Genomic DNA, 284,130 nt, shown 5'->3' on the forward strand with positions numbered 1-284,130 from the left:
TGTTTGTAAATGTAATGACAGTTTGAGATCTTCTCAGGTAGCTTACTTTCGTTTCACGACAGCACAAGAAGAATGAATACATAAACTTCATCACTTTATACACTGCCGATCCAACACAATTATAGACAAAAACGAAGCAAAGTAATCGTTCTAGTTATTTAGATGCATATTATTCAAAAAGGGACAAATGGCCATATAAAGATATAGCTTTGTTCACCTGTCATATATGGAAGTACACCTGTGGTACACCTACAGTATACGGAGGTACACCTGAGGTACACCTACAGTACACGGAGGTACACCTGTGGTACACCTACAGTATACGGAGGTACACCTGAGGTACAGCTGCAGTATACAGAAGTACACCTGAGGTACACCTACAGTATACGGAGGTACACCTGAGGTACAGCTGCAGTATACAGAAGTACACCTGAGGTACACCTACAGTATACGGAGGTACACCTGAGGTACACCTGCAGTATACAGAAGTACACCTGAGGTACACCTGCAGTACACGGAGGTACACCTGTGGTACACCTACAGTATACGGAGGTACACCTGTGGTACAGCTGCAGTATACGGAGGTACACCTGAGGTACAGCTGCAGTATACAGAAGTACACCTGTGGTACACCTACAGTATACGGAGGTACACCTGTGGTACAGCTGCAGTATACGGAGGTACACCTGAGGTACACCTACAGTATACGGAGGTACACCTGAGGTACACCTACAGTACACGGAGGTACACCTGAGGTACACCTACAGTATACGGAGGTACACCTGAGGTACAGCTGCAGTATATGGAGGTACACCTGAGGTACACCTGCAGTATATGAAACTGAAGTATAGCAACCTGTTTTCTAATTCACTTTAACTGTCTGAAACTCTTACTGTCAGGAAAGCAGACAAAAGCACCAAACACGCTGTTATAGACAACTGCCAAAATTTATGATCATATTCATAGTTTTTTAATGAGAGCTGAATACAACCATCATTCCAGTCCATCCCTGACAGAAGCACGTTCCAGCAGAGACATGGAGCCCATCTTAAGGACCTAGGGCTGGTCATGATGACTGTGGTACTATGTGCAGCACCAGTCCTGATCCATGAGACTTTCAGGTACTTAAAGCGCTGCCACTGTAGAGTGACACTTAATCACCCTCTCCGGGCTGTGCTCTGTCACGGTATCACATTCACACGCAATTTCAGGCTTTCTTTCTGCAGAGAGTGCGTGCAGGACAAAGACTGCCTGTAGTGGAAAAGCCGCCATCTGTGTGAGGGTGTGAGCCTGTTTTCAAATGACGTTATAATACATTGTTTCTTTCTTGTCCCACCCGTTACTCAGTCTGCTTGTAATGCTCGTAATGTACAATCTGCCTCGCTTGTATGTGGCATTGAATTAAAGCGTCCGCCAAATAAAATAAATGTAATGTGATACTTTCGCAGTATGTCGGGAGTATTTTGGCTGCCATATTCCTACTATACGCTAGAGGGCAGTGCAGGTGCGCTTAGAAACCCGGTCCTTGCTAACGACGCCCCGAAGCGATGATCGTTCTTTTGGCAATTAAATTTTTTAAGGATTATAAATGACATTATAAGCTTTTTTTCACTTAACACGTGTTTTCATTTAAGTGAGAATATAATTCTGTTTAACGACCATGGGCTGTTCTTTTGTTTAACTGTGATATAAGAGGGATATTTTATCTCTAATGTGGTATTCAGCACAGCTAAAAGGTGCATCCCGCATGGGTTAACCTATTAGTAGCACAAGATTTCGGTCCTATGATGAAACACATAATGTGGCCGCCCACCTTGTAACTGCTCATCCTGGTCAGGGACCCGGGGGGGGGGGGGCTGGAGCCTATCCCAAGGAGCCCAAGGCTGGGGTACAACCTGAACGGGATGCCATAGTCATCATGGGTACATTCTCATACCTTAGCGGCTCCAAAGCCACATTGTTTTTAACTTATTACTCATTGAGAGTAACAAAACCGGAGGCTGGATTTTTATGAGCAGTCAAACTAGAATGATTAAAGGAATCAAAGAAATTGCTTGCATATTTAAAAATCACGCCTGGTATGTGTACAGGGTGTTTATGAATCTTATAGTTTGATAAAACACCAAATAAGTTTCTCTCTTTTTCTTTAAGTGTAGTGCTTATTAAATCTGCATCTGCAAACAAGCTTTTGGAGGGACTGAGGAGTTCAGGCCTGTTTGGTCCCCCGAGGTTTTCCATGAGGGTAATCAGTGTTAGATATCACCCCTGCAGTCATCGGCATTTGATATCAGTGAGATTTACTGATGAATTACCCAGCTGCACACCAGACTGCAAGACCTTTATTTTGTCTCTGAACACACTGGGCTGGAGAGCTGCCACACGGCACGTAGCGCGTCGGCTGGTGTATAACACCCCCAGGCTCAGCTAGTGGGTACTTCCTACAAAACCAGGGTGGCACCAGGTCCCTCCAGCATAACTGGCCTTGCGGGGGATGTATCAGCACAAGGGATGTACCAACATGAGGGATGTACCAACACAAGGGATGTACCAGCATGAGGGATGTACCAACACAAGGGATGTACCAATACATGGGAGGTACCAACATGTGGGATGTACCAACACAAGGGATGTACCAATACATGGGAGGTACCAACATGTGGGATGTACCAACACAAGGGATGTACCAACATGAGGGATGTACCAACACAAGGGATGTACCAACACAAGGGATGTACCAGCATGAGGGATGTACCAACACAAGGGATGTACCAGCATGAGGGATGTACCAACACAAGGGATGTACCAACATGAGGGATGTACCAACACAAGGGATGTACCAGCATGAGGGATGTACCAACACAAGGGATGTACCAACATGAGGGATGTACCAATACATGGGAGGTACCAACATGTGGGATGTACCAACACAAGGGATGTACCAACATGAGGGATGTACCAACACAAGGGATGTACCAACATGATGGATGTACCAACCTGGCCATGTACCAACACATGGGATGTACCAACAGGTGGGATGTACCAACATGATGGATGTACCAATCTGGCCATGTACCAACACATGGGATGTACCAACACATGGGTGTAGCTAGAAATTTGGCACTCCCTGAGAAAATGTCATCTTGCCTCTCCCCCGCCCAATTTTACATATAATATAAATTCAAGGGCCCTTCTACAGATCTGGAAACCCTGTATCTGACAGGGTATCCATGCCCTCGCTGCTCTCCTGAATTGGAGCTGTTGGGTGTAACCAATACAAGGCTTGATGCAGGACCTACGGACTCATGGTTGGATAGCAGGGCGAAGAAGGTCTAGCTGACAGAAATGTCAGAGGGAAAAATACAACCTTTTGTTTGAATTTTATGGGAGCTTTACGACCCATAAAAACTATTTAATGAGGATTTGCTTCAGTATCCCTTTGATATAAAGTGGCAGGCTGTCAGGCAGGTTACGTCACAGAGCCGCAGGTGGGAGTGGTACCAAGCGGTCAAACTGATGCTCTCAGTTGGCGGAGCCATTACAGGTTGATTACAGGTTATAAGACATGAGTCAGCAAATTAGCATGTTGTCATAATGAATATTTGCCACATAAGGGAAAGTGCCTTTCTGGTTTGGCCCCTGGAAGGTGAGTCGGAGGAGCTGTTCAGGCCTCGCCGCATTCGTCCCGGCCGGCTGCTGTTCAGGCCTCGCCGCATTCGTCCCGGCCGGCTGCTGTTCAGGCCTCGCCGCATTCGTCCCGGCCGGCCTTTTGTTTATCCCCCTCCGCCATACTCACTATGCTATTTTCCTGCCCTGTCAAGACACCCCCACCGATTTGGCCCCTTTCACAGCCTGACACTCTGCCTAACAATGACCAATTTGTCTTGCGGCCACGAAGAGTGAAGACGGTGACCCCGGAGGTGACTCAAGGATCGCGGCCAGGCCTGCCTTCATCATGAGAAAAGCGCCAGGACCCCTGGGTTGGGGAGGGGGCAGACAAAAGAGGCGCTCTGCGCCAGTTGCACAGGAAATGGTTTGTTTTGATGGAGTGCGGCGCCCCCACTAAGCCTCTGGTGTCAACAGAGTCCGGTACATTTCCCAACATCCTCGGCAGCGCCCCCACTAAGCCTCTGCTGTCAACAGAGTCCGGTACATTTCCCATCATCCTCGGCAGCGCCCCCACTAAGCCTCTGCTGTCAACAGAATCCGGTACATTTCCCATCATCCTTGGCGGTGGCCCCTATAGGCCATTGCTGTCAACAGAGTCCGGTACATTTCCCAGCATCCTTGGTACCAGCCATTTTTCCAGGGCGATGGGTTTGTGGGCTGGCGAAAGCCCAGCTGTTGCTCTTGTGTTGTACATTTCTTTGTAACTTTGGCTCTCTGATGTCTGTCACAGATGCTGCTCTGAAGCCACCCCTCTTTGTTGTGGCACCATGTACCTGTCCACGCTGGGGAGATGTCTCCTCGACGGGGTCGATCTTGTTTTCTCTTTATGGGGTTAAGGGGACGGTACAGCCTGCGTGCTGGGGGGAGTGGGGAGGGGGGGTGGGAGGGCTACCTCCTCTGCTCTCATCCTCTGCTATCTGTGAGACACTTAGAGAGGCAGCATATCAGAGCGTGTAACACAGAACTCTCCAGAACGCCGTCGCTGATAAGATCCTTACCCACACAGAGCTGCTTTGGATTCTCAAACAAGCCCCCATCAATCTGAGGCAGCACTCCAGAGGGTCACTGTCTCTCCCTTTCATTCTCTCTCTCTCTCTCTCTGTCTAACCCTATTTCTCTCTCTCTCTCGTCAAGTATGTGCCCTTGCTTGACCTCTCTCCCTTCAGGTCGTAGTGTCCTGATCCTTTAACCAGCCCGTGTAGTACCCCGTTACCCACAAAGCCTCTCTATTAACCCCTGTGTTGCCACTGCACAAAGCCAGTCTTAAAATGCTTAGTTGGGCTGCTATACGTTTTAATAAAGGTGGACAATTTAAGAGGCTACAAACAAGCTGTAATATATAATCTGCACATGTTAGTAGCATTTTTAATGTATTTGTTGCTTTGTTTAAGAGTATTATAAGGATGTGCAGAGATAATGTGATCAGTTAGGTGTAGATAATGGCATTATGGTCAATTTACAATAAAATAATGAGTAGATTTAAGGGATGTCTGTGGGGTTAGGGTTAGGGGAGACCCAGCCAGCTCGGTGTGCATTAGTGATTCATGCAAATTACTTTGTCTCTCAGGATGGGCTAGAAACTGAGAAGATCATCCCCTTCACTGCGTCTGCACAGCAATTAAACGCGTCTCTCTGCCCATGACGGCATGCAGGTCACCAGTAGCATACATTCATCTTTATGGTTAATTACAGGCAGTTTCAAGGCGATTATGGGCATTTTAGCTAATTCTGCGCTAAGGCTTAAATGACAGGGCTGAGAAGGTTGTGGGTTTTAAACCGACTGGTCCTGAAGTCCAAATCCTGCATCTTAAAAAAAGTGATGAAAATACGGAAAGTGTGGAAATTGGCGCGAGTTACAGGCGTCGACGGATCATCATTTGGATTTCTGTGATATAAATTAGTAATTCCTTATGCTTTGGGTGAGCCGTGCTGATCAGGTGTGCCTTTTATACACTAAACGCAGTAATCCATGTCTAATTCCACCGTGACTCAGTACTTAAACACTTTGACGAGTTATGGAAAATCCCCAGTGAAACAAGTCGAGGCAGCAAGCCGTTTCATCTATTTGACCAACAAGAACAGAATGGCCCCCCAAATCACTAATCAACACACATTTTTCTTTTATAAACACTGACTTTCCCGTGATTCAGAAGTCACGGTAACATGAGCGCACGTTGAAACATAATAGTTTAGTCTTTTAAAAACCGCATCACAGACTGTAGCAGGGCCCAGTGATGAAAATTACAGGCAGATCAGCCTCCGATCTGCGAAAGCGCCGCTGCGTCAGTCAGACAGGCTGTTTTTGTTGCACCCCTGTGTGCTGGGATGCAGATTCTGTTTCTGAAATCCTCGTGAAGTTGCATGCTGCGTGTGAAAACGTCGTCCCCACACGTGCCTGTGAGCCCCTGTCTGGAGGGCTGGAAACCTCTAAGGAGCCGCGAAGGGTTAATTCCTGTGGTCCTCCTTTCACTGGTGTAGACCCTGCGGGGTCGCGACCCCTTCACCTTATGGCACACAGAAGGTCAAAAGCGCTGGTGCATGGAGGCCGTGCTCTGGGCCCCGCTCTCCCCCTGCCGCCGCTGGCTTTGCTCTGCCTCGCCTCTGTGACTGAGGCCTTTCATGCCTCCGGTCATAAATAAAACATTACCTGGGCTCCCCTGCTTCTATAAATGAGCTGCGCAGGCGGCTATTTCTGCCACGCAATGGAGGTGCACAACCGGGGGGCCTTAATGAGCCGAGTGTGGCGGCCCAGTCTGTTGGCCCCCGTTTCGTTGGCCCCTGTTCTGTTGGCCCCCAGTCTGTTGGCCCCATTATGCTGGCCCTTGCATTGCCTCAATCGCCACTTTATCCTTCTCGCTGAGAATGACCCACCCTGGGACTTGATCAGATGGGCTTCATGCTGTATTGGTCAGTGCTAACTGATACTGAGTCAACCTGAAAGTCAAGCATGCAAATCAAAGGGCTCATTATGGAGCATGTGCATGTGTGTGTGTGTGTGTGCGCGTGCTATGTATGTATAACACTGAGAAGACCAAATGCACCCACAATATAATAAAAACTTATTTTGACGATGGGTGGGACCATTTTCTCGGTCAGGCCGTGTTGTTAACCCTCTACCCCAAATCCTGCCAATTACATGCCCTACGGTTCTTCTTCCTGCTCTGATTGGCCCTGAGATGGTATCAGGTCTTCACACAGATCATCAGTTATAATCAGCATGACAACAGATGCAGAGAAAAGTGGCAAAGAAACATGCTGCTATGCAGATGAGTGACACCACACCAGCAGGAAGGACCTTGGCGATCAGCAGCGGGTGGAGTGACTGGGGAGTTCATACAGAGGTCCAATGCATGGAGTGAGAGCCTGTCAGAGAAGCAGTAAAGCCATCACACTGCCTCACTCGGTTCTGTCTGATGATTGGTCAGCCTGTGGTGCTGTCACAGGAGCCCACAGGAGTTGCTGGTTCCTGACCATCATGCTCTGCTGCTCTGGCCTGTTGAACCTCGGACACACATGTACGGCCTAAGGGAGATACTTATGGGACGGGGCAGAGGGGCAGCAGTGGGCTCACACTCAGCTGGAGGTAAGGATGAGCAACCTGGATCTCACTGGGATGTAGTGCCAGGTCCAGGGGTCCAGCCAGATAGGATCCCAAATGCCCCCACCAAAGGGCCCAGCAAGAACGTATGGAACATGGCTGCCATATGCACATGCCTAATTCCCTGGGACCTGAACTCATCAGCTACAGATCAGCAGCTCTGATGATCAGCGGCTTTAATGATCAGTGGCTCTAAGGATCAGCAGCTCCAATGACCACTGGCTCTAATGATCGGCGGATCTGATGGCCAGTGGCTCTGATGATCAGCTGCTCTAATGATCAGTGGTTCTAACGATGAGCTACTCTAATGATCAGTGGCCTCAGCAACTCTAATGATCAGCAGCTCTAATGATCGTGATTCTCTGAGTATCAGCCTGCATTTGTGTGAGGGAAAGCTGCTTCTGGCCAATTACCTTTAAGCTTCTATGGCACGTGTAGTTTGCAGACATTACATATCATAATAAAACATAAAGGAAAAACCTAAAGAGTAAACAGAAAAGCCTGAATCACGTGGGAGCAAATGCATATTCTGAACATACGGTTGGGGCACAGAGATCGTGGCCCTTATGCATTGCAACAGTTGCTAATAATTGTATTATTAAAACACAGCAGGACATATTTAATAGTACGGCACAGGCTGGCTATCTGGTCACTTTGGGAAGCATGTGAGGACCCTGGTATGGCTGGCCTCCTACTGCCTGTCGCGAGAGGTTTTGCTCGGATCCATTAATTGCACATGGTCTCAGAGTCTGACCTCTCGCCCACGGAAGCCATCTCCATGGCAACCCCCACCACGGTCTGACCAGCAGCTGATTGTAAATTCCTGCAGAAAAGGAAAAATCCCAGCAAGTACTGGGGGGGCAATGGAGAGAGAAGAGAGAGAGAGAGAGAGAGAGAGAGGGAGGGAGGGAGAGGGAGTGAGGAGCTGGAGCAAGGCACGGATCTTCATCACTCCTCCCCCTTCCACCTCTCCTCCCCCCCCCCCCCCCCCACCCGTCTCTCTTATATTGAAAGTGTTGAGGGTCTAACATGATCGCAGAGCTCGCTGTCTCCAGTGCTGCACGGAGTCGGGCGCCGCTCAGCGCCGGAGCATTTCATACGGAATAGGCAGCGGCACGGCTGAGGCGTGCTCAGGGGTCCCCCGAGGCAGGAGCTGCAGAATCACTGTCCCCGGAGCGGAGCGCTTTACTAAACGGTTATAATGTGCGGGAGCGCCGGTGCGGGATCGCTGCTCCTCTGCCTGATCGCCTTTGTCCAGCAGCCGGCTCACGCTTCGGGGAGCAAAGCCGCTCAAGGTGAGCCCTGCGGGGGGAAGCGGCTCGGCCAGGTGCGCAGCTGGCAGTGTGCTATTCTGGGAGGGATGGGTGGGAAATTAACTTTCAAAGTGATCCGGGAAATGCGCCCGGCAATTTAATACCAGTTTAATGAAGTGCAGGATCTTGGGCGCTCTTTGACTCTCTCTCTCTCTCCCCCCCCCCCTCTCTCTCTCTCAAAGATAAAGGCTTTAAACGCTTTTAAAATGTTTAAGTAAACTAAAGCTGCCGGGTTTGATCTCAGTGATGATCCTTTCGCCTGAAAATTCCTTCTAACACCTTACACCTTAAAAAGCCTTTAATCGCATCACTTTATGGTGCAGATGAGAAACGAAAGTCTGAAAGGTAAATATCCGGGATGGACCGCCGTTTATGTCTCACCTGTCCCACAAAAATCAAAAAGCTAAATCAAACTTGCATTAGTTTCGTTAAACCCTCACTTCTTTCACGTCATGTTACCGTATTAGGCATATTTTTTTTTACTCTGGAACTTTACAGTGTATGTATCACTGTTAGACAGTATTTGACACCTACTTGTAGAGGTGCTCTCAGGTGGGCAGTAGAGTCAGTAATATGGCTGTAATGAAAACCCTACATCGCAAGCCTTGCATTACAATAAAGTTTTGGCTGAATTTTACATTAAGTCGATAGAGTGAAAACATACACAGAGCCAAATAATGTGCTATCTTGGTATTTATGTATCATGGTGTGCACAACAGCAATAATAATAATAATAATAATAATAATAATAATTATTATTATTATTATTATTATTATTATAGCAAGAGTAACAATAATAACAGACAACAACAACGATGGTGATGATGATAATAATAGTAGTAATAATTGGTGTTGCTTTTGTTATGATAGTATTGTTTGTTAGTCTGAATTGCACAGTGAAAGTCAGCAAAGGGTCTCTCTCTTCCTCTGTCTTTCTTTCTCTCTGTTACTCTCTTTCTCTCTCTCCCTGGTTGATTGTGGAAAGGCATGTTCAGTGGTGTCACGCTGAGACACACAAAAAGACACAGAGAAGCAGAGGAGGGGGTAAAAATGACTATTTTGCACCCTGGGTGGTCCTGCTCCTACTTGTGGGAAAAACTAATATTTACCTTTTGCAAGGAGACGTCTTTTAATTTGCGAAACATTGATTGCACGCCTTTTGATGTCTGGAGTCTGGAAGGTGACCATGACATCAATCGATGTGTGGGGACGATGGCACAGTGACTGGCTGGTTGGCACCCGGACCAAGATTGGCAGAGAAACACACCTTTGCTGCCAGGCCTGGCCTGGCCGTCCCCTCTGGTGGCACAGGTCCTGTCCAGATGATTATCTAGGAGTCCATCAGACACTGTGGCATGTCCAGCCAGATACAAAGACTCTGATGGGCATTTGGCATCGGTCAGAAGAATGACCGGGGGTGGATTGTGGAAACATAGTGAGTGCGAGTATGTCACGGCTTCAGGGGACAGGGTGGGGGTGGGGAGTGCCCGGGACAGCGAGGGAGATTAACGGGAAGTCAGCTCATGATGGCGGCGTTTATTTAACACAGATGTAGCTGAGAATCGTCATCATCCATCAGCAGCGAAGCCTTAATTACAGATCAGTGTTGGAAGCATTGAAACATGAAGGGGAGTAAGAGATGGGGGGTGTGTTTCGGAGGTGGGGGGCTCGGACTCCCTGGTTGTGTTCCGGAGCTGCCCTGCCACCGGTGGGCCAACAAGGTGACAGGCAGACATGATGTCATTCAGTCCCTGTTCCCTCGGTGGCCGGGGGAGAGCGCCCCCTGGGGGTGGATGCCAGAGGTGTCCAGGCAGCGGGGTGGGAGTCTGAATTTCCCTATTTGCAGTTCTGGGAAAGCCTGCAGGCAGGGCTGCACCCTCAGGTGGTGCCTGGGGGGGGGCTCACATTTTGAGGGGAGGAGGGATCTGGAGCCAGCAGGATTTGGTTTTCCAGGCCTGGTACCCCCTCACACTTGGGGAGGGACACAACCAGTCCTCTTACAGCGTGACACCGATGTGCTTTAGACTAACAAAGCTCTCACAGTCCCTCATTTGCTAGCTGAACACTAGCTGGCTTTGGCTGTTTGAGCCTCTGGGGAAGGTTGCTGCTCCTCCACAGAGGCGATCCTGTCGAGTACCATGACCCTCCTCTCAGCACCTACGTCTGTCCTTCTCACCAGTCACTGCGGGGAACAGATGAGCTCCTGCACATGGCGTGTTACGATCTGCCCGTCCTGTTTGTGTGTAACCTGTGTGCGTGTGTCCTGTTTGTGTGTAACCTGTGTGCGTGTGTCCTGTTTGTGTGTAACCTGTTTGTGTGTAACCTGTGTGCATGTGTCCTGTTTGTGTGTAACCTGTGTGCGTGCGTCCTGTTTGTGTGTAACCTGTGTGCGTGTGTCCTGTTTGTGTGTAACCTGTGTGCGTGCGTCCTGTTTGTGTGTAACCTGTGTGCGTGTGTCCTGTTTGTGTGTAACCTGTGTGCGTGCGTCCTGTTTGTGTGTAACCTGTGTGCGTGTGTCCTGTTTGTGTGTAACCTGTGTGCGTGTGTCCTGTTTGTGTGTAACCTGTGTGCGTGCGTCCTGTTTGTGTGTAATCTGTGTCCGTGCGTCCTGTTTGTGTGTAACCTGTGTGCGTGAGTCCTGTTTGTGTGTAACCTGTGTGCGTGTGTCCTGTTTGTGTGTAACCTGTGTGCGTGAGTCCTGTTTGTGTGTAACCTGTGTGCGTGTGTCCTGTTTGTGTGTAACCTGTGTGCGTGTGTCCTGTTTGTGTGTAACCTGTGTGCGTGTGTCCTGTTTGTGTGTAACCTGTGTGCACATGTACCATGAGTGTGTGTCCCATGTCCTCTATGCTTGTGTCACATGTGCATGTGTCCTATGTGCTCACGTCGCATGTGTATCTCATGTGTCTGTGTCTTGTGTGCCCATGTCCCATGTATGTGTCTCATGTGTGTATGTCCTGTGTCTGCACTGGGCTGTCGCATGTGACCGCTGTTCCTCTCTCTTCATCCCTCAATCTCACATTCAGTGACCACCACCACCCCCCCCACACACACACAAACACCCAGCTTGTGCCTCGAAACGGCACATGTCAGGATTCACATGCCGCTGTCGGCACAGGACTGGCACATGCTTTCGCACGCAGTGCACAGCACTGCAGATACGCTGTGCGGCTGTCAGGTGACCTTCCTGTTACACCGAGACGTGGGAATGGTGCTGCGTGCTGCTGGCCTGTGCTGTCACTCACCCACCCTCTCCCATGTGACCCCCGTTTACTGTTACTGTACCTCCTAATCACTGCTGCTGGCACCCTTTTTGGGCCCCCCCCCTGCTGGCACTGTGTCCTCCTCTTATCTGAGGTCAGCCGGGCCTGTGGTTCCTCCAGAGCTTTTTCGGGTAATTCGGGACAGTCTGGAAAAGCCATTAAGCACCAACATGGCAACCGGGGGCGCCAGAGACACCACTGGCCGCTCACACATAGCAGACAGTTCATGTGACCTCTGTTGGCCCCGCCTTCTGGTCAGGCACTTCCTGTCAGGTGACCCATTTCCTTGCTTGACGATTTGCTTGTTTGAGGTCATGGGGCAACACGGCTCAGTTCTTTAATGGACCGTCCATGAGTACGCCCCCCCCTCGCCCCCCCTGTCCCTCACTGACAGTTCCGTTAATCCGCTGCTCATGTTATTCTCACTCAGCTTTAAAATTGTGAAAACGAGAGCAGCTTTTTTCATGTGTGTCGTGGCTGAATGCGAGGTGCTGATGGACGCCCCAAGCTGGGGGCTCTATTTGTTCTGTGGGGTTTTGTTATATTTGCGCCCTGGGTAATGACAGCAGTCCCCCCCCCCCCACCTCGGGCTGGATCACACACGCTGTCTGGGCCCCGGGTGATGAAACACGTATTTAAGGTGTGATTTTGTGAAGCTGCTTGGTGCTCGTGCAGATCCAGGCCATGCTCAGGAATGTCTGGCTCCCACACACTGATGGGGGGGGCTGGGTGCTGCTTAAGGCCCCACCCACCTGCCTGGGGTCTCATGCCCATCTCGCCGTCAGTTTCTCTGCATGACGCAGATAATGCACACAAACATGCACATGGATACACACACACATGGGCACATGGATATACACACAGACACACACAGGTTTGTAATTATATCTTTGTGGGGACTCTCCATTCATTTCTATGGGAAAAACCCTAATCCTGACAATTAAAACCTTAACCCCTAGCCAGCCCTAACCTTAACCATAAGTAAACAAGCAAAATACAAAACTTCTGTTAACAAATATGTTTTTTTTATTACATTCACACATTTTTATAAAATTCAGGTTAGTGTTAGGGGGCACCAAAAAAAGTTTTTATTATCTTGTGGAGGAAATCTGGTCCCCACAATGTAATAATTACAAACACACACACACACACACATCCCTGACCCCTTGACCCCCGAAGCTCTTAGAGCCCATTTGTTATTTGCAGTGTAATATAAACAGAGTGTTTGAAATGAGCCCTGTAATCACACCCCCCCCCCCCTTTGCTCTCTGTGTGGGGGTGGTCCTTGTGTCTTTTGTTTCTGCCGGATGGGGCGGAGCCGGACGGGGTGGGCTGCTGGTACGCCGTGCCTCAGCGCCTGGTTCTGGGAATCGGGTCCCAGGGGAGCAGACAGCTGGGCGTGGGCTTGGATCAGGCGAGTCGCCGTTATCCAGTGTGCCGGTGGGTCCAGCCCGCTGTGAGGTCTCTTGTCCCACACCTTTAGGTCACCGAGTCAGGAAGGGCCGGCCGGGGGGGTGGCTGTTTACAGACCCCTCTGTTTACATTCCTGCAGGCCAGCGCTGGCTTCGGGGATCAGCTCCGGATGGATGCACGGAAACGCTCTCGTTTTGCTCCGTAATGGAAAAATGCTGGAAGTGGCTGCTGAGGAGGGGGCTGGGGGGCCTTAGCAGCCGTAGCGGGTCGCTGCAAGGCCGGATCTGCTCCCCCCCCCTCTCAAAAGGTGCTGCCTGATGAATTTGCTCAGTCCGGTGTGTTCCCACGGCCCTTGCAAGCCCCCCCAGAAGGTCCGGCATTGATAGACCCCCCGGCCAATGTAGCCAGGCTGCGACCTGCCATGTTGAGACGTTGGGCACTTCTGGGGGGCTGACCGTAGCAACTCCACTGTTTTTGTCATGTTGGGGGCTCCCCTGTTGTCTTACGGTGAGTAAGCAGGGGGTGTCCCAAGGAAATGTGCACAGTGGACACCTGTAGACAGGAGCTCAGTTGATGGTGCGGCGTCCTTGTGGAGCAGCTAATGACCGTGCTGCTGTCACCACTCTGCATGTGATGCCCTGTCTTGCCCAATAGGGGGCGCCCCATGGAAATGTGTACGGCCCGGGCGGGGGGGGGGGGGGGGGGGGGTCACCTGTGGACAGGGGCTCAGCTAATGGTGCGTTGTCCCCACGGAGCAGCTAATGACTGTGCCGCTGTCTGTGCTCGGCATGTGGCAGTGTGTCATGGAGCTGTGTGAAGGAGAGCTTTGTACCTGCATGTATGTGCATTCAAACACATCGAACGTAAGTAACATCTGTGATACAAAGAAGGGTTCATCATGTCAGCTCCGTGACTCCCTGTGTGATGGTGACAGTGACAATGACAGCAAAGGTGACAGTGACAGGATGGGGCAGCACAGGGGACAGTCACGTCGTTCTAAGCGTGTGAGTTTGTTGCTGTGCCAGTACGGCCCGGTCAGCAGTCGATGGAGAGTGACGTGTGAGAAGGTGTTATGGATCGGGGTGTCCCCTTAACACAGATACAGGATGGTAGGGATTGGGGGTGTCCCCTTAACACAGATACAGGGCATTGGGGATCGGGGTGTCCCCTTAACACAAGATGCAAGGCGTTGGGGATTGGGGGTGTCCCCTTAACACAGATACAGGATGGTAGGGATCAGGGTGTCCCCTTAACACAGATACAGGGCATCCCCTTAACACAGATACAGGGTGTCATGGATCGGGGTGTTTCCTTAACACAGATGAGGGCGGTGTCATGGATGGGAGTGTCTTCTTAACACAGATACAGGGTGTTGGGGATCAGGGTGTCTTCTTAACACAGATACAGGATGGTAGGGATCGGGGGTGTCCCCTTAACACAGATACAGGGTGTTGGGGATCAGGGTGTCCCCTTAACACAAGATGCAAGGCGTTGGGGATTGGGGGTGTCCCCTTAACACAGATACAGGGCGTTGGGGATTGGGGGTGTCCCCTTAACACAGATACAGGGTGTTGGGGATCAGGGTGTCCCCTTAACACTGATAAAGGATGGTAGGGATCGGGGGTGTCCCCTTAACACAGATACAGGGTGTTGGGGATCAGGGTGTCCCCTTAAAACAGATACAGGGCGTTGGGGATTGGGGGTGTCCCCTTAACACAGATACAGGGTGTTGGGGATCAGGGTGTCCCCTTAACACTGATAAAGGATGGTAGGGATCGGGGGTGTCCCCTTAACACAGATACAGGGTGTTGGGGATCAGGGTGTCCCCTTAACACTGATAAAGGATGGTAGGGATCGGGGGTGTCCCCTTAACACAGATACAGGGTGTTGGGGATCAGGGTGTCCCCTTAAAACAGATACAGGGCGTTGGGGATTGGGGGTGTCCCCTTAACACAGATACAGGATGGTAGAGATCGGGGGTGTCCCCTTAACACAGATACAGGGCGTTGGGGATTGGGGGTGTCCCCTTAACACAGATACAGGATGGTAGGGATCGGGGGTGTCCCCTTAACACAGATACAAGGTGTTAGGAATCAGGGTGTTCCCTTAACACAGATACACCGTGTCATGGATGGGAGTGTCTTCTTAACACAGATACAGGGTGTTACGGATCAGGGTGTCCCCTTAACACAGATACAGGGTGTCATGATTCGGGGTGTCTCCTTAACACAGATGAGGGCTCATCATTGATAGGGTTGTCCTCATAACACAGCTGCGGGGTGTGTCAGGGATTGGGAGTATCCCCTTTAACACAGAGGAGGGGGTGTTGAGGTTCAAGGATGCCCTCGTAACATGATAAGGGAGGTATCGGGGATTGGGGGTGTCACTGTAACAGAGATGAGGGAGGTGTCAGGGATGGGGGGTGTCCCCTTAACACAGACACATGGTGTTTGGGTTCGGGGTGTCCCCTTAACGCAGATGAGGAGGGTGTATGATACTCTCCGCTTAAATACCTGTGCTTCTTTTGTCTTTTTTGTTCATTGTTACATTATGCGGTGATAACATGGCAAGATTACATCCTGATACCACTGCAAAATTACACACTGATAACATGGCAAGATTACATCCTGATACCACTGCAAAATTACACACTGATAACATGGCAAGATTATTCATGGATAACATGACAAGGTCACATATAATAGGACAAGAATACGTGCTGATAACATGGCAAAATTACACTGTGATTCATGGCAAAATTATGCACTGACATCGTGACAAGGTTATGCACTGATAACAAGGCACGATTACATGCTAATAACATGGCAAGATTACATGCTGATAACAAGGCAAGATTATTCACTGATAATATAACAAGATTACGCACTGATAAAATAGAAAGGTTACACCATGGTAAAATAGCAAGATTATGCATTGATAACAAGATAAGATTACATGCTGATAACATGGCAAGATTATACTATGATGACATGGCAAGATAACATGCTGGTGACTTGACAAAATTACACACTGACATTGATGACATAGCAAGATTACAGACAGTTATCTTGATGCTGTTTCACACAGTTATCATGAAGCAACTCCAGGAACATTTTTGTTTCTCTGTTCTGTCCGTCTTTTGTGAATGTGTGTCTGCTGTGTACAGCCCATAATATTCCAGAACTGTATGCCAGATAAGCTGTATAATTAGTGATACTTTTACATTTAGCTACTGTTTGTCCATTTTCTTACGTTAAGAACATCATTGGAGGAGTTAATCATTATTCATCCTGGTCTTGTTTGCACACCTACTTACAGTTGACGGTCTGGGCCTGGTTTGGAGACTTAGGCTTTGTGTGCTGATCTGCCGGCAATAGGGCTTTGAAGGTAGAGGGAAGGGGGGCGGCGGATGATTCTGGTATTTTCGTTTGCGGGTTTACATGCTCACAGCAGCCCGGACAGAGCGTGCCTTCATTCAGCCACAGCCACTGCTAAATTTACTCACTTCTGCCCTCACGTTGACGTCTGTATTTCATCACCTTTCAAGAAGTGGTCTCCTCCACCTGACAACCCGTGAGCCTCGTGGACTGTTGCCGTGACCATCCTGTCACCATCGACCAGGTCCTGGACACGCTCACTCATTCAAGTTGCCAGCACAGTACGACGAGTGGGCGCAGGTCCGAGCCAACTATTCAAAAAAGTCTACTCCTCTGCTCTCCCCATTGATGCTGCGAGCTCTTGTTAATGTATTTTGTGGCCTCCGGGCAAGTTTCACACATATTGTAAGTACACAAGGGACCAGGGTTTCCATGGAGGTATCCTTGTGGTGTTATTACAAGCATCTAGCCGTTACTAATTACCAGGCCGGGAATAGACAACTCATTACTCCCAGTCCAGTAACCATCGACAGACCCCAAGATACCTACAAGGTACATGACTAATTATTGGATTCATAGATGCTTATTTTTGGAGAAGATCTCACCATCTTCAGTGGCTCTCAAAAAGATACCTGGCAGCACCACCATGAGTCATAGTCTCGGCTCTGCTGTAAAGGTTTTAAGCAAACACAGGAAGCCTCCTCACATCGAAAATGCTCAAGGTTTGCTCACTGGTAGGATTCCAGCAGTCCTGTACTGCCCTCTGCCATCCATCCTCCCATCCCCCACTGTTCCAGGGGAGGAGGTCCCTTCTGGAACCTGGTCTCTTCACCCTCCCTGGGCAAACCCCAACAAACACGGAGGGTCTCAGCGGGCAAAGTGAACACACCTCCGCACACCTAGTTACCATTCCTCCAGGGCCCCTCTTTCACCTTCTGCCGTCAAGAGCAGAAGCTTTCCTTTGTCTGTAGGAGGGCGGGTAGATGTGGTTGCAGCAGGTCCTTTAGCTGAAGGAGGGGAGGTGTAGGTGGTTCCAACAGGTCTTTTGGGTGGAAGATGGAAGGTGGAGGTGGTTCCAGCATGTTCTTTGGCTGGAGGAGAGGAGGTGGAAGGGGTTACAGCAGGTATTTTGGCTGTAGGTGGGCAGGTACAGGTGGTTCCAGCAGGTTCTTTGACTGGAGGAGGGGAGGTGGTTACAGCAGGTATTTTGGCTGTAGGTGGGCAGGTACAGGTGGTTCCAGCATGTTCTTTGGCTGGAGGAGAGGAGGTGGAAGGGGTTACAGCAGGTATTTTGGCTGTAGGTGGGCAGGTACAGGTGGTTCCAGCAGGTTCTTTGACTGGAGGAGGGGAGGTGGTTACAGCAGGTATTTTGGCTGTAGGTGGGCAGGTACAGGTGGTTCCAGCAGGTTCTTTGACTGGAGGAGGGGAGGTGGTTACAGCAGGTATTTTGGCTGTAGGTGGGCAGGTACAGGTGGCTCCAGCAGGTTCTTTGGCTGGAGGAGAGGAGGTGGAGCAGGTTATAGCAGGTATTTTGGCTGTAGGTGAGCAGGTACAGGTGTCTCCAGCATGTTCTTTGGCTGGAGGAGAGGAGGTGGAGCAGGTTATAGCAGGTATTTTGGCTGTAGGCGGGCAGGTACAGGTGGCTCCAGCATGTTCTTTGGCTGGAGGAGAGGAGGTGGAGCAGGTTACAGCAGGTATTTTGGCTGTAGGTGGGCAGGTACAGGTGGCTCCAGCAGGTTCTTTGGTGCAGAATGTGCCCTGTTTCTCAGGGCAGTTACTAGGGTGGTGTTAGCGAGCATTTTGTTTCCCGAGCATGAATGGGAAGGTCCCCAGACCTGGACCACGGACCATGTTGATTAAGATGTGCTTCTCTTTGGATTCAGAGGGGCTCCAGTGAGGATTCTTGTGGCCCCGTTTTTGGCCAGAGGCAACACGGACATGAAACAGGCACGGCTGCCTCTGTTTCATTTTTTTTAAATGCCAGATCACTCCTGCGGAATAAATAAGCATTCATTACTGAGCCCTCCTGGCCTGAAGCTCAATAATGAGTTTTTATTCCTCTCAGTCTGCATTTTCCAGCTACTTCATCTTGACTCTGCCTTTTTTTCCAAACAAATGGCCTTGTCTCTAAGCTGTTCCTCCTGTGGTTTTCTGGCCACCTCATTGTTATCGTGTCGAATTCGGTGCAGCCGCTTGCCAGCTGATGAGTTACAAATTGCTGTCGACTTTGCCATGTGACAGTCATGTGACTCGGCAAACTGACCAGAGCCTCCTGGGCCGGGATGCCCCACTGCAGTGGAACGGGAGGCTGACCTCTGAGGAGACCTGCAGCTGTACCACTGAGGCTGCACAGTAAGAGTGTGTAGGTTGGGAATGTCAGTTGTGAGGTATGTTGGGTGTTTGACGCGCTGCGACACGGCAGCCTTGGCAGAGCAGCATGGCCTCCCCCGCCAGGCACAACACCTCTCTCTGGGCAAAGATAAGGCCTAATACTATAGCACCCTTTTTCCAAAGAGGGAGGAGGGGGCTTTCCACTGCCAGTCCCGTCCTAAAATGTGAGGAATGTGGCTTACCTCGTGCCCCACGGCTTTGGAGACTGCTTCAGATCTTTGGCCCAGGAATCCAAATGACGGCATGGCTCTCCTCAGACTTAAGTGGCTTGGTGAATCACAGAATAGGCATTCGGAGTCCATAAAAAGGTATTATGCCGAAGGGCATCTGGACCGTGCCACTGCATGAGCTTCACAGGGGGGTCTGACGTAACAAGGTGCGGGTTGGCAGGGGCCCTCGGATGATCACGCAGTGTGTGAATGTGTCTCCTTCCCTCTTGGCTCCAGATTAATGTATGATTCCAGTCGTACTCAGTTCTGCAGAAACTCATGGAACCGGATTATGAGCCCCGGCGTTGCTGAAACGAAGGCTTAGGTTAGTCGGGACGCTGCCTGACGTTTGTTTTCCCTCATGCACCGCCAAAGCACAAGGCTGGAGAGGCCATCAGGATGTGCAGTGGCACCGATGTGATGTGAGGTACTCGACTGTGACCAGAGCGCGGTGGACCTCTGGGTTCCCTTGTAAGGGGCCAGACTCTGAAGGTGACATCTGGGTCAAGGTCTGCTTCTTAGCCCAATTTGAGGAGATTTGAAAATTGGTCTCATTTAAAAATTATATAATTTCAGTATTTAATAAAATATCATGTGTTTGAATTTCTTTAAAACAAAATGAGGGGGGAGATAGTGGTAGAGGAACGGGAGTAGAGAGAGAGAGAGAGTGAGAGAGGGGTACGGGGGGGAGAGAAGAATGGAGAGGGGGACAGAGGGAGAACTAATGGACAGTCATCTGGTATCAGTTTTCCTGCAGGCGGGTTTGGGGTTTCGCCCCCCCTGTCTGAAAGGGCTCTAATGGGGGCATCCGAACCCAGACGGGTCTCAGCAGATCTGCTAGTTACTGAGGGTAATCCCCACCACCAGGGGCATTTAACAGGGATCAGGTCCCGCTTTATGTCCCACAGGCAGGATGCGGATCCAGGCCGTTACACTGTGATGCTCATTTATTTATCTCTGCTTAACTAGCCAGCTGCTTATTTACGGAGATGAAAGATGTGGTTTCCTGAAACGCCAGAGCTCACGTCAGTTTGTTTGTTTGAGTCTCCCCTGGACCGTCCCACCAGCTAACACGCCATGGAGGACGGCGAGGGTGGTCGGACCCGGGATGCGAGTCGTTCTGACTCACCTGCTGACTCTGACTCACCCCTTGACTCTGACTCACACCATCTCTTCCCAGATGTGGATGAGTGCACGGAAGCACTGGACAACTGCAACATCGATGCTATCTGCCAGAACACGCCAAAGTCCTACAAGTGCATCTGCAAGTCGGGCTACACAGGGGACGGCAAGCACTGTGAAGGTAAAGGGTGCGAGTCGGGGTCCAGCGGCTCCTGGGGGGGGTCAAGAAAAGCGACATCAGATGCCTTAAAATGATATCAGGCCCATGGTCCTTCACTCCCTGCTGTGATAAAAATGTTGACTGTCACTCTGCCCAGTGATCCCAATCCCGCCTGGACTCACATCCAGAAATTCTCCCACCTGATTGGACCAGCCTGTAAGGCAGAGATCCTACAGGCTGGTGCTGGGTGTGACCAGCAGGGGGTGTCGTTCGAGGACATGGTGGGATGGGGGGAGGGCTGGTAACGGTTCAGTGTATTGGGCTGGATGGCAAGCACCAAAAACATGTTACACAATTTATCAAATGGAGTTAAAAGAAGGAATGGAGCATATGAAATGGCCAGCTGGAGGGTAGCGGAGGCAGGGCCTGGCTTCAGAGCGGCCCCCCCTGCACGCCATTATCCCGCCGCTTTTACTGCTGTTATTAGTATTACTGCTAAACCATATTTCATGGTGTCATTTTTTATGTTATTGTTTTTTAATGTATCTGACAATGCTGTGGTGGCTGCCTGCCCAGGCTTATGAAGTTTGCTTTATGAATCTAAGTGGCCTCGTAAAAGCTGCTCCAAAGGGGGCAGGGCCCCCAACCCCCCCCCCCCAGCAGCGGCGACTGTGATCCCTCATGAAGAGCAGGCGTGGCAGAATCCCAACCCCCGTGGGGCAGAAGCCCACATTCTCTACCCTGCTGCCCAAGTGTGGTGAGAGGTGTTCTGAAGCGTCAGAGGCGATGCTCAGCAACAGCCAGCTTGATGAGGATTGAGGTAGGACAGGACAGGAAGATTAAGATGGGTACAGGTCAGAGGAGGAGTGAGATGGGACAGATCAGAAAAGGAGTGAGATGGAACAAGTCAGAGGAGGAGTGAGGTGGGATAGGTCAGAGAAAAATTAAGATGGGACAGGTTAGAGGAGGAGTGAGATGAGACAGATCAGAGGAGGAGTGAGACATGATCGGTAAGAGGAGGAATGAGAGGGACAGGTCAGAAGTGGAGTGAGATGGGACAGGTCAGAGGAGGAGTGAGATGAGACAGATCAGAGGAGGAGTGAGACATGATCGGTAAGAGGAGAAGTGAGATGGGACAGATCAGAAAAGGAGTGAGATGGAACAAGTCAGAGGAGGAGTGAGGTGGGACAGGTCAGAGGAGGAGTGAGACATGATCGGTAAGAGGAGAAGTGAGATGGGACAGATCAGAAAAGGAGTGAGATGGAACAAGTCAGAGGAGGAGTGAGGCATGATTGGTAAGAAGAGGAATGAGAGGGACAGGTCAGAAGTGGAGTGAGATGAGACAGGTCAGAGGAGGAGTGAAAGGTGAAGATATGGGGGAGATAACTTGGTGACGCAGGTAGAGGCGTGGATGGAGACTTGGGTAGGGATATGGGTGGAGACACAGATGCAGACAGACCTGATTGTTCACTTTTCTTGCAGGATTTATGTTCTGACCTCCCTCCTTTATCCAATGGGAGATCCCAAGTGCATGTGGAGGTGTCTAACTACTGAGCTGGGTGGTGTCCCGTGTCTGTGTTTCTCAGGTCCGGTTCTGGCCGGATATCGGGGACCCAGAGGTGTCCGACGTTGCTGCCCTGGGGCTCTTCCGACTACCTGACCCCCCCCCCCAGTCTGTTGGCTTAAATTAAGCAGCCCACTGCACTTTGCCTCTCAGCAGCACGACTACAAACACCAGGCAGTCATGGGGCTCATTGGGCCCAAATTGAGCGCAGAGCGAGCAGGACGGCGTGCCGGGCCTCTGCCGGCCCTGTGTTGTTTCAGCTGGATGTCTGCTTCTGCTCAGCCTCGCGTCTCCCGTTCTCCCGGAGGCCGTGCACCCTCGCTCTGTGTTTTTCTTTAAACATATATATCATCATGCTGCACTCGCTTTAGTGCGCCTCTCCTCAGCGCCTGCATGACTGCCGCCTCGTTCCTCTGCTCTTTCATCTCTGTCTAAATAATTCAGCTGTTTGTTCCCTTTTCCTGGCTCTCCTTTGCTCACATCTACACATATTTGGATTTGCAGTTCACATCGGCGACACTGGAGGATTTTGAATTTTCTCTACCTTCCCTTAAATCTGACAAGTTTCTCTGCTTACTCTACATTCTATCAAATGATAGCGGAAGGTTACTGACCATGTCTCTCTGGTCTCTCCCTGACCTTGTCTCCCTGGTCCCTCTCTGACTCTGTCTCTCTGGTCTCTGCCTAACCCCGTCTCTTTTTTCCCTCCTTGACTGTGTCCCTCTGATCTCTCCCTGATCATGTCCCTTAGTTTCTCCTTGCCTGCATCGCTCTGGTCTCTCCCTGACCCTGTCCATTGGTCTCTCTTTGACCCTGTCCCTCTGTCTTTCCTTGACTGCATCACGCCGGTCTCACCCTAACCCTGTCCATTGGTCTCTCTTTGACTCTGTCCCTCTGTCTCTCCTTGACTGCATCCCGCCGGTCTCTTCCTGACCCTGTCCATTGGTCTCTCCTTGACCCTGTCCCTCGGTCTCTCCTTGACTGCATCTCACTGGTCTGTCCCTGAACCTGTCCCTCAATCTCTCCTTGACCACGTCCTTCTGGTCTCTCTGTGACTCTGTCCCTCTGGTTCCTCTCACAGATATCGACGAGTGTGAGAGTGAGTACAACGGTGGATGCGTTCATGACTGCATCAACATTCCTGGGAATTACAGGTGCACGTGTTACGATGGCTTCCGGCTGGCGCACGATGGACACAACTGCCTGGGTGAGAGACGGGCATGCTGGGGTGGGCATACTGGGGGGGAAGGGGGAATATTGCTTCAGCAGGTTGCCAGTGTTTCTGCACCATTTATCAAATCCAGATCAGGGTGGTTACTGGTCCTGACCCTGTCCACAGGCCCTGGGGTGACTGACCAGCCAGCTCCACTCTGGGTCTGGGTCGGCTGGCCCAGCCCGGTTTCATGTTTGGGTTTTTGTTACTCGGGGGGGTGTCTCACTCAAGCAAGCTTCATAGAAATGACTTGAAGGGTGTCACGCTCGTTTTAATGGGAATCTGACCTTGGGCCACCTTTTGGTGGAGGGGGGGGTAACTGACTGCTGACCAGCTTTTCCCAAGGTTTAAAGTTACATGCCGCTGGTGGGGGGGCAGGGGGGGTGCGTTCTGCACGAGCCCTTTTCCCACAGCCTATGGTGCCTGTCACTCCTGCTCTGCCCCTTAAAGCCGCCCTGAACACCGCAAAGCAGCCAGGACACACCGGAGGGAGCCCTTCCCGGGGGGTCGGGGTGGGCTTGGGGTTAAAGTGAAGAGTCCGTGTCCCTCCAGCCTAGTGGCAAACAGAACCGCATAACCCAGGGCTGGCTATGACTAGGTTCAGTGGGAGTTACAGACCAAGGCAGGGATGGGATTGGTGAAATACAAAAGGGAAATTGGATGGGTGTGGCAGCTGGGAGCAGAAGGTGTGAAAGTGTGCAGCATAGGGGGCATCCCTGCCCAAGTCCCAGGTTGGGGGGGCATCCCTGCCCAGACCCCAGGTTGGGGGGGGGCATCCCTGCCCAGGCCCCAGGGGCTGGGGGGCGTATCTCTTCCCAGGCCCCGGGGTGGGGGGGCCTATTTGCACAGGCCCCAGGGTGGGGTGGGGGGGTTTCTCTGTACAGGCCTCAGGGTGGGGGGGGGGGGCATCTCTGCACAGACCCCGAGGTGGGGGGAGGGGGGGTGGCTGCGTGCAGAGCGGCAGGCTGTCTGTCAGCCCCCAGGGGCAGAGTGCTGACGGGGGCTGCGTGACAGCAGGCTGCTGCAAGCCCCCCCACAGAACAATCCTCCCCCCATGTCTGTCTCCTTCAGGTTCAAGTTCAGACCTTTTCACTTCTGGTGAGAGAGACAGCCGGTAATCAGGCAGCGTTAAAACAGAGGGATGAAATGGGGGAATGAAAGATGGAGAATAGCAATGTAATAGTCATTTACACCGCAGTCTGACTGCAGTCACACACTCTCAGATATATACACACACACACACACACACACACACACACACACAGACATTCACATATACTAACATACACACACATACTCACACACTCACATACACACACACACACACACACACACACACACACACACACACAGACATTCACATATACTAACATACACACACATACTCACATACACACAGACACACACACACACAGACATTCACACACACAGAAATTCACACACACATACACACACACACACTGACATACACACACACACACACACACAGACATTCACACATACTAACATTCACACACACACGCACACACACACACACACACACACACGCATTCACACATACTAACATTCACACACACACACACACACACACACACACAGACATTCACACATACTAACATACACAGATATACAGACATTTACACATACTCACATACACACTCACATACACACACACACACACACACACAGACACACACAGACATTCACACACACACACACACACACTGACATATACACACATACTCATTTTCTGAGCCGTTGAGCAGGGCCTGTTTCTGCGACCGGGTCATTTCCTCCATCTGTGACCGCATGCACCAGTGGGGAGGGGGGGCCCCGGGAGGGAGCCATCCCTCCCTCTTAAACACCTCCCAGACGCTCGCTCTCAGAGGCGCCATGCCCATTCTTGCCTGCACTCCTCTGTGTGCTGTGTGATTTGTGATGTGTGCTGTGTAATGTGTGATGTGTGCTGTGTGATTTGTGATGTGTGCTGTGTAATGTGTGATGTGTGCAGTGTGTTCATATGCATCACCCACCTAACGCCTCACTCTTCAGGGAGCTCAAATGTGCTGCCCCCCCCCCCCTTAACAATCAGCCTCTTTAAATACCTTCATGCCAGAGTCGGATTCCCTTCCTAAGAGCCCCATTTTACCTCCTGCCCCCCCTCCCCCAAATTCCCACACAGGGCCAGTGTCCAGCCCCCCAGGCACAGAGAGACTCCCGCCCTGACCCGGGCTGGCCTGGTGTCTGACACTGGGGGCTGGGGGCTGTGTAAACACGCCCGGGTATTCCGAGGTGACATTTTCTCCATGAGAAATGTCCATTTATTCTGCATGCTTATTTCTGAATGGGATGAGCTCTTCCACCCTCTCCAGCAGAGCACAACGCTACACACTCAGCCTGAAAGCCTGAAACGTCACAGATGACTGTCTTTGAGAGAAAAAAGGTAAAGGAGAGTGAAGTGGTGGAATAAAGGAGGGTGATGAGGGGGGAGGTGATTCTTTCTGCCAGCTGTGGGGCACAGCCGCCTGGGGGTCAGTGCCCATGTCCGGAAGCTTGTGGGTTTAAATCGTGCCGCCAGCAGTGACCACACCCCCATTGTTAACCCTGTCTGCCCCAGGGTCACGGGGTGCTGACTGACCCCAAGTTCTCATTGGATACGAGCATCTGCTAAATATGTAAATGTGACTCCTGGAGAGTCAGAGTCATCACAGTCACTGTGAGCAGCTGAGCACTGCAACCCTCCCCTGCAGGGTGGAGCAACGAATGTGGGGCAGCGGGTCCCTTGTCTGAACCCCTCCCACCCACTGCTTCCTGTCACACACTTCCTGTCTCCGCTCTGCAGTACGCCTGTCGCTGCGGCCCACTCTCCTGGCGGGGGCCTTTGTGGGGGGGTGACATGGCTTGATAATTAGACAGGAGCTGAGGTGGCTTCGCTAGCAAGCTGCCTGCGGAGTGACGCCCCCCCCCTTGGCAGTGCGATGCCCAGCTGACTAATTGCCTTCAGCTCAGAGATAATCAGACCCCCAGGTCAACGTAGGCGACCAGCAGCCAGCACACGGGGACCTGGTAGGCAGAGGCTACAGGGACACATGACGACACAGATGGCCGTCAGGTCCAGCTCAATGTCCGCAAAGAAAGATGGTGGAGCCGGTTGGCTGCGTTATTGATGTTCAGCTTCCGGAGGCCATGAGCAGATGGGGGGAGGGCCGCTCCATCACTGTCCGGGGCCCTCCATGTTTTTATAACCTCAGGAAAGCCGCAGTCACTGGATCCCCTTTCTCGTTTCGGCGCCTGTTCAGGACAGATCTCATAAACATCTGTACAAATATAATGGATTCATGGGAGCAGAACCACTAATCACACGTTCGGTGACCTGCCCCCCCCCACCCAAACCCAACCCACATGCTGAGGCACACTATACACACACGTGGACAGCAGCCTGTGTTGGACTGTGTGGACAGCAGCCTGTACTGGGCTGTGTGGACAGGAGCCTGTGCTGAGCTGTGTGATTTTTATAACTGGAGTCACTCATCTGCCTGCCTGCCTACCTGCCTGCCTTGCCATCTGCTCATCAAACTCACCTGGATATGCTTTATAAAATTATGATTTACATTCACCATACAATAGATTAAAGCTCATCAAAGTCAAGTCAGCATAGTAGTAGTTAGTTATTTTTTTTTGTTGGGATTTCATTTGGAAAACTAGCATTACAGGGAGTCTGTGGTCGACTGTGTGAACGGAGCCTGTGTTGGACTGTGCCCGACACTCTGTGGATGGAGCCTGTGCTGGACTGTGTGGCCAGAGCTTGTGTTGGACTGTGCTGGACACTGTGTGGATGGAGTCTGTGTTGGACTGTGCTGCACACTATGTGTATGGAGCCTGTGCTGGACTGTGTGGACGAAGCCGGTGCTGGATATTGTGTGGACAGGAGCCTATACTGGATATTTTGTGGACAGGAGCCTGTGCCGGACTGTGCTGGGCACTGTGTGGTGGGAGCCTGTGCTGGACATTGTGTGGACAGCAGCCTGTGCTGAACTGTGCTGGACATTGTGTGGATTGGAGCCTTTGCTGGACATTGTGTGGACTGGAGCCTGTGCTGAACTGTGCTGGACATTGTGTGGACTGGAGCCTGTGCTGAACTGTGCTGGACATTGTGTGGATAGAGCTTGTGCTGCACTGTGCTGGACATTGTGTGGAGGGAGCCTATTCTGGACTGTATGAACAGGAACCTGTGCTGGACACTGAGTGGATGGAGCCTGTGCTGACTGTGTGGAAATGAGCCTATGCTGTACATTATGTGGACAGCAGCCTGTGCTAAACTGTGTGGGCATTGTGTGGATTGGAGCCTGTGCTGGACATTGTGTGAATTGGAGTCTGTTTTGCACTGTGCTGGACATTGTGTGGAGGTAGCCTATGCTAGACATTGTGTGGACAAGAGCTTGTACTGGATATTTTGTGGACTGGAGCCTGCGCTGGACTGTGCTGGACACTGTGTGGTGGGAGCCTGTACTGGACATTGTGCAGACAGAAGACTGTGCTGAACTGTGCTGGACATTGTGTGGACTGGAGCCTGTGCTGCACTGTGTTTGACATTGTGTGGAGGGAGCCTATGCTGGACTGTGTTGACAGGAACCCGTGCTGGACATTGTGTGGACAGAAGCCTGTGCTGGACTGTGCTGTACATTGTGTGGACAGGAGCCTATACTGCATATTGTGTGGACAGAAGACTGTGTTGGACATTGTGTGGATTGGAGTCTGTTTTGCACTGTGCTGGACATTGTGTGGAGGTAGACTATGCTGGACTGTGTGGACAAGAACCTGTGCTAGACATTGTGTGGACAGGGGCTTATACTGGATATTGTGTGGACTGGAGCCTGCGCTGGATTGTGCTGGACACTGTGTGGTGGGAGCCTGTGCTGGACATTGTGCAGACAGAAGACTGTGCTGAACTGTGCTGGACATTGTGTGGACTGGAGCATGTGCTGCACTGTGTTTGAAATTGTGTGGAGGGAGCCTATGCTGGACTGTGTTGACAGGAACCCGTGCTGGACATTGTGTGGACAGAAGCCTGTGCTGGACTGTGCTGTACACTGTATGGAGGGAGCCTGTGTTAGATTGTGTGGACAGGAGACTGTACTGAATTTTGCTGGACAGGAGCATGTGTTGGATCGTGTTGGATACAGTGTTGAGGGAGCCTGCGGAATTCCTGGGGAAAGTGCAGTTCCTGACAGGCTGATGGAGACTCCCCCCTGGTCTCAGTCTGACTCACTGTAATTGTGTGAGGTCACTGTGGGATGGGAATCAGCTTGATCAGGCAGTCTGCTTACCAACACACAAACTGGGAGGGGGGGTCTGTTACCAAGCCTCTTTTCTTAAAAGCAATGGAAAAAATGGAAATCCTGTAATCCTGTTTAGGCATATAAAATATCCTATTTGAATCTGCCCCCCTCCCTATAGCCCAAAGGCCTAGTGGTGTGGGGGGGGGGCAGCTTCTAGCCCTCATGATCACACGGAGCATCAGCAGGGACTGTGGCTTCCCATTAGCAGGAGGGCTGGGTCAGGCAGGAGGAGATGAGAGCTGAGGAGAGGACAGCAGACGAGAGGAGAGGGGGGGGGAGGAGAGAGAGGAGAAAAGGAGAGGAGAGGGGGCAGAAAGGAGAAGAGAGGATGGCAGAGGAGAGGAGAGGGAAGGGGAGGAGAGGAGAGAAGATAGGGGAGCAAAGGAGAGGAGAGTACAGCGGAGCACAGGAGAGGAAAGAAAAAGAGAGGGGAGGAAAGGAGAGGAGAGCAGAAGAGAGGAGAGCAGAGGAAAGGAAGGGAGAGGAGGGGAGAGAGGAGGTGAGGAGAGCAGCAGAGAGCAGAGTGGAGCTGGCTTGTTTACACATCTGTAGACCTCACCGAGGGGCCAAATGTCCGACATGCGCTCCTGCTAAACACTCAGAGCCCGAGCTGGGAAGGAGCACAGCTCATTTTTTCAGGCCTTAGCTTGATTAAGATGTTTTTTTTCTATCCCCCTTGGGAAAATGAAAAAAAATCTCCTTAAAGTACTAATAACGCGCTGGCTTCTTTGGGCTGGGCCTGAAACCCTTTCCCTTTGGAAATATTTGCTTTGGACGGTGGCCTGGCGTGGTCCATAACGCAGGCGATTATTAGAGGCGCTTGGAGAGGGCGCCGGGCGGCCCGCGGCAGACAGGGCAGCGACGCGTTCCGGGGTGGCTGGGGCAGCCGTGCCGGTGTGTCGCCTGGTGGGAGCCAAGTCCCAGAGCTACCGCCCGCCCCGGCGCTCACATCCTTGGGGTCGGCCCGGTGACAAACATCTGTGGTGCCCAGAATTAGCGTCACGCAGGGGGCCATCACATGGAGACACTGCGCTGCCCCCCCACCACCCCGAACCTCCCCCCAGCTTGTCAGACTCTTCCTGTCAGACATGCCAGTGTTTCTGTGGGGGGTGAAAGAGCCCCGGTGTCTTTCCAGGGGACGAGACAGGAATGATGAAAGTATGATGGGGCCAGACAGAGCATGAGGGTGACATGGGGGCAGGCAGGGGTGTGTGTGTGTGTGTCTGTGTGTCTGTGAGTGTGTGTGTGTGTGTGTCTGCCTGTGTGTGTGTGTATGTGAGTGTGTGTGTGTGTGAGTGTGCATGTGTGTGTGTGTGTGTGTGTGTGTCTGTGCGTCTGTCTGTCTGTATCTGTGTGTGTGTCTGTGTGTGTGTGTGTGTGTGCATGGGTCATGTACATATTACATTGTGGGGACCAAATGTAACCTGTTACTTTTTAGCATGTGGCGACATTTTGCTACCTCGATTTAAAAAAATAAGTCTGTGACTGCAATCAAAAACTAAAAATGCCAAAGACATTTGGTTTTGTTTGGTTACTTATGGTTAAGATTTAGGGCTGGGTAGGGGTTAGGGTCGTCAGGCTGGGATTATAGTTTTCCCCAGAGAAATGAACGGAGAGTCCCCACAAAGATATAATTACAAACCTCTGTGTGTGTGTGTCTGTGTGTGTGAAGCTTAATCCTCCCTCTGCTCCAGTTTGGACAAACAGGCAGAAAGTGAGCTGGCGTGGAAGCTTGCTAGAGTAAACAGCCGCTCTCTGGTGCCCAGGGCTCAGGAACTGATTGGAGTTTCCCATAGGAGCCTATGGCACCTTTACTCACTGAACCACCCAACCCCCAGGCAGGGGGAGGGTGGCTGGGGACAGGAGGCAGGGGGAGGGTGGCTGGGGACAGGAGGCAGGGGGAGGGTGGCTGGGGACAGGAGGCAGGGGGAGGGTGGCTGGGGACAGGAGGCAGGGGGACAGCACAGCCCAGCGCTCCATGACAAACACCGTCACCGTCTCTCCCTGTGTTTCCCCAGACGTGGATGAGTGTTCGGACGGGAATGGCGGCTGTCAGCAGATCTGCGTCAACATGATGGGCAGCTATGAGTGCCGTTGCCGGGATGGCTTCTTTCTGAGTGACAACCAGCACACCTGCATCCAGAGGCCCAAAGGTGAGCTCCCCGCCCCCCTCTAGCCACAGACCCTCACTATGACTCACTATGACTCTCACACTTACCAGTGCAATATTAGCAGATATCATTGCTATTCTTCTATCCATTTCCTGGTCATGGTGTTGACCTGCAGCCTATCCCATAATCCTCAGGGTCATCCTCATTCACGCAGCCTCAAACAGACTTCTGATTGGTGGTAATTAGAAGCTCCTAGCCAGCCAGCAGCCCCTCATTAAAGGCCCGGTTAATTCTCAGGTGTCCGTTGCACTGCACCCCACCCAGTGTATTATCCTCTCATAAGTCTGCCCTCCCTGGGGGCTTTTCCGCCATGCGCTCATATGACACTTACTGCTCCAATTTGCCGGGTTTGCTTGGTTGTCTTGGCCAAAGGGCTTAATGAGTTGGGAAGTCCTTCTGATTCACAATCAAAGCATCCCATTTCAGCCTCTCCCCCAGCCCCAAATTTACACACTGGATTTAATTCAGTTGCAAGAGAAGAATGACTTAATTTTTTTAATTGGCTAATCGTCAGTGGATTAGGTAGAGTTAACAACTTCCCATTTAATGATTCTGGCAGCCTCCTTGTTGGGTGAGAGCAGACTGTATTTCCACTGGGGGGCGCTGGTAGGAGGTTTGTGTGTCCTGCTGTGAACTCCCTCTGTGGTGTGACAGCATCTCAGCTCACCGAAGGGCTCTGGGCCGGCGCCCGTGCTTCTCCCACTGGATCGCCTCATGGTTCGGAAGACCCCTGCTCTCTCTGTGCTGCAGACGGGCGTCCAGCTCACTGCCTGCCAGGCAGCCAGACGGAGTATCGTTTGATAAATGTGAATCCTGCATATTTTGTGACAAAATGGGCTCACTGCTCACAGGTTAAATTGCTTTGGCACCTCACCCTGCAGTGCTCCCCCCCCCCACCCCCACCCCCCACCATCGCTGCCTCCAGCTGCTGGCTCTTGTTAGGCCTAGAACGTTCTGCAGAAGCCCACCGCGGGCAAGGCCTTCCACGCTCTCCCAGCACAATGTAACACTTCATTCATTTGCTGCTAATGTTTTTTTCCCCTGCTCTCTCCCAGTGGAAAAACTGGGGGTGGCCGGACCCCTGGTTGCCCCTCTGGTCCCCTTCTCTCGGCGTGACCCTCACCCGGATGGGCCATCTCGGGGGGCAACGCGGGTGCCTGTGCGTGCGGGGGGAGGGTGTGCTTGTGGGGGGTGCCAGGTGGCCTGTTTTTACTGGCCGGCGTTTTACACACTCAGCGAGGAATGAGCCAATTTCATCATCAGCTGTGGCAGTGATGCTCTGGGCAGGGTCCCCGGGGGGCGGGGGGGCTGCACTTTGAGAGATGAGGGCTCCCCCAGCGTAACTGTATCCTGAGGCCCAAAGGTGAGCCACTTGCCCTCTGCTAGTCTGTCAGCCACTCGCTGGACTGTGGAGGCCATCTTCCACACTGTGTCCATCTCCACGGTGTGTGTCCATCTCCACGGTGTGCCCACTTGGCACGCTCGGTGGCCATCTTTAGCGGGTGTGCTCAGAGGATGTGCTCAGTAGCTGTGCTTAGTACTGTAGGTGTGTTCCATGGGTGTGTTCAGTGGGCATGCCCGGTGGCCATGTTTAGAGGGACGTGCTCAGTAGGTGTGCTTAGAAGGTGTGCTCCATGGGCGTGTTCAGTGGGCATGCCCGGTGGCCATGTTTAGAGGGACGTGCTCAGTAGGTGTGCTTAGAAGGTGTGTTCCATGGGCGTGTTCAGTGGGCATGCCCGGTGGCCATGTTTAGAGGGACGTGCTCAGTAGGTGTGCTTAGAAGGTGTGTTCCATGGGCGTGTTCAGTGGGCATGCCTGGTGGCCATGTTTAGTGGCCTTACTCAGTGGGTGTGTTCAGTGGGCATGCACAATGGGCGTACTTAGTGGGCGTGCTCAGTAGGCATGCTTGGTGGCTGTGCTCAGTGGGCGTGCTCAGGCTCCTGCTTCTCCGGCATGTTCTGTCTCGTCCCCGCGTGCTGCCTGCGTGTGCGGCCAGACTGGAGGAGGAATGCCAGGCGTGTCAGAGTCCGCCGTGCGCACGTGTTCTCTGCCGTGTTTACCGGTGCTCAGCTTGAATGTAGGTGCAAATTCGTCTGGGATCATCAGCACAGTCATTCCCAGAATTCCCTTCTGTCTCTTTTTCCTAATAAAAAAAGAGGAATTCCAGTCTGGAAGCAGAGCTGGGTGTGATGGACGCCGTCCAAACGGTAGCGCAGAACGGCCCCAACTCCCCAGCCCGGGGCAGGGGCTTCTGGGATGCCGCCGCCACCCACCACCCCTACCGCTCCCTGGCCCCCAGAGTTCACTCTCCCTCTCTGTCGTTTCCATGCGCTGACATTTTTATCCTCCTGTTAAAAAGTTTTAGTGGCCCATTATCCATGGGGGAAGGAATGCTGCCCTAATTACCCAGAAGCCTTGTGTTTGGGGCATGTCACCATAGCAACCAGCATAGAACGCACAGGGAACTGTGGCAGGGCAGGGACGAGGGGCTCCGAGGGGGCGGGACGGCAGTTATCGCTTGCTCCAGCCCCATTGCCGGCCCCCCCAAGGCCTCGCAGGACGTAGAGCTAATTGGAGGGGGGGTTGTGGTTCGGCGGATCATGCTCATCTGCTACCTGAGCTGAACTCGGTCACGTAGCCGCCGTGATGGATGTGGTGTCGCTGTGGAAGACCTGTTTAACATACAACTCGCTTTCGCAGCCACTGATTAAGGACGCGTGTTTGCTGCCGGGAGCAACCCGTGAGCGGCTCATTACCTCAGAGCATCATTAAAGCACGCCGCTGTCTGCGTGCCGGGGCCTGTCGCTTTAAGCGTTGCCTAGGAGACGCATCGGTTCGCACACGCTCAGTAACAGTGTCTTTGATGTTGGCCTGTATTTTTAGGAACAAGGTGAGCTTTCAGGGTCGGTGCTTTTGCTCCGCGCCACAGTCGCCCTCCACTCACCCCGCGCCCTGTGGTCTCCTCTGAACTCCTCATCTGAGTGTGTGGGGAACCGGCCTGGCAGCCCGCTTGGCCGGTTCCGCTGAGTTCCCCGCTCACGTTTAACTCCCAGCTGCCCTGGGTGCTGGATGGTACCCGGTCAGGAACCACACTGTAGACCTGTGGTTCTGTATGCAGGCTGTAATGTATTCCACTGCATATTTTATTGTTATATTCAGAATAATAAAATGGACCGCAAAGTGCAGAGCCTGAGCCTGGGCCCAGGTTCTGCCCTGATGGGGGGGCAAACGGCGCCCTCTGCAGGGACGAGCCGTGAGGGTTTCCATCTCGCAGGAAATGTAGCGGGAGAAACCACAGTATGTGGAAACATCTCTCCAAACCCCCCAGATCCAGAGCCGCCCCTCCGGTGGTTTTATGCTAATAGGGTGTAGGCTCGGCCCCGCCCGGTGGCCAGAACCATGTCTGTCTGTGACAGTGTGCTTGCTAGCTGGAGCGCGTTGTTGACCCGGGCTGATGGGGGCACTGGTGAGTTCCACGTGGGTCATCCCGATGTGTCCCGGGTCGGCTCCCGGGTCGGCTCCCGGGTCGGCTCCCGGTTCGGCTCCCGGGTCGGCTCCCGGGTCGGCTCCCGGGTCGGCTCCCGGATCGGCTCCCGGGTCGGCTCCCGGTTCGGCTCCCGGGTCGGCTCCCGGATCGGCTCCCGGTTCGGCTCCCGGATCGGCTGGCCTTGTCCGCCTCGCTCAGACATGCTCCTGTAGTGCTGCAGAGTTCCCTGGGCATGATGAGACATGCTCAGTGCGGCTCGCCATCCGACTGCCGGCGGGGTGACTGTGCGTCTGTCGACAGGGATGGAGCGTGTCTGTGCTGGGGGGCCGTCGGCGAGGGCGGTGTCTTAGCAGGAATTCAGTGTTTGTCAAGAGGCGGGGCAACCAGAGCTGGTGACCGGGCTGAGGCTGGAGACTGCTGGAGTGTGTGTGTGTGTGTGTATGTGTGTGTGTGTGGTCTAGATAATGTCCCCACAATGTGATAAATGCCCATATTTAATTTTTTTTTAAAACCTTTTTAGACCATAAGGGAAAACTGAATTTTCTAAAAATGTGACTGCAATCAAAACACAAAAAATGCATAAACTCTTGTATTGTGTTTGGTCACTTATGGTTATGGTTAGGGCTGGGTAGGGGTTAAGGTTGTCATTGTTAGCATTAGCATTTTTCCCATAGAAATGAATGAGCATCCCCTATGAATATTTATCATGTGATAAATTATTTTGGCATTGTGAGGACCTATTTTACCCCCACCCCACAAGGGTAAACTCGATTTCATAAAAATCTGTGACTGCAATCAAAAAACTGAAAATGGCATAAGTCTCGTATTTTGTTTGGTTACTAGTGGTTAAGGTTATTGCTGGGATGGGATTAAGGTTATTGCTGGGATTAGGGTTTTGGCCATAGAAATGAATGGAGAGTCCCCACCAAGATATTCATACTTAATCTGTGTGTGTGCCCATGTCCCTAACTGTCTGTCCCCATGTCCCCCTCACCCCTGTCGCCCTCAGAAGGACTCAAGTGCATGGACCGGAACCATGGCTGTGCCCACATCTGCCGGGAGACGCCCAAGGGCAGCGTGGCCTGCGAGTGCCGGCCGGGCTTCCAGCTCACCAAGAACCAGAAAGACTGCAAGCGTGAGTGAGCCTGAGCGCAGTGAGCCTGAGCGCAGTGAGACTGAGCGCAGTGAGTTGGGTCGCTCCAAACGGGGCCCGTATACAGTGCCAGCCAGACTGCGATCCTACTGCAGCTTCGTCACATAAACCAATAGATTCTGCATTAATGCTTTAATTGATAATGTCTGAAGGACGGAACTATCCCAGCAAACAGAACCCGTTTCCTACCAATACATAAAAAGGTTTACTTTTCTACAGCTTTACTAATTGGTTGTTTAAACCAATGGTGAATTAACCAGTCCTTAGTTATGGCCGTCCATTGAGTAATGGAGTCAGTCTTTATTGTCGTTTCAAAATATGCAGATATACAGTGAAATGAAATAGCATTTGTCCGAGACTAAAAACGCCTTTACGCATAACTCAACACCGCTCTATGGCTGAGAGGTGGGATTCGAACCCCCAACCCTGCAAGCCTTAGGCAACGCTCCTGCTTAATGGACCACTTCTTTAAAAAGACAGAAAAATATCACGTTGGGTCTGGTCGGTTTGCAAAGCTGTAAATGAGAATTTAAATTTAAAGGACATAATTTTTATTGTGAACAATGAGGTAATATTTTTGGTGGGGAAAATTGTGTGGTGAAAAAAGCCACGAGGGTTTACTTCATTTTATAAGGTCAGCGAGCATAAGCATTGGGTGAGAATCAGACCTGTTTGAAGGGCAGCACAGAGATCTCAATTCTGGGGTACTGTGGAGTTTTTCTGAAGTAACATTCTCCTCCCTGCTGCACAGTCTCCCAGCTGCTCCTTATACTGCCTGATCTGTACATCATACATCCCAGAATATTCACCCTCATCCTCATGAGTACAGTAGTTAGTACTATACCTATGCAAGTTCTGATTAATTTTTGTTGTATAAAAAATTATTACAAAAGCACAAATACATAGACCCCTAATCTTTCAGGTCTAACTTTGTGCTGAAAAAAGCCACCTTTGATCCAGTTGGGTTTGTTTTGGTGACGGCAGCGTAGTTAGGGAGGTCTACTCCCGCATCATCTGTCACCATGGCAACATTTACACATCCATAGCAAATCGTGGCTTTCGATTCTTATAGATGGAGCAAAATACGGACAAGCAAACCCGTCTGGTTTCAGCGTCTCAGGATTTCTCAGATATGGGTGTAGAGGTGGATGGAGAGGGTTGAAGTCTACTGTACAAACAAGGATAAACATTTTGGTGCAGGTGTTCCTATCCCATAATGCTTCTGCTTCATAAGCACCATGTGAGAAGTTAAGTTATCCCAGCGTTAAAGGTAATTGTTCAGTGTATTATATATTTTTAAGCTATAAGTATAATTTTGTCTAAATAGACTAAATAAATAGCTAGTGAGTAGAGTCAGAAGATGGTACCTACCTAGTTTGTTAGCAGAAAATATCGCTTCAGCATGTCCTAAATCAGGAACATGTTTATTTAATATTTGGTGAAGTGACTGTTTGTGGTCAACAGGGGGCCACAACCTGAAACCTAGGGGCCCCACACAAATGGGGTTGGTAAACACTGCGGCTGTGTCTGTGTTGGCAGAACCCCTATCAAGGTTTTGAATTAAAAGTATCTTTCGCCTCAAAGATGAACTGAATTATCCTCCCAATGAAGAGCATGCAGCTTCGGTCTCACACTCTTCCTTCCTTTCCCGTCAGTGACATGTAACTACGGCAACGGCGGCTGCCAGCACACGTGCGAGGACACGGACCAGGGACCCCGGTGTGGATGCCACATGAAGTTCGTCCTGCATTCTGACGGCAAGACCTGCGTAGGTGAGTGAGGAGATGTGGGGGGCTGGTGTGCTGTTTTTGGAGGGGGGGGGGGGGGGCTGATATACACAGAACCCTCAGTAACCCCCCCACCCCTATAGCTGTATTTCAATCTGTCATGTTTTCATTCCACTTTAATCATGTTCATGGGGTGAAACCCTGGTTCACACCAGCATAAATATTTTAGGATACCAGAATTAAGAGTCTGGTGTCTGAACTGAGAACTCGGAGGGTTTTCTGAGGCAAGCAGGGCAAAGCAAGACCATGCAGGACCCTGCAGGGTCAAATAGATTGAATCAGGACTATGCAGAATCATACATAAAGGGCCATGCAGGGCCAAACAGAAGCATTAAGGGTCAGGCTGCGACATCTTCTGAGATGTATGTGAAAATGGTCCCTGGCTCCACCCAGCTCTGGTCCAGGTCCTCTGGCTTCTGCTGCTCTTCTCTGCTGTTTTTGCTTGGCTGCCCTGGCTGCTGTTGTGCTTTGCTGTGGCCCCTCATGCCGCCCCCCCCCCCCTCTGTATTCAGTTACTCTCCCTTTACAGCCACAAGCATACAGGCCCCTGGCATCTCAAGTAATCAGGGAGGAATTTCTGCGCTGTGGGTGTAATCAATCAAGCAACCAATCAAACAATCAGTCAGGCAGTCAGTCAGCCAATCAGTGGGTTAATCAGTCAATCGGCCGTTCAGTCAGTCAAGTCAGTCAGTCGGTCAGCCTATGTACAGATTTTTAAGAGGTATTAGAACAGACAGCAACCAAATTCGCCAGCACGGTAAGAGGATTGTGGGTAAAAGTTGTGATTGGCCCACTTTCGGCCCTGTTCTGATGAGATCCAGCTGCGATCTCTGGCTCGGATGCTACCCCGTCGTTACTCAGGCATGCACACACACTGCGGGGCAGCGGTGAATCCGAGTGCCTGCCATGCAGACCGCAGAGCCCGTCGCCTGTCGCTCTGTTACCAGGCCTTCCGCCCCCCCCCCCCCCCCTCCCCGCGGCTGGGGTCTAACCACACCGGCTGAAGTAGCATGAATGGTGAATAAAACCACAATAAAACAAACAGGCCCCAAAAACAGCCTGATGGGAGAAAGATTGACATGGAAGGGGGGAGGGTGCACTGATCTGAGATCAGTCTGTCCAGCGTACATACATAGCTCTCAATATGACGTCCACCTGAGAACAACCTTATAACAACCTCAACCCCTACCCAGCCCTAACCTTAACCATAAGTTACCAAACAAAATACAAGACTTTTGATTGCAGTCACAGATTTTTATAAACAGGGATGGACATAACTGGTATGCAAGTAGGCATTCACCTTTAAGAACGATACGTGCGACAATCGATTGTGTGTAAAAGCACAAATGCGTACTTATTTTATGTGCATTTGCGCCGCTATGACATGAAAATACCTTGCATTTTAACCTGTATACCGCAAATGAAGTCGAGTTAGCATATAAAGATTAAAATGCATTATATTTTGTTTTCAAATCAGCACAAATGCACATAGAATAGGTACAGTATGCATTTACACTGTTACCACGATCGATTGTCACATATACCATTTTTATAGGTGATTGCGTACCAGTTATGTCTATCCCTGTTCATAAAACTGGGTTTCCCCTTGTGGGGACTGAAAAAGTGTCCCCACACAGTCAAAATAACAGGTTTTATCACATTATGGGGTCATTTGGGGGAGTGGGTGGGGGGGGGGTCTGCATGTGGCCGGGGGAGCCTGTGTCACAGTACGGGAGAGGTAGCCCTCGTTTTAATTTGGTTTTAGGTGGTGGTTCCCGGTTTAGTTCGATTTTAGGTGGTGGTTCCCGGTTTAGTTCGATTTTAGGTGGTGGTTCCCGGTTTAGTTCGATTTTAGGTGGTGGTTCCCGGTTTAGTTCGATTTTAGGTGGTGGTTCCCGGTTTAGTTCGATTTTAGGTGGTGGTTCCCGGTTTAGTTCGATTTTAGGTGGTGGTTCCCGGTTTAGTTCGATTTTAGGTGGTACTCCCTGTTACATGTCTTTAGTTACATGTGCCGTTTCAAACCTTTGCAGATGTTTCAGCCTTAATGTTTTTCAGACATGTAACGCCAGACTGGGGTGACTGAGGCTGAGTTTACACAGGTATAAGTCAAATGTAAAACACACGCAATTTGCACCGGCATCACACCTGGTCTCCATCTGAACACGGCGTTTACACGTGATGCTACACGCACACTCATGCAGGCACATGCTGTAGGGTAACTACACCATCACCGCTCCCTATCAGACTCCCCCTCCTCACGCTCAGGGCACTGACCTGCTTGTTTGTACATTCCCTCATAATGAATCAAAACAATGTGGAAGCATTCAGAGCAGCATACAGAGAGGAAGACTGCTCTGAACGTGCAATCATCAAGACACACACACACACACTCACACACACATGCAAATCAGGCACACACTCACAGACATCACAGACCATGCTCACGCACAGTCCACGTATTCATATCTTAAATTTATAGGGACTCTCCATTCATTTCTTTGGACATACAGTGGTACCTCAGAACTCGAACTTAATCTATTCAGACCTCGGGTTCGAATCCTAAAAAGTTTGAGTTCTGATTGAATTTTCCCCATAAGAAATAATGGAAAACCAATTAATTGGTTCCCGGCCCCCAAAAATTACATCTAAATATGTTTTTTTAGCATTTAAACACAAAATGAATAGGATAAAACAAGAAGAGCATTTTTTTTCTTAATGGCTTCCAAAACGATAAAGAATGTACCCCAACACTAACCCTGTCCTGCCCTGATCTTCTGCTCCTTCCGTGTGCCACGCCCCCTCGTTAACCTCGCGTGGAACCCCCATGTGATCAGCTGTTTCTAGTTGTCATTAGTCCTCTGTATTTAGTCCGCGTTTCAGTTTTTTCCTTAATCCGGTCATTGTAACTTCATTGTGTTGTTCTGCCTGTTGTCAGTTAAACCCCGTGTTTCCCGATGGCTTGAGTCCTGTCCCTGCTTCCCCGTTCCCGGCTCGACAGATCGTGATAACCCCAAGCCACGCCCCAACACTGCGCCAACACTAGACTATGCCATGGAGTCCATTGTTTATTTTTATTATTACTCTGTATTTGTTAATTTGTTCATAAATCGCAAACTTTTAGGTTGTAACATTTGTACAACTATTACATAACTTTTTGGTGAGCAATGGCTACCGAAATGATATAAAGTACAGTGTATTACCTGATACAGTATTTTCAATAAAAAAGCACCATCACCAACAAACGATGCTATTACAGCGAATGCGAGGCGGAGACTGAAGCGTTACCCTTTGTTTCCGCTGAGAGACGTGCCGCGTGACTCATTTCCCCGCTCATACAAGTTATCTTAGGTCAGCGTTCACGGTTCGACTTCTGAGATTCAGATCGAGTTCTAGGTCATTTTTTTTTCGAACTGGTTGGTTCAACTTTTAAGAAATTCGAGTTCAAATGAGTTCGAGAACTGAGGTACCTCTATATTCCTATTTCCAACTATGACACCCTTAACCCCTACCCAGCCCTAACCTTAACCATAAGTAGCCAAACAAAACACAAAACTTTTGGCATTTTTAGTTCTTTGATCGCATTACATAGCCAGGTTGAGTGCCTCTGAGGCTAGGGAATGTGTGCTGACAATCTGAAGGTTGTTGGTTCAAATCCTGTGAATGCCAGGAGTGATTGTACTCTTTTGGGCCCTTGAGCAAGGCCCTTAACCTGCAATTGCTTTGTTAATCTACATCCAGCCCTGCAAGGAGGTTCTCCAACTTCCAGGAAAATTTGGGGGTTGGTGGCAGGACTGGCACTGCAGCTACTGGAAAAAACTCACACTGGTCCATTCCATTCGGACTAGTGTGGTGCTGAGGTATCGCCCGTCCCACAGCTGCACTCAGGTTCTCATCCCTGAGGTGGCTTGTTGTGTGGTGGGTGCAGCAGCGTGCTGTATTAGTGCATGCTCCTTACCTCTCGTGATTACTTTTATAAAATTGAGGTCATCTTTATGGGAACTGCAAAAATGTCCCCACAAGGTAAAAAGTTACAGGTTTTTATCATATTGTGGGGAAATCTGGTCCCCATAAGGTAATAATTACAAAAACTCACAGACATCCTCACATGCACAGAGATTCACACACAGACTGTCAGGAGGCCAGCTATTCTGCTGAGATAATGGCTTTGCTGTGTGTGTGTGTGTGTGTGTGTGTGTGTGTGCGTGTGTCTCATGCAGGGTAGGGCCAATGTGCCGCTCCTCAGGTTCTAGCTGTGTGCTCCTGAGTTTATTTCCACAGTGACTGGGCAAAGGGTTAGAAAGGGAACATTAGCTTATCTGTGTGAAGGTGAAACCTGCTGTGAGATAGCAGAGAGTTTCATCCACCTGCAAACACGGTCATGTGATTCCCTGCAGCCTATGATCCCCCCACCCACCTCACCACCTGCTGCTCAGATAGACTGGGGGAAAATCCAGAACTTTCTGAGGAAAAGTCTGTCCTGAGCAGACGAAGGCCGAGGCCCTGCCCCCCCCATGTCAAACCAGTGGCACGCGAATGCTGCCCTGTCAGATAGGATTGTCACCGCCACCCCCCCACGGGCTCCTCTCCCTACCCACCCCTAAGCTCTGCTGCTTTGTGGCTGTGTGATGCACCGTATCTATAATTTGCCTTTGTCTGCTTCCCCACCTGCCCTGACCCCCTGCTTTCTGGGACCAAGAGACATTGCCTGTGTTTTTGCACCTATGTGCATGTGGCTGTGAGCATGTGCCTGTGTGTACTCGCGTGTGTCTGTGAGCATGTGCCTGTATGTGTGTGCCAGTGTGCATGACTTGTGTACTGACATGTATTCACGTGTGCCTGTGTGCTCACATGTACTCTTATGTGCCTGTGTTCATGTGCCTGTGTGCTTGTGTGTGTGTGTGTGTGCGTGCATGCCAGTGTGCCCCACATGTATCATGTGCACATGCTTCCATGTGTCCGGTTGTGTGTGTGCTCACATTTCTGCCCAATCCTACACACATACAACACAGCTTGCATCTGCGGGATGCAGGGAATGTCAAACAACTGGAAAATAGGGCATTAAGTGCCCTTAGGTGTGGCAGCTTGGTCCCTCTTGCCCTGCTCTGTGGGGGGGGGGGGGGGGGTCTTCAGGCGTCCTGTAGTTGTAGATGCTGCCTCCACCTGTGTCTTGGGGTCACTGTGAATTGTACGCACTAAAGTGTGTTTTTACACTGTGTGTGCGCAGGGGAAAGGACTGTGCAGCTGCTGGCCATGCCTCATCTCGTACCCAATGGTAAATATTTCTGCTCCTCTGGCTTGGGTGTATTCTTTAGCAGGGGTTGCCACGGTAACCCCTGGGATGCAGTGGCCTTTTCTTTCCAGCAGGGGTCCTCTCTCTGACATCACCTCTCTGCTCTTATAGTAAAAGCAAGGTGTGTGTGTGTGTGTGTGTGTGTGTGTGCGTGGGGGGGGGGGGGTTCACTTGGGGTTTTTCGATGGAGTGGGACTGTGTGACTGGGGGAATGCATCAGTATTGGGTGTGTCAGATGGGGGTGTGTCTTTGGGGGCGTTTCATGATGGGTGTGTCAGTAGGGGGTGTGTTTGTGGGGGCATGTCAGTGGGGCGTGTCATTAAGAGTGCGTTTTGGGGGTGTATCAGTGGGGGTGTGTTTGTGGGGGGTGTCATTAGGACTGGGTTTTGGGGGTGTGTCAGTGGGTGTGTGTGTCAGTGAGGGTATCAGTCGGGGGTATCAATGGTGGTACATTATCCTCTTAATGTCTGACACCAGAGCCTTCAGTCTGTCCCCACGCTTATGAAACACGGAGTGTGTGTGTGTGTTTTTTTTTTCCAGATTCACGAGCAAGAGGCTTGAAAACACAGGAGCAAGAGCACTTTGGGGGCAGGTTTCCTTTTAGGGCGGGATGTGCTGTCGCCGTTGTCCTAACCCGGGTTACGTGTGTGTGGCCGCTGCGGGTCGTGAGCTAATACCCCCACTCTGCTGGGCGTGAGGCGCGTCCCAAGCACGGGAGCGAACCCCACAGGCCATCACCCCTGGCTCCGCCTCCACGTGACCTTTCTTAGCACAAGGTCGTGATTATTAAGACGTGCGCTGAACGTGCAGGGATGACGTCAGAGCCGGGGCGGAGGGATCCGGTGTGACGCGCACTGGCATGCTAAACCTGCTTTTTACAGCCCTCTGTACAATGTTTACGTGCTTCATCCTTACACTCTGCCTACTGACTCCGAAACCCAAAGGCCGCCGATATGTATGGAAGCTGAGATCTGGTGGCTCGTCCAGCATAGATCTCAGCCTTATAGTCCAAAGGCTATACTTCCTGCCAGTGGATATCGGCAAAACTCCTCCCATCAGCTTCTCGAACAGGGTTCCCCAATTCCGGTCCTTGTGGGCCAGAATCCAACGCAGATTTTCCTGTTTAAACACACCTACTAAACCTGGTAATTAGCTGATTATGGTGTGGTTGAGCAGGGAAATGTGTAAACCGTGTTGGATTCTGTCCCGCAAGGACCGGAATTGGGGAACCTTGTTCTAGAAAGTGCAGTGCTGCTTTCTGGCTGGGGTGGACGTGCTGGTGGTCCCACCTAACCCGCTGTTTTGGGGCTGCTGCCCCCTTCAGGCTGGCTGTGTTTATTTGAAGCTGTAAATGACATAAAGAGGCCTGATGCCCGTCTTGCTCTCAGTGCGGCGTCATCGTTGCAGACGTGCTGTGACTGCGCTGCATCCCGCTGGGTGTCATTTGGATAAACCGCGTGCGCTGCTCAGTCACCTGTGTCGGGGGGGGGGGGGGGGGGGTTGTCACAGTTACAGCACAGGGGTGTCTGGATCCTGCCAATGACAGACTTGCGCCTTGACCAGGTCGGGGGTTTCAGATCCTATTCAACCAAACAAATCCTCAGGGTCCCAAAGGAAGTCGGATTCGTGGTCGATAGGGAAATCGGAGGGACCGGACATTTTGGGAGGCTCCACTCTGTAATATCGGGGGGGTGTGCGTTGGAGGCCCACACGGCTCCCCCTGCCCACCTGTCAGCCCAAACCCGCTCTGTCCTTGGCTCTGACCCGTGTCAGAGTCCCGGGGCGCGCTCCGGCAGCGTGTCCTCCACACTGTAGGGCTTCTGCAGGGTCCTCTGACGTTCCCGGTGGCCAAGTTGGTTTTCCGGGTGGTTCCGCTGAAATATGGGGCAGTTTTACTCTTACAGAAAGTGGAACCAGCTACCGGTCACTCAGCAGAAGGGGGGCAAATGGAGGGTATCATGCGTCGGACGGAGTGAGAACGTGTGACATTTTTTATTTTCACGTTACCATGGCAGCACTGTGTCCATGCTGTCAGTGGTGGGGGGGCTGTCTGCACCACCTTCAAACCAAATGTACAGGGGTGCTCCTCTCTCTTCAGCTCTGTTTTTAATTGGTTTAAACAGCTTAACTAATACTACTTACCAGACAATAACAAAGCTTTGTGTGTGTGTACCATCTCATTGACTGTGCTGTGTGTGTACCATCTCCCTGACCATGCTGTGTGTGTACTGTCTCCTTGACTGTGCTGTGTGTGTACCATCTTCCTGACTGTGCTGTGTGTGTACCATCTTCCTGACTGTGCTGTGTGTGTACCATCTCCCTGGCTGTGCTGTGTGTGTATCGTCTCCCTGACTACTCTGCGTGTGTACCGTCTGTCTAACTGTGTTGTGTGTGTACTGTTTCCCTGAGTGTGCTGTGTGTATGTACCATCTCCCTGACTGTGCTGTGTTGTGTGTGTACTGTACTGTCTCCTTGACTTTGCTGTGTGTGTGTACCATATCTCTGACTGTGCTGTGTGTGTCTACCATCTCCTTGGCTGTACTGTGTGTGTGTGTGTGTGTACCATCTCCCTGACCGTGCTGTGTTGTGTGTGCACTGTACTGTCTCCTTGACTTTGCTGTGTGTGTGTACCATATCTCTGACTGTGCTGTGTGTGTCTACCATCTCCTTGGCTGTGCTGTGTGTGTGTGTGTGTGTGTACCATCTCCCTGACTGTGCTGTGTTGTGTGTGCACTGTACTGTCTCCTTGACTTTGCTGTGTGTGTGTACCATCTTCCTGACTGTGCTGTTGGTGTTCCATCTCCCTGACTGTGCTGTTTGTGTACCGTCTCCCTGACTGTGCTTTATGTGTACCATCTCCCTGGCTGTGCTGGCTGTATATTGTCTCCCTGACTGTGCTGTGTGTGGTATGTGTACATTCTGTCTGACTGTGCTGTGTGCATGTACCATCTCCCTGACTGTGCTGTGTGTACCCTCTGTCTGACTGTGTTACGTGCGTGTACCATCTACCATCTCTGACTGTGCTGTGTGTGTACTGTTTCCTTGACTGTGCTGTGTGTGTAACATCTCCCTGACTGTACTATGTGTACCATCTCCTTGACTGTGCTGCATGTGTACCCTCTGTCTGACTCTGCTGTATATGCTGTCTCCCTCAGTCTGCCCTTTCTTTCCACAGAAACCTGCGCGGTAAACAATGGCGGATGTGACAGTACATGTCATGATGCCACGACAGGGGTTCGCTGCAGCTGTCCTGTTGGCTTCATCCTGCAGCCCGACCGAAAGACCTGCAAAGGTGCCGTGCCTCCACCCTAAGAGCACCCATCCATTCATCTTCATCCCAGCCCTAAGGCCTTCTCCAATCATTTACTTTCTTACATAATAATATGAGTTATCCATCAATCGATCCATCCATCCATCCTTCGATCTATCCATCCATCCATCCATCCATCCATCTTCACAGGGGGCCTGGAGCATCTCTCAGGCAGCACAAGGCTGGGGTACACATGAGACAGGATGCCAGTCCATCACAGGGTATATGCAAATTTAGTCTTGCACTGGCAACTTGGACTGATCAAGGTGTATCTCCCTGCATGTCTTTGGACCCCGTGAGGAAGCCCGTGCGACACGGTGCACATGCACATGCACAATGACGGAGGAAGCGTGAGCCTGGAACCCTGGAGATGTGGGGTTCGAGTGCTACTCACCCCCAAGCCCTTCTAGCAATCCCACCATTCCTAAATCACACTGCTTTGCAAACACCCCCCTTTTAAAATAACACAGATGTTTGTAGCCAAGTTGTTTTGGCTAACAGAAGGATGTCTTCATTCATTACCGCCATGGAGTCCGATCCGTAAACAGCACAAAGACAGAGAGCACAAACAGGAACATGGGCCGAGTCTGCTTGGCTTGGGGGAGGGGCACGCCTGAGCTGGGGGGCCAGCTGCGGACGGGGATTAGCGCCCAGCATTTGGATAAACTGCCCTTTATTAGGAAACAGTTTTAGACAGGGCTGGCACGAGAAAACAGGCTCTGGCAAGGGCTGTCCAGCTCAGGGGGGGCTCTATTATTTTATTCCGCTTTTTATGTATTTATTTTAAACAGATGAGCTCTTCTGAGAGCCTGGGCTCGTTTACAACGGCGTTTCCAGCTTAATGAAAGCCAGGAACACGTTAGCCGTCAGCGCCGCCAAATCAAAGCCGCGGCCCGGTGACGGATCGGCCGGCTGACGGGGGCGGCGGAGCAGAAACTCCCGGGGTGGTGAGGAAGCAGCCTCATGCCATCGGGCCGGGCTTGCATGCGCGGGACAGATGCACAAACACTGTCTGCGGGCGGCTTGTCCTCGTAGGTGGATGAAGGCTGCTCCGGATGTCTTTTTTCGGAGGGGTACAGATATTTATTATTTCCTGTCAGCCCAAACACTCCATGTATTGCTGATCCTGGCTTGAACTGCAGCTTCAAAAGACCCACATCTTCACCTCCTACCCATGGCTGTGTGTCTGGGCCTCTCTGCACAAGAGTTTGCCAGTGTCCCATAATGCAGTGCGACTCAGCCGCCTCTCTCCTGTTGTCCAAAATGCAGATATCGACGAGTGCCGGCTGAACAATGGAGGGTGTGACCACGTATGCCGGAACACGGTGGGCAGCTTCGAGTGCAGCTGCAAGAAGGGCTACAAGCTGCTGACCAATGAGAGGAGCTGCCAGGGTAAGCCCGCCCCTTCCCTATCGCGGTTTGGCATGTCTGCATCTCCACCCCCTTTCACGCGAGCTGCAGGGTGATCCATTTGACCTTTGACCTTGCTAAGGGGAGCCCAGCAGGGGTCTGGAGGGCTGGTCACCTTCCGCTGGGAGTAAGAGGGGGAGGGCCCTGGCTCCAGCAGAGTGCGGAGTGAATGTCTAATTTGTTCAGCTTTGCATAAGACAGCTTGTTCAGCTACCCCCATGATTGGTGGCCACAAGCAGCACAGTGATTGGTGGCCACAAGCAGCACAGTGATTGGTGGCCACGAGCCATGAGCCACTTATCTGTCAGTCCTGGGTAAGATCCAAAGTTGCTATTTCAGGAGCTTTGGGCTCCACGTCTGTTAATAAGAAGTGTTTTAATAAAATCCCCCATTCCAGCACCCAAATCCCTGTGCTGACTGTTGTTGGCTGGTGTCTCACAGGAAAAAGAAACCTTGTCATGTATGGAGGCAATTAATTAACCTCACAGTTGGAAACCAGAGGCATGGACCGGCCTGTCACCCCGGGTCCCTCTGGCATTCAGTCATGCAAGCTAGGGCACTGAAGAGCGGGGGAGGCATTGGTGCACCTTCCTGTGCGTCTGTGTCTCCATGGTTACAGGGAGTCCAGCGATCAGGGCTGCTCGGTCAAATGAGGAGTGGTCCAGCCCATGGAAGTGCGCGTGGGCGTCCCTGTGCTGCCCCACCCTGCCCCGCCCCTCCCCCGCTCCCCATATTTATCAGATCGAGCCTCTTCCTCTGAAATGGAGGGGGGGGGGCACCTAGATAAAGCTGCAGATTTGTTTATTCGCGCTGTGTAAACAGCGGCCCCAGTCGCCAGGGCCTGACCGTGACCCGGCTGAGGCCCCTGAGGAGGGTTACAAAAAGGAATGGGTTCGAGTGACGGTCTGGGTCGGCAGAAGGTGGTGACGTCTTATCGGCACCGTGCAGAGGAGCCTGATGAGTTGTACTGATGGGCCACTGGGTGCTTCGGGGGGATGTTCTTGCTGCTGCCAGAGCCCCCGTGGCATCTCGCACGTACGGGGGCCCCTGCCGGGCACACCTGCAGCACCCCGAGGGCATAACGCCCACCTTGTTGTCTGTCGCTGGTCCCCCTCTTCTGCGTTCCGCTGTCAGAATTCGACCAAAAGCTAGACTGCACTGATGCAGTGTATGTGACCCCAGTGCCGTATGAGCCCATCAAGCTGCGGAGGGGGCTTACAGATGCAGAGATCTGGTGCAGTGAATAAGCAAACCAGTGACACTGACTACTATACAGTGGATTCGGGCATTGTGTGGGTCCTGCCCCCTGGTGGCCATATCAGGTCACATCCAGGAACTTGCTTGTATATTTAACAGACATTTTTTCATTCAAAGTGACATACATTTAAACCCAGTGGTCCAATTCAATTCAGTTTATTTACATAGTGCATTTTCCCAACATTGCATTGTCTCAAAGTGCTTTACATTTACTCGGGCCGAAGCCCCCAGAGCGCCAGCCAGAGGCGATAGCAGTGAGGAAACACTCCCTAGTAGGAAAAAAACCATGCAAATGCAGGCGTGAGGAATCCCTGAGCACCAGCATTCCAACAACACAGGGGACACTGGAAGCCAGAGTCACAGCACTGGGGGGGGGGGGGGGCAGGGATGAGGAATCCCTCAGCACCAGGCTGAGCACCGGCACTCCAACAGCACAGGGGGCCAGTTCATCCCCAACAAACTCTATACTCTATATAACCCTAAATGAGGGTGAGAACTTGCTATCCAGCTCTCAGCATTGTCACCATATGCTAAATATGTGAATTTTTAGCTTTGACTTACAACCCTGTTTCCAAAAAAGTGGTGACTCTAAGTAAAACGTAAATAAAAATATAAAGCAATGATTTGCAAAACATAAAAACCCAAATTTAATTGACAACAGAACAAAGACAACATATGTTGAAACTGAGAAATGTTATTGTTTTTTGACAAATACATGCACTTTTGAATTTGATGCCAGCAACACGTCTCAGAAAAGTTGGCAGAGGGGCAACAAAACACTGAAAAAGTTGTGTTGTGCTAAAACAAAGTACCTGGTTGAATATCTCGCAACTATTTAGGTTAATTTGCAACAGCTCAGTAAGATGATTGTGTATAAGAAGAGCCGCCCAGAGAGGCGGAGTCTCTGTGCAGTGAAGATGGGTTCACCAATCAGTGATAGACTGCGTGGGCAAATATTACAGCAATTTAAGAATAATATTCCTCAACATAATGTTGCAAATTTCCTAATTTAATCTACGGTACATAGTATCATGAAAAGATTCAGAGAGTCCGAGCTCATTTAAGATGGACTGAGGCAAAATGGAAAATTGCCCTGTGGTCTGATGAATCAAAATCTCAAATTCTTTTTGGAAATAATGGATGCTGAGTCCTCCGGGCTATCATGACACAAAAAATTTGGCGCATCATGAAACGAAAATTTTGGAGCATTGTGAAATGAAAAATACGACAAAGGAGACCCTGAACTGTTGAGCAGTTGAAATCCTATATCGGGCAAGAATGGGGCAACATTTCACTTTCAAAACTGCAGCAACTGGTCTCCTCATTTTGCAGAGAGCTGATGCAACGCAGAGGTAAACATGCCCCTGTCCCAACTTATTTGAAATGTGCTGCTGGCATCAAATTAAATCGGGCATATATTTGTTGTAAAACAATAAAATTTCTCATTTTCAACACTTGATATGTTGTCTTTGTAGTATTTTCAGTTAGATATGGGTTTATATGATTTGCAAATCATTGCATTCTGTTTTTATTTACATTTTACATCCCAACTTTTTTGGAAGCGGGGTTGTAAATGTCGGGAGTGAGTCTGAATCTAGCTCCTTTGCTGGTAGACTATTCCATAACGTTAGGGCTCTGTAACAGGATGCTCTGCAGCCAAATGACAATCATTCCACCCTGGACACTGCCAGGTATCCCGCCCCTTGAGAGTGAAGCGGACGAGGGTGGGTATATGGAACCGGTAAACTGCTAATTTGCTCAGGTGCTAGACGATTCAGTGCGTTATACAGCGCTCACAGTCTTGGGATGTTTGCTTACTTCAGTAAAAATATTGCAAATGTATTGGTTTTATAACAATAATCACTGCTTTCTTCATTTCTTTAGAAAAATATATGTCACAGTAGAAACGACCAGTAGTATTAAGCAAAACATTCATTTCAAGTAGTAATACATTTAAACCCAAATTGTAGTTCTAAAAGGGCTGTTCTGAGTTAAAAAGTTCATTGACGAGCGGTCTCATTGGGTGCTTTTTAATTAGTAACACATTTGCAACAACATAAAACACCAAACATTTGTATTTAGTTTCCCTTTGGGAGCTAATGACTACAATAGCAATCAATAGCAAAATGGGAAGAACAGAACTTAATGAGTCAGTCAAAAAGATGAAGACAATAAAAAGAAAATAAATGTGCAGAAGATATGTGCAAATATGGTAAACATTGATTGTCTATGTATTATTGTTATGAAACTAATAAATTGGCAACATTTTTACAGAATTAAGCAAGTGTCCCAAGACTTTCTGTGAGCGCTGTAGGTAAGCAGTAGCGCCTTGTGGTCGATACGAGACCTAACCGGAAGCCAGTGGAGTGAGACCAGTGCAGGATGGATATGCACGTGTTTCCTCGTTAGGACTCATGCTGCAGCATTCTGCCCGAACTGGAGCTTGTTTATGTAGCGGCACACCCAACCAACAGGGTGTTGCAATAGTCCAGTGCAAAAGTTACAAAGGCGTGTATTAACTTCTCTGCATCCTGAAGAGAGAGCATTGTTCGAAATTTTGCAATATTACTCAGATGGAAGGAAGCTGTTCTGACTGTGTTATTTGTGTGAGCATCCAGAGACACGGCTGAGTCAATAGTGACACCAAAGCTTTTAACCCCTGTGCTTACATTGACGAGGCCATCGAGCTTTATACAATCAGCATCACCCGGGGCTGTCCTTGGGCCCAGTAGTAACACCAATGATCTGTCAGGATTTAACATAAGGAAGCTACTGGCCACCCAGCTCCTAACTTCAGCCAATCATCACTCAGTCTTTGACAGCTGAGGCAACTCATCTCTTTCAATGGATATGTACAGCTTAGTGTGGTCTGTATAACAATGAAAACTCACACTATGTTTCCTAATAATATCACTAAGGGGCAGCATGTACAAGTTGAATAGTATTGGGCCCAGGACAGAACCTTGTGGGACACCATACCTCACTCTCGTGGAATCAGAGGATTTATTGTTCATTGTTACCCTCAGTTATTTATGAGCGGAACCAGGACAGCGCCTGCCCTTTAACACCAAGCAAAAACTCTAGCCTTACCAATTAAATTTCATGGTCAACAGTATCAAATGCTGCACTTAGATCCGGTGGAACCAGCAGGGAAATGCACCCATCATCAGCAGCCATAAGCAAGTCTTTCATGACTCTAATTAGTACAGTTTCACTGCTGTGATTTAGTCTAAACACTTCATTAATGTTCTTTTGCAAGAACAGAGAGCTGCTTTTTCTAAGATTTTGAAAATAAATACAAGGTTAGAAATAGGTTCAGAATCACTTGGCTGACCTTGGGATTTGAACCAGTGACCTTCTGTACATGAGCACAGCATTCTAATCCACCCCTGGTTCAGCCCCCATTCCCTTTGAGGACTGTCTGACCACTGGCCATAAGGCACCTCATGTTGATGTCTGAGCAGAAATATCTAGAAATAAGGAACGCTTGTTTTTGTTCCATCCAGGAAAACCTCAGACATGAAGTGAAATAGCCCCCATGCTAAGCGCCGTGTGTCAAACGCGACCCCCTCGGGCTTCCACTCGCCAAGCACTAATTCATGTCTCACAAGCCCTGGAAAGCTCAACGAGGAGAAATAAAGATATTTCTGTCTCACTAAATTGTGGAGTTCAGCTCTTGTTTAAGAAATTATACATAGGAGGAAAAGGGAGCCACACGTTTAGGGTGTGATCTCTAATTACGGTGCGAATGTGGGCTTAGAAGCGACGTGGAGGCTGTTATTATTCACTTACTTAGATCCTGGACGACTTACTATGCTTGCAGTTTTACTGTATAGGAAACTATTTGAAAAAATCTGGAAGTTTTGTAGAAAAACCATGAGCTAATGGATTTTTTTCATATACAAAATCAAACACGCTGGCACAGCAGGGAGAACTGGAGTGTGGTGTCCACTGAGTAATTGGTGTGAACTGGGGCAGGTAGACAATAAAGTCCACCGAGGATGAGGAGGACTGTTTGAAGAATGCAGATGGTGGCCTGGCAGTTAATAAAGAGCTCAGGATGTCGGAAGGACCACAGGAAGAAATGAGATGTTAAGTGTAAAAAGGAGCTGAGCATCTTCTTAGGTGGGAAAATATGGGTGTATTTAGCGAACCCATAAAAGGAACTGATACATCCATTCACCCTCCATCCATTCATCCATTTCCATACCGCTTTCCCAGTACAAGGGCACACTTAGAAAATATTCCTCACCAACATTACAGTATATTGCATTGCTGAAGGAAAGGATTAAAAAAGACTAAAAAATGTGGTGTGCATTCTGCTCATAAAGGGAACAGAGAATATGCATGAATATTGGGTGACAGAAGGATAGAAAATGAAAGAAATGTATATTTATTGATGTAGAGCAACCTTTTGACTGCAAGTATTGGTGGGCTGACATTGGAGGTGAGAGATAGCAATCATCAGAGGGGAACAGGAGAGCTGAAGAAAATGGTGTATTATAATCTGAAAGTGGAGCTCAAGATGGTTGGGATACATTCAGCAGAAGGTGTCTGAGGGATACTATCTCTGTAATTAATGCTGAAGTGCTGAGAGAACCTAGGCTGAGACTGGAGCAAATATGGATGGTGCTGGAAACAGAGCCTTAGGGAACCCCGAGCGGAAAGAACGAGCAGTATGAGTGTGTTCAAGAATCCTCCCCAGGGCCGAGTGCTTTAGTGTGCATCATCCCTCTGTAGTAAGCAGCCTGAGGGCCTTTAAACATTGTTTTTTGACTGCACCTCAAGAACATCCTGTCTGCTGCCTCCAACTAGCGCGGGGGTGTGGACTCACTGCAGTTGGGCAAGTCGGAAATGGGTCATCTGATAAAAGGACACTATCTGGGATTTGTGTGTGTATGTGCAGCCAGGGCTTGGATCCACAGCCATCATAGGATAAGGTTAGGGTTAGTCATCACAGGATAAGGTTAGGGTTAGTCATCATAGAATAAGGTTAAGGTTAGTTATCATAGGATAAGGTTAGGGTTAGTCATCACAGGATAAGGTTAGGGTTAGTCATCATAGAATAAGGTTAAGGTTAGTTATCATAAGATAAGGTTAGTGTTAGTCATCACAGGATAAGGTTAGGGTTAGTTATCATAGGATAAGGTTAGGGTTAGTCATCATAGAATAAGGTTAAGGTGAATTATCACAGGATAAGGTTAGGGTTAGTCATCATAGGATAAGGTTAGGGTTAGTCATTATAGGATAAGGTTAGGGTTAGTCATCATAAGATAAGGTTAGTGTTAGTCATCATAGGATAAGGTTAGGGTTAGTCATTATAGGATAAGGTTAGGGTTAGTCATCATAAGATAAGGTTAGTGTTAGTCATCATAGGATAAGGTTAGGGTTAGTCATCATAGGATAAGGTTAGGGTTAGTCATTATAGGATAAGGTTAGGGTTAGTCATCATAAGATAAGGTTAGGGTTAGTCATCATAAGATAAGGTTAGTGTTAGTCATCATAGGATAAGGTTAGGGTTAGTCATCATAAGATAAGGTTAGGGGTAGTCATCATAGGATAAGGTTAGGGGTAGTCATCATAGGATAAGGTTAGGGTTAGTCATTATAGGATAAGGTTAGGGTTAGTCATCATAGGATAAGGTTAGGGTTAGTCATCATAAGATAAGGTTAGGGTTAGTCATTATAGGATAAGGTTAGGGTTAGTCATCATAAGATAAGGTTAGGGTTAGTCATTATAGGATAAGGTTAGGGTTAGTCATCATAAGATAAGGTTAGTGTTAGTCATCACAGGATAAGGTTAGGGTTAGTTATCATAGGATAAGGTTAGGGTTAGTCATCATAGAATAAGGTTAAGGTGAATTATCACAGGATAAGGTTAGGGTTAGTCATCATAGGATAAGGTTAGGGTTAGTCATTATAGGATAAGGTTAGGGTTAGTCATCATAAGATAAGGTTAGGGTTAGTCATCATAGGATAAGGTTAGGGTTAGTCATCATAAGATAAGGTTAGTGTTAGTCATCATAGGATAAGGTTAGGGTTAGTCATCATAGGATAAGGTTAGGGTTAGTCATTATAGGATAAGGTTAGGGTTAGTCATCATAAGATAAGGTTAGGGTTAGTCATCATAAGATAAGGTTAGGGTTAGTCATCATAAGATAAGGTTAGTGTTAGTCATCATAGGATAAGGTTAGGGTTAGTCATCATAAGATAAGGTTAGGGGTAGTCATCATAGGATAAGGTTAGGGGTAGTCATCATAGGATAAGGTTAGGGTTAGTCATTATAGGATAAGGTTAGGGTTAGTCATCATAGGATAAGGTTAGGGTTAGTCATCATAAGATAAGGTTAGGGTTAGTCATTATAGGATAAGGTTAGGGTTAGTCATCATAAGATAAGGTTAGGGGTAGTCATCAAAAGACAGTACTACAGCCAAAAAAGGCAAAGGCAGTCCTACGTGAATTACTCAATGAATACAACACAAATCAATCTGCTGATGGATTGAATATGCCCCCAGAACTTGATGAATATAAATAAATACAGAGGGTAATCATCCATAAGGAGATGATCCTCATAGTGATATTTAATACGATCATCTTCATGAAGCAGCACTTCTTAGCCCTGGTCCACATCACCAGCTCCTTCCGTGAATCCTTTTGTCCGCCCACCCATAGACCATACATGGATTTACCTCAAAGTGTATATTTATATTGTATTCATTTAAGGAGATTCATAAGAACAGGATTAAGATTCTGAAGGTCATTTGCCTTTCTGGGGTTTGTCTTGCTTTTTTCCACAGATATCGATGAGTGTTCCTTTGACCGAGCCTGCGATCATTCCTGTGTCAACTCACCCGGGAGCTTCCAGTGCTTCTGCCACCGGGGCTACGTCCTGTACGGCCTGGCGCACTGCGGAGGTGAGCTGGCCTCCTACTACTCTGATTCAGCCTCAGCTATTCTCACACTGGGCTGGCTGAGGTGACGGTGGTACAGCTGAATGTGAGGGATAGGGACAGTGTCTCTCTGCCCAGCCACGTGAATTAGGGCAGTGTAACTTGTTGATGAGAGAGCTTCAGTGACTGAATGGCTTTGATGACGCTGTTCCTATGCCTGGGAATCCATGCGCTCTCTCCAGCGGACCCCAAGGCTGCATACTCCTTCCTTCTGTTATCCCGACGGTCCATAATTCCATGGCACCAGCTGTCATAAGTCACTGCCTTTTAATTGTCTCTTTAAATCAAGTAATTTCGTAGCCCAGTGCTTGGGGACGCCAGGGATGTGAGATCCTGTCCCCCAGCATCACTGGCCTGATGGTCTGGTTGGAGTGGTATATTGAGCAGCGAGCTCTCCTCTAGTCCTTCCTGCCCAAGTCATCCCTGTCCTCGCCCCTCTTGCCCTCGCCCCCCCCCACCCCCCGTCGCTGCCACCCTCTGGCAGAGATTAATGAGCCTGCCCACAGAAGGACGGGGCATGTCAGCAAGACTTCAGACACACCACCCCGGGGCTCCTCGATGGAACCTCAGCTGAAAGACGGGGGGGGGGGGGGACTGTCTTCTGCGTGCCCCTGAGGGCAGCTTCTCATCTCTCAGCCTGTAAAAACACGCTTTCGTAAGTGCAGAACTCTGGAAGGTGCAGAACATCAGTCAGATTACTATGGCTTAAATGAGGAAAAGGCAGCCCGCTGCCCCCCATCTGAGGCGTGTCAAGGGGCTTTGAGGAGGAATCTGGAGGGAGGCAGCGGACTGGCACCAGGTCCGGTGACTCAGGGCACCCTCAGCCCTGCTCTCATTAAGTTATTTTCTCTCTGGCTCCTGCTCTGTCCCATCTGGTTTAAGTGTGGTTATGCGGTTTGGTGCCGTGTTGAAAACCCATGTAATTTAGCCCGTTTCCCGAGTCCCGCCCTCTGGCCTGCGAGCGGCGTGGCCCGGCAGAGAGGAAGTGCGGTGTGGCTGTATCATGTGTCCCTGAGACCTCAAGCCCTCCGTCGGCCCCAAATGCAAAAACACACATCTGTCTCGCCCGTGACGCTTCAGCCGACGGGGGTTACTTGACCTCCCTGGGAAACTCTTCAGCCCCCCCATTTTGAGCTTTTAAATATTTACTTAAAGCCATGGCGTCCATCATATGCAGTATTATCTGCTGACCGGCTCATTCTGGACGTGTCCAGGTTGTGAGTGATCGGCGCACCATTCGGCGAGCCTCGGAATGAATCTGGGGTCCCGCTGGATGGAACAGATGGTTCCTGCTCTGCATTATCGGGCTGGCCTTGTGCTCCAGCCCCATGTGGCTGTCTGTCTGCTCAGGTGCATGCTGGGAGGTGTGGCGGGGGAGGGCCGTTCAGCTGCCGCTGGCGCCGCATGTTCTCTCTTCACGCAGGTTTGGCTGGCATCTGATTTAATTAATTACGCCTGATGACAAGTAAATATGGCAGGAAATGTGGGACATTTCAGGTCATCGGGCTGTGCAGCGCATGAAGGGGGTGCGACAGACCGTGTGTGTGTGTGTCTTTGCAGATATCGACGAGTGCAGCATCAACCGCGGCGGCTGTAAGTTCGGCTGCATCAACACGCTGGGCAGCTATGAGTGTACCTGCCCCCCCGGGTACAAGCTGCACTGGAACAGGAAGGACTGCATTGGTATGTGAGCAACCCCTTCGTGGCCGGAGTGGGTGTCCGCAGCCCACAGACCCTGACGCTTCTGGCCTTTCGAATGATTAACTGATGAGCGAATTGACTGTAGCAGACTACACCTTGTAATGACTTTTGTGTGTTTGCGTGTGTTTGCGTGTGTTTGCGTGTGCGTGCGCGATCCAGAGCAGGTGAAGTGCGTCTCCAGCTTGGTGTCCTCCAAGGCGACTCTGACGTGCAGCAAAGCTGGGAAGAAGGAGAGCTGCTTCCTGACCTGCGCCTCCAAAGCTCACTACCTGGCAGGTGGGATGGACTGCCCCCCCTATCCGGTGCCGCCCCGTTCCGCTCATAGGCGCCCCCTGCTGGCGCTGAGCTCCTGTTTGCATTACAGAGTCCGACAGCAGCTACAGTGTGAGCTGTGGGATCCCCGCGGTCCGCGGCAAAGCCCCCGGCAAGATTGACAGCGGCGCCAGCCCCACCTGCACCGGTACCGCTCCCGCCACGGCCACATGTTCACCGCGACGATGTCGGCCCATTCTTGGTGCCCGCTGGGTCACCACATTTGTGTCAGTCACAGATTTCACTCCTCGAGGTTCATACTTATCATGTAATGAAGGTGTATTTCATGACTGGCTCTTGGGGGTGAGCGGGGAGGTCTGCACCCCAGAGGGCGATGTGACAGCGCATCAGCTGCCAGCTGGGTAGACTCACCAGAATGGTCTTCAAATAACTGAACCTGTAGGAAATATTATTACTGGTCTTTATCAGAGGTGGAGAGTTTTTCCTCCTCTGGTCTTTATGGTGTCTGAGTTTTCTGTAAGTATGCAGCTAGGACAGGACGTCTATGCGAAACAGCCAATGCAGTGTCACCCAATAAGCACACATGGTCTGAGCTGTCCAATCAGATTTTATTTGGCCAGACATCAAAGTACACAGGAGTGCTTTAATTTTGCATATGCTGTCTTGCTTTCCTATGAGGCAAACTTACAGAGGTGAGAGTGAAGCTTGGGGTCTGAGGCAGCCACTTATCCAGGGTCCCTCGGGCAGCTTTCAAGGCCGAGGTTCTTACTTAAGAGTCCAAAATGATATGATCAACCCATTTGAAGCAGTGACTTTCCAATCAGTCTCAACCCTCATTGTCACACCCCACCCCAACACACACATCACACGTCTGTCTGTAATGACTCTGACCTATCGAGTCAGAGTCCGTATCAATGCCTGCATCGCTGGGCCTGTCTACAGAGACTCTGCCACCCCCGGTGAAGCAGACTGCCTCCTTCAGGATCAAAGATGCAAAGTGCCACCTGCACCCCAAACTGAGAGGTCGAGCGGATGAGGGGGGGCGCACGCTGGGTCCAGGTGAGCTTCTCCTGAGGTGTCGCCAGTACCCCCACCAAATCACTGCATGTTAATGGGTATGATCTGCCCCCTCATCGATGCCGCACTGTGCCTCCGCAGGGAGCGGGCAGCCCTGCAATAACTGCCTGGTCACCTTTGTCAACCTCAAGTGTGACTCCTCCAAGAAAGCCAAGGGCCGGCGCGCCCGTAACCCCAGTGGCAAGGAGGTGACCCGCATCACGCTGGAGCTGGAGGCTGAGGTCAAGCCAGGAGACAGCACAGGTAAGCCGGGTTATATGACTGCCCCGCATGGGAGCCCTGCCATCTCCATCTATAGGGGCGGCAGGGGGAGCAACTTGAGGCCTCACAAACAGGTCTGTGACATCATGGAGGCATGACATCATAGATCAGACAAGTGACATCACAGCTGGTCATGCCACATTTTCTGATATTCACACGCCTGCAGGCATCCTGCAGACTAACATCCACACACACAAACACTCAGTTCATATTAAAATATTTCCTAAAATAGCAATATAGGTAAAGTAGGACCCACTTTGAGTCATGATTCAGGGATGTGCAACCCATCCCCCCCCCCCCTCCCGCTCCAGGTAGCTGCAACTTGAGCTGCCTGAGGCAGCGCATGGAGAAGCAGGTTAAGACCTACATCAAGGCCCTCAAGAAGTCCATCAACCAGGAACGCTTCCTGCTACGCATGGCGGGCCTGGAGTACGAGGTGGCCCAGAAGCTGCCGCAGCCGCCTGAGCGCCAAGAGAACTGTGGCCCGGGTCGTGAGAAGGACAACGGGCGCTGTGGTAAGGAGATGATTGGACTGGACAGGGGCAGGGCCACCTGCTGGGTGGGAGGGGCATGTGGCCTGCTGGCCGGCGTTCACTGGTATCCCTGCCTCTTGCCCTCAGTTAGATGCCCCGCCGGGTCGTACTACCACGGCGAGCAGGAGCGCTGTGTCCTCTGTCCACCAGGCACCTTCCAGGAGAGGGAAGGCCAGCTGGCCTGTGACCTGTGCCCAGGCAGCGACGGACACGGCCTGGCCGGGGCCCGCAACATCACCTCCTGTGCAGGTGAGTCCACTGCTGGCCGTACAAAGAGTAGCAGACTTGGTTTTATCTCATTGCCCACTTGAGCAACCTGGTGCACTGGTCCACTGATCCCAGGTCAGTGCCCGATGGGGTCCTACTCCAGCAACGGCTTCAAACCCTGTCAGCCATGTCCGCAGGGTACCTATCAACCGGACCCGGGCCGGACCCTCTGCTTCCCGTGCGGGGGCGGCCTGAGCACCAAACGGGAGGGTGCCAGCTCATTCCACGACTGTGAGGCCAGGGGTAAGTGCGTCCCTGTCAGGGCAAGCGCATCAGCTCACGCCAGAGCACTCTATCGGCACTCAGATGCAGCTCGTATTCACTTACCATGCTTCTGTGTGTGTGCGTGTGCGTGTGTTTGCAGTTCAGTGCTCCCCCGGTCACTATTACAATACGACGGTCCACCGCTGCATCCGCTGCCCTCTGGGCACCTACCAGACTGAATTTCGCCAGAACTACTGCATCTCCTGCCCTGGGAACACCACCACGGACTTTGATGGCGCCACCTCAGTCTCCCAGTGCAAGAGTGAGTCCTCAGAGCCCGCCAGCCTCCTGCCAATTAGACACGCGCACCCGCTCGGGGCCTAATCAACGCCATGCTGTGCTGCAGACCGCGAGTGTGGGGGCGAGATGGGCGAGTACACTGGCTACATTGAGTCGCCTAACTACCCGGGCAACTACCCTGCCAATGTGGAGTGCACCTGGAACATCAACCCCCCGCCGAAACGCAAGATCCTCATCGTGGTGCCCGAGATCTTCCTGCCGTCCGAGGATGAGTGCGGAGATGTGCTGGTGATGAGGAAGAACTGTGAGTCCGTGTGGCTTTTAAGTCCAAAAAGTTGGCTTCACACTGCATCAAGCCGCGCACAGAAGTACACGATTGTTTGGGTTGTTCCCAGAAACTGCACCCAAGTGCATTTAGCTCAATCCCTTAATCCTGCTCTTCTGTTCCTCTCACATCATCCAAAGTCAGGCTTCAATGCCATGATTCTCAGCCACTGAGGACCTGCCAATACTTGCTGCAGTTGCTTCTTAATTAAGGAAGTTTAATTGCATGACTCTGAACACTGTAAGGCTCTCAGGGGGCAGGGTCTTTTCAGGAGAATATCTTAGCTGTGGCAGGTTCACTGCTTCATCTGTGCACCTCGAGACCCCATTAATCTGCCCCCCATTAATCTGCCTTTACGTAATTAGAATTATTTCCATTAGGGGTCATTGGATGATCGAGGAATCTGATGATAATTGGAATGGGGTTTAATTGACTTTGATATTGTGTCATTATATCAGGAATTAGCTTTCCATCCATCATCCCTCCATCAGTCTATCCTCAAATCACTTATACAGTACAAGGTTGGGCTGAACTGGATCACATTTTGATTTTCAAGATCACTTCATTCAGTATAAATCAAGTTGTGGTCGTACTTCAATGGAAAGCTTAACTGTCAGGACCTGCTTGGAGAGGCACTGGTTTAACTTGAAGGTTAGGATCATACGCAAACCTTTACAAGGTGGCTGAGCTCCTCCGGCTGGTCTCAGCAGCTTCCCTGTCCTCCAAAGGGTCAGCCACCTCCATCACAACCTACGAGACGTGCCAGACGTATGAGAGGCCCATCGCCTTCACTGCTCGCTCACGCCGCCTCTGGATAAACTTCAAGTCAAATGAGGCCAACAGTGCCCGTGGCTTCCAGATCCCGTACGTCACCTATGACGGTACGTCTACCCGTCCTCCATGTGTCCGACTGACGCCAAGACTTGCCCTAGATGCAATGATGGTCAAATTATTAGAGCGGTCCTCTACATGCTTCCTGCTTCCCTAGAAGTACTTGTCCTCTCTGTGGTACTTGGGGAGAGGGGGACAGGGCCCCATGTGGGCTTCAACTGGCACTGCCCAGATGAGTCTGTTGACATTTGGATTTGGCTTTGCAGAGGACTATGAGCAGCTGGTGGAGGACATTGTGCGGGATGGACGACTTTATGCCTCAGAAAACCACCAGGAGATCCTCAAGGTAAGGGATTCTCTGGGTAAGAACGTGCGTGCATAACCCATGTGACCTGCCTCAGTGATGAGTGGCTGATAGGCTGTCACTAATGATATGCATCTACGACTCCTCCCCCATCAGGACAAGAAGCTGATAAAGACACTGTTCGACGTGCTGGCTCACCCCCACAACTACTTCAAGTACACTACCCGGGAGTCCAACGAGATGCTGCCCCGCTCCTTCATCCGGCTCATTAGCAGCAAGGTCTCCGCCTTCCTGCGGCCATATAAGTAGTCAATAACTCCGCCCCTTCGGTTCCAGGCCCCGCCCACAACAACGAAGGCTCCTGACACCTAGAACACAAAGGAACCTTATTTCCCGAATGGCTTTGAATACACACTTCACTATGCAGACTTCCCACCATCGCCAGCCCAACAGTGTGGCCCTCGCATTGTGAAAAACCTCGCCCTGAACGCTTTGGACTGTATGCGACCCACCGGGAACCGGGGAATGAAAACAGAACACCCAGCACCACCAGAGGAGGTGATGATGATAACGAGTGTGGATCCAAGCAGAGCGAGTGCATTTAACAAGAGCTCTCTTGTTCTATGACAGATGGGCGCCATCTAGTGTCCAGGCCCAGTTCTCCCCATGGATCTAATCGCCGCCTGAAAACGGGGTCCTTTGTTCCATCTCGCATTTTTCACAGCATTCAAACCCTTACTATATCTAAGCTCTTGGAGCAGTTTACTATTAAGATCTTGCTGTTAAAACAGTTAAATTTCCTACCTGTTCTTTGTTCTGATTGTATTATTGTCCATTGCTTACTTTTAGATCAATAATTTTATATTCCAAGTTTAACTTATCAAAGTGCTAACCTCTTTGTGAATAAAAAGTCTGGGGAAAAGGAATTAGGGAGAGAGAGGGAAAGGAGGAGAGGTGGTGGGCCATAGCGGCAGCACACCACCAGGGGGAGCCTGACAAATGTCTCTTTGGGACACACGTTCGCTGCTGACTTAAAAAGGTCACTTTAAAATAAGTAATTAAATAAAAATAAAAAAAAACCGCCTCCCGGCCGCCAACCTCGTCTGTTACAGCACCCCCCCCCAATACGAAGCTACATCATTCGGTTAAGAGCAAAAGAGCTGCTGGAAAGACTGTGCTCCTGCGAGGGGGAGGGTCCACTGCAGTGACTCTCACACTCCCCCTGCAGGACACATCGGAGATGGAGATTGACACCTGGGTCTAAGGATTTCTGTCCCTAAAACATCCAAGGGTCGATCTGACCCTACCTCCGGCCCCCAACAATTAAACCATTAAAATGAGCTCTTCCAAAGACTTCCCCGGTGGTAGGACACATTCTTGTGGTATGCACTAGATTTAGACGTCCCATCTTCATCGTTTAAGTGCAATGAATTTAGGCTCTAGTTCTTGTCTGTGCAAACACGCCAAGAACGATATTTAAACTTGCCAAAACTGTACAATTTATTTAAAGTTCGAATAGGATATATTCTTAGGCTACTTTGAAATGTAGCGACTGGCTTATGGTTTGTGTTAAGGTGTTACACTATACTGAAAATTCAATATTAAACCTATTGTAAATGCAATTTCATACATAAGAACAAACTCCCAGCCTCATCATTAACAAACAAGTACGTGCTTTAATGAGAGCGCGCGTGCACGTACGCACGCATGCGCAGGTCAGCGCAGGTGCTGCTTGGGTGGAGATCCCTGCACTGAAAAGCTGTGGATGTTCATGATGCCCCCCGTCAGAGGCGCGCACTCAGAGGTCCTTTCCTCATGCGACATGACAGTGTTTTACCTGCTTTGTTTATCTGTGCCGTGCGTCACCCTTACAAACACCCCGCCCCCGATCGCCCTTCCTCACCATTTTTGTTTTAAAATAGCTTTTTTTATAATGAGACTTTGCCATGATGTGTCGTAGAGTCGATAATGATATTTGCACTTGAAAATTGTTATTGCTCATGTAAAGAAATGTCCGGATTTTGTATTGTCTTTTTTAAATGAATGTTATCGGTGTTCTTAACCTCCGGCTGGTATTGGTGTCTTCATTGGCGTTTGGTCCGCAGGCTCCAGCTAACCAACAGTAACCAACCACTAAGCATTTTACTCTACTATAAAAACCAAGCATTGCATGTCATTAGCGTAACTTATAGACATGAACATAATGCAATCTTTTAGGTTTTCGTTAGATTAAAGTATACTGTATTTTATAACAAACACTTACAGATGTTTGTGGGTTTAGTTCTTTCGGTCAAAGTCGGGTGGTAGGCCTAATAAAGTTTACAAGTCGTGTCAGACATATAATCTCTGAGGATCCGTAACGATATATTTTAATCGCTAGAGGGCGATGCTGCTCTTCATTCTGATAGAGGGAGGCAAGCAAAGCCCTTCTCATGACTTAATTTTTAGTCTGCTTGCATCAGGATTCACGTTTATATTTTCTTGTTAAAGGAAAAGATGTAATTAACACAAAATATACAAAAACAAAGCATTTTAAACGTGCAGTCACAGTTAAGCATCAACGCCATTTGTCAGGTTCACTGTGAAGTACCGCAGTATGACAGCAGAGGGCAGCCCGAGGGGGAAATGTAGGCAGATTTCTTCCATTAGCTCCACAAAATGCTTCCTTAAAATGAACTCAGGTTAAATTGAAAGACAAAGATGTTGCTGGAAAAGAGTCACTGTGTGCTGTTTAAGCAGAAAGTCTGAGGTCTTTCGATTTACCATCTTGTGCAGAGAGACTCAAAAAAATACAGTGTGTTTATGCAGGTCTTCTGATCACGCTGCTGTAATCTCCAGCGTTACTGTGTGTTGGCCAGTTTACCTGCATCACTGCGTCCCCACCCAACCAAAGCAGCACCTTTGGCTAGGAGGTGATGCTACGATAATGTAATTCCTTGGTAAGACCCCACCTAGAATATTGTGTTTAGGTTTGGTCACCATACCTTAAGAAGGACATTGCTGCCTTAGAAAAGGTGCAACGGAGGGCTACGAGAATGATTCCTGGTCTTAGAGGAATGTCTTATGAGGAGAGGTTAGCTGAGCTGAATCTGTTCAGCCTCTAGCAAAGGAGATTAAGGAGAGACATGATCCAGGTGTATAAGATTCTAACAGGTCTTGATGCTGTTCAACCAAATAGTTACTTCAATATTAGTTCAAATAAAAGACCCCGTGGCCATAGGTGGAAATTAGCTGGAGAACATTTTAAAATGGATTTGAGAAAACACTTCTTTACACAGCGTTTAGTTAGAGTATGGAATAGTCTTCCTGCTAGTGTAGCAGAAGCTAAAACTCTAGGTTCCTTTAAATCAGAGCTAGATAAGATTTTAACAACTCAGCAATTAGTTGAGTTCTTCCCAAAAGAACTTGATGAATGGCCTCCTCTCGTCTGTAAATTTCTTATGTTCTTATGCAGGTTTTTGCTGCAACTCCCTAATTAGATTACCAATTAGGGGACTGATTGGCTGAAGAGTCCACACACTTGGGTTTGAACAGGCTACTTAAAGGTTATCCCAAAAACCTGCATACACACTGTGATCGCTCACCCCTGGTGTAGCATGACATCCTGCAGAAGCGGTAACTCAATCACGGGGGGGGGGGGGGGGGGGGTTAAGCCTGGAAGCCCACGGAGCAATCTGTCACTGCCAGGGCATGGTTCATAGCATGCCCCCCTCCTCAACCATATGCCAAATGATGACCAGTCTACTGATGGATACAGTTCATCTACACCGCAGTGCACATGCAATAAAATGAGTCACCTTGTACTGGTAATTTGCCAAACAGTTAAACTATTTACTTCTCCATCACACATGAATCAAGGTTGAGCACCCAAGAGTCCACCAGAAAGCAGGCTCCTGATGGCCAACCCTGCCTCAACCCCATCAGAGAGCAGTATAGTGATGGCTGGCTGCTACTGTTCCGGGTGTTAAAGGAACAGTAGCCACCCTCAATACTGCACCTGAGATGCTTTCATTTTGACTGAACCGTTTTCAGCTCAGCCCATCTTTAACATATTTATATAGGTTGTAGATGGCATTTCATCAGAGCTTTCCTCATACTACTCACACAAACAAATGCTGGCCGGTGTGCGAAGGCAGACTGTTCTTCACCTCTCACACAGAATTGGGTGCCATTAGATCGTACAGCCCTGGGATTATGATACAAAACAACCCAATAATAGTGGACCTCAGCCATAACAGGGAACCAAATTACAAGCCATTAGCCGCTGGCTATAGTTAGAATCTGCTGGAAGTGCTCAAGACAGGAACTGATGAAGACCCAATCAAACATGTGCAACCAAGAGGAAACCTCTGTGTGCGATGAATTGAACAGTGGCCTGATTTTCTATGATTGTAAGAAAGAGCAGCAAAGGAAAGCCTCTCATCTTACGGTGTTTACAAGAATAATCATGCAGTGAATCTGTGCTAAACGGCGTGAAATGTTTTCCAAACTGAGCTGAGGACAGAGTTGTCACTGTAACACAAATCTGCACAGAACAGTAAATACTTCAGCCATAACCAAACTAGATAAGTTTACCTTCATCTTAACCATAGCTAGTTTAAGTTATAATTCTACCATGAAAAGCCAGTTATGTTCCTATTCTGTGCATAAATGATTGTCAGATGGGCACGCACACGCACACGCACTTTTCCTATTTAAATACAGAAATATGCTGACATGCCCAAAATACACATTAAAATGCAGAAATCCTATTCCATTAAAAAATTACACAAATACATCAAGAATTTGGTTACTTTTTCATTTATTAGTTGAACAATTATGAAAAATAATTAAAAAACAAAGACGGGAAGCCCAGGATTATTTACAGTCGAGTTTCTGTACCGAGCCGAATCCCGGCGAGATTTTAAAGGTCTTCCAGCGTAAGACAGCTAACCAGGTACCGTGATATGTGCAGCTTGAAGAACACTTCTCTCCCCCATCCAACATACGCGGCAAAAAAATAAACATCACATACATATACATATTTATATTTATAAAAGCAGAATCATTCAAGTATCAAAATACAGACGGCTAGGGATTATTTAACAGTCCACGAAGGCTGTCCTCGGGTCCTCGTGGAGATTATGGATTAGTCTCAAGGTGCTACGTCTCACGATCAGGATGTGCAAATGCTGGAACGGAACCAGGACGTCGCCCCAGGCCCCGATGGGGGGGGGGCACTAAAGCTGCACGGGGCAGCCAGGGACCGCAGAGTTCTGACGGTGTGAGTTTTGGCACCAAGTAGAGATAAAATGTAACCGGGGCATTGGTATGTTGGAGTGGTCTCACCACTGCTCTCCATGGGGGGAGGGGGGGGGGCACAGATTTTCACATCAGTTCACCTGAAGAGCAGCCTGGCCCAGTCCCAGCATGTTTACAGTTAAAACATCACTAAACTACTGCAATGGATTTAAGTTAAATTAAAAGAATTTTACCCTCATTTACAGAATGGAAACAAAAGCCTCACCCTCCGTAGTGTCATAAACAAAGGGGAAAAAAAAAGACTGAAATGTACCGCTTTCCATAGCAGACAACCTGGGGGGGGGGGGGGGGATCCTTGAAGTACAGTAAGGACACTTCCTGAGGTCCTACACCGCAGAACGCTGCCAAGTTCAAGAACCGCCAATATACAAACATTAACACCAGGTCCTGAAGCTCACAGACTGGTCTGGACTGGGGACCTTAGTTTGGGAAGGAGATGTGTATGTCACATGATTTCAGGTCAGAAAACAGAACAGAAAGAGCAGCGAGACCCTGGACACCCAACTTGCTGAGAGATGTTTCAAATGTCCAGAAACGGAGAAAGGTAAACATGATGGTTCGTGTTGACAGAATCAGCCCAAAGTGGTCATGCTCTGAGAAGATGGTATGTGACCCTTGAGCCCCCTCCCCCTCCCCCCACCCACCCAAACAAAAAAACTGACCTAATGACCATGCTGTTAGTAACCACCCTACGATGACGGTTAAGCTCAGCAGATAGAGGGGGCACCACAAAGACAGCTTCGACAAACAGTTAACATGCTAAAATCAGGTCTCCTGAGTCTACTAATGATTCCGGTCTAACAGTGGCCGTCACACAAAAATCTGGGGGGGTAACATGTAAGGGTGGGGTGAATGCAGGGCTGGCCAGAGGACCGGCACACTTGGGACAGCTCCTCCGTGGATGGTCTTCAAGGTGTGTGCAAGCGGGGGCCCAGGGTGGGGCTAGAGAGGGTGTGCAGAGTGAAACTGAGTCACCTCTCACCCTGACCTCTCACTCACAGCTTGGTATCCGCCTGAACACAGGAGTCAGCTACACAGAGGAAGACACATGCCAGGAAGTTAAACGCTACCTCCATTCACTCTGAGGAGGACTTAACAAACATACTAACATACTTCAATACTCTGAATGTACTTTGACCTCTAATCTCTAACACAACCTGTTGTAAAGGTACGTTCTACCCAATACTCTCCAGACAGCAAACATGCACTCTACAACACTGCAAATGCCAGGATTTCCCTGGAGTACTGGAAGAATGGGGAGAAGATTAAGTGAACAAGAAATAGGGTGTGGGGTGGGTGCAGCAGAGCGCAGCTGAAAGGAAGTGTACAGTGCAAACAGCTTTGGTCTGCAACAGCAAACATTTTAGCAGAAGATACTGCATAACAGACAGGCACCTTCAAAATGTATCAAAAGGTCAAAAAATTTAGCATAGGCAGCAGCTGAGTGGGGTAGGACAAGAAAGGGAACCGCAGACATGCAGAGCTTGACGTTCCCTCAGCAGCTGCTAATGAAGGATAAGTGTCGTTTCCAGGACCCTCAGACTCTGCTGGTGGAGAACGAACCCAGCAGAATGTGACCAATGACAACAAGCTTAAGGATGGATTACCGTCTTCAAGACGCACAAGTTACCTTCTACTGTTTTATTTTAATCAAATCACACAGATTTTACTGACACGTCTAATTCTAAATGCATTTCACCAAATACCACATGGTCTAACAGCAGAGTCAGGGGTAACGAACATTAAAGTCTACTCTGTGCCATCAGGAACCCCAATGAACTAATCAGCATTAGTCCACTGTGTACAGCTTCTAGATGACATAACAGGTTACATTAGTTACTTGGTTTAACTAATCTATCCCATAAGCTCCCCTTCCATACTTCCACATTGAGACCCAACTTATGACATCAAGCTTCTTTTGGCTGCTTTCCTAGGGCAGTTGGTCCATGGCTGCAGGCTCAGGGAGTCTTTTGATTGAATTTAACACGGGGGGGGGGGGGGGGGGGGGGTTGTTATTGCTTGTTTAAACAGTCATTGTTTGCCAGGTATATATTTGACATACAATACCATCCGAAAGTCTTGGCACACCTGCTTTTAATGCATGTCTCTTTTTTAGAAATGTTATTTAGCAGAGTAAAATGCCTGGAGGCAATTAAGTAATACACATCAAATATTACAAGGATCAAGAGAAATGTTTGACATCTCAAAATGTTCTCAAATTTTAGACTCTTCAAAATAACCCCCCTTGGCTTCAATGACAGCATTGCAGATTTTTGGCAGTTTTTCAACCAGCTTCCAGATGGAATGATTCTCCAATAGTCCTGATGGAGTTTTGACAAGTTTTGGCCACAAGCTGGCTCCCTTCATCTTATTCCTCAAACCAACTCACTCTAATCCAGCTCTGTAGGGTTTATGTCGGAGAATTGTGGGGGCCAGGTGATCTGTTGCAGCACTCTCTCATTCCTTGTTCACAAGATAATACTTACTACATAACCCTCAATACACCTCAAAGTTATCTTGTGAAAACCAAACGATTTTCAATTAGTGTGTCCAGACTTTTGACTGGTATTGTATGGTCAAATCCTATAGGGCCATCCTCCAAAATGACCAGAAGCTGACATTCGCTTCCTGAGAGCTTGTCAACGTCATGCCGAAAGGAGCTGAAAACATTAAGAATGTCAGTTAAATACACGTTTTTCACCATGGCTCAACAACTTTGTATCTTCATTACCAAATTGCTTTGGTTCCTCATTAGATCCTGTGACTCTGTTGACTTAATTGACTTGCCAATCGAGCCATGATGCGGTTCAGTTCGACCATTCACCAGTCGATCTGTGATCCTGCTAGGTTCCGCCATTCACCAGTCGATCTGTGACCTGCTAGGTTCCTCCATTCACCAGTCGATCTGAGACCCTGTTTGATTTGGCCATTCGGCAATCGATACTGTGGTCCTTTTCGCTTTGGCCATTTGCCAGTCAATATGCAGTCCTGTTCTGTTTAGCTATTTGCCAGAACATCCATAATCCCATTGGTATTGCCATTTTCCAGTATTACCATGACCCTGTTCAGTGCCATTCAATCCGTCTCTGCTGGGTTTTGTCATTTTCCAGTTGAGCTGTGGACCCTGTTGGGTTCCGCCATAATGCCTGTCTATCTGTGACCCAGTATGGTTCCACCATTTGCACTGGCCGTTCAAAAGTTTGGGGTCACTTAGACATTTCCTTGCAAAGTTTTTTTGTCCATTAAAATAACATCAGATTGATCAGAAATACTGTGTAGACATTTTTAATGTTATAAATGACTCATAGCTGGAAACGGCCGTTTTTAATGGAATATCTGCATAGGTGTACAGAGGCCCATTATCAGAAAGAGTTAGTCCTGTGTTCCACTGGAATGTTGAGTTTGCTAATGCAAGTTTATCATTTTAAAAGGTTAATCGATCATTAGAAAACCCTTTGGCAATTATGTTAGCACAGATGAAAATTGTTGTGCTGATTAAAGAAGCAATAAAATTTGCCTTCTTTGGACTTGTTGAGTATTTGAAGCATCGGCAATTGTGGGTTCAATTACAAGCTCAAAATGGACAGAAACAAAAAAAATCTTCTGAAGCTCGTCAGTCTATTCCTGTTCTGAGAAATGAAGACTATTCCATGCGAGAAATTGCCAGGAAACTGAAGATCTCGTACAATGCTGTGTATCACTCCCTTCAGAGAGCAGCGCATATTGGTTCTAACCACAACAGAAAGAGGAGAGGGAGGCTCTGGTGCACAACGGAGTGAGAGGATAAATATATTAGTGTGTAGTTTGAGGAACAGACGCCTCATGGGTCTTCAACTGGCAGCTTCATTAAATAGTAAAAGGCCAATCTCAATGTCAACAGTGAAGAGGCAAATCCGGGATGCTGGCCTTCTAGGTAGAATTGCAAAGAAAAAGCCATATTTCAGAATGGCAAATGAACACAGACAACGGACAGAGGAAGACTGGAAAAAAGTGCTATGTATAGACCAATCTAAGTTTGAGGTGTTCGGATCACAAAGAAGAGCATGTGTTAGATGCAGATCTAATGAAAAGACGCTGGAGGAGTACTTGACATCTATCCAGCATGGTGGAGGTAATGTGATGGTTTGGGGCTGCTTTGGTGATGGTAAAGTGGGAGATTTGTACAGGTTAAAAGGGATCTTGAAGAAAGAAGGCTATCACTCCATTTTCCAACGCCATGCCACACCTGTGATCGGTGTTTAACTGGAGCCAATTTCGTCCTACAACCTGACAATGACCCAAAGACAGCTCCAATCTATGCAAGAACTATTTAGGGAAGAAGCAGGCAGCTGGTGTTCTGTGTATAAAGGAGTGGCCAGCACAGTCACCGGATCTCAACTCTATTGAGCTGGGAGCAGCTTGACCAAATGGTACGTAAGAAGTGCCCATTAAGCCAATCCAACTTGTAGGAGATGCTTCAAGAAGCCCAAGGTGAAATCTCATCAGATTACCTCAACAATTTGACACCAAGAATTCCCAGGGTCTACAAGGCTGTAATGGCTGCAAATGGAGGACTCCTTGACGAAAGCTTGAAGAACCCATTTATTATTTTAAATTTAAAAAATTATTATTTCTAACTTTGTCAATGACTATTTTCTATATCTTTGGCAGTATTTCCTATTCAAACTCATTTAATGTATGTTTTCATAGAAAACAAGGGAATTTCTAAGAGACCCCAAACTTTTTAAAGGTAGTGCATCTGTGACCTTCTTAATTTTTCTCATTGTGACCATGCTGAGTTTGGCGAGTCGATCTATGGCCTGTTGGGTTCCGCCATTTGCCAGCAGATCTGTGATCCTGTTCAGTTTAGTCATTTGTCAGTCAAAATGTGACCCTGATGGGTTTTTCCATTAGTAAGTATTTCTGTGACCCTGTTTAGGGTCCTGAAATTTTCCAATTGATCCATGATCTTGTTCGGTTCCACTATTCACCATTCGATCTGTGACCTTTTTGGGTTCCACCATTCGATCTATGGCCCTGTTGAGTTCTGCCATTTGCCAATAGATCTGTGATCCTGTTTGGTTTAGTCATTAGGCAGTTGAAATGTGACCCTGATGGGTTTTGCCATTAGCAAGTATTTCTGTGACCCTGTTTAGGTTCTGAAATTGGCCAGCAGATCCACGATCCTGTCGGTTCCACCATTGACCAGTCGATCTGTAACCCTTTCGGGTTCCGGCATTTCATCTATGGCCCTTTTGGGTTCCACCATTTGCCAGTAGATCTGTGGCCCTCCTTGATATATCCATTTGGCAGTTGATCTGTGACCTCGTTGGGTTCTGCCATTTGTAAGTAGACCGATGATTCTGTTTGGTCCCGCCATTAGTCAGTCTGTGACCCAATTGGGTTCCACCATTTGCCAGTTTATCTGTGACCCTTTTGGGTTTGGCTATTCACCAGTCAAACCCGTAATCCTGTTGAATATGTCCATTCACCAGTCGGTCCTGTTGAATCTGACCATTCACCAGTTAATCGCGTGATTCTCTTCACTTTGAACGGTCACCCAACAACATACTCACAGTACTTCGGGTCTAACCATGCTACACCATTAATTCACGAGAAACAAATTCACAGTGGTAAATATCGCCTCCCTCAGGCGAATGAGCTACACAGCAGAAGGATGTTTTACCCCTGACTAAGAGCCTCAGATCAGGTGTATGTGTACAGTACAAATCACTTCCCTTTGTTCCTAGGAAAAACTGGGCAGCCCACTGCTTTAATATGCATAGAATGATGGAGGCGAAAGAGGGAAGAATCTGACAGCTTAAAAGCTGCTCCAAGGGGAGACTTAGTCTGAAAAATTATCTATATCTGAGATCTAAAAATTAATCTGAAAAATGGTTTTATTTTGCCGAGTCATGTTTTTTTGTGCCGTTTCTCCCACCTCTCAGCTCAGGTTTGAGTTAAGCGGAGCGCCTCACAGTGGTCAACACCTGGTGCAACAGGAAAAACACCAGAAGAAAAATTAGACAGGATCATTGAAAAGGAGACGAAGGAAAACCAAAGGGGGGCAGCGGGTGAACGAGGGTGCCTCCGCGGGACATGTTTGAAAGCTGCAAGAAATGATGCACACGTCATTTTAAAAATGTGGCAAGTGTGCCCATTGGGGATTTATGCATGAAGTCAGCATGGTGACCATTCACCTGCAGGGAGCAGAGAGCCCCATCATGTCAGTGATTGGCCTTGCAGGCTGGGGGGAGGGGCAGCAGGGGCGAATTAGTGGGGCGCCACCTTCTGTAGCATCAGCGGCAGCAAAGGCGGGGACTGATCAGAGCGAAGCTGAGATGATGGGGGAAAAAGTGGAGGAGCCTCGCTCTGAGAGGAAGGGGCGTGGCCAGAGGCAGGCACACAGATTGGGGGTGGGGCCAGCCCAGAGGGAGTCACAGTGAGAAGGCACGAAGCAGAGAAGAGGGTGGGGTCTAGGGCTGGGGGCAGGGAGCCAGCTCAGAATATGGTGGTCTCATACTTTGTACTGATGCTGTGTTTGGAGTCCTTTGGGTCCACCAGCCACGTGGCACTTCCCTGGGACTGTGTGTCCACCTCCAGCTCAGCAGAATCTGTCTGCAGAGGAGACAGCAGGACACAGATCAGCAGCTGTCACCTGGACATAAGGAGTCGATCCTCACAAAGGTTATCGGATGCAGTCGCACTGGCTTGTTTATTGGGGTGACGGACCCTGAGGGTCACTCATACCCTGGGTGTGCCTTAAAGGCGCAGAACAGCTGAACAACAGGCTTAACCCTCACAGACAGGCCAGATGAGGACAAGATAGGAGCCTTTGCTTAAGTTGAGTACAAGGACTGACCGATATATACCAGGAAGTATCCTTTGCACACATCGAATAACCTGGAAAACTCCAGTAATCGTAAAAGCAGCCTAACACAAATCATGCTAGAGGGACTGTGTCTCCCAGCAAGCTAGGGAACCTGGAGCCAGAGCCTGTGGTTTGGGAAACAGACAGATCTGTACTGACTGGCTGTAGACGATGCAAGCGTGAGCCTCAACAAGAGAAATGGTGGGAGATGACAAATATTAAATGTCTCAGTAGCGTGTACTTAAAGGCAATTTCATCTAAAAGGGAATTTGAAATGACATGTTTCAACAGGATGCCCTGAATTTCTGCAAGCGCATCATGTTAATCCACTGTGATTGATTTGCTGTACCTGTTCCCCCTAGAGAAGCACCGGTCGACCGGTCAGGGACCGGAATCGGACGATTTTCAGCGTGCACGGCTTGGACCAGAGGCCGGCAGGTCAGTGTCATGTATTTCCGATACTGAACTGGTCTGTTTTATGCATGCGCCATGCGTCACACACTAAGTGGCGCAGGCAATAGTCTCACAGCCGTGTGCACGCTCACAGCCGTGTGCACGCTCACAGCCGTGTGCACGCTCACAGCCGTGTGCACGCTCACAGCCACGGGCACGCTCACAGCCACGGGCACGCTCACAGCCACGGGCACGCTCACAGCCACGGGCACGCTCACAGCCACACACTAACATGTCGATAGCGTGGAAGTTCTTCACTGCGAATGAAGACACCACAAAGTTTGCAATTTATAATACAGGTAAAGTCAAAGTAAAGAGTGGGGGAACCACCACGAAAACATGATGAGACATAGGAGGTAAACTTTAAACTGGTTATTAAACATATACTAGAAAATCAATAAAATTGCAAAGCTAGTTAAGGTTATTTTCTGTGACAGAGTAAAACGTTTTAGTGAAACTTTAACCCCCTGCGCTATGATGTCTGTACAGTATGATGGTATGAAAAAGCCTGATCTTAATCTAGCTTAACAGCGATGCAAGAATTGTATGTGCATATCATGCGATGTTGGTATTAATAACCTATTACTATTTGGAAGAGTTAAGCAATGCTAAGCCTTGACTTAACACTGCTGTTTCAGAATCTCTGTATCTCCACATGCTCTCTTCCAGTGAGGCTGAATTTTACAGCAAGTTAAGCCCACCCTACCTCTCTTAGGGACCGTGGTGCTTAGTGGTAGGAGCAGGATTCAGATTTACTGTCACACTAGTGCAGCTTTAAGCAAACTGAAAGAGCCGATGGGTTTATAGGTGTGGGCATGCTTACTCCTCTGCTACGTGCAGGCCAGTGCTCGCTCACCCCAGACTTCCTCATGCTACCTCGAGGTTTGGGTACTGGGCGGCTGGACTTGGTCTCATTGATCTCTGACGCTTGCTGCTGCTTGTTCCTCTGGGCCTGGAGGGCGAGCTGATAGGCCACCTCGAATGCCTGTCCCAGCGTCAGAATGATCTCATAGGTCAGGTTCTTAAAGGAAGGAGGGGAGTAGAAGTAGAGTTAACGCCAGGAAAGAGGAAAGGTCTGAAAAACAGCTGTGAAATCTGTATATCGCAATGTATGCAAATTGCATAAAATCACAAATATGAATTCTATATTTAGAAAGCACACAATCCATCATATGAGATCCCAGAGAAGGTGTGCAGTCAGACAGACTGCCTGACTGCCTCGTCACAGACAGAGACCTGCTCAATGGTCATACTGGTTGAGCTTCACTCATCAAGGAGTGTGCGTGCAGCAACACCCGCAAAGACGTGCAAACCAGCTTCAGAGGTCCACCTCTTCACTACCGCATCTCACCAAGCTCACACGGGCTGGCGGCACTGCCCGCGCTGCGATCGAACCCGAGCGCGTGTCCCCTGAAACCTCACCACGTCCATGGTGCTGAAGACATGGCAGTAGTGGTGGCTGGTCTGCAGGTCCTTGGTGATGTAAGCGAAGGTGCAGAGGTCTTCGGGGTCCTGGGCTGCACAGGAGATGTTTCTGATTTCATGCTCAGCGATGACGTTCTGGGGTACAGAGGGCGGATCAGTCAGTGGCCCTGTTTACACTTGGTTTTGAAATTAGTCTTGGACAATCGGATCGCAAATGGACAATGCTAAATACCAGTGTAAATGACCTCCAAGATGCATTGCGATCCATTTACTCAAACCACTTGCTGAGGTAAAATGGGATGCATTTCACCACACAGGCCAATCTTTTTTTGGTAAACACTAATGTGTCCCTGACAAAGATGTTTCAGTAACTGTGCACGGCGCAGTAATGAAATCTGAACACGTGGTCAGTTGGGTGTGTTGACGAGGCAGGAGAGACGCAGGTGTGAACAGCAGTGTGTCTCAGCTGACTACCTGTGATTCAATCGGCCAAGAGGCACTTAAAACCCCCAGTGTAAACAGGGCTAGTGAGTCGAGTTACTAAGAACCCATCATACACAACCATGAGAAGATTCCATAAAATCCTACATTCGTGAAATCACAAGGCAGGCAGGCCTGCAGTAGGGGGGGACGACCTGGCAAAAATATCACGATTCCCCCCCCCCGACAGGATCATGGTCCATGATCTTATCACAATTGTTTTTCCTGTGGCTTTTTAAGTTCGTTTTGCTAGTTACTGAACAGAACAACCCAAGCATATTAACATCATTAACATTATTACATATTATTAACACTAATTATTATTATTTTAAAAATGGAGCCCTATAAGGTAACAAACCCCTCTGCCCCCCGTGCGTGACATACCTTGTTGGCTGCGTCAATGAACTTGACGCCTTTGTATGTGATGGACAGGATGATGGTGGGGACCTTCCTCATTTGCTCGGTGGACCTCTGAGGGGTAAGAGAAGCATAATCAATTTCACAACCAGACGAACAGTATGGAACAGCAGAGGCTGCTGAAACACCAGCGCAGCATGTTTACATACATTAACTAACAGTAATTAGTCAACTTACACAAATGCAGTAAAGGTCTGCTTCAGGCCTGGGATTCCATATTGGACCAGACCATGGAGCAGATTTCAGCCAGGGGAGTGATGGATATCATAGTTTTACCCAGAACAGGGACAAGGGCCGTTTTCCCCATTGAGCCTCCAGAGGACAGGTAGGGACCGGGCCCATAACATACCCTCATTTTCGCACAGGCGTCCTGGGTAGACTCGGTACCTCGCAGGTTCTTGATGAGCATGGATCCCAGGTACTGTAAGAGAGGCAGCCCATGCAGGTTCAAGGCACAGCTAACCATTCTCCAGCTAATGGCTACCCTCCTGTGGATATGGCTAACTGCTCCCTAGCTAATGATGGCCCTAACATGCAAATGGCTAACCGTGCCCCGGCTAACGGTGGCCCTTACGCTAGCTTCATAGCCACAAGACTCGAAGATGAGCTTCTCCGGTTGATGGTGCCAGTTTTGGACCGGTGTGTACGGTGCTGCGAGGCTGGGGGGTCTCAGGGTCAGGCGGGGCTCCTGCTGCCGGTCCCCAGCTCGGTCCTGCAGGACAAAGATGGTTCTGGGGGCTGTTGTCATTGAAATAGACAAGCCTCAGTCAACAAGACCAAGCAGGAGACTCACGTGGGGGCGGGGCCGCTCGCTGCAGGAATGTTGGGGAGCCTCATAGTCAGGGTCAGGCCCCCTCCTCCTCCCAAAATCCCCCTGGGATAGGAGAGGGTCCATGGAGTGTCCTGTGTAGGAGTCCAGGTGACTGAGCGTAGGGGGTGTCTGTGAGGCCAAGTCCTGACACTGAAGAGCAGAAACAGAACACAGCTTTGACACACCTCCAGAGCACCATGTAGCACATTCGAGAATGTAGTACCGCACAGAGAGGACCCTTGTAGCATATCCGAGAACCCTGGAGCACAACCAAGGACCCCATAGCACAACCTGAGGACCCCGTAGCACTCCTCAAGTCCTTGTAACACACCTGAGGACGTTGTAGCACACTCAACCACCACATGGCACACCGGAGGACCATGCAGCACACTTGAGAATCCTCCAACATAACCCAAAGACCTTGTACGACACTCCCGGACCCTGTGGCATACCCGAGAACCCAATAGCACACTCAAGCACCCCATAGCACACTTGAGGACCCCGTAGCACACTCAAGCACCCTATGGCATACATTAGGACCCTGTACCATACTTGAGCACTCTGTGGTAGGGATGTACACTCAACTTACAATTTGATACGATTCACGATTCTGGGATATGATTTTTTAGCAGAATGAGCTACAGACAAATTTATTGAAAAATATTCCTTTATTTATCGTGCTATTTGTGTACGTTATCAGTCTTTTACAATGTTTGCACGCAGTTTTTTGTCTTGTCTGTGCTCTTCTCGCCGTTTTCGTTTGTGATTACCGGAAAGTTAAAATGTTGCCACACCACCGATTTAAGATCGGGCGGTGCGTCCATTCATCCATTTTCAGAAACCGCTTAATCCCAACTGGGGTCGCGGGGGGGTCACGGCAACAATGGGTGCAGACGGGAACCAACCCCGGGCAGTCACCAACACACTGCAGGGCGCACACACTCACAAGCCAATTCAGACTCACCAATCAACCTATCCTGCACGCTTTTGGATGATGGGAGGAAACTGGAGGCCCCGGCGAAAACGGGGAGAACTCCACACAGAAAGGACCCGGGACTGAAAGCAGGACCTTCTCGCTGTGAGGCAGCAGCGCTAACCACTGCGTCACTGTGCCGCCCGGCTGTGCGTCCTCAGTTTCAAATTCGCTCGCCATCTTGCGTTCGGTCAAAACCAAAAACTGACGTACGACGTCGACGTGAATACGCAGTGACATTGGACGCCGAACTGACGTCATGAAATCAAATGCAATATTACACCAGTTTTTCTGTCAAGTAAAGTACTGTGAAGTACTCCTAAGGTAGCGATTCATTTTCCGCATCAGCCGGTTTAAATTGTCATACATTTGCATCGATTTTTAACCGATTCGCGATTCATCGTTACATGCCTACCCCTGTGGTATACCTGAGAACCCAGTAGCACACTAAAGGACACCCATAACATACCCTTTGTTCCACACTTGACAACCTCATGGTGCAATTTCGAGGGAATAATTTAAACCCCAGACATCCCATGGCTTCTTAACCACTCTGCTACTAGCATTTATGAGAGGCGGGTGTGCGATTATCTCGTGGTAGACAGGCAGTGAACACACACCCTTATCTGCGACAAACGGGGCGGCTTGACGGGGGGTTCTTCATAGCATCGCTCTGCCAGAGAGGCGATAATCCGTTTCCGGTGCCCGAGCAGTGTGATCTTCAGCACCTGGAGGTTGGGAAAGACGTGAGTGTTCACACACCACTAAGGTAGGGGTATGAAAATGGTTTATAAGGGTCAGCAGACCCCTGACGAGCTTTAAGTATGCCCAGGCCGGAGTCTCTTACGTTGACAATCTCCAGTTCCCAAAGATTCCTGACGCAGTCCAGGGAGCGATATCCACTGGTTAAGAAGTTGGGCAGATACTCCTGCAGGCCCAGAGCATCCAGCCAGGAGGAGAGTGAAGTGCTGCCATCAGAACCCAGAGCTTTCACCTGTAGGGGGCGACAGAGGGTCAGAGAGACCAGCAGCAGTCCACAGGAGGCAGAATCAGCAATTGTGAACTTATCAAACTACGATAACCATGGAAGCACGTCTTTGAGGGCACTGCCAGCAGCCCCAGGTTCTGTTTAGGCTTCCGCTACTGCTCCGGTACCTTGGGCAGTGATCGGGCTGCCTGCAGGATCTTCCGTCGATGCCCTGGGTCTGTGACGCCAATCTCTCGGAGATCCTGCTCCTCCATCACATTGCTACCCTGTGGGGCAAATGCACCAAGTGGGAAGATGGAGTTAGGGGTTTGTCTCACACCCATACCTATCTCCGGCCAGCAGAGAGGCAGCCCAAGGTGTGCCCCCCCCAAACACCACACGGGCGCTTCGACGACTCCACGCCACACGTGACACCTCCCCCAGCTCCCAATGAGCCATGTGGTCATTCTCCACCCCCTCAAGCTTTCCACAACAGACAACAGGCAATTTGAGTGATTTTCACCACAGAGAGCAGACCCCCCCCCCCCATACCTCTACCTCCTGGCCAACCCCTCTCTGGGAAAATGTTGCCATTCGCACAGAATATGGGACTGCAGAGGCAGGCAATTTTTGTGAAAAGCTGGGGGGGGGGGGTGTTGGTCTGGAGGGGAAGCAACAAACTGCTTCTGGAAAAAAACGGAGATGGCTGATTACAGGACCCCAGCTGGGAGGGGGGAAAGCGAGAGTAACAGGACAGGCTGTCAGCAATACCCAGAGGACCAAATGAAAGTGGTGGGGGCCAGGGGAAGCTGCCCCCCCCCCCTCTGACACACTGGGGGACCAGCATCCACGAGCAGCACAGACACACAGGGAAAGCAGACGCAGGGCTGACTGCAGTGACAGAAACATGGCGAGACAGGGACCCCAAACAGACCCCTAGGACACTGTGCTGGGAGCTTCTCAAACTTTGGTCAGGCACACTTCGATTTCCCAGTCTGCCTGCGCTGCATATGCGGATCCTGCCGCGCCAGTTCAGCAAGAAAAGGCACAAAGCAAGAAGATGTCCTGTCGATGAACGTGGCACTCGGACTGCCTCAGAAAGTCAGCAGAGAGCTCCAGGGGGAGGAGCCAAACCAAGGGGGTGCTCAGCAAAGAAAGGAATCCATTCGTTACGTGAAACAGCTGAGATCACAGGGCTGAGTCCCTCACTCCACACCAGGGTCATGTAACTCGTGACAGAGGACCCTGTCCACCCAGACCAAGCCACCCCTAAACCGTGTGATTTCCCTAAGCACCCCCCTCCCCAGTCTTGCTGTGCCAGTAGACCACTCCCTCAAAGTTAGTGGGATGGACTGTCATCCTGCCCAGGGCCTGCTTGCTGCACTTTCACATGCGATGGAGTCTCAGCGTGAAGCGGGGGGGGGGAGGGAGGGGGGGGCTTCTAGCAGCAGGACACCATGCACTGATCCTCTGCTGATCCCTTCTACCCTCCCAACACCCCCCCCCCCCCCCCCCGCCACACACATCATCCAGGCCCTCTCCAGAACCACCCTCACAAGTTTGGGGCATCCCTGCATTTCCTTAACTGTTGATCTCTGCACAATAAGTCATATGTGTATATATTTTTACATCTATACAGAACCGAGCACCAACCAACAGTAAAACCAACATCATGACAGACACTATAATCAACACTAGCTATAGTAGAACAGAAGCCATTGTGATGGTAAAACCTGCTTCCCAAAAGTCGGAACACGTTATCACAGAAGGAAAGAGGAGGGAGAGGAGAGAAGGAAGAGAGGGACAGAAGCGGAGGGGGAGAGGACAACAAGAAGACAAAGAACACATTAAGAAAGGAGGTAAGCAAGACAAGACTCACCAAGAAGCGCAGGTCATCAAAGCCATTGAGAAGCAGCTTGCTCTCATACTGCGGCAGGCCGACATGCTCCAGCCAATCTCCCACGGCCTGGTCCAAGGCGTGTGCTCCAACGCCCCCTGCTGGAAGAGGGGGGCGCTTCAGCAGGGAAAAGCCTTTGAACCGGTAGCAGCGGCAGCCTGAGGACGAGATGTGGCACCGCCACATGTCGCACGGTCGCCGACGCCGCACACACAGACACCAGGAGGGTAGAGGAGACAGGGTTCCAGGCCGGGGGGCTAAACGGGCAAGTCGGCAGGAAGGGAACGAGGAGGTTCCAAAGCAGAGGTGGAGGATTCAGAGGGGAAGTAGAGGGGTCCGGGAGCCGTTGTCCGAGCGAGCCGTGAGCGCAGATGAACGATCCAGCATCCCCCAAACGGTACAGGGCACCTCGCCTGGGCCAGCGGCACTGTCCAGCTATCACTGCAGGCTCGTGGTTTTAGCAGGAGTTAAACCCGCAGTCTAAACCCGACATTCGCCGCGTTAACAGCGTTGATTACAGGTCGGACTTCAAGGTCAGGTCGTTTCGAGGAATCTTACCTCCTAACAATAAAACAGACATCTTGATTAGCATCAAACTAATTCACTCACTGCTCAATCTCACAACAGTTCAGAGAGCTAAGATCCAAACGCCCAGGGGGCAGAAGTCAGTCTTTGTCCCACCAAGCAGAACCATCTGTCACCCTGCCCTACAAACTAACCACCGAGATACCCAATGCGTCCTCCTGCGGGGAGCCTCTCTGGGGTAACTGCTACAGGTAGGCCAGCCACGCTCCTTGGCACACTTCAGGATGGAGAGAAATCTGACTTTCAGGAAAGTAGGAGACGTAAATCCCAAATGCTGAGGAAATCCCTCCTCCCGTTCTTCCATGAGATGGATCGGATCTGCGCTGGCGTCACAGGGGCCCCCACGCGGCAGTGACCCGTGACCTCCACCGGCTCCAGGCATGCAGTGAGAAAGAGGACAGACCGGATAGCAACCACCCCCCCCCCCGGCGCACGTCTGAAGCAGCCCAGCTGCCGTACGGCACCCTCTGTCTGCACTGTCCACAGAGCCCACTCACATCCCCGTCACGCAGCTGCTGTCTGCTCTACTTTGTCTGATCATCACAGTGAACGGCAAAAAATCTGCTGAATGCGACCTCCTCCTCCGCTGCCGCCCTCTCTCTCGCAGCCCTCCCTCCTTGCCTTGCTCCCCAACCCCCCACAGGCTCTCTCTCGCTTATTGACTTCCTCTCAGAGGCTCCCGCTGCCTATTGTCTGGGGGAGAAAGACGTGATGGGCTCCCTAAGAAGCCCCCACCCCCAAGGAGAGCGACTGGGCAGCAAGTGGGAGAGGACCAGGGCAGGACCCCGTTGTCCCCTGATGCCGGATCAGCTTACAGTCAAGAAGATGAAAAGCAGGTTCAATCATAACTATGTATTTATAAGCAAACTGCTTGGTTATATAGGGTAGAAGGTAACCTTCACCCAGCAGACGTGATGGGAATCTGGGGAACTGTGAGGCGCAGAGGTGGTAGTGGTGAAGCTTACACTGATGGGTCAACCCAGCTGACATCAGGACACTGAACAGATTCCTCAGGGATTTTTACAGGTAATGGGCAGAAAACTGGGGGGGGGGGGGTTAATAGCTTGGGAACTAAGAGAGACAGGAGAGGCAGACCAATCGGAAGAGAAGAAAGGGGAGGGGAGGGGGAGGCAGACTGTGAGAGGAGACATAAGGAGAGGAGGGGGGAGGCAGACTGCAAGAGGAGACACAAGGAGAGGAGAGGGGGAGGCAGACTGTGAGAGGAGACAAGGAGAGGAGAGGGGGAGGCAGACTGAGAGGAGACAAGGAGAGGAGAGGGGGAGGCAGACTGCAAGAGGAGACACAAGGAGAGGAGAGGAGGACGCAGACTGAGTGGAGACAAGGAAAGAAGAGGGGGAGGCAGACTGCGGGAGGAGACACGAGGAGAGGAGGAGGCAAACTGTGAGAGGAAGCATACGGAGAGGAGGGGGGAGGAAGACAGAGGAGAAGGGAGGAGAAGAGATGGGGAGGCAGACAGAGGAGAAGGGAGGAGAAGAGATGGGGAGGCAGACTGAGAGGAGAAGGGAGGAGAAGAGATGGGGAGGCAGACTGAGAGGAGAAGGGAGGAGAAGAGATGGGGAGGCAGACAGAGGAGAAGGGAGGAGAAGAGATGGGGAGGCAGACAGAGGAGAAGGGAGGAGAAGAGATGGGGAGGCAGACTGAGGAGAAGGGAGGAGAAGAGATGGGGAGGCAGACTGAGAGGAGAAGGGAGGATAAGAGATGCGGAGGCAGACTGAGAGGAGAAGGGAGGAGAAGAGATGGGGAGGCAGACTGAGAGGAGAAGGGAGGAGAAGAGATGGGGAGGCAGACTGAGAGAGGAGATACAAGGGGAGGAGGGGGGAGGCAGACAATTGGATGCACATCTGTAACTGAGGGAGGTCCTTACCTGCAGCAGCCATGTGCTGGTCCTTTGAGAAGTCAAATCCTGCTCCAATCAGGTTCATGATTTTCTCAATCTGTCGGAGTACAGCACAGGGTTAGCTGCCAAGAACATAAACCACCTGCGAGTGAGCACCCTCTCACCCCCCCGGAGTGGTCAGGCGGAACATCCCACTGATAGCAAAGAAGCTCCCATTAACCAGGAAGGGCCACGCTGATGAAAGCTGCTGAAGATCCCGGAAGGGTCCCTATGGAACAGGCGTGAACGCAGACCTGGCAGGCAGCAGGCAGACCTGGCAAGCAGCAGCCACTCCCAGCACCACTCAAGCACCGCACCCCCTCTGTCAGAGCTGAGCTGGGCTGGGCCAAACCGGGCCGCCACGTGTGCGTGTAGCTGAATTCACAGGCATGAGCAGACGCACGCACACGCGCACACACACACAGAAGTAGCGCAGAAGCAGGAAGGACGAGGCCTCACATCCCAGGGGACACTGCCTCTGAAGGGGCATGTCCCCAGTCATGTGATACGGCTGCGAGGGGACCGAGACTGAACTCCTCCTGTGCAGCCCCGTCTTGTGCTGTGAATGCGACCACTGCAACACCTGTGCTGTACTTCACAACTCAGCAGCATCGCATGGGATACCGGCTGTAATACATGAGTGATGCTCCTGTGGGGCTTCAGACCTGGGGGAGGGGGTAAGTGCCCCGCTGCGAGGACCCAGGAAGCCCCAAGGGGGCGCTCTGCACTCCTCTCCCCCTTATAACCAGTCCAGCCCCATTTATTGAGGCAGCACTTCATAGTATTTTTTAAATCATGGCAGGAAAAAGGTGCACAGAACAGAAGAGTTAAACACGCATCTTAAGCGTTTAACGCCACAGCAGGAATAACCAGCGGACACACTGGGGCAGAAGGGACCTTCTGAGATATGATATTTCAGAGTGACCGCACAGGGGAGGCCCTCAGTCACCAAATTCATGGATGACCACTCTCCTCTGCCGGTGGCACATTCACACCATCTGTCAGAGGAGCAAGAGGAGGAGGAGGAGGAGGAGGAAGAGAGACTGTTGTCTAGCAGCATGAAACGGGAGGCCTTCCACAATCACCTGAGGGCTCGGCTCAAAGATAAAGGGCCTCTGTTGGGGCCTGATTAACTCACGCACAAGCAACGCACACCCACGTTCACCAAGACGCACACCTCTCTGCTTCCCAGGCAACTTGTACCCAACCTCAGCCCCTTATCCCAGACAGTAAAGCCAAACTGGATAAAAGGAGGCCGGAGTCTTACACTTTGGAATGACTTAGAGTTCCGAGGTTGTGCGGCCAGAGACTGCCGTGTCTGCTGGGAAAGAATGAGTCACGCTTTAAAGAGCTGTTATAAAATCCACATCGACCATCATTCATCTGTGAAGCCCTCCATTAACCAAGAGTTATCAGACAGGCCAGTTTCAGAATGACAGACCTTTACCGGAAGCCCTACTTTCTGATGTAGGCTCGCTGAGGATGAGATCTGACGCTTATCACACAAGAGCAGGCTTTAATCCAGTAATTGGGACCAGACATGCCGGAAGCCTGGTCTATATGAGACAACTTCTCTCACACACACTCTTTTCCACAGACATGTTAGACAGGTCATGTCAGTTCCACTTTCAAAGATAACTCCTCATTCCAAAGACCGCATTTTCTGGCACATGTGCTCTTGAAAGCATGTTCTGAGACCATGCGACACCCCATAACAGCAGTTTCAACGCAGAGCCCACATTTCCATGGAAACAAGACAGCGTTTACGTGACGGGAAGGGGCACAGGCGGACACGGACCAAGACATCAAAAAGAGGCTGATGACCCACGCTGATGACGAGCCCCGCTGTGATGACCCACCATGTCAAACACGAGTATTGCGTGTTTCTCGACAACAGCACGCACACACCGCGTCCTAACAGCCATTCATGTGCCAGTCGGGACACATATTAAATATGCATGCAGACTGGCTGCCCATGAGATCAGGGATCGTGAAAGAACTAAAACCAGAGGAGCACATCTAAACTCAATTGTCCGGCACTGAGCAGTGTCAGCAGGGTCGAGCTCTTCGCCAAACGGTGGAGGGATTCCCTCACAGAAAGGACTGAGCTCACCCAACAGCACGGCCTTCAAAGAAAAAGCTGAGAGTCAGGAAGACTGAAGTATCCCCTCTGACTCAAAGGGAGCCTCAGATTCCAGCAGATCTGGTGTTTAACATGCCAGCACAAACCGACCCATTTAGACTGCTAATCAACCCGTGACTCAGCCCATAAACACAGGCCTAGGGAGCAGCCATATGTACTAGACACTGTGAGCCTCTGATTACAAAATGACATGCGGCTGATGGCAGCCTGGAACCAATGGGAGTTCGGAGGCCGGCGGCCTGCCAGCCCTGCAGAAACAGACGCACTGCCAACGCACCCTAATCACTGATATGTGACCGTCGGGTCCTCCAGAAGGAGCACATGGGAGTCGAAGCGATCAGGAGAAAGCGGCCAGAGCACTATGCTGAGGACAGCAGGACGCGTCAGGGGCTGCAAGGGAGAGGATCCTGCAGTGTCGAGATAAAACGCTTCACACGCTCAGTGCCCCACAAATCCCAAACACATCCGTTAACAAGGCAAGCGTTTCTCAAAGCTCGAGGAGAATGTATATCGTATCGACCAGGCGGAGATCCATGTGACAGCAGAAACTGACCGATAGTCCAAAGATCAGCCGAGGGACACTGCTCAGGGTACGTGCTATATACATACAAGCAGCCATATTTAGCCCAGATGCATCAGTCTTTGGCATGTTCCTGCTACAGAAGACCAGTGATTAACAAAGGGGGGGGGGGGCAGTACCAAAAGGGGGAGGGACCAAAAAGGAGTCAGAGCGAGCAAGGATGCCCAACACAGTGTGGAAAAGATGCCGATACCAACTTCTCATCCCTTAAGGGCTTGCATTGCGCCCCTGCAGTCACTGAAACGCAAGTGAGAAACGCTTCACAAGCAGAACAGAAGGTGACACCTTCAGCTACGGACACACCGGCTCTGCCTCTCCGCAGGGCTGTAGAATCAGTGTGGTGCCATGGTCACCGGCAGAACTGGCCAGTGGAAAAGACCACAGCTCCAGCCAAAGTGGACCAGCTGGGGTGAGTGCCAAGCTGTCAGGCTCACATGGCCGCCCTGGCATTCTTTGGGAGGGGGGATGGACAAATGTACACCTCATACTGAGGACAAAAACGGCATCTGTCACAGCCAAGTCCTCGGCCAGTGGATACGCTCTCAGGGCGTGCTGGGATACGTGCAGGGAAAGAAGAAGCCCGACGAGACTCTGTACCAGTAACACGCAGACATAACTGCAACTTCCAGTCCGACATAACCGAATCGGAGCTCCACAACTATACCTTCCGCACATGGCCTGCCTGTGAATCAGCTTCCGCTGATCTGTTCGATACAGGCTAGCCAGAGACTGCTGGACCAAGATGTCCAAAACAGACCACCCAGACTCTCCCAAACAAAGCTGCTTGACATAGACCACCCAGAGACTCGTGGACTAAGCTGTTTGACATAGACCACCCAGAGACTCGTGGACTAAGCTGCTTGACATAGACCACCCAGAGACTCGTGGACTAAGCTGCTTGACATAGACCACACAGAGACTCCTGGACTAAGCTGCTTGACATAGACCACCCAGAGACTCCTGGACCGAACTGTTCCAGACATGCCACTCAGAGACTCCAGGACCAAGGTGTTCAATACGGACAAACCAGAGACTCCCAGACCAAACTGTTCATTATAGACCACCCAGAGATTCCCTCACCAAGCCATTCAATACTAACCACCATGAGACTCCCGGACCAAGTTGTTCTACACAGGCCACCGAGACACTCCTGGGCCCAGTTGTTTGATATGGGCCACCATTTCTGAGCGCCATTGGACCAAGGGAAAACAGATACTCACAAAAGGCGGTCTTGTGGTGGCCATGTCTGTGTGCCCCTGTCGACGTTCTGTCTACCTCTTTAGCCACACATACCCTCGGCCCCCTGCACAAAGCCCCCCCCCCCACCCCCAACCCCCCGTATCATCATGTCCAGCTGGAGCCTGAGCCCAAGACATTAGCAAGTCAAGAGTGGGTTTTGTGTATGCTCTAGACCTCATGCAATTCAAATCTGTGTATGGGGTATAAGACAAAGAGGCAGGGGGACCAGGGAGAAGAATAAAAGGGTGCTGAGAGCCCCATGTCCTGCGGCGGCAGGCAGGATGAGCAACAGATCGCCATGTAGTTTACAAAGAAGGATGGATAGCAGTCAGATGTTCCTGGGGGACAGAATGATACAACGCCTTGTTTCATAATGGAAAGGGTTCCTGAAAGAATTAAGAGTAACACTTTACTTGATAGGGCACAAATAATATAGTAATAACTTATTACTGAGGCAAAAATCATGAACAACTGTAGATGCTACTTGCGATAAAAGATGTCACGGTTAATTAATGATGAACTAACATGAAATCAGTATTTAACGTGTAATTCATGACTTGTTCCTTCAGTGGTTCACAAAGACTTACAGAATTAACAGATATACTAACAGATGCAGTAACTGCTTGAGATAAAATGTGTTACGATTCATTAATGATGAATTAACATGAGATCAGTATGTAACTAAGACTTACTTTGTGGTTAATTAATACATAAGTAATAGCATAATGCTATACTACATTTATGTGCAGTCAAGTAAAGTGTTACAGGATTAACAAACCTGCACGAAAGATGTTATGCAGCAAAACTTAAGGTAGATACTTGTGCCTTTGGTAACAGAGCTGCATGTGTGATGCTCAGTGAGGGATGAAGGAGGATATTCAAATGCTGGTCATACTGCATGAGCAAATGGGTCATTCCTTTATTTAGAAGCAACTTGGGTTAAGGACTGTTACTGGCATCTCAGATGCACTGCACCAGTGTATCTAAATTAGGGTACACCCTTTAGGCAGGGGCCAAAGTGTGCCTTGTTTCCACCAACATCCCGGTACTGGGATGATTCTCGCTCGGTGCCTTTTGAGAACCTGTCCACGTTTCCACTGGTTCCAAAAAAGAATGGAACAGAAACATTAGGTAGGCGGAATGAAAGTAAAAATAAAGGTTAATCTGTATTTAGTTTTTTTGGATTTATTTTGGTCCGTTTTGGAATTTAAGTTGTTATAAGCTACCGAACTGGAAAAAAAACTTTACAGAATATGACAGAGTTGTGCTTTGTCTCTATTGCCCGTTTGTACTATTGTCTCCTTAAATGCTCCCCCGTCTGTGTGTGACCATTTATTCTCGCTCCCTGTTTTACTGCTGTTCATTTAAGGAGCTCACAATATGACTGTGCTAAAAATCGTCCACGTCATGATCCCTCTGCCACCTGAGCACCGTGATATTTTATTTATTTGACCTGCGACAAATTTATACTCCTTATAAAATCCGGCCAGCAGATCGATCTTTTGCTTTTCACAGAGTAATAAAACCATGTGACATTATTTGGCTGATAAGCTGCTGGTACCGGTGATATTAGACAAAATTGTGTTGGATATGGATTGAATTTTCTGGATATTCATTAAGCTCTGGGTGGGCTGTGGCTGATACTCCAACAGTCTCCACCTATGGGCAGTGAGATACCAGGTACAGATACTATGGAGAACAGGAGAAGCTTCAAGTGCAGGCCTGACTCCATGTGGAAGGATGAGGACTCGGTTAGAAATCTGCTCTGCTGTAGTAGATACACAGGCAAGGAGTCTTCCGCCCAATATGCATACCTATATTTAAATTAGACTCATCTATCGTCATTATTTTTAATACACTGCTCGGTTTATACAGTGCTAAGCAACCTCAAAAATGTTACTCTTTTCCAGAAAGATGCAGACCTCATTTTGAATAAGCCACCATCATAATTCATGTTTGTTCTTAAGCAGTGATGGCGTCCCTTTACTAACAGCAGACCACCATGCATACACTTCATTAACCCCGGCCATCTGTGTTTTGAGACACCACAGGCATGCCACCAGAAACAGCGATACACAGCTAGCCAAGGTGCACTAACTCCCAAGAGCAGTCGGTGCTAACTCCAGCACCACAGTTAGCCATAGCATGCTTCACAGGAGCTATCAGTGCTAACTCCAGGACCACAGCTAGCCAAGGTGCGCTATCCCCCAAGATCTGTCAGTGCTAACTCCAGGACCACAGCTAACCAAAGTGCGCTAACCCATAAGACCACCAGTGCTAACACCCAACAGCCCCCCTCCCAATGTTGCCTGAGAAAAGGGGTCAGACCTAGCTGGTGCCTGTTCTTACTCCACGGAGCTCCTTAATAGCTTCATAATTATTTGGAAAGAGAAGCACTTCACCTGCTGTTTCATTTACTCGCACGCTAATTAGAAGGGATTCAGAAACCTGCAGGACTCTGGCTGCCTGCCACTAGCCTTCATGGAACGACTGTGCAGGTTTTGCGATCTGAGCCCTCCACACTCCCGCCAGTGAACCTTCGCTTCATGTGACCATCCTAGTCTGGGATGTTGAACCCAAATCAATTTAGTGTTCTCCTTTTAGAAGAACGGCCAGTAAGCACCCAGAAAACTGATGGCTATACTGGACAATGACTTCCACCCTCTGCGAGTCATCTTTGCTAAACAGAGGAGCACCTTAAGCAACAGAATGCGCTATATGAGGTCGTGCCCATCTTCGGCAAATATTCTCTACAATGAGTCATTCTATGGCAGTACTTTTTCAGCCAATCTTTGCACTTTTTTGTTTGTAATTTACTGGTATTTACATTTCTTTTACTGACTAAAGGTATATGTTGTGCTTCTGGAAATCTGCTCTTTCCTTTGAGATTAATAAAGAATCCACCATCGATGTTATTCTCATCGAATTCGACATGAAGACGTCTCTCATGCGGAGTACAGAGGGCTTTGGCTATAGGGCCATGTTGGAGATGGGCGGCAACAGCAAGCAAAGAAATCTGACCCTACGACCGCAGACCAGAACAGACAGACCCACAATTATGAGACATAGCCTTTGGTACCATTCAGCCCCTCTCAGCTCTCTCCATCTTACCAGTCACCTGCATGAAATCATGAGACCTGACATGGGTCGGTGAGACACGTACTGACTGTGCAGAAAGATAATCTGCCCGTGCCCCCCCAGAATCAGTGCCGACAGGCAGATGGCATGGGGGGGTTCAACGACGAGCTACCCTGGCAAACAGAGAGTGATGGGAACTCCTTATAAACAAGCTTGACATCCCCAAGGTAAGGCGGGGGGAGCTCTCCCCCCATCAGAGAGGATGCTGCAGCACAGGGGGTCAGAAAGGACAGGCTGAGGTGAACGAGACCCCCCCCCCCCCCCAGCAGTGAGGGTGAGCGGTGCGCTCCTGCTGAGCACGGTGCTGCCTCGAGCTAGCGAGTCTGTCTCCGCACAGTGCCGGCGTGTGGGCAGCCTGCCGGTAAGCCGTCCCTCTGTCACACTGCATCCCACTTCCTAACCCGGCGCGCCCCAGAGCCGCGCGACCCAAACGGCACCACATCCCGCCCCAGAGCCGCGCGACCCAAACGGCACCACATCCCGCCCCAGAGCCGCGCGACCCAAACGGCACCACATCCCGCCCCAGAGCCGCGCGAACCAAACGGCACCACATCCCGCCCCAGAGCCGCGCGACCCAAACGGCACCACATCCCGCCCCAGAGCCGCGCGACCCAAACGGCACCACATCCCGCCCCAGAGCCGCGCGACCCAAACGGCACCACATCCCGCCCCAGAGCCGCGCGAACCAAACGGCACCACATCCCGCCCCAGAGCCGCGTGACCCAAACGGCACCACATCCCGCCCCAGAGCCGCGTGACCCAAACGGCACCACATCCCGCCCCAGAGCCGCGTGACCCAAACGGCACCACATCCCGCCCCAGAGCCGCGCGAACCAAACGGCACCACATCCCGCCCCAGAGCCGCGCGAACCAAACGGCACCACATCCCGCCCCAGAGCCGCGTGACCCAAACGGCACCACATCCTGCCCCAGAGCCGCGCGACCCAAACGGCACCACATCCCGCCCCAGAGCCGCGCGAACCAAACGGCACCACATCCCGCCCAAGAGCCGCGTGACCCAAACGGCACCACATCCCGCCCCAGAGCCGCGTGACCCAAACGGCACCACATCCCGCCCCAGAGCCGCGTGACCCAAACGGCACCACATCCCAAGCCCCGTACCTCATCCCACTCGGAGGCGAACGATGGCGACTTCTCCAGCCGTTTCTTGCTGGCGCTGCAATTGGAGACGGACTCGCTGCGGCCACTCAGGCCGCCGTCCTCCTCGTTGGGTGGCGACACCAGCAGGTCCGAGTCAGACTTGGAGAGGCTCCGAGCCAACTTCAGGTCCCCTGGGGGGCGTGGCCGGCTGGCCGGCGGCGCCGCGGCAGGCGAGTCCCTGGCCTCGGGCCTGGTGTGCACCACGGTGGCGTAGATGGCCTTGGGGTCGGACGGGGAGGCTGCCATGGTGGACCGCACGGGCGCGGGAGCGACAGCTGCTGTCGGCTGCGGGTTCTGGCTCGCCGCTGGCACACCGGGCACCTTGTGAGACTCGAAGACGGGCGATGAGCCGTGCAGAAGCCCGGTGAACTGCTCTGGGACGTCGATGCCCTGGCCAGGCACGCTGGAATCTGGGTGAGACGGAGAGAGCTGAATACCGCTTTGCCGACAACGGAGAGCATGAGAGCCGGGGGAATGGCGCTGCAGCTCAGAGCGAGCGAGTAAGCGAGAAAGCCCCCCCCCCCACCCACCCCCGCGCTTCGCTCTCTCCATCCCTCCTATTGAATAACAGCCTCCTTTATAAGGTTAGGTTCCAAAGAAGTCACGCTGCAGTAAGGACTCCCTTTAGGGAAGACGGAGGGAGGCTGGCCTAAAAAGGACATAGAACTGGGGGGGGGCATGTACAGACAGAGGGGAGTGAGAGACACACCAACATGCCCAGCAGTAGAAGCACAACAAAGGCGGCTCTATCTGCGTCCCGCGAGGTCTCACCGTCCCCGAAACGCGCGACCCGCCGGAGGCTCTCCTGAGTCCTGCCGTGTCTGAGCGCCACCTCTGTTCTGCGGGACAGGCCCGGCTGCAGGGGCTCTAATCTGAGAGCATGCGTGCGCGAGCGCGCGCCTGTGTGTGCGTGCGTGGCCAGAATGCCGCGGTGTCTGGTGACAGGGAAACTGGGACAACGGGGTCACAGAATCACAGGGGTCACCAGCCTCTGTTTTCATTTGCCCTTGAGTCAGGGAGGGGTGTCAAAGCACAGGCAGGGCTGTCCGTCACGCTGGTGAACAGGGGACCTGCACGGAAAAACACACTCACACACACACACACACACACACACACACACACACACACACACACACACACACACACGTGCGCACACGGCACCAGCAGCGCAGAACGCGATCCTGTCAGCTGCCACCCTGCGAATCACTGCATTAAACCGCACAGCGGCACTTTCCTTTTAGGGGATGGGCAGGGACACTGGGGGTCCTTCCACCCACATGCAAGGATGAGGTGCCCTTTGTGGTGCCTGTGCCATTTAAGGCCAGCGGCTGTCACTGAGAGCAGAGGCCAGAGCAGTAGACCAACCCAGTGCCCGTTTACATTTTGCAATGCCATTCAGAGGTGCCGGCTATAATTTTTGAAGGGTGAGCTGTTGATACAAACTGATCGTTGTGACAGATATACACAGAGACAGGAGGTAGAAAGGCATCCCTGTGTAAACCTGTGAGGAGCAGGAATCACAGAACAGGGCAGCGATACAGGCAGCAGAGGAACAGCGTTAGTTTTAACTTGGACTCACCCGCCACGGGACGCGGTCCCAGTTGGCTGGGCACTGGCGCCAGGTCCGGGGGTGTCTTGGCGGACTGGCCCGGGGGCGGGGGCCGGGGCTCACTGGCCGGGGCTGGTTTTCGCTGCAGATATGGGGAAGCAGAGAGGTTCAGTGAGGAGGCGTCGGTCACGTGGCCCCGTCATCAGCACACCTCGGCTCAGCCAGGGTCACAGGCCATCCAAGAGGAGTGACAACTGGCCCTTTTGGCTGGGGCACAATGGCGCTCGGGTTCGAGCAACACAGCTTCAGAGAGTCCAATTAGAGTAGGAGGAACTTGACAGCAGGGAAGGGAAGCAGGAAACTTCTGACAGGGGAAAGCACCAGTGTAGGCAGCCGGCAACGTCAGTGAAGCGGGGAGCCTCGTTAAGGCTGAGAAGAGAGCGGATGCTTAATGGTCACGCCCTGACTGAGAGGCAGCCTCAATGATGCTTTAGCCTAAGCAGTTTTTGCGGGTTTTAACAGGATGACGACCTCATTAAGGAACCCCGAAGGGGAAGCACAGCTCAGGGAACGTGGAAACTCGCGGTCAGACACCACCGCAGCTGGCCAGCCGGCTCCGAGTGCAGAGGCGGAGGCACCGTACCTGAGGCAGGAGGCTGCTGGAGGACAGCGGGGGAGCCTCATCTGGAAAGAGAACAAAGAATGAGATACTGCAGCCCTGTACCCCCCCCCACCCCATGGGTGCAATACTATTATTCCTATTAATGTACTATGGAATTCCATGCAATACTTTCCTTGGCAGTCATTGCAGTTACTGTTTACTGTTGTTCATTATTTATTGTTACTGTCTATCAATGTCTTTTACTGTCTAAATGTGTGTGTTGTGCATAGTCAAGCTGCAGTTTACATTGGGACCATCCATCCATCCATCCATCCATCCATCCATCTGCACAGTACACACGCCGCTCACTGCAAAACCGTTTGCCTGGGGAGACGGACCAGGGAATATCGGCAGACATCTATATTAGTCCAGGCTCCCTGTGACACGCGGGATAATTAAATCCCTTTAATCCAATTAAGTTTCGCGCCACGCTGCAGCCCCACAAAGCGAGCCTCTGCACGGCACACGGCCCCCACAGGGCCAACGCCCCGCTAATCCCTCCCCGCCGTATTCACAGCTGGGCCGCCTTTTAAATACCGCTGTACAGCACGGGGGGCGGAGACGGCAACCTGGGGGGGGGGGGGCGGAGACGGCAACCGGAGGGGGCGGAGCCACCCCGAGGCACTTCTCGCTCGTTAAGGGTTGCTCTCATTAGCGGCCAGTTACTCTGCCAGAAGCACCAGTCAGTCCAGAGCCACAGCTATGGATCCCCAGCCCTTTCGCCAGCCTGACATTTTAGAGCGGCAGCTAGACTAAGGCCCCATACCTGTGCCTGACCGCGACGAGCCTTTGGTCTGGGCGGTCACTAGCAGGTCGTACGTGTGGTCCTCATCCTCCTCAGACCTCCCCATTCGCTCCACCCACTGCTCCATGCTGCTGTTCACGTACAGGGACTAAAGAGGAAGACAGAACCATGTCACGGTGCCCCCTGCTGGTATAACGGTTACTTCAGCACAAAACTTAATCACTTGTGATACAAATTTAACTCTGACAGCTGTAATTGCCGAGGAAGGCGTTCCAAACCTTATAATCAGTTTGAGCGGTTAATAAGACATCATTATATTGGCACTTAAACCAGCAATAAATGCTGCCATGTGACTATAATGACGTTAATGACAGATCATGGAGGTATACAGCTTATTAGTTAAACATTGGTATCGGGTTGGTATTTGTTATCGGATGATGCCCAAAGCCATCATTTTCGGTATCAGGACTGAAAGTGAGATCGGTGCATCCCTAGTAACTGGGCAGTTCTGCTTTAATCCCCAGCTGTTACCCCCCAGTTGGTCTCCTTCTCTTGTGATATTTAGAGTTTGTCCCCCCCCCCATACCTCCGAAGTGACGCCCTCCTCACGGCCAGCTGGTTGCTGCACGGTTTGGGGTGGCGGCTCCTTCTGCAAAGGCACAGCCGATGCTCAAAGATGACTCTCAAAACTGGAGCTCAAGAGCTCAACATCCAGCCAAATGAGCGACATTGAGAATAAGAAACCAGATAAACAGTGCCATCTAGAGTACAGGATGAGCCATGCACCAAACAATAGACTGCATAGGGAAATTAAGAGAACTTAATACTGACATGAGTACTTAATACCGACATATAACTAAACGATTAAAGCTTTAACAAATAAGGAAAACAGAGAGAAGTGATGTGGCCCCCTAGTGGACTAATAAGGGATTACAGACATTCCCTTAAATTAAGAGCCCGCTGTGATGTGATGGATGGAGCTGGCCAGATGGACAGTGTGTGTGTGTGTGTGTGTGTGTGTGTGTTTCTGCGTGTGCATGTAATTGGCAGGTGCTCACCCTGCCTCCCTCGCTGTCAGTCCGGCCCGTGTCCCTCTCAGAAGACTTGCCGCTGGCCAGGCTGTCCAGGGAATGGCAGGAAGTGGCTTCAAAGAGAGCCTCATAGGGGCTCTCCTCCTCAGGGCCCGGTGCTGGCATCAGCTCGACTGTGGAGTCTCCTGAAACGGCAGGGGGGGGTTCAGAGAGTGTGGGGAGCAGGAGGGAAGAGGTGGCCCACGGGCCTTTCTGGCACATTCAGGGCACAGCATGGCATGATGTGGTGCTGATGAGCCAATGAAACGGGAGAGGCGGAGCCTGGGCATTGCCACGGCAGTGTACTGGCGTTTATACGGGGGCATCTGGCTGGGCACTGCCAGGGAAAATACCTCACCTTTCTTCCGGGGGCTCAGATTGTCCTGACACGAAGGGGGAGGGGGCAGGGCTATTTCGGGTGGACTTCCTGTCATGTGACCTACGGTAAGAGAGCACAGGGATCACATCGACTCAGGGGTTGCAGAAGAGGTACACTCCTGCTGAGAACCACCCCCGCATCGATGTGGCAGGCTGCTGTCAGAGTGCCACCTAATGATACCACAAACGCAGTCCTCAGCTTCCTGTCCCACTGCCAATAGGGTAATGTTACAATTATATATTTAGTAGACGCACGTGTTCAAAGTGATGTACAAGTAGCAAAAGAGCAGAGTCAACCAGCATCCCAGGAGCAGTAGTGGTTAAGGGTTTTGCTGAAGGGCCCAGTGGTTATACATCAGTCTGCTTGTCATGGGATTTGAACCCACATGCTTCCGGACACAAGCACAGATCCCTAACTCAGTGCACACCAGCCCAAGACGAGATCCTCCCTGGCCTCCGGGGGGTATCCTGCCTCGCAGAGAGGGCTGTTCTTGGGCACATGCAGGATTTCTTGTGTTATGAAATGCGAGACAGAGCAGATGTACAGGCACAGCACGCAGCAGAAGGGGCAAGGAGGGAGACAGCAGCAGGAGGTACTGCCTCACGCCACACCAAGGGGGCAGGCCTGCTGGGGGGGGGGGCCCAGACACGGGCACTGAGGGCGGCCAGGTGGCTCTCACCCTGGATGAGCGCGGCGATCTCCCGGCTCTTCTGGGAAGGCATGTCCTTGACAATGTCCAGTGCCGTCAAGCCCTTCTTGTCCACCATGTTGACGTTGATCCCTGGGAGAGAGTCATCATCATTATAATCACCACCATTATCAGCATCAGCACATCACACACCTCATTGGTCACAACAGTGAACAACCCCATACACCACCAACATGTGACAGGTGACCAATGATGCTATGGGGGTTGGTGTCCAATGTGAAAGGAACACAGGAAGTGTATAGGAAACAAGCAGGAAGTAAATGGGAGAGTTGGGGGGAGTGGGCTAACCTGAGCTGAGCAGCTTCTGAACCACGTCCGTCTTGCCGAAGAGAGCCGCCTCGTGCAGGGCGCTGCCTTTCTCCGTCTGCAACATACAGCAGGAACCATGTTGGACGTGGCATGCTCTCTGACAGACCACCTAACACAGACCAACACCTCACCCCTGATGCTGGGGACACAGGGACCACGCCGGACGTGACATGCTCTCTGCCAGACTGCCTCACGCAGACCGAGACCTCACCACTGCCGGCAGGGACACAGGGTTCACACCGGATATGGCACGCTCTCTGCCAGACCACCTCACACAGACCGACACCTCGCCCCTGCCACTGGGAACATAGGGTTCATGCTGGATGTGGCACGCTCTCTGCCAGACCACCTCACACAGACCAACACCTCACCCCTGCCACTAGGAACACAGGGTTCATGCTGGATGTGGCACGCTCTCTGCCAGACCACCTCACACAGACTGACACCTCGCCCCTGCCACTGCGAACACAGGGTTCATGCTGGATGTGGCACGCTCTCTGCCAGACCACCTCACACAGACCGACACCTCGCCCCTGCCACTGCGAACACAGGGTTCATGCTGGATGTGGCACGCTCTCTGCCAGACCACCTCACACAGACCGACACCTCGCCCCTGCCACTGCGAACACAGGGTTCATGCTGGATGCGGCACGCTCTCTGCCAGACCACCTAACACAGACCGACACCTCGCCCCTTCCACTGGGAACACAGGGTTCATGCTGGATGTGGCACGCTCTCTGCCAGACCACCTCACACAGACACCTCGCCCCTGCCACTGGGAACACAGGGTTCATGCTGGATGTGGCACGCTCTCTGCCAGACCACCTCACACAGACCGACACCTCGCCCCTGCCACTGCGAACACAGGGTTCATGCTGGATGTGGCACGCTCTCTGCCAGACCACCTCACACAGACCGACACCTCGCCACTGCCACTGCGAACACAGGGTTCATGCTGGATGCGGCACGCTCTCTGCCAGACCACCTAACACAGACCGACACCTCGCCACTGCTGTCAGGGACACTGGGATCACACTGGACGTGACAGGCTACAAATCGGCAACTGGCACTGTGACGTCACTCAGGGCCCAAACCACAAAGGACTAGGGTGCGGTGGTGGGTGTCTAGGAGGGTCAGGGAGAGATTCCAGTTCATAGAAACAAGCAGATAATCTAGACTGATGAGCTCAAGACATCACATGAAGGGCCTGTAAATAATCTGCAGTCACTTATTCTGCCGACCATCATGACGTCAAGATCCGGGCCAACGGGTGGTACAGCAGAGGGGCAGGGCGGTTGGGATGGGGCGCTGTTCGGGTAATCTGGTGGACTGATACCGCAGCGGGACAGGGGGTTTTGGGCGGGACCTTACCTCGTAGTTGATGTCCATGCCGGCAGCCAGCAGCACCTCCACCACAGCCCGGTGCCCATTGCGGGCGGCCAGGTGCAGCGGCGTATGGCTGCGGGTGGAGCAGCTCAGCAGGTTGGGGTGGGCGGTCAGCAGCAGCTTCACCACCTCCAGCCGGCCGTATAGGGCTGCCAGGTCCAGTGGCGTCTCCATCTTGCTGTTGCGCATGGTGGGGTCCGTCAGCTCCTCCAGGAGGAGGCGCACCACCTCGGTGTGGCCGTACTGGGCCGCGCAGTGCAGCGGTGTCTCATTGTCATGGTTCTGTGGTAGAGGGAGGTGGCAGAAGTGAGAGGGCCAGTCGACAGCTCGACCCCTCAGCCAATCAAATTGCAGCACTCCCATGGTACAGGCTGCTGTGTACAGCAGACCGTCATAGTCACGGCAGGCGACGAAGACATACTGCGAGAGTGTGACCACTGTGAGAGTCAGGGCTGGGAGCACAGGTGCAAGGGGGAGAGGGGAGGAGGGGGGAAAGAGAGGAGAGGGGGGAGAGAGGGGAACAAAGGATGGGAAAGGAGAGAGCAGGAGAAACAGGCCAGGAGAGGAGAGGGGAAAGGAGAGAAGCGAGAGAGAGAGGAGAGAGAGAAGAGGAGAAAGGAGGGGAAGTGGAGAGGAGAGAAGCGAGAGAGGGAGGAGAGAGAGAAGAGGAGAAAGGAGGGGAAGTGGAGAGGAGAGAAGCGAGAGAGGGAGGAGAGATAGAAGAGGAGAAAGGAGGGGAAGTGGAGAGAGCCCAGCACAGACAACCTACAGATAAGCAGGAGAACAGACCCCTGAGGTACACCAGCATACAACAGACCCAGCGCTGCAGAAAGTGAAAGCCACCAATTTCACGGCAAGAACACGGCAGGTGAGCTCCAAGGAGCCCTGAATAAGTGACCCCCCACCCCCTTTGCTCAAGCACAATTGTGAGTCTTCTGCTATATCCATGACCTGCCACAAGGGGGCGCCGAGTAAAACTCCTGCTGTGTAATGCCAGCAGTTGCAGCTAAGGAAAGAAATACATAAAGGCAGCTAAAGCTTGATTTCTTCATAACTTTTCAGGGGAACCTCTAAGATACGTTAAGCAGTGAGGGACTACAGGGCCTCAGTGCTCCCTCAGCCAGGAGTGGCGAGCAGGGGGTAAGAAACCGGGCCACATCCACGGGCCTTTCAAGCGGCACCAGGGGCCAGAGACGTGGCTGGATGGAAGATGAGAGGGGGCAAGTCCCGGCACGACGCGGGGAACGGCAAACAGAGATGGGTGCCGGATGGCCTGCGGGAGAGACTATGTAAAAGCAGCAGAAGCACAAAGGGCCCGGCGGAGAATGGCTCTGCTGGCTTGGGGGACTGGGAAACGGAGAACCACAAAGACAAAGAAGCGGGGCCCACATGGGCATGGGCCAAACCGCCCTACTAGGCGCAATACCACACAGCAGCCCATACAACGGGGGGGGGGAGGTTCTCACTCTCGCTCTCTGCCAGACCAGACCATGAGGGGCATGGCGAAACAGGACCGGAACTGTCAAGACGACGGCATCGCAGCCCATCTGTGAGTATGTGTGAAAATAATCTGTGCGACAATTACAGCTGGGGGGCATGTAGCTCAAGGACAGGGGGGGGCGTGTTGGCAACCATCAAGCCAGTGACCCAATAAGCCGATAAAAATTAAAGACAACGTGGAACATTAATATCCACATGGTCTGATTGTCAGCAAGAGCACATCTTCGTGAGGCCCAATCACGTCATGAGATCTCGCCCACGGGCACGTGAGTGATTCACACCTCGGCCAATCAGGCCATGTCATGGTGCAGAGCTCGTAACAAATGCATCCATGCGGTGAGCCAGCTGAAAGCTGACAGTAATGATCTGTGTCAATGAAAGAGGGGACAGGGGGATGAGGAGTGGGTAAGGAGAGCAATGCAGGGTGAGGAGGGGGCAAGGGCCAGACTGCGGGGTGAGGAGGGGGCGAGGGGCCGACTGCGGGGTGAGGAGGGGGCGAGGGGCCGACTGCGGGGTGAGGAGGGGGCGAGGGGCCGACTGCGGGGTGAGGAGGGGGCGAGGGGCCGACTGCGGGGTGAGGAGGGGGGCGAGGGGCCGACTGCGGGGTGAGGAGGGGGGCGAGGGGCCGACTGCGGGGTGAGGAGGGGGGCGAGGGGCCGACTGCGGGATGAGGAGGGGGCGAGCGGCCGACTGCGGGGTGAGGAGGGGGCGAGGGGCCGACTGCGGGGTGAGGAGGGGGCGAGGGGCCGACTGCGGGGTGAGGAGGGGGCGAGGGGCCGACTGCGGGGTGAGGAGGGGGCGAGGGGCCGACTGCGGGGTGAGGAGGGGGCGAGGGGCCGACTGCGGGGTGAGGAGGGGGCGAGGGGCCGACTGCGGGGTGAGGAGGGGGTGAGGGCCAGACTGTGGGGTGAGGAGGGGGCTGCTAAAAGGCAAGAAGGAGGGAATGCAGATGTAGGACACCATAAGCATACACAGCAGGCAGATGCAGACAGACAGAAGCAGACACAGTGCAATGCAAGCAGATGTATGCAAGCAGACATGGACACCGGCAACACGGACAGACGAAAGACAGACACAGTCAGATGCAGCAGGCAGATACAGGCAGACACAGCAGGCAGATGCAGACACAGATGCAAACAGGCAGAAAGTCAAATATCCCACTGCAGCGCTCGGGGCTACAAGCCCCTGCCTGCCCAGGTGATGCAGGATGAGGAATGCGGCTCGCTGAAGCGCAACCAGCACCAAGTCGGCGTGCCTCTCATTCCTGCGCTGGCCAGGCCCCGCCCACCCTCTCTTGCCCAGTGTATCTTTAAGATGGGAGAGGGAGGCGAGAGGAAAGGGAGGAGAGGGCTGGGGAGGGAACCGGACCAGTGGAGGGGGGGTTTAGGCAGATTCACCCCCACACCAGACCACCAGCGGCACAAGCATGTCACACACAGGAACGTAAGAGAGGACCAGCGTGACACAGAGACCAGGAGCGCAAGACAGAGGGCGTCAGCAAGGCTGCTTGGCGGGGCCATGCGGTGGGGAGGCGGCCATGCAGCCTGGGTACGCACCTTGGCGTTAATATATGGGTCAAACGGGCCGCAGCGTTTGAACTCTCTGGGGTCTACAGAGTTCTAGGAGGAAGAGAACACGGGCAACACACAAGCATGAGTGCACACACAGAGAACACTGCCCTGAAGGGGGCGCCGCTCAAAGCAATGGAGCATACCACCTGCCGATGGTACGCTCCGCTGCCATACTGTTAGCAGCCTGCTGGGGGCAGTAGTGAGACAGGGGCTAGCTGCATTAGCACTGATCTCACACATCAGAGTCATGGTACCGCTTCTCCACATGCAAGAGGCAGGTGGGCCGGTGGGTGGGAGCGACTGACTTCTGAGCTGTTCAAATGGACCTCCCTGACCGCCCCCGGCATATGACCACCCCCATGAAGCCACGAGACGGACGGCAGACGGCCCCCTGACCCCCCGAGGGGCCCCGACAAGCAGACCTGCCCATTGAGCTTGGGGTGGGACGGCCCCTGGTGCACGAGCAGCCGCACGATGCGCTGGTCGCCCTTCCAGGCAGCCAGGTGCAGCGGGTAGCAGCCCTTGTTGTCGGCGATGTTGGTCAGGGCCTCGTTCCGAAGGAGCAGCTCCACGATATCACTGCAAAACACGAAGCCAACAGGCACACAGATGGCGGCTCGTTAAGCTGCTGAGTGGGAACCGCACCGTCAGGGTCTTTGGGGCCACCCCAGCCCACCCCCGGGCTCAGGAGTACCACTCACTTGTGGCCGTTGAGGGCGGCGTGGTGGAGGGGGGTGTATCCAGTGCTGTCCACGCAGTTCACATTGGGGCCCCTCCAGATGCTGTGGGGACAGAGAGGAAGCCGACATGAACACATGTGCAGGTGCATAAACAGGCACGCGGACACAGCAGACCGACAATCACATGCAGAGCTTCACGCACACACACGGTCCCTTGGACATGTGCAGCTTTGCACACATTCAGTGTCATGCACAGTCAAACGCAGTCACACACACACATGCACTCGCACATGCACAGTCACAAGTGCAGTCACAGCCACGGGTGCGGTCACAGTCACATGCACAGACTTATGCACACGGACAATTTCATGCAGCGTCTTACGCGCAGTCCAACACATACAGTCGCATGCACAGCCTCGCACACGCAGAGTCTCATGGGAATACGCAGTATCGCACCCATTCACAGTCACACACATGTGCAGTCACACGTAGAGTCACAAGCACAGTCACAGTCACATGCACATACACGTCTCACAGACACAGGCCAGTTGTAGAAAAACCCCTCCCGCATCCCCAAGGGGCAGTAGCAGGACCGGCTGCTAACTGGTCATCCAGGTGGCACACGGTCACATGCAAGTGGACCGGACCAGACTGGACCCAGACATGACAGCAACTCTGTGAAGCAGCCGAGTCTTTCCGCAACACGAATCCAAAGCGCGTCATTCCCCCGCCTCGTGCTGGTGACACGTGCTGCTTTGGGGATTTCGACACACAAAACAGGAAACTCGAAACACTATAAACAATGGAAGGTGTTCTTCTGTGCGCAGAACAAGAAAGTGCCTGCAGGGGGCGATGTGTGCAGAACACAGAGCAGGCCGGGGCCATGGAATGAGGAAACGGCAGGAGGATTTGCAGAGGGTGTCAGGGACAGGTTGAGACACACAGCAGGGCGCAGGGCGCGCCTCCACATTTACGCTGCTGAAATGGAGGCTGACCCCCATTCCAGAAACAGCAAGGTCACATTGGTCTGTTTTCTCCGAATGCAGTTTCAGAATTACGCAGTTCACACAAAGGAAGTGTGACAAGCCTGCAGATGAAGAACACTCACTCAGTCACAGGGAGTGGCTGGACTTTGGACGCTGGCTTCAGGAACACCCGCTCCACGCAGTGACTGTTTATGCACCATCTCATGGGATATGGATTAGTGGATGAGGGCAGTCAGACCAGGTGATCCCAAGCAGATCACAGAGGGCAATCTGGAAGGAGCTCCAGAGAAGGGCTGAGATTCAATACCTCCAGAAACAATCCTCCTGACTCTTTCTGGGCTGCTCTGGGGCCATGCTGGGATAGCCTTCTGCATAACAGGCAGGCCCTCGGGGGGGGGGGGGGGGGGGGGGGTCGGGGGTGTCAGAACCATGTCTGAGGTCCCTCCCCCAGTCCATCCTTCCCTTCCATGTCAATGTCTGTTATTGTATCCATGGGGACTGGGCCAGGTGACACATAGCTAGCTCAGTATGGACTGAAAAGCACCTGTCTGGCCGCCAGTTCTCACCCTGGCAAAAGGCGGAGAGGGTAAACTCGGCCCAGTTGAGCTGCCCTGCGGTTCCGGCGCTGTCAGGCGCTGCTTAACGAGGCATGAGGCTGTGGCGTTGGCGAAGAAGAGCAGCGCAGGCTGACTGACACACAGGCCCTGCCAGTCTGTCCCAGATGACAAACAGAATCTGTAAAACGGAGGCTCACAGCTCACCGTCCAAGACAGGTGGGCAGAGGGACTGTGAAAACATTATGGTGGCTGACAGGACCCAAAACTGCCGTGGGGAAAAAGCAAAGTGTAAAGCATGCCTCATTCTTCAAGTCATCCCTCCCGTGATTGGGCTCTCCTAGCCCTGATAATGGTGCTTTGTGTCTGAAAGTCGGCTTCATACAGACAGAGACTGTCAGACAAGCAGTACAGAGCAGCCCAAGGTTTGCACAGCAGATCCTGATCCCCAAAGATTGATTCCACACAGCCTGGGATCCTACCTAAATACAGGCACTCAGGAAACGCCTGTCTCTGAGCATCTGTGCCGCTACACGAGACAAACGCGGACCTTTTGTGCCACATTCACCCGTAACGGCAAGACAACAGGCAACGAGCCACTAGCTCTGCTAAGGCCAAGAGCAGGAGCGGTACATGGAGGCAGGCAGGGGTCCGGAAACATCCCCCTGTGTGTTTCAGGCTTGGGCTCCACGCGATCTCAGCCTTCCTGCGGTTAAACGCTGCTCACTAGCTCCTTGTTATCCATGGCTGCCTCCTCCTTACACCATCTGGCCGGTCACATGCCTGCCGACCGCAAACCATACCCTGAATGTCCATCAACAGCCGCTGCGTACAGCGTGAGAGCCTAGGTCTCGCAGCCCCCCCTGGAGGCAGGCAGACTGCAGAGCGCAAGTGAGCACAGCATGCAGGCGACCCAGTTCTCCGGACTGGAAATAGCTGGAGATTTCGGTCTGTTCCAGTTAGCTTGATGGGCTGAGGGCTTCTCACAGCTCACTGCAAGAGAGCATCAACCTCCGATAACCCAAAGCAGCCCCTGGCGTTCACAACACGGGGACTCGATGATCATCAGGCCACTTCTCCACACACCAGAAACCAGAACCCCCCTTCGTCCGGTTTTGGGTTCGAGGTCAGGGGCAGTTCACCCTGGCCGAGCCCCCGCAGTGCCTGCCGTTTCTGGCCTTCAGCACGTCTCCCTGATACTGAACCTCCACCCACACCTTGCGGCACCGGCCACAGGAGCCACATCAAAACATCCGCAGGTGCCGGAAGACCAGTGGTGGGGGGTGGAGCTTCAGAGAGAGCTTCAGAGAGAGAGAGCGGAAACGAGGGCAGCTGAACAGCACCTTAAGACAACGTGGAGAAAAGCCGAGGACAACACAGGAGACCTAAAGCATCAGCCTACTGCGGAACCTCCATCAGCTCCGAGGGGGGAGGCACACTGCAGCCGGGGGGAAAACTCTGCGGGGAATTCTTCTGCCTCCAAATAAAATATGTTTGAAGAGGTGTCTGCTCAGCCAAGTCTGGCCACAGAACAGGCAGGTGGGCAGGAGACTGCTGAGTGCAGCAAAGAGGAAAGACCAGAGGTGGGGAGGTAGGGAGGGAGGGAGGTAGGGAGGGAGGAAAGTAAGGACACAGTAACATGGTACAGCCTGGTAGGTCTCACACAGAAACTCGTGTCAGGGCAGGGACACAGATCCAAGACACAGGTGCAAGACAGATATGCTCCATCTCAGTCTCTTGAACACCTCCATCTTCCCGGCGGGTTGCCCCTTCTCCTTAGTCTCTTGAACACCTCCATCTTCCTATTCGGGTTGCCCCATCTCCTGAGTCTCTTGAACGCCGGCATCTTCCCGTCGGGTTACCCCATCTCCAGAGTCTCTTGAACACTTCCATCTTCCTGTCGGGTTGCCCCATCTCCTGAGTCTCTTGAACGCCGGCATCTTCCCGTCGGGTTACCCCATCTCCAGAGTCTCCCAAATGCCCCCATCTTCCCATCAAGTACCCCTGTCTCCAGAGTCTCCCAGACTCCACATCAGGTCGCTTCATCTCCATTTCTCCCTCTGAGCTCAAGCAAGGGCAACATTCATCATGTTAACATTCACTATCCCTCCGTACCGTGCTTGCACAACCGAGGTCTGGAGCAGCATTCCCACATGATGCTGCTGAGAAACACTGTGCCCATCCTACGCATAACAGCTCGGTCAGCAGGAGACCGGCATCCGATCCAGGCAACACGCCCATAGAGATGGCGTTGCCAGAAAACAGCAGTGTGGCAAAATGAGGTACATGTGGATCAGGGGCTCAGAGGACAACTCTTATATGGCTCAGTCATCTGACTGAAGACTGGGGGCGAAAAGTTAGCTTCAGCGGCGCGCACAGGCCCCTAACCCTAAGAACAAGACAGCTGTGGATCTGACACTAAAGGCAGAAGTTATTTGGCCTTAAGGTATCCAGGGGGTGGGGGGGGGGTTGTGGCTTCCAGCCTGCATGGGCTACCCCATCTTGGTGAGCTGCATACCTGCATGACGACATGATACCTGTACATTGCTGGTGTTGAGGTGTCAGGCGGAGCAATACTGTCAGCGCTCTCTACACAGATTCCAAAAACTGCTTTCGTCTCTGGTACCTCGAAAGGAGGTCAGAGGAAAGGAAGGTGCCCCATCTTAAGCCTTCTTCACAGAGACAGCGCACACAAGCTAACGCGTTTAGCGACCCACAGAGCAGACCATGAATGGGCAGGCAGAAAGGGGAAATCGCACAGCAAGAACATGAGACATCATCAATAGTGTCAAGATTCCAACCGCAGACATGCGAGGGGACTGCTTGTGCTCGCTGGTGCCGGGTGAGTCGTCAGAAGCAGGCCCTTCAGGTAGCACTAAGCTGCGCCAAACTGCGCTGGTAGGATTTTCTGAATGACTAATCACAGCACAAGACAATAATGTGAAAATGACAAGTGGGAATATGATGTCAGCACTTGGACACCATCAGAAACGCGAGACTCTCCGGTTTAAGGTAGGATGAGACCATGCCCCCCCCCCCCCACCACAATCCACTGCTGATATCATGAAATTCATTCATGTTTTAGGTTTTCCTTGTTCCCACTCACCCACGGACATGAAAGCACATTCGACACTAACACACAACCAAGAGGAAAATGGCCACCTCCCCAAACAGAAGCATGAACCTGATCCCCAGCTTCTCCCAGGCTCCCGATTAGTGAGCCTGCCAGTCTGCCATCTGCCTGCCTACTGGACTAGTCAGGGGAAAAATATCGATAAAATCAATGTGCCGTGGAGGGCTGCTCACCTGCGGTACATCTACACAAACCTCCAGAAGCCTCTTAGGTAGACAACAAGACCCTCCAATACACACACAGACGCAACCGGTCTGCCATACCGAAGCAGCTAGGGGGTCTGGATATCTACAAACACTGACCTCAATAATTAAACAGCAGATGATTTAATCCTACCCAGCTTACAGGACTCAAGGTCACATCTCAGAGGTGGTGGTGAGAGAGGAGATTGAGGTCAGGAGACTCGTGGCTGGCTGGAGTCTTTCCAACACCAACCTTCTGGACGCAATTCAGCCCCTCTGATCAACCGTGTAAGCATGGGTATAAGCAAATGGTCCTCCACAGGACTGTATCCCTTAGTCCGAGACAGACAGACCCAGGTCCCCCTGGGGCAGACCACACCAAACTTCCAATAAAAAGCATCTGCAAAGCACATTGAAATCTGCCACAGAGCACATTGAAATCGAGGTGATGTGCAGCTTTGCACCTGTGATCAGAAGGTTGTCGGTTCAAATCCCATGGTCAGCAAAGCATTTCCACCGTTGGGTCCTTGAACTAGGACCTTAACCCAAATTGCTTCAGGGACTGTCTGACCCTGCTTTCTTAAAAAAAGTATGTTGTTTTGGGCAAAAGAGACTGCTAGATAGGTTATTGGAAATTAGGACTGCACAATACGGGGGGGGGGGGGGGGGGGGGGGGGTTAAATTAATAAACCAAAAAAGGAAGTGAAAATAAACTACCCAAAATAAACTACTGTCAAATAGATTATATTTGCAAACAAAAGTGACTGTCAAATAAGTTGTGTTGCCTGCAAGTGACAAGCCACTTGCTTCTGTTCAATGTCATCTCGATATGAATCCATAATATTTCCATACAGCATACAGCCTTTTGATGACCAGTTCTTGTTTGCTTTTCTCCTCTTCACTCATTTTTGTTAAATTTTTCACAAATGCACCACACTGTCTATGAGTGAGTCCAGCAGCAAGCATGAAAATGGTTATAATTGTCTCAGAGAGCATCTGCAGAGTTCATGAACTGGGCCTAGATAATCTTGAAAAAGAACTATTATTAAAATTGCTGAGCTTGCTAAGCTTTATTTCCTATAACACAGTGAGAATGACTTCGAGTATCATCGACTTAACCCGGCTGACTATCACGGTACTTGAGATGTGACAAGTGCATGTGCATAACATGCGATGTCAATATTCACGTGGCATTATCGTGCAGGTTCTGCCCAACACTGCAAAAACCCATCATATGCAGATTAGAGAAGCAAAATAACGTAGGATGGGGGAGAGAAAGCGCTGGCTAACAGCTGCTAGACAGCATCCATCTATCAGAATAACTGCGGGGAGGCGGGACTCTGCGACAAGCCCCCGCCAGACGCCTCAAGCTCAAGCAGGAGAAGTGCTTGACCAGCACGGTCAAACCCAAAGGGGAAGCTGATCCACGCATACGAGCACCAAGTCGCTCTTCCTGTAACTGCACACCGTGGGTACAAGTCGTACCAAGTAAACTGGCAGATCATTCTTCCTGTAATGGCACACTCTGGTGTGATGCGCAAACCTTAAAACAGCAACACAACAAAGTTCACATTCCACTTTCAAGAGCGAATAAATGATATGAGGTGTCCCTAGCAGACTCAGATCTCCAGGCAGGATGAGACCTGGGGTGGGGGGGCATCTGACTTTCACTGAAACGCATCCCTAGCTGCAAAGAGACCGTCCAGTCTAGGCCCTGGGAAACATGAGCATGATTGTGATGCGGCAAAACTTTAGCCGCTTGTGCGGAGACGCTTGAATGAAAACACAGAGGGGGGGGGGGTACAACAACGCCTCATTTGCAGGAACGCCACGAGTCCGGGCACGCAGACTCGCGTCGCTGTTGGCAGGGCACGGAAATGGCACGCATTCGGTGCAGGATAAAAACAGCCCTGCTCTCTACACGGGCCATTCCTCTCTGGCAAACTGCCACTGTCAGTTTCGAATGGAACCAAAACGCGTATCACGGCCACCCAGCTGCTCACATGGCCCATATCAGAGGAAGCAATATGACCACAGCGTGTCCTCGTGCAGCCCACCGCCACGGCGTTCGTTTCCCATTTAGAAGCCACCGCTACACGCAGGCACAAAGCATGTCTACGCGTCCCGTTACACACATCAGCGCTAAGGCTCTCAGTGCAGGATATGAGGAGTCTGCTAAGATTGATGATCGAGAGAGCGATAAGTGGCTAACCATAAGCAAACTGAGCGATACTGAATGCAGGGTTTCTACGTAAATGTAGGAGAGGAAGAATTGTTGAGACGGAGCGGAGTCAAGAGGGGGGCGCACAAAGCAAAAAAGACGGGGAGGCTGGCACAAACCTCTAACGCCTGTGTTTATTCACTTGACATGTGCTAGCCTCATCATTATCGCTATGGAAACCTGCCAGCCATCGATTATACCTCACAGACCCAGGCAAGACGAACGTGGAGTGCCCCAAAGCGCTGCCGCGGCAACCGGCTGTGAGGGCGCAATGAAACGCTACGATGGCCCTCAACAGGAATAGGGATTTCTAATTATGTGGGATCAATGCAATTAGATTAAGCGGCTGGACATGAGATTCAATGATGTTCCACCTATGTGCACCTACGGGGCCTTTTAGCATGGTGCACTGTCACGAGGACAGCACCCAGTAAAAATTAAATGTTACTTTATTAGCCATTTGTGCAAGTACAGGTGCATAGCAATTTGCACATCTCATCTTTCTCTCCTATGACAGACAAACTTATAGAGGAGAGAAGTGAAGCTTGTGGTCTGATCACAGGGTCAGCCATGTATCCAGTGCCCCTGGAGCAGTTTTCAAGTTAAGGGCCCAACAATGATGTAACTACTCTGCCAAACACAGGATTTGAACCAATGACCTGCCGACTCAGGATTTGAACCAATGACTCATATGAAACACATGACCAACAGGGCAAACAGTCAGTCAGCATCACACAGAAGGTTTGAGGGCTTCAACAGAAATGGCTGACTAATGTTTTCAAAACTAAAAGCGTGCAGAAAAAGGAGAAGAAAGATTTGAATTTAAACATAAATCTCATAGCAGGGGGATCCCAAAACGTCTGAATTCCAAATGGAGCCAGACCATCGCTGAGAGAGGAAGTCAAAATATGGAATGGAGATTTCTGGGCCGCTGCCCTAAGCCTCTGGGTTCGTTTCAGCATTATTTATTTTTAATATGCTGACCTCACCTTCACAGATCAGATTTGCTGTGTAAGTGCCATTGTGAACCACATACAGGCTTACACTCTCAGCACTTTACAACACTTAGAGAAGCAGAGCGGAACGTTATTTACACAATTAGGGTTACTCAATCCAGAGAGGCCTGTGATGGGGGGGCAAGGAGGTTTCGTTAAGCCCCCCCAGGACACACCCCCACTACACATGGAGATGCATGCTCTTTGCTAAGGTAAAGAGTCCCAAACAGCGCGGCTGTGCACAGGACTGCGCCAACCACAAGCAAAAGGCAGACTGACAGATACGTACATTTCATCCCGGGGGGGGGGGGCGCAAACGCTGTATGTGCATGAAACGCAGAAAGGGGCTGACAGCCAGCGTGGTGCAGACATGGGGGCGGGGGGAACCAGCCTTTTGTTCTTTCGGGTCTGTCACCACTCTCATCCCGCATGATCCATTTCCAAAAACCCGAACACCCGGTTTCCCGAGCAGGGGGTCCGCCATCAGCCAAGCCGGGTGCTGCAAACCACCCGAGACCCGAAGCTGGTCTATCAAACCCTGCGCCGAGGCTCCCTGGATTTTTCCTCTGGAGAAGTGTAAAGCCAGCATCGTGGAAAGGCAGTCCGTAACAAAGAGCCCCGGCCGAGCTCCACCTCGCCGGCTGCCTGTCGATGTGCCATCAAACATGGCGAGGGAGGAGCGGGGGGCGGCTGGCTGTGCGAGGAGGGGGACCCGGGGAGGTGCGGCGACGGCGGGGCTCCGGTCCCGGCACTCGGACGCCTATTGTTTAACCAGCTTGTGCCTGGAACAAGCCGCCGAAGGGCTTCGTGCGTTTTGAGCGAGCTTAGCCCTGGTCCGACATTCCGGGTCGGAAACCTCGGGGGCCCGCCGGTCCCGCTCCGCCCCGGTTCGACTCTACCCGACCCGGTTCGCACCGCTCCGGTCTGCCGCGTTGTGACCCACCCCCTCCTCCTCACCTGAGAAGACTGGAGAGCGTGTGAGACGAGGAGCCGATACCGCTGCCGCCCGCTCCTCCGACTCCAGAGGAGCCGCCGCCGACTCCAGCAGACTGCCGCTTCGCGGAGAGGAGCTTCTCCACTGCGGCGCGGTTCCCGGTGCGGGCCGCCTCTAGGAGCTCCTGCTCCTTCCCCATCTCGGACGAAGAGAGGGGCAGACGAGGGGGGCGAGAGCGCAGAGCAGCGACGACGCAAGCAGCCTAGTTAGCAGCGACAGGTAGGGCGGCTGGCTCGCCACTCCCGGCGCGTCACACTCCCATTCCGCCGCTCCCCTCCGCGGCTCCGCCGAAACTTTCTTTCAGCACCACCGGGGGAAACTTCCTCCGCGCGCGACACGTCACGCACCGCCTCACTTCCGCGAGACGGCCTGCCCGCGTGACGTCCTCCACGGGCGGTGTTACGTCACTCCAGCAAGCTGTGCTCATCAGTCATGTATAAAGCTGTAATAAAGCAATAAATCAAACTCAAAAGGAACAAAAGGAACAAAAATGCATGTATCTACTTTGTGTAAATAATTTAATACGAAATATATCTGTCTAAATATGTCTCCATGGTGATATGTACCTAGGGTGTTCTGTGTCTCTAGCACTGTCATTTTGGAGGGGCATGGGCTGAAAAGTTTGGGAACCCATGTTCTAGGCTATGGCCTAAGGCACCGGCAAACACCAAGGGCCCAGGCCAGCCTTGGGAAAAAGAGAACAGTTAAACTAATTAAATCTGGTGGATGGAAACCCTACATTACATAGTTTTTAATGCTTTTTTTGGGGGGGGGGGGCAGAGAATAATCCACCCCTGAATTTGGGAAACATGCAAAAAGACAGACATTACAATCCATTGAAAATCAGGACTAAACTAAATAGACATACAGATAATCAAAATTAAGTGCTAAAATGTAAAATGGTCTTGATTATACTGAAACTACTTTACTGGCTCTAGGGTTCAGTTAATTTCTGAGGATTCTTATAATCTTTCTAAAGCTACAGGTAATCAAAAGAAAAATAAATCTGTTAAAACTCAATCATGATACTTTAAAATAGGTTTAAATGGTAGAAAGGTCATTATTCTGTCCTCAAATGGATGAGAACCTGGGTTAACAAAGGAAGTGTAAAATCATATGAGAAAGTCATCATCTAACAGGGCATCTTCAGCTCGGAGACAGCGATTAAAGCCACCTGTGTACAGATAGCCAGATGAATAGGCAGCCCTCGTCTTTGCTGTCATCATATGGTTCATCTTGTTTAATAGTCCACAAATGGGATCGATCGCCGGTTATTCAGGAATCTGGATGCGAGACGGATCCATAACCGCTGGCCGAACGGCTCATGTTTCCGTCTTGGATCACAAATAAACGCTCCCTGAAACTGAATGGGCATTTCACAAAAGTAAAACTGCTGCAATTATACATGTAAATAAGACCAGAAAAGGGCAGGGCGACATCAGTAGTAATAATTAACATATGCAGAGCCCCCTTCCCCCCCCTAGTGCCCATTGACATCACATCCAGCACCCAGCCTCCAAGGCTCTAAGTACCCTGCACTGCTTCCTATATTTCATCATCTTAATCTACTCTTACTCACCTAACAAAGTCATGCCATTAAACTAAGGAGAGTTAGTGCTGACAGCTGTTGTAGACTACAGACATACTTTATGTGTTTTGCAAAGAGAGAAAAATGCATTTGTAACATTTATATTAAAAATGACAATCAGCTCTGGCCTACTATATAGGTCTACGTAACATTTAGCCAAAGAATTTAGTATTTTGAAAGGGGAATGTGAGGACATTATGGGTGTAGGGACTGGGAGGTGGGGGGATGTGTCCCTGCAACGTCAAACTCTCCTCTACGCCCTTGTGCAGGGGGGGGGGGCGCATTGTCTTCCATTCCATGCCACTGAGACTTTGACAGAGGAAGCTGAGATGCAGTGTGTAGTGTTAGGGGATCGATGGATACGAGACACACATGAAGAGTATGCTCTGAGGTCTCAATGGGGGCCGCTGCGGTAATGATGCTCCACATCGATCGCTATCAATAGCCCAGTCTCCAGTGGGCACTCACCACTAGGGGGCGTACAGTGTTTCTCAAGCCCAGAGGTCCTCTAGGCCAGCCAAAGTGTTTTTTTGTCATTTCACTTTGTTTGAAATTACACATTTTAATAAAGTTGATCCTTATAGCTGAACAATTTGTACAGCATAAGAGCAAAAAAAAAAACAAACTTGTGGACAAAGTCTTGCTCTGATCTCTGCCCAGTGTCGACATGGAAGTTAAGAGACTAGATAATGCTAATATGAACTACAGCCCCCTGTTGGATTTCACTGTTTCAGTCCATCGCACCTTCATCAGTCTCTCAGTACGTGATTGTTATTCTGTACGTTTTCAGGGCATTAGTGGGGAAACACTGGGGCAAAGGGAGTGAGAGAGAAGGTGGGTGTGAATGAACTGGGACCTGTTTCACTAAATGGGATTTTTTTTGTTAGCCAGGTAACTTGTTGGATTTAAGGTAGTCTGGGCTAGATGTAAGTGAACAAAGATAAAGTCCATTTAAAGTGGGGTACCTTAAATCTGACAGTGATCTGGCTAAGAAAGAAATGCTGCTTCATGACACAGGCCCCAGATTTTTGATTATGAAGAGAGCTTAGGTTTTGTCATGATCTCAGTCACTGAAGGGCTTACAGGAATCAGGTGGATGGAAGCAAATCGGCAACCCTGCAAAGAAGCAGTCATTTCACTTACCGCTAATCAGCCAGGCCTATTGACATATTGACAGCAATGTTTGTCTTTTGACATTTGGCTGGTTTTGTTTATTTTAGCTGTACAAACCAAAACATCTCTATGCAATACAATGGTGTTTGGGTACAATTTTATTTTAAAACAGTCTGTTCTACACTCAACAGGGGACCTTAAAAAAAAGCAAAGATGACCTGCACTTATGTTACATGTCCTCTGTGTGGACACTGACCCTTGAGTATGGAAGCAAGCTGTCCAGATCATCGCCACAAACCCTCCACAAAGCTGAATGCTTCCACTTGGTGATATCAGTCAGTACATATGGTTCATTTGCTTATTGGTCTAATTTACTACCCATTAAAATACATCTTGACGTTTAGTGTTTTCACTTTCGGTAGCTGGCTAGAGATGCTGTCAGCTGGTACCGCAGCTCAGGTCCAGGGGATGCAGGCTTGCGGATGTGCTGATTGGACAGGAACAGGTCACGTGGCACTCCAGCTCAGCTGGCCCCACTAAGGAAAACCCAACACGAACCACCATGTCTTGATCCAGCAAAGTAAAAGTGCAAATGATTCTTCATTTTTATTAAAAAATTCATTCATGACACATTGCGGCAGCCCTCTTCATATGTACGTTTGTTTTAATCGCTGCCTTCGCCGCCTTTCTTACCGTAGGTCGATATTAAGCAATATCAGGTTTGTAAATGTTTATCTTAAAAGCACAGAACAGGCTGTAATGTTGGTGAAAACCAATTCCAACAAAATATTATGAAGATAAAAGCACAGGCTAAATGAAAGTGTCAGAGCAGGTCAGCCAGTCCCTGGAGCAAATGGGGTTAAGGGCCTTGCTCAGGAGCTCAACGATGAATCACTCTTTCAGCCTTGGGATTTGAACCTGTCACCTTCTCATTTCAGGCCTGGAGTCTTAACCTGCAGAGCCACGCCACCCCCAAAATAACCCGCTACATTTTAAAGCCTGCTGTGTGACATAAACAGACCGGAAATAAATAAAAGAGCTGACAGTTATATTTATAAATATTCAAAGATGGCTGTGAACCTGCTTAAATAAATAGTCGCATCCCACTCGTGTGAGCAGTGCTGAACAGGCTGTCATGGTGGCATGTTGTAGTGAGATATTCTCTGTGTTCTAAATGCTCTGACCCACAAGTACCTCTGGAAAATGCAGCTGCCAAATTAATGAACCTAAATACAAATCCTCCCCCTTTCAATTCTCTTACTCAAAGAAGCTAAAAGGACACTCACTGGGCTTAGAAATAACTTTCCTTTCCTTTTATGAATTAATATGCCAAATGAAAACAACAACCCTTTAAGTCAGGGGTGGCCAATCTTATCCGCAAAGGGCCAGTGTGTGTGCGGGTTTTCGCTGCAACTCCCTAATTAGATTACTAATTAGAGGTCTGATTGGCTGAAGAGTCCTCACACCTGGGTTTGAACAGCTGTCCTAAAGGTTATCCCAAAAACCTGCATACACACCAGCCCTTTGCGGATAAGATTGGCCGCCCCTGCTTTAAGTGTTTATCACGTGTGGTGCTGACCACATGCCATTTGGTTAAAAGAAGAACATGCACTTCAACTTCTTTGTGGTGTGGCTCAATGGACTAAGCCTCTATGCATGTGGTTGGAAAGTTGCTGGTTTGAACCTGGCCTTGGCAAAATAATCATGTCTGTGAGCGCCTGAGTAAGGCTCTTAAGCCCCAGCTCCTTCGGATCTGTAATGTAACTGCCCCTATGCTGAGACACCCAAGGTTGCTCTCACCTCTATAGAGAGGAAGACGAGGCAAAATGAGAATTTCCCAATAGGGATTAATAAAGTATCACTATTCTATTCTACCTTTCAGCACATGAATGCTGTCAAGTGAAGGATCGGCACAGGAAGACGGAGCGAGGCGTGTGACAGACCTTCGGTGCCAAGAGCAACGGGAGAGGCTACGACCTTATCTACATACTTATTAATCTGGTTCTGAAACAGCTCACATAGATCCGCTTCATCAGACCCAGTTCGCTGACATCAATAAGAAAACATGAAGACTAATTCCAATTGGCACTGGGTGCCAACTGGATCGACTTCATGCCTGTCTGGGCTTGGGGTCCAGCGTGAGACATCCATCCATCCGAGGACGAGGAGGACCCTCAGAGACATGAACGGCGAGCTGTTACCAAGAGCCACGGGCAGACACAGCCTAATACTGCCAGAGGGTCCACATGGCCCAGGGTTCGAAAGAGACCAGAGTCCCGATCTCAGGCATTCTGCCACTGCTCACAGCCAGTAAAACAGTAACACTGGGATTCTCAGGGTTGGAGCAGATACTTCACTTCATATCCAACTTGCCCAGTAAACAAAAGGTTTTAACCACCTGCAGTTTGACACTGAAATAATTGGCCAGTAGTGCTTCAAATGTTTCAGCATATTTCTGCAATCTCGTTCTTTCTTCTGCCTACTTCCACCAAAATGACCGCATTCAAACTCAGCTTCCCGATTGGAACTATTTTTTGTTCATTTGTTGGCAGACGTTTGTGCGTAATGGTTAATGACAAACCCTAATCACAATACTGACAGAATACTCGACGATCATTTGTCAAGTTTGCTCTAGGTCCATGGTTCTCAGCCGGATTATATTCAAGAGGCATGAAGTCACAAACAAAATGGTACTAGTAAATTTTTTCAAATGGGGCTGGGGCGTGCTGGCAGGAAAATAATGTAAGCATTCACTCCTGAGAAGCACGACTCTGGTGTACGCGAAACACTGTCATCAACTGTCATATATGGCGGCCTTAGCGTCGAAGCTGAAATGATCAACAAAATCACAAATGGCGAAATAACACTGTGGGGGAAAAAACCAGAGTATTTGTGTTTCATATGTAAACATAGGAACCAAAAAGCCAGAAGAGCTCAGATCTGTGACACTGTTGTATGTAAGTGAGCTCTCCTCGCTCTGAGGGTGCAGGCGGATTCCAGAAAGGCTTGTCGGGGGGCCGGATGAGACAAAAGATGAGTCTCACACGTGGGGTGACAAATTCGGCAGGTTTCAGAGGAAAGTCTGCTGCAGACCAAGGCGAAACTTCCCGAGAGAGAAACTCCACATGGCACTCGGTCCTCCGTGGCGAGACGGGGCTTGTTCACTTCCTGGTTGGCACGCTGCCTAGCCGGCCCTTGCCCGAGGGGAGCTGTCGCCCTCCCTGGAACACGTTTCGCAGGAAACACAGGAAACGGTGAAAGCAGAGCGGACTGGGGGCGGCATAGGCCCTGGGGGCTATGATCTGCTAAATACTGCCTGGGTGTGTCACCATGGTGACCCTGTAAGACCAGAAAAGGCAAGAGAGCACTCGACATGCACTGGGAGAGTGTCCTGGGAGCTGGGGGGGGGACACTCCCCCTCCATAGTGTTTAACAAGACATGAAAACAAGGTCTGCCTTACGTCACAGAAAACAAAAAGCATGTTTAGGGGGTGTCAGCTGATGTGATGAAATTTCTCAGTTTATAAAATATCCTTTAGGTTTTCTCCGTGCAGGAAGACTCCGTTGTGTAAAAGACCTCATTCCAGAATGTACCATTACATTAATAACTAGGAACTAACTTCCCACAAGGGTCCCCGCACATCTTAATAGTAATCACATCTGAGCCACTGCAGAATGACAGTCTGCCGCAGTGACCCCCTTTAGGCACCAGGGGGCCCGTTTCCTCTTACGACTAAGCCTTTCTCACCACTTCACTTTACATTTGGCAACTTTTGCAGGGTAAACAAACTGAGACATAGAACCATTTCCCTATTCAAAGAATAGTGTACCATAACCTCCATTTACTACAGTGCGCTCTACCAGTCAAAGGCCATGTGGCACCCTAGGTAAGCTTTACCGCCAGCGCCCCCTATCTGGGACAAAGTGAACATCGGCAGCCGCCTATGTCACCTAATGTCTTGACTGGAACTGCCAGTGTAACACACAACAGCAGTGAATGGCTGACCGCCACACATCCTGAACTGGTACCACATTTCCACTCCCAGACATCAGTACCATGATGAAGCAGCTCAAGTTGAAGATACACAAAAAAAACACACACAACTACAAACGCACTTGCATTGGTGCTGTCCGAGCCATTTCGACGGCCAGTGGGTAGCCAAGGCGTTAACAGGGACAACCCTCGAGTAGGACGCCGACTACCCAGTCACCAGGAAGAGCACGGGAGCTTCCATGGAAATCCAGAGACCCTCCCAGGTATGTAAACACTGTAAACATGACATCTCTCCGCCGACGCACTACAGCATCTTTCTGGGTTCTTTCTTGTGTACGTTCTTCCCCGTTGCAGACACGGACACATGCCTGTTACATCTGCAGCCCAGCCACGACGCGAAAGCACACATATACACTTGTGACGTGCATCTACCACACCTTGCAGATGTGTATACAAACTATGCCGGCCACTGTAAACTAGGTTGTTATCTACATTCTCGGTCTAGTAGGGGCCTTGAGACACGGCTGAGGAAGTGAGGAAAATACAAAACAAAAGGGAGGGCAACAGCACCTTGGCAGTGGAAGTGGACCAATGTCCAGTTTTGGAAAGTGTTTCGTACCATGTTTGCTGAGAAAAATCATTGGCCACTTCCCCATGACCTCAGGAGACTCTCACTGACCACCCCCCTGTGACCTCAGGAGACTCTCACTGACCACCCCCCTGTGACCTCAGGAGACTCTCACTGACCACCCCCCTGTGACCTCAGGAGACTCTCACTGACCACTCCCCTGTGACCTCAGGAGACTCTCACTGACCACTCCCCTGTGACCTCAGGAGACTCTCACTGACCACCCCCCTGTGACCTCAGGAGACTCTCACTGACCATTCCCGTGACCTCAGGAGACCCGACTGGCCACTCCCCTGTGACCTCAGGAGACTCTCACTGACCACTCCCCTGTGACCTCAGGAGACTCTCACTGACCACTCCCCTGTGACCTCAGGAGACTCTCACTGACCACTCCCCTGTGACCTCAGGAGACTCTCACTGACCACTCCCCTGTGACCTCAGGAGACTCTCACTGACCATTCCCGTGACCTCAGGAGACCCGACTGGCCACTCCCCTGTGACATCAGAAGACCCGACTGGCCACTCCCCTGTGACCTCAGGAGACTCTCACTGACCACTCCCCTGTGACCTCAGAAGACCTGACTGGCCACTCGTCTCTCAACTGACTACGGCCTTTTTATGTGTTTTATGTTCTTGAAGGAATGAGGAGTGTAGTGTCATGGGTGGTGTTTTCACGGTGATGGAAATACCAAACATTAAAAACAAAAAGGTCTCTCTCCATGGCATGCAAACGTGAACAAGCCAGATGTGGGAAGGGGACTCAATGAAACCAAGGTGTGACAGTAAACCATTCACGCCCCGTGGAAGCATCTTGCCGCGGAACTGGGTGCGTCATCCCGGGCCCTCACACCGCCGAAGCTGGCATGGATTCACCGTGCTCCTCTTCCTCTTGGAAACGGCAGGTAATTTTTCCTTCTGCCTCGCGCTGCCATGTCTGTGCGGTGCTGCTTTCAGACAAGCCTCCGCAGTGCACTGTTCCATCCCGGATGGTGAGGGACTGTGTCCTCTGCTGGTTGCAGGCGTGGAGCTTCAGAGGTTAAACAAGGGGTCGTACTTGCGAACTTCTTGAAGGAGGTGCTGTCGATCAGAGACAGCCTGGGCGAGAGCAGCCTGAGCTGCTTGGAGCTGGATCTCAAGGGGGGTGCACTGCACCTGACAGAAAAGGACATAAGGACCGTCATGTATGACAGAGCTGGCAACTCAGCTCATAGAGATACGATTCCACCTAGTGGCCAAGCAGGGAATTTCAACTGTGCGGCTGGAAATGTAACTGTATTACTTATAGCATGTGTTCCTATTTAACCGCATAATGAATCTATCTCTGTCGAGAGGACAGCGATGACACAAATGGCTCTAATAGCACCTCCTCATATGTGCCACCAGCTCGCCGCCTGCCAAGCGCTCGACGCCCCACCTCATGGTTCTCCTGCTGTCGGACAGACGGAGAGCAGTCTGACAGCTGCCAGCACGCCTCGGTCTGGCCTGTAGCAACACCCTCCGCGGGGGGTTTCTCCGTATCGCTCCCACCGGCTGCGAGAAAGAGTGGAAACAAACTGAAACACATCGGCGGCGTGGACAGCAATGGTGTCAGAGAGCCTGCGGGCATCTGCGCAAAGCTATAAATCAGGCTGCTCAGACCGGCTCTCGGGCCTACCTCTCAGACAGAACACCCCGTCGTCAAATCGTTCCAGGACCACCCCATTCAGCATGAAGACCACAGGCATCGGCTGGGGGGATGTGGGGTATATCTGCGGCCCGTCATCCTGGGGGAAGACGGGGAAGGGGACAGGGAGAGGGAGAGGGAGAGTCACCCTCAGAAGGTGTCCTGCCATAGACCGACGGAAAACGGACGGAATAAGAGGCGCCGCCTGCCTTGAGCGTGATGGTGGCGTTATCTAGGTACAGTCGCATGGGCTGGATGTCGGCGCTGAGCTCGTCCTCCAGGAACGGCCCGAGCGTGGACAGCGTGGTAGTCAGCAGCTCAGCCCGGCAGCCAGTCACACGCATCTCCAGAAAGCCGGCAGACTCAGCCAGGGGCGAGTGGCGGCCCGCGCTTGGACCCAGCTCCATTCGCGCACGGACCACAGGGCCAGCATTGGCGGCAGGGGAATTTGGCACTGGGGCTGAGGGTTGGTGACGGGTAAGAACTGCTGGGCAAAGAACAGAATTTACGAAGTTAAAATGGCATTTACACATAAGGACACTCAGTATCCCGATCTTACGTTATCGACACTCAGATCACACTGCATCAGCATCTCGATCTTACGTTATCGACACTCGGATAACATTGCACCAGTGTCCCGATCTTACGTTATCGACACTCGGATCACACTGCATCAGCGTCTCGATCTTACGTTATCGACACTCGGATCACACTGCATCAGCGTCCCGATCTTACGTTATCGACACTCGGATCACACTGCATCAGCGTCCCGATCTTACGTTAAAGACACTCGGATCACACTGCATCAGCGTCCCGATCTTACGTTATCGACACTCGGATCACACTGCATCAGCGTCCCGATCTTACGCTATCGACACTCAGATCACACTGCTTCAGCGTCTCGATCTTACGTTATCGACACTCGGATCACACTGCATCAGCGTCCCGATCTTACGCTATCGACACTCAGATCACACTGCTTCAGCGTCTCGATCTTACGTTATCGACACTCGGATCACACTGCATCAGCGTCCCGATCTTACGTTATCGACACTCGGATCACACTGCATCAGCGTCCCGATCTTACGTTATCGACACTCGGATCACACTGCATCAGCGTCCCGATCTTACGTTATCGACACTCGGATAACACTGCATCAGCGTCCCGATCTTACGTTATCGACACTCGGATCACACTGCATCAGCGTCCCAATCTTACGCTATCGACACTCAGATCACACTGCTTCAGCGTCTCGATCTTACGTTATCGACACTCGGATCACACTGCATCAGCGCCCCGATCTTACGCTATCGACACTCAGATCACACTGCTTCAGCGTCTCGATCTTACGTTATCGACACTCGGATCACACTGCATCAGCGTCCCGATCTTACGCTATCGACACTCAGATCACACTGCTTCAGCGTCTCGATCTTACGTTATCGACACTCGGATCACACTGCATCAGCGTCCCGATCTTACGTTATCGACACTCGGATCACACTGCATCAGCGTCCCGATCTTACGTTATCCACACTCGGATCACACTGCATCAGCGTCTCGATCTTACGTTATCGACACTCGGATAACATTGTACCAGTGTCCCGATCTTACGTTTTCGACACTCAGATCACACTGCATCAGTATCCCGATCTTACATTACTGATACTCAGATCGCACCGCACTAGTGTTCTGATCTTATGTTACTGATACTCGGATCGCACTGCACCAGAGTCAAGATTTTTACGTTACGGTTCTCTTATTGCACTGTAACAGCTTCCAGATGGTATGCTACTGGTGCTAGGATTACACTGTGATACTGTATTAATGCTGTATTACTGTGCAGCGAGAGAGAGTGGCATTTAGGATTGACAGGCGGAAAAACTTGAAAGCCATGTCGGACAGGGTTACACTGGGCCGTCAGTCGATGCGACCCGATGGGCCGCGGTCTGTTAGCAGCACTCTGTGATGATGGTGATGATGTGAGTCTTACCCAGCAACTCGGAGAGCTTCTGGTTGCCCAGCTGCTGGGTCGTGAGGGTCTGTGCATCCAGTGCCACCACCAGGTCATCACCCTTCATGTCCATGGAGCAGCCAAAGGAAGACAGCTGCAACAGCAGCACTGCGGCCTGCACAGGAGAGGCAGCCCCACCCCGAGTCACCATGCGACCCTCTCTGACCCAGACCGGTACCACTGTCACCTCACACACACACACACACACACACACACGTCTGTTTCCGCTCCTCATCTGCACCTTAAAATCACCTCTGTGTACAACACTTTATAAGTAATAAGCACTTTTTGACTTTTTACACTGAAGATATTTACTGGTGCTGGTGGCTGCTACATTTCTAGAAGAACATCTGGTTCTCCCTTGTGGCGTCAATGACTCCTCATTCACTGCTCGACGTGAAGAATGTATGGTACAGCCGATGTAGCACTGTACCGTATTCCTGTGCTGGCCTGACAGCTACAGAACGTGTGTGTCTCTCTGATGTGGAGAGCAGAAGCTGACCGTGTCTTGGGCAATGTCCTCGGTGCTCTGTGACAGCGAGCTGCTCAGGTCAGCGGAGGATCCCCCCTCATTCCCAGGCGTGGCATTCCCGCGGTAGGCCGGGTCTGTGGGAGCACCGGGGATACTTTCTGGGCGCATAGACTCCAAGCCGGACTCTGAAAGAGGGGAACGGATGGATTGGTATCACTCCTGTGCACGTCTCTCTGGGATTCAGCTCACCTTATGTTCCACCACTGATGGAAGACATCTTGTGTTCGTCACAGAAATACAATTATAGTCAGTCCACAATGTAAACTGCAGAAAGGCAATCAGATTATATATGTATGTGTGTGTGTGTGTGTGACAGCTCACTAATGAGACATCCAGACATCTGGAAATCCAGCTAAGCAGGCATTCAGGTAACTGGCTAACCAGACATTTTGACAGTCAACTAATCAGACTTCTGGACGTGAGGCTAATCAGACATCCGTCTAACCAGACATTCGGACAAACAGCCAACCAGATACTCAGCCAACCAAACATCTGGCTAAAAAGACACCATTGTGTCAACCACACACCTGGCCAACCAGATATCCAGACATTTTTTCAACCAACTAACCATATGGACTGACAATTGACGAATGAGATGTTCAGAAATGCAGAAATCCAGCTACCCAAGTGTCCGGACAACAGACACCCAGCCAACCAGACATCTGTCTAACCTGCGTTCTCTCTTGAGTGTGACTTCGCCAGATGTTGGCTGTGTAATCTTACATTACATTGGCACCAGTGGCTTCAGTTAGCTCAGCACATACTAGGACTGGTTTACCTTCGTCTCCCAGTGCTGACACCACTTCCAGGGAGGCCTCACACACACACACTTACGCCGTAGGGTTTGTGCTCGTACCGGAATCCACGTGGACGGTGAGGTTCTCGCTGGTGTCACTGTCCAGGGAGAACCGATCTTCGGGCAAGCTGCCATCCAGGATGGCGCTGTCCAAGGAATGCTGGGAGGGGGACTGCCGTATGGGTGTGAGACGTAGAGCCCCGGGGATGGAGAAGGGGGCCTCCTCGCTGCGTTGGTTCTGGTCCCTGCACAACCCAGAAGGAATGGTTAAATTTCGGATATACTATTCAGAAAGTACACAGATATGCAGGCTAGATGTTACATTGTGTTGTTACCATAGGTGGAAAGTTCAGATCCCAAAAGTAAAAATCCAGACCAAGGTTTTATTTCAACCAACCAGTTCAGTATCAAGAGTCACAGTTACAGAGTACTCAACTGGTTGGTTGAAATAAAATCTTGGCAGTCCCACCTCAAACCATGAACCATCCACCTCTGGTTGTCAAATACTCTTAGTTCACAGCAGTAAACAAACACAAAACAAATTCTGTTCCTTACAGGATTGCCACACAGAGCAGGACTGAGCCATAGGTGTGCCTAATCTGTCCAGCTTATCCTGTTGCTCAAGGCTGGTCTGTTTTGAAAACAGACCAGCCTTGAGCTAAACCCAAATTATCTGACCAACTCCCTTTCCTGCTCAGGCTTTAGCAGACTTGCATGCTAACATCTTCTGGGCCTTTCTAGGTCAGTGCCTTTCTCAACAGTACTGCTGCACTGGGAGTCTGAAGATCTGGAGAGGCTGTGTGAGCAAGTCGAAGCAGCCAGCCCCTGATCTGCATCTAAAAAGTTTTCTATCAAAAGGTCTGTGCGATTCGCTAGGCTCCCGACCCCCCCCCCCTCGCCTTGGCGCATCCTAAATGGTGACCAGCTCTGGGCCGAGGGCAGACTCACTTCATCTGCGGGGTGAAGAGCATCTTGCTGACGGCCGAGCCTCGGCTCAGTAGGCTGAAGGCATCCTTGGTGATGGAGAATGCCCCCTTGGTGAGGTCCAGCGAGGCGCTCAGTGCATCCCTAGTGGCATCCTTGGTGGCAGTCAGCGCACTGGAGAGCTCCCCTTCCAGGCTGAAGGAAGAACCTTTCCGGGAGAGCGACGGCTGGTGTCCAGGCGAGAACGAAGGAGAGGATGGGTCCCGCACCACCTGGCACTCCTCCTTCTCCTCCCCTACCTCCTCCAGAGCCTCACACGCCTCCTCTACTGGGCCATCCACATCCCTTCCAGGAGCCGCTGGGCCATTTCCAATGCCGCTGTCCTCCAGAATCTCCATATGCGGTGTCTGGGATGGAGAGCGCTCCGAGTCTGTGAGGCTGGGGCTGTCGGTCTCCTCGGGGGACCGTGGCTCCGCCTCAGACTCCCTGATGACAGGGGGGAGCAGCAGTCCCACCTCAACGACTTCCATCAGGAGCGCGACACACACCGTCAGAGACTCTGCCTTCTTACCTCCTACCCGCATGGCATCCCGAGACAGCTCTGCCCCCAGCCTGCCCAGGGTGTCCTTCATGCGCAACAGCGCAATGTACTGGTAGTGGTTGAGCCACAGCTTGATGGGAGATGTGGCCTGGGCCAGGATGTGGACCGAGGCCATAGGCAGCTCCGCCCTGGCCTCATCCCCCTGGAGCAGATCGCAGTCTGTCTGGGATTTTGGGGGGTGCCCCAGCACCTCTGAGGAGTGCTCGTAGCTGTCTGATGGTCTGAGATTGTAGTTGGCGAAGGGCAGAGATCGAGGTGGGTCGTTCTCAAAGGCAGAGGGACGGCACATCCAGATGGACATGGAGAAGGGCTCCAGGAAGGGCAGGGGCTTCCCCTTGAGGCCCCGGCGGGACCCCTCGAAGCTCAGAGCCAGCTGGGACAAGCTGATGGCCCAGATGTCCCGGGATCGCGCCGGCTTGGCCTCCACGAGGAGCGGCCCCGTCTCGGCGGAGTGGCGGAGGAAGGTGGGGGGCAGGGGGTGGAAGGTACTCCGGTCCCGTGGAAAGGGACAGGGCGGCGGGGGCTGAAAGAACGGGCAGGAGGAGAAAGAGCGGTAGGTGGCATGGAGGTCGGCTCGGGACCCGTGGGGGGAGTGCCGCGTGTTACTCATCACCAGGTGGGGGAAGCTTATGCTCAGGGACTGGGGGCGGTCGGGATGGTCCAGGATGGAAGTCTCCAGGGGAATGATCACCTGCAGCCACGGGCACAGACAAGGGGAGAGAGGGAGAGGCATTTCATACTTCACTGCATTTCACGGCATACTGCATTTCATTGCACCCGTTGTGTACGTGAAGGGGCACTGTATTCTTTTCTATTCTGAGCTGCAATCGCCGGAGCAGTCATCATCCACAATGACAGCTGTGTATAATAATCTTCATCGGGTGCAGTAATGTGCAAAAGTATTAGGCAGCCACACAAAATGATGTTGGTGTAAAACTGTGATCAAAGTGTGTCAGCTTCGCCATTTCAAACCCTCTGCTAAAGTCACCCCAGGGATTGCAGCCCCCATCCAACACACCCATGTAGTTTCTGACTAGTACACCTCGTATGGCTAATCAATATCTCATCGCATTATTTAACTAATGACATTAATTAATTAAGTGAACTAGTGGTGAAATGTAATAAATACATGGAATGACTGAGGTGCCCCTGAGGAGAGGTTTGGGAACTGAAGCCATCCAACTCGATATCAGTAACTTTTTGGAGAACAGAAGAAAGTTTTGCTAGTTGTATTGTGTTATTCTTAACTTGCATATGTTCTAATGTTAAATTGTGTTTTTTTGTTCTAAGCAAAGGTTCACTTACTACCCAGATAAATAGCTTTAAACATTTCTTTTGACTGGCTAAGTCTTTTGCACGGCACTGCATGTTAACGTTCACTGCGCATCTCGCCACGATGACCAAACCCAGCACATCCGGCAAACATTGCCAACGTTTTTAATGTTGGGAGCCCACCTTGAGCTGGGCGGCGTCCATCCTGGCTTCCACATGCTCCTCCCCCTTGCCGCTGTCCTGTAGGTGATAAAAGGCCTTTACCTGCTCCAGCGTGGACAGCAGGCCCTGGGAGAAAAGGTTCATCCACAGCACACTGGCCGGGTCCAAACAGAGCTGCACGCCGTTCAGCTGAGCGAACAGGCTAGAGCAGGGTACTGAGCCGGCAGAGAGAGATCGAGAGACAGTGAGAGAGAGAGAGAGAAAAAGAGAGAGGGAGAGAGAGAGAGCGAGAGAGAGAAGGAAAGGGAGGGAGAGAGAAAGAGCAAGAAAGAAAGAGACAGGGAGAGAGGAGAGAGAGAGAAAGATGGAGAGAGACAGTGAGAGAGAGAGAGGGAGACAGAGAGAGAAAGAACAAGAGAGAAAGAGAGAGACAAGGTCGTGCTGGGTCATCGATTGGGTTTAGTAAGTGGTACTTTCTAAACATTTATCTTAAGTCCTGCAGAGAGCACTGAAAATCATACAAGTGACCTTACAGAGTTTAAGATATAAACTAGCATGAGAATGGTGAACACAGCAAATCTACCCAACAACCCGGCCAGAGGAAGCTGGAGAGCATGTAAATATACCACAAGTACTGGTCACTGACCCACCCGAGTCTCTTCTAGAGGCAGATAATTAATTTTACTCTGATTATCAACTGCACTGATACATCTTTATCTCACAGATGAGACTATATTTGATTAGTTGCACCCCCACAGGCAAAGAGGAACAATGCAGGAAAGCGGCGGCCATCTTTAACTCACCGGGGAGCCCGGGGCTCTCGGGAAAGTAGTATTCAGTGAACTGTCCGTAAAAGGCAGGCACACTGTCGTCCAGATGCAGGGCCTTCCGGTTGCAGGACAAGAACGACTGAGTCTTCTTACTGTGGCGCCCTCCAGTGGACACCTGTATAGTAACAGATGGGGATCTGATGTGAAAAATGCAAAAACGCAAACATGTATAAAGATTACAGAGACGGTAGGTGGGGATCCTGCTCTGAACAGGGAGCCCACGAATCACTGATAGAGAAGGAGCCAGATCAACCCCCTCGCACCCTGGCAGGGTTGGGGCCATCAGAGGCATGGCACTCAGCTCTCTCACCCTTGCCTCATCACCCCCAGCGGATGGCGTCAGAGGTCACATGGGATGTACAGAGTGCAAAGTGCTCTCCATGCCACCCCAGAGACGGCCGGCTGGACATGTGTAGGGCTGTGATCTCACACCTGATGGACGTCCAGGTCATCAACACGCACGACCACGCAGCTGGAGCGCAGCCTCTTCCAAGGGCTCGATCCATGGCGGGCGCCATGTCCTCGCTCGGGGGGGCTGGATTTGGGGCTGGGTTCACCCTCTGCGTCAGATAGAAAGAGGAACCGTCAGCCCCCGAACCTCACAGCTGCGGCCTCACCTCTCGACAGAGCAGAACCACAGAAATGCTTTCAGGAAGAAACCGTATGACTGGACTTGCAAGACAAAAACAGTGAAATTTTGAGGAAGCTTTAAAACTGGCAGGTTGGTTTAGATAAGGGGTGGCCAATCTTATCCGCAAAGGGCCGGTGTGTATGCGGGTTTTCGCTGCAACTCCCTAATTAGATTACTAATTAGAGGACTGATTGGCTGAAGAGTCCTCACACCTGGGTTTGAACAACTGACCTACAGGTTATCCCAAAAACCTGCATACACACCGGCCCTTTGCGGATAAGATTGGACACCCCTGGTTTAGATCGTCATGACATGGGTCTCCTACCCTGGGTTCTCCTAATGGGGAGAGACTCCGAGTGCCCCCCGGGGATGCCCGAGGCCTCCAGCCGCCTCTGGAACTCCTGCAGCAGTCCGTCGGCCCACTGGGATTGGGTCTCCATGGCGCCGCAGTGACGCTCCCAGTGACGGCTGCCATCCACTGCGTGGAGAGAGGGACAGACATCAGTAGAGGAAGACATCATGGGGCAAGTTGGAAAAGGAGAAGTCAGATAAAAATTCACTGGTCAGCAGTGATTAAAACACACAGCCGGTCCAAGCTGCAGGAAGCACCTGTTGTCATCTGAATGGCCATTTGCGTCCCCAGCAAAATGACACGTCCGACACCTTTAGGTGACCGGCGAGCCGTCACGGTGACGGGAAACGCCAGCTCAGTCCTGACCACTCCACATCCTAAACATGTTCCCACAGCTATCGGCCCCCTCTGCTGCAGAGGCTACTGCTGGAGCGGTAGGCAGGAAGTGCCCAGGACAAGCAGGCTAAGGCCTTTGCTGCTCACCGGGCCGGTGGAAGGGGTAGTAATCAAAGCCCAGCTTGCGGAAGGTCAGCTGCATGGATCCTTGGGGTCCCGGCGGCTGCGACTCATCTGTACGAATGGAGAAGAACGTCAGGCTCCCTTCAGGCTCGCCTGATACGAACATCACATTACCGTAAGTGACAAAGGTCTAATTACAGCAGGCAGTATCATTACCGCTAGGTGTGTAGGGAACAATGATACTGGTAAGTCAGGGCACCCAGAAGCGGAGGCAGTCTAACCCGAGCTCTGCGTGGAGCTGTCATTGCAGATGTGTAGGTCCAGGCGGGAAATGTAGGTGTGGTAGGAAGACTCCTTCACGTCATGGAGCTCAAAATACTGGCTCAGGTTACTGGGGGCACCGCTGGGAGGGGGCGCGGGTTCAGCCCAGGACGAGTGGGCAACCGGTGACGGGGGCGCGGCCTGAGAAAGACAGGACGCCAGCGATCAATCAGTACATCGCTTTCGGGCAAACTGCTGCCTTCTGACCTGTAAACAGAGACAACAGGAAGCTTCTCTTCCACACACCAACCTCTCCTTCTACGTCACTTAAATTGATGATTTTCAATGAGCTCTTGGGAGTTTTACTTACGCAAAAAGGTTCTGGGGGCAGGAGAAATGATTCAGACTAACAACCAAATTGTCGAGGTGGTGAGTCCAAGTAACCGATCATGTGTCTTGGCCCCACCTCCTCTATAATCTGATTGGTTGATAGAGATAACCAATCATTTTTGTTCTGCCCTCAGAAAAATTTTACACAAGTAAAACTCCTATGAGCTTTGAATGAGGCCGGTATCAATATATTCCCCCACTCCCTTTTTCACGTCAAGTGACCCTCAACAAACCAAACAGAAGGGGGCGATAATTTTAGGACCCCCTCCAGATGGGAGGCCCAGAGAATCCAAGCAAGATTAAGCCACCACACAACATTATCAGAATGATTTCTTCGACCCTCCAGAGACCATAAGCTAGAGAATCAGAGAAGCAGGAGCATGTTCAGAGCGGCATGCGAGGCTGAGTTAGAATTCAGCAGCAACAGACCCTGCTCCTCTATGCCTGTAGGCCCCCAGGATCATATGACGTGTTAGGTGGTGCTGAGGCCCGAATGAAAGATTCACAGAGGGACACAACTTCAGCCCTGTCCATGGGATCTGACTGAGCCCTCCTGGCAAGCCCACCATCACAGCATTTCTCCACTATCAATTCCCAGCTGAAGTCCTGACCGACATCCGAGTCTTGAAGTTATACAGATCCGCAGGTAGGTGCAGAGCCGTGAATGAATTCTTCCTGCTACATTGAGACCCTGGGAGGGGGGTTTCCCTATCGGACGACTAGTTTTGCAGATAAACCCGGGGTCATAAGGATGGCTCCCACGCTCACCTGCAGTGACTCCCCAGCCATGCTCTTCCTCTGCTGGGCAGACTTGTCCATGGCCTCGCTCAGGGACTTGGCATAGTGGATCACAGCTTTGAGCTGAGAGTCTGTCAGCACCCACAGCAGGTCGTCCAGGATGAAGAGCAGCTTGGAAGCCAACACATTGCAGTCCTTCACCTTGGGGGGGGGGGGGGGGGGTGTTGGCAGAGAAAGTGGTGGTTACATTCTGCTAGTCTACAGCATCCCCTGGCGACTCCAACTTGCTATTACCTGCCTCAGAGACAAAATTATAATAGGACTGATTAACAACTGACTCTCCTTCCACTACTGACCAGGTACTGGCAACTCATCCTCCACTATCGACCAGGTACTTGTGACTCTCCTTCGGCTACCAATCAGGTACTTGTTTCTCCTCTTCCACTACCAACCAGGTACTCACGACACTCTATCCGCTACTGACCAGGTACTGGCAACTCTCTCCTTCTGCTACCAACCAAGTACACGCGACTCTTCTTCTAATACCGACCAATTATTTGCGACTCTCCTTCCACTACTCAAGTCAAGTAGGTCTTTAATGTCACTTTTAACCATACAAAGCTGAGTACAGCACAGAGTTAAATACAAAACAGTGTTTCTCTCAGTCAGCCCTGCCCAGATACTCACGGCACTCCTTCCACTACTGCCCAGATACTCACGGCACTCCTTCCACTACTGACTCTGCCCTTCACTGTCCCATCATGCACTGTGCCCAGATCTCCAGAAGCCCAAATTTAGACAGACATCCGTTCAAGGATAAAACTTTCTCTACGGGTCACACGTGCTGCAGTGCGAGTCGGTAGGTCTGGGCTTCAGAGGGCTGGTCACAGCTTTCGCCCAAGAAACCCAGATTCTCATCCATCTGGTCTTTCAAAATGGTGGTGGGGGGGGCAGCCGTACCCTCCGCTTAAGCGCGATGCGGATGCGGCCTTGGTTAGTGATGAGCCGCAGCGGGGTGCTGCCCAGGTCCTGCTCCTGGCTCTCCATGGCGTCCGCTTCGATGCGCAGGCTCTGCCAATTAATCTCCTTGAAGGTCAGCACCTGTGGGGTCCAACACACACACACACACACACACACACACACACACACACACACACGGGTCAGTGAGACGGATACAGGCTCTTGCGGAGATGTCCTTCATCTGTCCCAATCCTGAGGTTTGCGCCACGCGCATTAATGGGGGCCGTTTAGGGTAAGTAAGTAGGTAAGGATGCAGAGAGTGAGGCGAGGAGGTGGACTATCTGCTACTTAACACAGCCCTAGATTAAACCCAAGGGGCGCCCCCCCTCCGCGATGGGAGCCCAGTTCCCATTTACGACCCAATCTCTGTGAGATCTGAACACTGTAGTCTACCGGGAGACGCCGCTAAATAGCTCGGTGGTCCTGCCGCCAGGGCAGCAGTCAGTACCTCTCCCCTCCGGGGGTCGGTAATGCGGGTGTAGCGGAGGTCGCTGCGCTGCCACTTGGGGTTGAGGCTGGTGCCCTGCAGCTGCCAGAGCTCGAAGGAGGCGTGGAAGGCGCGGGCCTGCACCTTGATGGTGATGGAGTTGATCACCACGGACATGCCCTCTACCACCTTCTCGGCAAAGCCGTACTCGCTGCGGACACAGGCAGTCATCATGAGCCCCACGAGGCCTGTAACTGCGCCAAGTCCCGGCGAAGTCCGTTAAACACACACAGCTGCCCTGACCTTTGCCCGGCGGTGATGGCGATGGGGGAGGGGCCGTTGGGGGAGCGTGGCTCCTCACAGGTCCTCATCTCCACCTCCACCTTGTCCAGAAACTGCAGGAAGGAGCAGAGCTTAGCAGGGACCGGCATGGCAGGTGCGTCAAGGGCACGGAGAGAGTCACGCGCCTGTGAATAGTGCTCACAGACGGGAGATCTTACCAGGCATATGGGGTTGGTCTTCAGCTTCGTCCACTGGATCTGAGGGAGATAATAGAACAGGAAATCAGCAGCATATTGCTTGCCAGTATTGTGGCAGCACAGGAGGAATGTGGCCTTCAGAACACCATCACACAGCAGCTCGCTGCTGGCATTCGCTGGCAGGACGACCCCCCCCCCCCCTTACCCGGATGGCAGCCTTGTTGCAGTAGACGCGGGTTACGGCCAGCCAGGTGGGCAAGTCCAGCATGTTCTGCAGAACCTCCTCATCCAGCTCGAGGTTGGAGAGCTGGCCCTCCCCCTTCAGCGTGCTCAGGTTGATCTTATCGGGGGACAGGTTCTTCGTGAACCTGCACACGGGGATGGGGTGGGGGGTTGGGGAGGTTATAACTGACCTGGCCATGTAGCAGGAGCCAATGCACCCACTTTGGGGTGAAATGACCACATTTTAATAAGTGATTAAAACCTTGGGGGAGGGGGGGGGGGGTTACTGTGAGATCTCATACTCAGCAAGAAAGGGACTTTTCTCTGAACTCCTGTTCTCCCAGGAAACAGAGTGACAGGCTTTTGCACAAGAGCTACCCTTGCCCTCGAACCCTCACAGTCTGATTCACAGCAGCGTGACTAACTCGGGTGACAGGAGTGACCTCCAAGACTCAGCTCCAGGACACGGAGGCCCTGCCAAGCACTCAGATCGGTTCTGGGCCACCTTCTCCCCTTGCCGAGTCCCAAAACTTCACTGGTAAACAACTATTGGGACAGCATTTCAAATGGTTCCGCTCTGCCTCTGCTACGCCGGGGATCGGGGGGGCCCGCGATTCCCTCAGCGTACATCCTCCTCACAGGGGGAGGGTAATGACACATCATGCGGTGTGGTGTTGCCCAATAGGAGCTCTAAGCCCAATACAAGACAGTGAGGGACAGAGCAGGGAACCAATCACAGCCCGGCACGCATCCTTCCCACCTTAAGGCCACCTGGACCAAAGCCCAAAATATGGTAAGTCACAGGGGCAGGGCTAAAGGCTACCAATCCCCAGGTGGGTATGTGTGTCACCCAGCATGACACCCAAAATCTCCCAGGAAATAACATGGTTACAGCTGCAAGCTCTGTACACCACAAGCAGTTTCGGCTGGATGCGGGCTGCTAATTATGATGAGCGGAAAGTACCCGGGAGGCACCAAGTGCCCCCAAGCTGCGGGACAGCGAGCAGAGACTCCCAGGCCAGCCAGGAATGCCCTCTCACAGGGCTGGGAAACCCGGGCACCTGCAGAGCCCCAGCCCGTGATCACACCCTCATGGCAAACTGAACACCAGCGAGCAGTCAGACAGGAGCACTGGGGAACTGCCCAACACAAACACAATGAAAGAGCACAAGAGAACAGCCAGAGGTCACTGTGGGCCCGCACCCCTCCCTCGAGGTGAAGGGAGGAACTCCAGCAGGCACCCTGATTCTGCTGGGGAGTGATCCACATGGCACAGGATGGGGGGGGGGGGGCGGGGGTGGCTGTGTCAGGAGCTGTGGGTGATGACGCCGCTGCCTGTGACGTTCGTGGCATCTGGTCAAGCAAGCCAATTTCATTGTGGGGGGGGGGGGGAGGAGGGGGAGGGTGAGAGAGACAGTGAGAGAAAGAGACAGAGAGAGAGTCTAGTACCCTCACAGAACCCACCCCCAAGGCCGTCTCCACCCAGACCAACTGATCGAAGCAGAAAAGCGGGTGGGACAGACCCCCGCCCCCCACCCAGCAAGAGAGCTGTGGAGCAAAGAGAGTCCAACCTCTACAGACCTAAAGGGCAACCCAACGTGTAATACTCCCACCCCATGAGTAATACCCCCACCCTGTGTGTAATACACTGTGTTTAATACAGTGAGTCTGGCATGAACAGAGCTGTGCAGGGTCTGTTCATTCAACTATGCAAATTAGTGCTTCCAGCACTGGGTCCTATTCTGCTCAAGGTAAAGCCAAACGCATCTTGACCATGACCTCGACCGTAACTTCTATCTAGGATAGCACCCCCCCTCCACCACACACACACACACACACACACACAGACACACACAGACACTCCCAACTGGGAGCTCCTCTCAAAACAGGGAATCAGCAGAGCAACCATGCATCCAAGGCATGTGACAGGCTCATTCTCTCCAGGTGGGGGATGGGTTTGAGTCCCCTTAGGAGCACCAGGAAAGGTCAGGAGTCGATACACCTCAGCTGGGAGGCCATGCATTAGCAAAGAGTGCAGAATGAAAACAATACAGTGCCACTATATCACTGGCTCCCCCAGTGCCCTTTCCCCCACACAGCTGGTGGAGGGGGGTGAGGCAGGGAAACATGAGAGCCCCCCCCCCCCCCCCCGGTACACAGCCAGCTCAACCACAGCTCCAAAACACAAGTAAATAGTGCAAACGGAACCTTCAGAGCCCCAACCGTAGCGTGGATGCGCTACACCACTAGGAGCCCCATGCCAGCTAACCCCGCAGTGCCATCTCACGCCACACGATGGCGCCCTGAACCCGATGGGCTTTTCAGCCTCCAGGGCAGGTGGAGCTGCCCATCACGCTGCCGGCCAAACGCCACCTTCACAAGAATCTCTTGGCTACGCTTAAGCACGGCACAGCAAACGAGGTCTATTTACAGGAGAACGACATCAGCTGCCAGCATCTCTGTAGAGCGGGAAGAGCAGCCGTAACGTGCAGTAAACACTGGGCGCAAAGTTACTGTATGCAGGTAAACCCCGTGGCAGTGAGGCTCTACCTGGAAGGCCAGCAAAGGCTACCAGAGGCTTCTGTGAGGCCCTCTGCACACCCCAATAAGGTTCTTCTGTTTGACCACCAAGCCAGCATTTTACACCAAACTCACCTCTTCTCTCAGGCTGAGAGGGATGCACATCCAGATCCCCCCAAAAAGGAGCTGCAGACCAGGGACAGCCTGTCAGCAGCCCTGTCCCACAGCAGTACCAACAATTACCCACTGGACTACTTTTGACAATCTCTGATTTCATTTGGGCTGTGGAGATCTGTAGCTAACCCTCAGGAGTGTAGGACGGCAGGTTGGGTGCATCTTGGACCGGAAGCAAGTTATACTCATCATCGTGTGTGTGCATAAGAGAGTGATACACCGAACCGTCTATCTTAATCGTGGACGGAAACCGAAGTAACTGGAGATTAAACCACACTGTCATACTCAAATCCAAATAAAGTGTCTTTCAGTGCTCCTGCGAGAGAGACGTGCACGGCGCGGAGGGTGTAAAACGATCCCCACGTCATGTCAAAGCCAGGTGACACTTACGGGCTTAATTGTGCGCGACTCTCGGAGGAAGGGAAAGTGCAAGCGGCACTCCGGGGGAAACCCAGCGGCACGTCCCGTGTTCTGCAGTCCGTGACCCGACCATGGGAAGATGCCGGCCGACACAAGTACTTTTACATATGCTGCCATTGAAATGAACGGAGAGGTGTCAGGCTGTAACACCCTCCCCCTAAATAAATAAATAAATAAATAAAATAAAATAAAATAAAATAAATAACAGTGACACCTGCGTTTACTGTGAAAATCAGCATTCGAGATTAATGATCCCGTCCCGTCCTGTACCAGAACCCGAACAAGCGGCATTATGTGACATTAAACGAGTCGAACCCAGCGCATTGAATCGGTGAGTCCGACAAGGACCAGGCGGCCATCGACAGCCGCGGCTGGGGGTGACACTGAATGAAAAGGTCTCGAACCGCGACTCGGAGCCGCCAGCCCAGCCACTCAGCTTGCTGAATGAGATGTCATGGCGGGATGTATGGACGGTTCGGCTGCGTCTCGTTGTCAGTGGACAGGTCCGGCGGATCTACACGGGCTGCCATAGATTCGGTCAAACCGACAGAGCAAATGAACCGACGCCGAGGGAACCGGTCAGGTCCAGGGACACGGCGCGGCGACGCTTACCGAGACAAATGCTTGAGGATCTGCTTCTTGATGATTCCCGCCATGACTGCGCTGGATCCCGGAGCCGGAGGCTTTCTTTACATGTACCCTCCGCTGTTATTGCGACCAGCCCCGCCGCCCATCATCTTCAAAAACACGGCGTTCTGTGCACTAGCCGCACACTCCCCCACTTTCCCACAAGCCTCAGCGAGCGGCGCGGAAACTGCGCCCCCAGGCGGGGAGCCAAGATGGCCACGCCGCCGCCGCGGCCAACGTACACGGCGGTCGCACGGCGCCACCTGCAGGCCGTGCGCATTAACCGCATTACCGTTGCGTTTCGATTGCCGTAGTTTTAAATAATTTTGCTCAAATCATCCACATCTTTTATATTTGGTCTTTTATATTTGTTCGGAAATCTACACTTTATCTAGTTTCCCCGATTTTAAGGTTTAGGAGACTACAGTATGAAATCCTACATCCAATTTTACCAGCTATTCAAGGGCATTGCCTCCTTGAGAAAATCTAGCTATTCTTAAGCCAGCTGGGAGATGTAATCTCCCCTGCGTGCCCTGGGTCTGCCCCAGGGCCTCCAACTCATGGGAGAAACCACTGTTAAAAATGCATACGTTTATTTTGACAAGATAATTAAATGGCACACAACCAAATTCAGTGTTTTTTTTTAATCTCTCAAATAACTTAAAACTATAAAGCAGCTTTAAAAAGCTAAACCACAAAATCTTGTCCAAAAGGTTCACGTGCATCTCTGCATTTACGAAAAGAAAAAGCAGATTTTGTAACTACAAACAGGAATAAAGGGCATCGATTCAAAAATTAGGGAAGAAAGAGGAACACCTCTACCTAACCTATGCATCGTTGGATCCAGGCGGCATTACAAAATACTTTATTCAGATAGCTTGAAGACTTTGGCTACATTAGGTCCAGCATAGAAATCCCCCTGGTTCAAGTGAACAGGTGCTGGGATTTGACAGTCTGTGTGGTATTTGGGGGGACTGACAGTACGCTGAGCTTCATGTCTTCACTTGCATGGTGTCCCAATCATGGGGGGGAGAACGGGGACTGCCAGAGCTGGAACAGATCTACCGGTCAGGCCAGGCCATGCCAGGACCAAGGGGCCCCATCATGGGTCGAGCTGGGGTCCGCATCATGGGGGGGCCAGGCATCATCTGCATGGGGCTACCCATGGGGGGGCGCATGCTGGGAGCTGTGGAAAGAAAGACAAAGAGGGGGGTTTTACCATGATTAACCCAAAACCAGAACAGCATGTTTGAAACAAAGTGCTTAATGTGCCCCAATCCGATTCTCACACTGTTACAAAACACACCATTTCCCTTCGAACTCTGCCACTCGAGTGACCTATTAACGGATTAATCAGCTCTGAGGGACACTAAACCTGCACAGTGTCACCTACAGGTGTTAAGGTGGCTCAGTGGGTCACAGCTTCAAATCACACCAGTGTTCTGTGTTGTGCTGAATCGCTCTGTTAGCAACTTCCATAGCTGGAACCATGCAACTGAATGGGTTCAACCATGTAAGTTGTCAGCAGAAGCTTCTGTGAAACACCCCAGGACAATTATTTAAAACAAAGGTAGGCAATCCTGATCCTGGAGTGTGTATCCAGCAGGTTCTCCATCCTCCCTGGTCTCTGATGAACCACACCTGATCTCAGACGGATATGAACTCATCAGGTAAGAGAACCTGCTGGAGACCGGCACTCCGGGATCAGAGGTCCCTATCCCTGATTTAGAAGATGGATGATCCACCTGCAGAAACTCTACATTCCTCATAACTGAGACAAAACCAGCCCTTGCACTACACTGTTGTGTAAAAGTAGCAGAATACAAAATCAAACACAACAGGTCCCTGCAGACCAGGGGGCTACTCCATAAAGCAGGACTTCTTCATTAGCCAGATGATAATCTAAGGATTATCCAACGGGAATGCTTACCTCTCTTCCTGTTGGACAGTTATCACATTTGGCTCAACTGGGAAATGCTGCTTTGTGGGAAAAACCCCCAGGTCCATTATATGGACCAAAGTTGTTGAATAGATTGAATAGATAGATGTTACGATCAGGAGATGCACAACAGGGCAGGAGACATTAAAGTGTGGCCACAGATATTACAGGAGACCTAGGGAGCCTGGTATGTCCTCTGAAACAAGTCCAGCATGAACATAGAAAGATTAAACACATCAAAAGCGTAAAAAACACACCACCACTACCATCACCTCCCTTATTTTAAATATCAGACTATGATCCAACTAAAAAAACAAAACAAATGCTTGCCTTGAGTCAGAGACATAACCCTGAACTTTGTGTGTGCATGTAGTGAACATAAACTCACCTGCCCCACCAGGCATCATACCAAGGGGAGGGGGCCCCATCATGGGCATCATTGGAGGACCGCCCATAGGGGGCGCTGGAAACATTCCAGGATGTGGTGGCCCGCCTGTAATGATACGAGAAATGATCCAGTGTCTTCTGTTTACACTGCCTGGGTCTTTAAGGATCAGAATACTGTCCTGCCTTTATGATTTGAAGCCACTCAATCATCTAGACATTTCAGAAACAGTGACACGCCAAAGTAGGCAAAACAACTTGTGTTTACTCACTGATATTTGGAGGAGGGATGAGGGCCCCACCAGGGGGCGCCGCACCGGGGAACGGTGTGGCTGGGATCTTCCCTAGCTGGAAGGCAGTAGCTGGGAGAAAACAAGAGATTTAAGCATCAGATCCAAAGAAACAGCTACCAAAACACATTGCAGAAAACCATAATGATGGGGGTAGTGTGTGGCTCAGCCTCTGTGCCTGTAAACAGAAGGTTGCTGGTTCGAGCCTGGCCTTGGCAGAATAGTCATGCCCTTCAAGAAAGCATTTAAGGGTAATTTACACCTCGGAATAAAATCGATGGTGTAAGTACGGCGTGGCCGTGGATACTACCTCGTAGCCTGACATGCACCTCCCAAGAAATGTAACTAGACGTTGTGGCGATACAGAATGCAAGAACTGTGACTTGTCTGTTTGGTGGCATTTGCTTTTTTTTTATATATATAGGAACAAAAAAGCATATCAACCCACCCTAGGCATCGTAGCAACAGGTCTACAACAGGTTCACGACTTGAAAAACCCGAAGACTGGAAACAGGTGAATCAATAATTCCAATACGGAAACTATAGGAAGTTGCGCAAATGCACATCTGCGACTGAACGAATCACTCCCACGAGACGACTCGTTCTTCCCGAATCACATTAAAGATTCGTTCAAAATGAACGAATCGTTCAAGAACGACCCATCACTACCCTTAACCCCCAGCCACCACTGCAGGTGGCTGCCCTCCGCTGCCAAGTTTGTTCTCACCTACATATAGGCCTACTGTACAAATACTACTACACTATACTACTACATATACTGTATGTAGGCCTATGTGTCATGGAGAGCAAGACGGGGTAGGCAAAATGAGAATTTCCATATAGAGATCAATAATTATTATTATTATTGTGCAATGACAACTTCATTCAAAGCAGATTCATGTAACATTCGGCTTACTTGTTTTATCTATTAGGCTCTGTGCTTGCTCCTCCATCCATTTCTTGTAGTAATCTTTGACATTTTCTTTGTGCTTGCGACCACTACAATGCGTTTTCCGCACGGAAGGCTGTCAAAAGGACATTTTAAACGCCATTAAAATTAGAAGTGAAAAACGAGCTAGGCAGCACTGTGCCATCGAACCGACTGGTTAAACGACCTTCTTGTGGTTGATTTTTCTTCGAAATAAGTGGATTTTTATTATACGGCTGAGGATAGGGTGGTCTTACCGAATCATGTGTCAGGTATGTATCACAGTAATCGCAATAAAACCTGAAATAATTACGGCAGAAAACATGAGTCAATAACGCACGCAAAACGACTCCCCACATAAACACGTGAAAGCATGCTAACTATGTATTTATATACCATATAAATAATTCATGAATATTCTGGATTTCTTACATGCTAGAAGGTTTATGATTCATTTACAGGATGCATAACATTAACGGGGAACTCGAGTAATAAAACACCCCCCGACCCGCCACCAGCACTAAAACACAAAATAAGCATTCCCTCAATTTCTAAAATTAGACTAATAACACTGACAGCACACTGATCCAGCTTAGGAGAGAATGGCTATTAAGATAACCAGGGCACTCACTTCGGCATGTTTACGAAATATTTTTTTAATTCCTTGGGCTTGGGAGCTGCTGGGCGCTGCACCGCAGCCGGAAGTGATGACACCGCTTACTCGTTTAACTGCAGCGCCACCGTTAGGCTCCAATGCAGACTCCTCAATGGGGGGGGGGGACTATATGACACAATGTAAGTAACCCTTTCCGGCTTTAGCATTAACGAGTTGCCGATAACAAACTATGATAACCCCTCGAAAAGCGCTTCTTTGGTAGCGCGAACACTGATGTATGGCACGTGCACCCTTCGACGTCACGCTGCGCAGAGGGCCCTGCCCACCACCGCCCAGCCCCTCGCGCTCCCCGGCGCTTCCGGCACTCTCGTGTTTACGCACGTCACCGCCGCGCCCATGCGCACTGGGCTTGTTGTCGGCTCGCTTGTTATGCCTGGTTGAGGCCTCGGACTAAATTAGTAGAAAACCCCCCGTCTCCGCCCCGGGACACCCGCCATGGAGGGCATGGATATGGACTTGGACCCGGAGTTCATGCAGAAGTTCAGCTGTATGGGCACCACCGACAAAGACGTGCTTATATCCGAGTTCCAGAGGCTGCTCGGCTTCCAGCTGAACCCCGCGGGCTGCGCCTTCTTCCTGGACATGACCAACTGGTGAGCCCGGGGATATGAGGCCTAGCCGCTGCGCTAACCCCGGCTTAGCCCACCTCAGAGAGTAAAGCGTCGTTTGTGAGCCTTATAATTATAAATAAACGCCCCTTGGATTCCGCTTATTTCCCTGTGTATGGAGGCTCCGTGTATTGTGGTAAGGTTGTGCCGGTGCCTCGGTGGTCGGTGTCGGGCGCTTGGCCTGTGCCAAGTCTGGGACGCCTGCCGTGAAGCAGCAGTCTAGCGACAGTGAGTGCGGCATACGGAGGGACAGAAGGGTGGATGTAGAGGGACAGGCTGCGCGTCCTGCTCTGGGGGGTGCCCCATTTAATGGGAGGTCAAGGTAGAGTCGGACTCGCTGTTAACCCGCTCCGGACGGGGGTGTCGCGGTGTTACCTCCTCCACTCGGGCTGGCTTTCCTCCACCGAGTTGGGGGTCGCTGTCTTGACCGTGTAACTGTATAGGTCAGGGAGCCCTAGTCTGCATGAGCCGACCTCCGGTGATATAACTTGCATAGGGTGTTTTCCCCGCTGTGTGAACGCTTTCCAAGCTCCGGTCCGTGTGGCAGCGTCTCTCGCAGCCCCTGTGAGTTTCTCCAGGTGCTTCATGTGGGTCTTCTGCATAGACATGTACCTGTACAATGAACCTGACCTGCATAAATGACGCGTTTTCCCCATCGGGTCCGTTAATTCTATAAACTGGGTTATGTCTCTGCCAAAGGCTTGAACCTTAATCTCAGCATCATAGTATAAAATCACAGTGTGGGGTGCTTAGTTTACAGCAGCCTGGTTTTCTGTTCCAACGTCATGTTTCCAGGGCTGCGAGATGGCTGTAAGGGACACAGGGTTTAAGCTTGCGATTTTCGGTGCTTTGGGTAAGTTGCTGGGAAAGGATAAGCCCGTGTGCTCCCGTTGCGGAAAGATTAACGCGATCGGTACCTTTGGACAGTTTTGTTTGCAGAAAACGGACCGGTTTTAATTTGATATTAAAATGTGCTGACACACCGACTCTCATTGTCATTCTTATCACACACTAAATCACTTGTTTAAAGTTTTTGGTTTATTCTTGAGTCCCTTATTGCCTCCTAATCGCAGTGGTCACCCTGCTGTAGTCCTTCATTGCCTTATTTTGGGAATAGAGCACATGATGCCATGCAGGGAGCAGTAGGCGATGTTCTCCTTATGGTGCTGTCCCCGCTTGACCGTCTCCTCCCTCCTTGTACACACTGCAGAGGTACAGGTTTTACTGCCATGATTTATTGAGAGATACTGTCTGCAGTGTTCTGGGGCACTTTCCCCGGAACAGCGAGATACTCCGGGGAGTGCCCTTCACTCTCGGGAAATTATTACATACAAGGAGTGCTGCAGCGAAGGGTGTGGCTGCTTATATCAGCGTTGGCAAGTTTCCAGCGATATCTCCAGCATTAGAGCCCTTTGAAGGGCGTTTCCTGTATGACTCCTCTCCCGAAATAGAGAACGTGACCAAGCCTCCGTAAAGTAGTGTCCCCCCCCCCCCAGATTTAAGCCCTAGTAACAGAGGCTTCTAATTGACTTGAAGATATTTACCGGCAGCCGCCATGAACTGGGCACCTGTACCTGCTGAGGAAGCTTGGAGTCCCTTGATAATGTTCATTTTGAAAAGCCGTGCAAATGACCGTTTTCACTTCTGTGGCAGGAACCTGCAGGCTGCTATTGGGGCATACTACGACTTTGAGAGCCCCAACATAAACGCACCATCCATGTCGTTTGTGGAGGACGTGACGATCGGCGAGGGGGAGTCCGTCCCCCCCGACACACCATTTACAAAGACCTGGAGGATACAGAACACAGGTGTGTGCGGCCTCCCCGTCTGTGAGTGGCTGGCTGTTCCCACTAGCTGACCGGATCTGTAACTGCAAGAGGTGCTGTGTGCCCCCTGGTTAAGGGTCATCGGCACCCACGTGTCTCCTCACTGTTCAGAACGATGGTGTATGAAGAAAAGTTCGCTGTCCTCTGTGGCCCCCACACTGTATTTGTCATTCTTTTGTTTATTGGAGCATTATGTTCTCATTGCCACAAACAGGTCTGCAAAAACAGGTTACAGGGATTAAATGAACTTTTAGGCTGTGATTAGTTAGTGACATGTGACTGCAGTGGACCAGTCAGCTTTCAGTCCTTATAATGGGGCCTTTGAAGGATGTTGTAACAGTACCGCTCAGTTACACGTATATATGAGCCTATGTGGTCATCACTCGGTAAATTACAGATAATGACTGGGAGGGGAATCCTGCTGTGTGATTACCAGCTTCTGATGTTAGGATCCATGTAGCTGCCTGGATTCAGGAGGTCAGGCCCTGTGCACCCGTTATACCCCCTTGCCCGTTAAAGGTCCTCACTCTCTCTCTCTCTCTCTCTCTCTGCTTCACAGGGGCAGAGTCCTGGCCCCCAGGGGTGTGTCTGAAGTATGTGGGCGGGGACCAGTTTGGTCACGTCAACATGGTGCTGGTTCGCTCACTGGAGCCGCAGGAGGTGTCCGACGTCAGCGTGCAGATGCGCAGCCCGGCTGCCCCCGGCATGTACCAGGGCCAGTGGAGGATGTGCACAGCCACTGGACTCTTCTATGGGGGTACGCAGGCCGAGACAGGACACTGCAGCTCCCGCCTTCTCTGTCCACTTCCCTTGGGCTCATTTTTGCTAGGAAATAGCTTGCAAACTCGTATCTGTCCCCAAAAAGTTTCTCTGTTGTGGCAGCAGCCTTGAAATGTATCTGTTAAGATCAATTCATACTTCACTTTTCCACATGCAGTTTCGGTTATGGACAAGGGTAAATGACATATGCTTTGTTGTCAGGGCTTGTCTGCAGACAGCTGCGGTGGGTGTGTCTGTAGGCCAGGTTTATGTCTAGTGGAAACCTTGCGCATCAACCGCCCATGGTAACTGATTAGGCATTTCTAGTAGGTGGCAGTGTGGACTTTCACAGATCAGTGGTTAATGATGAAAGAAGAGAGGAAGAATAGCTGTTGTTCTTATAATAGTTATGGTGAGCAGCTGTATGAGGAAGGTCGGAGGCACCTGCATATCTAATTTTTCATAGTGTCCAGACATTATATCGAGGCATACAGTCTTTTAAAAAGCAACACTATTTTGGCATTTTGAAATATTGGCAATAAAATTCACCGAGTGTGGAGGGGGGGGCTAATTTTGTTGTAAGGTTCTCAATTTATCGTAGAATGCATTATTACTGAAATACCTGTTTCACTACACTGCTTGTATTTGTGTTTGTACATCTGCCCTCTCCTGGTCTGGTGGAATATCACTGCTGCATGCATGCATCGACCACGACCATCCGCATCCGCAGCCAAAGGTACACAAGCTGCCATGTGGATGGCTTTCCGCAGCCCGAAAGCGCACAGGGAAAAATGAAGTATGAACTAAGGTGGAAGGAAGCTGTGGTCAGTAGAGCTGTAAGCGATATGGTCCGGTGGGTGGCGATCCATGCGTTACTTACTGAGACGATGTGATACTGGGATGTAGTGTGTGAACGTGGACTGGACACGGCAGTGTGTTCCATGCGGCGTGTGTGACCCGCCCCGCAGCACACGCTCCCCATTAAGCCCCTCCACCCCGGCTCTGTGCACAGACGTGATCTGGGTGATCCTCAGCGTGGAGGTGGGCGGTCTACTCGGCGTCACGCAGCAGCTCTCCTCCTTCGAGACGGAGTTCAACACCCAGCCCCACCGCAACGTCGAGGGTAACTTCAACCCCTTCGCCTCGCCGCAGAGGAACAAGGGCGCCGGGAGCCCCGGAGGTCCCTGGGATGGCCACTCGGACGGCATCCAGCAGGATCAAAATGGACTGTCACACACCTCTGTAAATATAACACCAAACAGTCTCCAAAACAACCTGTCAGTGGTGACATACAGTCAGGTGAGTGAGCGAAGGCCCGAGGGCCTGGTACTCCTATGGGTGTCCTGGGGTCATCCAGTGGGCAACCAATGAGAGCCTTCGTGGCCCCACTGGTTACTATGGGTGCGTTCGACTTGGGCTTAGGTCTGTCTGCAGCTCATGTGACGTGGAGCGCGATCTGCCGGCGGCTGCAGGGGTGGAGTATAAACTGACTGCATCCAAGTCGGACAACTTCTACTCCTCGTAGTGTGCGAGACCTGACTGCAATAACAGTACTGCCAGAAGGGTGTAGATAAATCTATACAAATATCACCTGCATGCACATTAAATTTACTCCTGATCCAAACAGTTAGCAGTGAAAAAAATAAACTATTGTGTATAGTGGCCCTGTGTAAAAAGATAGCTGCCAGGAAAAAGATCAAATACATTTATTCCAAGGATTCAAAGTTTTTGTCATGTACAGAGTTCAATGCAATTCTTACTTGAATGCCTTCTTCACAGACTGAACGATTAAACAAATAAAGCAGCACAACATTACAGTAACTAACAATAAACAAACAACTAGCTCACGTGTACTATTAGAGCATTTATGTCATTTATTTAAACTTTATTTTACGAGGTAAATCAACTGAAAACCTGTTCTCACTGCTTTACATGATATTCGGGAGAAATGGCAGATAACGCATCGGAACTTCCTGGGATACAAACGTCATGCGTGTAACTAAACTCTTCAGCCAATAAGGGCAAAGTTGTGTCGTCATGGAGGCGGTTCCAGTTTGTGCAGCCGGCTGAGAGGTACCATGTGACCTGGTGATGTTTTGCAGCACCGGCAGAAGTCGGACAAAAAAATCTAACCGTGATGCATTGCGTCAGGACCAGAATGCATTGCTTTAAGCCAGCGCCGTTAGCGGCTGCATGAAGTCGAACGCACCCAGTGTTTCCATGGTGGGTGCAGCAAAGGCTCATGGGAAAGGAAGGGTTATGAACCATGCCACAGTGCGGGAATGCAGTCTCATTACATATAGGGAGCATATTGACTTACAGCATGGAAATCACCCCCCAACCCCATCAAGGTCTGTATTGAACAAGGGTTCGGTTACAAGTGATTCGCGGTTGGAGGTTATCAGGCTAATTTGCTTTTTACTTATTTTTTACACAGCCACGGATGACTGTACAGTAAACATTTGGGGTAGTGATTAGCCTGCCAGAAGGGTGCCAGCTTTTCTGCTGTTGAGTAACAGGAAGTGTGCTGTCTGCCTTTTCCCCGCCGCGGTCTGGCACCTTGCTGGGGCTGTCAGGGGGCGGCGCCCACCTCGCGCTTATCAACCCACATGCCGGGCAGATGAGTGCAGCCTGATAGGGCCCTGCCCGGTGATTTGGGCAGCTCGCTGCTGGCCCTTGGGGCACTTCGATAGCGTGTGCGGCGTGGCAGCAGGCTGGTCATTGCCAGGGCACGCTATCTTGCACACGTGTGGGAGTGGGAGTGTACGGGAAACACAGTCATTCTAAACAAAGATTGTTTGTGTGGAGTTTTTTTGGCACCCTGGCAAACGTGCTGTGGATCAGGGTGTAACGCCAGCGCCGTTCCGCATGTGGGCTCCAGGTGGGACCTCTCGCAGTCTTCCTGTCACTTGGTGTCACTGCAGACGTGTGAAGGACATTCAGAGGACCCCGGATCCTGCTGACTTCTTGCCTCCCTCCCCCCTCTCTTCTACAGGGTATCCACGGGCCCTACCCCTTTGGAGAGTCTTAAAGGCAGCCTCCAGCCACGGCTCAACGGTGCTGCTTCCCGCCGCCCCGAGGGCGGTGGTGGGGGCAGTTCTGGGCCGGCCGGGAGCAGCCCCGAATTATTTCGTATGGACACTTGACAGATCCCGTTTCCTCTCCCTGATGACGATATAAATGAACAGTGAAGATAAGGGTGTGTGATCCCTGAATGCCCGGAGAATGCATGTGCGAATGCTAAATTAAGACCCGAGTGCTATGAGTCTTTTGCGGGGCATGGAGTACACACCGGATGTTCTTTTCTTTCCGTTGTATCCTCTGAGTCTGAGTTATCGAGCACCGAGTAGAGTTTAGCGAGGAGCAGTGAGCGTCACCGTCCCCGAGCAGACGGAGCGATCCTCAGCGGCTCTGTGGGTTGCTGTGTGACATCACATGCTGGTTTCCTGCTCTCCTCCTGTAGCGGTGTATACTTTCTGGGGTGCTGTCTTCCCTGTTCCGCTGTAAAGGTTCTTCAGAGAAGGAAGGTCATATTTGTGCAGAGAGAAAGATCCCGGCCTTTCTGAGTCCTGCTGTCTTTGTGTATCCTATGTCAAAGCTCTGCCTTGCACATCTAACACACCAGGTGACGCTGTAAGTGGATAAAAGAATGAGTTGGCACACAACACCATCACTTACCAGCAGAGGGCGCTGCTCGACAAATTACCCTGAGGCAGGTAGCCAAGCTGCCAGGTTGTTGACGTTCTGCTTCTCACTGAACTGATTCACGCTTCTTGTCCTCGGCCTGCGGCTTTCGGGGTGACGTGTTGCATTCGGCACACGCTCATAGCGCGGCCGTCCTGGGTCGCTGGCGTGTTCCCAAACGTGTTCCGGTTTCTGTGGGAGGTGCGTACAGCCCCCTGGGTCTTGGTTAAGCAGCCGAAAGATGGACGTTCTCCCTGGATTGGCATGGGCAGGCGAGCCCCCCCCCCCCCCCCCGCCCCAAGAATCTGGAGCTCATGAGCGTTTTTGTATAATATGGATTAAATGCTTTTAAGTTGGGGGAAAAACACAGGCTATTCATCGTTATGTCAGTAATGTTTTCATCACCATTTTGGAGACACTATGGAACGACTTCATTTCTATAACCTCTCTGTATGCTTCTTGATGGAAGAATAGACAGTCATGTAACATACTCAATTATTAATACTCTTCGATCAGACTATAAGCAGTAGTGTGTTTTTTTTTTTTTTTTTTAGCTGCAGGGCAATTTTCTGACCCCCTGAGCTTTGGTGCCTGCCGCTGGTAATGGTTCCCATCTGCACTGGCTGTCAGCTCCGAGTTCCAGCACGGCTGTAATCCACCGTCCCTGTCAATCTGCGGTGTTTATACAATATCCTGCCCAAATGTCAGTTTTCCCCCCCATCCTGAAAAGTATACACTCACCGGTCTGCCTTCCTCTTCTCTCCTTTGCTCTGTTTGTTGACTGTCTGGATTTTTTAGGTTCCTTGATGGATGGTCTTTGTTTCGTTTTTTTTTTCTCCTCTGTGATTCGGGTGCGTGTCGGACTGCGTGGGGCACTGGGTTGAGTGAGTCCAGTCTGTGTAGAGTCCTATGATAGCACATCGAATGATGAAGAAACCTGAAAAATGGAATCCTTTTACTTGTATGTATAAATGAACATTTGTATGATTAAATTAACACTGAAAAGAGAACGTTCACCTTTGGCTTTCTCTCTCTCTCTCTCTCTCTCTCTCTCTCTCTCACACACACACACACAGTAAGTACCATTGCAATCATTGGGTGGTGGTTCTGTGTATGTGATCCAACTGTGACATCACTCTGCTGACCCTAGGATTTGAACCTGCAACCACCCATGGAGCCTCAGATGTTGACGCAGGTGTTACAGCCAGTGTTCCTGTGAGCCCTCAGCTATCCAAGCGCACCGTCCTCTGGTTTGATAACTTCTCCACCAAACAGCGTTTAGCTAGATTTCTGTAGAATGCGAACCTCTTTTCTGTATTACTGTCCCCCCTGCATTACAAGACTGCAGTATGTGCATCTAATTAGGATAAATTTAACATTGGGGGGCTTCGTTAAACATTTCTGTGGCTGTCAGAGACATGAAGGTCGGCTGCATGGAAATGACTGCTTTGTTATAGATTTGAAGTATTAAATGTTGTGTCTTATGGACCCTGAGCAGTTCAGGGTTCTTTCCCACAATGCAAATCTTTCCTGTGCTTTCCTGGAAGTCTGAAAATAGTAAACAGGATTTATAGGGGAAAATCTGGGGCCAAAGAATTAACAGGACAAATCAGCAGGCAGTTAGACGAGGGGCTGGTTCAGTCACTTCCTTGGCTTGGGAGGCTGGCCTGCTGCAGATAATCACTTGTGGGGTACCTTCGGAAATGGCTTCTCGTGGTTTGCCGTACTTCAATCTGCAGCTCAGCAGGGTGGTTTTGGTCAGTGCCCCTTTTGTAAACCCAGAGGATGTAACCCAAAACCGGGCCATAAGCAGGAAGTAAAAGCCAGAATGGTGGCAGATGGCTGTGCCGATACGGTTGGTTACGGTGCCTGTTGGTTTAGCATCAGTTTTCAGGTTCCGGGCTCTTAAGGAAAGTGCTGTTTTCTCTGGAAAAGGCCCTATAGTCAAACACGGGTGGCAACGAGGAGCCATCGGCAGTGCAGTGTGAAAGACTACGGTGCTGTTAGGGCACCTGTGCTCTTAATGAACTGGCATGCCCTACAGGACTTTGAGACAGAATGACCAGTGATGTGGTCGAGGACCATAGCTGTCAAGTCTCCCATTTTGGCCGGGAAACTACCGTATTTTACTCCTCTTTCCCGCCGTCCTCCCGTATTAGTATTTTCCCGTAAATCTCCCGTATTATAATATCATTTAAAAAAATTCCTCTGCCTCTCCAAAATGAACTGCCAGTAGCCTCACGAGAACTGCCACCTGCAGTAGTCTGCAGGTCATTTACAACATTAACCAAGTCATAAATGCGGAGGTTAAAATGGCAATGCTGTGTGCGGAAAAACGTAACTTTCACCTTCTGTGACGACTTCAAGGATACAAAGTCTGCAACAAATCTGTATAATAAGTCATTAGTAAATGCCAGAGAGCCTCATGGGTGAACATGATAAATTAAAAGAAAATGTGCAATGAAAATAAAATGTAAATGACAAGTGGTTATTTTAGATTTCTTGTACACCTGTCTTAAAATGTAAGGGATACTGGAGCTTGCTGGTTGGGGTGGTGGGGTGGCTCGCGGTGGGTGCCGGAAAATCTCCCTTATTTTCAAATCCAAAACTTGACAGGTATGTCGAGGACACATTCCCTCCGAGGCTCTGTGGGACAGCCTCGAGCTGATCTCTTTACAAGGACATGGTGCTCATGATTTACCATGACCTTAAATCGGCATTAAGACGTATTGCTACGTATTTGTTCAGAGAAACAGCTTCACTCCCTTAGACATACAATAAAATATGCTCTCTAATTAAAATACGTGAATAACGACCTTCCATTGCTGAAGCAAATTAGGCGGAATGATTAAGGGGAAAAATATTAATAAAGCTTTGATAGCTTGCGGGTTTGAGAAATACTTCAATAATATTTGGTTTTTGAACCTCAATTGGAACACATATAGGCCTATTTTAGAATCAAAACGTATCCAGTTAAAATTATATTCAGACTTAACACAAATTTCTGCAGCAGTCGGTTTTATTTTGGAGCGTCTGTGAGATGAGAAATATGTTTAAATCGTTTAATCCTTGCGTTACTTTGCAGCCTCCTATCATAGTGCCGACAGCGCTTTATGTAACCTTGTATGGCGCTTAATCGAGCTTTACTGTCACATTGAATGCAAATAAAAACGACCAGCTAAGCAAATGATCAGGCTGACAAAATGAGATGTTTAATTGCATCACTTACGCACACGACTCGAGCTGGTGACTCACTTGAATCAACAGCCGTGAAAAGCCATCGGGGCGTTATTTCAGGTGGCGAGCAAAGGGTATCATTATAAAGGCGACACTTTGTAGCCGGCCGCTTTGTCAGCCTCCGGATTGTTCTTGCAAACAGGTCTTTAACGGACTAGATGTGTATTTTTTTTGCTTCGCATTTGGCCCCCAGCACTGCTAAATTTTTCAGCATCAGTTTGGTTTATCTAGCCCGGCACGTTGCTCCATAAACAGATTAAGAGCCACAAGAAGGCGCTCAGATTTTATGCAAAATGCAGAGCAACAGATGAGTGTAACAGACAGTAACTCGCATGACACTTTATAAAGTTTGGCGGCGTAACTGTCATCCTAACGTACTCGTTTTTCTAATAACACCGGCTTTCACTCGATTTAATTTCAGAAGCTGTGAAAGCATACTGGTCATGCTTAAAACCTTAAATCTTGTCACATTTGCATGTATTTTTAATTAACAGACGTTTTTTTATCCGAAGCGACATACGAGTGAGGCGAATAGCATATTACAAACGTGCCGATTCTGTTATCAAGGGATTTGCTAAAACATAGGATCTTGGTGGGACAAAATGTAATTATTCTAAATATCAGTTTGCCCTTGTGATTATTTGAAATCAGTCGTTTCAATAAATGGGCATTTCTATCATTGATATGTTATACAGGGACAGGGTTGCCAGGTCACGCATCTGGCATGACACTCAGGCTTTCAGACTCTCGCGCAGGAAATCTTACGACATATCTACGTTACTACATTATACACCTAAAATTAGCTATACCAAAAGCATTGGGGTAATTTGCAAAACCCGCAGGCTACTTACAAGGTAATAAAACTGCTAATGCGTGTGCAGACTTGTCTCGAAATTAAAATCTCACGCGCAGCCAGCTGACCAAAGTTAGCGAGCCCGCAGTGGCTTAAAATGTATTTACTCAAAATTTATCCCAGATAGCACACATATGTTTAAATGACATTGATTCCACATCAGAAAAAGGTTGAAACTACGTTGATCTTCAATCTTTCACTTTATATCAACACTGAATCAAGGTTTTGCCGCCATCAAGTTTTCAATATTGAAAATCTGACAAAAAACACAGTTTCAACGTTGATAATGCAACACTGACCATAATTCTACGCATTTAACTATAATTCAACGTTGAAACAATAACATGGTGCTATTTGGGATGTATTTGTAACTTATCCCTGTAATTTAATGGAAAAAAACCTACTAATAGATCATGCGTAATCTTTATATTTAAAAATAACATGGTGCTATCGACGTTTGAAGAATAATTATGTACACCTGCTGTCTGTTATGAAAGCAAACCAGGCTCCATCTCAGTGAACCAGTGGCGACAGTGACAATCAAAGGCGATCATTATCTCCTACTGCAAAATGAACATGTTGCCATATACGGATCTCCTGAATTACGTCAGCACCTTTACACAATCGTAAGCTCGACATTATTAACATTTTATTTATTTCGCCAGACGTTTTTATCCAAAACGACGTACATTTTTTTTTTGTTAAGAAAGGTCAGACAGTCCTCGGAGCATTTAGGGTTAGGGTTATTTAAAGATCGCAGCCCTCGATCTATTTGTACAGTTCACATGCTCGTATCAATCGGCCTTTGCATCAGAGAAACATTTTTTTTCTGAAGGTCATGGTAGTACGGAAGAGGATTAGGGTCACCATGAAAATATTATTTGAATTCTGACTTTTTTCTCAGAATTCTGATTTTTTTCTCAGCTTTCTGACTTTTTTTTTCCTCAGAATTTTGACTTTAATCTCAGAATTCTGAATTTAGAAAAAAAGTCAGAATTCTGAGAAAAAAATCAGAATTCTGAGAAATAAATTCAAAATAATTCAAATAATATTTTCATGGTGGCCCTAATCCTCTTCCGTATGGTAGCTATTGTGTTGTATATTCCATCTAAAAGGACGAGGGAGTGGATCTCAATTAACGAGCACCTGCTACAGCAAATCCAAATACGCCAGTTCCAGTTTGCGGTAATGTGATTGGTGCACTGAGATGAATTGCCCCGCCCCTTCCAAACAGTCCGATACTTTACAAGCAGCAGAAACATGTATAGATTATTTTAACCGGTGATTAAAAATGAGGAAGTATCACACTGCCTTTCTGAATATAATATTTCCTGAAAGGATGAATGAATTTAAATGTCAACTACATTTTACTGAGTTTGTACATTAGGTAATCCAGTTATCCAGTCACTCTATTGTATACATACTTAAAAGCATATTTGTCATGTTCAACTATATGATCCATGGTCATACATTAAAATACATTAGATACGTTTTTACTTTGTACTGATGCTAGTATGTAATTATGGTCACCTTTTTTACTGTAGGCTTGAGGTGTTAGGTCTGTTTTACACGCGTATGCAATAAATTAGTACTTTGTTGTTGTTTTTTTAATGCAGGTAACAGCAAAATAAACATCTTGTGAGTGCAAAATAAAGGGCATTGTGTGAGTTAACTTTGTGTTTTATTTCATTGGGAATCAAACTCATCGCTGTATGTTTTTCCCTTAGAAGTAAATGCTTATTTTAAGCTACAGTGCTTCACGGGACCTCGATACCGAATTTCGTTCCCTAACACGCTGCCCCCATGAATGACAATAAACCCAATGGAATCTTGAATCTTGTATATAAATATGATACTATGAGTTACCTTTCTGTTTTATTTTCCTCAAAGCTGTATAAATACTACATAGATTTAATACTCTAGGTTAAAAGTGTTTTATTGAGAGTAAAACTCCCAGTAAAAGTACTGTTTGCATATAATGATACCCTAAGTCACATGACAAAGAGTGGGCCATCTGACAGACCGCAGCGGTTAACGTTTGAGGAGCCATTATCATAAGTGTCCCCCCCAGGTAAGGAGGGCGCTATGTCACCCCCCTGGAGGCTTCCCCAAACCGCTGACCCCTGACCCCCCTCTGGTCACTGGTTTACTGAGAGATCCCAACGGCTGGGAACGGGTCACTGTTGCCGTGGCGACAGGCTGGGTTGTTTGTCGAAAGGCTTTTTTGTTTAAACAGAGGTGCTGGGTGAGGCTGGCGCCCTGCGGGGAACACAGCCAAGTTCCACAGCCGCAGGACTCGCTGAGGAGGAGGAGGAGGAGGAGGCGGCGCGCCGGGGGGGTGGGGGAATGTGCGCAGGTCTCTGTTTGCCTCCACACACAGCCGCTTGGTGGGCGTGGGTGTGCGTGCCTGCCTGCCTGCGCGCGCGTGTGTTTCTGTGTACACCTGCCACACCATGGACGTCATATCAAAGAGCCACTTGCCGGGGGTGGGGGCATCTTAGGTCAGTTGTGGTCACACTGGCCTCGGCTGCATGGTGGGGCGATCTCTCCCTCATCACTCATTCGGCTCCAGCTGAGAGCGGGAGGCCGTGCGGGTCTGTGTCCACATCACCCAGAGGGAGGTGTCATGACCTTTCACCCATTTGAACAATATAGCGCACACATGACTGTGCATTGGATAAACAGTTATTAAATATGGAGAGAGTCAGCGGCTGGAGGGGCACTGTGTGGCTCGGGGGGTCAAATCCAATCCTTTGCTGGGGAGCCCCATGTCCGCTGGGCCTTTACAAACGTGCATCAGGGGTCCACACTCAGACCCCCAGCTTCACTCTCATCTGCGTGTCTGTGTCTTAAAAAGCAGAGCATGATGGGATATATGAACCTAACACATCCCAGTGTACCTGTACTTATACATGTTCAAAGGGCAAATAAAGCTTAATTTCAGTGGAAGGCTGTGCATTTTCATCTGTTCTTTTAACCAAAAGACAATGTTGATATACAGTACATGGACAAAAGTATCGGGGCATTCACAGGATTTTTTTTGACATGCCATTCTAAATCCTTAGGCATTAATATCAATGGGACTCCTTTCCACAAATTTGTGGAGTGTGTCTGTGGGAATTTTTGCTCATTGATCCAGAAGAGCATTTGTGAGGTCAGGTAGAGATGTTGGACGTGAAGACCTGGCTCACAATCTCCTTTCTAGTTCATCCCAAAGGTCTTTGATGGGGTTGAGGTCAGGACTCTGTACGGGCCAGTTAAGTTCTTCCACGCCAAACTCACCCAACCATGTCCTTATGGACCTTGCTTTGTGCACAGGGGCACAGTCATGCTGGAACAGAAAAGGGCCTTCTCCAAACTGTTCCCACAAAGTTGGAAGCATAGAATTGACCAAAACGTCTTGGTATTATGTAGCATTAAGAGTTCCCTTCACTGACACTAAGGGGCCAGGCCCAAACCCTGAAAAAAAAACCCACACCATTATCCCTCCTCCACCAAACTTTACAGTTGACACAATACAGTCAGGCAGGCAACGTTCTCCTGGCATCCGCCAAACCCAGACTCGTCCATCAGATTGCCAGATAGTATGATTCATCACTGCACAGAACGTGTTTCCACTGCTCAAGAGTCCAATGTCGGCGTGCTTTACACCACTGCATCTGACTATTGGCATTGATGTCAGGCCTTCATGCAGCTGCTCGGCCATGGAAGCCCATTCCATGACGCTTCTGGTGCTCAGTTTCTGTGCTGGGGTTAATGCCAGAGGAGGTTTGGAACTCTGCAGTTATTGAGTCAACAGAGCGTTGGCGACATTTACACGCTACGCGCCTCAGTACTCGGTAACCACGCTCTGTTACTTTACCTGGTCTGTCACTTTGTGGTTTCTGTTGTTCCTAAACGCTTCCACTTTCCAATAAAACCACTTACAGCTGACCTTTTAATATCTAGCAGGGAAGAAATTTCATGGACTGACTTTTTCAAAGATGGCATCTTATGACAGTATTACGCTTGAATTCACTGAGCTCTTCACAATGACCCATTCTTTCACAAATGTTTGTAAACCTGACTGCATGGTTGGTGCATAATTTTATACACCTGTGACAATAGGTGTGAATTAAGCACATGAATCCAATGATTAAGAGATGCCTCCCAATTCTTTTCTCCATATAGTGTATGTTCTTACATCTTGATTAAGTCTCCGCGCCACACCCTGATTTATAGTGGCAATGTCATTGGCAATGTCATATTCTGGGGAACGTGTTTATCTTGGCCATAAATCTACTGTCACGGACGTTTGATAATGTGAATCGTTTATACATTAGTAATGAAATTCATATGGTCAAGCTCGATCGTTCCGATTCTCCCGTGTGCCACGCCCCCTCATTTACCTCGTGTGGAATCCCCTTGTTATCAGCTGTTTCCAGTTGTGTTTTATTGATTTGGTGTATTTAAGTGCGTTTCTGTGAATGTTTCCCTAGTCCGGTCATTAACATCTTAACGTCGCTTCTGCCTGATTGTTCCGTGTTCCTGAATGGGTAATACCCCAGATAAACTCCACGTTTACCCGACTTCCTGGACTCCTGCGCCTGCAGGAACGCGACACATATTCACATGCAAACCTGCATTCTGAGCCCACAGATTTGAGAGTGCTACTGTGCTCGGGGTTGGTATGGGGTTAGGGTTCATTATGCATGAACACATTGTCCATAATGACTGAATGCAGGGTCCTCACTTGGGCAAAGAGGCCACGGACTTGCACACGATGGGAACAGGCTTGTCATGTGACCTGAGAGGGCAGGCTAAGGGGCTATTACGGGCTACATCACAAGGATGGGGGGCAGTGAACAGAAAAGTTAAAAACATTTCATAATCTTTATTAAGAAGAAAACATTGATGGCATATATGCCCATTAAAACTGATGTTAGTAAGCATGGCTAATGGAGATTATAAATATCTGTGGACTGCTATAGATAAAGTTTATGTAAAGAAGACTTCCTAAAGTCCGGCTGTGGATGGAGTCGAGTGTGGATGGACAAGTCAGGGAGGGAGTTGCCCGCTCTGCGGCATGTGGGGTCTCCGGTGGGGGAGAGAGAGCCCCCTCAGTCTGCTTGCAAACACAAGGAAGTACCCAAAAAGTTCAGTGTCAGACGCGGCGGAGGAGCTCGCCGTGAGACGCTCTGTGAGTGCGGGGGGCCATCCTCCTAACTCCAGCAGGAAAGAGAGGCACTCTCCTCAGTGACGATTTGTGCAAAGCTGTGCAAACACAATGTACAGGAGGCTCTTGGGGCAAATATTTATGTTCTGCAAGACTGCCCGTCAGGAAGAGGAGGTGCGTTTATTTATCTGGAGAAAACGACCCATGGAAAATTATCTGATTCATTGCTAACGTACCTGAGGGACTTTAAATGCGCACAATGAACCGATCAATCAAACCCCGTATTCGTCATAAGCCTCCGTTTAAGCTGCTTTCTGTGGTCTGAGCAGCCTGTCTTAGTTTATAAGGGTATTTCAGAGAAACAGCTTAAATATTCCTGTTCAGACATCACCAGTTAGTAATGAATGCTAACGATGCATGCGCATATGTCATTAAAAATTATGTGCACTCATTTTTGCTGTGTTTGCCATGCATTTACCACTCAGACATCAAGCGTTTACACAGCTGAGCACAGGACTTCCTGTGGCGCTGATGTCAGTGCAGGAGTGTGTTCGGTGTGTTTGATAAGTGAACACCTGCTGAACCTCTGCTTCAGTGTCCACCTCCACAAACAGCCTACATGTCGCTCACAGTCAAACTGACCCAATTCAGAAGCTGGGATTCATCAGATTAAACGTAGCTGTGAACATTCCGGAACACCTTTCCTTTGAAGGGGAGTCTGATTGGGGTTTGGTAAATGATTGATAGTGGTAATGGCAGCGGGTTCAGGAGCGAGCAGATTTTGGCACATTGACCTCATTAACATCCTATCGCCCCTTCACTGTGCTGATGGCCTCTCACCAGGCTAGTTTCTGTGCTGATACCTTACTGAACCATATCCTAACATGAAAGATCAACTGGCGATTCCACAAACCGATCATGTGCAGCTAAAAACACCCACGGAGGGATTCCCTCCTTTGCCCACACCCCCCCAGTCCCCCCACCCCCTGCCTCCCCAGGCTGAGCAGTGTCCTGTCTCGTTGGCTGTGCCCGATTTCAGTTTCCAGGGCGATGGACCGCAGGAGTGAAGAAGCTTTTGTGTGGAGTTTCTCTAGAAGGAACAGCACAAAGGGGTGTTAGAGTTCGGATGTTTGGTGTGACGGGGGCCACAGAGCCTAACGCTGCCCCCCTCCCAAACCATGACCTGATCTGATGTCTGGCTGCCCCATCTCAACCTTATTATAGAACCTAATGGACTTTTAGCCGAAACCTTGAAGCCTCACAGTGGGATCTGCCTTCTAACGTTACAGATTTGCTTGGGCTCTGGTAGAGCTTGTTGGGTATAATCTCTGTTCTTCTAGAGCATTCTGCTGTATTTAATTTCCCACACATAAATGGCCACTGCCTTTCTGCTTCCCCCACCTACCAGCATTTCAGTCCTGCAACTGTGAAGACTGTCTATCAAACGCTTCATCTTTAAAATCTTTTGGAAACGTCCGTTTAGATGTTATCGAGGAGCGTGCGTCTCGCCGAGTGCGGCTGGGATGGGACAGTAGCGAAACCTGATCCCGTCTGTGCCTGAGTCCATCTCCAACATGTGCTGAAGAGGGTTGAGACAGGCCCGATTTCAGCAAACGTGGGTCTGAACATACAGCTTCAGCTGAATCCACGTTTCCCTGCCTGAAGCTGTCCCTTCTGGTTGGAGTTTGTCACGATGACAGTGACACGACCATTACTGGATGTGAGATGGCAGAATACTTAAGATCAGCCCTAGGCGCACGGAATGGAAGTTCTCGTGGGTTTTGAAATCCCCCCATGAATCTCTGACTGAATAATCACGTCCAATTCTGAAAGGATGGGTAATCAATAACAAGAGACTGCCTCTGCTCCTCTGCAGGAATGACCAGAGGTGGAAAGTTCACGTCCAGGAAGTACAAATCCAAACCAAGGTTTTGTTTCAACCAACCAGGCGAGTGCTCTGTGAAGGTGACTCTTTATACTCCACTGGTCGGTTGAAACAAAATCATGGTCTGGATGACCGACATCTAACTCCAGCTCTGCCACGACTTGCCAGCTCTGACTTGATTTAAGGTTCAAGCTGCTGGTTCCGCGCAGATTAGCACAGCCACCGAATCTGAACCACAGAAAACCAGCTTCATGTAAAGCACGCGAGGCTACATGTGAGCTCATGAATAAAATGCTCCGTCACGCTACTGAGTAACAGAAAGGGGTCAGTGTGGAGATTGGTCACATGGACGGGGTCACGGCGATCAGTCGCGGCATGTGGTCTGCTGCTTGTACCCAAAACTCAAAATGCGCAGATCACCAGACACTTTGCTCCCGTTCCAGGTCAATCAAGTCTGTACGGAGAAGCTGGTGAAGGAACAGCCCGACAAAGAAACATCCACAGCCCCTTAGTGTCTGATCCCAGCACCTGGACTGTTTCCAGGCACGAGAGAAAGAAGGAGCTTGACAGCATGTTCTAATGCATGTGTTTGTATTAGCTGGAGTTTAGCATTTAGAGCAGTGAAGTGCTTTTCAGATGAAAGCGTCCCCAGTGAATGATGGCTAATCAAATACAGTGTGTTTACGCGCCCAGCTTCTCCACGGCTTTCCAATCCCAAATGGAAAAGCAGTTCGCATTAGCAAGAAAACAGACACGATGTGAAACCGGTGGGGGCCTCAGCTAACCTGGCTTCAGGAATGATGTCATAGAGGATGCACCTACTGATATCATAGGCTGGGGGGTTGGGGGGGGAGGCCCTGCCCTGCCCCGGAGCAGCTTAAATGCGGCCAGGGCTCTGCCAGGATGCCATACGGCAGACGGGGACTGAGCTGAGGTAAGGCCACGCGACGGCATGCAGTGCCCACGCGGGCGGCAGTGTCACGGGTCCAGTGGCTGCGTCAAGGCTGCACTGGACTCCACACTGGAGCACTGGGGAAAAGCAGGGAAGGCCTGCGGAGCTGGCCAGACACACAAGAAGATCTCTCATTATGGAGCTTACCCAATCGACGAGGGCACGGCAGCCAATCAGAACAGGCACAGCAGCCAATCAAATTGGGCTCTAAAGCCAATCAGCCATGGCATTTGAGAAACCTGGACATAGTAATGAGGGTAATAGCTTTAGGAAGCAAAACTGTCAGAGGAACATGTGGGAGGCAAGAAAGTGCCATTTCTGCATAGGAATGAGGTGCCTGTGAAACTCACAGCTTCACATACAACCCCCCCCCCCCCCCCATGACCATGGACTGGATTAGTGGCTGGAAGGAGGGTTATCATATCTAACCTCCTGTATTTTATGCTTTTATGAAAAGTTAGAGGACAAACACCACCAAGGGAAATCATTTGCAAACAAAGGAACAAAGGAAATAAAGATTTATGCTTATATACATCAGCAAACTTTATGAGGATTTTCCATCAGAAAGGTTGCAAATAATCTGTTTGCTGGCTGCATGCCTGTGTGTGTTTTGGGGGGGGGGGGGGCATTTAAACTTTAAAACTTAAACTTTTTGTTAGTCTGCAGTCAGCAGATCTTGATTGAAATCCGAATGAAAGTACGTTTTGTCGCTGCACTTGTTTATCCTGCAGTTCTCTGCCTGGCAGCTGCAGTGTAGAATCGGTCCAGTGCGTGTCGAAAACCGCATGCTATTTTGAGATGTCATTCCACTAAAACTGAAATATTAATTTCTCCTTAGCAAACTATCTGTCGCTGCCTAGCCAGAAACACGCAGTCATCCCGACTCTCTCGGACGTTCCGGGAGTCTGCCACAAATTGACAGCAGCTCCCTGACAGCTGAACGCGATGCACAGTGTCCTGGAAACATGTTGCTTTGATATTCAGGAGCAGTCAAATTAGCTGACAAGAAGTTTTACTGCTGCAACAGCTAATGACGGGATCCGTGAGATCGACCCGATGGTAGCATACCTACCCACAACGACGAAAATGCAGACAAACAACATGACCCTCTGCAAACATACATGTTTCTGGGACGGCGACCATCTCTCTCCCTCAAGAATCAACTTCACTTACAAATAGCCTCTGGTGTGGGCTAGACTGCCCCGCCTTAGGGTTCAGGGGGCTTACAATAAACCCCATCATTCATGATGCAAATTTCCTTTCTTTTCCACAGCTAACAGTTTGGCTGTGACTGGCAGCTGCGGTTTGGGATCCCGCGGTGGCTGAACAGCACGTTAATCTCACGCTAAAACCCCGTCATGCGGCCCAGCCAGTTCTCGTTCACGCTTCACAAGCACAGCCTGCTGTCAGGCACTGGAGGTCCAAGCCACGGGAATCGCGACGTTCCTGAAGGGGCCGGTGCCAAGGGGCAGCCGCGGGGGAGCAGCTAATGCTAACGATAGCGCTACTTCTTCTGTGTCCTCTGCTTCTTCTCCTCCATCCTTCATTTATATGACATTTGTTCAGGAACACATCTTTAAGGAAACTACGGGAAGATAAGCGGTTTACACAGGACACGGTGACAGGTCTTTGTAGGAAGCTGACATCATTCAGAGCAGGCATGGCCCCCACCGGGGGGGAACATACGGGGTGCACCACCGGGCTTCTGGGTAAACATTTCCTGTGGACACCGCAGCCAGTCCACCTTTCATCACTGAGTGTCTCGTGTCATGCGACATACACCACACAGCGAGGTCACAGAAACTCCGTACTGGGATCTGAACCTGGCGGGGATGCTGCTTAGCTGCGAGGGTCAGACTTTGTGAACCAGTGAAAAAGTCACAGCCTGTTGTAAGTGGCCAGCAGGTGGAGTAGCAGTTAGCGATGTAGAATCGTGAGGGACTTCATTCCTGTGAGGAATAGGGGTAGTTTTCTCAGTATCGAGGTGACAGTAAGTTTTGGCATCAGAGGGGAGAGTCAGCCAGCACCTGGCATCGCTGGAACAGTTGGGGTTAAGGGCCCTGTCCAGTGGGGATACGATTATGCTGCCGAACATGAGACTTAAACCCACAACCTTCTGGACATGGGTACAGACTCTCTAACTTGCTGAGTTACATGCTTTACTTATAACAGGCAGAAGCCAGAACTATAAACCACAAGCAGACTCTTCCAGATGCTATAAGCACAACTGCTATGCAAAGCAGGTTTGGAAAGGGACCAACGGAATCCAAAAGACTAAGAACAAATCATTAAAAATGATGCTGACTGGTTGTGATGATGGTCAGGGTCCAGCCTAGGAGCACAGGTGAGCTCAGTATCACGTCACTGGCTGCACGGATAGCCATAGCACATGGTCCCACCCACATCCTGGGAACCAGCGTTCGGGCTGCGACCCACACATGCACTGAAGATGAGGCCCTTCTGCCCTGGATACTGATTGGGTCATGATCTGCAACTGCCCCGGATTCTCTCGTGGCTGTTTACTGACCAGCTCAAATCACACGTGCCCAGCACAAGCTGTGCAATCCCAGGGTGTCTCACCAGGTGGCGATGTGCCCTCACACTGCCAGCACTGCAGACTCTGGGTGTGAGAGGGGTCTGCATGACCTCCCCCCGGTCCAGGAGGCTGATGCCCCCTGCTGTTTGTGTGCAGTATCCCCACCGTGTCCCTGTCTGGATACATGTAACAGATGCTCTCATAGAGAAAAAGGCCAGGCCGCAGTTGGAAGCTGTGCTAAGGGCCACATACTTTTTAATAAGGGCTAATACAAGAGGGAGATCCACTGCCTGATTGGCTGAAATAAACACGTTGCCAGGTTACCGCCCCAAACATAGCAGAGAGCATCCAATCGAAGAGCATAGTGTGTGTGGTGGGAACGGGGGGAGGGGGGGGGGGTAGCCGGGTGCGCCCCGGGGCTGTGCGTACGAGGGGGCGGGAGCAAGCGGTGCTGTTTGGACTGGTGTGTCTGTGTTGATCCAGCTTTCAGGCTGGTTTTCCTCGACAAACACCGTAGCACCCGCCCACCCGCTCTCAAGCATGGGTGGGGGGATGGGGGGGGGGGGGGACAGGGGGAAGGCCAGGGGAACATGGGACAGCACGAATGGGGGAAAGGAGAGCTTACTTCTCTGTCATCTGTACAGGTACATTAGAATGTGTTAGTATTATCATACCCCATCACACACACACACACACACACACACACACAGGTGAGAGTGAAGCTTGGCGTCTGAGCACATGGTTAGCCGTCCATCCAGCCCCCCCTGGACCATTTTTGGAGGTTAAGGGCCCTGATAAGTATAACAAGGACTTTGCTACCCTTCTGAGTATGAGATTCAAACCAGCAACCTCCAGGCCGAAGCCACTAAGACACACACCACCCCCAGCTTATTTTTGATAGTAAAAAACACGAACAAAAAAAGTCACTAATCTGAGTATCCTGCATACCCAGGGATACTGTCCCCTTTTCATGGTGTTTTCAGCACTCACTGTCGCGCGGAGCTTGTTGCATACCTGCACATAGCAGGCCAGTACCAAGGGGAGGGGTAACAGATGTTGTGCTGGCTAGGGGAGGGGCTTAGGAAGGGGGCGTGGCAACAGGCTCCCACTGCAGCCGGTGAGACAGAAACACAGGGCCCAAACATCCAGAGCAGGGCGTTGGGGTTAAAAGCCAAATGGGCCGAAGTTAGGAGTAAGGTGTGTGAGTGACCTGTTTGATTTTATTGGCGTGTCTGTGCCAGGAATCCCTTCCTGCTGACTGGGATGACGATGGAGGAACAGCAGCACGTGAAAGCTGTACAGGCTAACTTCTGTGCCCCAGTCTTCCTTTTCCACACAGGCACTGAACAGGACATCTATGTGCAGATTGCAGGACCCACAGGACACCCCAACACCATGGGCTCTGCTCTCCAGCTCAGAGCACTGCTTTGACTGTGCAGCAGTAATGCATGCTTGATGACCACAGAATAAATAAAGTAAGAGATCGTTCATTGTTTGGGTTGATGATTGGTGAGTGAAACCCATTGGAGGTGATGACCACACATACCGCACATAATCTGTGAATCTGATGGGGCCAGATTTAGGGCCTAACCCCTGTCTCTTCCTCCTCCTAAAGTGAAGCAAAATGACAGAGACAGGCCAAGGGTCCCGCCGTGATGGTCACAGGCTCCGGTCCCCGCCATGACAGTGACAGGCTCCAGTCCCCAATGTGACAATGATGGGCTTCAGTCCCTGAGGCAGAAGGGGGGGGGTCCTTTCCTTGCCATTTCATTAGTATTTATAAATCACAGGCCCACATTATACAGCCCCTCATGAATCTGATAGAGGCTAAATCCCATAAGCAAATGTGGGCTTACCTGAGAGCGTGCGAGGTGGCAGTAGGATGCCGCTATGCAAATCCCAACCCACAAACAGCTCCTATCATTCATAAACCGGGGAGCGATTTCATTCACGAATCACTCAATGGGATGAGTATGGGCATCGCGGTGGGGGTCATGGGGGGGGGGGCTAGCTCTGCTGCCAGCAACTGGGGCAGAGGGGATGCCTCAGGATGAGAAATGCTGCAGCGACGACGACTCTGTGCCTTCCATCATATGGGTCAGGCCATGGGGGCAGGGGTTGGTGGCTGGGGGGTGGGGGGGCGGAGGCACAAACGGGGGGGTCGAGTCATTAGAGTAATGAGAAACGCCCCTGGCACAGACAGTCACACACAGCGTGTTTGCTCAGGTAAATAGGGCCTCCTTATAAATAGGGGAGTGTGTGGGATAGGCATTCCTTCAGTGCACGGCACACACACGCACACACAGGCGTGCGCAGACACACCCTCCGCACCCGGGGACTCGTCGATAAGCCGAGAATGACAGGCGCCTCACGCCCCCACAGCCTCGGGAGCCAGGCGCGTCGCTGAACCTCCACAGGCGGGGTATTCCAGGGAGCCAGCCCGCGCACCGGGTCCTCACAGGGTCACGACCGCACGGCCTGGAAGCCAGCCTGCACACCGGGGACACGACTTCATACCCACGGACGGGCCGCGGACACACACCAGCAACAGCTACCAACGGATACAAGTCAAACGAGGATCCGCTAAGGTAGGAATGTGCTCCAGGACTGCCGCTATGATTCCTTACATCCCGGCAGGAATGTGGACTGGCCAGGTGGGATCAGACTCCGCTAGGTGCAGGGGGGGGGGGGGGGATCTGCAGGATTGTGTTTTTATTTTATGCCCCCGTACAGCATACTGGCTAAATAGGTGATAAAGTGCAGCATGACTGCCCAGGAGGTCAGACCTGACAGTAAGAGGGATGCTCAGTGGGTTATTATGCTGTGCCTGAGATCAGAAGGTTGGTGGTTCAAATCCCAAGTTCGGCAGAGTGGTTTCCCTTTTGGGCCCTTGAACAAAACCCTTAATCACCAATTGTTCTAGGGACTAGCTGTCCCTGCTTTGTCAAAAACACTTGTCACCTTGGATAAGCGTCTTCTAATTAAATTTTGATCCAGCGTGATAGACTGCAGTGCCAGCATTCAAGTCAATGGCTTTGTGACTGATTAACAGACTCAGGGGGGAAATGACAGCTGATATTACGGGCTGTGACTCCAGCCATCCAGCCCACCAGGCAGTGTACAGACTCGTTTGGGAGGCACGCAATGCAGACAGACTCAGTAGTGTCTGTGGTATTGAGAACCCCAGAAATCCATGGCTTGATGCTAATATTGAGTTGACTAGGCTAGCGAGGTCCACAAACTGCAGGACTGAAGGGGTTCCACTGTCCATCATGACCATGAATGGTCCGGCAGGGTTTCAGATTCAGAGCAAGGAAGACCCACCAGAACAAGGCTGATCACAGGAAGCTGCCTGTAACTACCACAAACCTCACAGGCCTGCTAGGGGCGGCCTCTGTGCTGGGGAGCGATGCCGTGGGTGTTAGGTCACTCACGGGAGTCACCACGATGGTCGACTTTCAGCACTGTCCAGCTGCAAAAAATCACCAAACTGTCACCAGAGGTGGAGAGACTGTATGGAAGATGCTGGATGAGATTTAGCAGGGGGGGTCACATTCCTGCCCGGGGTGTGTGTGGGGAGGAGGGGGGCGTTTTGCATATTATTTGAATTTGCTGGATTTAGCCCCCCCCCCCTCCCACCCCACTGAGGCTTCTGGCTAAAACAGCCACGACAACTATTCTCAGGAAAGGGGAAAACTGTCACTAGAGAACCTAAAACTGTCACTGCAGAGTCTGAGGGGGGGGGGGGTACTTTCCAGGACCTTGTGGTTCTTCATGTGGTTCTCAAACCCCAAAACATCTGGGGGGGGGGGGGGTGTTACGGTCACCAGCTTTTGAAAAGGAACAAAAAAACAGTCACACTGTGCAATGAAAACCTCACTCTGCATGTCCGTAACGGCTCCCGGTAAACTCAAATTAAACACAAATTAAACACAAATTAAACACATTTAGACACAAATTAAACAGAAATACAAATGAAGGCACTGAAAACACAGTACAACTATGCCATAAATCAATAGGATGATACATACAAGTATAATTGTGACAATAAATATGTAAAAACAGTGCAATGTAAACAACATGCAAATATAATGAGTTTCGCAAAGGATCGTATGAGCAGCTTCACTGTGAATGGGGGGGGGGGGGGGCATCGCGCTGCTTTGGGGCAGGACCAAACATGGGTGCAAGTCACCTGGGCTTTCCCCAGAAAGTGAGTCACATGGGACACCTGTTCATTCCTGCTTCTCCAGAGTCACAGGTGCATCGCACTGCTTTGCCTAAGTCAGATTTAATCAGGGAGCACAAGGACCCATCAGCTTGTCAAATGAGGACACTTAGGGACACTTAAGGACAAGATCAGACAAAGAGATTCAAGGCATTAGCGTAGAACCGCTGCCAACAAGCAGGTGTGTGAAGCATAATTTACATACATCCATTTTATCCAAAGCGACGCATTTCTGAGAAAGCAGAGTCAGACAGTCCTTGTAAAAACAGGGAATAAGGGCTTTGTTCAGGGGCCCAATGGAGACATCACTCTGCTGATGTCGGGTTTTGAACCAACAACCTGGGGGAACACCGATGGGCAAGAAAAGATGAAGCTGTGACTTTTGCCGCCTCTCGCACAGCAGTGGGAGACCCCCAGCCCCCCACCCTGGTCCCTTTATCCATGCAGCATCTTCTCCTTCTGCTCCACCAGTTCTACCAGCACTTCCCTGTAAACGCTCACTCATTATGACACCGTAAGCCCACCCTCCCCCGGCCCTCAGCAAGAGGCCGAGCCAGTGGGGGGGGGGGGGGGGAGGCTGCCACAGGGAAGGAGGAGGAAGTTTGGCCACTGTTATTTCATGTCAGCTAACAGCAGGAGGTAGGTGTGTGTGGGGGGGGGGTAACAATCTGAAGTCTCAGGGCCACCCTGGCCGGTTAGCCATTAGTAACAAAACACGCAGCAGGTCAAAACCCGCTGCAGCTGACTCAGAGTGTACCCCCCCCCCCCCCCCCCCACCATGCGCACACAGGCTCCCTCCTGATCTGGTCTTACGCAGGAACGTGAGCCAGCCACCCCTTAGAAAAACATGCTGGAAATGACCCAGGAGAAAGCCAGGAGCAGCCAGTGTACCGCAACACGCGATGTCACTTCCTGGTGGCAGGTGTGGGGGAGGGGCGCTTGAAGGGCAGTCTCTGTGGTTTCAGATTCCCTGGAATTGATAACCACCACGACCCAGAAGCAAAACCAGAAGATCAGCTGGGGGCAGACAGCAAACAGCCACACGGCCAGCTCTGCACGGGTGCCGGTCACCCATTCTGAGGAGCTAGCAGCCGGCTGGGACTATATGTCCGTGATCAGAAGGTCGCAGGTTTCAATCCTAGTCTCAGCAGGGTGATGTCACAGTTGGGACCCTGAGCAAAGCCCTTAACCCTCAGTTGTTCCAGGGACTGTCTGATCCTGGTTGCTCAAAAATGCATGTTAAGGTAGACAAAAGAGTCAGCTTGGTAAATGTAATGAGTCTTTAAAAAAGGTTACAGGAATTAAATGAGCATTTAGGCTGTGAATGATGGCAGGAGGCAACAGCAGGACTGGGGGGGCACCTATGAAATTAACCCCAGTCTCATGCTGTGCCCCCCCCCCCATTTACTGGAGGCAGGCTGCAGAGGAAGTGGGGGGCAGCCCCTAATTCCCTTAAAATGAATATCAGAGGCTTAAGCAAACTCATTTAGAGATCAGTCGGGGCTTTAATCCTCCCTGAAGAGGCTGTTTGCATCTCAGTCCACCAGTCTTCCCCCCCCCCCCCGAAAAAAAATATAAATGGCCACATTTGCCGGAGTAACGGGTTTAGTGCAAGCTGTCGCAGGACAGAGTACTTACTGCCCCCTTAATCTCATTCTGGATAAACCAGGGAGGACAACAATCGGCCGGGCCTTATTTGGGTGGGGGGGGGGGGGGGATGAAAGAGGGATGAGACGGTGGGCGTCTCAGTTTGTTTGGGGAGGGCGGCAGCTTCATTTCCTGGGGGAGGCTTCAAAGAGCCCGGCTCAGACCCGGGGTTACCCACAGCATGTGTCAGGGTCGGCTGTATCTCACACAGGCATCCCTTCCGCCCCGCATTACTCCTGAAAGGACGTCCTGCTTCAGATCATTTCCCGAAAAGCAGGAGCTCCTCTCCTCTATGAAGCACCCACTCCCTGATCAGACCTGCCAGCCTGAGAATGAAATTAAACTTTGTTCACCACTTGTACAAGTACAGGTAAATAGGAATGCATTTGTTTTCACATGTCCCATCATGCTTTGCTTTTGTTAGCCACACACACACATATAAAGGAAGAAGTGAAATTTGCCTCCTGAGTGCACAGTTAGCCGCACACCCGGCACCACAGAGAACTTTAGGGTGGGCTAACCTTAAGGGCCTTGCTCAAGGGTCCAACAGAAATGCAGGTGTTTTGCCAAGCATGGGACTCAAACCTACAACCTGCCGCTCATAAACAAAGAGGCCTAACCCACTGAGCGACACGCCAACAGGCAACAGGCTGTGTCCTTAAGGCCCCTGCCTGGCAGAGCAGAAACAAGAGGGAGGGGCTCCGCAGCATCTCCAGCTGTGGACCAGCTTGTCTACCTGCCGTGTGGCTGTGGTGACCCTCTCCTTATCAGGCTTCTCTGGAAACCTGCTGCCGTTTTAAAGCTGCCCGTATGACATATGTCTGCCAGGGCACGGAGATGCACGCAAGGCAAATAACCAGCCTGAAGCTTTATGGGCTGACGTCCTCAGCCAGACGGCCAGTGTCCCGGGCTCAGATTCCAAATAGCTTCCTTTAGGAGAGTCATTAATGCTAATGCTTTACCGTCATCCTGTGTAAACAGGCTACTGATAAGTAAATGCTGCATAAAGCATGGGGTTCAGAAATCCATGCAGAAAATGAAAGTTTATAGTTAATTTAAATTTAAAATACCAGGTTTTCAAAAAAACAAAAAATGAGTATCTAACCATACATTAGATACGTAACCAATGCACTCAGACAGTCTGGAGAAGTTAAGGCGACCTGAGTGGCCTGTAATCCAGCAAGCCTGTCCCTGAGCCTCATTCCTGTCCCTGAGCCTCATTCATGTCCCTGAGCCTCACGAGTGTCCCTGAGCCTCACACCTGTCCCTGAGCCCCACGCGTGTCCCTGAGCCTCACACCTGTCCCTGAGCCCCACGCGTGTCCCTGAGCCTCAGACGTGTCTCTGAGCGTCATGCGTGTCCCAGATCCTCACACCTGTCCCAGAGCCTCACGTGTCTCTGAGCATTATACGTGTCCCAGAGCCTCACGCCTGTCCTGGAGCCTCACGTGTATCCGTGAGCCTCATGCGTGTCCCTGACCTCACGTGTGTCCATGAGCCTCATGCCTGTCCCATTGTGTGGTCTGTGTTTTGTTTGATTAAAAATCCATGATTCAAGGTAACTGAGGAGCCAGGAGAGTGTTGGTGTGGGACAGAGCAAAGGAACCATGCAGCACATATCAGCCAGGCCTGAATCGGCAATGACCACGCTGCCCTGGCCACTATTAGCAGCTACTGACCCACAAGTAAGAGACTCAGTGAAATCCAGTTAGCGGCGTCCGTCCCAAATGGCTCACTGACCCCCTGCCCCTAACCTCCAAGCGCTAAATCCAAGCCCACTTTCCCATATCTCCTTGGAGCCTTTGATAAAGGCTTGACTTGAGTCCATAAAAACTTAGCCTGTTTGGCAAAAACACATCCTAGAGTCCATTTCGCAAGCTGAACTCCTCGGCACAACAACTGGGGATCAGCTGGGCCAGTAGTCAGCGCTGAGAGACCTCCTCCTGCCCGCAGAGACGGCTAGCAGACTGCCGCAGGCCCGTGAGAGCTGCTCTCCACGAGGTACCGTGTCTTTTACCGAGATTCAAACTTTGTGAACTATCTGCTCAGGCAGTCTGACCTGGTTCGCGTCTCCTGCTGCATTTTTGCATATTTCCCTTCTGACGTTCTGACAGGTGAATATGACGGACTGCGCTCGGTGGGACAGGGTCTGTGTTAGCGTCACTGCCGTCTGAACGGCTAGGCAAGGTTTGCTAACGTCTAGTGAAGGCTATCGGGAGAGTTCAAGAAGCGAATAAAGCTATTCCCGGTGATACTGATCTCAGAAATCGGACGCCCTGCCAGCCCCCATGTATCCGACGCTCATTCGGGAACAGGTCATTTATTTATTTGTTAATGATTATTCAAGTAGCTGTAGGTCGTGCTGGGCTGATCACCACCAGCATGCCCTCCCGCTCTGCCCACCCCCATCCCGATCTCTCCACCTGACTAATCAAAGTGCCCCCCCCCCATACAGGGCAGCCGTGGCCATGGGGAGCCGTGACGGGGGCCTGGGGGTCAGCTCCTTGCACTCGGGCCGCGCAGGTCTAGGTGAGGGGTCCCTGGCCATCCTAGAGCGGGACGGTGAGCCGCCGCAGGCCTGGGACCCGGATGATGCCAAGCGTGCCCGTGGGCTGCACCCTGGCGCCGAGCGCCTGCCGGGACTCTACCTGCCGTGCTTCGACATGCTCCTGGCGGAGGATGCGACCTGGCTGATGAAGGCGGAGCCGCGGAAGGAGCCGGAGCAGTGCCCCGTCATCGACAGCCAGGGCCTGGGACTGCCGCCCGGCCTGGACGCGCAGGTGGAGGAGCGCTCGCTGGAGCAGGTGCAGAGCATGGTGGTGGGCGAGGTGCTGAAGGACATCGAGACGGCCTGCAAGCTGCTCAACATCAACCCTGGTATGTGCAGCCGCCCTACACGAGGGGGGGGGCTGGCTCTCTGGTTCAGAATAACAGCATGACTGTGTATGAGGGAATCCCAGTCAAACATGTGGAAACCCTACAGATAAAGTGCTGAGCCACATGAGTCACAGCGCCACACGAGTCACAGCGCCACACGAGTCACAGCGCCACACGCTGGCACGCGGGCAGCACAGCACAACAGCACAGAAAGAAAGAGAGGAGCAGCAGGCTAAGGGACGGTCCTCCTTTGCGTAGCAGCACAAGCTGGGGGGGGGGGGCAGGGCCCCACTGACGGCAAGCTCCCCTGGACAGACCGGGCCCAGCGGCCATCTTGGGGGGCGTTCCTGTTTGCATTCTAGGTTTTTTATTTTATGACTTTCCGCTAAACCCTGGGAGCGGCAGGGGGCCCCAGAGGGCATCCCGGAGCGGAGCAGGAGCAGCAGGGGGCCCCAGAGGGTTAGGGTTAGGGTTAGGGTTAGGCATCCCGGAGCGGAGCAGGAGCGGCACCGCCCTGTGCAAATGCCTTTGTTGACATTCTCGCCGTTCACGCGTTCACTTTCAGTTGACACTTGCAAGCCTCATTAAGAAATGCAGGAGGGAAACTGGCACTTCTGCGAAAATGCACCCCCCCACACTGCATAAGATACCTGATACAGTCAAACAAAAGAGTTTATCATTTTAAAACAATAACACTCTCACATCCCTGTTTGTCTAACCTCAGCTGTGATGGGAACCGTGATGTGAGCACTGTCTAAGTGCGCTTTTCCACCAAACCAGGTACCGTACTTTTGGTACAGTACTTTCGGTGATTTCCCTTTTCCATTGACTTCCAGTTGAGTTCTAGTACCAAACAGAGCGGTACCTAAAGTGCCAGACCAGCTGGGGTATATTTTTGGTACTTTGGGGTGGGACTTGCAAATGCTTTCTTTGCCTCTGAACACAATACAACTGCTGAACTGAAAAAGGTTACAAAGTTACAGTCAGAAAACTATGATAAACAAGTAAAAAAAAAGCAGCAATAATGTATGTGTGGACAAATGAAGAGACCCAAGCTTTAACTGCGATCTGGTTGGAACAAGATCAGGCTGACATGACAAGAAATAAAAAAGTATCTTTTATGATGTGCTACGGCTGCATAGTATCACATGGAGATTTTGCTATAATAAATATTGGAATATTTATAAAGCAAAAATGGAATTTAAAATAAATTTCTCATAGATCTGTCTAGGAGTGATTTAAACAGCAAGGATAAAAATTATTATAATTGTCTTGGAGAATGCATGCAGCGCTTATGCAAAAGCAGCGGAGGTAGACTTTCAACTGATTTTTAAACATATACTAGATGATCTTGAAAAGGAATAAACATGAAAATTGCAAAGATTCCTAAGTTCTGTTTCCTGTAAATGTTTTAGTGAAACTTAAACCCATAAAACTATAATGTCTGGACAGGAAGACGATATGAAAAAGCCTGATCTCAACCAAGCCGGCTATCGCAGTCCTTGTGATGTGAGAATTACATGCGACAATCCCTACTGCCATTTTTAGAATTCAGTACAAAATGCCTCATGTCTCTCATGTGATGTCATTCAGCGGCAGTACCCATTTTTATGCCAGTGGAAAACTAACATGACAAAGAAGTTTTTTGAAGTACCAAAAGTACGGTACCTAGTGCAGTGGAAAACTTCTCAGGGGGCCCTAGGCTGACATGGGTTAGGGGCCACAAGGGGGCCTATTTCTAGAGTCAAAAGAGAAATGAGAGGGAATGAAAAACAATGGAACATCAATAATAAGCTAAACAAAGTACAGGTGCCAGTGGTTAAACTTACCGCTTAGGTAGGCAGCTTTCGGTACAATTTGTTATGGGGATGGGGGTATAATGCCAGTGGATCAATCTGCCAAATTTAAGAAGAGAATGTGTTTCCTTTTTTTCCCGTGACTCTAGACTGTAGCCAAGGATAGTCTATACCTCCCTTTGCCCCTGAGGCTAAGGTTACTCTTGAACTTAGCCACAACTTGTCTAACACTGTAGAGGGATATTATCAAAGACATGGGAGATGTAATGTTAGTCTTATATCTTTGCATCGTTGTCTTTTTCTGTCAGGCTACTTTGTGCCGTTCACTTGACAGTGAAACAACCGGAAGCCAGACTGAAAAGAAAGTCGGGTAGAATTAAAGTCTTAAAGTAGGAATAGTCCATTACAGCCGGGGCTGGGGGGCAGCTGCGCCTATCCAGAGAAATGCCAATAACAGACTTATTGCTGTAATTTAAATGATCATGACTTCATGGGCTCTCTAGTTTTTCGGGTGACCCAGGCAGCTGCCTAACCTTGCCTTATGGTGAGCCCACCCCTGCCGGCAACACCATAATGAATCAAGCAAGGCTCATCTAAACCCCCCCCCCACCCCGCCTCCTCAGACCCCATGGAGTGGAACCCTGGAAATGTCCAGAAGTGGGTGCTGTGGACGGAGCACCTGTACAGGCTGCCCCAGGTGGGCAGGGCTTTCCAGGATCTCTCCGGAAAGGACCTCTGCGCCATGAGTGAAGACGACTTCAGGCAGCGGTCCCTGCAGTGTGGCGACGTCCTCTACGCCCACCTGGACATCTGGAAGTCAGGTACGCCTGAGATGAGCCTTCTGGAGAGTATCTGGCACAAACCCACAGAGGATAGAGGTTCAGGGGCTGGTGGGGGCGTGTGTGATTCACCTCTGAACTCTCAGGCTCAGTATGTGAGTACGAGTTAAACAGTCACTCCGTTTAAATACTCAGTAAACCATCAGGGTTAACGCTGTCCTCTGTTTCCATGTCCAGCTGCTTGGATGAAGGAGCGATGTTCTCCATCAGACAAGTTGAACGGTAAGGAGAGAATGTGATGTGTCCCCTCTATCAGGCTCAGTCTGTCTGCCAGCTAGTGTGAGTGACTCTGTGACTTGGCATCGCCAGACCTGCCTGCCCACCGTGACCCACCCCATGCTCACTCTGTCGCCCCCTGCAGGTACGGAGGATCTGTGGTCAGAGGCAGACTCCTCCTGTTCGGGACAGCCCATCCACCTGTGGCAGTTTCTGCGGGAGCTACTGCTGAAGCCCCACAGCTACGGCCGCTGTATCCGCTGGCTCAACAAGGAGAAAGGTGTGTGGGGGGGGGGGGTGAATGCCACAGACCTGGGAGAAGGGGGGGGGGTGGGGGGGCGGTGAATGCCACAGACCTGGGAGAAGGAGGGGGCGGGGGGGGGGGGGGGGGGGGGTGAATGCCACACACGTGACCTCACGACCTGCCATCTTCCCCCACAGGCATCTTCAAAATCGAAGACTCCGCCCACGTGGCGCGGCTGTGGGGGATCCGCAAGAACCGGCCGGCCATGAACTACGATAAGCTGAGCCGCTCCATCCGCCAGTACTACAAGAAGGGCATCATCCGCAAGCCCGACGTGTCCCAGAGACTGGTCTACCAGTTTGTGCATCCAGTATGAAGGGCAAGGCGGCAGTGAGGGGCCAGCGGGGAAAAGGGCATGTGCTTCGGGTTATGGATGTGCTACTGCTGGTCAGAGGCTGCGGGCGGTGGGCTCCGCCCATTGGTTCGCTCAGACTTCCCAGGATGACGTCACACACATACACCCCAAAGATCCGCATTCAGCAGAGCCTGGAACGCACTGCCCGACCACTCACCTGCTGCCGCATCCGAAAGGTCAAATCGCGATGCTGGACAAGCAGAGACGCCAGGAAAAGTGACGACCACAGACTGCCTTTACCGTATATTCGCATTATCTGCCTGTTATAGTTACTTATGTTTACAATTTCCCCCGTTTTCAGTAATTAGGTGCACAGTGTATAGGGATTCTGTCTTTCTATTTCAGCGACTTTTAAAGCCGCTATTTTTATTTCTGAAAATGCCATTTATTAGTGTTGCTCCAACTATTTAATAATCCTCGAGTGTTTGCCTCAAGATTTTTGATTGCATGGCGATTCTCTGGTCATGCACCTTATAGCTCTCCTCGTTAAAAATTTGCTGTTGGACAAGCACCGTGATAATGCACAACTTAAATATGATCATATTTGAATATATCATTGAAAAATTAATATATCATTCTTGACACCAAAAATGTAAAATGCTACATACTACAGCCGTGGATATTTTTAGACAACAACCTAAAAACAGTTCTAATTTATTTATGCGAAGCAACCACTTTTCGTCCCGTTTATTGTTTAAATGCGCCATTTTTCTGTATAGCACGGTAAATTTGCGAGCGCTGCGGGTATATTACGGTAATCTGCGATGCGTATCGGTACAGTAAATATAGGTTTTATTTATAACCCCCGACGGCTTTCGGCCAGAGGCTCAAACAGGCGTTTCCTCCGAGGTCTTTATCCATCATCGCCACCATACTTATGTCAACATTGTCCCACTTCCCCTTATCTACCCCCTGGCTATGGGCCGCTAGGGGTCGTGGTTTTTAGGGGCCTCACTTTGGGGTTTGAACTGGGCACCGAATCTCTGTGGGAAGGTGGAGGCGCAATCAAGACCCTGTAGCATATAAAAATGCTGAAAATTAAGTAAGGATTAAGAGCACTTTATCGGACCATTCCTTAGATCCAGCGGGTCAGAAAGAATCTGAAAATCGGGTCGATGTTTTTAAAAAAGTTAAACCCTTCATATAATCATGTTAATGTCAGACCAAAGTGCCAGTTTAATCCGTGCAATAAATTGACGAAGCCGATGAAACATGACGGTTTCTTCACGAATGAACAAAACTCCCGTTTTTGTGTAAATAACATGCAATTACGTACAAATCTTTAAGTCACACTCTCATTTAGTACTCTTTAGTACTTTCTTAATATGTCACCCAACTTTTCCATAACTTCATTTGCATACTTGTTTTACCTGATAAACTGTCTTTAAGGTTTGAAATATTTTTCAGTTATAATTCTTTATTACCGCTGTTCTTTACGCCTTGTAACTATATAGTGAATAAAACGATTTTGTAGAAATATTACTCTGTTAAATGTAATATATTTATATTGTGTGCATGAATGTTGCATGCCATTGCTGTGTCGCGTGCATTTACTCCGTAAATCCTGGGTGCATTTCTGTGGAAGTATTTGCCTGCCTGTGTGCGTGAATATCTGTTGGATAAATGATTATGGAAGATGACTGAATGTATGGTGGTGTAAATTAACTATTTGAATCAGCGGCCAAGAATGAAAATCTGGAAATAAAAGGACCGGATTAGGACAGGAGTTGGGGAAACTTTAACTCGGTTTTTATATGTTCGGCTGTGCACGCAGGTACCGCAGGTCTGTAAGTCTCAGTACAGGCTAGCAAATCTGCTCCTTCGGCTCTTCGATCCTCGTAAGGGTCCTGGAAACACCGCTGCCCTCACAGTGCATTACCGAAATGCATTTAAGTCATTCATTAGTCATAGTTAAATATTAGCTTTGCTTTTAAAATGAATGATGATTTAGGATCTCCAACTTTATTTGTGTTTGCGTCACCCTAATCCCCGATACGTCACATACTTACAGATGGATTCATTTATTAACAATTTATCAACCAGGTCAGTTAGCTGAGAACCATATTATGTATTCCTATATTCTTCAATTGGATGCTCAGCTAAGCAGACTTGCACAGACGGCTCAGGGGTCCAACGGCTCTCCCTTAGAAGGACATGCATACAGGCATTTCTAATGGTGACATCACTTTATTCTAAGATGGGACATATGAACATCGGGGCAGTGAGAGAGATAGATTTTTTTTATAGGGGAAATGAATTTAACCTCTGTTTTTGGAGTCTTGTTGAGTTTGCAGATGTATCGCATATCGCCGGTAACGTTTAAATTACGTGAAGCTGGCAAACAGTGACTCCTAAGTGGTTGTGAACTGCAATTGCAGAATTCCGGGTGTCGTACACACAGTGGGAGGAGGCAGTTTGGGTGGAGCCACGAGTATGTTTGTTTTCGCCTTGTACTTTAGTTCAATGGCCAGTAGATGGCAGAATAACACAGGGCCAAAAGTGGTGGGAATGTTCCTGGAAATATTAATACGGAAATTTGTCACATACCGATTTGAACGTAGACTGTAATAATCGCAATATGTAGTAAAACCTTTCCGTTGAGTGTAAAAAATCTTTAAATAAACAGACAGGACACCATGTTGGGGATAAATCTAAACATACATACTTCATTTGTAATCATAAAATTTAGTATTCACAACATTTTATCACCCCCACCGACCCCTGACAAACAGAAGAAAAATAAGCATAAAAATATATATGTATTTGTACGTTTGCACCTTTCTTAAATGCTCACTTATAATCCGACTTCATTGTTAGCTTCACACAGTTACAATTACGATATAATCTGTCCTTTAAGTTACATACGCCATATATACGTCATAAAGCGCAATTCTGCCGCCGTCGCTAGTAAAATAACATACATACATGATGGAGTCGGACACGGGTCCCTTCGTCACACCGCTGCTCTTCTACACGGTTTTCGTCACATGCACAAACGGACACATTTCTGTCCGATGGTAACATAGATGTCTCTGCTCTCGCGAAATGTGCACGGTTTGTACATGTAAGGACGATGTGTTATTCCAGAAAGAGTAGGCGCGTGAGTGTTTGTGTATAAACGAGGGTGGGAGTCCCTAGAATCGACTATATTAAGATTTTTCCTAAGACGAATACCCTGACAGATGGTGATGTGTTCAAATCCCCACTAAGCCTGATATATTGTATATATAAATATCGTGTACACCCTCACCTCCCCAGAGGATCATGGCCTCCTGCCTTCCCCTCTTTTTTCATTGCAAACATAACCCCCACACCCTTCTCTTGTGGTTGGGGGGGGGGGGGGGGGGTCGCATTGGGCAGGCTAATGGTTCTGTTAAGAATAATAAGTCTCAGGCATGATCAATCACCATGTTCATTTCCTGCTAAGTTAGAAGCTTAATCTACTATGGAAATCAAACAGTAAACATAATGTAATAAGGTCTGATCCTATCCTTAAAGTTTCTAGCTCAAAAATTTAAGATTTAAGTCTCAGAATTAGGGAAAAATGAAATAAATACAAGTGTTACGTCATAAACATAGTTACTGCATATATATTGCATGAATGATATTGTCTGTGCTCCCTCAGGTGTTGTCGGTGAATTTGTCATTTTGCAGAGTGGAACTTTTGAGGACAAACTTACAGGGACTGTGGTGGGAGAGATGGTAAGCAAACCCTTGGGGTCACAGGGTCCCAGTGACGCACAGAGTCGCCGCAGAACAAGCTTTTAGCTCGCATGATGTGCGTCAGGTGCCGCTGTGTGTATTATGGTTTGTGAGGCCCTGCGTCGTCTCCTGCAGGTGCTGATCGCATGTTTACCGGCCGGGCATGTGGATGAAGCTTCTCCCACACACAGTTCACACGTGACGTGTGACACAGGCATGGAGAACACGTGACCAGGGCATGGCCAGGAGGAATGACCATATACGGGGGGGTGGGGGACCATGCTAATGGGCTCAGTTTGGCTTCAGGAAACCCCCCAGCTTCCCCCCAAATGGGAAGCAAATGGGGAAATGGGAGTGGAAGAGGAGGACAGAAGGAGGAGCAGGAGGAAGAGGAGCTAAGGGGCTCCTTTCACAGCTATCGCCACTGGCCTGTTTCCAAAAACAGCTAGAACCAATTATGCTTGCCCCCCCCCCCCATTATGAGGGCTGTGTGCCATCTCTGTAAGGTGCGCTTGGGAACCAGGACAGACAAGCCACGGTCAAACACCCCCCCCAGGAAGGGTAAGGCCCCTGCAATGCTAATGGGAGGGAAACCATGTGACAGGAAGGGAATGCAGCTTGGCAGGATGACCCATGCAGGAGTCACACGTCGCCGTGGAAACAGGCGGCACTGGGTACATGATACTCACATTACAGCAGGACGCACAGCTGCACGAAACTCGTATCGATCACGGCTACACAAAGATGCAAAAACAAGTCCTTGCATTTGCTTTGATATTCACAAGTGGTCAATTAAATACTTGCATGAGCCCTCCACACCCCTCCCCCACCCCAAGCGTCGCTGATACCGGAAAAGTAGACCTTTTTTTAATTGCTAATGCTGTGATTGATTATGTCGGCTTGGAGCTTTTGTCAGGCAGGGGGAAATGTTGCTGCTCAGTTCCTGGCTATGATTGGACCACACAGTCTCAGCTGCCTCCAATCAGGTGTCCTCCTCCACACAGGAAGCTAGATGGGCTCCACGTAATTGGCTGGGTACAAGCCCGTCTTGCCACTGTCCAGGCGACCTTTACACCAGCCCTGATCGTCCTCGTCCTCGATCCTGGTGAACTCCTCACCTGTGTGGAGGGAGACAGGGATGTCCTGTTAATGTGCTGTGCTATACTGGGGGGGGGGATACCACACAGACTTCTGGGACGTCTGCTTTAAAGCCTTGGGGCCCCCCATACAAATATGTGGTTTGGATGGGGATGAATGCCGCTGCTGATGGGCTGTCAGCTTCAGTCACATGTCTAGCCCTCTCCCTCTTATTGGCTGCATGACGCATGGCCGGCAGTGCATTGTGGGATATGTCTGCACAGGCTGAGGCCTCACCAGCTTTGAAGGTCAGCTCATCCTGCTCCTGGCCGTCGTAGTCGTAGAGCGCCCGCACGCGCACCGCCCGGCCCCTGCTGCCACCCCCCGCCTCTTCATCGTAGCAGCTGGCACCATCGCTGCCGTCGTTGGCTGAGTAGCCCGTGGGCTGCTCGTCGTCGGACCAATCCGCCTCCCTCGCCTGGTTCTTCTCGGAACTGCTTACGCTGAGAAAGAAACGGTCAGGGGGCTTAATGGGGGGCTGCCTACAGAAATACCTGCATACAACTTAATCGCCTTACCTGCCGCGGTCGCCTGCCCCCTGGTCTCCCCCGGGCGTTATGCCAGTGAGCGTCACCCCCTCGTTGGGCTTCTTCACCTTCTTGGCAATGGTGTGAGTGAGCTCTGGGTTGTAGTCCTGCAGGACAGAGACTGGTCAGCAGGGGTCGCACTGCACAGGTACTGATTGGTTACCAGCTCTGCACTGCTCTGATTGGCTGAGCTTGTAGGTGGGCGGGATCGTGGCACATTGATATTCAAAAGGACTACAGTGAGCTGCAGCTTTTTCCTTACTTTGTGCTGCCTTGCTGATTTGATTAAATATTAAGTTTTGGCAACAATATCCTTTAACTAAAGTTATTTTTTCAACAATAACTTGCAAAATAACCACGTGAGCAAGCAATAAATAAATACAGGACTGGAATGACAGATTTTTCAGTGAAATGTAGATCTCATAGGTGTGACGCTGACGTACAAAGACTTCCAATCAGATTATCAGATTTTCTTAATGATCTTTGCATTTCTTGAAAATGATAATCATCATCATAATTCATAATTCCACTTCTTCATTTTTTTTCTGGAACAATGAGTCCACTAAGATAATCACCGTCTACCCTGAATGTTTTGCCAAGATATCGACGAGAAATTTCCATCCTATAATTGATCTAAACGAAAGTCCTAATCCTCATGAAAAGTCCATTAGGAAATGAAAATGGTTTTGTAAAGCTTGTCTAGTTTTCTCATTTGACACCAAAACTGTCGATGCCAAACTAGTGACATGCAACCTAATCCTACAAGCTGCCTTCCAAACCCATCAATCAGAAACTGCTTTGCAGCAGGAGATGGGGCCTCATTCACCTTCTCAGGTGACTTGTTTCATTTTTTGATGCATCCCTGTACCTGCTGTTCTGTGATCTGTGTTACTACTCTGTTGACAATGTTGTGATGATTTTGTAGCAATTTGATTTCCCCCCCTGCTGTGACGTGATGCTAACCTCAAACTGGGGCCAGTTCATGGGCATTCCCGGCCCGTGGTTGTTGCTGAACCACTTGAGGTCCTCCTGCGTGTTGGCAGCCAGGATGGTCCTCTCCAAGTCACGGTACACCATGCTGTAGCTGAGCAACAGGAGATAGAGGAGAGGAGTCAGACCAGCCGTGGCTAATAATGGACGTCAGCTAGACCGAGACGCTGTGATCAGGAATGGATATGGGAGAGTCAGACAGACCACTGGGTCTCAGTGAGGTTGAGGTGGCGCTTGATGTCCAGTAGGATCTCTTTGAGGAAGGTGATCCTCTTGACCTCCATCTGCTGACAGAGGTCGAACACCTGCTCCATGCTCTCCATGTATGGGGGGGTGCACTTGTCCAGCTCCTCTAGGGACTTCTCATACTTCTCTTTGGCCTGCAGACGACAAGCATGTAGGAGGGATTCTGGTTCACCGGCACCAGCTCAAACCTCCATTACAGAGGGCAGCTTAGTCCGTAGGATGAGGGGAACGGGTGGAGGTTGGGGGGGGGATTCTTTAAGTTACTGGAAATTGTCTGTCATATATCGGACAGCTGGTTTTTATCAACTTAGAGGTGAGAGGTCAGCAGAGCAGTTATGAACTGGAATGTGGGTCAGAGTTTAAAATGCCGGCTGGACTGGTGACTATAGTCTAAAGATGCTGAAAAGTCACAGAGTGATGCTGAAATGTGGACTGGCTAGATGTTCATTAGGGAGCATCATGGTGCCTTCACAGAGTGGCGCTGGAGATGCGGGTCCTGCCATACAGCAGAGCTTTGGGGGCTGAATAGGGTCTGTCAGCATTCAACGTAAAAAAAACCTAAAGGAAATGAGTTAACTGTGCATCTAAACATTTAAATAAACATTTAAATAAAGGTTCTCCATGCTTACCCAGAATGCATCACTAAGGTACGCAGCTGCCTAAACTGACAGTAAAAGTTATGTTACATATCGCTAAATGTACGTTTTTCTGGAGATGGTTTACGAATATGAGATCCAGTAGGAGTGTGTTAAATTATCTATTCAGCACCACAAACAGACTTGCCAGCAAGTCAAGATCTTCTGTACACCACCCAAAAGAATCCAAACTGAACCGAGATAGTGTCCGGCTTGTCCGAAGGCCTCAGGCCTCCCATCCTCTGTGCCCCGGCGTCACCCCCCAGGTTCTCATACCTTCTGCACATCCTGCTTGCACTTGTCCACCTTCTCATGCAGCTTCTTCTGCTGGTCGGGGGTGACAGAGGCCTCGGCTTTGCTGTTGGCCTCGCGGGTGGAGGCCAGTTTCTCCTCTTTGCAGGCCATGTGATACGCTTTCTTAGCTGTCTCCACCTGGGAAGGACGGCCAGGCATGTTGGAGGGAACACGCCTAATGTATATTACACAGGAAGTCCACAGGGACAACTTGTAATGCTGAAGCAGCAGCCATGTTTACCACCATTCAAGCCACACATTTAAATGGGGCCATTGAGATTTGGGGCCCCCTGTTGGCCACAAATATTTACTACACTTTTTGAGTGGGGCCAGGAACAGCAAACCCGCCCTTGTGCAGAAGTCCTTATCTGATTGGGTCTCACAGTGGCAGTACAGCTGAGTGACGTCCTCGTGCTCTCAGCCAGATGATGTGACCACTTGAGAAAGATGTAATTTGTGGAAAAGTCGATACGGAACGTCTTCATCGACTCCCTTACTGATCGGCTAAATGGACTCGAGAGACCGGCCTCTTCTGACAGCCCTAAGGCTGATTCCACAGCGAACTCTGCACACTTTACTCATTGGTTGACTCAACCCCCTATCAGGTCAAGCCAGGTTGGAAGGAGACGTGTGAATAATCTCTCGGGTAAGTCCAATTAGTGCTGACCGAAATAGCCTGCCTGTCTTTTCCTCGTAGCAGCTGCTCAATATGTCTATGTATATGAAATGACGAATTAAATGCCATTTGTACAAGTATGAGAACATGTACTTTAGATTGTTTGAGCCATTTCTGGATAAAGTGCATCTACGATGCCGCTATCAGGAAAAACGACGGTGGTGAGGCTCGCCTAGGGCACTACATGGGCTATCACCAGTAGTGTCAAAACGTTCCCCTCAAAAGATGGCACCCAAGGTGGCCACCTGAGTCACCTCTAAGGTTTACCGTCTCAGAAGAGCAGGGTTTGGGTTCCATGAAGTGCCACAGGTCCCACACTTGCCTCTTTGAGCTTCTTGGCCCAGGGTTTCTGGGCCTTCTTGAAGCCCTCTTCTGCCTCCTTGGTTTCCTTGAAGCCACCCATAATCTGCTTGTGATAGGCGTCCTTCTGCCAGTTCCTGACCTTCTCCAGATCTTCATTGAGTAGCCCGTTCTTCACCTCCTGGTGCAGGTCGCTAACCTTGTCTGCCTCCGTCATCAGCGCCAGCCAGGCCCGTTCCACCGTGCCGTACTGAGGTCCTGTTGATAGGAAGAGGACCTACACTTACAAGGGTACCAAATAACCGACTTGGGGCTCCTGTGAAGCCAACCAGGACACCTAACAGATTCTATAATCTACAGATATTTCAGCCTCTCAGGAATGGTGAAGCTCCTGGTGGTACACTATAGACCTTGTAGGTCCTGGTGGTACATTGTAGACCTTGAAGGTCCTGGTGGTACACTGTAGACCTTGAAGGTCCTGGTGGTACACTATAGACCTTGAAGGTCCTGGTGGTACATTGTAGACCTTGTAGGTCCTGGTGGTACACTATAGACCTTGAAGGTCCTGGTGGTACATTGTAGACCTTGTAGGTCCTGGTGGTACACTGTAGACCTTGAAGGTCCTGGTGGTACACTATAGACCTAGGATCTATATCCACAAAAGTATTCCTCCTTATTTGTCAGATTTGTCCAGGCCAATCTGTCCCTCACTCCCATGTGCAGATACAGACACATGGGACTGCACCTTTCTCAATCAGCTGTCTCCACCGCTTGGACCAGTCGGTCAGCTGCTGGCTGTAGCTCTTCTCGATCTTGGCCCTCTCCTGCAGGCAGCTCATCAGATCATTGCACAGCCGGTGTCCGTCATCGATCCGCTTCACGGTGCGTTTGTAGTTGCCCACCTGTACGAGAGATGTCAACCAATCAGATGTGGCTGAATTCCCATAATCCTCCCTGCCTGACCACAAGGTTTCTCCTTCCTGAGGCATTTACTGGTGTTTAAGAAGAGCTTCTGCTTGCTGAGCACAACAGGGCCAGAATATCTGTAATCCACATGAATAACACAATATTTCATAAGAAGCCGTTTGAAATGGTTCGGTGAAAGATTTAAGGCTGAAATGGCATGTGATGAATGACAGTAAAGTGAGGTTAACAGTTGCCTTCTGCTTGACCATCATCAGATAGATCTTCACAGGTCTCTATACTCTTGATAATGTGCTGCAGAAGCCATCTAGGAAAATGTCATCTTAATACCAGCAGAAATAATAGCACTTGCTAACATTTCATTAATCAGTCCCTGACACCTGGACGTGCGTCATTAAATCCTCATTAAGGCTTCATGTTCTCTGAAACAAAATCATTTTTCAATTTGGCATTTTAAACATGGCTCTTGAAGACTTTATTAACTGTCAAAACTATTCAAATTAACACACCAGAATAAAATTTCTTCATTGTCTTGGTCATTAAATATAATTATATGATATTTGTACAACAATACACTGGATTTGTTCTTGATTTTCATAATTTTCATGTGCAGCATTAGCGTGGGAGTCCATGTTTTTCAAGAGAACAATAACGCCTGACATACAGGAAGTTATATGTATATGTCCAGCTGGCCAAGTGGATTTGTTGCACTTGATTAGGGAAAAGGCTGTGGCTCCTCCCCCATGCATGGAAGGGGGCTGTCCATCACCTAATGTGGCCCAATGGGACGAGACTCTGCATGTTCCTGTGCATGTGGCTCCTCCCACATGCATGGAAGGTGGCTGTCCATCAGCTAATGTGGCCCAATGGGACGAGACTCTGCATGTTCCTGTGCATGTGGCTCCTCCCACATGCATGGAAGGGGGCTGTCCATCAGCTAATGTGGCCCAATGGGACGAGACTCTGCATGTTCCTGTGCATGTGGCTCCTCCTCCATGCATGGAAGGGGGTTGTCCATCAGCTAATGTGGCCCAATGGGACTAGACTCTGCATGTTCCTGTGCATGTGGCTCCTCCCCCATGCATGGAAGGGGGCTGTCCATCAGCTAATGTGGCCCAATGGGGTGAGAGTCTACAAGTCAATGGTGTTGTTGGGGTGGAGAGGGGATAGCAGGCACTTGCCATCACTCCTGGGAGCCACAATCTGAGATTACCTCTGAATTAACCACAAAGTTAGAAAAAAACTAAAGATTGTGCCCTCTACTGGCCAAGACAACAGAGAAGTAAGGAAGTGACCTCATTCACGTGGGTTGGATTCACATTTGTTTGTCCTTATTTACCTCCCAGAAGCTGTCCGTGGTCTCATCGAAGCCAGTGGACTCGTCGTAGGTGCTGGACATTTTCCTGGGTGTGGCAGAATGTCCCAGAAGCTCCAAGTACCCCCAGCAGAGCTGGAATCTTCATGCACTGGAGCAGGATGAGAGGAAGAAGGATGGATGAAACACAGGAGAAAAAGAAATGGAAGGTGACAGGAAGACAAAACTCCACCACATGGAAAAAGAAAACAGACCAGCCAGACACCCACAGAAGCTTGCAACTACTTCCTGTCATAGTCTATGATTTTAGCAAAATAAGTTCAACCCAAAGAGGGATGTTTAGAGTAGGTAAGGCGGCAGACTGTGAACCAGTCCTCTGCCCATATGGACAGCTGAGCTTCCATGAAGCTTTGCAATAAAAAGGGTCTGTGCTACCAGGAGATACTTCCACACGAAGGCCTGGTGATCTGCTGCTGATCCTTTAAGTCAGGGGTGTCAAACTGCAGTCCTGGGGGGCCGGAGCCCTGCACAGTTTTTGGTTTACCCTCCTTTTACACACCTGATTCAACTCCTTGTTTTAAATACTACACAGCTCTTGAGCTAAATCATTTGTGGTGGAACAGGGAAAGAACTAAGCTACACAGGAGGAGACGTCACACCGGGCTTCTGGGACGGGCATGATTCAGAAGCACCACTTCCCCGAGGTGAGGTGTGGGGTGCGATTGTGAGAGTACAAAAAGAGCAGATACCGCTTCATGGCTGAGCAGAGGTGCCATTAGAGGTTTTTGGCCGCTTGAAAGCAAATTACACTGGGCCCTCAACCCATACCAATCCAATTATGTTCTAGGTTTAGGGGCCCTTGGAATCGTCCTTGCTTTCCCGCCCTTTATAGTGTCCCTGTGATGAAGAAAAAGCTCACAGAGAACATTAACTGGACGGTCAGGTGTGTCAGTTAGGCCTCAAACGCTGCATCACCCCTGCAGGTGGACACTGTGCTCGGAGTGCTCTTCTCACATTTTAATTATGTACCAGATGTTTTTATCCAAAGCGACATGTTTTTGAGAAAGCAGGTTCACCCAGTCCCTGGAGCAATTGGGGATTAAGGTCCCAATGGTGAAATCACTCTTCTGACCCTGGGACATGAACTGGCAACCTTCTGGTCACAAACACAGTGTCCTAACCTGCCGTCTAACCACCACCCCACACCCTGGGTCCATTCCTTCTAAATCAATACAAGCGATAAGCTCTTGGCCAAAAGCCGCTGTCATTCCTTCACGGTTCATTAACTGAAGGGAAACTCACTTCCTGTGCATGATGAAACGATGCTCCAGTCTCATTCCCCGCACCACAGGCAGCTGACAGATGCTGCATGCCCTCACTGGCTTGTTCAGACACCCAGAAACGCGAGACTGCGTCCTACTAAATTGAGAAGCCTAGTTCTCCTCGTTGAGCAGACGCTATGATTGGCTTCATCCCTTCTGAGGGCTTTCAGTGGAAACCCAGACTGAATTAATAAGGCATACTGTTATAGAACACGAACAGCTGCAGATTTAACCCTGGAAAACCACTCCGTTTACACTTGACCCAAGAGCTTAAAGCTGATCTAGGCTCACGGGTAGGGTTTTGGACTGTTCTGTATCAAACTGGACACACCCATCATCATCTTTGAGGTGTCTAAGTTTGCTCGTGGGAGTTTTACTTATACAAAAATGTTTTGAAGGCAGAATGAAAAATGACTGGTACAGAGAGACAACCAATCAGAATGTAGAGAAGGTGTGTCCAATCAACTAGAGGAGGCGAGACTAAGATATCTGATTGGTTGGTCCCACCTCCTCTAGTTCCTTGGACCCACCTCCCCTACAATCTGATTGGTTATCTCACTGAACCAATCATTTTTCCTTCTGCCCTCAGAACATTAGTGTGTAATTAAAACTCCCATGAGCTCTTAGTTGGAGCTTGGGTATCTGCTTGTGTTGTTAAAGTGACAGGACACCGGCAGGTGACCTCTGAACAAAACATGAATGAAGCGCATTGAGGCAGAAGGTCAGAAATGCCCTTAAGGTAGCAATATACCAAAGCCTGAACTCAAGAAAACAAAGCTGAAGAGAGACTTTTATTATTCTTATTTAATCTTTTCTCCTGGGCACTGCCGGCCCTATTTGTTTTTCTGTGTGATGCTGCCATGAGGTGAATCTCCAGGGAGGTGTTTGTCTGAAATGAACCACAGCTGCTTTGCTGGCTCCATGTTCAGTCCATGATTTCATTTCTACTGAATCTCACCCAATTCAGATGCATATCACAGACAAGCAGATAAACCACTATGCAGACACAACCACTATGCAGACACAATTCGAGTAAGACCTTAATCATACGAGTACCAGTTCTGGCGATCCGAGACAAGAACTGACAAAGAAGATTAAATGAAATTCAATATTCTGCAAAACTAGGGCATTCCAGAATGTGAGTCACATTTTCATGATTTGTGCTCTATGCAGAGATCTGGGTCTTTATATCACTGACCTTCACATTGAAGATAAGTTTGCTTTGTGCGTTGGCTGTAGGCTAAGGGTAGAAGATCCAGCATAGATCTTCACCATGATCTGCAGATTTGGTCGACTAAGATCTCCCCAGTACTGGTACTGTTGTAGAGGTCTCCTGGAGGAGAGTATTGAGGCACCAGGAGCCAGGAGACCCAAAAATACTGTCCATGATATTATGCAACTTATCAGTCCTGCTTCGTCTGTTCAATTTCACCTAAGAGTGGCAGAGTGTGGTGTGCCCTGCCAAGTCTGCTGTCATGAGCATCACAGCTAGTGATAGCCTGTCACAGTCTCAAGACACTTTGTGGATTCAAAATGCAAGACAATTGCCCATTAATCTCAGCAACCAGATCAGTCAAAACCTTTGTCCATTGTTCCACTGGAGAACGTGACTACACAGTCACTTCAATGTGATGCATGTTCAAGTCCAACAATCTGGGCTCTCTGCGATGCTGAACCAGCTCTCCTCCCAAAAGCAACACCTGCCTGTTGCAATGACTGAACAGAGAGAGGATCAAACTGCGGGAAGCTCAGGATTACTGCCAGGCTCGAGGTTTAAGGGGAGGCAGAGGATCCAAGACCAGGTGGATGTGAGCAAAGGCAAACGAATCCAAACCATAATCCAAAGACACAGGGACAGGCTGATAAAGTGAAAACAGGGAAAGTGACCAAATCTGACACATTAACGGAAGAAGAAGAAAACCAGGGAAAAAAAGCAGGATTCATATGCAGAAGGTCAACCATGGCACAGAAAAGCTTGTATGGCATAACACTCAATATTTGTTATAAGGGAATCAGCTGCTGTTAACTGATTAGCGTGGTGCTCTTAAGGTTTAGGGGAGACGGGGTGTGGCTGGCTGGCTGTATGCTCAGATTGGTGCTGCCGTGACCAACCATTTCCATACACAGAGATAAACAGACATCGAATTCAGCCACAGCGAAACATCCAAAATGAGACATACGCAGCGTTCCATCTAGCCTCAGCTTCTCGCTGCTGCCCTCTCCGCGAGTGCCTGCCCCCCCCCCCACCCACTCCACCTGAACAGCTTGCTTTCTCTGCAAGCCGGCTAAGCCAAGAAGCGCGAATTCCCCACGACAACCTGCAAATCTAGCTGAGTCCCGACATGGGAGAAGGAGGGGGATGGGGGCAGAACCTTGGCAGGGCTGTCTTCTTTCTGGCTGGGAGGGGGGGGTGCCCTGCTGGAATGCCCTGGACTGCCTGCCTCTGACTTAAGCACCCCAATACCCAATGTTCATCCGAATACCCAATGCTAGTATCGAGCTCCATGGTGAGGCTAAATGCTAACAGGCTAAATCCCTCGGGATTGTAAACTGTGCTGAGGCGTTGCCGTGCCGACCTGCCGCCGCCTCGCCTTTCCGTTTTGGCTTCAAAATTCTGCCGACTGGGTGGCAGAGAGCCGACGGCCAAATTTCTGCCTGGACGACGTGGGGGGGGCGGGGTGGACACCATTAAGGGACAAACAGGATAAAGCAAAAGAAGAGAATAGGAGAGAGAGAGTGTGCGTGTGCGTAGAGGGGGAGGTGTGGCTTGGGTAAGTGGGTCAGTCCTGCTGAAGGAGGAACGCCGGTCACAGCTGCACCAACGTGTGCGAGAGAGTCACAGAAAATGCCGGAAGGTAGAGAGAGCCAAGGCAGAAATCCCTCAATGCAGAAATCAAATAGAGGACAGCTCAGTTCTCAGTACTGCAGTTTTACAAGAATTATAGCAGCATGTATTACAGCAAGAAGTACAGATATCGCATTGAATGCCACCCCCCCCCCCCCCCCCCCACCCAGCAGAAAAGCAGAGAGCCTTTTTCACTAACTCATGAGCCGGGCAGGTGGCATGGCCAGCGGGGGCGGTCCCAGAACCGCCTTTCAAACCTTCCGGCCAATCACAGGCTCCCTGCTTGTTTAGTTTCTCTTCACGTTTCAGCCAATGAATAGACATTTGTTTTAAACTTATTCTCTGTTATTTTATTTCTCCTTTATGTTCACTAGTGGAAATACATCAGAACCATGCCCGGGGACAGATTCCATTCTGCTGTACATTAATTTTTAATATTTCTAAGCAAATGCAGTTAAATAATGATGAAGGGTGAGATAATAGGACAAACTGCGAAGGACAGACGCTTAAGCAGCTCAGAGTTTAATGGCCGTGTCTGAGAGCGGACGCAGTCCTTCTCGTGGCCACTCAGTTCTTCCCCACACTTTCCTGGACTCCCTCATCTCCACATCGACATCAGTCTATCACAGAGACCCACCAGGCACAAAACAGACAAAAGCTGAGTCCTTTGTTGTGTAGATCGACAGCCTGCTCGTAAATCCCAGTTTGTTAATGCAACAAATGTGAAGCCTGTCCTTACTGTTGCCCTTTCCCTCAAAGTCCCCGGTTCTCATTGCTGCCCCCTTCAGGAGAGGCACCTTTGTACCATTTTGAGCAGCCGAGCCTGAGCTGCTGGTTGTGGTTTTACTAACGGTGCTGACTGGGCACTGTTTGTGTGGGCGTGTGTGTATGTGTGTGTGCATGTGCCTATCAATGATTGTGGGATAATCCCATAATGCTTCACAACAGTTTGCACAGCATGAGAGGAGAATGGCAGTTGGGTGGGGGAGGGTGAGAGGCAGTGAGATCGGGGGGGGGTGCTGGGGATTGCAGTACGAGGGAGTTTTCATTTATACTGACAATGGCACGATATTGGCCAGCAGGAGGACCAATCAGCAGCTGCGCAGCAATGCATGTGTTGGGGGATGCTGTCTGTCACACAGATAGGCTTAAGAGAGGAGATGTTACAATAGGTGGGGGATGGTGGGGGCACGAAGCTGCAGAATGACACAGGGGACCCAATGGAAGAGGCCAGCTCCTGTCCCCCAAACCCGGTCCTAACCCCAGCCCACTCCAAACCCGGTCCTAACCCCAGCCCACTCCAGACCAGGTCCTAACCCCAGCCCACTCCAAACCCGGTCCTAACCCCAGCCCACTCCAAACCCGGTCCTAACCCCAGCCCACTCCAGACCAGGTCCTAACCCCAGCCCACTCCAAATCCGGTCCTAACCCCAGCCCACTCCAGACCAGGTCCTAACCCCAGTCCACTCCAGACCAGGTCCTAACCCCAGCCCACTCCAAACCCGGTCCTAACCCCAGCCCACTCCAGACCAGGTCCTAACCCCAGCCCACTCCAAACCCGGTCCTAACCCCAGCCCACTCCAGACCAGGTCCTAACCCCAGCCCACTCCAAACCCGGTCCTAACCCCAGCCCACTCCAAACCCGGTCCTAACCCCAGCCCACTCCAAACCCGGTCCTAACCCCAGCCCACTCCAGACCAGGTCCTAACCCCAGCCCACTCCAGACCAGGTCCTATCTCTCAAAACAGATCCTATCCTCCTAACTCTATCCAATCCCCAACTCATTCCAAACTTGCTCCATTCCCCCTAACCCGGTCCTATCCCCGGCCCATTCCAAACCTGGTCCTATCTCTGGCCTACTCCAAACCCGGACCTGTCGCAAGCCCACTCCAAACCCGGTCCTATTCCCCAGACCTGGTCCTATCCCCCAAACCCGGTCCTATTCCCCAGACCCGGTTCTATCCTCAGGCTACTGCAGACCCAGTCTCATGATAGGCCTCCATTCTCATGTTTCAGTCAAAGGGATGAGATGCAGATTCATCATCCCTGCAGATCCAACTTGGACACATGATATTAACTGACAGCAGGACCAAGCGATGACTCAGACGGATTTGCTCCATCTGCACATCACAGGATCTGTGCTGTGCGATACTGATCCACATGCTGATCCAGGTTTTTCAGCTGCTCTTATTCCCATGCTCTTCCGGAAGCCCTGCCGCCCTGACCGGGAGAAGCACTTGGAAGATAGATGGACAGACAGATGAACTACAGAGAATCTCAGGTTTTAGGAAAACGCAGCCACATGACAGAGAGGCACTACGGCTCAGTGCGTTCTGGGTTTTCTGAGTCACTACGGCTGTGGTTTTGCTGCTGGTAGTGTTCTGTTTCACACCGAAGCACAACTGCGTTGAAGTGCGTCTCGTCCGTAAAAAGCATGACGGAGCTGACGGTTTGCCTCAAAAGTAGGTTTGATAAAAACACCAGGTCACTTTCTGCACTGTTTAAAAAATCATCAAGGAAAATGTAGACAAAATCAGAACCTGCTAATTAAATAATATGTATAGACTGTATGGAATTTATCTTCTAGTACTGAAGAATATATTACTCAAAGGTTTAGTATGCACTTAAATATTTAGTGCACCAAGGTGGTTTAATGTTGTTGCAGTCAATAATGTAATAACTCGCAATAATGTAGTAATCTTTCCATTCTTAATATAATACAATTCAATAATGTAGTAACTCTCCAAAAATGGGGTGGACTGGTGGCTCTGAGGCTGGGGATCTGTGCCAACAACTGGAAGGTTGCTGGTTCAAATCCTGTACATGTCCAGAGTAATTCTACTTCATTGGGCCCTTGAGCGAGGCCCTTAACCTGCAATTGCTTCATCCTGTGTCTGATGTTAATCTACATCCAGCCCTATAAGGAGGTCCTCCCACTTACAGGGAAAAACTTGGGGGTTGGTGGCAGGATTGGCACTGCAGCCACTGGAAAAAACCTCACACTGGACCATTAATACTAGTGTGGTGCTGAGGTATCGCCTTCCGCATGGGTGCACTCAGGTTCTCGTCCCTGAGGTGGTTTGTCGTGTGATGGGTGCAGCAACACACTGCATCAGTGAACGCTCTGTACCTCCCTCTCACTCTCTCCAAAAATGTAATACATTTTCTGAACCAGTAATGTAATATCTTTTTGCCGATAATGTAATAAGATATTATTTTATTGACCTGATGTTACATTATTGAATTTTACTACATTAAGAATAGGTAATTTATTACAATACTGGCATGTTATTACATTATTGGTATTTATAACATTATTACAAATGTCACGCATTAATGTTGCTACCCTTCCTATAGTAAAAACCACTTATTCTTGTTCCGAGATGTTTCTGTCCCGATCGTATAAAGGGATAACTGCTGTCATGGCGATATTCAAATGAACCAGTTGCTTGTGCTGACAGTCACTCTTGCTAAGCAGACTACAAAATTAGACCCGCATGGGCCAATACTGACGAGAAGTGCGTTAATCTCCACCTCTCTCCTAGTGAAGAGCCTGTTATTCCGCTCCTGACTGGGCGGGTCGGCACCAGTATGCTTCCTGAATATTCATGAGAGCATATGGCAGCTGGTTGAAGAACACAAGCTGTCATTTACGGATCCGATCGTCTGACGGAGAAGCCCTGAAAGTGTGCCGTGCAACGAGTCTGCGCCACAAAGAGCCCATCTGTGTGCCCCATCTCCCCCTCCACCCTCCTGCTGCCTCCAGCCTGTGTTACTAAATGAGATAAGACAGTTACTCCGTTGAGTACAACCAACAGCTGAAACATCACACTCAAATATCTCCTTGTCCTTGGTAATTGATGTTTTGTAGACTCCTTGCAAAGTGAAGTTTGTATTTGTAAGGAAATACATACATCATGTTTTACTGAGCCCTTCTAATGTTTGTGTCCCATTAGTCCCTCCTTTGGCTGTAGCGTGACTCACCCCCAAATGTACCCAGCTGCAATATAACATACTGCACATCCAATAGAAGCACGTTGGCCCCCGGTATGTTATCCTGCCTGCTCGTCTTTGATGGGAGTCATTAGCATGTAGAGAGAAAAATTTTCTGAAAAGATACCTTGCCCATTGTTTACCAGCTAATCGTAACCATGACACTCAGTATAAGATGCATGTTAATCATAAAACTCAAATTAAGATTCTGGCTAATGAGAACCAAGTGACTTGAGACAATATGCTGGCTAACATGAATCATGTGACCCAGGACAAGATGCTGGCTAACCCGAATCATGTGACCCAGGACAAGATGCTGGCTAACCTGAATCATGTGACCCAGGATAAGATGCTGGCTAACCTGAATCATGTGACCCAGGATAAGATGCTGGCTAACCTGAATCATGTGACCCAGGATAAGATGCTGGCTAACCTGAATCATGTGACCCAGGATAAGATGCTGGCTAACCTGAATCATGTGACCCAGGATAAGATGCTGGCTAACCTGAATCATGTGACCCAGGACAAGATGCTGGCTAATCTGAACCATATGACCTACGATCAAATGATGGTTAATCTGAATCATGTGACTTGGAACAAGATGCCAACTAACTAGATAATGAGACCAGAAAATAAAACACTGACGGCCCAATAATCCCAGAAATGAGACTTCGAACCCAGCTCTCAGCCCTGTGTGACTGAGACTGAGCCGCAATCAATGCTCACTGCAGAGTCGAAATAAGAGTCTGAGTCAGCTGCTTCCGGTGTGGGGGATAAGAGGGCCGCATGAAGCACGACTCCCAGACTCTTCTAAAAGCTGCAGTGATGAACTCACCCTACATGAGTGTTTAGTCAGATGCTGGTAAAATCCCAACCCACGGGTAAAAGCAGCTCACAGCCTTTTCGGCAGAAACGGGTTACAAAAACGTGACAAAGACAACCAATCGGAAATGTACAAAAATCCACAGATACACACCCTGCACTCTCTTCTGGCCCATGACGGTATTTTTAGGGAAGGATTGATTTTTACCATACAAATGGATGGACGGACGGACAATTGTCGTTCAGTAAGTTCTGGCGTGAGAAGCACTTGAAAAGTAATATGGGGAAAAACACCAAGCTGGTAGTTTGGCCAAACACTATCCAGTAAGATTAGCTAGCTAAGCAGAATGGGTCAAATTCTCATTTGTCCGGCACAACAGTCACCTCTGTAGCCTCAGAAGAACCGCAGCTTCTCGGTGTTCCTATTGAGGTAAGCAGATTTCAGGGGCGGTTCCACACTGAAGCCCCCTCTAGAAGCACTGCCAAAACACACCAGCTTCAGCCTGCAGTTCATTACACTTATTCAGCTCTGCTTGTGCTTGTGCTCTCAAGCACCACAGAGAGTCCACTGTATTCCATCCCGCCAATTACTCAATTAAGGTTTTCGTATTATATAGAATACGGGATAATAGCAGTTCTTTGAGCCAGTGAATAGGTGCTAATGGCACATATATAATTCATTACTAACTGGGGTCACTGGGCGAGATGAACAAAACAGAATAAAAGCCAGCTCACTGCGATACTCAGGTCTCCACTCTCAGATCCTACCCCGTCCACACGGACACTGCCGGCCAGGGTCACTAAGCTCCCCACCTTCAACTGCAGTGTTTGCCAATCCTCTCCCTGTCAACTTTGAGTAAGGGAGCAAAAATGTGGACTATCTGGGTGGGAGCAAAAATGTGGACCGTCTGTGGGTCCCTGAGGACTGGGTTGGGAAACACATCCCTGCAGATCTCTGCAAGAAGATACGTATTTGACCAAATTGTCACTTCAAGACATTTGAATGGAAATATTCACCCACGCAACATCTACCAATGCCTTCCGAAGGGGCCGCTGGCTCCTGCTTTAGTGTTTTTGACCCTTTTCACAGTCGGCAGTTTCAGTCTCTACGCCCTAAAATCGTGTATCAGTTTCAGTCGCGTTCGGCGTGCAACACCATTATTCAATTACAATGAGTCATCATCAAGGTGGCTTCAGGGTAAGCATCAGCGCGGATCGGTGGGGGGAGAGTACCTGCATTTCACACACACACACACACACACACACACACACACACACACACACACCGCATTTTGCATTAATGCAGCACACCTTAATACACCAGTTTGTTGAGTCTTGGGGTGCCAATTTTTTTGTGTTCACCACAGCTAATGGCAAATAAAGAGGATTCTATTCTGAGCATGCAGCACTCACACACACGCAAATTATTCAACATTCATCCCCATGACAGTACCCAAGAAGGGTCACCTACAGACGCTTCAGGATTTCTCCACGCAGCTTCAGCAGAAACAGATGCAGCCCTGAAGACCTACTTCAGAGACAGCAAGGTTACAACACCTGGCACTTGAAGAAGCATGAAGTCCCGGCAACACAGCAACCCGCTGACGGCACGACGCAACCACCCCAGAGCGTGATGGTCCCCACAGAGTGTCTGTCCAGAGGTATGGAAAGTCTGGTGTGACTTCACAGCTCTGTGAGATGCCTCACATTTTCCAGTTCATTTTCATTGCCTTGGCTGGACTTTGCCTTTCTCCTTCAAAGACGTGCAAGGCTATTAAACTTTAACCAATGACTTGGTCGATATCTGACAAACCCAGGGAACCAGAGGTCTGTGTCCAAAGACTGCATAAGTAGACTGAGCACTCATAGGGGTGAACCTGGGAGAAGATTAGGGTTAGGGGTTAGGCTTAGGGTTAGGGGTTAGGCTTAGGGGTTAGGCTTAGGGTTGGGGTTAAGCATGCACTCCCTGATTAGCAGCAAGCAGTCTGCTTAAGATGAGGTCATGGACGGGCATGAGTGGGCAGGCCACTTACGCTATGGCACTACAAAGCTGGTCACATGACATGGTGCATGACCTTGTGAATGACTGGAAGGAATGGCTCAGAAGTTACAGGTACAGAGAGGGACACTGTTCGATAAATAAATGATGATTTGCTTACATAGCAGGCCAGGAACCCTTCTGCCTGCCAGTAGGGAAGAAGATCGACTCGGACATTTTGATCAGTATGTGCAACAATGCCTCCTTCCCGTCCTTATCCCAAGCTGCCATTTATCTGCCTCGGACACTGGAGAGAGCGATCATGCGTACTTCACATAACCCATCTCCAACCCTGAGACACCAGCCCCAAACCCCCCAAGGGACAGTACGAGCGCTGCTATGCCCACGGGAGGTGGCACGGAGGAGTCAGCTGCAGAGGGGCGCCTTCAATCTAGGCACAGATGGCAAAAGCGTTGCCAAGGGAAACGGAGCCCACGACAGCCACTCAAGAGGCGGCGTACAGCGGAATCCGTGAATGAATGAACAGACCGGCCCGTGGGCCTCTCTCACAGTACCCAGGCGGAGTGGGCGCTGAGGTGGCACCCTCAGGATGAAGACCTTTAGCCTTTACCGTCCTCTCTGATAAATTCAGAGCAGCCATTCCTCCCGAGAACACATCAGATAAGTGATATACATTTGCATTTTATTGAGAGAGTCTTCACCCACCAGAGTTTCACAACTGCAGAACCGGAACTATAGGAGTGTTTCGTCCAAAGACAGCTGAAGAAATGGTCAGGAAGAGCATTACTGAGAGGTAACCTTAACTCCACCATCTTAACAACACAGACAGCAGACCCATATCATTCATTCTGTCATCCTGTACAATCAATGGTGTCAAAAACTGTCTGAGTGACACCTCTACCTCTCCATCGACATGCTGTCGTTGCCATTTGCTGGCTTGCTGCTCCTGTCCCAGACAGCTGGCTGTTTTCATCCTCGGAATGGGCCACTGTTACTCACCACTGTTACTCACCACGCTTCTATCTCGCAGATCAAAGTACAAGCTCTATCAGCTGCACCCCTCCCCCAAATAACGAGCCGACACAGCGCAGCCAATTAGCCGTGCCCTTGGGAGGGGACCACATCATGACCATGCTGCAGTAAAGTCCAGTCTTGGTTACCTCATGTCAATGGAATGTTGCTAATGAGGCTCAGATAAGGACAGGCAGCTCCCCCCTCCTAAGGTATTTTATACACGGTAATAAAGATGTAATCCAAGATAAGGGCTGAGCGTGCTGTAGATTCACAGCAGGGATCCCGGGGACTGATGCTGCTTAACCACTGCCAGAGATGTCCGCCTCACTTCACACACTCACCAGTGACAGTAGCAGCGGTTTGTTCTGTCTAACAAGCAGGGTGACTCTCAGGGACTATGAGCACGCTGAGATCTAGTCCAGTGAGGCGTTGTGGCCACAAGGGGGCGCATGGTGGGCCTGGGAAAGTACCACTCCTCAAATGGAGACCCAAATGACGGAGTATCATTCAAGTGCCATTAGCGGCACAGTCTGCAATATATTATTAGGGTAACAACGGAAATCCCTGATTTATTATTAGTATAATATAATAGTAATGTCCCTAGACCCTGAACGGGACAGGCAGGAAGCTGGATGGGTTATTAGTACCCTGCCCAAGGGTACAACAGAATTGCCTGGGAGGGACATGCACCAAGAGCCCCGCTGTCTTTAAATGTTAATCTTCTGCAGAGTTGGCAGGCCCATCCAGGGACCATTTGGCATCACGTCCGAGCACCCCCCCCCCCCCCCCAAAATCTCCATAGCAACTACTCGGCTCAGGCAAATGGGGCTGCGTGGTAGATGGAGGTGCCATGTGTGGTTGTGTAGGAGGAGCTAAGATTAGCTCACCCAAAAACACTGCCACTTATTTATTTAGCAGGCACTTTTATCTCAGGGGACGTACAGGAGGGGCAGACAGTACAGCACTGGCACGTAGCTGTGAAGGAGCCAGCTAAACTGTGAGTACGGCGAGGGGGGAGCAGGCTTAAGGAACGCCACCGCGTGCGTGCCAGCGTCCCGGCCCCTGCCGAGCGCCACGTCTGGCTGCTCCTCCACCATGAATAGGGGCGTTTCCATCGACCTAGATTTTGCATAATTTGATGGAAAACCATCAAAGAAAGCACTCAAATTTCAGGGAGAAAAACCTGTTCGCTTGAGGTGGTTTTTGTGGCGAGTCAAAGCTGCAATGGAAACAGAATGTGTGATTTGCTAGACGGAAGATAATATGATATTTTGTTTGTGTAGAGCTACTAACTTATGGAAATCACGCTCTGTGCAGAAGCACGAGACATGGATCTTAATCTCGCTGAATGACAAATGGTGCATCTTATTCGCATGACATCCATTAATGGAAACACTCCCTCTTCACAGCTACACTTTGTTGAACTCTGGAAAGTTTTTTTATGATTTGGACAAAACTTTTAATAGAGCCACTGAATGCGCCCAATTAGGCGATATGTAAGCTGGGTCCCCAGCTGATTGCATTTGCACTCTGGATAATTACAGGCTGTGCTGAGATCAGGTGGCCGGCAGTGACCCAGCCCCAGCAGCAGGGCACCATGGGAAACCCGGACAGTGGCAGCTGTCAGGAGGAACAGAGCCGTGGCTGCTCTGCCGTTTGTAGCTGTACTTCTTCCAGGAGAACTTAGTGCACAGTGGGGTGGGGTGGGGTGGGGGTGGGGGGGGTTGCTTCTGGGGCCCTACTCAAAAAGTCACTTCAAAAACTAAATAAATACACCGGGAGTAGAGTCAGGAGATGGTAGCTAGATGGTTAGCAGAACAACCTTAACCTTAACCTTAACCTTAACGCCATCCGGAGCCTCAAACAAAAGCCCGGCTCCTCACTGCCTCCCCCTGAAGGAACGCTTCTGGGGCCCTACTCAAAAAGTCACTTCAAAAACTAAATAAATACACCGGGAGTAGAGTCAGGAGATGGTAGCTAGATGGTTAGCAGAACAACCTTAACCCCTACCCAGCCCTAACCTTTAATCATAAGTAGCCAAAGAAAATACAAGACTTTTGGCATTTTTAGTTTTTTGATTGCAGTCACAGATTTTTATAAAATTGAATTGCGGAGACTGAAAAAGGTGGTTCCCAATAATGTCACAATGTGGGGAGATTTGTTTTGAGGTGGTGTAGTTACGAATTTTGTAGTTATCCGAATTTTGGTGTGAAAGTGTGATTGGTCTGAGGCACCAGTCAGCAGCGGCTCCAGACAGAACACACACAAAAATCACAGACACCCAGCACAACCTCCAAAAGACACAGGTATGACAGAGCAGGGATAACGCCGGGACGACACAAAGAAGGGCGCTGTGTGTTTATCCCAAATGCCCAGTTCCGTTCCAATAACAACAAGGACCCCAGCATTCAGTATGGCACCCCCCCTCAGCTAATGGAGCATCAATGGGATGAGTGAGGGCCCTACAAGAAACCACCACCCCCCTCAATGGCCGGGTGCTGCTGGGAAAGCGAGCCGCTGCTTCACACTCAAAGCACGCAGTGTGAAATGAACAGGACGGGCCGTCTGATTGTGGCTTCATGGAAAGTGAAACAAGGAGTGCAGCCTCAAACAAAAGCCTGGTTCCTCACTGCCTCCCCCTGAAGGAACGCCATCCGGAGCCTCAAACAAAAGCCTGGTTCCTCACTGCCTCCCCCTGAAGGAACGTCATCCGGAGCCTCAAACAAAAGCCTGGCTCCTCACTGCCTCCCCCTGAAGGAACGTCATCCTGAGCCTCAAACAAAAGCTGGTTCCTCACTGCCTCCCCCTGAAGGAACGTCATCCGGAGCCTCAAACAAAAGCCCGGCTCCTCACTGCCTCCCCCTGAAGGAACGTCATCCTGAGCCTCAAACAAAAGCTGGTTCCTCACTGCCTCTCCCTGAAGGAACGTCATCCTGAGCCTCAAACAAAAGCTGGTTCCTCACTGCCTTCCCCTGAAGGAACGCCATCCGGAGCCTCAAACAAAAGCTGGTTCCTCACTGCCTCTCCCTGAAGGAACGTCATCCTGAGCCTCAAACAAAAGCCCGGCTCCTCACTGCCTCTCCCTGAAGGAACGTCATCCGGAGCCTCAAACAAAAGCCCGGCTCCTCACTGCCTCTCCCTGAAGGAATGTCATCCTGAGCCTCAAACAAAAGCCCGGCTCCTCACTGCCTCTCCCTGAAGGAACGTCATCCGGAGCCTCAAACAAAAGCCCGGCTCCTCACTGCCTCCCCCTGAAGGAACGTCATCCTGAGCCTCAAACAAAAGCTGGTTCCTCACTGCCTCCCCCTGAAGGAATGCCATCCGGAGCCTGAAACAAAAGCTGGTTCCTCACTGCCTCTCCCTGAAGGAACGTCATCCTGAGCCTCAAACAAAAGTCCGGCTGCTCACTGCCTCCCCCTGAAGGAACGCCATCCGGAGCCTGAAACAAAAGCTGGTTCCTCACTGCCTCTCCCTGAAGGAACGTCATCCTGAGCCTCAAACAAAAGTCCGGCTGCTCACTGCCTTCCCCTGAAGGAACGCCATCCGGAGCCTGAAACAAAAGCTGATTCCTCACTGCCTCTCCCTGAAGGAACGTCATCCTGAGCCTCAAACAAAAGTCCGGCTGCTCACTGCCTCCCCCTGAAGGAACGCCATCCGGAGCCTCAAACAAAAGCTGGTTCCTCACTGCTTCCCCCTGAAGGAACGTCATCCGGAGCCTCAAACAAAAGTCCGGCTGCTCACTGCCTCCCCCTGAAGGAACGTCATCCGGAGCCTCAAACAAAAGCTGGTTCCTCACTGCCTCCCCCTGAAGGAACGTCATCCGGAGCCTGAAACAAAAGCTGGTTCCTCACTGCCTCCCCCTGAAGGAACGCCATCCGGAGCCTCAAACAAAAGCTGGTTCCTCACTGCCTCTCCCTGAAGGAACGTCATCCTGAGCCTCAAACAAAAGCCCGGCTCTTCACTGCCTCCCCCTGAAGGAACGCCATCCGGAGCCTCAAACAAAAGCCCGGCTCCTCACTGCCTCCCCCTGAAGGAACGCCCTAAAACCTCTGGGGCCCCACAAAAATATGAAGTTTCAGTGCTGGATGTTAGAAGTAACTTATGACAATGATGAATCCTTCATGAGAGGCCTGGTTTGGACTGTGTGCCCCTAATCGAATGGTTGTCGGTTCTGTGGCCAGAGCGATTATACCACTAGCGGGCCCTTAAGTAAGGCCCTTAGCCTTAAAAACTGCTCTGGGGCCCCCGATAAATGACCCTGCACTCAGACTCCAAGCTTTTCCTCTCACCTCTGGATGTTTGTCTCGTAAGATCAAGCGACTATATGCAAAATCAAAGCACTCCTAAGTACTTGTACAATTGGCCAGATTAAGTGCCATTATGAATATGTCAGCAAGCCACGCCCCAAGGAGCACGGACACCCCAGCTATAAATTTAGGGCAACGGCAACAGTTAACAGGGTCTCATTGTAATGGCATCTTCCCTCAATACTACCTAACTGTGCAGCCCTGCTGATCACAGAGAGACACAGACACTATGCTTGCCTAGCTGGCTTCAGTAGAACACTGTGGATAAACACACAAGTCATGGCGTTTACCCTCCACTGCCATGTTTTTCCCAGAATGCTCAGCATCCACGTTGAAAGGAGAGAGCCAATGAGGAAAGCTCACCGTTCAGTCTGCCCTATTACCATGCTAATTACATGACAACAGCGGGTAACCATGTACCACTGCAAACCCCTGTTCATTCCTGTTCATTCACATCTCTTGAGCACAGAGGGAAATCACAGTCATTATGGGTTATTAGGACTATTTATCAGTATAAATATAAAACAAGGCTGCTGCTGGCCCCTGAAGGCTTCTTGGTTCATCTCCCTGCAGCCTTTCCAGAGCGGGACAGAGTCACCCTGAAAGCCAACACCTCACCACTCGCTAAATATAGACGGTTTATATTGTGATGCTGAAACGAGCCACACAGAGCACTAATGCAGCAGCACCAGCAGCCGGGCTGCATGGGATGCAAACTCCGTGATGCCACCCACATTACATCACTCAGCTGGCCAGCTCTTAAAGGGCCAGCGTCCCCAATATCAGGGATCCTGGGAATATGGATTGGGACTTTATTACAGAGGCTTCCCATTTTCGGGGGTGGGGCACCAGAAGTCAGCTCACAAGAGGTCCAATCAGGATGGCCGCCTTCTCCCGGCTAACTGGGTCACAGAGAGGAGACACCCACACAAATGACAGGGAAGTGAGGACCAGCTGGGCGAAGAGCGTGATCCTCATAGCCACCTGACTCTCCCTGCTGGGGCGGTCGGGCAGGTAAGCAGATAGCAGGCCCCCCCCCCCCCCATCATTCACACACTGGCACTTCTCACGCCTGAATGGGGGTGCTAAAAGGTGCTTCCCGTCTGGATCAGCCCCCTGGAACCCAGCACCAGCACAGTGTGACTCGTTCTGTTTAACGTGGCGCCACTAGAGCCCAGTTTGATCAGCATGACCCAGTATATTCATCTCGTCAAATATTCATGTGGGACTGGGCTGCCCTGTTTCAGCGAGATGGGTCACTGGTCACCCTCTCCATGACTCATGTCAAACACAGAGAGTCCGCTTCTTGGCCGATCAAGGTGGCTTCACTCCACACTCCATGACAGAGCTCTCTACAGCAGCTCTGGGGGAGGTGACAATCCTGTGCTCTTCCACATCAGGGAGGGATCACCTGGGTATCTCTAGACACTAGAAGGGACACATTCTCATCAACAGACATGGAGTTCTGAGGGTCACAGTCAGCTGACCCTGTGAAACAGGAGAGGTCCTCGACCTGCATCTATCACTGCTGTAGGAAGATCAAAGACTAAACCAATAACAAGCACTGGTGTGGGAGTCCACCAGAACAGATCCATGTTGTTGGTTGACTAATTACTATTGCTTTAACAGAGTTTTGAGTCAGGCAGCTCATTGGCCACCTAGGGTCTGTTAGGGTCCTGTGAGTTTCCTCTAAACTGAAACGATAAACTGACTTGGCCAGTTGATGGTGAATCACATACAATGTATCTCCTGGCAGGAGTTGGTTTGGGGTCCTCTGAAGCCTCCAGAGAAGAAGCCAACGTCCACAATTAAGGAAGGAGTTACCCGCTGCATGACTATTAGAACACGTAATGTCATAGTCAAGGAATTGCTTGTTATGGTGATAGTCACTTCACTACAGAAACACCCAGAAGAGGCACAGATGGAAAAGGACAACAACACACATATGCACGCGCACACACACTTGCATGCACACACAAAAACATACAACGCTAAGCCTAGTTTTCATACCCACAACTCTGGCCCAGTGAGTCACTACACTGCCTGCACCCAAGACAGTCATCCACCACAGTAACAGCACATTTACATGTGTCGTTGAATATTTCAGTCTCTCCAGATTACCGAAAACAACAAATTCCTTCAATAGAAAGAAAAATAAAGGATAAACAAACATAGATAAAGAAGAAGCCAGGCCTGAGCCAACAAGCAGAAAGAAAGCAGATGTCTGCAGCGGCACCGGCTGCCGTCGAGGCGTCCTGAGAATCTGCCGGTTTCTGTTCTCATTCTCATACCCTGGAGCTCATGGTACAGCTTTCCTCTCCATGACAGAGTAAAAAATAGAAGACCAGTGTAAATCTGGCCCAAACCTATGCAGCCCAAACAAGCGAATGGCCCTATTTCTGCAGCGCACCGCTCCTCATCGCAGGCAGAACCGGACGGGTTCGATTCGCTCCCGCCTGCAGGGGTTTATGTAAATCCTGATTTGTTTTGACCAGCCGTCTGACCGCAGGATGGCGACACGAGAAACGGCGTCAAGGCCGAAGGCAGCAGGCAGAACGTTCATAACTATTGCCAGGTGAGGCAGGAACGGAAAACCCAAATTTGCTATGATACATGTAATATATAAAGTGTGCTGAGCAGCAGGTAAGTCCTCACGGAAGGTTCTGGGTGCAGACACATCGGAGATGCCGGCCAGCTCCACCCCGCAGGCACATGGAAACAAATGAACACTGGCTCATCTGTGCTTACAGGAAGGCTTCCCGGTCCGAATCTCAGCTTGTTTACGCCAAGATCTCTGACGCTCCGCCAACTCAGGACTGACGTACCAGTTTCCCCTTATTCTGCACATACTGAGATGGATTAAGAAACTAAAATTCAAGCCTTAAAACAGAAAAGAGGATAAAACGGTGGATCTGGGAGATCATTCATAAAATTATGGGATTAATGACAAGAAATTTAAATACTGAGATCAAAGCTCGGAGATGATGGAATAGATCCAGCATAAGGAAAGGTCAGAGGCCCACCAGTAGGGCCACAGTGGGTGGGACCTGAGATCGATACCCATTCAGTAGGATGGAGGGGGGTCTTTTACTTGTGAAACAATTACAACAACCATCCATCTAACCATTTTCCAAACACTTATATGGTTCAGGGCTGCAGGGGACTTGGAGTCTGTCACAGGCAGCACAAGACTGAGGTACATCCTGGACAGGTTGCAATTGTGTGCAATGGACTGGCAACATGTTAATTTTTTTTAAAATAGAAATAGATATTATCTGATCATTTTATTCTTAATATGGTTCAGAATCTGCTGATTGGACTCCAGGCGCTGCTCTTCCTAATTGACTTTAGGTGATGTTAATTGTATAAAAAAGACAGAAGAAAAAACAGGAGGCATTAAATTAATTGCTGAAGGAGAGATCTGCCGAAATAAATTAAAGCAGCCTCCAGGTGAAGCCGCTGCGTAGGGAAGCGCGAGTCAGTCAGCCTGCATACGGCCCGTCGCTAAGCTAACAAACCAGCTTCCCAGTTTGAAAGGGCCTGAGATCCTGGGACCCTGACCAGCCGTGGCAGTCAGCTAGGGAACCACAGGGGTGCAAAAGGGTGGGACACACAGAGCTGCAAGCCATGCCGGGACTGGAAAGCCATCCTCAATGTGCTACCGGCAGACACGAAAAAAGGCGGGAAAAAAAGGTGGGAAAAAACAGACGGGAAGCTCTGGCCTGGGAGCCGGCGTCAGCTGAGCAGTGACCTTTTTCAAAAGCAGCTCGCGGTTTGTCAGCTTCCCGAAACCCTCGTCTCAGCAGACGGCCTCTGGTGCTCAAGGACAATAAAGCGTGAGCTCTGCACGTCTGTTATACACACGGGGAAGTGAAAACGGTTTCTGAAACAGGTGAAATGCATAAAAAATGACCCTTTATATCCCCAACCAGATAAAACACTAGCTAATTCATGTTATTTAAAGCTTAATAATCTTTATCGTCTTACCTGATGACAAGGGGGCAACTTTTACCCTTTACCCTTAAATATGTCACTTAATGGTTCGGGCCCAAAGCATATTTCCCGAGATGCTTATTCACTAAAAGCCTGATTGTTCTTTTAGACCCGGAGGAGATGCTCAGCTACTGCCCAGAGTACAGACCAGACAAGGTGAACTGGTATTTGGCCATTATACTGGACTTAGCTCCCCTTGGATGCCAGATATGCCCCAAATGTTGGCAGTTTTAAAAAAAGTCAAAATCTATTCTGTTTTTACCAGTCTTTGATTAGTTTATATGTGTTTTACGTTGTACCATTTTAACTCTTATATTGTCTTTCTATTGATTTTTTTCTGTATTGCCTTATTATCTATCCTAAATCCGTAAAGCACATTCAGAGACCTCTTGCCTGATGATGTGCTATATAAATACACATGAAATTGAACCTGAAACTATTACGTAAGAACCGGTTCCTCACTGAGACTTTCAGAGGGCGATTCCTCAGTCTTTAGTCTTCTCAGCATCTTTGGAAACAAAATCATCTTTGTCTGGGGCACTGGAACTGGTGACACGCACTGGGAGATGGAGAGCCGAGTGAGAAGGTCATGCTAGCCGGTGCAATGACGGCCCGACGCGCCTACTGAGGAACCACACTTCCAAAGCGACGATCTCACTACCCGTTGGTGTTTCCTGGCGCTCTGGGGCGCTTATTAGTCAATAATAATTAAACTCAGGTGAGGGTTCCTTATTTGCACACTGCATTAACTGCAGCTCCAACGACAATAACGCTGAAAGGTTAGCATTGTCAGCAGTATCGCTAACATGGCACACGAACACCCAGAGCAAACAGCAGAAACGCGGGCAGGCAGCGTGGTAGGAGACGCTCTCAGACACCAAGATGGCGTCCTAGTTTGCTTTGATCTCCAGAATCCTCCCTCCTCATGCGGGGATCCTGACGTCCGTGAAGGACAAAGACACAGCCCTCCTGCGCGAGGGGGGGAGTCACGCCAACCCCAGAACCCCATGACGATGACAAAGGTAATGCCTGAACCTGCCTGGGCGGCCGGACGGATACCATGTGAAAACACGGGGTCCTTGTAGCCTTGAAATAGACACCTAGACTCTGTGAGACACCTAGACTAAAGGGAGGACTGGGAGAAGCTGGCCGCTATACAGGGCCAAAGAGTTACACTGGCTCAGCTGCTTTGGCTGCTGTGCTGGGATCAGGAGATGGCAGGCAGACCACCTGCGGTTCAGACCTGGTTATCCACCTGAAGCTAAGCAGGTTTGGGTCTGGCTGGTCTTTGGATGGGAAATCAACTAGGAAAGTGTGTTGCTGCTGGAGGAGGCGTTGGTGTGGCTAACAGGTTAGCCCATCTGGTGGTCTGTGAGGGACCCAGTGCAGTGACAAGGACACAGGGCTGTAAAATGAGGCCATAAAACTGAGATCCTGATTCTATGAGGTCAGAAAAGATCCCTGGGCATCTTTTTAAAAACAGTAGGGCGGTACCCCGATGTCCTGGCTAAAAATGGCCACTGTGGCCCTTTCAGATCTGGCGTCCAAATCATCCCCTATATCTATTAGGGAATCCCCTTCACCGCCTTGGCTACTGTGTGGTGAGCGTACTGGTGCAGAATGGCTGCTGTCACATCATCCATGTGGGGGCGACACTGGTGGTTGAACGGCTCCCCGTTGGTTCTGTAAAGTGCTTTGGGTATCTTAAAAAGTGCTATATAAACATAGCATGAATTCATTCAACATTCGTTCATATCCCTTTCATTACTTAGGATAAAGGCATCTACTAAATATATTAAATGTAAATTTTATGGGATGCCTGATGCTTAGGAGAACTGAAAGATTTCTATCCATATGTAAACAGTCTGAGGCAGGAGAGAGAGGCCAACGGTCCCACCCGTCATTCAGGCCCGCAGAGCCCCATAAACACAGACACACACATCAGGGGACAGTGTGGCGGGAATTACAGCCGTGTACTAACATGTAAGTACCAGCCCATACGGACTGGGGAAAACCTGCAGAGGACTGGGAATCGTGGAAGGACAGTTTCCCCTGAATGCAGTCTGGGGATCACGCACTCTTCATCTCCCTGTATTTTTCATCATGAATTCTAGCTTAAATTATCCAGCTAACTGCAAAATCTTGTTTTGTGGAACACCCCAACCCCCCCCCCCCCCACCCCGGTCTGCAGATGCCCCGGCTTCCTGACAGTGCAACCTTTCTGCAGGGGGAGGGTCAATCATGTGCACTGGCCTTGGCCAGCATCTGAAAGGTCTCCGTCAGTCACTCATTGGCTCGCTCAGTGAATCTAAACCGAGCGCCGCCCTTGTTACACCTCCAGTGCCGCGGTTCTGCCTTTAGGGCTGCAGCTCCCATCACAACCCGGAAATTTGGTCTCTGGTGATACCTACAAAGTAAGAACTATGATATAGGAAACTACCCTTTCCTCTGGCCTTACAGTGACCCAGCTCTCTACCCCAGCCTGGTTAGCACTATAAATCACGATCACAGGTTGAAATCCATCACTTTAGCACAACAGGACTAAAATCTTTTACCTGAGCGAGGCTCAACAGCTGTACACGAACCTTCAGAGACCCAACGTCGGCCCCCACCAGAGCCACGGCATCGCCGCGCCATCAATCCGGCGATGGGAGGCTTATTCACCGCCTGGCATTTACAAAGGTCACGGTGATGACGATCTAGCGGGCTCACCTGGGCGAGCCGCGCGGCCGTCTACAGACTGACAGGTGCTGAAGGCAGGGAGTGCAGAGGACAGAAAGCGTGAGTCATGTGACATGAGAACCACGGCCGCGGTGTTTTCTGCGTCTGGGGCAAACGGCCTCGGATGCTGGCAGGTAAAACACTGGTTTCCCAAAGGCCTCCTGCTGCTGAACCGCAAATCACCTCGCAGATATATCAGAAGCAGTATTATTCGAAAAGCCGGTGGTACGGGGGTTCCATCCACGGTAGCACAGTGTGGTGGGGGGGGGGGGGGGGGGGGCTGACTGCTCTCCCCATTAGACCCTTGGCGTGGAAGGGTACAGCGGCTTTTTCGTCATCTCGGCAGCCCGGGGTGACCTGAAAGAAAACACTGATTTCCTGCCCCGTGTATTTTAACTCAATTTCTGCTGACGTGAAACCGATGATGACGATGAAGGCCATATTCTTTACGGTGACGTTGGCCCGTCGAGACCCTCTCCAGCAGAGCAGCATAGGACGGGGTGGAGGGTTGGACCTCGTGGGGGGAGGGTGGGTGATATACTGCCACATATACTAAAATAACCAGATGTGCCAAAACAAGGAATCACGGTGCCTAAGAGGCGTGGTGTCCGGCTCTGTGGATTGGGACACTGTGCCTGTCATCAGAAGGTCATTGGTTCAAATCCCAGGGTTGGCAGGCTGATTTTACTATTAACCTCAATTGTCTGATGCTTCTTTAGCATCTGCTGAGTGTAAAAATATAATGTGAAGGTTCTGTGAGTGGCACTAGAGCAGGATCCCTCACAGCACGTCCACAAAGAAGAAAGAACGCTAAACCAGCAGGTGGTAACGGCAATTTCTGGCTCCAAGGGTGGGACAGGGACAGCTGTGAGTCTCTCATACTGACAAACACTCCCCCTGCTCACCCGGTCAGCCGTAACACCTCCCATTTGACAGCTTGTCTTGGTTTAAACAACGTGAATCTCTTCATTTTCCCATAAAGCTGATAAGAGGGATAATTGTGGAATTTCACTGGATTTCTGTGTGGTGCTACAGTAACATGGACGGACGTCAACAGCGAGACCTTCAGCTCGTTACGCGAGACCAAAGATGGCAGCTGGGACTGTGACCTGTCACTGTGATGTGTTTGCTATTTACTTTTAATTAAAAATAACAGGATAATATCACAGGGGGTATGGATAAAAAAACACCAGGAAAGTATCCACCCTGCAAGGGTAATTTTTCTCTTATCAATAAGAAAACGAGACCAAACAATAACTAACTGCAAACAGACCAACCAGCTGTGGGGAAGAATCACCTCCATAAGCACCTTGGTACAACCTTAGAGAGGCTGCATTATTGCACGGAAAATAGTCATAAAAATATATTTTTAAAGAATGTTATGAACATGCAGCCCTGGTTTCTGGGGACAAGCAGCAGGTTTCCAAATGTACACGACATTCTGGGCCGCTCTTGAAATCGAGGGACTCTCAGTACACGGTGCCCTAAGGCAAACCCGACCCCAGCTTACCTCTGCACTCCGATCAGAACCACGGACAGCTCTCGTGTAACACGTAGCCTCAGGCCACGAGCCTGAAGTCATCCTTGTACTGTCAATCCGGTACCAGACGGCCCATATGGTACCAAGCGTGAAGCAGGGCACAGGAGATTTATTTACTGTGGAACGTTCACTGTGTCTGTACTGCAAACCCCGTTTTTCAGACCAGCACCCGACATCAATCAGAGACCACAGAAAGTTAAGATTTACGTGGAGCCCCGATGTGAGAGAGTGTTGTTTAGGTACACAGGCAAGGCGACCTGTCTGCTCTATCAGCAGATCACAGTCCGCCATTCTCGGAGCAAATCCCGGGGGCGCCGCCATAAATTTCGCCCTTAACTGATCTGCTGGCCGCTGTGTAACACGATAGCGGACCTCGTTTCACTAGGCAATGTGAATAGAGTGATCAAGTACTATTAATATTACAGTTAGAATCCCGCTAAGTCCACAAAAGGGTGACGCGTGTGCCGTGAACTCCGAAAAGTCAGGACATTTAGCATAACACAGAGCGTAACATTTCACACAGAGGGAAATAAAGCTCGCTACTGTCACTGCCAACACGGTTATCTCTCTCTATTTCAACTGCAGAGCAACAAACCTGCGCCACTTTACATTAAAAGCAACACTTCAAAACAAATGACGTTCTTCCCGTTTTTGTAGAAGATATACGGGTTAGTAATGTTAATAAATACGCCGTTGTTGGACGTTTTGTGTACTGCATGATCGGACACTTATCTATCCTAATTAAACAGCACGATTTTGTAATAATTAAAAAAATCAGGTATGCTATTTGATTTAATATCCTCTATGAGAACTAATCTAATCTTTTAGATCCCTCTGCTGTCAGTGATGTTTAAATCACTAGTCCTATTTAAAGTGTCAGTATCCGTGTTTCGCCCGGACGCCCGTCAGGTCGGGCTTGTTTATCCCGCCGACCCATGTGAGGGAGCCGTGGTAGCGCACTAAGGGGTAGCGGGGCGTAGGGGAGGCGTGACGAGGAGCGCTGGTGGAGAAGCACTGACAGGGGAAACATTGATTGGGGGGGGGGGGGGTCGCTAATAGGGGACATGCAGATTGGGGGAAGCGCAGACCGAGGAAACGCGGATGGGGGGTGGTGTGTGATCAGGAGACAGCTGATCGGGATCGGGGGAGCGTCGATGGGCGAGCGTTGATCGGATGAGCGCTGATTGGGGATGCACTCCGGGGTGAAACGCTGGGTTGGTCACGGTCGCTGTACTGTGATGCCCTTAAAAGCCACGGGGTGTATTACGGAGCAGGCATCTTTATAATGATCAATAATATTTAGTCACTTAAGTAAATCGTTTGATAAAAAGATGAAAGGCGCTCGTTAAGTATGTTCATATGCTCAGTGTCAGCAGACCCGCAGAGATTAGCCCCATTAACACCAACATACAAGATGCCATTTAGCCTAGATACCCGATCCCTTTGCACCGACATACTCAATCCCATTTATCTTACACCTGCATACCCGATCCCATTAACACCAACATAGAAAATCCAACCCCGGGAAAGCGCGGTTAGGGTCAGACTCACCTACTCCGCAAAAACTAGGTTAATGACCTGTCTTCCCTTTATAGAAAGCACAAGTCTACGTTATCGAAATACAGACCCGAGGTACAGGTAAAGCGCCCAAAACGCATTTAACGCCTGTTTTTAACCCATCAACACGAGAAATAAATAAAATCACCAGAAATAAGGAAAATGTATTTAACTTTCCTGGTTCCGAATATGAAGGCTGTAATAAAAACAAATGAATAAATGCAAACAAACATGCACACGCAAACCCTGTCATGCGGTACACGGGTCATTATACGGACAAACGCGTCCTGCTGTCGCACATTGCTGGCCTACCTGCGGTCCTGCGCTGTCCCCCGTAAGCAGGATCTCCGGCGGTCTGTCTGTCTCAGAGCGGCGATCGGAGCAGAAGGTGACCCCGATCCGGCACGTTTTTATTCCGGTCGCCACCGCGATCGGGACACACGCGGGAAGGTGGCGCTGCCGAGCCTGCGGAGGATGGAGGAGGTGCCTTCAGCCGCTGCTGCTACATATTAATGACGGGTTTGCTGGGAGAAGGAGCTGGTAGGGGTGTCACTCCCTGAATAATAATAATAATGATGATCTTTTTCGGAGTATATGTGAATACGTACAGTGTAGGTCTACTCTTTAAAGGTTTTATGTTTTTAAACCTAACCATTATGTTTGCTTTATTTTGCGCTTGATATAAGCTTGCTTAAGCCTTGTGTATGCCTAAGAATTTCCACCTGGAACCAATAAAATTTATCTTATTTGCTGAGCCTAGTACTAGTAGTATTACTACCACACAGGTATAAATTTTTGTCCTTACCTTTATAATGGCCTGGTTGTTAGTTGATACAGTATGTAAGCAATATATTCAGCAGGAATATAGGCCTATTCCTGTCTATTTACAATAGCATCTCACGCCTCATTAATGAAACACATAAAACATTTAACCCCCGTTTTTACAATTTAGTAAAACCTAGTAATCAATAGCCTATAAAAATGATTTTATTTAATTTATTGGGGGATCAATAATTTATGTCTCGAAGATGATGAAGGTAAGTTTATATTTCTGGTTATTAAGCACTTCTGTATTTGATTAATGTAAACTGTGGACTACTAGTACTGTCATGGGATTTATTCATTCAACAGAAAAGCATCATTATCGTCTAAAATGAAAACAAAGGCTTTAAAACACAGCACACAAAAGCTGTATTCAGAAGCTGTGCAAGCTATACATTTAGGTCTACATTTTAACCAAATATTCAAGGGCGTAGGTTTGGTTTCAACATTTTGGTAAACCAGCCCCGAACCCCCGCCTCAGAACCACAAGCTCAATACCCAACTCTACACCCTTAATTGCAAACATTACGTTTATTTGAAGGAAAATACAGTACTGCTCATCTGTTAACAAACAAGTAAAACTTTAAAGTGAAAATGTATTATAGAGATTTCAGCTGCCTGCGAAAGGTTGGCGCCCGGTCTTGGGTTGTTCCCTGCCTTGCGTCCATATAGCTGCCGGGATCAGCTCCGGACCCCCGCGACCCTGCATATCGGACAAACGGGTATGGAAAATGAATGGATGAATATGCATTTAGTAAAGCGGTTCAGGGGACTGTTGTGATGTTCTGTTTAAAGAATGGTATGCAGTCATCAACTAGAGAATCGACCCACACAAATCAAACAGATATCACCAACACCAACAGTATATGCTTTTTATAGCCTATATACACAATTTCCAGCGTCAAAAACCATTGCTGCTAAGCAACTGACATAATCCCTACGTAGATTTTGGATCGATTCAAGACACGATTTACATACAAAATAGGCTTAACTATATTTTTAACAAAGGATCTGGGGATATTTTCGTCCTGTTGGCTAGGATGTATTGTGCGTTCTCAGATTTCCTCCCAGAGTTTCAAAAAAACACGCGGATGGTTCATTTGGTAGCTGTGAAGTACCCATAGAGTGCGTGTGTGTCTTATGGTGGACTGGCATCCCATCCAGCCTGCCCACTGCCTTCTCCCCTTTCCTTCCTGGGAAGCGCTGCAGTCTCAGCACGACCTTGTACTCCATACTGCTTATGGAGCATGGATAGATGGATGAATATATATATAATACTGTTGTACTGCTGCAGTCGGAGTCTCGACTTCGAGGTTTCAAATTATCATATTGAGCAAAATAGTTAATTTCTCCCAATAATACTTAGGTAATAATAAGCCATAGTGCATGTCACCTAAAATAAAGCGACACAGTAGTTTTGAAGGCCACCCTGGTTGCCGTACATCATGGCGGCGCGCGGCAGCGTCACGCGTCCCCTCAGTACGGCAGGCGCCACTTCTCGCGCATGTAGGAGCTCGCGCGCATGCTCCGGCCTTTCCGGCTCCGGTCCCGCAGCAGGCTGCAGAGGTAGGTAACCCATTAGCACCGACAATCCGCGTTATATCGTCAACATCGCCACGTATTCGGAGCCGAATGTTTAATGTTGGACTCATGAGAGCTCTTTACAGTCATACATGTACACATGTCATAAAAAAGTAGTGCTCCGCGACCCAGATGGTGGGTTTAAAGCCAGCCCGACGGACTGGGCCTCAGCCGCGACGCAAGAAATGGCTCATACCTTCAGTAAACATGTTGTAGTTACTGAACGGAACATTTGTTATCGGACTGAACCGTAACCTTTTCACCTATTTTATCCGCATAGGGCACCACACTATGTTGTTGTTATTAAAAAGTACCCCCTGTCCGCTCCCCGCAGATGCTGATGCCCAAGAAGAACCGCGTCGCCATCTACGAGCTCCTCTTCAAGGAGGGAGTGATGGTGGCCAAGAAGGACGTGCACTTGGCCAAGCACCCCGAGCTGGCGGACAAGAACGTGCCCAACCTGCACGTCATGAAGGCCATGCAGGTGAGGGATAGCCGGGTGGGTGCTGTGGGGTGGGGGGGGACCAAAGCTCTCAGTCTGCGGGCTCCAGCTCTCTGACTTGCGGACTAGTCAGTCTCGAGGAGTAATGGGGGTGGTGTGTGGACCCTGTGGCTGTAATCGGAAGGTCGTCTGTTCATCCCTCAGGGTCCCTTGAGATTCTGTAATCTGTGCAGTGTTCCTGTGTGTTTAGCCCTGTGTGGCTCTGAGTCCCTGAGGGAGAGTGGTTTGGGGTCCCAGCATGTCGTCGTGGGGTTTCCTCTGGGTACTCCAGTTTCCCCCGACAGTCCAAAGACATGCTGAGGCTAATTGGAGTTCCTAAATTGCCCATAGGTGTGCATGTGTGAGTGAATGGTGTGTGAGTGAGTGGTGTGTGAGTGTGCCCTGTGATGGGCTGGCCCCCGCCCTGGCTTGTTCCCCGCTTCATGCCCATAGCTTCCGCGATTGGCTGCGGACCCCCCGTGACACAGAAGGATAAGTGGCTTGGAAAATGGATGGATGGATATATTGTCATAATTGTACTGTAAGCACCTTAATCTGTTTTGTATTTACCGGTGGCTAGACAGACATGCAGAGTGAGATGTTCATCGTGTGGTGTGACTGATTGTTTGCTGTGTTTCTGATGATAAACTCTGAAATCTCGAATCTTATGGCGTTGGTGGGTGATCACACCGAGCAGTGCTGTGGGTCGCGTGATGGCGCAGGGGCTGAATCCCTCTGTTTCCTCACGATGCCCTGCAGTCCCTCAAGTCCCGCGGCTACGTCAAAGAGCAGTTCGCCTGGCGTCACTTCTACTGGTACCTCACCAACGAGGGCATCCAGTACCTGAGGGACTTCCTGCACCTGCCTCCCGAAATCGTGCCCGCCACCCTGCGGCGACAGACCCGCCCGGAGACCGCCAGGCCCCGGCCCAAAGGTACCCGGCCTGCTCTGGTCACTCGTTGGCGTGCCCGGCGCCCTCGCTGCGCTCTCTGTAATAGCGAGAGGTCCCGGCTGCCCTGATGGCAGCTGGCCCCCTCCTCACAGCTGTTTCCTGTATGGTACTGGTGTAGATGGGTTTATGTGCTGGGAGCAGGGAATGTAGCCACTGGGAAGGACAGAGCTCTGAAGTCCGAAGGAGAGACGGGAGAGTGACCAGGGCTAGAGAGACCCTGAGCTTGGGGAGGGTTCGATGGCGAAAGCTTGGCAGTCAGACTCGGCCCAGTGTGGTTGTATGGGGCAGTCGTAGGTGAAGGTGCGGTGTCTGTTGGATCCTGGGCTTGTTTAGGAGATATTGCTGCGTTCCATTTGAACTCGTATCTCAGACATTCAGAGATCCTAGTCGGAAACTTCAGCTGGAACACCCCCTAAAGTTAGAATTCTGACTCGTGGGCTCGGAGGAAACAACACAACTCAATCTCCGAATTCAAGATGGCTGCGCGCTTAATCAACAGAAGTTAAAGCTGTAGTTTTGTGCTGTTTATTAGCACTTAATGTCTTATTTGTGGCTCATTAAATCGGTCGTACACACAGTACTGTCCATCCACTATATGTGGATGTGTTGCAACAGTGTTTTTATGTGAAAAATACTGCATAATGTGTTATCCACTGATATTGCTAACATTGGCTAACAATTACCCAGGCTAGAACTGGGGCCAGTTTCAGTAAGCAGGATTTTTTTCTTTAGTGCACAACTTGTTGGACTTAAGTTAGTCTGTGCTAAATGTAAGTGAACAAAGATAAAGGCTATTTAAACTGGGGAGAAATTAAATCTGACAATTTCGCCGGGTAAGCCTTTTCAAACGGGTCCCTGGTATTGTTAAATGGCTTTCCGACTTGCTGCACTGGAACACTGTTCAACTCGTGTGTGACGTCTTTCCCAGTTCCGAGTTCCGACCTCCGAGGTAAATGGAACGCAGCATAAGAACTGCTAGTGAGTGTGGGAATCGCCTGGGAATCCTCCAGGAGTAATCTGGGTTCGTGACTAAAAATGTGGAACGCTCTGCTGGCCCAGAGGGGATGGATGGAGTATTGAAGAGGCTTTTGGATCAAACCCTAGGGTGTTGCTGCAGTTTTTTTCCTTAAATACTGTGCACAAAGTGAGCTATGTGTTGGGTACGATCAGGATGGTAACTTTATATTCCTTGCTAATAAAGAGCTCTGTATTTAATTCATAAAAGCTGTGTAGGTTTGTCATGGGGTTACTTTGTTTATATTAATAGAATAGTCTAACATTAAAGCAAATGCTTTAAAACAAAGCACAACGAAAGCTGTGTTCTAGAGCTGAGTGAATGATCATGTGACCTGATCACATGCCTTGTAGCACTCGATGGGGAGAGGCCAGCACGGCTTGCCCGGGGGGAGGCTGACCGGGACACATACAGGCGCTCAGCGGCACCGCGTAAGTACATTCTCCACTCCTCTCGCTGCTTGTTTGCACTGCATGGGTGCACTTTGCATACTGTGTTTTTATTGGTGGCCTTATTTATTCAGATGTAAGTAGATCGCTGTGAATAGAAAGACCCTCCACAGATCTGTGCAGTTGGTACAGTCCAGTGCAGTGGTCACGGGATCCTAATCTACAGTGTATTTGACTGAGTTTGGGTGGCGTGCTGTATACAGCACATGCTGCTTGCCTTGACCCCCACCCCGAGTGAGGCCCACAGGCCCAGTGGGAGGAGGGCTGCTCTCATGCTTCGCTCTCATCCCCCCCCAGCCGGTGCCGATAAGAAGGCCGAAGCCGGCGCTGGAGCCTCGGCAGATTTCCAGTTTGTAAGTGTCCCACCCTGCCTCACCCTTTAGCCCTTCAGACTTGCGTATGTTGCAGCTAATGACCCCTGGCTCGTCCCTGTCTTGCAGAGAGGTGGATTTGGCCGTGGACGAGGACAGCAGCCTCAGTAACTTCCCACTGTTTCTACACAATAAAGCGTTATGTCTCTCAGCTGTTGCCTGCGTGCTTCACCTCTTCCTCTCTCAGACAATGGGTGTGTTGAAAGGGACAGTCGGCTTGCGGGCTCTCTGACGCTTCAGTTCACGCCGATATTCAAGAAGCATATTAACACCCCTGGGCGCTGTAAGGGTACAGATTCTTTCATGGGATCTGTTCATTGTCAAAAACCAGTCCTGATGTAAGCAGTACTTAGGCTTTCTAATTGTTTACTGGCCAGGTGTGCCTTGTGTATGTATAACTAAATAAAATATGAGCTTGTGTGTTAGGGCTGCCACTAACAACTATTTTTGTCGATTAATCTATTGAATATTTTACCGATTTGATTAATCTAAAAGAATAATTTTCTTCCAGAAAATGAAATTGACTGTTGCATTTAAGTTTTATTTTCAAAACAACAAATGATGCCTTTGCAGGGCTTTAGATAATGGATGCCGGTTTCAACACTCTATGGGCGTTACGCCCACAATTTGATAAGCCTAAAATATTAGTGAGTCATATTGTGACGTCCAAAAATTAATCGGTATAAATGTGGCATATCCTTGTTTTATTAAATTGGGTTAGTGGAGCACGCCGTATACAAGTGTTGTGGTATATCATGGAAGCGATAAGCACTGAAGGTAGGGACAGCTCAGCAAAGAGCTGAAAGAGGAGATATTGTGGTGAAATAGGGTAAAAAAGATGGTGGTGTGAGAAGTCTGATGGTTTTTTTTTTTTTTTTAGTAAATAATTTTCATTTCAGTTCACTTTTTTGAGTGTCTGTTTCTTTTAGTTCATATCACTGGTTTCAACAAGCCCTCATGTACTGGCACCATCAGTCAACATAAAATAAGCCCAGATTGGCTAAAAATGAGTATTTAGCTTTTAGAAGGATATTAAAAAGGATTTTCAATGACTACATCAACTATTCATGGCAGCCCTATTATGTAGTAATAAATTATGAATATACTTTAAGTGCCTTAGGTGAAGAAAAAGCTGTGTTATAAGCAAGTTTTTATTCATTTAATTGTCCAATAGGCTTTATGTGCACTTGTCACGTAATCAAATGCAGCCAAGAATGAGTGCCCTACAGTAGACACCTGTTCCTATACATGTGTCCAACAATTTGCAAACTGTCCTGTAGTGAAAGACAATAGACACATTTTTTTAAATGTTCAGAAAACCAGCAATACTTGAACCTGAATCAACAGATTAAAAGCAATGCCATATGTATTACTGGAGTGGCAATTAGTAGTTAATGAGTTAATGGTGTGTCCTTGCATAATTACCTTAGGAAAATTGTGGCATAGCAGAAAGGTTGGGAAATACTGCTTTACAGTAAAGTCAAAAGTACCAGAGTTTGCTGGACAGTGCAGGAAAACAGTCCTTATGGAAGGTGATGCTCTCTACTGCTTAATTTGGAAGGAGCTCTGCCTTTGGGCTGTCAGTCAGTGAGGAGTGGTATGGTGTGATCTTGCTGGTCGTAAAAAAGCACATCAGTCTGGCTGTGAAATACTGGTGTGTTTATTCATTGGCACAATTCCCCCCCCCCACCCCCACAATCTTCAGTCTTGTATGGGTTTAACCAAACAGTCTCCACTGGAACCAATAGCAAACATCATTACACTGGTTTGTTCTTTTGAAAGTGAAATTCACAGTTAACGTCAGCTGGTGGGGATTTCCGAAACTGCAGGCCAACTTGTGTTCAGAACGCTGAGGTGTACCGTCACACATTCCCACACATCAAGCCAGACCTCGATAAGCGCAAACGATCCACCACCTCAGGCTACTGTCAGTACTGTACGACATTTCACAGTAAAACATGGAAACGCTTTGAGAGTTTTAGAGTCCTGATCTCATATTTCTGACAGGTGAAATAACGAGGGAATTAAGTTTGGGTATAAAGCCCCCCCCCACATCCCCCTCGGGCCACCGTCTTTTTAACTTGGCAGGGTTTTCATACACACTGCTGCTGATTGGGTATCATCTCTGACACACCCACCAAATGAGAGAAAACGTACCTAAAAGTGTGTTTCACAAAATGTCGTTCAACCCGCAAACGGTACTGTATACCGTTTACAGACTGAACGTTCCTCCAGTCACTAAGTGGTGATGGCGTAGAAATTAATCTCGGAAAGATGCCCTTTGACCCCGGTAATTCCTGTCCAATGGTCGGCGGGAAAGCCAGCCAATCACAAGGCTTCGGCCAAGCATTTACAAGGTTGGCAACGTTCAACCTTGGGAGCTAATCCCTGAAGCTGTGCTGCGGGCTTCCCCAGTTCCACACCTACTAAACCTGATAAGTAGCCGATTAAGATCTGCAAACTCTGTTGCATTGTGGACTCCAGGAACTGGGGAACCCTGCTGCAGTGATTCTCCAGAGGTCTTACCGCACGTATCTGAAGTCAAGCTGTCGCAGAACACAAAGCTAACCTGGCGAACAGACTACATGGGGCTGTCAGTATAAAGCAAGTCAGATGTTCACACTGCCGACCGAACAGTACTCTGAAAATGCCGCCAGAGAGCCGTCGCTCCCCATCACCCACGACAGGCTTCACGCCGACACAACGAGACAAAACGGCAAAGGAACTGCAGCTGGTGTGAATGGCTGCGAGTGCTCATGAAAGAGGAGGAGGAAAGAGCAGGAGACAGCTGCCACTGTCACCCAAACAGTGAGGAACACAAGAAGCAAAACACTGGCGGCAAGGAGAAAACATCCAGGCACCAATGAAATTCCTGTGTTCAAAAGGACTGCAAGGAACATCCTCCCCTGCAGGGGGCAGTAAATGATATAATAAGCTCTGCTGTCTACGGGGGCTCGACAGTAAACCAAGTTCCTACTGCGCCGACAGTACATTCCAGTGGCTTGTGCTTCTCAATATAAATTCAATGGCATTGACTGATTAAAATAAACCTGAGCAAATAGTGGGTTTATGTACAGATAGTTTGAAGGCTCAGGAAACAAGGCCCAGTGTCACAGGAAGTCAAGAAAAATCTTGTGGGGATTACAGCTGGCTGCTGAGCTAATCTTCAGGCCTGGGTCTCATCTAAAATCCAATACATCGACCCACCTCTGGTCAACCTCAGCCACAGCACCCCCTTCAGGTGGTATACGGGAGTGCTGCTTGGCCAGGCAGAGTGTGGTTCGCCTAAAATGACTGGCTGACATACAAGAAGTAGCCTGCTCACTGGTTGAGCTGGAGCATGTAGGAACAACAACAACGCCCTGCCTCCATCGGGACTGTTGGCACAGCAGATGATAACCTGAACAAGCAGCCGCAAGTGCTGTTGCCACTGGTCGCCACCAGATGGTACCGTTTCATTCTGCTAATGCACATTCAGTTCGCCACCCTGCCCCGGAGAGCATCTTAAATGCTGTTTTCAGGCCCGGGATCCCAGCACATTCCTACAGAAGGTGTGTGGGAGGGAGCTGCTCCAACAAACGTCCCCAGAATCCAGCGGCATGTCGTTCCCTCAGGAATCCGCTTTAAACACGCTACACACATCCCTCTATATGCTGACACACAGAGGTGTCAATGACACCCGTCCCCATGGAGACGGGCGGGCTTTAGACACGGATGGATTATGATGCTGAGCTGGGACCACACTATGGCAGAGCTTGGTAGGGATCTACCTCGTCGATCCAACGAGAGAGACACATCAAAAATGAGCTGGAATATTTAAGAGTCCAGTGTCAGAGGTTGGTGCAGAGCTGCGGCTGAGTACGGATTAAAGGTGAAAATGTCAAACACAGAAGGGTCACGGCGGGGGGGGGGGGGGGTCACACGTGGATAGCCCTCCATCTGTGAACGACGGCTGTTGATGGCATTAGTGGGCCGCAAAATGGAAGGTACCACATGGGAGTCGACCGCATGGGCGCAGAAATGCGATGGCACAGGGATTTCAGTTCACCTTAAAAAGACATCGGCATCTAAATCATACAGGTGCACCCCCACCCACCGCCAGAGAGAGGACCCCCATGTTTGGGACAGTCCAGCTGTGATGGAGCTCAGGCTGCAGGCCCTCCAGAGGTGGGGGCACACCACTGCTCCCCAGTGTAAGTCTGTGTCTAAAGCAACTGCCCCCCAGCACTTGAGCACCCAAGAGCTGTTTGCAGGACTGCTTCCAGCCCACGTGGAGCGCTCCGTCACTAAAGTGGCCAGTAACCTCGTGAACTCTCCGCACCAACTTCCCTCAGGGCGCTGCTTCATGTGGAGACGTTTGGTGGTTGGAGCACAAACCCGCACAAAAGCAGAGGACCTGGGAGGCCTAAGACCGTGCCACCTGATTGGGGTCATGGAGAAGCCCAGCCCAGCTCAGCTCAGCTCAGCTCAGCTCAGCTCAGCCCAGCTCAGCCCAGCGCAAAATTTTGGGTGCGGGGAAGAAGGGAATAAATAAATAAAAAAGAATTTATACAAGACCATTTCATTCTTTCAGATCAAACCACCCAAACAGTAAAACAAATAAATACCAGCGCTCACACAGAATGAGTCATACATCCATCCAGGCAGATATCAAAACACCTCCCACCAGGTCCAGGTCCAGGTCCAGGTCCAGGGCGGGTCAAAAGGACATTTAAAAAGGCACCCGGAGGCGCACCGTAAGCACGAGCTACATTACCAGAACTTTACATCACGACAGTAAAAAGGGTGAGCATTCAGTTAGCCGTACGCTGGGGCGGGGAGGAAGGCATGCAGTTATCGATAAAAAGAAGGAGGTACATTTACAAAGTGTCGTACGCTCTCCGCTCCACACTGCAGGCCGGCGAGCCGGTCCTCTCGCCAAGGTGCCGACATAGAAAAGGGGGTCGGAGCAGCAGGAGCGGGGGTGACGGGAGGAGCGGGAGTGACGGGAGGAGCAGGAGTGATGGGAGGAGCGGGGGCGGAGGCCGCCCGGCCCGTTATCTGATGCCCGACACGGAGCTCTGGCTGATGTTGTAGGCCGCTGACAGGTCACCGCCCAGTGTGGCCACCAGGGGCGTCCCATTGCCTGTGAGGCAACCCTGCTGCAGAGCTTCAAAGTAAGAAGCCTGTACAGGCTTGTGGCACTGCAGCAGGCGCTGGGCGTCACCCGTCCGGAACCACTCCCGCTTCCTGCCTGCAGGGGGCGACAGAGGCGGCAGCCATGATGACACTGGGCGGAATACCTGGGGACAGATGTGAACCTCCCCCCAAGCCCCGAGAAAGCAGGAGAGGCACCTACCAATGTTGACCGAGTCCTCCCAGTCATCCAGGACCTCTGTCACGACGAGGACGTAGACATATGTCCTGTGTTTGCGGTCCCTGTTCTGGAAGGAGTGAGCGATGTTAGGACCGGAAGAGGCTCTAATGACGGGGTTAAAAGCTTCAATGCTTTAAAGCAACTATGACATCATGGAAATGGGTATGAAACACATCACCTCCTGGTTCCCTCTACACGCTAATCTACTTATTTAACAGCATTAAGTTCACACAGCACCAGTTAAACGTCTGGACACGCCTACCACAAATCATTTGTTTTTCTACAAAATAACTACTCTAAGCATATGTACTGTATTAAGCAGCAACAGATGACCTGGTCCCCAAAAATTGCCCGACCTGAACCCTGTAGAGATGATTTGGGATGAGTGTGAGTAAGAGCTAGGTAGTCAACTTGTGGCCAGAACCTGTAGGAACTCCTTCAAGCACTCCATGTGGCTACATCTGGAAGCTGGCTGAGAGAATGCCAAGAGTCTGCAACGCTGTCATAGCAACAAACGGGGGCTATTTTGAAGAGTCTAAAATTTGAGAGAATCGTCAGATGTTTACATGCTGTTGCTGGTGCCTTGAGACCCTTTACTACAAGGTGAATGACATGACTAAAATACAGAAAAATGCATCAAAAATGTGTCCAGACTTGTGACTGGTATTGTACTAATATGCTCAATGTCATTGGTAAAATGAATACAATCAACCCAGAAAAAAAAATACCGATCCTGTCTTATTAAAGCCAAATTAACAGAGTAGATGACACACAGTTGCTCTTTCCAGGGCAGGACCATGCCGACTTCCACCAGCAGGGGGCGGGCTCTGCAATTCAAAGCATCCGAGAAAAATGCCTCCTTTGTTTGCTAGTCTCTTACTGAAACGCGGGTAATTACAAGCTGGGCCGTGCATGGAGGGCTCCCCGTGACGGGGGCCACACGGAGAGTAGCATAGCTCACCTCGAACACCCCCACCAAGCGGCCCAGGGTTCCCTTGACGCCGGCCTGTTGAACAGAAGTGGGGGAGGGAGACAAATCATCACAACAGGGAAGCCCTCTGTCCTGCTGCACCCACTGCGGCTCCGCGCGCAGTGGACACATTGCGCCGCACGGAGGGGGAGGGGCCTGTGGCCGTGGCAACGACTCTAGCCAGAGAGATTGGCCCTGGCTCTGCTCTGTGATTGGCTCTGTCACCCTCGCGAAAAGACCAGCAGCCCAGAGGGCGTGTCCATCCCCCACGGCCATCTGTGGCAGCTAAACGGGGAGCCTGCTTCAGGAGAGGAGGACTCATCTGTCACAAAGAGTGTGTGTGTCTGTGTGCGTGGCGTTCAAACAAGACGCGAGTCCGCGACCTCCAGGATGTGTGGCGTCCCGCTGTCAACCGGGCCCCCGTTTCCAAAGCGTGCCTGAGGTAACGAGCCTCATTTACATCCAGAGTAACAGCCCAAGTACCACAATACATATTTATGAGACTGTATTATCGGTTACGAGCCTCAGAGGTGCACCGAGTCAGGACCGACAGCGATTGCGCCCGTGGCCTGAATCTCACCGCAGCCGAGGGCTTGGCCCACAATCCACACGGTCCCACACATGGCCGCTGACATCCCCTGGCCCGCGTGAGATGGGGAGTCGGGCCTCGACAGCTCCCAGCGGGATCAAAGCCCAGCCCTTTATGTCTTTATCGCCAAAATGCCACTTTCACAGTGCAGCTCCTGCACAAAGGGAGGAGGGACGAGGGCACAACGGGACTCAGAAATCCTTCCACTCTCTGCACCACCCTGTCCGCCTCGGCTCCTGATTCTGCCCCCCGCTCACACGGCCTGATGCCTCGCCCGAAGGTCCCACAGCGCAGAATCACCACGGCAGTGGCCTTAACTGGCGTATCACAGTCGCAGAGCTAGAGTGGCACAGTAGGGGGCGCACTTACACAGTGGGGCCTGGGCCAAGGACACAGTGGTGGGGGGTGAGGGGGGGGCGGGTCCAGGCCAGGATTAGCTCTGCCTCAAGTCTACAGGGAGCTGTTTTGCAAACAGGGTTTAGTTTCAGACTATTAATAAATACAAATGTTATAGCCCCCCCCCCCCCCCCAGCTCCTCAGAGGGAGGGTGACGTGCCCATGTGCACCAGGCAGAGGTAAGTGGGTCAGAGCTGCCTCTGGCCGTGATCCCACAGAACCAACACTGAGACCGGGCCCAGCCCAGATTCCAGAAGGCATACATCGCCAGTATGCTTACTCAAAGGAAGAGGTGGCAAGCGGTTCTGTGAAAGCAGATGTGTGGGTCATGCTCTGCAGAGGCAGGCGCACACTGTGACCTGCAGGGGGCGTCCCAGCGTGTGACTATCTCACGACCGGTGACCTCAGAGTCCAAACCAAGGACCTGAAAGGGTCATGTTCACAGACCAAATGCATATATCCCTTAACGCTGAATAAGACAGACATTAAAACCAGTAGCCCCGGACTGCAAGGGGCTCTCTCATACAGCCCAAGTGGGCCCTGGGTTCGACTACATGGAGCCTTGGACCAATATCACGGTGGTGCCTGCGTCTTAGGTCGGGTTCTGGAAGACTGACAGAAAATCTCAGCTTTGCGGCCTTTTAGCCAGTAAACACCACTGGTAACAGGAAGCCCCCGCTAGCAGGGGGGCACTCTCTGGGGGGGAGGGACGGGTACGGTTACAGTGTGACGGTGCTCGTTGCTAAGCTGGGGGGGGGGGGGGGGGTCCTGAGGGCACATCTCAGCATGCCAGTCTAAGGCTGGCAGGGCAACAGGCCACCAGCTCGCGTGTCACCAAAAGCCGCACAAGTGGCAGTGAAACACAAGCTGTCACAGCGCCACCAAGTGCCACTTCCTGTGTTACTGCGGCCAAACGTGGAAACAGAATTACACCATTTCAAAGCTATCAGGGCTGTTACATTTGTAAAATCATTAATTATGGACTATTAAAAGAACAGCCAAACTCTATCCAAAAAGCCCCCCCATCCCCCAGCAGGAATTCACAGCCCGTCTCCTGACTCATAGGAGACATGCCCGTGTGGCCATTAAGAGACCAGAACACCTCCCTCATGCTACCATTATACTGCTCTGCGCGAACATCTGTAAAAAAGCCCCACAAGCGGCTGACAGCCGCGGATGTGGCAGGACCGTCGGCGATTCCCCGCGCTGGCGCACACCACGAACCAGACGCTCAGCGCAGCACCAGCAGCGACCTCGTGGGGATCGGCGGCAGGCCTGACCCCAGGGGCTGTACAGTTTGGATGAGCTAGGACCGGAAACGCTGCGGCGGGTCTGTGGCCCACATTCTCGAACCCCCGCCTGCCAGCCGGGAGCCATTTCCCCGTGATCGTCAGACCTCCCAGGAGGTGTCTGGGCACGCTCTGTGGCCACACGCAAAGCGACCAAAACAGGACAAAGCAGGAGAACCTCACAGAAATGTCGCAGTGGGGACCCGTCAGGGGAACGCTGTGATGCCTTAACAGCGATAAAAACACAGACAAGATTCAGGCCGCCACCATCTGCCGTGTCCTAATAGGACGGGATGGGAATGACCGAGTAGTACCTCTTCACACACTTCCCGGACCGCGGCGACTCCTGGTTCTTCGTCTGGCTCCATCCCTCCGCCAGGAACGATCCATTTGTCAGGGTGTCGACTGCTACTGACCAGTAGCACCTGGGGAGACAGAATGGACCACAGTGCCAGGGGCCGGGCGTCAAGCTCAGGACACTCTGAACAACAAGGAAAGCAGCAGCTATGGGACCGGACTGTAAGCCTGGAGAATCCTAGGTCTCTACACAGCACTTTGCTGCTCAGTGGGGTAGGGTGCAGTGCTTGTGATCGGAAGGTTGTCGTTTCAAATCCTAGGGCCAGCAGAGTGATGTCACCGTTAGGTCCCTTAACTCACAATTGCACAAGGGACTGTCTGAGCCTGCATTCTCAGAAAAGTATGTTGCTTTGGATGACAGACTTTGATAAATAAATGTACATACAGTTAGACAAGTCTGAAGTGGTCTCTTTGGAAATAGTAGGTAAGGTAAACCAGGAAGGTACACTGATCTCTTTGCATGACCTAACAGTGTCAGCAGAGAAACTACAGCATTTAACAAATTAATAAGTTCCCATCATGCCCTGGGAGAGTCATGACATCACTGGCAGAGTGTGTGACTGGTACAGTAGGGCAGAAGGAAAAGGTTTCACAAGCCTGGGGAGATAAGTGAGACTTCTACACAAACCCAATAGGAGGACATCTTGTACGACCGCCTAGAGATCTCTGAGGCACAGATCCGATCAGATGACCACTAAAGCCCACCTTTAAACACCAGAATCAAACAGTCCAGAGGGACAAAGCCATATCCAGCTAACCCACGGCAGCAGAGCTCTAAAGAGACCCCAACTTTCACAGGGATCGGGTCCTGACTCACACAGATAATGCTGAGCTGCTCTGGGATGTCTCACTTAGGCAGTGGGCCACTGTCACCCCAGTGTCATACTAGGGTACCTTACTGGGTCCCCAGTACCATGCAGAGCCAATATAGTGGGTCCCCAGTGCCATAGAAGGCCACCTTACTGGGTCCTGTGCTTTGAATATGCCTCAGCTGCAAGGTCAACACGGCTCAAACCCAGACTATATTAGCAAACCCTAAGTGTCAGTTACATGCGAACGCACATTTCCTGCACGCGGGGTGAGGAGTGGCGGTGGATGGGTGCCCGGGTGCCCGCAGCCCCCTCCCCAGCCTTGACAACGGTGATTCCGAGCTGATGACCGGACGGACACGGCTCACGCGAGTCCGGGGGCCTTCTGGAAGCACACAAAGGGGAGCTGGGGAGTGGGTGACGGAAGCCGATACGGGCAGAGTGCCTGACGCCCAGGGCGGCGGTGTTTCTGCCGTAGCCCCGCTGGGGAGCGCCATGTCCCCTGGGAAGCTGAGCGTGTACCCGGCGCGTCCTCGTACCCGTCGGCAACCCGTCCCAGCGCCTCCAGAGACACCCCCGGCCTCACCTCCTCCTCGCTCTCGCTCCTGAAACACAGACAGGCGGCCCTCTTCTTGTAGCCGTCCCCGTCGTATGTCCGCGTCTGGTTGGATTTCAGCTTCATCCTGTCGGGGGTCCCAGGGACTTTAAGTTAAAGGAAAACCTTCCGGAAAAGATGTCGCTTTCGACGCCGAAACCCGCTGAAAGACGACCGCCTTCCCCCCCTCCGCTCGTGCTTAACAAGAACAACTTCTCCTCCGCTTCATTTTTCACGAACCGGGGCGCATCTACCGCACGGACGCCATTATTATGCCGAGCGCTACGTAGTTAGCGTAGCCACGCGCACGATGCCGCAGGCGACACTGAAAATATTACGGATGTTGCGTCTGTGAATGCGCTCCTGGACCCCTGCGAACAAACGGAACGGCTGAGCGCGGCGCAACGCTTTTGATGTAACTTACGTTAAGAGAGCAGCGAATCAAGCTGACCAAAACTGACGGCTTTTATCTATATCAGCAGATGTCAAAGGGGAAACTTATCACTGTTCCTTCTTAGTCCGCCTACGTTTGACGACCACAATGCTGGATCAATAAGGCGAAAAGCATTTTATATCCATAGAAAAGTCAGGTGCCAAATGTCACAAAACTGAAATTAAGAGATATCAGACTGCCACGAATTATAGGCTACATCCCTTTTTAAAATTTATAGTAACTAAAACAAATAATACATGTACAGTCGTATACAAGATTAATTGACATTGCTGTTGAAAAAGCAATAATGACAAACGAACGGTCCCTGGAAAATGTTGTGTTACTTTATATTGGACACATAAATCTAGTTGAATGAGTGTCATATTATCGAAAGCTTTTAAAATGTGAAATAAGTGGTAGAAGTTATTCAAGCTTTTCTTTAAAGGTGAGTATCATGTTCCACAGGCCTGGGAGCGAGTCTTCTGACTGCTTAGCCCAGTCAGGCTCCTGTGGTGGTCTTGACATTTTCTTCATTAATGTAAACATACTACTTTCACCATACATTTCTTCATTGGTTGACTGCTTAATTTATTTATTGTTATTAAATGATAACTGGTTATTCTAATTGTGCACAAATGGGGTTGTCAATGGTAAAAACAAATGAAAATGGGTCAATTTATCAGTCATTTGATTCTTAGGTATTAAGAAGCAAAGGAGGGTATTTGGTTTTTGAATAGGGGGTGGGGGTGGGGGGGAGGGGCAATCTGAGCCACTATAACCACAAGTTGAATTTTGGAAATCTTGTCATTTTCAAAAGTATACCTTTATAATTTTTCTGTCATCTCCAAGTCTTGATGAACATAGAGTACAGGGTCTTAGGTGACACTGACTCTTTTTATCATCCACCTTGTTGAGTTTCAGCCCCCCCAAGAAATATGAAACCAGGGGTGCAGCAGAGCTGAAGACGTTCTTCACATTGGAACTGCCCAAAACTCCTTAGCGGCACAGAAGTTTAGTGGAAGCAGTAAACTAGGAGAGAGCTTCATGTTCATGACATACTGGATGGCAGTTGACACAGGGGACACAGGACTGGATGGTAAACAGAGGTCTCTGTACAGTGTTGTGTTGTTCAGTGGGTCAGTACGCTGTCTGTGATTGCCAGTTTGCTGGTTCAGATTCCAGGGTTGACAGAGTGAATTCATCGTTGGGTCCCTGAGCAAGGCCCTTAACCCATTTAAGAAACATATTCTAAATCGAGGGGGCTTCATAATGGCAGTATTGTTGTTATACTCACAGAGATCATTACACAGCCTTATACTGTATGTGTCTAGAGTATATAGACACTCCCTAAGCGGAGTACCAGCAGAGCTCATAATTAAGAAGACAGCTCCCCACTCAAGGGAGTTTCTTCATTTCTACGACTCAGATTTCGCATCAGAGTCCTTTCGGTTCAAACGAACATTGCTTTATAATGTAACGCTTCTCAGGGGTTTTGCGTAAAAAGGTTTTCTCCTTCTGTGACTTTAGCTGAAATAACCTTTTCCAAATAATGGGCTGACGTGAATCACTTCTGGTAACTCAATACCGCTTTGATCCTAAGGTCTAGTTATTTGCCAGTTCTGCTGTATACCGTTTACCGATTACCAAAATTACACGGTTAATTCCAGTCCAGCCTCCGCCCGAATCGCACGGAGGCGCGTAGCATATATAAAACGGACTTATTCATATATCTTGTACTTAATGTTTTCAATATATTTTAACCTATTGTTTGAAACACAACTTCTTCTCCCTTTAAATGTATGGCAGAAACGCCGCAACTGGATACGTAGCGTGATAGCGTCACGTACATCTAAAGGTCATAGCACAGAACCGCATGAATTGTCGGTGCATTGGTTATGATAAATCTAGTCGTCGAAGCCCAGCGGGTATAAAAAATGGATGATGGATAGATGGACGAATGGTCGCGTTTAACTTAAAAATGCTTTGAATAAGTCTTAATTGATGCAATACAAAAATCAAGTCCTGAAACTACATGGACGCCTTTAGCAGCCTTAAAATCACAAGGCGAGCAACAGAAAAAAGGGCCCAGGTTTTTATTCTAAGTAGAAATAGAGGAATTCGGTGACATCATCGCCGCAGCCGCTTATTGGCTCAACCGTACTGCTACGTCACCGCCGTTCTGGGAACGTTCCTGGAAAGCGGAAGGATGGTTTATACCAGGAAAAGGGGCAGTGTGCATGTTATCATTTACACAAGCCACCCGGCAGTTGCGCATTAAAGCGTCACAGCTTAAAGTTTCACTGACATTATTCTCATCTTTTTCTTTTATGAACTTTTTAATATTATGGAAACAGGAAACATTCCAGAAACATAAGCACAAATAACGCCTGTATTCCAGGAATGCAACGGTGACAAATTAATTAAAGAGAATGGCGAATGCCTAGTGTTTTAAATAAGACTAAACATAGTAAACTGAAGAGGTAGCGTTCATTACCGTGGTCATAACTGCAAGTAGTTTTCACACGTTAATTGTAATTATGTGAAACCAATGGGAATCTCTACTGATATGCATGCTTTGTCAAAAAATAAATAAAACGGGTCCCTCTCTCCCCTGTAGCTGACATCCCCCCCCCCCCCTCCTCAGTGTGGGGCACCCTCTCTCCTCCTGTAGCTGAAGCCCCCCTCACTGCGGGGTATACTCTCTGTCTGTTGAGGTCATCCTCCCCGTAGAGGCAGAGGTTGCACTGCCCTCTAGGGGGCAGCCTAATACACCCATACGCAGCACAGGCTTTTCTTACAGTGACTGTGGGCTTCTTCTGTACTGCTCAGGCTCATCATGATTGATTTCACTCTACAGTCATTGGTCAGGAGAAGAGCCAAACTGCAAGGGCCTTGTTTACCAAATTTACGAAAACAACAACAAACAAGTTAACTGAGTCTATGCAAAAACTTAGTTACTTTAGTAGCATTTGGTCACTTTATTATGTATATCTGCTCCACTGCTCATTTAAGCAAATTTCTAATCACCCAATCACACATTACCATGACAATGTATAACGTCATGCAGGTACAGGTCAGGAGCTTCAGTTAATGTTCACATCCAACACCAGAACGCGGCAGAAAGGAGATTTAAGTAACTTTGAACATGCCATGGTTGTTGGTGCCCGACAGGCTGCTATGAGTATTTCAGTAACTACTAAACTTTTCATGCACCACCATCTCTAGGATTTACAAAGAATGTACCAAAAAAAGAAAAAAACACCCAGCGAGCAGCAGTTCTCTGGGTGAAAATGCCTTGTTGACAGCAGAGGTCAGAGAAGAATGACCAGACTGGTTCAAGCTGATAGCAAGGCAACAGTAGCTCAAATAACCACTCATACAACCAAAGTATGCAGAAGAGCATCTCTTCATTGAATCTTGAAGCAGATGGGCTACAACAGCAGAAGACCACACCAGTTGCCTCTTCTGTCAGCTAAGAACAGGAACCTGAGGCTACTGTGGGCACAGGCTCACCAACATTGGACAATGGATGATTGGAAAAATGTTGCCTGGTCAGATCACACTCAATTTCGGCTGCGACACTCAGATGGTATCTTACAATTTGTCGTAAACAGCTTGACAGCATGGATCCATCCTGCCTTGTATCGACAATTCAGGCAGATGGTGGTGGTGAATAGGTGTGGGGGATATTTTATAGGAACACTTTGTTGCTGACCCTGTCCATCCCTTTATGACCACAGTGTACCCAGCTTCTAATGGCTAGTTCCATGCCATGTCCCAAAGCTCATATGATCTTAGATTGGTTTCCTGAACATGAGAATGAGTTCACTGTACTCAACTGGCCTCCACAGTCACCAGACCTCAATTCAACTGAGCACTTATGGAATGTGCTGAAATGGGAGATTCGCATCATGAAGGTGCAGCTGACAAATCTGCAGCAACTACGTGATGCTATCATGTCGACATGGACCAAAAGCTCTGAAGAATGCTTCAAGCACCTAGATTTATGCCACAAAGAATTAAGGCAGTTCCAAAGGCAAAAGGGGTGCCCAACCTGGTACTAACAAAGTGTACTTAATAACGTAGCCAGTGAGTGTATATGACTCTCTGTAGCTTTTAAATTAATATGAATTAATAGGACGCAATGATTAATAAATAAAGCAAATAAACACCTACATGTGATATGTTCAAATCCTGATGCCTCGCTCACAATAGCTACACCAGTAGCCTCTTTCAGCACTGAAGCGAATGTATCAAACCACATGTCTCTACATCCCTCTTCCTCTAGGATTTCCTGGTTGCAGATAAAACACCTTAAAGCAGCCCAAGCTCACAGGTCACGGAAACACCTGCAATTTGACTTTTAGTTTACACCAGCAATCATCTTGACATGAGTCAATGTGCAAAAAATATCTAGCATTTATATTCCCATAATCACATGTTTTATTCTATATTCTGCCTATAACACATTTCCCTACTAGGTTGGTGCCTTAAATGTGAATTGGTGTTTCAGTCACCAGTGCGCAGTATCTTCAGCTATACTTTACAAAAGCGTCCTACTGCTGCATTGGGTCTTTTTGGTCTATTTCCTAACCTGTTCTACATTAAATCTACAGCTATGGTTATCTTTCCCGATTCCTTTTCCAGCATGCTGGTGAGTAATTATCTTTGTCTTATTGGAGCTACATATTTTCCTCCTGCACTCCAAACTAGCCCTAGTGGCCCTGAACAAGATGGAAGATGGACGGATGAATGGATAGAATAGAAGAGAATAGAATACCTTTACTGTCATCATCAGCCACTCTAGTGGCAATGCAGAAGAAAAAAAGAGTTAACAAAATAATAAATAAAAATATGGACAATATACAAATAATATATAAAAATATATGAATTGAGAATTGTACAAGGATGAAAAAGACTGGAAAGTAAAGTGCACCAGGCGTGACCATAAGGAAACTGTGCAAAAAGTCGGCAATAACAACAGCTCACCGATTTTTGAAACTGGCAAAAACACTAAGAAAAGTGCTCATACTGTTGGAAATTAATAACATTTTCATGAATAAAAAGAACCAAGGTTATAATTAGGGGGTCCTTTGCAGATATGTAAGGTTCTTTTATAGGCTTATTTTTTTATTTTTTATTAATTTAATGATTATATGCTGGCCCATTGCGTACAAAATCAGTTGTCCTCAGATAGGGGATAATCATTTCAACAAGATTAAAAAACAAAAAGTAATAATTTAATTTAATAATATCTTTACCACATGAAAGAGTACATTGGAATGTGTATTAAAAACTACAAACAGTGAGTTTTGAACAATATTTACTATTACTTTGTGGTTGATCACAATGTGTCCCACATATCACCACTGTCAGATATTTATAAAAAGCAATAAAATCAGGCAACTACACGGTCAACTACATTCCTGAGGACCCCATTTTCAAACCTTCAGCTCTGCTGTATGCTTCAAGATCACTCAAGCTCCTGTAAGTTTGCTATTTTCACTTAAACTTGTTCATATTTTGGACACTGCTACTGTCACAACCATAACGTCAACACCATCTCTTTTGTAAAAAAAATAAAATATTAGGTTAGATCATGACATAAATGTATACTTTTTATGAAGAGGTCTGAAGTAGCTAGCAACAGAGGGGAAACAAAATGGCTAATGTGAACAACTCATGCATATCATGTGAAAGAGTACTGTAGGTTTCGGTCACCACCGTCAGACGTCACCACCGTCGGGTTTTCTGTCTGACAGTGGTGACAAAAACCTCCAAATGGTCCTCAACGGAGGCTAGAACATAATTGTTGATCACAATAAATACCAATATGACCTGCGATGTTTAATTAACCTCTAGTGTTTTTTATTTATGTAATTCCCCCTATATTTCTTCCATATCGTCCAACCCTAGGGGATGAGGTGTGCCTTCCCTCTCTCTCTCTCAATGCACCATTATGCCATGTTCATTTGGCTTACGTCATCCAAGATTCCCCCCAAAACGCCACCCCCCACCCCCCCAATCATTACACTCAACTTTGACTTTATGTTGACAAAAACAAAGTAACAACCGGTACATTGCTGAACAGCCAAGACCTTGGTTGATAATGATATACCTTCAGATTTTGTCATTTAAGTAACTTTATTTTCAGAATTAAAACCTGTTTTATCCAAATTCCCAAGAATCAGTGAGGTGAGAGAATGTAGCAGGTAGTGGAAAAGAGAGTGACACGAATACACAGGGCTATATGATATGTGACAGTACAGCAAGCAAGACTGATTACTGCTCGTTCAGCAGGGCAGTAGCTCTGGGGTAGAAACCGTTCGTCATCCTTGAGGTGTGGGCCTAGATGGGTCTGTTTCATCTGCCTGATGGAAAGAGTGAAGAGATGGTTATAGGGGTGTGTGTGGTCTCTGATGATGCTGGTTGATCTGCAAAGGGAACAGGTGAAGTAGATGCTGTCTTGGGAGGGGATGCTGTGCTGATGACTCGTCTTACTGATTTCTTGTTGGCAGCAGAGCAACTGGTAAACCACCCGGGGATGCATGTGATATTCAAATAACATCCCACATCACCATAACAGGTTTTCTATTTCCGGGAGCATTCAGGTTTCAGGTTCTGCATTCTGAGGTTAAGCTGCCATAGGCTGTCCCCTAATGCCCCATTCGATTAGGGGGCGCAAAAGACGAAAAACGGAAGAAGAAAAAAAATTTCGCTAGGGCGCCGGAACACCCAGGGCCGACACCATACGGTGAAGTACACAGCCACAACTGAAGACCGAACGTGTGAGACTGCATCGCCTCCTAGCGGCAGTGCGACGAAGCGTCACAACGAAGCGCTGACAGGCTCTTTCTATTGGCTGCAGACCCGCACCTTCCCCCCAGTCCCTGCATGCAGCCACACGCCTTTATTCCGTCCACTGTCAGGTATGTTCGCTCTTCTGTTTGGCAGCAGATATGGGTGAGTCTTTTCTCTGTCTTCCGGCTATCTTTGCATGAAATAAAAATCGCTGCTATTCAGAACTACGTTTGTCTGCATTTGTCCTCCGACATTCAGACCTTGGTGCTCCAAACCCAAACCCAGTCCGGTCCTGGAAAGGCGTATGCTTCTGTGTTATTTTAATATTCATATATAGCCATGCTTTTTAAATTGGAGTGCGTTTAAATGCGTGGGTGGACGCCGCTCGGTGGTTTTGCACTTTTTGGCTCAATGCACGGCTCCGGAGCGTTCTTGGATCGGTTTTGACTCGGGTTAGCAGTTATGCGTCCCGTAGCACAGGCATTACATCATGATTCAAGTCTGAGTATTCTCTGTCACGTCTCTAAACGCCCTGCAGTCTTACATTTATTACCATGCTGAGCCCGTAGTCACAACGCAAAACCCAGCAGGCTTGAGCTTTATCTTGCGATTAATGTAATACATCGTTTACTGGGCTCTGGTTAAACGCCCGTTTAATCGCTTTGATTTCTCATGATTCTGTTGTGCTTTTAAACACGGCTTTGGGACGCTGCTTAGCTGTTTCGCTCCCTCTCCGCCCGTCTCTTCCCCCAGGCAGAGTTCACACAGACTAGCGAAGGGACCATGTGGGGGTCACATGAGAACCGAGGATGAGCCGTAAACAACCGGGAAGAAAGCCGAGGAGGAGACTGAGGCTCGGTTGGTCTGCGCACGCGGGAGCCGAGTTGTGCCGCCGGTAGACGCGCACGCACGCGGCGACATGAACGGCACGAGCCCGGCCCCGGTGCCCATCGACGGCGATGCGGCCGTCAGTTACGTGCTGGTTCCCTTCGTCCTCGTCACTGTTCTCGGGATGGCGGTGGCTGCGGTAGGTGGGGGAGCCGGGGGCGGCGGCTGGGGGGACTGGACTCCTGTCAGAGATGAGGTCTCCAGGGACGGAGTGACAGTCGGGGCGCTTTATGCTGCAATGTTCCCAGAATCCCCTGCTTTTAATATCAGTGATTGTCAAGGCGACGCGATCGATATATCGATATATATATATTTTATCAGGTAACTTAGACTTACTTTGACAGATTTTTGGGGAAATACCCTGGTAAAATCTGACGTGGTGGTAATTTGTGGGGCCAGTGGGTGGTAGTTAATGAGCTAAACGACGTCTCCCTCCCGTTTCAGGTGATGTATCTGCGAAAGAAGAGAAGGTAGGTTTCCTTTAATAGATCCCGCTGCGGGGACGTGCGCACCCCACGAGGTGCTTTTGGGCGCGGGAGGCCGGCCCTGTGACCGCCTGCTGTTTGCCTTATCGAGTTAAAGCCTGCAGTGTACGTTCCTGAGGCTGAAATTTGGAGGGTGTCACTGAGCCGGCTGGGTCGAGTTCCTCCGGTCTTGGTCCTGGTCCTGCTCAGGTCTGCTGGGTGCTGGCTGCAGGCCATTTTCATTACTAACCAGAGGCCGTTAGGGCGGCTTTTCCCTGGGACTGGACGGCTAGAATAAAGAAAAACAAAGGCAAGAATTAGTGGGGAGGGGAAAGGCACACCTTAGTAGCCACGTGTGTGGCAGTGCTGTGGTGTTTTTGAGCAGAACTGAAATATCCCTCCATTCAGGCTGATAAAAAAAAAAGAAAAACATATTCCACTATAGATAGAATTATCACCTAAGCAACAAACTAAAATAAAAGAATAAAATAATTTGATAGTTTATGTACAGTTTTTAATTATAATCTTTACAGTTTGCACTAGATGAAAATATACCAGCATAGTTTTTAAATATCAGTGCGTTTATAATTCTTTTAGTCTTCTTATAGTGCAGGAATAGCAGCTGTAAGCTGATAGCTGTAATACAGAGTCTCAATGAGCTTGCCATATTCTTAACACATTTATCAGAAACGGTTAAGGTTGCAAAACTGATAACCCCAGCAGTTAAAGAATTGCAGGCAGACCAGGCTATACTGGTCAAGTTTGCTTCATTTGTATTTTTTTACGTCATTATGTTACTTAAATGTACATTATTGTAGTAATCAGTGGGAAGTTTGCAAAAATGCCAGTTATGTGATGCCAGATTACATGAGGCAGACTGTCACGTAACAAATAGGGAAGTCCCAGTTTCAGTCCGGCAGGGAGCTTGTTATCAGTAGTGCTCAACAGGTGTGCAGTGTCTGACTTCCCATTTCTCATTTCCTCCTGATTCTGCTCAGACGGTCGTCTGTCTCCTCTGGTGCCCCCTTTGTGTGTGTATTGTTGTTGTTTCTGGGGCCACACTCAAAAAGTCACTTTCCTCTTCCCCCAATAAAGTTTCAAGAAACTAAAAAAAAAATAGCTAGCAAGTAGAGTAAGAAGATGTTAGCTAGCCAGCTGGTTTGCAGAGAATGCTGGTTCATCATCTCCAAAATAAGGAACGTGGTTATTTTAGTGTTTAGTGTAAACCTCTTATGCCCCATGAATTCATGGGCTTGAGTGATGTAAACACCGTTGCTGCATGTCAGGTGGGGCTGCTTTACTGACCCCCTGTTTGTTACCTGGTCTCACGCTGCCCCACGTGGGTTTCGCCTATAGACTGGAGCAGCCTGTCAGAGGTTCCTGGTGGTTCCTCTGCGGGTTCCTCCATGCTGTAATTTTGACGTATAGGATGTCTCGTTCGGTTTGGCCCCCGTTTCCAATGACCCAGGGCTGTGGTGTGTTTCAGGATTGACCGGCTTCGACACCAGCTGCTGCCGGTCTACAGCTACGACCCATCTGAGGAGCTGAACGAGGCTGAGCAAGAGATGCTGTGGAGGGAGGAGGACACTAAGGTAACGGCTGGCCCGGCGTGATGAGGCATAGGGTGGGGTGGGGTAAGGTGCTCTCTGGAGGGTTTAAATCCTGGTTTAGATGACCCTCATGATGCTCGGGATTTCTTTAAGGCAGCGTTTTCACTTTGGAGGTGTTGTTTTGTGTTGTCTTCTTGTCTAAAATGCAGCAAGCATAGAGAGACCTATAAGGGGCACTGTCCCAGCCAAAGCTGGAGGCTTGCAGTACAGTTTTTGTTTGGATCTCGGCTGAGAGACACTGCCCCTGGCCTCATGTTACTCCTCTGTGCTGTTCCATCCAGACACAGAAAAGCTTTATTGGAGTTAAATGCCCACCATTCTTTAAGTTGCTTGGCAACAGCCACATTTCTGACAAAGGTCAGGGACGGGAGGGACACTGAGGACTCTGATGACTCAGTCTAGCCAAGCCAGGACCTCAGAGCAGCTGCAGCGTCCAGCTCACAGCAGAGCGAAGCAGGATGGGATTGCTGTATCTCCACAGCACACGTTCAATTCTGTCTGAATGGGTTACCTATTGAAATGATCCACCTTTAAGATGTGGTTTTAGGAAGGTTCCTGCCAGCGGTGTAGTCACATGACCACTTTTTTTGGGTTTGGGTCACACATGAAAGTGCTTTCAACTTCCACCCTAGAAAGTTCCAGAATAAAGTGAATCATCACCACTGATCTTGTATGGCTTCTAATCCTCTTGACTGTAGTAGCACACCCTCATATTTACTGTGCCTCTATGTCATTAAGCTTTTTCATTTTGGGTCATAGCTTTGAGGTCTCTGGTCTTGGCTCTGGGGCTTGGTTTTCCAGTCATGGGTCTTCGGGAAATTTCGTCTTGACATGAACTGGTGCCTTAGGTGTAATTTATTGTATATATTTTAAGTCTTGATTAATGCAGCACAAGCGGTAGAGGTTTGACATATAGTTTACGGTTACAAAGGCAAACACTGTAACTACGCTGGCTCTGAAACTGAGAAAAAGGGTTTCAAAGTTTCTGATTATCCACTTGTACAGACGCTCCTCTACTTGTGAACGAGATCCGTTCCGAACGGCCGTTTGTAACTCGAAATGTTCGTATGTTGTTGTTCAACATCATTTTAAGGGTATGCGCAAGTATAAAGAACTAGGATGCTGGGAGTACGCACGCTACGCTGCTGTGCGGCGGGAGTAGCAGCCAGAAGTCGTACCAGGCGGAACTGGCGCGCAGAAAAATAAACTGATGTTGTGGACAGGAAACGGGGGCCAAACGAACACACACATTAAATACTATGGTTCATAATAAGGAAGACATGGACTACTTTGTGACACTGCACAACTTCAGAGGTTTGTCGGCTCAAGGTTTAGTACAGTAGTGTATGTAGTTGTTTTTATTATTGCTGTATAATTATGTATTTTTATTATTGCTCAAACTTACCTACAAAAATTCGACGTATACAAACTTAGGGAACGGGTCTTGTTCATAACCTGATGGTGTAATTCTATTAGCTGCAGTTCCACAGTGTGAACATTAGATGGTAGCATCAGCAATATGATGCACATAAATGGAACTACTTGACTAAAAGGCACATCAGGTCAAAGCTCAGCATGGTGGTGACCAGAGAGTCTGTCATTGCTGATGGATAATGGCTGCATAAACAATGGTTTCAGTTTTTGGACTATGGAGGTGTTTATTGAATGTGTATTAAGTGTTAATGTTTAACAGAGTGCAGTATTTTCACCTTCCTCCTCTCTGTCTGGACTCCGAACCTTTTGATGAGTTAATAAGAAGCTAATTCCCACTCTTCCTGATTCCATTTCCATGGGCCTCTCTGAATGCAGATCTCAAACCAGAAAGGGAGTAAATCAGATGCTGCTTATTATGCTGCTGATTAGGGATGCACCGACTGTGCAATTCAGGGCCGATGGCCGATACCGATGCTTTTTGTTTTTATTCATTTTGTTTATGCTGTTATTTATTACCCCTTTTGTGCCAAGGAAACAAAAAAGAATCAATTTTAAAAACAGCTGAATTCTTATTAAGTATTTCAGCACTTTATCTTTGAATGACAACAAATGCAATCAAGGAAATTTATTATCTTTATATGCCTTCTCTCACATAACACATCAAAAGTCTATAAGAAACTATATAAAATGAAAATCATATAAAATGTACTGTTCCACCAAATCGCAACATTCTGCTGTAGCCTTTTGATGTCATCCCCAACTGGATCTGCACAGCCTGCAGGTGTGAGTAGGCAAGGGGAGAGTGTTTAAAGTCCCCGACTATCTTTCTGCCAATCGCCACCAGTCCTGAGATGCTGTGCTGGCTCAGAACGGCATCATGAAGCTGCAGGGTATGTGCCAAGCAGCCAGAACTAGCCAGACCGGTATCAGTCATTGCTTTTGCTATATTTCTAGCATTATTTCTTACGACAGCGTGAACTTTGGATTTGTCTATTTTCCATGTTACAAACATTTTCTCAAATGCCTCTGAGGTAGCAGACGCGGAATGGGGGCCCATGAACTCTTGGGAGTGTAACGCTGCGTTTACCATGTTGAAATCTTTGGCAATCCACTGTGCCGTTAGGCTAAGCAAACTCATAGGGCTATCGTCTGAACTCATAGGGCTATCGTCTGAACTCATAGGGCTATCGTCTGAACTCATAGGGCTATCGTCTGAACTCATAGGGCTAGTGTCCATATATTAGTCATAAAACTGGTGGCAGGGATGCCACAAGCCAGTAGCTGATGAATGTGAGGCCACAACGTTGTACATTTCAGGGAGACAGACGTCAGCAAAATGACGACGACTGGGCAGTCAGTAGCGGGCCTCCATATATTCCAGCAGACTTCGAAACCCCTCGTCCTCCACAACAGAGAAAGGCTGGTTGTCTAATGTGATAAACTCCATCACCTTGTTAGTGATCCATTTAGCTTTGCTGCTGTCTGTCAGGATTAAAAAAAAAAATTCTCAAATGCTGTGGCTATTAATGGAGTCTTGGTGGTGGTGGTTTACGCTTTTTAATTTTTATCAGCTTTCTGGAAATCATTGTGTACTTCTACATGTCTGCTTTTCAAGTGGCTGATGAGATTTGTTGTATTAAAATTGCTACTTTTAGTACCTCCTCTTCAGATATCACTAGAACATGTCTTACAAACTACATATCACTGATCTTTTTCCAAGACAGTGAAATACTCCCACACGGCTGACATTTTCTTTCACTTTTATTTGCAAACAAATCACATGCACTCAAGGTACCCATTTCTCTCTAGTGCCATCTATTGGATCTTCTCCAAAACTGCAAATTAGTTCAATCAGTGTTGCCAGATTGGGCGACGTTTACCTAGCGTAAAATTGATGCGACACCATGTATATATATCGGCCACTGCAGGGGGCTAATTTACAGATGGCAAATGGTAGGCAACCTGGCAAATATCGGCCAATAACGATATTTGGCTGATACATCAGTGCATCCCGACTGATCAGGGATCAGCGTTCCTGTAAGATAGCTTTGGAGTCCTGCCTATCATGCTGCTGATCCCTGATCAGAGATATGTGTTTTTGTAAAATAGCTTTGGAGTATCCTACTGTTGAATTCTAATTCGAGATCAGTACTTTTAAGGAAGTCTTTGTTTTTCCCAGCAGGGGGCATGCAGCATTAAACATACCTGTGATGTCAAATTTCGGGCCTGTGATGTCGGTTGCCATGGTGACTCTAAGAAGTATGAGACCTCAGAGGCGGCGCGCTAACATACAGCTTCTGTGTGCTTCATAGTGGCTGGTGGTGGATTTTGTCCACAGAGACATGCATAGGATGATTTTACATGCCGGGAAAATAAGCTAAGAAAAGGAGTGCATACTGCCTCAAGTTCGTCGAAAAACATAGACTGACATTCATAAAATTAAGCAGCATAAAATCACATTTCATATGAAGATGGGCTGTGAATCTCATTGCTTTTAGCTTAATTTACATGTTTAAATAAATACAGTGTGCTTAGTGTATTTGTCTTCATTTGGTATATTTTTCATATGGAGGACTTGCACATTGAATCTCATTGTACTGTGTATAATGACAGTAAAGGAATTCAATCCAGTTTTTATTTATTTAGTGGATGCATTTATCCGAAGTGACACTTTTTTATTTTTATTTTTTTGAGAAAGCTAGTGCGTGGAGTGATTGGGGGTTAAGGACTTGATCGAGGGCCTAATAATGAAATCACTCTGGTGACCCTGGGAGTTTAACCTACAACCTCCCGATCAAAGGCACAATGCCAATTCATTTCCCCTTAAAAATGGATGTGATTTTATGGAACCTTTATAGATCAGCTTTCTTCGTCCCTGTCCAGGTGGTGCAAGGCTGGGCCAGGACGTACCAGCAACGTCGCCCCCTGCTGATGAAGGATACTCAGGCATGAAGAATATGGAGATGGATATGGGCCACACGCTTTCCAGGCTCTGTGAGCTGCCTCCAAGCCAGCCACATTACTGGGGTCCTTGGCCTCTTCTCCCTGGACTCTGAGATCTCGTTTGAGCCATGGAAGAGTGGGGCTTCCACCACCCGCCTCCAGTTTGCAAACTGGTGCCTCTGTTCTGAATATTTAAACATGTTAATGTCACCTGCAGAGAAGCAAGTGGTCGTCTGTCATCACGCTGTGCATTTGGGTGTCTCTCTTTCCATCGATGATGTTGCTGTGGGATTCCTGCTGATGGTGTCTGCCAGTCCAGCCCTATCGCATCTCGTGGGGTCACCATGGCAACGGGTGGCTGAGTGTTGGAGCCACGGTCAATCCCCTCGGCGGGAGGGGCAACTCCATCGAACAGACTGACAGTATGAAGCTCCCGATGGGGTTAATGGCAAGGGCGTGGAGGTGGGCATGTCCATCAGCCTGGGCCCTGACAAAGGGGTGTGGCCTATTTCTGTACATGGATGCCAAGGCAGGAAGTGAATGAGCCAGTGGCATTTGGGTTGCAGTGTCTGGGGGAGGCATGACTTTTGGCCCAAATATGTCCTGCCCCCCCCTGCTGTTTGGAGGATGCGGGTACCCGCGGGGGGTTGGGCAGGGGTAAGGGGAAATGCCAGTGGTTTGACTGTACCGACCAGTCAGGAAATGTCTCCTGGATGGTCATCTTCAAAAACTGAGCCTGCTGATTCATACCAGGCAGCACGTGCCCCCCCCCCCCCCCCCCATGCTCCCGCCCACGCTGCCACAATTGTATGTGAAATGCATTCCGCTTACATTTGGACCAGCGGGACCAGCAGAACAAGGGGTGTGTGGCACAGTGCCAGGCCTGATCAGGTTCACGTGCTATGGCTGCCTTTTGGTTTCCACCAGCGACCTCGCAGAGTCATGATTTAAATATTTGTGAGTAAAGATGCCGGCAGCAGCCGCAGTACAAACACGGACAAAAAGTAACATGAATCGCAAAATTAAGTTGGACTTTTCACACCCTAGGGAGTGCATCCCAATACATGGTGCTTGTGCTGACAAAATATGTCTTCATAAAGGAAATGAGTTGTGTGTACAGAGAAGTGACAAATTGAAATGAAATGTCTGTTAATATATACATGCACATATATATATCCATTCATCCATCCATTCTCTGAAACCGCTTGTCCTATTCAGGGTTGTTGGGGTATGGAGCCTATCCCGCAGCCTCGTTACAACCGAGGTATGCAGCAAAGCATTTGTGAAGCCACAACACGCACAACCTTGAGGCGGATGGGCTACAACAGCAGAAGACCCCACCGGGTACCACTCATCTCCACTACAAATAGGAAAAAGAGGCTACAATTTGCACGAGCTCACCAAAATTGGACAGTTGAAGACTGGAAAAATGTTGCCTGGTCTGATGAGCCTCAATTTCTGTTGAGACATTCAAATTGTAGTCAGAATTTGCCGTAAACAAAATGAGAACATGGATCCATCATGCCTTGTTACCACTGTGCAGGCTGGTGGTGGTGGTGTAATGGTGTGGGGGATGTTTTCTTGGCACACTTTAGGCCCCTTAGTGCCAATTGGGCATCGTTTAAATGCCACGGCCTACCTGAGCATTGTTTCTGACCATGTCCATCCCTTTATGGCCACCATGTACCCATCCTCTGATGGCTACTTCCAGCAGGATAATGCACCATGTCACAAAGCTCGAATCATTTCAAATTGGTTTCTTGAACATGACAATGAGTTCACTGTACTTCAATGGCCCCCACAGTCACCAGATCTCAACCCAATAGAGCATCTTTGGGATGTGGTGGAACGGGAGCTTCGTACCCTGGATGTGCATCCCACAAATCTCCATCAACTACAAGATGGTATCCTATCAATATGGGCCAACATTTCTAAAGAATGCTTTCAGCACCTTGTTGAATCAATGCCACGTAGAATTAAGGCAGTTCTGAAGGCGAAAGGGGGTCAAACACCGTATTAGTATGGTGTTCCTAATAATCCTTTAGGTGAGTGTATATAGCTTTTTCTACAAGAAATCTGTCAATTTTATTTCAAATTGTAGAAAAACTTTTGCTCTGAAGCATAGAATTTCCTTTTACTTTCAATTTATAGTTCAACTGCTTTAGTAGAGTAACCCATCATGCTGAGTAATCCTGAAAACAATGAGCAGAGAATGAAACTCAACTCTGACTCCCACTGTGCAGAGCAAAGGAGTTAAATACCAAGGAAGTGAATCATCAGGGTTCAACAAGACAGAATTGCTCAGGCGCGAGACCGCTGCAGATTTATGGGTCATATAAAACCAGAGTTTAATTACTGATGCCAAACATGTGACTCTTCGAACCCCCACCCCATGTACTGCATTCACCAGGTAATACTCGTAAAATACCAGCAACATAACACCAGATAGTTCTCATAGGAAAGGTTAATTTGACAGGATTGCAGATGAGTCACAGATGAGGCATGTCATGATTGGAGGCTGTTAATATAACTGTTGTAAGCAAATAAGAGTATTTTGGTCAACAGATGCCTCTGAACATATCAGAGGAAATTCTAGAAAGGCACAAAAATTTTGTTATATTCCTTTGTAGTGGGTGACTCACCAGCAGAAGCTTTTTGAACGTGGAAGAATGGACAGATGGGTGGGTGAATTTTCTTTGTACATTCCCACATCTAGCACACCTTAGTTCTTCATGCAGTTCAGATGGTTCAGTCAATTTAAGGGCACGGATGTTCCACACACTCTACCGCTATATATAAAATCACAGGAATGAACCTTTTTAAATCTACTATATTTTTAATTTGCTTAAGTCAGTGTTTCTCAATCCAGTTGTTGGGGACCACCAGACAGTCCACATTTTACCTACCTCCCAGCCAGGGTTGCCAACCATTTGTAAATTTGTGGACAGTTCATATTAAATTCACCCTGTCCATAGATTTGTAAATAAATTACCATAAAACCTAAAAAAGGTTAAAAAGAAAAAAAAAAAAAACGTTGCTCCCAACACACTTGAACCTCACAATGAAAAACAAACCTAAAAAATCAAGAACTGTATATCTGTTATAGCAGGGGTCTCCAACTCCAGTCCTGAAGAGCTACTATCCAGTAGGTTTTCTGCCCCACTTGGCTTCTGATGAGTCACACCTGTTCCTGGTATTTACCTGCGAACAGGTGTGGCTCATCAGAAGCTGGGTATGATAGAAAACCTACTGGACAGTAGCTCTCCAGGACCGGAGTTGGAGACCCCTGTGTTATAGGTAGGAAGGAACAGAAATGTGGACTGTCTGGCAATTCCTGAAGACTGGGATAATAAGCAGATATGTGTCTTCGACATCTAGATTCTGATGAAGGAAACTAGTTAAGTTTCTCATGCTGCAACCATCTAATACTGAGCAGATGATTTCTACAATATGGGCATAATGTATGAAGAAATTGGTCCAGGCAGTTTTCTCTGATAAATGGTTATAATATTTCAGTCTATCAGTATAATGCAATGACTTTCCCAACTGGACACAAATGCTGTGCATTGATCACCACAGATGCATGTCAGTGCTGTTGGCCGCTTTAATGCTCTTGCTGATTTTCATTTGCTTGGTTGACACACTGAATGACACACAACCTTCATGGCACCACCTGCTGACTGAGTTTGCAGTGAATAGTGACAAAGAGAGAGACACATACACCATATATATATCTATCAATAAGCCAATTTATTCAAGAATGGTGACTGAGAACCCAAGATTATTGATATTAAAAGTACATTACACTTTGCAATGTATAATAGTGAAAGTCTGGAGTCTCTCCCAACGCTTTCTACCCCAACGAACCCCCACCTCCCCACCTGGGGCTTTGGCTGTCACGGGCCACGCGTCTCTTTTACAGGCTATAGACTCTCCAAGACCATATTCATGCTAATCGGTTTTACTGAGGCTGTAATGACTCATTTTTATTTATTTTTTTTTTGGGGGGGGGGGCACCTGATAAGTGGAAACTCCTGGATTCCTTGGCATTTTTATTTGTGACTGTCACATGGCATGGCAATGAGGGACATGAATGGATCACAGGATGCAGATGGTGTGGTGTCTTGGAGATGGGTTACAGAATATCAGCCCCTGAATAACACTTGTTTCCATCGGTTTCATTGGCAGCTTTATCCATGACAATAAGTGGGTGGTGTTACACCTTCCCTTTTTTATTAGCCTTGTTGCTAATAGTCATGTTTTGTGTTTTACATCCTCATGCGTATAACCTGACCAACCCACAGTCTCCTGGCCCCCTGACATCATCCTCGCTAGCTCAAGTTTCATGCATGGTGGGTGTACCAGTCAAGAACTGAGGGGGAATGAATGAAGGTTATAGCATCCTTGAACCCTGTAGAGTGCCACCAGAGGAGCGAAGGACCCTATGTTGGGATGGAGCAGTAGGAATCAGAGATGAGTTGCTATGGAACAAAGAGTCCCAACAGTCAGAGTAGCATGTAGGTGTAGGTAGAGGTAGTGAGCTTGAATCTTAGACCAAAGAGCAGCACTGAGAGACCTCATCACAGCTTGGACAGCTGTGGGGGAAAACTCATAGGAGGTCAAAGAAAGGACGAAGACATGGAAAGGCTCATTCGAATTGTCCTGTAATATTGAATTTATTAAAAGAGTTGTGTGTATATGGGGGCGTGTTCCTATCTGACCACAGTGATACCCCTACTCAAAATATCAAGCAACAAGACAGACAAGAGTGATCACAGGTAGACACGGTGTCCAACAGTTCAGGAAGTCACATCTGCGAACAGGACTAGTAGCACAGTGTTCTGGTGGGTCTGTACAATTCTGCATTTGGCAGCGAGGAGAAGAAATTAAAACATAAAGCAGATAGAGGAAAGCAAGGTGAGCATCAGCTACGGTTCGCTGATGAAATATCTCAGAACAGCAGCATCCATGAGTCATATGATCCAGAGGTAGGTACAACACAAATGAGGGCACATATCCTGCATTCATCCCGCATCAGCGGTGATGTCAATGAGGATGCCGCATGTGAAGTCTGGAGAATCCAAATCAGTTGCTCTGATACGCAGATCCCACCCCAAACACCAAGAGGTTTGCCTAACCTCACTGTAATGTGCATACAGGACTGCAGATATCTGAATAGTCTGTCTTACAGCACTCCATAGGGTGTTTCTGAGGAACATCCTGCCTACTTCCCACATTCACCATACTATGAAGTGGTCCAGGAACATTGTTCAGACCAAAGGTTGTTATTATTAGCCGCCAAAATGAAAACAGCGGACAGGAACCTTTCTTGAATCTGAGGGACAGGCCATGCAAGCTGTCCTCTTATTCCTGAGTCGAAATACATTTGCTCAGTCGGAAATGAAGCACATATTCTGCATGCTGTTGGGGGCACTTGGACGTGACCTTAGATGGGATCTGATCTGAGTCACGACTGCCATCGGCAGGTCAGAGACACTTGACTCTGCATCAGTGGCCTGGGCTGGCTGCCACTGCAATCGGCCATTAAATGTGACGGTCCTTGGGGCTGGAGGGAGACTGTAGCTGGGGGCTGAATGAGGCACGATGGGGGTGGGTATGTATGTTTTAATGGTACAAGAACAGCCAATATGTAGAATAGGAAAACATTGGGGTGAGGGGATTGGGTACAATATAGCAGAAGGTTTTGAACTGTTTGCATTGAGCAGCCAAAGCATTCATCTGAGAAAACAGAGGTTCCTCCATCTGGCTAATTAGCTACAGCAGCAAGTCCCATAGGAATCACGAGAGCAGGAGAGGTTACGCTCATTTCAGCGATCAAACAAATATTGTTTTAAAACAAAGATACAAGGAATGTCACTACGGCTAGAGGCGCTGAACACCCAAAGGATGGACGAGGACAAGGCCGCCAGAGAGGATGAAGCCCTTTATAGAAGCTAGCTGGTATTGTCCCCGGCCCGTCACTGTCTCGACTTACTGGGCATGGCCCAGGCGTTGCTCCCCTTATCCGGTGCTGACCTTCAGACTAGCATGAGTGTTTGGGAGTGCCTTGATAGCAGGGTGGGACTTCATAATGGGAGCCCTGGATCCCGATGAAGTACAGAGCTTAAGTACAGCACCATGGCCTTCTACGGGAAACAAGTGCGGTTCTCCTACACGCATGTCTGAAGACTGACCACGGGGCTCTAACTGGACTTCACTACAACACGTTTCAGTGCGAAATAAAACACACAGAACTACTACAACCAGCAAACACATCTGCAGAAGCTGACAGGTTAATATCTCCCTGATGTACGTGGTTTCACAGAAGGAAAAAAAAAAATCCCCAAAATCACAAAGGTGACAGCCAGTGTCTTAAAACCCCAAAGACAAAGGAAAGCCCAGGGTTTCAGGAGCTCCCCAGGAACGTCAGGGAACCAGGACCACACGGGACGGGAAGGTAGAGCAAGCTGTCGTCAAGTGAGGTATGGAGAACAGGGCTCCACCTGTTTGCAGTATACCGGGAAGTAACTGAGTAGTAGCAGCATGATTGAGGAAAGGCCCGTCAAGCGGGCTGTGATCGAGAGTTCCCTGACAGCTAGGAAATAAAGAACAACAGCACCCTTATCAAGCGGCTTAATACACTGCACACACATTGCAGTTGTTCGGTCTGATGTGGCCAAGTGACACTTCCACGCACTACATGGTGAGAATGGGATTGGGGGGGATAGGAGACCTAGCAGTTGAATGGGGTCACAGCTGAAACCGAGATCACAGGATCCACAAACCCCCCCCCCCATTTCCTGAACCCAGCTCCTCCGAACTGTGGACCCTTTGGTTTATGAGTTACGAGTGTCACCGAGTCCTGTACGTCAGGCCCCACAGCTATAGGATAAGTAAGAAAAGCTCCCCCCCCCCAAAAAAAAAAAGCCAGCGGTGTACATTAGTGAGCACTACCTGGGTCTGGCTGCTCTAATCCCTGGACATTCAGGGCAAAGCTGCAGGCGAGGCAGACTATGCCAGTACCCAAAACCTCGTGCTGGGAATCAGAGGGTGCAGGGTCAGGATCCCACATCCACATCCCCAGGAAAACAAAACAACTATCGACACCCAGCGATGGAGCCACCAGTCTGGGGGAGGAGATGGAGAAAATGCAGCATAAGACATATCGTATATGAACATTATTAATTATTAACCGATGGGGTCCACAGTCACTGACACTACAGTGTAGGAGGAGGGGTGTCACCCATAGCCTGAAAAACATAACTTTGGCAACAACCTTACTGATAGGTCCCACTTGGTAGATTTTACCAATCATAGGACTGAAGCAACTTTTGAGGAGGGTTCAAATTATTTGACTACATGCCTAATTGGTAACAAAATTTTTTTTTTTGGGGGGGGTTATTTTACTACATGGCTACGTGCTTGGTGATCGTCTACACTCAGTCTGGAGTCTTGAAATAACATTTCACACCTCACAAAGATATAAAAACAAAAATCATGTAGGCAAATTCACCTTTGTCCAGTATAAAAGCGCGTCTGCAATACCCAAACCCACTAGGAGATCTAATGGGAAGTCACCAGTTTGTTGTGTGATATATAGATATACATATAGATCATCTCTCAGGTCAGTTTTTGTTTCCAGTGCTGCTGCAGATAAACGGGGGAGGGGGGGGGGGGGCGGTTATTGGCGCGGTCCAGCTCTGGTCGACAGGAAGTCAGTAAGTTGAGTGATGAGGTAGTGCGGCGTCCAGGTGGGTTACTGCTCCCCCTCCTCCTCCTCTTCCTCTTCCTCCTCTTCCTCAGATGACTCCTGCGAACCCTGTTCCTTCTCCTTCTCCTGCAAGCAAGCCAGACTGAAGATGAGAACGGGGCTCACATAGGTCACACTGGTGGGGGGGGGGGGGGGGGGCTGTGCGAGGATGGGCAGGGTGGACCAGGGAGCCCAATTGGAGTGGGTCAAAGCGGGCAGGAACCCATGAGGTGTAGAGCAGAGGTACTCTGTCACCATTCTGGGGGGGGGGGGGGGGAGCAGCATGATGGGTGTGCCCTGGGGAGGGGTTGGGCCCGGCCGCCATGCCGAGTGGCAGGACTTAGCCGGGAAATGGAAGCCACATGTCATGGAGAAGGAATTCTCCGGAAAAGGAAACAGCATCCCGGATTTGGGGCGAGGGCTGGGCGTTGAAGGCAGCTCGGCCAAACGGACCAGAAAAGCATTTCCAGAAGGACATCTAAACCGAAATCATCATAGTCATTCCCTGGGGGGAGTCAAAGCATCAAGCGACAGGTGTCACCTTCGGGTCAGCTGCCAATTTCAACAGCAACTACACGCATGGAACATTGACAGCGACCTCATGGGGGTACCGCTAGGGACCGGGAGGGAAACCCGCTTCAGCTCGGGGGGGGGGTGAACTCCACCCTCCTTCTGCTCCCAGCTCACAGGTGACAAAGAGATGAAGTTCCTCACAAGTCCCACAGCCGGCACACGCCAACCCTCAGCACTGGGCATACAGGGAAATGCGACACTTACTGCCTTCTTAGGTCTCCCTCTGGGTTTCGCCCCTGCAGATTCTGGTGTTTTCTGTTAAAAAACAGAAAAACACAGGAAAGAGCACCGTCAGAGCCAGGCACCCCCAGCCTCTCCACACACACAGTGCAGTCACTAGGGGGAGCCTATACTCAACCATGAGACAGATGGCATGAGGGCATCGGGTTCAGAGGCTATTATCTGGGGAGTCAACAGAAATCGTGCGTGGGCCACCTGGTGGGGGCATGTGAGAGCGCGCAGTGCCAGCCCTACACTGCAGTGCGGGGGCTGCACATCGCCATGACAACGGCCACCGGGGGGGAGTGGGGTTGTTAAACAAGCATGTAGGCAGGGCACCTGTGCTTAGTACATGCTGTCTAATCCCCCCTCCCCCATTCGCATCAGTGGGAAATAAAAAGTGAAACTGGAGGATCCTTTAGGTCACTTGACCAACACAGGCCAATGAAACGTGAGGAGCGAGCGGGGTGGGGTGGGGTGGGGAGGGTGGCTCTCGAGTTTCACACACACAGACAGATGCACACAGGCGGGGATGCGTGCGAGTACACACACACACACACGGTGACAAATGTGCACAGGCGTGTGTGCCCCCCCCCAGCAGGGTTCCTTGGTGAAGGGCAGCGAGTTGGGCCCCTGCAGCTGCTCCTCCTGAACACCTGCCACCTGCTTCCAGGCTCAGGAGACGCCCAATGGGGGGGGGGGACTGACAGCTGCTGGCTGCGGTGTAACCCCCCCCCCACCACCACCAACACCAACACCAGCCTGCCCCCCCAGCCCATCTCGGACAGGGCACCCGCCCCCCACCAACACCAACACCAGCCTGCACCCCCCAGCCCATCTCGGACAGGGCACCCCCCCCCCCACCACCACCAGCCTGCCCCCCCAGCCCGTCTCGGACAGGGCACCCCCCCCCCCACCACCACCAACACCAGCCTGCCCCCCCAGCCCATCTCGCACAGGGCCGCGCCTCTGCTTACTTTGCTCTTCCCGGTGCTCTTGTTCTTGCTGCCCTTAGGTCGGCCCCGAGGCCTCTTCGGTGTGGGCGACCCACTGGGCTCCTGGGAACAAGGAAGGGGGGGGGGGGGGGGACAAGCAAGGTTAAGGAAGTTAAACGGAGGCGAGTGACTGGGCCGTCCCACCTCCCCCCTCCCCCCCAACAGACACTCCCACACTGAAGTTCTCACATTTCACCGAGTGGGGGGGCTCACTGAGCTGCCGGCAGTTCACTCAAGGTCACTGGGGGCAGGATCAACTCAACTCCCAAAGCACCAAAGCACCCCCCTACCTATGACCTGACAGCTGAGGTTACAGGGAGAGGGAGATGTCCTACACACTGCATGGGGGATGTACAGGCTGAAAAAGCTCCCACTTGAGGGTGTGTGGGGGGGGCAGTTTTAGTCACTGATTATTGGCTCAGAATGACCCAGGGTAATACATACAGGATTCCTGTATGGTGACACCCACCAAACTGGCCTCAGAGTATAAGCCCCTCCAAATCCAAAATGCACCGTGGGAGCGAGATCTAACTTGTCACTGCAAAATGTACAGGAACACAATCGGTACCCCACCTCGCCCCGAAAATGAAACCCCAGTGCTGGCAGGAAGTTTTCAGTATCTGACAGCAAGCAACTGCTTTTGAGCTCAAGATGTGGTCCAGGACAAAGAGGTCCCTGTCCCAAGGTCAGGACAAGTGACACCCACTGCTGCTGTAAGACAAACAGGTGGTCTGCAATGCTGGGGTGCCACGTCACATTAACTGGGACAACTGCAGGAGGTCACATCTTATGTGTCCTGCATGTGTTTCAGAGTGTCACCCGGAGAGAAAATCTGCAGCCTGACGGGAGTCGGTCTTCAAACGAGGGAGCAATGGACATCAAACAGACAGCAATTGCACAGCACTCTCCCAGCTCAAAGGTTAAGATTACAGTGAAGGTCCACGTGAAGGGAAACCTGAACAATGGGCCCGTTGGGGGCAGAAGACCTTTAGCAGGACCTCGAGGTTCAGAGCTGCACTTACACTGTCCCACAAATACAGCGAACTCTCGCGCCAGAACCTTCTCCGAATGATGAAACCTGCCCGTAAATAAACACAAGCAGGAGAATATCCCGAAGAGGCAGTGACGCATGGACGGAACACAGGAGCGGTCCAGTCAGTTGGATGACTTACGCAGAAAGTAACATTGCTCATTAAATAAACGAGAGCCATGGGAAGAGCAGGCTGGGAAGAGCACTGGAATAAAGGCATAAAGTCGAGTTCAGTGTCCTGACGAAAAACGTCCGTTAGTGGGAGACAGAGGTGTCGGTACTGAGCCCCCCAAGCCTACAGCCGCCGGAGCCCAGACGGGACTCCCAGCATGTCATGGCCACCTCCACAGCAACCCACGCTGGCCAAAGCCACCACCCCGAGAAGTCAGAACCGCGTGCAAAACTAGTCACGGTATTACCCAGCACGTTTTGCATGGACACCATAAGACAACAGGCAGATGGCGGTGACAGGAATGGAAAGTGGGTGAACCAGTGGGGCTGGAGAGGGGCAAGTCTGCTGGCCACGCTGAGGAAGACTGGAGATCAGCCACGCTTATCCCCAGAAAAGCTTTAATGTGTAAACAGCATGGAGAGGGGCAGAAGGGGAATCCCCCATTTCAGTTCCCACACTCTCCTCCAATAATGATCACGTTTCTACTCAATTTCTCAATGACTTTTTACTACAATGCTGCTCGGAAAAACACAATGGAGTCCGGAGCCATCTGACTGTCCGGCTGCTTTACGAGTCGGTCTGTTTACAGATGCAGCCGTTAGCAACCCTGTAACCTGACACCGGTGGTGACCTCATTGACTGACAAGCAGACCAACCAATCGCAGCTCACGTTCCGGTTATCACCCACCAATCGTCCGCCGGGAAGAAGAATAAAGGGGTTACCACCGGTTTAAAGCTCTTGTGTTACATTGGATGGAGAACCTGCTAGACCACCGGATGCTCATGCTCGGGTGGACAAAAGGCGGCCAGGAAGGAAACGTTTAACACCATTTAAAGGGAGAAACACGAAGCTGGGGGGGGGGCACCCTGGGAAAGCAGGGGTCACTGGCCAGCAACCACTGTGATGCAGATAATCACAGAAATAAGTCCATAGCTACGGAATAATACAATAAAGATAAAAACACTCAGGGGTGACTCTACAGTTTATACATTTATGGGGATAAAAATATGATTTTAAAGCTTGGGGCTGACTTTCACTTTCAGAGGCAGTTAGCTCTGTCTAAACAGACCGTTTGTGAAATCGGCCCAACCCCCTCCTGCCTGCACACCTGCTGGGAGCTGAACCCCCCCATTCAGATTAGTTAATTGCCCCACTTTGCATTTACCAGCAGAGCCTGTCAGCCCCCCTGAAATGCCCTTTTGTCAGAGCGGGGGGGGGGGGGATGGAGGACCACCCATGAGGACAGTGAGAAGGTTTCACCAGAAGATGCATGTTAGACACGCCTTTCCATGCACTGATTACTGCAGAGATGCTGCAGTACAGCCCTCTGGTCTAAACCAAACCGAACCCGGGTCCAAAGCCACGTGCTGTGTACAGACAGTCACCTCACGGCTCTTCACTGGTGGCTGCTTCCTCGGTCGGCCACGCCCCCTCTTCTCCGCCCCGTCTTTGCCCTTCGGGGAGACAGACTGGTTTCCTTTGGCCGAGTCACTCATCCTGCCTGTTTATCCTGAGAGGAGAACACACACACACACACACACACGCACACAAGACACCCGTTCTTATTACTCTGCATTATTACTATGCCCTTATTATTACTCTACTCTACATTACTACTACAACATTATTATAGATTTGTGTTACTGTGACATTGGTATTACTCTGCATTATTACTATGGCATTATTTTTACTCTGCATTATCAAGCAGATATTACTTTGCATTACTACAATTTCGCATCATTACTATGGCATTATTATTACTACTCTGCATTATTACTATGACATTATTATTACTTTGCATTATTACTATTCATTATTATTACTATGACATTATTGTTAGTCTGCATTATTACTATGACATTATTACTATTCTGCATTATTACTATGACTTTATTGTTACTCTGCATTATTACTATGACATTATTACTACTATGACATTATTACTATTCGGGATTATTGCTTTGAGATTAGTACTACTATGCATTATTACTATGACATTATTACCTGACAGAGCAAGAGATGAAAGTGGGATGAGAGGAAGACAAGGGAAAGGGGATGAGAAAGAAGAGGAGGTTAAGGGGGATGACAGAAGGAGAAGAACGAAAATGGAAAGAAGGGGGAAGAGAAGGCAAATCAGAAGAGAAGAGGAGTAAAAAGGGGATGAAAGAGGAAAGTAGGAAAATGGGGATGAGGCATAGATGAAAGAAGGGAATGAGAGAGTGGAAGAGGAGAGAGTTGAAAAAGAGGGATGAGAGAGAGGAATGAGACAGCCGCCGACCGTGCGTTCAATGAGCGGCGTTTCGCCCGCATGAAGTCCAGAAAGCAGGGAGATTTAAACCCGTAACTAAACACCCGAAAAATAACAATAATAATAGTGATAATAAAAATCCGGCTGTGACGCCTCTCGGTTATGTGCGCATTGTGAGGCGGCTGCAGTTCTGGCGGCCGGGCTGGAGACCGCCATGACAAACCGAGCCGAGCCATGCCGGGGAGGGAGGGACGTCGCCGCCGCCGCTCCGTGCCGCACCGTTTGGGGATTCCGGCCGTCGGCTCCCGGAAAAGCGCGTACGATCCCGGCAGAGCATGCTTTTAAAGATCGGCGTGCAGAGGCAGCGTCGCTCCGTCCACTTACACGGAAGGCCGGCCGGTTCCGCACCCGCGCAGCAGCAGCGTAGGACCCGCAGCCCCTGGTCCCGTCCTCCGGTTAGATTAGAGCCCGCTCCGTGCGTCCGTCAGTCTGTCTGTCCGCGCACCGTGCACCGGACTGAGTGACTGCAACCCCGCTGTCCCGCAGTCCCTTTAAACCCCAAATTTCCAGCGCAAAAAAATAATAATAAATAAAAGTGGGACGCGCCGCGGAAGCAGGGAGATAGGGGGAATAAATAAACAGATTACCGGGAGAGAGAGAGAAAGAAAGAAAAAATGCAGCAGGTCCTGGAGCCGCTCCAACCCGGGCTATAAATAGAGACTGGTGTCCGCCGAATGAAATAAAAAAAGAAAGAGAAAGAAAGAAAAAAGAAAAGCGGCGGCTGCGGAGGCAGGGGGTTAGGACAATTTAGGGAGGCTCCCTGGAGGGGGATAAAACAAGAGAGGGGAGGAGATATGGTAAGCAGGCGCCCTTCGGAAGGCTGCGCGGACTGAAACGGGCATATAGACGGAGCGGAGGAAACGCCGTAAAATAGGAAATACACGGCGCCTTTCAAATCACGCTTTTATTATTTCGCAAACATTACTTTGGTGTTACTGTGATATTTCTGTTCCACATGGTCAAAATGTAATTGTGAATAATAAGAATCAAGTCAAAAGTCAAAGTATCCTATCTTTATATTCAGCTATGGGACATTCACCAGCATGCAACTTGTATTTCGCTGGTCATTGTGCAGGGAAACAGTAACGGGCGGAATATAAACATACACATTTAAACATGACACATCGAGACGTGGACTTACATAAGACAGAAAAATAGAGATAAAACGGGATTTAAGATTGGCGGTTTTACAACATTTTCGGTTCTTTAAGGAATAAAGCGTGCGAGCGACTCGGAGTAACAAGTGTTTGTCCCGCTGGTTAATTTGCTACTCCTCCTGCTGAAGTTTGTTTAAATTTAAGTGGCTATGTTGTACACGTTACGTCTTTATTATATTAGTGTCAAAGTAATCCTTATGCTGAAATGTGAGACTTGATGTATATTGGGATATTGGGATAGCATTAGAAAACAGTATTGTACGATCTGCCCAGGAAAGCGTAATTGGCACCGAGACCTTGCTGTGGAAGCAATGGCGAAAGTTAAATTAAATAATTCTTGTGACATCACGTGGGGTATTGTGGTCAGCATCAAACAGGAAAATGACCCCAAAAAGTAAGAGGTAAGATAGATGGTATATGCTTCAGCTTGATTTTAATATAAAGGTACAAAATTTGAATGACTAATATATTGTAAATTAAAATAATATACAAACATGTATGATGTAACAGTGTACAAAAATTAACATACATTGTTTTAAAATTGTATTTACATTTTTTAAATTAGGACATTTTCTTGGTGTTCCAAGTCACCAAACATGGTTTGGTTATTTGGCACAGCATGTTTCTGGTGAATTTGGACAATGTTAAAAGGCTATTTAAATAAAGTTTAGCACCAGTGTATCCATATTACCTGATAAAACAAGGGACCTTGCATCTGCCAGTACTAAAGCACAGAGATGTAGCCTACAGCCAACTTATAAGTAGATAGACTTTTCAATGATTTAAGGTCTGTTGCAGAATAGAGTAGCAGCCAGATTGAGGGAGAGAGTGCAAAGGAGAGTGGAAAATCAGGAGGAACTGCAGGCTAGATGAACAGGCTAGATGAATGCACTATTACAAAATAGAAATCGATGATCAGTTGATGACGTTGGTGAATCGATAGGTTGATGAATTTATATAGGTTACTGTTGGTCGTTAAAGTGATGAAAAGATGATTTAATTCTACAAAATATTTTAAATAAATGAAATATTTTTTAAAAGATGTTGGACTCTTTACTTAATCAATAGCCTTGCCTGTAGGGCTTAAGCTTATCTGTTGATGTAATAATCCATTAAGCAATCATAACACATCATTATAGGCTAGTGCATAATATCAAGCAACCTTATACACGTATTTAAGGTTAAGAAAAACCAAGAAATCAATTTAAAATGTCATTAGGGTTGAAAGCAGGGGCCAACACTGAAGAATCAGAGTCACAAATGGCCAAATATGTCACTGAAAAATAGTTTTGCGTCAAGAACAACAAAATGGTGATTCATGCTTTGTAAAAAATATCACACACACTTAATTTCTTCACATGGGGGACACTTAAGATAGCGAGAGTCCCAGACTTTTTCGCCCGGAGTGTCCAGCCACCCGCCAGAATCCCACTGCTGGGTGGTCCATCAATCCTTCTTACAGGCAATGAGATCACTGTACACTCTCAGAAAAAAGGGTACAAATTCGTACCTTTCCTTGTCACTGGGGCTGTACCCTCAAGGGTCGGCCAATTGTACCCTTAGCTGGAGGTAATTGTACCTTTTAAGGTACAGAAATGGACTCTGAGGAACATTCCAATGGTACAAACAGCATTAATGCACCATCAATGGTGCAGAAATGTTCCTCGGAGTCCATTTCTGTCATTTTTACTGAGCGTGTACATGTTGTGTCAGGAATTTCTTCTTTATTTTTCTCGTTATTTCCCATGCACTGTTTACATTAGTAAAAGTCTGGTTTTGCACTTTTTTGTTTGCTTGTCTGTGCTTCACGCACCAGGGTGCTGCGTCAATAAAGTCATTATCAGGGGGACACCTACCTGGGAGGCCACCAGCTGCGATTCCGGGAGCTCGCTGGTGTTTGAGGGCCAGTCTGGACCATCAGGCTCTCTCATTACAAGCAGCAGAAACATCACGCATCTGCGAGTCCCACCGAGTAAAGCAGACGGCCGCTTAAAGGTTCTGGATGGACACCCAACACCCCCCCCCCCCCCCCCAACCTTGACCAGGGAAAACATTCAGAAGATGAATGGATATATGAGCAGAACAGAAACCATTGTGAGGATATCGACTGCATTATTATTATTTGTTGACGTAGGATTATCCAAAAATGAGCGTAGCGCGGTATGAAAGACGTAGTTATGAACAGTTATTTGGAGGAAAGTCTGATGTAGGGGGGTGTGAGGGCGGGGCCCAGACAGGCCTCTCACTGCGATTTGTTCAGATGTTCCGCTGACCGCAGGGCACCCCAAGGCCAGCCCGGAAGCGTGGCGGCCCGCTGACTCACAGGGGTGGGGGGACGGCGAGGCACAAGTATGGCTTTGCGGTTTCCCACGGCAACCACAGAATCCCTCCTCAATGTACATGACATTTATTTAGCAGAATAAATAATGTTTTTGAGAAGCAGGGTCAGACAGCCCCTGGACTAATGGAGGAGTAAGCGGCCTACCGGTGACATCACTCTGCAGACCCTGGGATTCAAACTGACAACCTTATGGTCACGGGCAGAGTTAATCCACTGAGCCACGTGCCGACCCACAATACGTGTTCCATGACAGGGTGGAAAAAACAAACAAAATGGGCGTTAATGACATCAGGTGACGGGGTCACGGCTGACACACAAACAAACCGTGCCGGGCGCTGAAATCAAACCCCAAAGTAACTGTTCATTGGTGCTCATAGCTGCTGCAATTAATGTTAAATAATTAATTAGCCATTATTCTTGTGGAGAATGACTTAGGAGACTCGAGCAGCGCGGAGCTGGGGACTTTTCTGAGTTTGACCAGAAACAGCAATCACAAAAAACCCAAAAAGAAATTGATTTTTTTTGTGGCATATGAAAGAGAAGAGGTCAAGTATGGACCAGGGTGCTGGCCTTTGTGAACCGGTCTGTCCATCTTTCAGCATGATGATTTACTACATAAACATGTACTTTGCACGCTGGTGAGTGTGATGAGATCTGCCATTAAAGGTGCTGACAGCCCACACCTCTGTCCATCTCAGTCTAGAGCCGACACACCCGTCCTCCGAATGTCCCTGGGGACACGCCTGTCCTCCGAATGTCCCCGGGATCTGTGATGTTGATCCCGACAGTGGGAAATGGCAGTCCTGGATCGTAAGATAAAGGCAGAAAAACCACAGAACTTTAGGAAGATTTTTTTGTCATTTTACTCCATATTATTGCACAGTGGCTGGGTAAATTAATCCCCTTCACCTGTACTCAGGTACTGACAGAATCAGCCCGTGACCCAGCTCAGAATAAGCGGCAGGAAGATGGATGGATTCGCTAAGGATGCGTCAGGCACGCTGAGAACGATGGCAAAAGGTGATGTCATGGATAATCTGAGGAATTGTTGTTTTTTCTCTCCGGTTTCCTTCAGAACAGAAAGGTAAAGCCCTGCCAATACACCTGAGTTACTCATATGTCATGATTCATTCAGTGAATATCCAGTCACAGAAGTAATGCCCCTACACTCCCCAGGGCCACAGGCCTCTGCTAGATGGTCAGTTTGGTTTAACCAAGTCCTGCTTCACCACGAGCCTGCTTCACCAAGTCCTACTTCACCACGCCCTACTTCACCACGCCCTGCTTCACCAAGCCCTGTTTCTTCAAACCCTGCTTCACCAAGTCCTGCTTCACCATATCCTGCTTCACCAAGCCCTGTTTCACCAAGTCCTGTTTCATCAAGCCCTTCCTCAAGGGCTCAGAAGTAGGACCTGTGAGTCCGTGTTAACTCTCCGGGCCTGAGGAAGTCCATGGCTGGTTTAAAGTTTAAAATGATGGCAGGGATGGGGTGAGTGTGTGTGTGAGTGTTTGTCAAGTAAAGTCTTAACTGTCGTCTCTTAGAATTTGGTGATCAGTGATCTTTGTTGAAACACCGCAGCAAAATTTGTGGTCTGCGTTTAACCCATATGTGGCATAGCAGGGGGCAGCTAATTCAGCGCCCGGGGAGCAGTACTTTGCTGGTTTGGGATTCAAACTAGCAGTCTTTCAATTAGAAGTGCACTTCCCTAACCATTAGGCCATCACTACTACTAACCATCTCAGCCATGGACAGTAAGTAGTGAAAGGAAATGACCCTACTCCTTGGCTGATGGTGCAACATTCATGCCAGGGCACACATTATAGTGCTAAAAACAGAGTAACATAACGTAACGTAACAGCACAGCATGGCAAACATGAGTGTGGCCACATAAACAGCCGATTGTGTGTGTGTGTGTGTGAGGGTGCAGGGAGGGGTAGCTGCCTATGAATGAATGAGTAAGGGAGGCGAGGGGGTGGGCACATCCTTTGTGTGTTTGTGTTCCTGGCGGTCGAGAGTGAGTAAGAGATGTGTGTGTGTGGGCAGTGTGGGAGGAGGGGGAGTCTGCGAGGGTGGGCTGAGGGGGGGGGGGGCTGCTGTTCTCAATGACTCACAAACTCTGCACAGCGTGTATCCACCCCAACCCCCCCCCCCCCCCCAGAAGAATGTACCAGTGCTCAGGGGTTAGCGGGATCAGGAGGTGTCAGTGCTGGCTGAGGTTGAGGGGTGGGGGCGGGGTAACGAATCCCACTGATCATGTTACTTGATGGGTGGTGGGTGGGGGCCTGGTAATATTCCTGCTTCCTGTGTGCAGCTTTTATGAGGGTCTTCATGAGGGTCCTGGAGTCAGTTTGGAGTCTGTCTGTTACCACCAAGACCCCCACTAAGTAAATGAATGAATACTACTACTACAACTACTACTACTACTACTACTACTACTAATAATAATAATAATAATAATAATAGATACTTTTATTGATCCCCATGGGGAAATGCTTTTCACGCCTCCCCCAGCTTGCTCTCTGTAGATGGTTGTGAAAGGCAGTTACCCACAGCAGCGCCCAGGGAGCTCGGTGAATAAATGAATGAATGAGTTAGTGAATACAGAAATGATATGAACAAATACATACATTGTTTGTAATCTTTTTGATACATTATCTGTTAGCATGTGTTTGTCTCCGTATATCCGAAAGTGAAGCGTATGGTTTTCGGCCCTCTGGGGGGGCTTGATCACCTTTAAACATTCATTTTAACCATCCATCATTACAAAACTGTGCATCTGCAATGCTGGCATGATAGGAGTCACTTTCTGCTCTTAAAAGTGCGGTCGATGCGCCGCTTAGACCTGATAGAAAGCTGGACCCTGACAACCAGCAGAGGATCCCGGTCATCTTTCTGAAGCAGAGGTCAGTAGGTAAAGCCCCCCCCCCTGCTGCCACCCTGCCCCCCACCTCAGCCCCCCTAGACCTGCCGTAAGCCCCGAAAACACTGAAAAAGTAGTGTCCTCCTCTTCTTCCTCCCTCTGCTGTCCTACACACATGCAGACAAAAGCAGACACACACACATACACACACACACACACACACACACACACACGCACACACACGTGTGCCTGTCCGCATTTAGCCTCCGCGGACCGCAGCAGCCCGTGGCCAAACCACAAAGCAGGTCCCGTCACAAACAGCCTGTCCCTGGGTTTCCCCTGCATGTGTGTATAGTAGCTGTCCTCAGTGACTCGGGACGTGACTCACACTCAGAATCTGGCGGGGTGGAGGGATTAAGCGGGGGCTAGGCCAGGGGAGGGGGCCTGCGTGTTTTCTGGGGGCGGGTGGTGTGGTGGGGGCCCGGCCCACCATATTTAGGGGGTGATTCACGGCACATGAGCAGCGGCTGAGTCACGGCGCAGAGGAAGTGCCGCGTGCCGTCCGTTCACCGCGCAGTGCCGCGTGTTTACCCAGAACCAAAACACAGGGAGAATCACAGAGCACCGCAGAGCACGCCGCCCCCCTCCCCCCGCGCCGGGGTCCCTGGTGGGAGCAACTTCCGTACGCCCACAAAAGTCCCCGAAACGCGGCGGAGGTGTGACTCAGCGTTACGTAACGGAGTGGAATCATTGCGGTAACAGAAAGGTGACAGAGAAGGATGGGACCCACGGGCCTCGCTCCTCAGCGGGACAGTGTGATGGCAGAGCCCGGATGTTAAAAACAATATTATTAAAAGAGCAAAACATAAACAAACTTCCAAACAGACTTCCCTGAGCATTCCCCTTGCTGCGAGAGGAAAGCAGCCCGCCGGTGATTGGCTCGTCCCTGTGTAAGGAGAACACGTCAGCCTTCATATGTGATTCGGGGCTTGGCGGGATCCCGCAGACGTGGGGCAGCCTGAGCTTTGGAGGCCGACTTGGGGGGCACAGAGAGTCAATGAGCTTCAGCTCTGCTCACAACGGACATATGGATGGACGGATGGTCACGGATTCAAATCCCAGGGTTGGCAGAGTTATGTCACCATCGCGCTCCTGAGCAAGGGCCTCAAACTCCAATTGACCCAGGGCCTGGCTGGACCTGCTTCCTCAAAAACGCAGAGTGTCTTGTCCTCCTTCTAAGGGCGTGATGGACTGGCATCCCGTCCAGGGTGTACCCCAGCCCCGTGCCCCGTGATGGACCGGCATCCCGTCCAGGGTGTACCCCAGCCCCGTGCCCCTTGATGGACCGGCATCCCGTCCATGGTGTACCCCAGCCCCGTGCCCCGTGATGGACCGGCATCCCGTCCAGGGTGTACCCCAGCCCCGTGCCCCTTGATGGACCGGCATCCCGTCCAGGGTGTACCCCAGCCCCGTGCCCCTTGATGGACTGGCATCCCGTCCAGGGTGTACCCCAGCCCCGTGCCCCTTGATGGACTGGCATCCCGTCCAGGGTGTACCCCAGCCCCGTGCCCCTTGATGGACTGCCATCCCGTCCAGGGTGTACCCCAGCCCCGTGCCCCTTGATGGACTGCCATCCCGTCCAGGGTGTACCCCAGCCCCGTGCCCCTTGATGGACTGGCATCCCGTCCAGGGTGTACCCCAGCCCCGTGACCCGTGATGGACTGGCATCCCGTCCAGGGTGTACCCCAGCCCCGTGCCCCGTGATGGACTGGCATCCCGTCCAGGGTGTACCCCAGCCCCGTGCCCCGTGATGGACTGGCATCCCGTCCAGGGTGTACCCCAGCCCCGTGCCCCGTGATGGACTGGCATCCCGTCCAGGGTGTACCCCAGCCCCGTGCCCCGTGATGGACTGGCATCCCGTCCAGGGTGTACCCCAGCCCCGTGCCCCGTGATGGACTGGCATCCCGTCCAGGGTGTACCCCAGCCCCGTGCCCCGTGATGGACTGGCATCCCGTCCAGGGTGTACCCCAGCCCCGTGCCCCTTGATGGACTAGCATCCCGTCCAGGGTGTACCCCAGCCCCGTGCCCCGTGATGGACTGGCATCCCGTCCAGGGTGTACCCCAGCCCCGTGCCCCGTGATGGACTGGCATCCCGTGCCCTGTGGGGTTCAAACCTCGCTCTCTTTCCTTCAGATCTTCCTCTGATTTCTTACCTCAGTTCAAGGACATTGAGTCAGGGGTGTGTTTCCCAAAAGCGTAGTTGCAACTTACAAAGCTGGAACCATGCAACTGAACATCTCTAACTAACAGAAGCTTTGGGAAAATGTGCCCCAGGCTGACTGGTGGCTCTGCAGTCCATGTCAGTGTGTGTGTGTGGGTCATGTATATATTACATTGTGGGGACCAAACGTCCTTACAATGTGATAAAAACCTATTATTTTGACATTGTGGAGACCATTTTTTTTTCAGTCCCCACAAGAGGAAACTCGATTTAATAAAAATCTGAGACTAAAATCAAAAATTAAAAATGCCAAAAGTCTTGTAGTTTGTTTGGTTGCTGATGATTAAGGTTAGGGCTGGGTAGGAGTTTAAGGTCGTCATTGTTGGGATTAGAGCTTTTCCTGTAGAAATGAATGGACGTCCCCATGAAGACATGACTATAGAAATGCATATGTGTGTATGTGTATGTACTTATAGTGTAATTGCACTGACAAATGGTGATTATGGGAGTTGTGAGAAAGAACAATAAAAATATTATGTGAAATGATTTTAAACTATATCAGAGCAGATATTTATTAAAGTTTATTATCTAGAAGTTTATTAATGTTTGTTTTTTGGTGGTGTAATAGCGCCATCTAGTGATTGGGATAATAAATCTTAATAAGACAAATATACAGTATTTGTAAACATCACCAACATCCCTGCTGTAATTAATGCTGATATATATTTTGTGCCAAAAAGTGCTTGTATTCAATGACAAAGGACGTCTGATGTCTACTGAGATATTAAGACACATTCACCTGGGTAATTATGACAACCATGGTTTGGGCCCTGGCCTTACAGAGACATAGGAGGTCCAGGGTAGGTATAAGCAGGTGGCAACACTTCTGCCCTTCACTGCCTGCCCTCTATGCCAAGGTGTCCCATGGGGGAAACCCGGAAGCTGTCGACTACATGCTGACCCCTGCTGGCAGTACATGGTATTTACAATTGGGAAAAAAACAGATTATTATAACCAACGTACGTACACATTTTCTGTGACTGCCTATGGCACAAGGTGGGGAATAACCCTGGATGGGGCAACAATCCATAGCAGGGCACACTCACACACCATTTGCACTTACGGGCAATTTGGAAAATCCAGTTACCTTAAGCATGGTTTCGAACTGTGCCAGAGCCACTGTGTACACGCATTACACCTATGTTACTTAACTGCTATTTTAGCTGCCGAGTCCGAGTAAATATTAAGTCTGAGTAAATACTAAGTCTGAGTTAAGCTGAGCATCTTAAACTGCTGGGATCTCAGTGGGCAGCTGCTGCACAGTGCTGTCGGGGATAATGGCGTGTATTTCAGCTCACTGTTAACTCTGTGGTGGCCCTGCTGGTTGCCCACGCTGATATTCTGTTAGCTATAGGAGAAAAACAATAAATGAGTCTGGGACATTCACCATACTGAAAATGATTTTGAGTGGGGCGTGGCCATGGAGGTGTGGCAGCTGGAGCTCCGCCCCCTCCCACACATCATCATGCGGGTGGCAGGGCCTGTAATTCACTTCATTGCTTAGGGAGGAAGCTGGCTCATTTTCATGTGTTTTTTATCCAGTCTGAGATATCCAATAGTAGGGCTGGTATTTGCTCAGATGCCCGATTCAATTAGATTCTGATTCACAACTAATGATTCAGTTCAATCTGATTCGATTCTGATTACATATCAGTCCGATACGAACGAGATATGAAATACTATATATCAGTTTTCCATATTTGGGGTGATGTATAAAAAGCTCTAAATGCAACACAAATTTACAAATGTAGAGTCACTGGAAACAAATTGTGAAAACCACTAAAGAAAGGCAAACGGCTTGTATGCCAAAACATTTTTATTTGAGGAACAGAAAGGTATAGTTTCTTAAAAACAGAACCAACCTGTCTCTTTCAAAGTAAAAAAAAAAAATCTAACTGAATGGAATAGCTGAAAATAAAAATTAGCAAGTCTAAAACTCACATGCCATGTTTCAGAATGGCTATAAGTTAATGATTTATGCCAAAACATAAATGACAATCTTTTCATTTAAGGAACATATGGTTATTGTTTAGGGCTAGGACCGGCCACGACCTCACAATTCGATTCACAAGTGCCCGATTGGATTCCATTGTGACTCTATGGTTAAGACAGATTTATTGATGTCTGATCAAACCAGATCTATTGTAAAACCAATGACAATAGGCATAGCACTGTAGTGTTAATATTGCAAAGCAATGTAATTGTAAGCTACCATTACATGATGTAAATGAGATAACGGAAAACAATATAAATAAGCAATAATAAGAAATTTATTCTTGCACTTACCCATGAATACACCAAAATATTCTGTCCACACTTTTCCCATTGCAGTTCTTGAACCCAGCCAGAAATAAATTTATTATACCTGCAAACTTTTACTGGCTTTTAGTTGCTTCCATTTGCATCAGTATTACCTGATAATTAACATTATCATAACTGACCTGCAGGTCACATCCAATAACCATAGCTGTCAAGTCTCCCGTTTTGGCCAGGAAACTACCGTATTTTACCCCTCTTTCCCGCCGTCCTCCCGTATTAGTATTTTCCCGTAAATCTCCCGTATTATAATATCATTTAAAAAAATCCTCTGCCTCTCCAAACTGAACTGCCAGTAGCCTCGCGAGAACCGCCACCTGCAGTAGTCTGCAGGTCATTTACAACATTAACCAGGTCATAAATGCGGAGGTTAAAATGGCAATGCTGTGTGCGGAAAAACGTAACTTTCACCTTCTGTGACGACTTCAAGGATACAAAGTCTGCAACAAATCTGTATAATAAGTCATTAGTGAATGCCAGAGAGCCTCATGGGTGAACATGATAAATTAAAAGAAAATGTGTAATGAAAATAAAATGTAAATGACAAGTGGTTATTTTAGATTTCTTGTACACCTGTCTTAAAATGTAAGGGATACTGGAGCTTGGTTGGGGTGGTGGGATGGCTCGCGGTGGGTGCCGGAAAATTTCTCTTATTTTCAAATCCAAAACTTGACAGGTATGCCAATAACATCTTATTATTTCCACCATACACTGTGTGCTTTTATTTCATTTTATTTATTTTGCTTTTATATAATGTCACTGTAAGCAGTGTGCTGAAAATAACTGGGGGGTATTCCATGAAAGTAGCTAAAGAAAGCCAGACTTTCCCGAAAAAGTCAGACTCAACCTAGCTCCATCTCTAAACTTAGCCTCATGTCGTTCCACTAACGCAGTTCAGCTTTAATTAATCAAGGCTCATACAAGACAGACTTGCGCAGGGTTGCCAACTTCGGTCAGATGGCTGACGTGTAATTTTCAATGTGAACACACATGCACACGCATTTACATGCATGTGACAATTTAATTACATTATAAATAGTATGTAGGGACTGCAATCTACCCCAACGTAGCTAATTTTAGGATTATAATGGAATAATATAGGTTTGCCTTAAGATTGCTCGGGTGAACGTGAGTGTCTGAAAGCGTGAGTATCACGCCAGATGCGTGAGAGTTGGCAACCCTGTTTGCATAGTCTCACACCCGAGATATTTAAGAACTCCAGATGAATGGATGAACGATAGATCGATCAAATGAGTCGGAAAGCGTGTAAGACGAGAGCGGTGTTTTTTTTCCGTCGCATGACAAACGCTGCTGATGGAGCTGTATGACGAATACAAAGATGTAATCGCTAAAAAAGGCAATACTGTGGCCATAAATAAAGCCAGAGAGTTGGCTTGGCAAAAAATTGCGGACTGACTAAATGCGTAAGTTACGTAAATGTAACAAGTGCTTGGCACGGTGATACAGTGGTTTACGGTGTCGCCTTACACTGCTAGAGTTCCTGGTTCGATCCACATAGCCAACGGGGAACCTTCTGAGTTGAGTTCATGTGTCATTCTTACTGTATAATGCTATTCTGTATTATTTAATCTCCCTAAAATACGTTCAATCACATCCGTGTGAAATGATCTGCACGACTAATCGTATCTGTTCTATTTTACTAATAAACTTTCAAAGTACACAGAGACTAAACAAAATATAAAAATATTTGTAGAATCCCAAAAGACATGAGTAGTGAGAGCGCGGAATTTCGTCCGACGGAACGATTTTTAGGGAATCTGTTCCCACACGTCGGATGTTCTTTGAGACACCGCTTAACGAAGAGAGACGGTAACCTGTGGCCTGTACTACGAAGCGGGGTTACTGGGTTATCGGGGTAACTTGTCGGATTTAAGGTACCACAGTTTAAATGGACTTCATATTCGCTCACTTACATTTTGCCCAGACTACCTTAAATCCGACAAGTTACCCCAATAAGCCAGTAACCCCGCCTCGTAGTACAGGCCACTGGTCCGGAGCAGACTTGTTCACTCGCCTAAGTTACCATGGTAGCTCAGCAGGGATTCAATACTATTGCTAACCTCCTAAAGGTGAGAGAGACAGTAGCGCCACCTATACGGTAACAGGCCCGAGACAAGTCAAATTCAGTGAAAATATTTTCAAAGTCAAAAGGAAAAGGCATAAATTAAGTAGATATTGATTTTAGGATTTAGTGAATCAATACCAAATCCAGGATCGGGATTAATCATAAAATTATTTTTTCCACCCCTACCCAGCAGGAATTAGCTTCAGCCTCCAGCAGTGGCCCCTCCTCTCCAGCACTGGCCCCTCCTCTCCAGCACTGGCCCCTCCTCTCCAGCACTGGCCCCTGCTCTCCAGCACTGGTCCCTGCTCTCCAGCACTGGCCCCTCCTCTCCAGCACTGGTCCCTGCTCTCCAGCACTGGTCCCTCCTCTCCAGCACTGGCCCCTCCCACACATAGTTCGCCCCTCCCCTTCACACTGACCCCTGTCTTCACTGAGGCAACTGCAAGGGCACTTGTGGGGTGTGTGTGTGTGTGTGTGTGTGTGTGTGTGTATTTCTACATCCTAGGGTATATCCTGTAATGAAATCCTCAGCAATTCATCTGATGAAGCACCACTTATACTGGCTACGGTTGCCAAGGAAACCTCATCCCTTTTCCATAGTGTCAGATTAGTGCCAGCAGAGGGCGCTCATGAGCTGTGAGGCCATATGGGCCTTGCCAAGGTTCTGCTTCAGAGTGCCTGTACTTGTGATGTTATGCCACTTACAACTAACTTTCAGTGGGAGCCCAAAAGTAATTCTGTCAGGTTAACAGGAGGTACCTGGCAATAAGCAGTTTTGGGATCTTAGTGATACCAGAATGGCTTGCATGTTGAACATGACTAACTGCCAACTGCGCATGCCCCCCCCTCTAGGTGGCAGTGTAGCTCTATGTGTCTGTGTTCAGGGTAGGCTGGGCTAGCTGATTCGAGAACCAGGGGAAATTGTCCTGTACACCACGATGGGGGGGGGGACACACACTCAAAATGACCAATATGACAGTCTCACCTCCCCACGGACACGACAGTGATCACCAGCGCTGAGTACAATATCAATCATTTCAATGTTTATAACTGTATTTGTATATTTACATGGCTGTGCTGGTGTGTGGCTCCCCCTGGGTCAGGGTCATACCAAGCCGGGTGCTGGAGGGACGCCTTTGCCCCCCCAGCGGTCGTGTCACGTGGCTCGGTCTGCCGGTTCCTCTGGGGTGACCCGTACAAGCCCCTGAATCACCTCCTACCTGCTCATATTTACAGCAGAAGCTCTGACCCCCCCAGCCAGTGACACGCACTCTGCCGCGTCACTTACCGCCAGTCCGTAATAAAACTACGTCGCGGTGTTAATCGGTCTGTCATTTTTTTACCTTGTACCGGAATGTTTGGTCAAACTTATGTTGGCGATAAGTTACTGAATTTCATCACTCAACCCTCTTCACTGTCCCAGGAAAATATCCTTCTGGAGAGAATGTTTCGGTCTGGACTGGGGGCTACGGTCGTCCTTCAAACAGCCCACCAGATGTGCGTAAGGTGAGATAGCGTGTTCCTCAGATGGTGCCTCCGTGTTTGGTGTGATGCCTTCAGGTCCAGCGGAACAGCTACCTACAGCTGATTGAACCCAGATTCCACCATGAAGGCTATTTACTTTCCCTCTAAAACCGCGGAGAGCACATCCTGCGAGTAAAGCCTGCAGTAATCTCAGGTGAGGGCTTTGGGAAGACGGTGTCCCACTGAGGGCAAGGGAAACAATCCGTGCACCAAAGCTGAAATGAAAAGGAAAGCTTTGTTCTGAATTCTTTTTTTGTTTTTTAGTTTTGGGACTGAATATGAAGTTTGGGAGACTGAAGGATAAAAGACCCGCCTGCATTTCGAACACGACCAACTTATCTATACCAATGTAATGTGCAAATAAGGAAGGGTCAAAGGTCACCAGTGACTCGTTCATATTCATGAAGGCTGAGAGCAACTTTACAGCATGGAGGTACAGCAGCATTAACACTGTGTCTGACCGGGTTCAGACTCAGTGCTGCCCTCTGTCTACGGTGTCAGGTAGCACCTCGTTTGTGATTGCCTAGGGTCACTGACGCCAGTTGTCCAGTCAGTGACTTGGGAATTTCCTCCACTGCAGCCTGCTTATACCCCATCCTATACCCCTGAAGTCTGGGGCCACCAGGCCACCTTGGAAGCCTGGTTGTAGATGAGAGAAATCGCCTGTGACTCTTGACCTTATTTTCAAATGCAATCCTGGGCTTGGCTCGTTAAATGTGTCATGACACTTGGGAAAGTCTCAGTGGGGGGGGGGGTGACCTTTCCGCATTCGGCCCAGCGAGACGGGGGCATTAATTCAGGTAGCAGGGGGACAGGGGGCATTATTGACATCACACCGTAACACTGTACACATTAAGCACTGCTAAGAAGCTGGCCAAGGTCCCATTGCTCACTGATCCATAGCTGGCTATTGACAGAAACACGAAAATACACAATCTGAAGTCTTAAACAGCGGAGCAGGCAAAGAGTCGAAAAACAGACCGGGGAAGAATCACAGTCTAAGACAGCGTCGAGAAAACAGGCGAGGGGTCAATCAGGACATGAGGAGCGGGAAAATGCTCAGTACGGAGAACAAATGAAGGACACGTCCCCAAATCATTAACCTCGAAAAAAAGTCACAATATGGCAGCAAAGACGGATCAGAGATTAGTGGCGACTCGGATGTGAGGCCTGCAGGGGGGGGGTGGTCGGGGCTGGCAGATTCCCCCCACGATGAGACGGTCCCTGTCATCCCTGGCAGTGTAATTAAGAGCTGACAGTAGGGTGGGGGGCTTTGACAACTCTGCAGATTAATCACACACACCTCCACATTTAATCCATTCAACGACAGAAGATGTATGGGTTTGTCGTGAAGGACTGCACTGCCTTCAAATCCCACAAATGTTCTGTAGAAGGCTGGTGACAATGTCACTCCACCCTGTCCTTCTAAAACATGGCCCTGATGGATCAGATGGCACACAGATGGACGCTGAGGTGGCTTGTGGGTACACGGCGGGCTGAGGCTGCGCTGGTGTGGTCTACGTTCAGCTGAACTCCCAGTAGGGTTCTGGTAGTGATGTAACTGATGTGTCAGGTAAAGGGGACACGAGTGAAATGGCAGAAATACGACCACTTATACCCTGTCAGAGATTCTGAAACTAAGAGCTTCCCTTAATACGGGTGCTGTTGGCGCTGGCAGATTCATTTACTGACTGGGGGACTGACCTTGGATCACATGACCTCGTGACCACATGGCTGGATGCCTCACCTGCAGCCTTGTTGACCTGGTTTGCCCTGAACTGTACAGCATTCAGGCTAAATCAGTCGGCTATTTCTGTCTGAGGCACCTCACGTTCCATTCACGGTGGAGGGAACTACCTAAAGGACCCTTCGCTTTCAGGTCTGGGCACTTCCGATTCATGCCTCGCTCTGCCTGTGCTCTACGGGGTCTTCCCTGTGTTTCCTGACCATCTGGGGATTGAGCGATTTCATTCCAGTGTTTACCCAGAATCCCCCCTGGGCCCTCATGACCTTCACTGTGACTACCATCAATGCAGATGACACAGATCCAAGATTCGAGGGTTTATTTTCATTGGGATTGCTAAGGCAGAGGCTGTGGGATTGCTGCACTGAGAGAGAGTGGTGTACACACGGTGTACACTTGTGTTGTGTTACTCCTGAGCTTTGCTTGGTCACCAGTTGGGGCCGACAGGTCATTTTCCACTTTTTTTCCCACTCCGGCAGTAACCGGCTGTTTTTTGTGGTTTTTCTTTAACTAAAAGTTAAAATACTCTATATAAATATAGTGGGCTGGAAGTAAGGGATGGGTTCATCCTGAGATAGTTAATTATGGGGCCAGCTGAGTGTCGTATCTGCAAGATGTTTGCCCTTCCAGATGCTTGTGTCCAGTCGGGCTTCATCTGCGAGTGACGTAAGTTAGTGGACTCACTCATGGTCAAGGTTCGTGACCTTGAGGAGCAACTGGCTCTCATCCAACACAACGCAGAGTAAGAAGAGATGGTTATTCAATTTAGGGACATCAGAAGCGGGGAGGGGGGAGGATGAAGAACAGAGAGGTCCAGAGAGCTGGGTGACCGTATGTCATAGACATAAGAAAGGGCGTACACAGTTTACAGAGGCGGCATCACCTGAACTGACTGTGTCAAACTACTTTCAGGTGCTTCCATCTTTAGAGCCGGAAGAGACTGGGGAGGCAGGTTGGCCCTTGGGCACTGAGGAGCCCCCTCCCCCCAGGAAGGAGGGAGGTTGTGGGAGTGGGGGATTCAATTATTAGAGATGTAGACAGTTATGTGTGCACCCGTGATAGAGGGTCCCGTACGGTGTCTTGCCTGCCTGGTGCCCAGGTAGGGGACCTTCCAGATCGAGCACCAATGACATAGGAAAGGGCAGGAGGGCTGTTCTGCAAGATAAATTTATAGAAGTCGCGGATAAGCTTAGAAGCAGAACGTCCATGGTGGTATTCTCTGGAATACTTCCCGTGCCACGTGCGAGTCAGGCTAAGTTAGCTGACATAAGGGGATTAAATGCGTGGCTAAAATGGTGCTGTAGGAAAGTGGGGTTCAGGTTTATGGGGCACTGGAAGACCTTCTGGAACAGGTGGGACCTGTACAAGTTGGATGGGTTGCATCTGAACCGGAGGGGAACCAGTGTATTGGGGAGGCGTATGTGCAGAATAGTTGAGGAATGTTTAAACTAGGGACTGGGGGGGCAGGGAGGTTAGTTAGGAATATAGTTGGGGAGAGACAGAAAGCCCCAATTAACATTAAAAGTGGGCACTGTAAAAGGCCTACCATTTGCGGTCTGTACTTAAACGCTAGGAGTATTAGAAACAAGATTCATGATGTAGAGGTTTTTATTTCATAAGACTCTTATGACATTATATAAATAACAGAACCATAGTTGAGTGACAGTGATGGAGAAGAATATAATATGGATGGTTACACGTTGTTCCGTAGAGACCGGATAGGCAAGATGGGAGGTGGTGTTGCAGTATATGTAAAGGAAAACTTGCAGGCAAGGGATCTCACTGATAAAAATAAAAGTACAGAAGCTATATGGGTAAAATTAGATGCTAAAAACTCATATGGCCTAATTGTCAGTGTTTGTTATAGAACACCTAATTACAGAGGAAAGCAGAATGTTATACATATCAGAATCTTCAGCAATGAAAATGATGTGGTGGTTATGGGTGATTTGATTTTAATTTACCTGGGATACAGTGGGACACAATCTCTGGCTCTGCTGTAAATGAACTTAAGATGGTCAAACTGGTGCAGTATTGCTTTTTTTTTACTCATTTGTTAAAAACCCTATCAGGGAAGAAGCCATTCTCAATCTTGTTTTCTCTAATAACCAGGATAGGATTGGAAAATTAGAGATTTTAGAACCACTGGACAGTAGTGATCATAACATGGTTACATTCAAGGTTAATTTTAATGTCCGAAGAGCAAAGTCCAAAACAAAAGTATACAATGTTAGGAAGGCTAACTTTAATGGTATGAGACTGAAACTAGAATCTGTAAACTGGATGGAGTTAAATAAAACTGTTGAAGAGACATCATACCTGTTTCCAGCTAAACTAAATCTAGGAAACTGCAACCAAGGTGGTTTACTACAGAAATTAAGAATAAAGTCAGGGGGAAAAGGGCTCTGTTCCACACATGGAAAATAATGATTTCAGAATAAAGCAGGTGTATCTAAGTCTACAGCTTAAAAAATAACATACATGCTAAGAGGAATGTAGAAAGGAAGATTGCATTGGAGGCTAAGGGTGACATTAAAAGTTTCTTCCAATATTTTAACTCCAAAAGAGCTCTAAAAGCTGAAGTCACTAATCTGCAGGATAGTAAGGGTCTTATAATTGAAAGTGAAATTGAAATAGTTGAGTTTAATGATTGCTTTGCATGGGTATTCAGTGTAGAGAACATGAGTAACATACAGACTCATTACTAATCCAGCGTTATCTATGACTAACATACAGTATGTATAACTGAAGCTGATGTGCTACAAAGCCTGGCTATGTTATGCTACAGCATGGTGTGAGAGAAAAAAGGTGACAATCTGCTAGTGACTCAGAGACAAAAAGGTTTTTTTTTAAGGAAACTAAACACACAGGATAAAAATACAAAACAAAAGAACCATGAGAGGTTAGGAAACAAATAGGGAAAATTACTGAATTAACGAAAACCATGAAATAAAGCACAGCTAAGAGACTAAGCAAAATCACAGGGAATAGAATTGGGCAGGTAAACAGAGAAACAAACACACAGTGACATTCACAATTGCAGACACTTAAATACACAAATAATAAGGACTAACAAAAGGCAGGTGTGAATAATCAAGACAATTAACCAATCAGCACAGTACGGGGAAACAAGCCACAGATGGAGAAACTTAACTAACAATTAACAAACACAGAAAAGGACCTTTAACAAATACCAAAACTAGGAAACAAACTGCATCCCAGGAAATAAACACTAGGAATTTTGACACACAGCAGAGGGCTAACACTAGGAGGGACTAGGAACACGAACACGAACACGAACACGAACACGAACACGAGCACGAGCAGAACAGGATTAAACTGGACACAAATAGGAAAAACAAAATGGAAACACTAGAAATCAGAAACCCAGTAAACAAAGCAAGTAAGGCTGGCCTGAAACGCACCACTACAGGGTCATAGTCTTGTTACCACGTGCTCAACCCACTGAGCTATGTGTGAATCAGGCGAGAATGAAAACACACTAGGGACTAGTAAGAACTAGCAACACCTGCTGGTCAAACGGGGACTGAACACACAGGACAGGGATGGACGGGCACTGTTTAACTAATCTACTTGAGTTATTTGAGGCAGCTACAACAGAAATTGATCACAGAAAGGCCTATGATATGATCTGCTTAGATTTCCAGAAGGCCTTTGATGTTGTCCCCCATAAACGGCTCCTGCTTAAGCTCAAAGTAGCAGGTATTTTAGGAACTGTAGCAGCTTAGATTGAAATCTGGTTAACAGACCGGAAGCAGTGGGTAATTACTAAAGGCACAATGTAACACATTCATAGTGGGGTACCGCAGGGTTCAGTTTTAGGACCACTGTTATTTCTAATTTACATTAATGATATTGACACCAATATATACAGTAAACTGGTTACATTTGCAGACGACAAGACAAGGTGGGTGGTGTAGCAGATACTGATCTAGCAGCACAGAGGCTACAACGGGATCTTGATTTAATTAGTGACTGGGCTGAAATCTGGCAGATGAAATTTAATGTGGACAAAGGTAAGGTAATCCATGCAGGGAGCCAAAATATAAAGTACAGATATTTTGTGGGTTCCACTGAAATAAAGGTTGCTGATTATGAGAAAGACCTCGGTGTGTATGTTGATGCTTCCATGTCCCACTCTCGCCAGTGTGGGGAAGCAATAAAAAAGGCCAATAGGATGTTGGGTTATATCTCTAGGTGTGTGGAGTTTAAGTCAAGGGAGGTGATGTTACATTTATATAATTCCTTGGTAAGACCCCAGCTAGAATATTGTGTGCAGGTTTGGTCACCATACCTTAAGAAGGACATTGCTGCCTTGGAAAAGGTGCAATGTAGGGCTACGAGAATGATTCCTGGTCTTAGAGGAATGTCTTATGAGGAGAGGTTAGCTGAGCTGAATCTGTTCAGCCTCTAGCAAAGGAGAGTAAAGGGGAACATGATCCAGGTATATAAGATTCTAAATGGTTTGGATGCTGTTCATCCAAATAGTTACTTTAATATTAGTTTAAATACCAGAACTCGTGGCCATAGGTGTAAATTACGGGAGAACATTTTAAAATGAATCTGAGAAAGCACTTCTTCACACAGCGTGTAGTTAGAGTATGGAATAGTCTTCCTGTTAGTGTAGCGCAACCTAAAACCTTGGGCTTCTTTGAATCAGAGCTAGATAAGATTTTAACAACTCTGAGCTATTAGTTGAGGTCTTCCCAAACGAGCTTGATGGTCTGAATGGCCTCCTCTCATTTGTAAATTTCTTATGTTCTTATGATCTTATGATCATACGCAGAGTAAACTGTCACACTATAAATGAAAACCTTACTCTGCATGTCCTTCTGGCTCCTGGTAAACAAATTAAACACAAAACACAAATATAAACTAAGGCGCTTCAGTAAGGTGATAAATACAAGTATAACAGTAAATACCTAATCACAGTGCAACGTAAATGTACAGTGCAACGTAAATGTACAGTGCAATGTAAATGTACAGTGCAATGTAAATGTACAGTGCAACGTAAATGTACAGTGCAACGTAAATGTACAGTGCAATGTAAATGTACAGTGCAACGTAAATGTACAGTGCAACGTAAATGTACAGTGCAATGTAAACATGTAAATCTCCAAAAGGGTTTTAAATTGAATACGTGCTGTAGTGGTGTGAATGAGAATATTATGCTGACGGCTTAGACACCGAAGTGTTTGAGCCCAGTGAGGGAAGAGTTCCTACAGAGCCGGGAGATGAGGAGGACCTTCAAGGTCATGCCTGAGAGCAGACAGTCGACTCCGGTGGCGGTTACCGGCCCTCTACAGGTCCGCAGTGACTCACATCGCAGGCCTGGGTCTCAGGTCACGCAGCTGAGGTGGAAAGGAACACGATCCTTGTGGTGAATTTCAGCGAAAGGACAGAAAAAACGAAGGACACTAATTCAAACGACGCAAAAACAAACCTAACCAGCTTCAGGACATGCTTCACAGCCTCACTGACACCTCTAAACACGACTGGTGCTTACAGCTAAACTCATTACCCAACATGCACCCCTGCTGTGGAAAGGGGGGGGGGGCGCTCTTATCATCTCCAAGTGCTTGGCTGATTAAGTACAAATCACCTCAGTAAACACGGTTCGACTTGCAGATCTGAATTGCCGCCCACTTCAGAAGCTGTACGATCTGTAGTGTTTCTCCCCAAGTGCCGACACCAGATGATTTGATTTCCATTGGAAACAATACCTGATTATTATGGGCTGGGATTTATCAAGGACTCACAGACCCTGCCATCTCCCATTTGCCATATCTGTCGGACCTTCATCATGTGACTTAAGCAGGGGCCAGCACTGGACTCTGTCCCTGTCATGTGACACCCTCCCATCATGTGACACCCCACAAGAACAGTTTCAGTCAACAATGGAGTAATTGGCAAGCAGAGTTGGGTAATTGAGTACTCTGTGACTGTGACTCTTTATGCTCAACTGATTGGTTGAAACAAAATCCCGGTCTGGACTTTTACTGTCTGGACCTGAATTACCCAACTCTGTTAGCAAGAAGGAAACCAGTAGAGTAATGCCTGAGCATTCCTCACTCTACACTACACTAACTCTTCATTACTTCCCACTACACTCTGCTGGGAGTACTTCATGTGCAGCTGTGAATGGGACACACAAAATAGTTTGAACGCAGGTACATCAATGCTGAAATGATTAAACATAAATGTGATTCAGTTATCAAACTATAAACAATACCACCTTACAGAATAATACGTAATCTGGTTGTCGCCAGTATTGCCCACATACAACATCATAAATCATACCACATGTCTTGGTCTTTAATGATATCAGCTTAACCATTAGATTTCTCGGGGTTGAGGTTCACCGAAACTCTTCCCGGTGATAATTTAAGCCTTATATAAGCTAGAAAGTATATTCTAGAAGGTGATTCATGACAGACTTTTGAAAGTTATGTGGATCTATTGAAAAGGTTAAAGTTAATTAGTTCACACACAAACCTGACAGAAGACATGTCTACCCTCTGCACAGATAAAGGCACCTGGGAGAACTGCTGTCTCTATAGGAAGAGATGGAGTATTGACGGCAGGAGAGAATGATGGACATATTGACACTTTCCTGTAGCGTGTGGAGGGGGGGGGGGTAGGGGGCTGTTACAGCTGGGCACGGCAAAAGGAAGGACGATTCGCAGAAGTGGAATAAAGAGGTTTATTCACAAAAAGAGCAGAACACAAGGGGGAAAATAACATAAAGGGACCACAAGGGGTCAAAACCAATGCAAGAATATTAAACATTAACTAAATGAATTACAAAGAATACAAACACTGGAACTACAACTGGACTCTGAGCAATACCTAGGACAACTAAACCACAGAAAAAAAACGGACGAGCATAGCTACAGAAACAAGGCACAAGCAGGGTAAACGAAAATAGGGGCACAAAAATAAATCATAACAGACACTAAGGAAAACAGGAAATCAATCAATATTAAATAATAGGTGAGGTAAGCCTCTGGCCAACCATGAACTGAAGGCTGGAGCAGTTCAGCATCTGAGCTGCATGCTCTGCCTATTGATTGAGCTTTGTGGCGACCCAGGGAGCAGGGAAACACACCACAGAGAGAGAGAGACAGAGAGAGAGAGAGATAGATAGATAGATATCTTTATTGCCATTTGCACAGGTACAGGTCACTACAAGTACATTGGAATTGTTGTGTGTATCTCCCAGAGTCATTATTCACTGAAGTTTGGATACCTACTTCCTGTCTCCGAGCTCGAGCGCCGCCTTGATCGGAAACTTTTGCAGCTCCTGGTCACTTTCGTGTTGCTTTCACACCGCAACACAGGACCTGGGAACTTTATGGTAAATAAGCACATGAAACAATGGAGGATGAACAAGTGGTTTTGTTAATTAGGCCTTAATTATTGGTGGTACTGCGATGTTACACAAAAGTCTATCGGTTATTGATGGAATATGGGAACTGATATGGAGATGCAAGTAAAAATGTATTAATTAAAGCATTAAGAGTAATTGAGGTACAAAATAATTCCATCTGCTCAATTTTTGCTCCCCTACTTCCGTCTCTTTTCCCCTCATTTATTTAAACTCTTTAAACTCATGTTGTTAGTGTCATAATCACGTGATCAGTGGCTAGTCAACACTGATCATTGCAGAACAGTAAAGTCTCTTTAACCCTTATGCCTCTGTGGCAGATTTCGTAGGAGCTTCAAGGCCATCAGTGGGCATCTGCCCATAGCAGGCTAACTATCACCGCTAGCTGGTCTTCACCATGATAATGGTCATTGTTATGAAAGTCTACACTGTATGTATGAGTCGATTGGTTTCCAAGACCTCCCAGGAGATAAGCGAGACTGCTTGGCCCCCTTGTGGTTGTACGCTGTTCTGCAGGTCAGGCCTGGAGGGTGTTGCATGGTTACAGACTCACCACAGTGAGGCAGGACATCCTACCCTACAGCTTTGGAAATGGGAGCTTTGATGACTAATATACAGCTTTTAAGCAACAAACCTGATGGAATCATTACTCCCCGCTCTCACGGGAGAAGGACTTTATTTCATTTTAGCTGAAGGTGCACAGATGGAGCTGTGTGTCAAAGACATGCCCCCGCACCCCCCTCCTCACATGCCGGATCCCCCTCCCCCCACACCTTCCCCAAACTCTTTCACGTTAATCTGCTGAAGGCATTAGTATTGAATCGTTTTTTGGGGATGTGTTCAAGAGACCAAAGACCTTTCACTAACAGAATTACTGCTGCAATGATTGCCGTGCATGATCAATATTCTCCTCCAGCAGACACACATGGCCACCGGACATTCATCGACCGCTTATTCTGTTGAGGGTCAGCACAGGGCAGGCAACAGGCCATATGCACAGGGCAGGCAACAGGCCATATGCACAGGGCAGGCAACAGGCCATAGGCACAGGGCAGGCAACAGGCCATATGCACAGGGCAGGCAACAGGCCATATGCACAGGGCAGGCAACAGGCCATATGCACACGCTCTCAGTCAATAGGCAACTTAAAGACACAGATTAACCTGACTGCATGTGTTTAGACCCAGAGGAAGCCCACAGCACAGGGACAGCATGCAAGCCCCCAAACACAGAGAGGAGGGATTCAAACCCCAAACTCTGGAGGATTTGGTGACCCTGCTCCCCACTGAGCCATCAAACTGCACAGGTCAGATGTCAGTGACTCTTTAAGTATGTTATAATGCATTTATAAATGACAAACATGCATTGTCCAAAGCTTTTCAGGAGCTCAGTTATGGCTGGTTAAACAGAGCAGAGGTACACTAACGCAGGCAGTCCCTGGGTCAAAGTCATACTTACAAATGGACTCCCATAAATCCTATTGTATTAAAAATTTGAGTTGAATACTCTGGGTCATAACGAAGACACTCGTGAAAGACACTCGTGAAAACACTGCACAACTTCAGGTCAGCTCTAAGTACGGTTCAGTACCGCATGCAGTTACTTTTATTATTACAGTATAATAATGAATATATATATATTTTATTATGTACTGTAATATAATTTTTCCAACTTACCTACTAATTCGACTTAAAGACAAACTTAGGGAATGGATCTCATTCGTAACCTGGGGACTGCCTGTAATGTACACTTGCTCTATGGATGGTGAACGTGGAAGAAAAAATTTCTTTACCATCTATGGTCCTTCTATTAGTGTTTCTTTGCACTACGGCCAACGAGATTGAAATTCCATCTCAGTGTCTGACCCATGGATCGCAGAGCTGAAGATAGCAATAAAGACACTTTGACTTTTGACTAATTTTTACACCCCCCCCCCCCCCCCCCCCTTATTCTGACTGACACTGAGCTGCTTCTGCTGTTTATTCCCGTCTCTCTGAGTCCCTCCTGGCTGGGGGGTCATTATCTGTCTGCCTTTGAGCTCTCAGTGCCTGTCACTCTCCAGAACGCCGTGTTGTGAACCTCACATCCCCAGCCTGTGATTTGCTTTGGAAGTCGCTTCATTGCGACTCCGAGGTGTTATCTACCTTCCCGTGTCTATGGAGAGTGACCGAGCCGTAATGTGTAAATAATTCAGATACATATAAATAATAGAAATCTGTGTTTTCAGATAAATCCATAATGGAAACATCACCAGTCTAAATTGCTGCTAAAGGAGAATGAACTATAGACGACAGACATCCTCCTGCTGAGACACTCAGTGTTTTCCCGTGACCCCAGAGAGTGTTTGTAATTCATAGAGTGAGTTCGAGATACGGTTTATGTGGTAGGGAATCGTGTTCACTGCGAAATAGATGAGAATGAAAAAAATGCCACCTTAATCTAAGGGGAAAAAAAACACAATGTGAGGAAGGTGTGTGAATCTGTCTGCAAAACGAAAGGGAATCCTACGGATTTCAAAGGCCAACCTTCTCGCTCCGGCCTGGATGTAGGGTCTGTATAGCAGCCGCCTGGGGTAATGGCTTCAGGGGACCGAGGAGTGACTCTCTGTTTGAGGTCAGATTCCGACAGCAGGGGGGAGAAGAGACAAGATGGAAAAATTCAGAGTGGTTGGATTTATCAAGCATAAAAGCTGTAAATCCATTCCGATATCGCAGCCCGCAGAGCTGCCCAGATTCAGATGTCCACGGATTGTGTTATTTTGCAGTGTTGTATGCCAGTGACACTGGGCTTCCGATACTGTCTGTTTGGGTCCTTCCTGGGGGAAAATCTGAATTTTGGAGATGAAGGTAGTAGAGGAAGAGAGCTTGGGGGTTCAAGGAGAGTGGGGGACACTGGAGGAAGTGGAAGGGTGCCATAAGCACCATGGGGAGACCTTCAACGGTAGCAGGACCAGCAAAGACTGGAACCCAGGCACCTGTCACCATGTATTATTACTGACCTTTCTCCACTCTGATTGTGGTCTCCAACACCAGAGATGAAGATGCAGATGAATCTTTATTTGCCATTTGTGCAATCATGAGATGAGGTACATTTGAATGTGTTAATTTTCACATATCCCATCATGCTCTGCTTTTTAAAGACACACACATATAGAGGTGAGCTTGGAGCCCGAGTGCACGGTCTGGCCATTCATCGCGCATCTCTGGAGCATTTTTAGTGGGTTAGGGGTTCTGACCAAGGGCCTAATGGAGATGCGGCTACTCTGCTGAGCACAGGGTTCAAACCGGCGGCCTTTACGATCACAGAGGCCTTAACCCACTGACGGCAAGAACATTGTTTTCAAGTCTCAGAAGAAGTCTTTGAGAAACAGATCACTTGTGAAATAAATGTTATGGGAGGATTTTTAAAGCTAATGGTCTGAGAGAAACTCTGGGTTATGTCTCATAGGTATACGCGTGACCTCGGTGCTTGGTGATGGTTTAAGATGAATCACCATTGACTTATTCCAGTTAACTATGCATGCTGGAGATTATTTAACTGCCCCCTTATGTTCCCATTGTGAAATGCCAAAGCACCTGATTACTGTAATGAAACCAGTCACAACAGCAGCCCCGCGGGGCCCCCTTCGGATTGTACATGGACACAGCAAGCACACAGACGCACGACTAGGGGCGACTGGAGAGATTAGGGGCTGCACTCAGGACTGGGAAATGTCCATATATTTATATGTTTCTACAGTCACCAAAAGGAGTACACTGGTAAAAATCACATGAGCAGCAACCGATTGGTTTCACTTTGTTGAAAGACTTGCACCCCCCCCCGCCAAACTGATGGCAGACTGAGCTGCCCTCAAACATGCTCAAAGCCATAAAACCCCAATGTTAATTGTACTGGAGGAGTCCATTTCTGGTTCAGAGGGGACCTGAGCAGCCAGTGTTTGGAGGAACTGGCTGAGTATTTTCCCCGCCTGTCCACTGGCGGATGCCCCTCTTTGCAGTGCCCCTGTATTTCTGTGCCCCTCTGACAGCAAACGGACGATCCCACGCTGACGCTGTTCCACCCACAGCTGCTGGCTCAGTGAGGCGTGAAAAACCGAGAGAGATTCGTAATAGCAGAAGAAAACGAGACAGAACAGGGACAAATGACCCCCATCTCCTCGATTTGTTTTGCTGAACTGCCCAGCGATGTGGGCGGGGTGATTATGCGGCGATTAACCAAACTATGGTATGCCTATAGGTGGCGACCTGAGCTGGGGTGTGACGCCCCTCTATCTGCCTCTGCCTATAGGTGGCGACCTGAGCTGGGGTGTGACGCCCCTCTATCTGCCTCTGCCTATAGGTGGCGACCTCAGTTGGGGTGTGACGCCCCTCTATCTGCCTCTGCCTATAGGTGGCGATCTCAGCTGGGGTGTGACGCCCCTCTATCTGCCTCTGCCTATAGGTGGCGACCTGAGCTGGGGTGTGACGCCCCTCTATCTGCCTCTGCTTATAGGTGGCGACCTGAGCTGGGGTGTGACGCCCCTCTATCTGCCTCTGCCTATAGGTGGCGACCTCAGTTGGGGTGTGACGCCCCTCTATCTGCCTCTGCCTATAGGTGGCGACCTCAGCTGGGGTGTGACGCCCCTCTATCTGCCTCTGCCTATAGGTGGCGACCTCAGCTGGGGTGTGACACCCCTCTATCTGCCTCTGCCTGTAGGTGGCGACCTCAGCTGGGGTGTGACGCCCCTCTATCTGCCTCTGCCTATAGGTGGCGACCTCAGCTGGGGTGTGACGCCCCTCTATCTGCCTCTGCCTATAGGTGGCGACCTCAGCTGGGGTGTGACGTCCCTCTATCTGCCTCTGCCTATAGGTGGCGACCTCAGTTGGGGTGTGACGCCCCTCTATCTGCCTCTGCCTATAGGTGGCGATCTCAGCTGGGGTGTGACGCCCCTCTATCTGCCTCTGCCTATAGGTGGCGACCTCAGCTGGGGTGTGACGCCCCTCTATCTGCCTCTGCCTATAGGTGACGACCTCAGCTGGGGTGTGACGCCCCTCTATCTGCCTCTGCCTATAGGTGACGACCTCAGCTGGGGTGTGACGCCCCTCTATCTGCCTCTGCCTATAGGTGACGACCTCAGCTGGGGTGTGACGCCCCTCTATCTGCCTCTGCCTATAGGTGGCGACCTCAGCTGGGGTGTGACGCCCCTCTATCTGCCTCTGCCTATAGGTGGCGACCTCAGCTGGGGTGTGACGCCCCTCTATCTGCCTCTGCCTATAGGTGGCGACCTGAGCTGGGGTGTGACGCCCCTCTATCTGCCTCTGCCTATAGGTGGCGACCTCAGCTGGGGTGTGACGCCCCTCTATCTGCCTCTGCCTATAGGTGGCGACCTCAGCTGGGGTGTGACGCCCCTCTATCTGCCTCTGCCTATAGGTGGCGACCTGAGCTGGGGTGTGACGCCCCTCTATCTGCCTCTGCCTATAGGTGGCGACCTGAGCTGGGGTGTGACGCCCCTCTATCTGCCTCTGCCTATAGGTGGCGACCTGAGCTGGGGTGTGACGCCCCTCTATCTGCCTCTGCCTATAGGTGGCGACCTCAGCTGGGGTGTGACGCCCCTCTATCTGCCTCTGCCTATAGGTGGCGACCTCAGCTGGGGTGTG

General features: G+C 49.6%; 11 protein-coding genes and 1 long non-coding RNA gene across 35 annotated transcripts; 6 read left to right on the forward strand and 6 right to left on the reverse strand.

Moving 5' to 3' along the window:
• Positions 1-8,285: 8,285 nt before the first annotated feature.
• On the forward strand, positions 8,286-63,577 carry LOC111837102 (signal peptide, CUB domain, EGF-like 3). 4 transcript variants are annotated; one of them, XM_023798916.2, is made up of 24 exons: positions 8,286-8,559; positions 20,408-20,530; positions 23,155-23,280; positions 30,644-30,778; positions 35,293-35,418; positions 37,092-37,208; positions 42,448-42,495; positions 43,054-43,101; positions 45,689-45,805; positions 47,093-47,215; positions 55,287-55,403; positions 57,000-57,122; positions 57,300-57,416; positions 57,505-57,600; positions 58,356-58,472; positions 58,572-58,733; positions 59,063-59,266; positions 59,372-59,533; positions 59,627-59,794; positions 59,916-60,077; positions 60,162-60,359; positions 61,109-61,261; positions 61,478-61,557; positions 61,672-63,577. In XM_023798916.2, the coding sequence occupies exons 1-24, from the start codon at positions 8,466-8,468 to the stop codon at positions 61,822-61,824; spliced, it is 3,069 nt and encodes a 1,022-aa protein (XP_023654684.2). In that variant the 5' UTR covers positions 8,286-8,465; the 3' UTR covers positions 61,825-63,577. The 4 variants fall into 4 exon arrangements, with proteins under 4 accessions (XP_023654684.2, XP_023654685.2, XP_023654686.2 ...); XM_023798917.2 differs by lacking the exon at positions 43,054-43,101; XM_023798918.2 differs by lacking the exons at positions 42,448-42,495; positions 43,054-43,101.
• A 2,722-nt stretch (positions 63,578-66,299) lies between these two features.
• Positions 66,300-111,806, reverse strand: LOC111837073 (ankyrin repeat and SAM domain-containing protein 1A-like). Of its 13 annotated transcripts, none has more exons than XR_011983460.1 (29): positions 111,420-111,806; positions 102,413-102,493; positions 102,134-102,290; positions 101,697-101,759; positions 98,626-98,922; positions 97,234-97,309; positions 96,916-97,017; positions 96,216-96,296; positions 95,846-96,003; positions 95,374-95,436; positions 94,809-94,935; positions 94,025-94,065; positions 93,412-93,523; positions 91,794-92,242; positions 84,839-84,892; positions 83,560-83,629; positions 81,072-81,190; positions 79,381-79,479; positions 79,073-79,219; positions 78,846-78,953; positions 77,235-77,402; positions 77,016-77,153; positions 76,791-76,862; positions 76,409-76,495; positions 75,542-75,679; positions 74,943-75,140; positions 73,319-73,413; positions 69,693-72,785; positions 66,300-69,656 (listed from the first exon to the last, which is right to left on the reverse strand). XR_011983460.1 is itself a non-coding variant. In XM_072701911.1 (29 exons), the coding sequence occupies exons 1-28, from the start codon at positions 111,593-111,595 to the stop codon at positions 72,779-72,781; spliced, it is 3,483 nt and encodes a 1,160-aa protein (XP_072558012.1). In that variant the 5' UTR covers positions 111,596-111,806; the 3' UTR covers positions 66,300-67,846; positions 72,737-72,778. The 13 variants fall into 13 exon arrangements, 12 of the variants coding, with proteins under 12 accessions (XP_072558012.1, XP_072558013.1, XP_072558015.1 ...); XM_072701911.1 differs by having other exon boundaries at positions 66,300-67,846; positions 72,737-72,785; XM_072701912.1 differs by having other exon boundaries at positions 66,300-72,785; positions 84,839-84,889.
• Positions 111,549-124,739, forward strand: LOC140579407 (uncharacterized). The gene is made up of 3 exons (XR_011983461.1): positions 111,549-111,675; positions 116,040-118,414; positions 124,527-124,739. It is a non-coding gene; the product is annotated as an uncharacterized lncRNA (long non-coding RNA).
• On the reverse strand, positions 117,722-136,449 carry bltp3a (bridge-like lipid transfer protein family member 3A). 3 transcript variants are annotated; one of them, XR_011983459.1, is made up of 22 exons: positions 136,280-136,449; positions 132,537-132,699; positions 132,353-132,391; positions 132,156-132,247; positions 131,874-132,063; positions 131,366-131,506; positions 130,436-130,606; positions 129,298-129,478; positions 129,041-129,127; positions 128,531-128,683; positions 128,007-128,134; positions 127,548-127,689; positions 126,766-126,959; positions 124,734-126,001; positions 123,846-124,030; positions 122,960-123,114; positions 122,437-122,572; positions 120,652-120,929; positions 120,434-120,542; positions 120,194-120,309; positions 119,216-119,931; positions 117,722-119,079 (listed from the first exon to the last, which is right to left on the reverse strand). XR_011983459.1 is itself a non-coding variant. In XM_023798951.2 (21 exons), the coding sequence occupies exons 1-21, from the start codon at positions 136,321-136,323 to the stop codon at positions 119,809-119,811; spliced, it is 4,092 nt and encodes a 1,363-aa protein (XP_023654719.1). In that variant the 5' UTR covers positions 136,324-136,449; the 3' UTR covers positions 117,722-119,808. The 3 variants fall into 3 exon arrangements, 2 of the variants coding, with proteins under 2 accessions (XP_023654719.1, XP_023654718.1); XM_023798951.2 differs by having other exon boundaries at positions 117,722-119,931; positions 120,652-120,926; XM_023798950.2 differs by having other exon boundaries at positions 117,722-119,931.
• Positions 136,450-136,923: 474 nt separating this feature from the next.
• On the reverse strand, positions 136,924-140,619 carry LOC111837123 (U1 small nuclear ribonucleoprotein C-like). 2 transcript variants are annotated; one of them, XM_023798962.2, is made up of 6 exons: positions 140,467-140,619; positions 140,093-140,135; positions 139,824-139,932; positions 138,890-138,979; positions 138,622-138,726; positions 136,924-137,480 (listed from the first exon to the last, which is right to left on the reverse strand). In XM_023798962.2, the coding sequence occupies exons 1-6, from the start codon at positions 140,472-140,474 to the stop codon at positions 137,356-137,358; spliced, it is 480 nt and encodes a 159-aa protein (XP_023654730.1). In that variant the 5' UTR covers positions 140,475-140,619; the 3' UTR covers positions 136,924-137,355. The 2 variants fall into 2 exon arrangements, with proteins under 2 accessions (XP_023654730.1, XP_023654729.1); XM_023798961.2 differs by lacking the exon at positions 140,467-140,619 and adding an exon at positions 140,268-140,452.
• A 204-nt stretch (positions 140,620-140,823) lies between these two features.
• Positions 140,824-148,398, forward strand: ilrun (inflammation and lipid regulator with UBA-like and NBR1-like domains). Its single transcript, XM_023798957.2, has 5 exons — positions 140,824-141,104; positions 142,773-142,927; positions 143,505-143,702; positions 144,717-145,003; positions 146,700-148,398. The coding sequence occupies exons 1-5, from the start codon at positions 140,947-140,949 to the stop codon at positions 146,733-146,735; spliced, it is 834 nt and encodes a 277-aa protein (XP_023654725.1). The 5' UTR covers positions 140,824-140,946; the 3' UTR covers positions 146,736-148,398.
• Positions 148,399-164,297: 15,899 nt separating this feature from the next.
• Positions 164,298-175,929, forward strand: spdef (SAM pointed domain containing ets transcription factor). Its single transcript, XM_023798956.2, has 6 exons — positions 164,298-164,594; positions 170,333-170,754; positions 173,174-173,371; positions 173,567-173,611; positions 173,751-173,885; positions 174,047-175,929. The coding sequence occupies exons 2-6, from the start codon at positions 170,346-170,348 to the stop codon at positions 174,223-174,225; spliced, it is 966 nt and encodes a 321-aa protein (XP_023654724.1). The 5' UTR covers positions 164,298-164,594; positions 170,333-170,345; the 3' UTR covers positions 174,226-175,929.
• A 1,672-nt stretch (positions 175,930-177,601) lies between these two features.
• Positions 177,602-211,599, reverse strand: LOC111837118 (protein kinase C and casein kinase substrate in neurons protein 1-like). The gene is made up of 10 exons (XM_023798952.2): positions 211,436-211,599; positions 185,035-185,161; positions 183,517-183,673; positions 182,794-183,029; positions 181,778-181,933; positions 180,825-181,000; positions 180,594-180,714; positions 179,622-179,737; positions 179,341-179,546; positions 177,602-179,084 (listed from the first exon to the last, which is right to left on the reverse strand). Exons 2-10 carry the CDS (start codon positions 185,092-185,094, stop codon positions 178,975-178,977), a joined length of 1,338 nt encoding a protein of 445 aa, XP_023654720.2. The 5' UTR covers positions 185,095-185,161; positions 211,436-211,599; the 3' UTR covers positions 177,602-178,974.
• Positions 211,600-213,316: 1,717 nt separating this feature from the next.
• LOC111837121 (small ribosomal subunit protein eS10-like) lies at positions 213,317-216,945 on the forward strand. The gene is made up of 6 exons (XM_023798958.2): positions 213,317-213,511; positions 213,861-214,010; positions 214,767-214,941; positions 216,328-216,405; positions 216,721-216,776; positions 216,864-216,945. Exons 1-6 carry the CDS (start codon positions 213,332-213,334, stop codon positions 216,903-216,905), a joined length of 681 nt encoding a protein of 226 aa, XP_023654726.2. The 5' UTR covers positions 213,317-213,331; the 3' UTR covers positions 216,906-216,945.
• A 1,487-nt stretch (positions 216,946-218,432) lies between these two features.
• On the reverse strand, positions 218,433-227,579 carry LOC111837122 (diphosphoinositol polyphosphate phosphohydrolase 1-like). The gene is made up of 5 exons (XM_023798959.2): positions 227,147-227,579; positions 225,709-225,819; positions 223,112-223,156; positions 222,133-222,217; positions 218,433-222,027 (listed from the first exon to the last, which is right to left on the reverse strand). Exons 1-5 carry the CDS (start codon positions 227,240-227,242, stop codon positions 221,831-221,833), a joined length of 534 nt encoding a protein of 177 aa, XP_023654727.2. The 5' UTR covers positions 227,243-227,579; the 3' UTR covers positions 218,433-221,830.
• Positions 227,580-234,251: 6,672 nt separating this feature from the next.
• smim29 (small integral membrane protein 29) lies at positions 234,252-242,915 on the forward strand. 4 transcript variants are annotated; one of them, XM_023798789.2, is made up of 5 exons: positions 234,252-234,551; positions 235,143-235,416; positions 235,722-235,747; positions 237,228-237,333; positions 241,669-242,915. In XM_023798789.2, exons 2-5 carry the CDS (start codon positions 235,309-235,311, stop codon positions 241,735-241,737), a joined length of 309 nt encoding a protein of 102 aa, XP_023654557.1. In that variant the 5' UTR covers positions 234,252-234,551; positions 235,143-235,308; the 3' UTR covers positions 241,738-242,915. The 4 variants fall into 4 exon arrangements, with proteins under 4 accessions (XP_023654557.1, XP_023654560.1, XP_023654558.1 ...); XM_023798792.2 differs by having other exon boundaries at positions 235,147-235,416; XM_023798790.2 differs by having other exon boundaries at positions 234,252-234,517.
• Positions 242,916-247,338: 4,423 nt separating this feature from the next.
• On the reverse strand, positions 247,339-255,588 carry LOC111837145 (uncharacterized). 3 transcript variants are annotated; one of them, XM_023798991.2, is made up of 5 exons: positions 255,364-255,586; positions 253,854-253,978; positions 251,248-251,328; positions 250,256-250,306; positions 247,339-249,565 (listed from the first exon to the last, which is right to left on the reverse strand). In XM_023798991.2, the coding sequence occupies exons 2-5, from the start codon at positions 253,962-253,964 to the stop codon at positions 249,485-249,487; spliced, it is 324 nt and encodes a 107-aa protein (XP_023654759.2). In that variant the 5' UTR covers positions 253,965-253,978; positions 255,364-255,586; the 3' UTR covers positions 247,339-249,484. The 3 variants fall into 3 exon arrangements, with proteins under 3 accessions (XP_023654759.2, XP_023654758.2, XP_072558187.1); XM_023798990.2 differs by having other exon boundaries at positions 255,101-255,582; XM_072702086.1 differs by lacking the exon at positions 250,256-250,306 and having other exon boundaries at positions 255,101-255,588.
• Between the last annotated feature and the right edge of the window lie 28,542 nt (positions 255,589-284,130).

This window comes from Paramormyrops kingsleyae, chromosome 18 (assembly GCF_048594095.1).
Source record: "Paramormyrops kingsleyae isolate MSU_618 chromosome 18, PKINGS_0.4, whole genome shotgun sequence".
NCBI classification, from domain to species: Eukaryota; Metazoa; Chordata; class Actinopteri; order Osteoglossiformes; family Mormyridae; genus Paramormyrops; species Paramormyrops kingsleyae.

Excerpts from the sequence above, each read along its gene's own strand:
- LOC111837102 (XM_023798916.2), top strand. The coding sequence starts at position 8,466 with ATGTGCGGGAGCGCCGGTGCGGGATCGCTGCTCCTCTGCCTGATCGCC. Across the intron at positions 23,281-30,643 it reads CGATGGACACAACTGCCTGG|ACGTGGATGAGTGTTCGGAC; the intron begins GTGAGAGACGGG and ends GTGTTTCCCCAG. Across the intron at positions 43,102-45,688 it reads GGAGCAAGAGCACTTTGGGG|AAACCTGCGCGGTAAACAAT; the intron begins GCAGGTTTCCTT and ends TTCTTTCCACAG.
- LOC111837073 (XM_072701911.1), bottom strand. The coding sequence starts at position 111,595 with ATGGGGAAGGAGCAGGAGCTCCTAGAGGCGGCCCGCACCGGGAACCGC. Across the intron at positions 94,066-94,808 it reads CTCGTCGCGGTCAGGCACAG|ATGAGGCTCCCCCGCTGTCC; the intron begins GTATGGGGCCTT and ends TTCTCTTTCCAG. Across the intron at positions 79,220-79,380 it reads CAGCCCGATCACTGCCCAAG|GTGAAAGCTCTGGGTTCTGA; the intron begins GTACCGGAGCAG and ends CGCCCCCTACAG.
- bltp3a (XM_023798950.2), bottom strand. The coding sequence starts at position 136,323 with ATGGCGGGAATCATCAAGAAGCAGATCCTCAAGCATTTGTCTCG. Across the intron at positions 123,115-123,845 it reads CACCGTCCACGTGGATTCCG|AGTCCGGCTTGGAGTCTATG; the intron begins GTACGAGCACAA and ends CCCCTCTTTCAG. Across the intron at positions 120,543-120,651 it reads ACGCCACCATCACGCTCAAG|GATGACGGGCCGCAGATATA; the intron begins GCAGGCGGCGCC and ends GTCTTCCCCCAG.
- LOC111837123 (XM_023798961.2), bottom strand. The coding sequence starts at position 140,290 with ATGAATCATAAACCTTCTAGCAT. Across the intron at positions 138,980-139,823 it reads GAGCCTAATAGATAAAACAA|CTACTGCCTTCCAGCTAGGG; the intron begins GTAAGCCGAATG and ends GTTTTCTCCCAG. Across the intron at positions 138,727-138,889 it reads CATCCCTCCTCCAAATATCA|GCGGGCCACCACATCCTGGA; the intron begins GTGAGTAAACAC and ends GTATCATTACAG.
- ilrun (XM_023798957.2), top strand. The coding sequence starts at position 140,947 with ATGGAGGGCATGGATATGGACTTGGACCCGGAGTTCATGCAGAAGTTC. Across the intron at positions 142,928-143,504 it reads CTGGAGGATACAGAACACAG|GGGCAGAGTCCTGGCCCCCA; the intron begins GTGTGTGCGGCC and ends TCTGCTTCACAG. Across the intron at positions 143,703-144,716 it reads CACTGGACTCTTCTATGGGG|ACGTGATCTGGGTGATCCTC; the intron begins GTACGCAGGCCG and ends CTCTGTGCACAG.
- spdef (XM_023798956.2), top strand. The coding sequence starts at position 170,346 with ATGGGGAGCCGTGACGGGGGCCTGGGGGTCAGCTCCTTGCACTCGGGC. Across the intron at positions 170,755-173,173 it reads GCTGCTCAACATCAACCCTG|ACCCCATGGAGTGGAACCCT; the intron begins GTATGTGCAGCC and ends CCGCCTCCTCAG. Across the intron at positions 173,372-173,566 it reads CCTGGACATCTGGAAGTCAG|CTGCTTGGATGAAGGAGCGA; the intron begins GTACGCCTGAGA and ends TTCCATGTCCAG.
- LOC111837118 (XM_023798952.2), bottom strand. The coding sequence starts at position 185,094 with ATGTCCAGCACCTACGACGAGTCCACTGGCTTCGATGAGACCACGGAC. Across the intron at positions 183,674-185,034 it reads CCACGGACAGCTTCTGGGAG|GTGGGCAACTACAAACGCAC; the intron begins GTAAATAAGGAC and ends TCTCTCGTACAG. Across the intron at positions 179,547-179,621 it reads GGGGCAGGCGACCGCGGCAG|CGTAAGCAGTTCCGAGAAGA; the intron begins GTAAGGCGATTA and ends TTTCTTTCTCAG.
- LOC111837121 (XM_023798958.2), top strand. The coding sequence starts at position 213,332 with ATGTCACCTAAAATAAAGCGACACAGTAGTTTTGAAGGCCACCCTGGT. Across the intron at positions 214,011-214,766 it reads ACGTCATGAAGGCCATGCAG|TCCCTCAAGTCCCGCGGCTA; the intron begins GTGAGGGATAGC and ends GATGCCCTGCAG. Across the intron at positions 214,942-216,327 it reads CGCCAGGCCCCGGCCCAAAG|CACTCGATGGGGAGAGGCCA; the intron begins GTACCCGGCCTG and ends CATGCCTTGTAG.
- LOC111837122 (XM_023798959.2), bottom strand. The coding sequence starts at position 227,242 with ATGAAGCTGAAATCCAACCAGACGCGGACATACGACGGGGACGGCTAC. Across the intron at positions 222,218-223,111 it reads GCTTGGTGGGGGTGTTCGAG|AACAGGGACCGCAAACACAG; the intron begins GTGAGCTATGCT and ends CACTCCTTCCAG. Across the intron at positions 222,028-222,132 it reads GGAGGACTCGGTCAACATTG|GCAGGAAGCGGGAGTGGTTC; the intron begins GTAGGTGCCTCT and ends CGCCCCCTGCAG.
- smim29 (XM_023798789.2), top strand. The coding sequence starts at position 235,309 with ATGAACGGCACGAGCCCGGCCCCGGTGCCCATCGACGGCGATGCGGCC. Across the intron at positions 235,417-235,721 it reads TCGGGATGGCGGTGGCTGCG|GTGATGTATCTGCGAAAGAA; the intron begins GTAGGTGGGGGA and ends CTCCCGTTTCAG. Across the intron at positions 235,748-237,227 it reads TATCTGCGAAAGAAGAGAAG|GATTGACCGGCTTCGACACC; the intron begins GTAGGTTTCCTT and ends GGTGTGTTTCAG.
- LOC111837145 (XM_023798991.2), bottom strand. The coding sequence starts at position 253,964 with ATGAGTGACTCGGCCAAAGGAAACCAGTCTGTCTCCCCGAAGGGCAAA. Across the intron at positions 250,307-251,247 it reads AGAGCACCGGGAAGAGCAAA|AAAACACCAGAATCTGCAGG; the intron begins GTAAGCAGAGGC and ends GTTTTTTAACAG. Across the intron at positions 249,566-250,255 it reads GAGGGAGACCTAAGAAGGCA|GAGAAGGAGAAGGAACAGGG; the intron begins GTAAGTGTCGCA and ends GCTTGCTTGCAG.